Source organism: Antechinus flavipes, chromosome 1, assembly GCF_016432865.1.
Source record: "Antechinus flavipes isolate AdamAnt ecotype Samford, QLD, Australia chromosome 1, AdamAnt_v2, whole genome shotgun sequence".
In the NCBI taxonomy this organism is placed as follows: Eukaryota; Metazoa; Chordata; class Mammalia; order Dasyuromorphia; family Dasyuridae; genus Antechinus; species Antechinus flavipes.
In genome coordinates, this window is record NC_067398.1 from 328853185 (window position 1) to 329141542 (window position 288358).

The 288358-nt window shown below is 35.3% G+C and overlaps 4 protein-coding genes across 4 annotated transcripts; 3 read left to right on the plus strand and 1 right to left on the minus strand.

The window, feature by feature from the left end:
• Positions 1-4593: 4593 nt before the first annotated feature.
• LOC127559266 (olfactory receptor 13D1-like) lies at positions 4594-5535 on the plus strand. The gene has a single exon (XM_051992975.1). It carries the CDS (start codon positions 4594-4596, stop codon positions 5533-5535), a length of 942 nt encoding a protein of 313 aa, XP_051848935.1.
• Positions 5536-27944: 22409 nt separating this feature from the next.
• LOC127559344 (olfactory receptor 13D1-like) lies at positions 27945-28886 on the plus strand. The gene has a single exon (XM_051993094.1). The coding sequence runs from the start codon at positions 27945-27947 to the stop codon at positions 28884-28886; it is 942 nt and encodes a 313-aa protein (XP_051849054.1).
• A 38072-nt stretch (positions 28887-66958) lies between these two features.
• On the plus strand, positions 66959-83535 carry NIPSNAP3A (nipsnap homolog 3A). The gene is made up of 6 exons (XM_051967082.1): positions 66959-67272; positions 74910-75120; positions 78442-78600; positions 80766-80915; positions 82969-83055; positions 83379-83535. Exons 1-6 carry the CDS (start codon positions 67165-67167, stop codon positions 83453-83455), a joined length of 792 nt encoding a protein of 263 aa, XP_051823042.1. The 5' UTR covers positions 66959-67164; the 3' UTR covers positions 83456-83535.
• A 3146-nt stretch (positions 83536-86681) lies between these two features.
• On the minus strand, positions 86682-232836 carry ABCA1 (ATP binding cassette subfamily A member 1). The gene is made up of 50 exons (XM_051967072.1): positions 232229-232836; positions 206844-207004; positions 196218-196311; positions 189646-189787; positions 188918-189036; positions 170962-171083; positions 165717-165893; positions 155037-155129; positions 143895-144135; positions 142633-142772; positions 140212-140328; positions 134942-135139; positions 133961-134166; positions 133673-133849; positions 131093-131315; positions 130741-130962; positions 129524-129728; positions 127314-127427; positions 126468-126639; positions 125401-125532; positions 124235-124374; positions 122140-122277; positions 120928-121148; positions 119146-119218; positions 118201-118403; positions 116700-116748; positions 116350-116463; positions 115303-115451; positions 114791-114915; positions 114101-114199; positions 112647-112836; positions 111359-111453; positions 110537-110569; positions 108943-109048; positions 107359-107433; positions 106673-106842; positions 105720-105897; positions 104914-105029; positions 104683-104827; positions 103361-103484; positions 99212-99341; positions 97832-97952; positions 96919-96981; positions 95442-95548; positions 94914-95055; positions 93770-93904; positions 91455-91558; positions 91141-91233; positions 90625-90868; positions 86682-90188 (listed from the first exon to the last, which is right to left on the minus strand). Exons 2-50 carry the CDS (start codon positions 206907-206909, stop codon positions 90048-90050), a joined length of 6783 nt encoding a protein of 2260 aa, XP_051823032.1. The 5' UTR covers positions 206910-207004; positions 232229-232836; the 3' UTR covers positions 86682-90047.
• Positions 232837-288358: the final 55522 nt, after the last annotated feature.

Below are 288358 nucleotides of genomic sequence, written 5' to 3' on the forward strand. Positions count from 1 at the left end.
AACCCACTGGAAAATAAATGGGTCCAACTCTTAAAAAGTAGAAGTCAATTTTCTTTATCTCCCATTTCTGAATGACAGAGATAAAATACTTTGCCATTGATAAATATACACATCTAAAAGAAGTGTATCCATTCATATCAAAAGTTAAATTTGGTGTAATGACTATGCTCACTGCTATGTCAAAAACACTTTGAAAATGATCTTCATATTTGCCCATCAGGGATGAGCATGTGGAAATCCATCATAAGAATCTTCTAAACAGGAAGAAATCAGTTTTTTGAAACGTGGAAAAGTCATCTGATGTCTAGTAAACCCAGGAAGTGAAACAAAATCCTTTATTTAGGCAAATTGTTACAATGACTACATGCCTACCCATCACTCAATTCTGAATGACACTCTGGCACCTAATGCTTTTAGACCAACTCATTTTGATGGTGGAATTTCTTAATGAGAAGGAATTTTGTGGGAATGGAAATGAATCCTGGACTTATCAGGTTATTCAGGTAGAAAGGAGACAAGTGGGAAAAAGACAAAAGGCAAAATAGGAGCAGCTCCATAGGAAAGGGAAATTTTTAAAAAACAACATACATGGAGAAAGTGGAGCTGAAATTTGAACATTATTGAAATTATAACATAATTATAGCAAAACTTGATTTTAAGACTAGCAGATGTTATTGGAAGGATCAGACAGATGCCACAAGTGAGGAAGTGTACATGAGGGTCTAGAAAATCATATGATTAAGAATACCATCAGAAAGTTCCCAGACACCAAAGGTACATTCTTACATTATGGTTTCTTTTCTGCTGCTTTTTACATACCATCATATGAAGAATGCATAAGGACTCATGATTATATTTTTTCTTCCATGGAAGACAAAAAAGGTCCACAAGTAAGGTGCTTTCCAGATTAAGATAAAGAAGTCAGAACTCCATTGGAGTTCATTTTAGGAAAATGGGACTGAACTAGAAGAATGGAAGAACATCAAAAGTTTTCAATTTTTTTTTGCATTTCTCCTCTCTTTTGTTGCTCTTGTTAAACAGCCAACTTTTCCTCTGTGTCCCTCTCCTCTCTCTTCTCTCCTCTCTCCTCTCTCCTCTCTCTCTGTCCTTTCTCTCTCTCTCTCTCTCTCTCTCTCTCTCTCTCTCTCTCTCTCTCTCTCTCTCTCTCTCTTTCTGTCTCCTTTGAGAAGTGATTAAAAAGGCTCTCACAAGGGAGCTAGAAGAAAAATGGGGAAAGCAGAGTGAGGCTTGGGAAAAGGAGAGGGAGGCTTGGCAAAAGAGCCTGGAGAAAGTTAAAGAGAGAGTGGATAAAGAAGTAAAATCCTTGAAAAATAGGATTAGTGAACTGGAAACAGAAAACAGCTCTCTAAAAAACAAAATTGGCGAAATGGAAAAAAATTCCACAGAACAAAAGAACTCAATTGGACAATTAGAGAAAGATTTTAAAAAAGTGAGTGAAGAGAATACTTCACTGAAAATCAGAATTGAACAAGTGGAATTGAATGACTCGAGGAGACAAGAAGAATCAGTCAAGCAAATCCAAAAAAATCAAACAATGGAGAAAAATGTGAAATACCTTCTGGGGAAGACAACAGACCTGGAAAACAGATCCAGGAGAGACAATCTGAGAATCATTGGACTCCCAGAAAAACATGATGAAAAAAAGAGCCTGGACACTGTCTTCCAGGAAATTATCAAAGAGAACTGCCCAGAAGTCATAGGAACAGAGGAAAAAATAAACATTGAAAGGATTCATCGATCACCCACTGAAAGGGATCCTAAAATCAAAACACCAAGGAATATAGTGGCCAAATGCCAGAACCCTCAGATGAAAGAAAAAATATTGCAAGCGGCTAGAAAAACCCAATTCAAGTATCAAGGAGCCACAATAAGGATCACCCAGGATCTGGCAGCATCCACATTAAAAGATCGAAGGGCCTGGAATATGATATTCCGAAAGGCTAAGGAACTTGGTATGCAACCAAAAATAACTTACCCAGCGAGAATGAGCATCTTTTTCCAGGGAAGAAGATGGACATTCAACGAAGTAAGCGAATTTCATCTATTTCTGATGAAAAAACCAGAACTTAACAAAAAGTTTGATCTACAAATATAGAACTCAAGAGAAATCTAAAAAGGTAAAGATTAATCTTGGGAACTATATTTTGACTATATAGATGTATAAAGAATACATGTATACCTTGTTCTAGAAATTGATGTGGAAAGGACATTGTACCAGAAAAAGGGTAAAGTGGGGGTAGTACATCTCATGAAGAGGCATAGGAAACCTATTATATCTGAGAGAAAGAATGGAGGGGGATGAATATAGTGGGTATCTTACTGCCTTCAGAATTGGCTTTAAGTGAAAAATCTTAAGACATATTCAATCTATGGTGAAACTTCTCCCATCTCATTGAAAAGTGAGAAGGGAAAAGTGGAAAGGGAAGGAATAAGCTAAGCGGAAGGGAATACGGGAACTGGGAGGGAAAGGGGTAAGATAGGGGGAGGAACTCTAAGGCGGGGGGAGGGACACTAAAAAGGGAGGGCTGTGAGAAGCAAGGGGTGCTCACAAGCTTAATACTTGGAAGGGGGGGAAAGGGGAAAGAAGGAGGAAAGCATAAACCGGGGTTAACAAGATGGCAAGTAATACAGAATTGGTCATTCTAACCATAAACGTGAATGGGGTAAACTCCCCCATAAAGAGGAAGCGGTTAGCAGAATGGATTAAAAGCCAGAATCCTACAATATGTTGTTTACAGGAAACACAACTGAAGCGGGGAGATACATGCAGGTTAAAGGTAAAAGGTTGGAGCAAAATCTACTATGCTTCAGGTGAAGTCAAAAAAGCAGGGGTAGCCATCCTGATCTCAGATCAAGCTAAAGCAAAAATTGACCTAATTAAAAGAGATAAGGAAGGACACTATATCTTGCTAAAGGGTAGCATGGATAATGAAGCACTATCTATATTAAACATATATGCACCAAGTGGGGTAGCATCTAAATTCTTAAAAGAGAAACTAAGAGAGCTGCAAGAAGAAATAGACAGTAAAACTATAATAGTGGGAGATCTTAACCTTGCACTCTCAGAATTAGATAAATCAAACCAGAAAATAAATAAGAAAGAAGTCAAAGAGGTAAACAGAATACTAGAAAAGCTAGATATGATAGATCTCTGGAGAAAATGTAATGGAGACAGAAAGGAATACACTTTCTTTTCAGCAGTTCATGGAACCTATACAAAAATTGACCATATATTAGGACATAAAAACCTCAAACTCAAATGTAGTAAGGCAGAAATAGTAAATGCATCCTTTTCAGACCACGATGCAATGAAAATTACATTCAACAAAAAAGCAGGGGGAAGTAGACCAAAAAATAATTGGAAACTAAATAATCTCATACTAAAGAATGATTGGGTGAAACAGCAAATCATAGACATAATTAATAACTTCACCCAAGAAAACGATAATAATGAGACATCATACCAAAATGTATGGGATGCAGCCAAAGCGGTAATAAGGGGAAATTTCATATCTCTAGAGGCCTATTTGTATAAAATAGAGAAAGAGAAGGTCAATGAATTGGGTTTGCAATTAAAAATGCTAGAAAAGGAACAAATTAAAAACCCCCAGTCAGACACTTAACACTTCCTAGCTGTGTGACCCTGGGCAAGTCACTTAAACCCAATTGCCTCAGCAAAAAAAAAAAAAAAAAAAAAAAAAAAAAAAAAAAAAAAAAAAAAAAAAAAAAAGATGTAACTGAAGGGGTAGCTAGGTGGCAGAGCACCAGCCTTGAAGTCAGGAAGATCTGGGTTCAAATATAGCCTCAGACACTTAACACTTCCTAGCTGTGTGACCCTGGGCAAGTCACTTAAACCCAATTGCCTCAGCAAAAAAAAAAAAAGATGTAACTGAATTATGGTCCCATTTTACATGATTCATTTTTATTTGAGTATTTGTTGTAAACTACAAATTTTCCTGAAAGTCCTTATACTTATAAGTACTTATTCATTAAATGTCTTTATTACTTTCCATCTCCTTCTCTGTTTCACTAAGTACATTGACCAAAGGAAAGAAGCCTGAAGTGGAATGGAAATGGTTTTGGAGTAAGACAAACAAGATTCAAATCCCACCTGTGCTGCTGACTACCAGCATTAGTCCATCCTGGGCCTCAGTTTCCTCATCTACAAAAAAAAATAGAGTTTGGACTTTACTGTCCCCTGAGATCACTTCCAACTTTAGTTCTGTGAGCTTATGAGCCACTCAGCTGTTTAGCAAGTAGAACTCAATCTGCCACTCTAGGAAAAAAAAACAGCAGTGGTTGCTGGGAAGTAGCCATTTGATCCTCAGAATTACTTCGTGGAAAAGGACTGTTGATAAAACAAGGCTCTCTAGAAGTTTGTTTCTGAGCATGATTTGTAGAAGAGATAAGACTAAGGACAAAATTTGTCTAGGCAACATAAACTTGACAAATATGTTACTATTTCAAAAATTTAATTTGGAAAAAGATAAATTACATTTTTACTTATTTCAATTAGATTAATTTCATAGTCTGTGTTCTAATATAAAATATCACAGGTGGAAGAGAGAATAAATGGAAAATCAAAACCAGACATTTGTGACCATGTTTTTTCTTCGTGGTCTAGCTGCTTACCCCATCTTTTACTCTATTTTTTCTCTTTTGTCCCTTATCATGTATATTATGATATTGGTGGGCAATAGTTTCCTCATCACAATCATCATCCTGGACTCTCACCTCCACACCCCCATGTACTTCTTCCTCAGTAACCTCTCTTTCCTGGATATCTGCTATACATCTTCTTCTGTTCCAATGATAATTGTGAACTTCCTTTCAGATGAAAAATCCATTTCCTTTGTGAGCTGTGGAGCACAAATGTTCTTCTCTCTTGCCTTGGGGTCTACAGAGTGTGTGCTCCTCACTGTCATGTCATATGACCGGTATATGGCCATTTGTAGACCCCTGAGGTACCCCATCATCATGAACAAGGAGCTTTGTGGATGGATGGCAGCCAGTTCCTGGATGACAGGTGTGCTAACTTCATTGGTGCAAATAATTCTTGCTCTGCATTTGCCTTTTTGTGGGAACAATGTCATTGATTATCTTACATGTGAGATCCTAGCCGTGCTAAAATTAGCGTGTGCAGATATCTCCCTCAATGTAATTATTATGGTGATATCAAATGTACTCTTACTCGTTATTCCAGTGTTGCTAATTGTTATCTCTTATGCCTTCATCCTTGTTACAATTCTGAGGATCAATTCTGTAGAGGGAAGGAAAAAAGCGTTTTCCACCTGTTCAGCCCACCTGACTGTGGTGACTATGTTTTATGGGACCATCCTCTTCATGTACATGAAGCCCAAGTCCAAAGATTCCCATGCAACAGATGAGCTGATTGCTCTCTTCTATGCTGTGGTCATTCCCATGCTGAATCCCATCATTTACAGTCTGAGGAACAAGGATGTAAAAGCTGCTGTGAAAAAGCTAAGTAAAAGTATCTTCTCACAGACAACATGAAAAACTAGAGAGTATCAGCCAAATGAGACAAAGTACAATAAATCAAGAACATTTATAATCAACATTTTAAAATCAATGCTTGGTACATGAGTTTGATTCTCTCCAGCCTTGCCCATCTATCTACTACCGATATTCATCATCACTGCCAACTCTAGTAAAGCACAGTCATGGAAATGGGCTGACATCAGAAAAACATAGTTTTTCGTGCTAGGTGTGCTACCAGAACTGAGAAGTAGGACAACAGACTTCAAGGAATATGAAAGAATCACATGGAAATAAGGCAAGCTTCTAATTGGAGAAACTTCTCTATAATCTAGTTGTGCTGCATCCTGTATTTTCTCCCACATAGATCCTCTACAAAAATCAGAATATGCAGTGAACACAGTTTTGAGCTTGAACCTTATCTCAAAGTCTGGTACTCCCACCAAAACCTTAAACAAGTCATATAATGTCCTCTGCTCTCAATTTTCTCATTTATAAAAAGAGGTAGAGTAGTTGACTTCTAAGTTTTCCTCCAACATTAGAATGCTGATGCTATCTTCCGGTTCAGTCAACTTGGTCTCATTAGAGCTCATATGCACCACACTCATATCTGCCTCTTACGGACACCACTAAGGAGATGGCAGCTAAACAGCCTATTGTTTTCGAAGGGAATTTCCCAGTGTACTCCTCACCTCCACTTTCCTCCAATCCTTAAGAGTTTTACCCTAAGCTTGATCAAAATCTTGAGCAGATTTGCACTTGGACTTTGCAAGATGTCTTCCACCTTTGGATTTGTGGGGAAAGGAATGGAAGTCTTTATAGTTTGGTTATCCTTTTCTGTTTAAAAGTTTACTTGTTTTCTTAAGTTGGAAAAAAATTAATATTGATCAACAAATTGCTAAACTCTGTGCTATTGTTTGGATGCAGTAATGTTAGAATAGACTTCATCTTGAAGGTGTCTCAGGAAAGAAGATGAAACTAAAATTTCTGTTTTTGCCAGAGGGAGATTTCAGGCAGGATTGTTGGAGGGTATTATTGATTCATTATTATATCTTCCCAGGACAAAGAAAATATAAAAGATTCTCTTTGGGGAAATGATTTAGCTATGTTGACAGGGCTAATAACTGTCAAGTAAAATCAATACAGACATTTATCCTTACTGTAGATTAATTTTTAAGGAAAAACATTGCTCCAGAGTAGAGGCTGAAAGAATGGCTAGAGAGAAAGTCTTATCTCAAGAAGGGTAGCCTGAATAAGAAGGATAGAGTCAGAGTAACTGATAACCCAGCCCCACTACTCACCAACTCAGCAGACATACACCACCATACTACATAAAGAAGTAGAAATCAGTCCAGATAAGTTGTGACTTTGAGACAGACAGAAGAGTAGAAATTAGGAGAACCACAATTGCAGAGGTCTTTATTCTACATTTTCAGAGCTCTTCACACAGTATTCTCTATGCATCTCTCTATCTGTCTGTCTTTCTCTCCCTCATTTTATCATTTACTCTTGTATCATCTTAAACTGTTGTTATAGACCCTATCAGGTTGAGAATGGCTGAATAAGTTATGTATATGGATGCTATGGAATATTATTGTTCCATAAGAAAGGATTAGCGGAATGATTTCAGAAAGGCCTGGAGAGACTTACAGGAACTATTGCTAAGTGAAGTGAACAGAGCCAGAAGATAATTGTATATGCCAACAGCAAGATTATATGATGATCAATTCTGGTGGACTTAGCTCTTCTCAACAAAGAGATGATTCAGGCCATTTCCAATGATCTTGTGATGATGAGAGCCATTTATACTCAGAGACAGGATTGAGGGAACTTAGTCTGGATCCCAACATAATATTTTTACTTCCTTTGTTGTTGCTTGCTTGAATTTAATTTTCTTTCTCATTTTTCTTTCTTTTTATCAGATTTTTTTTCTTGTGAAGCAAGATAATTGTATAAATATGTATGCCTACATTAGATTTGCATTTAGGGTGGGAGGAAGAAACATAAGGTTTCACAAGGATCCAGGTTGAAAAATTATCCTTGTATATGTTTTGAAAATAAAAAGCTTCAATAAAAAAAGTAGGGAAGAATTTGTTATCCTCATTTTACAAGAAAGCAATTAAAGCTAAGAAAGGTAGTGATCTTCCAAAAACTCACATGATCATGGAATTTATCATAAAATGTAAAGTAAAACATTTCAATTAAATATCATTGGAAAATTTTGGCACAAACAAAATCATTGTAGCTTGTCCAAGAAAAGGAAGTTTTAGCTGAGAAAAATCACTTTTACATCAAATAGTTCTGTTAGACTCCTAAGAGACCCTGAGATAAATAAAATGAATACAAACTGTATATCTGAAGGTCACATATTTAGTGACAGACAACAAATTGTCATTTAATTCACCCCAAAGCATTTCCCATTATAAACTGCTAATTAAAGAATTAGAATTCCTGGGGAAAATTCAAGTTTACAAAAATAGGAATAGGGTGAGTCAATATTGCTAGAGTAAAGGTACTCCTGAGTGCAATTGCCATTAAGATTCTAAAGCTATGGATCTGAGATATCCATATACTGGCAAATATTGAATATAGACTATCTTTACAACCCTCCCCAGAGATATGTCTTCTATTACTAATTAGACCTCAAAAATAGTTGAGGTACATAATATTCTATGAAAAGGATCTGAAAAGGGACTTCTACCTTGGTCACATGTTCTCCAAATGAGAAGATGATTCATATGGTTATAACTCTCTAAGCTAACACTATGTCTATAGTTGCATTACTCTTAATTTATCTTTTTATATATACACATCATCACTCTTGCATTATAGCAGTGAAAATAATAGCTTCTCAACCTTTCTTTTGAAAGAGAAGCCAAGTAAATTGGCACAGTAATACCCTGCCCAATTACAATAATTTGAGACAAAATTTGAGTCAGGAAAGAAAATGAGAAAGGCAGAATTATCATATGTATCTAAAACAAAGATGTCATCATTATCAGAGCTATTTCTTTCTATATTGCTTTTGAATACAGCACACAGCAATTCATCCATTAATGCCATGTACAGGCAGGTCACAGGCTGCCACTAACTACTTGGATATAATGATGTCTGATCAAGAATCTCAGATCATAAAATAATAAGAGAAAAAAAGAGTAAGACTTTTTTTTCCTTTCCAAAACGTGCTGCTTTCTAGTTCTAAGATGAAAAAATATAGACTGAAAAAACTTTTATTTTTCATTTTCCATTCCCAAGGTATTTTGGTCATTGGGGAAAATTTCAGAAACAAAAAAATCACCTCATCATCATCCACTTGTATTTATTCAACATCTACTACATTTGAAAAGTTTTATTGGATGTTTTGCATACAAAGTACCCTTGAGGAGCCCACAGTCTAATTAGAGGAATGGAGTGTATATATATAAAAAGATAAATTAATAACAAAAGTTAGCAAATGCTAGGTATATGATGAATGGAACAAATAATAAAAAGGTAAAAAAAAGGCAAAGAAAATAGGGATTATGTAAGGTGCAGAAGACTTTGACTTTGGATAGGTAATTTAAAGTGCATCTTTCAGGAAAGGAGTAGTAGGAGTAGGAGTATTAATAGTAGTCATAGTAGTTGTCATAATTATAGTCATAGTAGTAGCTAACATTGGTTATTCCACAATGCTATGCTAACTCTTTATATATTAGCAATAACAGAAAATATGCCGATTAAAATGAACAACAATTATGGGTCATTTACATAATGATTGAACATTTACAAAATGCAGTCTTCCTAATGGGAAAACATTTCCTACTCTGGCACACAAATGTTTGACAGATAGTCATAGATCTAGGACAAGAAGGGGAAAACCACACAAATAACACAAGCATTATCAAAATAACTATTGCATATACTGAAAGCAAGAATGAATGGATATACAAGTAAATAACAAAGAAGTAACATCTGAGGCAGTGAAGTTTCAATATGTTCCCTTTCTGTGTCTACCTCTATGATAACCTAATCTATAGAAGTCGTTATCTATGATGCCCTAATACTATTGATATGAATCTCACCATTTGTCTTATTGAAACAGAGAACAAAAACACCAGGATCAAGGAGTGAAGAGTCAACACTTTTGTAACTCTCCATCTTTATTATTTTAGGATTTTTCTCCTTTTCTGCCCTGTATAAGAAAATGGAATCTGCTGTTTCTATATCATTTCCTTTCCTACCAGACCTAAAGAATGTAGATTATGGAAAACACTTTCTAGAATGGTCCAAGTATTCTTCAAAACTTTCAAAGATGAGCCACTTCTGTATTTCCTTGAAATCCACTTTGTATTTGTTTTTGTTTCAGAACTGTAGAATCCCAGTGCCTACAGAAATAAACTCCTATTGCATCTATTTATTATTTATTTATACATCTTATTAAAAAGCACCATACACCAGAACAATTTCTTTAACAATTTTATAACTGTATTTCAATTTAATCTGTTTCCTTTGTAATCATATATTTTATTATATATATTTTAAAACAATACTTTGAGGAATTTAAAGGTTTCACCAGGTGTTGAGGATCAGCTCTGAGGAGTCAGAGGATTCAGGACAAGCTACAGGGAAAACCTGGGCTGGCCTGAATCCTCTAATTCCTCAGAGCTGGCCCTCAAAAACCAGGTTACTAAAGAAATTCCTAACACAAAAAAAAAGGAGTAGCAGAATGACTCTGGGAATGATGGTGAGAAGACCCAGGTCCTAATTTTGTTTTTGTTGTTGCATCACTACTTGATGAGTTTTTGATGGTTTGTCAGTTCATCCCTCTGAGAAAAAGTTTGGAAAAATGACATCTGAAGAATGAGCTGACAAACAATTAAAAAAAAAACTCTTTAGGATAGTGCTTCCTATTCCTGATCAGAAAGAAATTAACTGCTCTGCCTTCTGATAAAAGTACACATGTAATAAATGAATTTCTATGTATACAAGGTCTTTTCAATCATAGATTTTTATATGATAGATCTATAGGACCATCCAGAGAAACATTACTTTTCAACAAGACTGGTTTTTTTTGGAAGTGCAGCAATATCCTGAAGAAGTTTCTAAGATATTTTTAAAACAAAAAAAAATCAAGTCACATCAATTTTATATCAGTGGAGCCCAGAAACAGAAACAATACCTTGCCTCCCATTTAAAGGGAAAACTGCTATACTGTCTCATGCAAATAGATTGCTCACTAATAAGCAAGCCTCTGGCTTTTGGAGTTGAATTGAGCTAAACTTTCAGTTTTAACATTGTAATTTATTATTTACAGAAAGCCTAAGGAAACCTATAATTATTTGGTTAGGGATATTAGGTGCTAATGAGCCACAAATACCCTCACAGAATCACCTAACAGAGTTTCAATTTGAAAATGGATCCTCTGATTCCAAGATCTTTCTTCTCTTTAATCCTTGATTGCTCACATCTTTGAATTATAATAACTGGAATTAATATTAGCTTTAAGGTTTATAAAGCACTTTATAAATATTTCTTTTATATTATCCTCACATCAATCATGGAAGATAAGTGCTATTATACCCATTTTTAAAGTTGACTAAACTGAGACTTAAGGACATTGTAAGTATAACTAATCCAAGGTCATATAACTAGTAGATATATGAAAACAAATCTAAACTCAGGTATTCATGTAAGTGGGCCTAGTACTACACCTACAGTACCTCTTGAATGATGGAAGAAAAAAAAATCTGTATCTTATTTGCAGAAAAACAAGGGCAAAGCTGTGATTATTCTATTAGGAATGTTAAGTGATTATGTGAAGTAGTTGTGGTTCATTAGTAAAGATGAATGTACATTTAGTAAATGAGAAATGTTCATATCATTTATACCTCATGATAGAAGCAAAAAGATTTGTTTTTAAAAACCTGTGCCCATTTGAAAAATTCTACAATGATTAATAATAACAAAGCTGGATAGGACATAAAGCATGTCTGTGTTGCCTCTCCCCACAACCACCAATCTGAAAGTATGGAGCAAATATTAGAGAGTAAGATGATGCATATAAAAAAAGAAAATGAAGAAGAAAACTCAAAAGTTGACCAAGGAACCAAATGAAGACTTTTACCATGCAAATATCTTCAAGTCTGACACATTCAGTATCTTCCAAATCAGATGGTTATAAAATAACAATGTATCTGGAGTCAGAAGACATGGGTTCAAATCCCCAGTTTTAGTAATTACTTACTAATTTTATGACAATGAACAAGTCACTTAAACTTTCAGAATTTCAATTTTCACATGCACAGTTTGAGGTGATAATAAGTATGCTGCTTACCTGCCTCCAATATCATCTATTTATCTACTATGCCTTTCTATAATAATAATATAATAATAATAATAATAATAATAAAATCCACAATTTAACATGAGAAAGTCAAATAAATTGTTACAAGATGGTGAGGAAAAATTCAGTGGTTAAATAGTTCAGGAGAGAATAATTAAAGCCTGCAACTAGGTACTCTGAAACTTTCACAAATAATACAAGAATAATATATAACTTTATTATATCTCTTTAAGGAACCACGGAAACTCTGCATGTGAATACACATCATTATCTTGGAAAGAACAGCAAAAAATGTGCGTGAATGTGTGTATGTATATATATATATATATAGCTATATTTATATATATACACATACACATAGATATACATACATGTGTATGTATAGAGAGACAGACAGACAGATAGATAGATAGATAGACAGACAGACAGACAGACAGACAGATAGATAGATAGATAGATAGATAGATAGATAGATAGATACACAATACAAAGTATTGCCATTATCAAGTCTCCAAGTCTTGATTAAGATTCTTGCATAAGATTTGGAGTTATAATGAATGTCAATCCCCAACAGAATAAACAGAATAACTATGGACCCATATTTCAGAAAAATATAGTGATACAAATGTTAGTTTCTTCCAGGAGATATGAGAGTAGATGAGAATGGAGTCAGTAGGTATTGTCTTAGAGTCTCATTCCTATCCCAGAATTCAAAGAACACAATGTACTCTGCAATGTCGTGATCAGTAGAGGGCAGCCAGAGAGACACAGAGTGATTCTGAGTACCTAAATGGATGTCTAAATGTGTAAGACTAGCCTGAAAGTAGGCAATTGGGAATGGCACTGATTTTTTTTTTAGTTATAGCTTTTTATTGACAGAACATATGCATGTGTAATTTTTACAATATTGTTCCTTGCACTCACTTTTGTTCCAGCTTTTCACTTCCCTCCCTCCACTCCCTCCTCTAGATGGCAGGCAGTCTTATACATGTTAAACATGTTAAAGTATATCTTAGATACAATATATGTGTGCAGATCCGCACAGTTCTCTTGTTGCACAAGAAAAATTGGATTCAGAAGGTAAAATAACCCGGGAAGAAAAACAAAAATGCAAGAGGTCCACATTCATTTCCCAGTGTTCCTTCTCTGGGTGTAGCTGATTCTGTCAATCTTTGATCAATTGGAACTGAATTAGATCTTCTTTTTGTCAAAGAATTCCACTTCCATCAGAATACATCCTCATACAATATCGTTGTCAAAGTGTATAATGATCTCCTGGTTCTGCTCATTGCATTTAGCATCATTTCATGTAAATTTCTCCAAGCCTCTCTGTATTCATCCTGCCGGTCATTTCTCACAGAAGAATAATATTCCATAACATTCATATACCACAATTTACCCAACCATTCTCCAGTTGATGGGCATCTATTCATTTTCCAATTCTTAGCCACTACAAAGAGGGCTGGCACTGATATTTTAACCACAACCTCTGATGGATCAAGAATTCTGCCTATTCCATAATTCACTTCCCCTATTGATCTCTTGGAAACATTAAGCAGTGAGTTTACTGAATTTTAATATTAGAAAGGACCTTAAAGCATATCTGTTTCATTCACCTCATTTTTACAGATGAAGAAATAGACCAAAAAGATCAGATAATTTTTCCCCTGAGGCAATCAGGGTTAAGTGACTTGCTCAAGATCACACAGCTAGGAAGTGTTAAGTGAGGGCAAATTTGAACTCAGGTTCTTCTGACTTCAGGGCTGGTGCTCTATCCATTGCGCCACCTAGCTACTCCAAAGGTCAGATAATTTGCTGAAAATCAAATAATGAATAAATAGTAGAGTCTAGATTTGAATTCAGACCGCCTAGTTCCTAGATTCATTGTTCTTTTCAGTTATCGTGTTAAGCTTTGACTTATTAAGTAATAAGAACAATATCCCAGGTAAAAAGAAAGAAATTATGATTTTAAAGGAAAGCATGCTAGGTTCTCAGGGAAAGTAATTCTCTTCCTCTTCGAATAGATTGTCAATTTTTCTGACTTCATAGGCAATAGGAAAATGATAAAATTAACATACAAGAAAACAAGACAAAGAGATACTCACTGACTGAATTTTCTGGAATTTCTATTATAGTCTGATTTAGCTCTCTAAATAAACAGAAAATAATATAGAATCAATTTCAACAAACATTTATTAAGTGTAGAGGAGGTGATACTTAAATCACATGGAACTTTAGGGGTATTGTTTTAGGTGAATTCAGGAGTACTGAGAGGAGAAATAAATCACCTTAGATTGGAGAAGACTTTCCATAAGACTTGTGGTCATTGTAAAGAAAGGTACATTGTCCAAGAAAGTTTGTCTCATATGACTGTGTTAATGAAGCTCAAAAGTTTACTCTCTTCCCTTGTCAGGAAGAAGCCCATCTGGCTATTATGGGCATAACCAAGTCCCAAGAGTGATTGCGAGGATGGAACTCTTTATCAGCCTTCATTGTCTATCGCTAAAACCTTTGTGCTTCTTTAAACAACCTTTGAGATATAATCATATCTTTAGACAGGTCTGGGACCTGGTTTGCTAGGTGCATTCCATCTGTCTCTTCTTTGATCCCTCCCTCTGAGCTACCAAATTCTCCCCTGAGAAGCCCCAAAGTTTTATTTCTCCTTTAAAAGATATGACCATGATGATTCTTGCTAAAATCCTTTCTAAGACTAAGCCCACCATGAGGTATTTTCTCTCTTTCTCTCATAGTACCTTCTCTTTAATGGTGTCTTTCTCTTTACCTAGTTAACTCTGGTTAGTCTGCTAAATTTTTCTACAGTTTTAACCTGCCAATCAATGGTATTCTCATACCTCATGGCATATTCCTTTAATATATTCTTCCAAACTCCTTTCTTTGGTAATCTTATTGCTCTCCCATATTTGCCATTCTGTATCTTCCCCTAAATAAATCTACCTTTTGGTCATTGTGAAACTGTCAAATGTGCATTTCAAACTAGGAATTGCTACCCTGACCTCATCATTAAGACCTTGTTAGAACCACATATGTAACTTTTCCCATCTTTGGAAGTAACATAAAATGTGCTAGTTATTATATAACACAAATTACTAGACACATTGCTGCTGCTTACCCTGACCTCATCATTAAGACCTTGTTAGAACCACATATGTAACTTTTCCCATCTTTGGAAGTAACATAAAATGTCCTAGTTATTATATAACACAAATTACTAGTCACATTGCTGCTGCTTAGCCTTCATTTTTTAAGATCATGACATCAGGGAGATAATTCCATGACATGCAAGTGATGTGGTTTGAGGTCAAATAATGTGGGTGATGTAGATACCACATGATAGTAGGCACTAAAGTTGGAGCTCAATCATATGAAAAATTCACAATGATCATTCTCTTTGGCAAAAGAGAGATTTATTTAAAGGAATGGGTTACAGAAAAAATGAAGGGATACAATAGACACCAGGAATGGTAAATATGAAATAGAATGGGAGAGCATATGAAAGAAAAATTCTTATGCCCAAAGGCTATCAAACTGTGCATCTCTTTGATTCAACAGTGTTTCTACTGGGCTTGTATACCAAAGAGATTTTAAAGGGGAAAAAGGGATCCACGTGCAAAAATGTTTGTGGCAGCCCTTTGTGTAGTGGCAAGAAACTAGAAAGTAAATGGATACCCATTAGTTGAAGAATGGCTGAATAAATTGTGGTATATGAATGTTATGGGATATCATTGTTCTATAAAAAACAATCAAAAGGATGATTTCAGAGAGGGTTGGAGAGACTTACATGAACTGGTGCTAAATGAAGTAAGCAGAACCAGGAGATCATTTTACAAAGCAACAGCAAGATTATACAATGATCAATCCTGATAGACATGGCTCCTTTCATTAATGAGATGATTCAGGGACAATTCCAATAGATTTGTGATGGAGAGAACCATCTGCATCCAAAAAGAGAACTATTGGAACTGAATGTGGATTACAACATAATATTTTCATCTTTTTGCTGTTATTTGCTTGCTTTTTGCTTTTTTCTCATTTTTTTCCTTTTTGATTGGTTTTTCTCATGCAGCATGATAAATGTAGAAATATGTATAGAAGAATTGTATATATTTAATATATATATTAAATTATTTGCTCTCTAGGGGAGTGAGTTAGGGAAAAGGAAGGGATAAAAATGTGAAACAAAGTTTTGTTGAAAACTATCTTTGCATATATATTTGCATATATTTTGAAAAAGCAATATTTAAAAAAGAGAGAGAGAGAGAAACTTTAAGAGTGTTCTTATACCACTTTTTCTGACCACCTTGTAAACACTTACCTTGTGTGAGTTCTCCATAAAATAATCTTTTGGGCAAGCATATATTTGGCATTTGAACAATGTGACTATTTCAACTGAGTTGTACTCTCTGTAATAGATTTAGAATGCTTAGAATGTACTTCAAAAAGGATCTCATTATCTGGTATCTTATCCTGCCAGATGATTTTCAGAATCTTCATAAGACAATTCAAATGGAATTAATTCAGTTTCCTGCCATGGCACTGGTATACTGTTTAGGTTTCACAGGCATATAACAATGAGATCAACATAAAGGTTCTGTAGATCTTCAGTTTGTATTTACTCTAATATCTCTTCTCTCTCACACTTTCTTTCAGAATCTCCCAAACACTGAGCTAGCTTTGGCAATGCATGTGTCAATCTCATTATCAATGTGGACATCCCTGGAAATTATACTGCCAAGGTAAGTGAACTTATCCACAGCATTCAAAATTTCACCATTTGCTATAACTGATGGTTCCACATATGGATGGTGTGGCATAGCTGATGGAGTACCTGTGTTTTCTTGGTGATAATTGTTAAACCAAAATTAGTCCAAACATAGAAAATTGATCCATATTTTGGTGCACCTCAACTTCAAAGGCTTCACTGAGTCATCTGCAAACAAAAATCATGCACCAACACTCCCTCCATTTTAATTTTGGCTTGTAACCTTTTCAAGTTGAAGAATTTACCATCAGTGCAGTAACTCACATTGATTCCATGTTTGTCCTCAATAAAGGTGTTTGAAATATCATGAAATATCATGCTAAACAGCATGGGAGCAAATGCACAGCCTTGAAACAAGGGTGTTTCACTCAAATCTTGGCGTATTGGGGCATAGCATTCTTCTGTTGTCGAAAGTTCAAGACTTAGGCTTAGTCACATAGGTTAGACTTCCCACCATAAATGTGAGGGGCCAACAATGAGAAATTTGCTTCTAGGAATTTAGAGGGTCTGTAAGGGGAAAAACCCTGCAAAAAAAAGTTAATATAATATAATTATATATATTATATATACATATATACATATATATAAATATATAATGATATAATATGATATAAGGCAGAAAAAAAAATATATATATATATATCTCAATGGCACTAGTTAAAGACACCAATATATTTCTCTAGGGCCCCACCAAATTACTTTTCAAGGAAACAAAGGTCACTAGGACCAAATAGTAGGATATGAGACTATGTGTAGTAAGTGTGTACTTTCAAAGAATTCACATCTTGTTTCCTTGCATGAAGTGGGGATTTTTAGCTAAGTAAAAGTAGTGTAACAAGATTTATACTGAAATGAAAGTTATAGGTTATCATTTCTGATCTTAACTTATACATGAAAACATGACATCATAGGATGTTTGCTAGATGATATTCTTGGCAGGAGCCTTTTAAGGGGTCCTTAGGACCCAAGGAATAGGAAGTAGAAAGACAAGTCTGATTTCAAGTCAATGAAATATGAAAGTTCTGTCAGATGCTATATGTATATCAGGGGAGGGAAAAACTGATTTTTCAGGGAAACAGACACACCTTGGAAACACAAGCAAATATCACAGACACCAGGAACTAGGTTGTTCTGAGAAATCAAGATATTAAAGAATTAAATTAGAACAAAGAAATAGAAAGTGGTTGCTAATGGGAAGACAAATACTGTTTTCTCTCTATCATCTTTTATACTTTCTATTATGGGAAATATACAAAGTCTCATGGGTGTTTGCTTCAAGTCAAAAGAAGAGAAACACAACATAACTTATCTTGTTCCTAATTAAAGTAAAGGAAGGCATCTAGACACACCAAAATTATTTTCAATGTCTTGCTGAATAGAGAGCAACCTGAGAATATAGAATGCAAATTACAAGATCTTGTTTGACTTTTAATGGCCAAATGTATTTCTGAATGTATAAAAATTGTTGTCTGAGATAGGCAGTGGGAAAGGTCATTGGTCTTTTAACACTCCCTTGTGTGATCTGAAATTATAAAGTATAACTAAACAAGAAACCTTATTTAGAAAAGCATGAGTGAAATTTTTAATAATGGTGGTATATATGATGGTAGTTTTATATTTTATGTTCTAATCTGACATCTTGCAAATAAAAGAAGCAGAATAAATGGAAAAGCAAAACCAGAATATGGTAATTATATTCTTTCTTCATGGTTTTGCTATCTACCCAAATTTTCATTTTTAAATGTTGCTCATCATATATATTATAATCCTGATAAGTAACAGTTTCCTCATTAAAATCCACATCCTAGATTCCCAGCTCCACACTCCCTTGTACTTCTTCCTCAGTAATCTCTCCTTCCTGGACATCTGTTATTTATATGCTTCTGTTCCTTTGCCACTTGTGACATTTCTTTCAGGGGGAAAATCCATTACTTTTTCAGGATGTGGAATATAGATGTTCTTTTCTCTTATTTTGGGCATACTCTTGACTCTAAGTTAACCAGCATATGTCCTTAAGATAATATATCATCATGAACAAGAGGCTTTATAGGTTGATGACAGCAAGCTCTTAAATAGCAGATGGGATAAACTCACTGGTTGTTTGAAACAGTTGCTATGGGGATGCTCTTTTGTGAGCACAATATCATTGATTATTTCACTTGTGAGATCCTTGCTATGTTAAAATTGGAATGTACAGATATCTCTCTCAATGTCAATATGAAATATTAGTTATTCCAATATTGTTAATTTTTAAATTCTTTTTATCCTTTTTACTATTCTAAGAATAAATTGAGTGAAGAAAAAAATGGGACTGTCCTTTTCATGTAAATGAAATGATCATGAGCATTCTGTCTCCTCACCAATGAAAATCCTAAAGTAGAAATTGAAAACCAGAATATAGAGATAGCATAATCCAGAGAAGCAAAAAATATTAGGATTGGACAACTAATCTCACTGTAAATACTTCAGTGTTGATGTATATTTTGCCATACATAAGTCAACAAGCAAATACATGAACCCAGGAGATGTGCCTAGGTAATTGAACTGTCATATGTCTAGGGGTCAAATACACCCATATCTCATTAGGACCAACTAGCTGTGGAATGTCTATCTTTATGGATACCACTGCATAAAAGCAGAATCACACACATCTAAGTATGTGGGAGGAGTAAAAGGGAATGTGTTTGACTACTAAGTAAATCCCAAAAGTCAATAAAACTGATCACTTCACTCTCCTTGACAAAATTTGACACACTACTTATCTATTACTCAAGTGGTCCTTTCATATGGTAGAAGTTTGGTGAGGTTTTGTCACTCCAAAATAATATTATTGATCTGATCTGAAATAATCAAATATATCACTAAGCTTAGGTGTAATGTAATAAGTCATTGTAAGCCAGCATTGGATCAATTTAGTAGTGGTGGAGGAAAGGAAAGGAGAGATTATGGTTACCATCTTTTACATTATCCTAGAAATATGCCCTCTGTCACTGATGACCTTTACCTGTAGATACTGCTATTGCTTCCAATCTCAAGTGAGACATCTAATGGTTTTCTATGTACCTAGAGGAGAGAGTAAGAAATTTGTTTCAACTATCATAAGATATTTCTTCTTTTTAGCCAATCATCAGAGCCTTTTATTCCTTTCAGTTAATTAAGGATGACTTTCCACTTAGCTGATAATTTTTGCTTGATTGATTCAGTTCAATTATCTCGGCCTTCCATAATTACATTAATTGAGGTTGAGGTAGTAATCTCCACCCTCATACACTGGAAATTTGATCAATGCAGTAATTAATCATAACTTCAGTAGAGTATACTAACTCTTCTCAGCAGAGGATATTAGAAGAAGATAGATAGGATAGAAGAATAAATAATTGCTAATATAACCAATATATGGTGTTTTTTTTTTAATTTAACTGTAATTCTTTATTGCAAGATAGGGAACTTGTTAGAAAATCACAGTAGTACCCACAATAATATATCAGAAAGAATATTACCCTATAATTAATTAAGACTGAGGGTAAATATTAAGGGCTATAATGGATTTTATTTTTTACCTTTTGAAGGTACAAAAGGTGCATCAAAGAATGATTAATAATAGAATAATGAAAATTGATTATTAAAAACAGAAGAATGCAACGCAATTTTCTCTCTTTAAAAAAAAAATAAAGAATGACCTTCAGACTAGGAAAGATGAAACAAAAATGGTTAACTGGAAAAAATGTAACCCAGGCTAAGAAGATTGCATGAGGCCACCTGAGTCCCTTAATGATTTATAGTTGTCAGAATCTTGACAAACTACATCTCTGGTTTAATGTAAAAATATAATTTGATTTCTGAACAATTACTGGTGATCTTTGTAATATTGTTAATGGGATGAGTAACAGAAGACTGGAGATAAACTAATGTTGATTGAATTTTTTAAAATAGATGAATGCTTCAGAGTATAAATTGGTGTGTTTTACTTACATATCTAGAAAAAATTAGATTGCGTAATGAAATTAGTTGGGTTTGAGCATGTAAAAACAGATGGACTTACATATAAAAGCTATCACAGGATCATCGGGAATACCCACATCAGTAATAAATCATGTTTTGTCTCTTAAAAAACAATCAGTTTCAAGTCTTCTGATGCTATTTTATGTTCAATATGCCCTGTGCTTTTCAATTATTTTCTCAAATATCATATTTACAATGTGGTTTGTATTTTCTATATTTATATATATTTTTGCACACTTGTTCCTTACTTAAATTTTCCAACTTATTTTTCACTTTCTCATATATGACCATTTTTGCTTTGAAATCACTCTGCATCAAAGTAATTGTTGATTTGCTGGGGACCAACTTTCTAGAATTCTCTACTACTTTATCTTCTGAAACTGATATTGAAACAAAAGCTACAATTATTTTCATGGTCATCTTTTTAAAAAACATAATAACATAAATACAATAAATAAAATATAACAGAATTAAGATCAAATTCAGAGCCAACATTGTTTCCAAATGACTAACAGTGAAACATACTTCTTTCCTCTTGATATACATAAAATGACTTATGAAAATCAAGTAATGTATAACTCCTTAAATCTCAATTACTGCAACAGGCATTTTTATTTAGCTCCCATCCATGTGCCAACTCTTCCACCGATTTAAGTTTTTCATGAGAATAATCTATCCATGATTTGAGAACTTCCTTAAAGAAGGTATTAATAAGGAAGAAGTAGGTTTTTGTAAGTGATATTCAACAATAAACCATATTCTTACTGTTTTACACTAACTGAAATGCGTAGAAAATATGATCCTATTGTCCTTATTGCTTGTTCATTATGAAAAACATTTAAATTGATGAAACAAAATGTTATCTCTGTTCATTCTTTCACAAATTGTCTTCTATTCCTATCAAAATCTTTAATATCTCTTAAAAGTTATATTCTATTTTTCATGACCTTATGATACTCATCATGCAAAGCATAAAACAGAGTGTATATACAGTTCCCAAAACCAAACATATTTACAGAATCTTCCAAAAATCTTAGTCCAACTTTAAAGTATGAAATTTTTTAATTGAATTAAGACTTCTGAGATTTTTTTTCTCCCACCAAAGGTATTCATTACTCTACTTAAAGAGATATATCAAAGAATCCATGTAAAGAAGGGATCGTCTCTTTATTTTTTAGGTCCTTCGATGTTCTTTGAAAATGATGTCCTGGTTGCATTTTTCAAAGCCTTCTGGAAGAGATCTATAATCACTTAAAGGAATTTGTTTTGTCCATCCACACAAGAAAGACTAACAGATAAAAAATTGTCTCTCTTCTGCCCAGAAATCAAAATATATTTGCATGGATACTCCATAACATTTATCCATCAGCATATATATCTGAAACAAAGTGTTATTGTCTAATCATTCAGTCAAATCTGACTCTTCATGACTCCATGGACCATAGTTATTTCCATAGATTCATGGGGTTTCCTTAGCAAATATTATGGAGTGGTTTGCCATTTCCTGCTCTAGTGGATTAAGGCAAGAAAAGTTAAGTGGCTTGCCTAGAGTTCTACAGCTACTAAGTGTCTGAGGTTATATTTGAACTCAGATCCTCCTGACTCCAAACCCAGCCCACTATTCACTAAGCCACCTACCAGTCTCCAGGAGTACAGATGGACAATTAATTGGGCCTAAAGTTACATATGAGGAAGAGCGTGGATCAGATTACATTCGGGAAATTCCAAAGCTCTTACTGACCCCAAGGTACCTATCAAAGCAAAGCTTCATATTTTCAATACTAATTATGGACAAGTGTTGCTATAGGACAATGAAACATGAAATACAACTGCCTCTAAAGAACTAAAAATTAATATCACAGAAAAAGAACTAGAGAGGCACATAGCTGATTGCAGCAAATAAGCAATGAAATGCTCAAAAGAAAAAATAGAATAAAGTATGTTAAAAATGGAATTGTATGATAGGAAAGGCAAGTAAATTGGTCACATGCAAGAATGAAGAATAATGAATGGCCTGAGTGTTTCACCGATACTTTGCAATATCAAAAAGCAAATGAGGAAAGCCTCCAGCATTTTGAAGAACTTCTTGTGATGTTTTGGGTAACATAGACAACAGTTGCTCAAAAAAAGCAAGCATGAATGGATTGCAATCCATACCACTGGAAGAATTCCTGAACTAATAATATAAGAGATTCATTTGAATAATAAATTATTGAAAGGTAAAATGATATAACGTTAAAGAGAAAGGCTCAGAGTCAGGAAAATCTGGATTTAAATCCTGATTTTGATGCATACTAGCTGTGAGACCCTGAGCTTCTTTTTGATCAACCATTAAGACTATAAACTGTAAGAGAGATCATAATCTGGAAGGAAGTTCTTCACCAGCTATTTCCTATTCCAATGAAATCACATGCCTAGACAAAGTTTAAAAATGAAATAAACTGTTTATATTCCTATTAGATAAAGTCTTTCTTAAAAGGTATTTCTAATTCATCCTTGCCACCCCACTCCCTATTTCAGTCTAGCATAATGTTTTGTACAGAGTAAGTACTTATTAAATATTTATTGAATAAAATGAAATTGTTGATTAGATGGAGGATTGGAAAACAAGACCAGTCATTAGTAATTTTTCTGTTTAAAATAGAGTAAAATAATAGGTTCTGTATAATTAGGCCTTCAGGGCATTGTTCCTGAAGTATTAAAGTTTTAGCTTCTATGCATTTCTAAATCAGAACTTTAAATTGTTTCAGGGATGAAATGATCCCTAAGAGTAAGAGATTTAAATGGCATTCTAGAGGCTTCAACTGAGTCTTTAAAGTTCTTGTGAGCTCACCTATGAGGGCAGTAATACTACTGGATTTGTTAGAAGAGATGAAATGAATCTAGTTCTTAAGATGAAATCTCAATATTCTTTTGTTCTAGGTTCCCTGTTACTGAGTAATAAGAATCTAATTACTTTGCTCCTGAGATAATTATACAAATATAGCAGTGAATTCATGCACAAATAAGTTCGTTAAACCTTTGTAAAAGAATAATTTCATCTGCCACATTAATAAGTCCATGAAACTGTGCAGCAACATAACTTCCTTTTAAGATTGACTTTTTGGAAATCCATCAGACCTCTGAAGAACTTTCTTTAAAGCAAGCTACATACAGTTCTCTAAAAGAGAAAAACAAGTCAAAGAAAACTAGTTTCCTTGATGTTCTCTGGATCCCAAAAAGAAAGACAACCTCCTATTTAAAGGTAAATTACTATGAAGACCACACTCTCAGTCCAAAGCAAGTCTCTGGTTCATTGGGTTGTTACCTACATCTTCAACTTTAAGATCAATTTTTCATGGTGATATATATTCCTCAGCAGTACTTTCCCACTACGGATATTATATTCTCAATGTTTAAAATTTAGACAACATTAACACTATATGTTTCTATTAAAATAATAATAGCAACTAGTATTTATATAGTAGTTTAAGGAGAAAACACTTTACAAATATCTTATTTTATCTTCACAACATTCTGAGAGGTAAGTGTTATTACCCCGTTTTATAGAGGAAGAATCTGAAGTAGAAGGGATTGAGTTATTTGCCCTGGGTTGCATGTCTAATAAGTTTCTGAAGATGTATTCACTGTACCACCTATGTACCTAAATATATTATTCACACGTGCACACATATACACGCACAAATGTCTATATAAATACATGTAGATATATGTAGTTATATGTGTATTTGACATGGAGAGATTCAGAGAAAAGTAGATTTACCTGGGGAGGAGTAACCAAAAGGAGAGGTATAATGTTATAAAATCAGATTCAATGGAAAAGAGAATACATGAAGGGGAATTTGTGAAATGATTCTAGGAACACCAATGAGAACCATATTGTATGGAGCATTCAATACCACATTGAGTATTTTATATATTATTCTAGAGGAAATAGAGAGCCATTTATGATTTTTACATATAGAGTAACAAGGCAAACATGTTTTCATTTTAGAAATACCAAATTGACAACTATGTAAAACTATGGATTGAAAAAAAGAGAGAATGGAAGCAGGGGTCAATTAGGAGGTCATTTTAATAGCTGAAATGAGAGGTGATAAGAACCAAAACAAGAGTTGAGGTCGAGTGAATGGCGATAAGGAAATAGATTGAGAAATATTAAAAAGGTAGAATTGACAAGGTATGGCCACTAACTAAATGTGGAGAAATGGAATTAAAATAACAGAAGGAATTCAAGTTTACCTTCATATAAACCCAAATAAAAGAATAGTGTTGGAATGTTTGAGAGAAGGAAAAAGATTGAAGCTTGAAAGAGTTTAGAAGGAAATGAGTTTTATGTTTGAGGTGTTATATTTGAAATCTATAGAATATCCAGATAAAGATATATGCAATAGGCACACAAGATCATATTTGGCTCAAGAAAAAAGGCAAGGCAATGTATAGAGAGTAGAAATAAGATATATACTAGATTATGGCCATATTTGGTGAACAGAAGGAGGATAGTCCATTTAAGAATGAGAAAAACATCAGACTTATAGAGAGAAAGAGAGAAGAGAGTGAAAAATATACTACAAACACCAAGGGAGGACAGATTAGTCAGGAGAAAGAAGTGATCATCACCAATAAAATAAGAGAGAAAGATTTTTGTGAGTAGCAGGATCTTAAACCAGGTCACTAGACAATAAAGAAGTGGACAGTGAGTAAATGGAGAAAACCAATTTTAGAAAATCTGCTGTCAATGAAGAGGAGAGGAGATAAAACATACCCAACCTAACTGTAAGTGTGTAGTTTACATGAAATGAATACCAAATAAACAGTAAGAGAGAAAATTCTTAAACTTATAAATGTGAATATATAATTCCTCACATAATGGACAATAATTACAAAATTACTTCACTAGCCCTAAGTATTATTTCTGTCATCTTTTATAAGCTACTGTCTGTTATGACAGGAGTTACTACTTCAAATAGTCTCCTTTTAGCTGCATGGTTTCTTGTATTTTGATTGTATCTGTGTCTTCATATTTCCCCTTTCCAGATTATTTTGACAATTTCATTCCTTATGCTCATATAAAAATATTTTTCCAATATAGGTTTGCTTGGATTAAACTCAGCAAGACTTGCCTGGCATTCATTCATTCTTAGTGCATGTATGTTGACAGAGTAACTAATGGTCCTATTTAGTCTTTGTGGCTGCAAACTTTTAACAGTTTATGAACAAAATGCTTTAAGATTTCCTTTACATTTCCTAGAGTTTGTCCCATTGGTGTCTCTCAACTAGTAAAGTCCATTTATTAGAAATGGTGGAGAAAAAAATGTAAAAAGCTATCAAATGACAATCATGACACAAGGCAAATCACTAACCACTGTAGTAACATAACTTAGAGGAGGCACAGAGCTGATCGATGTCCTTGGTGCTAATAAGATTACCCCTACAGCGATTGCAGCAGTAACATATACCATGATTTGGCATAGTTGTTGGATGCTAAGCACTTCTTAACTGGGGCAGCCTCTGCCCAACAGAAACAGCAAAACAAATCTTCCCATTGCTGGTTGTGTATGCTAATCCACTTCAGTGAACTGAGGGTTTCCTCAGAGCATGCAGCCTTGGGAATGCTCATTGGAAACATACTTTTAAAGTACCTAATCTAAGTAAAAAACTTATCCTTACAGTGTCTGTAGGCCAGCCCTTCATTCTTGGTAAAGAAGAAATTTTTTTCATTTTTTTACTTTTTGTTCCCAATGCCGAGCATATAATATGTACTTAATAAATGTTTATTGATTGATTGATTGATTAATCCTAGCTAGGATATATGATAGCTTGCATTTAGATAGTACTTTAAGTACTTTAAGTGCTTTGCAAAGCACTTTGCAAATATTATTTCATTTTATTCTCACAACAGTCATTGGCAGCAAGTGCTATCATTATCTCGATTTTACAAATGAGAAAACTGAGACAAAGAGTAAGTGATTTGCTCAAGGTCACATAACTCGATTTGCCTTGTGTCATGATTGTCATTTGATAGCTTTTTACATTTTTTTCTCCACCATTTCTAATAAATGGACTTTACTAGTTGAGAGACACCAATGGAACAAACTCTAGGAAATGTAAAGGAAATCTTAAAGCATTTTGTTCATAAACTGTTAAAAAGTTTGCGGCCACAAAGACTAAATAGGACCATTAGTTACTCTGTCAACATACATGCACTAAGAATGAATGAATGCCAGGCAAGTCTTGCTGAGTTTAATCCAAGCAAACCTATATTGGAAAAATATTTTTATATGAGCATAAGGAATGAAACTGTCAAAATAATCTGGAAAGGGGAAATCACTAACCACTGTAGTAACATAACTTAACTCGATTATCACCACTTAGGTCTCTCCAATACAAATGTCTTGGGGGAAAGGAAGCAGTCGCCCTGGATCACGAGATTAGAATAAGAAGCAGATTTGTTTTGCTAATAAGAATTTTTTTTTAATCGAAACTAACTTTCCCATTTAAAAAATAAAAACTAACTTTCCCTTAAGATATTGGGGAAAAAAAGATGATTTTCCTAGATTCCTTAAGGGGACTAAGGAAAAAATATAGAGGTCCCAACTCTATGTCACAACCAATGAGAAGGACATAGTCACACATTTCCTCTTTTCTGTCTTATATGGTGACCAAGTTAGAGGAAATAATTCTATTCTGTGGCTCATAGATAATTTAATAAAAAAATATGTTCTTGTCTATCTTGTTCACTGGCATGCTAAGAGAACACCTGTCAAGATATAAACAAGGACTGGAAAAAGTCTTGATTTACAACCTAATCCTTTCTATTTGTAGAAATATTTGTGTCATTAATATCTTTGAGGAAATTTTAAATTTGCATTTACAATTTATGGAAGGCATTTTCTGTTCGCATGTTTACAAGGGACTAGAAATCTTCCTGAAATTCCATAAACTGAAAAAAATTCATTAAATTTCCTCTTGCTCTGCATTTGCCTCCTTGATTTACATACCTATATTCAAGAGCTTGCACACAACCACATAGGTCTATTTATGAATGAAGGCTCAAAGTATTCTAGCTTCTGGCATACTTACATCTCTTACCAAAGCAGTATTATTAATGGCACTTGGTTAACAGTGAATATGTTTCTGAGTATATTAAGTGTAAAGAGGATGCTAGTACAATTTGTCTAGATAATGTCATTTGAAGTCATAATTTAATCCTAGGAATATAATTTTTAAAAACATGAATGACATTTGGACATCATTGTAGTAAAATAAACTTTGTGTTTTGTGTTCTTACATCAAATCTTACAGGTGGAAGAAAGCAAATAAATGGAAAGGCAAAACCAGACTTTGGTGACCATATTTTTTCTCCATGGTCTTGCTGCCTACCCCAACTTTCACTTTGCTTTCTTTCTGATGTCCCTTATCATGTACATCATAATTCTGTTGGGCAACAGTTTCCTCATTACAATAAGCATCTTGGACTCTCACCTCCACACTCCCATGTACTTCTTCCTCAGTAACCTCTCCTTCCTGGACATCTGCTACACATCTTCCTCTGTTCCTTTGTTACTTGTGAATTTCATTTCAGGGCAAAAATATATCTCTTTTGTGGGATGTGGAGTACAAATGTTTTTCTCCCTTGGCCTTGGATCCACAGAGTGTGTGCTTCTGACAGTTATGGCATATGACCGTTATGTGGCTATTTGTAGACCCCTGAGATATCCCACCATCATGAACAAGTGGCTTTGTGGGTGGATGGCAGCCAATTCCTGGATAACAGGAGGGCTAAATTCATTGGTACAAACAATCCTTGCTATGAGGTTACCCTTTTGTGGGAATAATGTCATTGATTATCTTACATGTGAAATCTTAGCTGTGTGGAAATTGGCATGTACAAATATTTCCCTCAATAAGATTATTATGTTGATATCGAATGTGTTTTTTTTAGTTATTCCTGTGGTTTTAATCTTCATCTCTTACTCCTTCATTCTTCTTACCATCCTGAGAATCAACTCAGCCACAGGAAGGCAAAAAGCCTTTTCTACCTGCTCAGCCCACTTAACTGTAGTCATCATCTTTTATGGCAGCATCCTCTTCATGTACATGAAGCCCAAGTCCAAAAACTCTCATGGAACAGATGAGCTAATTGCTCTTTTCTATGCTATTGTTATTCCCATGCTGAATCCCATGATCTACAGTCTGAGAAATAAGGATGTAAAGGAAGCAGTGAAAAAGTTGAGTAAAAATATCTTCTCACAAGGAACATGAAAGACCAGCAATATAGGAACAACTACTCATCCAAAGGAGATAAACAACCTTTATTTAGAGTAAACCCTTCAAAACACAAGAGTTGGTTAATACAACATAAGGCTAGTCCCAATCATCTTCCATGGACATCCCACTTCACCAGAGCCATCAGCAACAAATAAAAAAAAAATCTTTCAAGGGGAGTAGTAAAGAATATTAATAAATTGGTAAAAGTTTTCCTTCCTTGGTATTTCCCTAGGCAAGATTTTGGAAAGGAGTCATTGGAAAAACCTGAAAACAATCAGAATTCAAACTCTGTAAATTTCTTTAAATGGCTTAATTTCCTTTCATGAAAGCTTCACCTTAGCTATTCAATTTTATTTCCCATGATTGCCCAAGTACTAAGAACACTCTATGCCATCAGGCTGATCTCCTCACAATCCCACACATGTCATACTTACTTCTACGTCTCAATCTTTCCTCCTGTTGCTTGCTCTACCAGAAATGTCTTTCCTTTTCTTCTCCACTAAATCCAATATTGCTCATCCTTCAAAATTCAAAGTCTTACTTTTTTTCTGAAGCCACCTCTTCTTTGAATTTCTTTCCATATGCTTAGATTTTAATGCCCTTTTAAATTCTTGTCAAATTGTTCTTTCTACCCTCATCCTATATTACTGATTAAGTTTTAAGTTCCATGATAGCAGATGCTATGATATGTGTGTATATTTATATGTATGTGGTATTGTCATATTATGTATATTATATACTGTCATATAAATGTTAATATATTATATATGTATATATATATAATATGTATGTATTACCCCTTCTCTTGCTAAAGCAATAAAAACTTTCCAATAAATCCATTTTGATTGATAGAAAACTTCTGTAATTTTTTTTTATTTACCAACCTACCTGGAAGTAAAACAGTTAGGTGGAGTAGTGGATAGAGCATCAGTCACAGAGTTGTGGGGATCTAAGTTCAAACTCACCTTAGACACTTATTATCTATGTGACTCTGGGCAATTCACTTAACCTTATTTGTCTCAGTTTACCTAGCTGTAAAATGAGCTAGAAAAGGAAATGAAAACTACTCTAATATCTGATAATGGTCTAGGCAATGGTATGGCATGCCTAGCAAACATCTTTTCCTGTCTCTCACACAAGTTGCCAGAGATGTTAGCTTTAAAAATAAATAAATAAATAAAAGAATACAATAAGGTAGTATGGCATAGAAAATAAAGGACTGGACTTACAGCCAAGAAAAGACTTGGTTCAAATCCTGCCTTAGAATCTTCCTAATGGTAATTCTCAGTAAATTACTTAACTTCTCAACTTCAGTCTCCTCCTCTGTGAGTCAAATATGATCATATGTGTAAAACCCATTGAAAACTTCAAAGCACTATGTATACATTAGTTATTATTCAAAAAAAAAATAACATCTGAAAAAAAGAGGGGAACTCATATGCTAGAAAGATAGAAGATAGAGAAACTGACATAAAAGGTAAAAGAAAGGACTATGGAACTCTTGAAGGTATATATTAAGTAGGTTATTTTTCAAAGAGAATGGAGTTGAAATCACTGACGACAAAGTAGCTGCTTGTCTTCCAAAAAATTGTGATGTAGATTCACAGATGTATTCAAGTGAAAGACAATGCAATTATAGTCAAAGAAAGGAATGTGTAATGAGTGTTAGTGAGTCCTAACTAAGGGCTGCTGAGATAATTTTTTTTTATTTATTCGTCCATAACAAGAGAGGATGACTTTCTAAAGCTGGAAATAGAGAAATATAAAGTAGAGCTGATAAGTCCTCCTCAACAAAGTTAGGTCCATAGGGGAAGCTAATCAAGATCGGAGTTATGATTAGGGTTAACAACCTGCTGCACTGTTTCACAGGACTGGCCTTCTAGGCAGTAGTCTCCTCGAATAATAAGGTAATGGAATTTTTCAAAATCTTAGAATACATTAGACTTGAGTTTCTAGCTGTAAATTATGCATGTGTTCATGGAGATAAAAATGGAAAACAAGCCACTCATTCGAAGGAAATTTTATTCCAGCATTCTTGGAGGAAAAAGAGGAGGAGAAGAATTTGGAAGACTTTATGAACTTAAAGGAGTCTTGGAGTGAGAGCTAATTTGGATAGCAAAAATCTGTAGAAAGATATGATGTATAGCATTGATGTCAAACTGAAAGAGAAATGGGGACCACTAATCAGTACATAAGAATCCTTGGGAGCTGTATATTGACTTACTTCTCAAGTGTAATATTATTTATGTTTTATTATATTTTAATTTATTTTATTAAATATCCTCTAATTACATTGTAATCTTGTTTGAGCCACCCTTTAGAGTGTTGTGGCCTTCCATATGTTATATATTTCTGGTATAGTATTAATGACTGCCTCATTAAGGGATTCCCATTCAGATTTGTAAAGGGCTGAAACTCTGAATAGATGCACTGGAATCAGACAACTGAGCACTTAAGGCTAATTACCTATTGGACAATACTCTATTAGCATATGCTTGGAAAAATGGCCTTTCTCACTGTTCTGTGTTTCTCACTGTTCTCATTGTGTTCTGTGTGTATACAGATAATCAGTCGTAGGAAGGATTAGCAGGTGGAGTAAGACAAACCAGAGTCACTTTGGAGGAGGCCGAGGAGAAAGAAGGTTGGCGATGGAGAGCTTGTGGCAGTTTTGTCAATCCCCTTCACTTCTCCTAAAGACCAAGGACTTTTGCTTCTCATGACTCTGGCTGATTCTGAGGCCTCCAGGGAGCTAATCCGGACTTCACACAGATTGTGTTTTTGGGGTTTTTTTTTTTTCAGAAAGTCAGATCTTACCCCTCTCAGAAAGCATGTAAAGGCTAAAAACACGTATAGTAGACATATCTAGGCTATTTGAACTACTAAATCAGAAGCAGTGGATGCTGTAAAGATTATCACAAATAGCATGCTAAGGTTTGATGTAGTGACATAACTGGATTTGAAAAAAAAATGTGTTTGATCAAAGAACAATAAATATCACAGATGAATTCAGAAAGAGATGAAGGTCAACTAGGTAAGGACTTTTTCTAGGCTTTTACAATCCACAGTATTGGGGTAGGAGGTGACTCATTGAATAAGTACACAGGATAATATATGACATATTGTCCTCCATGCTTTCTATTATCCCTAGATGAATTTTTTTGCATCTACACTAACTGAGGTTGTGGTCATCAAAACACATTATATTACATTAACTAAGCTGCTAAAAATTGTTTAGGTACTTCACAGCATCAGGTATTGAAAATAAAATTACTGGAACAGAAGCAGCTTTAACAACTGATATATGAACCAAACCAAATTTCTATACATGGTGCTAAATTCAGCCTGGTACATTTTCTAGATCTGTTTGGAGGAATTTTACTCCCTTCCTTTTTCTTAAAAAATCTTGAGTTCTTTTGCTTAGTGGAAAGCTGGACATCTGACAAAATGGCAGTAGCCAGAACAATAGGCTTATGGGGGAAACATCATAAATGATGTCACAGGATAATTGCTTATGAAATGAATTCCTTAGATTGGAAACTCACAGATTCACATTAACATCCATTTTAGCCAGCATATATCCACAGTCACATTGCTGGTTCTTTATCCTATCTCCCTGATCATACTCCACCCCTGCTCTCTACAACTAATAATTCAACAGAATCCAGAGAAATGATGTCTTAATAAGTGATGTCTTTTTATTTTGTCCTAGCAATAATATTACTGGAAAAAAATAAGATTTCTACAGCAGAAGACTGGAATATCAAGCGTAGAGTCTAAGATCGCTATATATGCCAGGGAATGAGTAATGTCCAGATAAAGTCAGAGAATTGTATAATATAAAAGTTATATCAGGTCCCATCTAACCTAATGAATAGGTAAGAAAGAATCTACTCTATAGCATTCTTGGCAAGTAATCACACTGTTTTCCCTTGAAGACTATCACCAGAATTAATCCACTATCATCTGAAGTATTTTATCCCATTTAAGTGTAGCCCTAATTGCCAAGATTTTTCCCTGGTAGTAATAAAAAACTGACTTTCTTTAACTTCCACCTTTTAATCTTAGTTTTGCCTTTTGAGAGCAAGACCAGATCAATACCTCTTTTAGATAACTATTTTCTAAATACTTCAAGATATCTACCATTTCTCACCTAAGTCTCTTCTCCACAGTAAAGACCCAAATAACCTTCAGATAATTATCATGAAGGTTATGAGTATCCTCACTACTTGGAGAGACTCCTGGTGCTAAAAGTATATAAGAAGAAATTCAACAAGAGATTATATTCTAGATTATTATACTGATGTCTATGTGGCTCTCATAGGGTCCTTCAAGACCCACTGGAGAAATTTTGTATCACATGGAGCTGCCTCAGGCCTTAAAAAAATGACATACATAAACTTTTCTGAGGCCCTCAAATCATTAAGTTTTGTAATAAAACATTTTGATGATAAGATTCTGTCAGCAATGCAGACTTCTGAAAATCATCATAGGATATATGAGAGTTGACATTATTTTGTTCCTAAAGATCAAGAATCATGAAATGTGGCATCCTGTATAGTATTAAAACAACTGAAATAAAAATAGAGATTCCTTAAATGGAGACTTCATCTTTCATAATCATAAGACAGTCCCCAAATCTTTGATTGTCTTATCACTGAAGTATTTTACACACATTAAACACACACATACACACACACACACACACACACACACACACACACACAGATCATCAAATTCAACTTCCCATTCCCAGGAAAACCAATTTCTCTTCTCTTGCAGGTACATTCAACCAGCTTCTGATCAGTTTCTTTACAAAGTGAAAAAAGCTAAATTCTAAGCATGTGGCAATCCAATCATCCTTTTCTACTCTGGCCAAATTTAATTCCTTTCCAAATGGAATCATTTGACATTAAAGATATGAAATAGAACTCACTAACATTTGGGCTGCTGATTCATGAAGTGATTGCCCTCTTTGCATGGGTAAATGTTTGTGTCTCCTTATGTTTAACAAGTAAATAATAACAAAAATACAGATTAAAAAATAACTCAGGAACATCCATTATTTTTCCAAGTACTAGACAAGTCAAATGACATAAAAGTTCAAAGATATTTAATTAGAACAGAAATGCTAACTGTCCAGAAAGATTTCTCCCATTCCTCTCCCAATTTACCAAAGTATCAATGAAAGAGAGGACATCTGGAGCAAAAAAATTAGGAATACAGACAAAGAGAGCATATGGCCAGGAAAAAAAAAAGTTCAGAAGAAAAATGAAGACTATATATGTAGATCCTGTAATTCTTAATGAGAGTTGGTGATTTAAGTAGGTGCCCTGTCACATCCAATTCTGTGATTTAACAAAAGTTACATTTATGTATTGATTTACTCAATCCCGCCATAACTAATGTGATAAGGTACAGATCAATCAATTTCAATCATAGGCCTTAGTCTAGGTGAGAAAAAAAGTCCTTTGAACTGCAATGATGTTGCACAAGAATTTTGTTCAGATATTTCAAGAAAGTTTGACCATACTCCATGGGTCATTTAAATCTAGGACCATTCTGTCCCAAAATATAAGGAATTTGTGATGACTCCTCCCATCCCTCACTGTCAGAATCTCCTTCCTCTAAGAAAAGAAATCCAGAAGGATTTTCTGATTTGGCAGTAGTCAAAGAAATGAAAAATTATTTCTTGTTCCTCTTAGTAGCAGAGACAATCCTTTGAAAGTTAGGGTATTATAGGGCAACTGCTTTGCTCTGCCTCCCATGACAGTAGCCCTTTTCTGTTTTCTCATACTTAGTTCAATTTTTTTTTACCTGAGGCAATTGGGATTAAGTGAATTGCCCAGGGTCGCATAGCTAGGAAGTGTTAAGTGTCTGTGCACAAATTTGAACTCAGGTCCTCCTGACTTCAGGGCTGGTGCTCTATCCATCAGAGTGGTAATCTTAAAGGGAACACAGCTTCAGTAAAAGTAACAGTTTCCCTCCTACTTCAATCTGAGGATCTAAAAGGCATTTGTGAAAGGAAGCAAGAAAGATGTGATGCTAACTTTTTTCATCCAAAAGAATACTAGAGATTATAGTAAGGAATCTTTACTTAGAAATTACTCTGATTAATTCTCTGTCTATTAAAGGAAATTATTTGCTTCAGTGGATAGAGCACTGGGCTTGGAATTAGAAAGACCTGAATTCCAAAACTGCCTGTGACACTTAGCAACTATGTGATCCTGAGCAAATCATTTAAGCTCAAACCGAGAGAACGTTGCAATGTAATAAAATTATATGATGATCAGCTGTGGTGGGCTTGGCCCTTTTCAACAATGAGGTGATGCAAGGCAATTCTAGGGACAGAAAATGCCATCCACATCCAAAGAAAGAAGCATGGAGGTTGAATTTTCAACTTTTTACTGTTATTTGTTTGCTTGGGGATTTTTTCTATTGATCTGTGTTTTGATGTGTTGTTTTTTGCTCAGCATGATGAATATGTAAATATGTTTAGAAGAATTACATTCATTTAACCTATATATCAAATTGCTTGCTGTCTTGGGAGGGCATGACCCAGGCTTATTTTTTTAAAAAATCATCTAAGCTCTCTGAGCCTCAGTTCCTCATGTGTAAAACGAGAGGGCCAGACTCAATGACCTCTAAGGCCTCTCCATGCTCTAAATCAATGATCCAATTTGTATACCTGAATTGACACTTGAAAAGACTCTTACTACTTAAATACCTCAATTTAAAAAAACATATAAAACTATAATTTTACAAATTAGATAACATTACAAAAGGACTGATTTTCTTAAAGCATTCATCATAGTGTATTCCTCATCACAAACACAGAATTAATTTACAAACATTTGCTTTTTTGCAAAACTTTTCAGGAACATCTCTCACATGGAGAACAGTAACCAGTTGACTATAGGTCAGATATTGTTATCATCATACAGATACTTCAGATTCTCTGGGGAGGGGATGGGGAATGTCCTCCTGGCAACTAAAGTAAAAACTTTTTTTCAACAAACTCAACAGGCTCCTTTTCCCTGGATATGAAATTGAGTCCCATTGTAACCTATTTATAACTCTTTGAAGAGAGTAGTGGAAACCTTAACTTTTAATTGTCCCTGTGAAACTTATTTCCCTTCTACAGAATTCTTGTTAAGGCTTCAGTGAGTATTCCTGGAGGGGAAGCAGGAGAGAAAGAGGTAGGAAAGTGCTTTACCAAGATCAAGAACACAAATAATTATTATAGACTGATCTTTAATAAAGCTTATTGGTTGTTTGAAATAATTAACTGAGATCTAAGTAAAGAGATGGAAAACAACACACCATCATGATGAGATATCTCCATTAGCTATTGGTGTGTTTTTTTGTTATCTCTGGGTTGAAGTTTTCCCATACCCCAGGGACTCTTCTTGTAATAATGGAGGACATTGTTAAGAGTTTTGATGCTTAACAGCATTTTTTTTTGTTTCTAATTCAATTCAATACTCACAAAGTCATAGAGGATTTTGTCAAATTTTTTATTTCTTTTTGTTTCTATCCAAATAAAACTGACTATTAAAGCTACTTTAAATATGACTAACTTGGGTGATTATTTTGTTTTCTTCAGAGTTGTCTGATCAAAGAAATAAATGAAAACAATTGATAATAACTGAAATATAAACTGGCTGATGGCACATGTCCCACTCCAAGATTAGTATAGCAAATGAGGGATATTCAGTGATAATGAGGAAGGCAGTAAAGTCTGGGTAAATTTTGCATCCAGTACTATTGAATGGCTACTACCAAAGAGCCCAATAATGTGGAAGGTGAGACTGCTAATGATTTTGTTTTCCTTCTCTTCAGAAGAGGCCTCTTGTTCTTATTCCTATTCCACCAGTTTCCACCACTGATCCAAGTCCCCAGTCCTCTAATGTTCACCTTTATTTATCCAATTAAAGGTAGCTTATCATGCTTCTATCAAAGTGATTTCTCCATGTGAGTGGATAAAAAACAAGGCTTGGATATGAGAGAATTTTAAATTTTTTTAAATTAAATTAAATTTTAATTAAAAAAAAAATCTTTGGTATGAGAGAATTAATTTTCCAATGGCTCGGCATAGTAGATAAGAGGTTGCCATAGAGTAAGGAAGACCTGAGTTCACGTTTTGAACTAGCTATATAACAATGGGCATTATACTGTGGATTGCACTTGGTTTTTGCTTTTCTTTGTATCTCTAGGTCTTAGGACAGTGCTTGGCAAACAGTAAGCTCAAGCTCATTGAGTTAATCTCTCAGTGTTCCATAAATCTTTCTAAAACTTACAAGGAAGTTTACATCTGCATTAGTATACAGACTTCTCATGCCAGGAAGTTCCCTATATTAGTGAAATCCAAATTTAGACCAAAGGAAAAAAAATTTTAAATAAGATATTTTTAGACTGATGATGTTAAAATCAGACAAGACAATTTAGGATAAAACAAAAATGAGGATTTGGTTTTTCCATTTTCTCCTTTTCTATCACATTTCACATCAGGTTGTTTAACTATTGCAATATGTGATCAAGAATATATTCAGTGTGAAGTGAACAGAAAAGGAAAATATTATATACAGTAATAGCAACATTGGAGGAAGATCAACTATGGTAGATTTAGCTCTTCTCAACAATAGAGTGATCCAAGACAATTTCAAAAGACTTGGGATCAAAAATGTCATCCACATCCAGAGAAAGAATTGTAGAGTCTGAATGCTGATCAAAGCATCGCATTTTCACTTTTTTATTTGTTTTTCTTTTTTTCTTTCTTGTTTTTCCTTTTTGTTCTGATTCTCCTTTCATGACATAACTAAATGGAAATGTGTTTCACATGATGTGCATGTATAACCTATATCAGATTGCTTGCTGACTTTGGGGGGGGGGGAAAGTTGAAATTCAAAAATCTTTAAAAAATGAATGTTGAAAAATTTCCTTACATGTAATTGGAAAAATAAAATAATATTAAGTGAAAAGAGAGTCATAGAACATAGATTAATTGGGATTGTATAATTCAATAAATTATATATTTATTAACACCATCAGTGTTAAAGTCTACCTAGTTTGCCAAAGCTAAGATGTAATATAAGAATCTAATTTCTTATTGTAAAGGAACAATTGCTATGTCAATTGTGTTTAAAATCCAATAAGAGACAATTGTTATAATCAAAAAGTTCTAAATCAAAAAAGATTTGAGTAGCTCGTGTGTAACTTGAAAATATCAAAGAAATAAACTGAATGGATATTCTCTGGTTCAGAAAAATTAAATTAAATTAAAATTAATCTCAATATCAGGGGACTTTCAGAGACAAAGAGCTTAGAATTACTAAGAGAATGAAATGACATATAGAATAGCACAAAATGTGTAATATTGTTGGATTAAAAAATGTCACTAGCTCAGGTACCACAGATGGAGAAAACTTCTATAGTAGTTGTGTGTTTGCTCTAGAGAAAAATGCCCATAAGCAGATGGGTATAAGACAAGCACACAAATAACTATAAGGCAAAGTATATTATAAATAAAATGAATATTAGAGATGCAAAGTGCTAAGAATACTTGGGAGAGAGGAAGGAAAGAAGTTCTTCTAGCTGACTGACTCAAGGAGGGGCAAGAGGAGGTAGAAAGGGTATCAAAGAGGGAGAATGAAGGAAGGGCATGCGTGAACAGTTAGGAACAGTTTGGCTTGGCCTTAACGGATGGATAGGATTTTGTAGCAAATAAACTCCAAAAGACAGAGTTCTTAGGTATTAATAATTAGTTTATTCATTAGCCTAGTCAATAATGAATAAATTGATTATTAATATCTAGGAACTCTGCCACTTGAGGTTTTTTTCACCACAATTTCAAAAAGCAGTGCAACAGGTTAAGAAAATGGGAAAATATAGGACTTTTAAGGAACAGATATTCTGTTTTGCCTAAAGTTTAGAACATGTAAAGAATAATGAAGAATGAGCCTGGAGAGGTTTAAGATATAATACAAAGAATTCTGTCCCTAGAGTCAGAGAAGTCAAACTCTGCCTCTGGTACTTACTATGTAAATTAGAGATTTGGATTAGATTAGATTAGATAGTTCCTGGATCTGTGTTACTATGATTTTACTAGGTAGCATTAAAGAGAAGTAGAGAAGTGATATGATCAGTGCTGATGAATAAAAATTTAAGATATGTCATAGGTATGAATCATGCATATAGCATCAATTTTTTTTGATGTATTGATCAGTTTTGCTTAATTTTTTTCTTTTTGCATATAAGGATGCCTAGATAAGAGGGAGATGAGAGAGAGAGAGAGAGAGAGAGAGAGAGAGAGAGAGAGAGAGAGAGAGAGAGAGAGAGAGAGAAACAGGAGAGAGAGAGAGAGGAGAGAGAGAGAGAAGAAAGAGAAGAGAGAGAGAGAGAGAGAGAGAGAGAGAGAGAGAGAGAGAGAGAGAGAGAGATACATATACACATGGGAAATCTATTTTTTTAAATAACTTTTTATTGATAGAACGCATGCCAGGGTAATTTTTTACAGCATTATCCCTTGCATTCACTTCTGTTCTGTTTCCCCTCCCTCCCTCCACCCCTTCCCCCAGATGGCAAGCAGTCCTTTACATGTTGAATGGGTTGCAGTATATCCTAGATACAATATATGTGTGCAGAACCGAACAGTTTTCTTGTTGCACAGGGAGAATTGAATTCAGAAGGTATAAATAACCCGGGAAGAAAAACAAAAATGCAAGCAGTTTATATTCATTTCCCAGTGTTCTTTCTCTGGGTGTAGCTGCTTCTGTCCATCTTTGATCAATTAAGGCTCTCTTTATCGAAGAGATCCACTTCCATCAGAATACATCCTCAAACAGTATAATTGTTGAGGTATATAATGATCTCCTGGTTCTGCTCACAAAATCTATTTTTAAAAAAAAAGAAATTTAAACGATTTTAAAACCAAAAAATAATAATAACATGGAATTTGGAGTGCTTGAAGTAGCCTAAGTTATTCATAGCATCTGAATTGAAAACAAATTATATCCAGCTCTGCCAAGTAGAACAAAGTAATCAGTCTCTCATTTTCAAGATGTCCACCAAAATATTGAGTTACTGTGTATCCTATAGCACAGAAATAATATGATATGCACACTTACATGTCTTTGATTTCACTTTTATTCAATGGTAACTACAAAGATTCATTGTACATAAATTTTAAATGAGCTTCTCTTATATGCACTTATATATGTAGATGTTCCTCCCCCCCATAGAATGAAAGTTCCTTGGGAATAGAAATGGATTTTTTCGTTCTTTTTATTTTCTTTTCTCTTTTCCCCAGTATGTGTATTCCCGATATCTAGTAAAGTACGTGGCATTAGCAAATGTTTTTTGATTGATGACTGATTAAAGAAATGTTTTTTCCACAATTTTTTTCATTTTTTCTCATATCATCTATATTACACACACACACACACACACACACACACACACACACACACACACACAAATTTAGTCTGAGCTGTCCAAAAGTAAGTTTGTGAAGGCACATACCATACACAAACTACAAAAAATTCATGAATAGAAACAGTACCATCTCATCATCTTTTCTCAGTTCTTTTATACTTCCTTCTACAGCAAAACTTCTATTTCTTACCATTTGATTTCTGGGACATTTTAATTGATGCAGAAGTGATGGTATATTACTTTTTTCCATTTTTAAAATTCACTTTAAGATTTCCTGGCTTTTAATTTAATATAAGGTTTTCTTGGCCTTGTGGTGGAAGGGTTTTAAGTCATATATACAGTATATGTCTGCATGGCCTTTATAAAATATCTTGAGAAGGCTGTGATTCTTTTAGAAATATGACCAGAATATTGTAAAGGAATCAATAGAGAATTTTAAGGGAGCTTAGAGATCATCTGTCTACCCTGAAAATAAGAAACAAGGAAAGTAATTTCCAAAAGCCATATACAAAATCTAAAATTCAAATTCAATTCTTGAGATTTACAAATTTATTTTTTTAATTTTTTTTTAACTTTTTATTGACAGAGCCCATGCCTGGGTAGTTTTTTTTACAACATTATTCCTTGCACTCACTTCTGTTCCGACTTCTCCTTTCCCTCCTTCACCCCCTCCCCCAGATGGCAAGCAGTCCTATACAAGTTAAATATGTCACAGTGTGTCCTAGATACAATATATGTGTGCAGAACTGAACAGTTCTCTTGTCGCACAGGAAGAATTGGATTCAGAAGGTAAAAATAACCCTGGAAAAAAACAAAAATGCAGTTTACATTCATTTCCCAGTGTTCTTTCTTTGGGTGTAGCTGTTTCTGTCCATCGTTGATCAATTGAAATTGAGTTAGATCTTCTCTTTATCGAAGAAATCCACTTCCATCAGAATACATCCTCATACAGTATTGTTGTTGAGGTATATAATGATCTCCTGGTTCTGCTCATTTCACTTAGCATCAGTTCATGTAAGTCTCGCCAGTCCTCTCTGTATTCATCCTGCTGGTCATATCTTACAGAACAATAATATTCCATAACATCCATATACCACAATTTATTCAGCCATTCTCCAATTGATGGGCATCCATTCATTTTCCAGCTTCTAGCCACTACAAACAGGGCTGCCACAAACATTTTGGCACATACAGGTCCCTTTCCCTTCTTTAGTGAGATTTAAAAATTTAATTCTCTTTCCACAATACCATATTGTTTCTTCATATGGATTACTGATACTCAGGAAATAACTATTGCCCTCTAAATTTATAAATATTAAGACTGCTAAGCAACAAAACATTAATTTTTACATAAAGTTCCTTGACAAACTTTTGAGTTTCAGAAGAAAAAAAATAAGTCTATCTCACCATCTAGTGGACATAAGTCATAATTGCACTCTAAGACAGTCAAGAATGGGATCAGAAAAATGTCATGCACAGTACTGATGGGAAATATGTAAAATAAGAAAAGTCACACTGCTTTTCTTATGTTATATTTGTGACAAATATCTATATAGCCAAGATTTTCTTATGACAGGTGCGACTTCAGTAAAAGAACACGATTTACAAAAGAAATAAAGGGGAGAAGGATGGAGTTGGGTAGACTGACACATAACCATAATCCCTGTCCCTGAGGGAAAGTGAGACTGATGGGTGATTTAAGCTGCAAGAATTGAGCTGCAGTAGGGTTAAAGCCAATCTGGTGTCTGAAGTAAGGCATGAATGTGGGGAACTCCCCTGGAATGTGACAGTAGCAGGCTATCTGAAAGCCAAACTGGCAATGGGGAAAAGGGAACAGAATAAATATTATACATTTAGAATTTGAATTGTCCAGTAGTAAGTGGTCACTAGACTCTAGCTTGGGCAAGATAGAGAGATCCTATATTAAAAAAAAAAAGGTAATGAATGCGAAAGTTGAGATCAAGATATTTGAATCCAAAGTTTCAACCAAACCCAGCTCTTCTTTCTTACCTTAAAATATTGACAAATATATCAAATTAAAGACATAATATATCAGAGAAAGAAAACTTATCTCAAAGAGAAAACAAAAGAACTGAAAGGGCACAGAAGGAAAAATGTAAGCAGCAATGTGTCAATGTATGTTTTTATTCAGCTCCAGTTTTCAGTGATGACACTTGCTTTAACCAAAGGTGTCATGACAATTGTAATAATATAATTAACATTTGTAAAATGTTTTAAAGATTGCAAAACACTTTACATATAATATCTTGTTTGGTCTTCACAACAGTAACTACTATTATACAAATGAAAAAACTGAGAATAAGAAAGATTTGTCCAAAACTATGCAATTAGTGTCTAAAGGAATAATTCAAACAAATCCATTGTTTTATCCATGACATCGCATAGACATGACAACACATGACACACTATCTTGAATCCTCTATTCTCTGTCATAGGGAACTTTTATATTAAAGACTTACTTAAGATTGAGGAAGAGACCAATAACTAACAAACTGGGGCATGTTTCTCTCAGCCTTCTGGAATTTTTAACTTCAGATTTCTTCTTATTTTAACTGAGATGGAAGTTAGATTTGGAAGGCTACATGAGCTTGAGAGTGAGTCTTTTGTCCTTTCTTATTTACAAGAAGTTTCACTTCTTCATGTCTTTGATTCTTCATTTGAACTTTGAAGTCAAAAGTGTATAATTAAAAATTTGACATTACAAGAAGAATTCTGAGATGTTAGAGTAGGTCAGTACATTTCAAGCACTCATATTTCTCCCACAGACATTACAAAATTTGTGCCTTAAGGCAAACATAAGCTTGTGAAAAACAAAAAATGGAGGTAGAATAGGGGTCCTCCTGGGACAACCCAAGAAGCTTTAAGGAAGATCCTAGGATGAAGTTTAACAAGTGTGAAGTGCAAACACCTCAGGCTACCTCCACAGAGATACCAAGTGGGGGCCCTTGGAGCTAGCTAGATTTGGCTGGAGCCTCAGCAGAAATCACAGACACTTTCACTTCCCAGACTGATTGTGGAGAGGGGGGATAGAGGGGTATGGTGTCTGATTCCCAGAAGACTGAGAAGCCACCCTGCATTAGAAAGAAGCAACATATCCAGTGAGCACAGAAGCAATGGGACAGGGACGGGCATTTGCAGGAAGGTGGAACTCTGGGTTTGGGGCTCCAGGTCAGAAGGGAAAGTCAAAATTAAGTTAGAGGTACATCCCCCCAACCCAACAATTAGAGGTGATTACAATAATGCTTTAACATTAAAAGAAAAAAAAAAGAATGGCAAAAAAGAAAGAACCTAAACACAGAAATTTACTATGGGAATAGGGAAGACCAGGGTTCATCTTCAGAGGAGAGCACTGAAGAGAAAAAAAGCTTCTTCTACTCTAAAGAGTAATGTTAAATGACTCCATGCCCAGAGATATTAGAACTCAAAAAAAAAAAAAAAAAACTTTAAAACTCAAATGAGGAAAATTTTTTTAAAAATCTAAGAAAAACAAGATTATGGAAAACAAAAAGTTAACCAACTAGAAAAGGAGATACAGAGTTTTAAAGAAGAAACTAATTCTTTGAAAATTGAATTGGGTAAGGGGAAGCTAGTGAAGCTATAAGAAACCACAAGTAATAAAACAAAATATAAAGAATGAAAAAATAAAACAATGTAAAACATCTTATAAGGAAAACAACAGATCTAGAGAGCAGATCAAGAAGAAAAAACATAAGGATAATTAGAGTAGGGGCAGCAGAGTATTGACCCTGGAGTCAGAAGAATCTGAGTTAAAATCTGGCTTCATATACTTAATACATACTTGCTATGTGACCTTGGGCAAGTCATTTAACCCCAATTGCCTCAGCAAGAAAAAAAAAAAAGAAGAAAAAAAATTGGACTACTTGAAAACCATGAATAAAAGGAAAAAAAAAAAAAAAAAAGGAACCTTGACCCAATAATGCAAGGAATAATCCAAGAAAATTGTCCCTGGAGTGATAAAATATGAGGGGAAAGTGGAAATAGAAAAAAATGCATTGACCACCACCTCAAAGATATCCTTTATAGAAAACATATAGGAATATTTTTGCCAGATTTCATTGTTCAGGATTTATCAGCAGTCACAATAAAAGATCACAAATCTTTGAATCATTTATACTGGCAATCAAAAGAACTAGGCCTGTAGCCAAAATATCATATCCAGCAAAACTATCCATAATATTGAATGAAGAAAAATTGATATTCAATGAACTTGCAGATCTTCAGGACTTTCTCAACTAAATTCAAACTTAAGAGAAACTTTAACATATAAAAGCTAATATCAAAGATTAATTTCAAGGAATAAAATCTAAATAAATTGTTTATGTTTTTTACATAGAAACGTATACCATATTTTAAGATTGACATCAGTAACTGGGTAGCAAAAAAAAAAAAGAAGAAAATTGGGGCAGAGTTGAATATGAGCTGACTAAAAAAACAAAACTATCCAGGAAAGGGTAAAAATAGTAATTGTGTTATATAAATGAAGTACAATGGAAGAACAGACACAGAGGCATTGGAGAGAGTGGGGGGAATCATAGTTCTGAAAACCTACTCACATCAGGAATAGGTTAAATAGGCTACATTGCATATATACCACAAAAGGTATAGCACCCTCCAAAATCTATAAATAAAAAAGAGGGAAAGGATGGAGGGATGGAGGGATAGAGAGATGTGTAGATCTATGACAGCGGAACAAGGGGTGTAGATTAATGGGCAAGGGATAAAGGAGAAGGTGGGATACAGAGGAGTGTGTAAAGTAATGTTAGTGGGACAAATCTGTAGATTAATGGGAAAGGGATGAAGGGGGAAATGATAGCATAAAATAAAGGGGGTTACAAAAGGGTGTTTAGATTAATCAAAGTGGAATAAGGTATGTAGATTAATAAGAATGGGATAAAGATAGAAGGAAAGAGTCGAGGGGAGAAAATAAAGGGGGTTTCATGGATGAGGGGAGGTTAAGTAATAGCAAGGCAAGGTGAGGAGCAGAATTAAAATAGAAGAATTAGTAGGGATAGAACATAAGAAATATAAAGAAACACTGCAACAAAGATCAAGGATAGAATTTACCAGAAAAAAAAGTTGGGCTAGTAATTATTAATCTTAGACAAAGTCAACTTAAAGATTCAATCAAGTGAAAAATTGACATTAAATATCAGCCATATTATTGTTGTTTAGATATGTTTATATATGAATAAATGCATATGCATATATATATATGTCTGAGTATATATGGGTATATATGCATGTAGGTCTATGTATGTGTGTATGTAGACATATGCATATGTGTGTGGGTCTATGTGGGTAGTGTGAATGCGTATATAGCTGTAAGTGTGTGTGTGTGTGTGTGTGTGTGTGTGTGTGTGTAAATATATCTGAGGTGTGCTTGGGGGAAGTGGAGGAGATGAAAGGAGTAAAAAGAATAAAGTAAAAAAGTACTCAGCAGAGAACAAAAGAATAACCTACAAAGAAGCAAAGAAAAGATGGAGACTCATGAGTATAATTTCTCTATTGGTATATATGTTTTCTTGAAATGAAAATTTATTGTTATATACTTTGAATCTTCCTTGATGTTCTGCTGGGCACATGACAATATTTTGTTTTGTTTTCCTTTTCTGTTTTTTTTTCCTATTGTTCTTTTTTTCTTATTTTGTATTTCAATATTTTTTTAATTAAAAAATAAATAAATAAAATTATAAAGGGAAAAAAATTAATATGATAGCAATCTAGATCTGGATCTATGAAAAGCCTACTGCTTACTGCTTTGCCTAACAGAATAGAGAATCAGTAGACATTGATTCATTCCTACATTGTTCAAAAAGGATGGGAAAAGAAAGAAAAAATAAATTGTTCACAATAAAACTACATATGATATATATGCGTTCATCCACATAGTCCCGTTACTGATTTAGGAAAGTAAGAGTAATTCATTTGTCTTTTAATAAATATCCCCCCTGGGTTCTTACTTAGAAATGACTCCTTAGACTTCCACATGAAAAGACCTTTCCAAAAAAAAATCAAATGAAGGTGGCCTAGCTGTACCTAATCTAAAACTATATTATAAAGCAGCAGTCACCAAAACCATTTGATATTGGCTAAGAAATAGATTAGTTGATCAATGGAATAGGTTAGGTTCACAAGACAAAATAGTCAACTGTAGCAATCTAGTGTTTGACAAACTCAAAGATCCTAACTTTTGGGATAAGAATTTATTATTTGACAAAAACTGCAGGGATAACTGGAAATTAGTATGGCAGAAATTAGGCATGGACCCATACTTAACACCGTATACCAAGATAAGATCAAAATGGGTCCATGATTTAGGCATAAAGGATGAGATTATAAATAAATTAGAGGAACATAGGATAGTTTATCTCTCAGACTTGTGGAGGAAGAAATATGTGATCAAAGATGAACTAGAGACCATTACTGATCACAAAATAGAAAATTTTTATTACATCAAATTAAAAAGGCTTTGTACAAGCAAAACTAATGCAAACAAGATTAGAAGGGAAGCAACAAACTGAGAAAACATCTTCATAGTTAAAGGTTCTGATAAAGGCCTCATTTCCAAAATATATAGAGAATTGACTCTAATTTATAAGAAATCAAGCCATTCTCCAATTGATAAAATGGTCAAAGGATATAAACAGACAATTTTCAGATGATGAAATTGAAACTATTTCCACTCATATGAAAGAGTGTTCCAAATCGCTATTGATCATAGAAATGCAAATTAAGACAACTCTGAGATACCACTACACACCTGTCAGATTGGCTAAGATGACAGGAAAAAATAATGATGAATGTTGGAGGGGATGCGGGAAAACGGGGACACTGATGCATTGTTGGTGGAGTTGTGAACGAATCCAACTATTCTGGAGAACAATCTGGAATTATGCCCAAAAAGTTATCAAGCTGTGCATACCCTTTGATCCAGCAGTGTTTCTACTGGGCTTATACCCCAAAGAGATACTAAAGAAGGGAAAGGGACCTGTATGTGCCAAAATGTTTGTGGCAGCCCTGTTTGTAGTGGCTAGAAACTGGAAAATGAAGGGATGACCATCAATTGGAGAATGGCTGGGTAAATTGTGATATATGAATGTTATGGAATATTATTGTTCTGTAAGAAATGACCAGCAGGATGGATACAGAGAGGATTGGCGAGACTTACATGAACTGATGCTGAGTGAAATGATTAGAATCAGGAGATACTGTCTGAGGATGTATTCTGATGAAAGTGGATTTCTTTGACAAAGAGACCTAACTCAGTTTCAGTTGATCAAGGATGGACGAAGCAGCTACACCCAAAGAAAGAATACTGGGAAATGAATATAAACTGCTTGCATTTTTGTTTTTCTTCCCGGATTTTTTCTACCTTCTGTATCTAGGATATACTGTGGAATATTTAACATGTATAGGACTGCTTGCCATCCTTGCCATGGAGGGAGGGAGGGAAAAAATCGGAACAGAAGTGTGTGCAAGGGATAATGTAAAAAATTACCCTGGCATGGGTTCTGTCAATAAAAAGTTATTAAAAAAAAAAAAAGACCTTTCCCTTGAGTGACTTTCTTCAAATGTAAAAAGGTAGCTGATAACTATTTCTGAGATGAGTGTTTTAGGAAGCATAAAGGCTTTCAACAATCACTCCCTCAGAACTGAAAGCAATTGAAAATGTAATGTGAATGGGAGGGGGGGGAGGGGGAGGAGAGAATCACATGTGTTCTACATTTTTTGGTTTTTAAAAAATAGAATGATTCCAGGAAGAAAGGCTGATGAATCTGGAATTCTATGAGAGATACTTTGGGTGAGGGTTTATGTGTTCATTTTGTTTCATTTTTGAAAGAGCAAAAACTATCATTTATATAATATTTTCTGGTTTGAAAAGAGCTTCACATAGTTATGTCATTTTATCCTCATATCTTTAAGAGATAGGTGCTATTACTATTCACATTTTACAAATGAAGATCTAATGTGAATGGAAAGAAAGCAGCTAAACTGGGAAAAGGTTTTACTTTACTTATTATCTCAGAATTCTTGTCAACCCAACCTCAACCTCTCACCCCAATTGAAAATTTGAATACATCCTATCAAGGCTTTCTAGTACTTTATGTTTAGAACTATCATATGGATAGTTCTAAGGAGATGGATAAGCATACAAGCACACAAAGATAAGCAAAAAGACTACAGGTATAACCAGGCAATTTTAAAACTGTGGGTTACAAGTGGCACAGTGCAGCTAGGATAAATTGTGGCATAAGAAATGCCTGCGTTCAGACACAGCCTCAGTTACTTAGTAACTGTGTAGTCCTAGCCTAATCATTTAATCTCTCTGTTTCAAATTTCTAATCTGTAGAATGAGAATAAAAATATCACCTACCTCCAAGGCTGTTTTGAGGACCAAATGAAATAACATGTAAAACACTTTACCCTCCTCAAAGTGCATATAAATGCTAGCATTATCATTATCATCATCATTTCTGAACTGCATCAATCGAGGGAATTTCCATATCAAGAGTTCTCTGTATGTATAAAATTACAAGTCTAGGGAAAAAGAGATATCCTAGGTGATCTATGAAGTGGTCAAAAATTCACTATAAATTCATTCCTCTGTATTTAATTTGTTCTGCTTGATAGATAGTATATCTTAGTATCCTATTCATCTATAAATATTTTGGGTTGTATTTTTATATAAATGTGAGGGACAGTAAGAAAGCAATTTGATATAGCTCAGAAAGGGAATAATAATAATAATAATAATAATAATAATAAAACTGGAAAGGTAGGTTATTAAGTTAGCAAGAGTTTAAAACGCCAAATCAAGGAGTTTATACTTGAAAATAAATGTCATAAAGACTCAATAGAGTTTTTTAAGATAAGAGCAGAGGGCAGTGAGTGGTCAGACCTGCACTTAAGGAAATTTCCATTGAAAGTTATAAAAAGGATAGATTAGAATATAAAGAGAATTGAGGCAGAGAGACACTTAAAAGTTTAGGTGAGAAGTGATTAGAATCTGAAGAAAATAAATTTTTATGCTGGATCACTTAATTTTTTTATTGAAGTTTTATTTTCAAAATATATGCAAGGATAATTTTTCCCCTTGCAAAACCTTGTATTCCACTTTCCCCCTACCACTTTCCCTAGATGGTAAGAAATCTAATATATGTTAAACATGATAAAAATATATGTAAAGTCAATATAGGCATACATATTTATACTATTATCTTGCTGCACAAAAAAAAAAATCAGATCAAAAAGGAAAAATGAGAGAGAAAATAAAATTCAATCAAACAACAATAAAAGAAGGGAAAATCCTTTGTTGTGATCCACATTCAGTTCCCACAGACCTCTCTCTGGGTGTAGATGGCTCTCATTATCATAAGATCAGTGGAACTGCTCTGAATCACCTCATTGTTGGGAAGAGCCACAATCCATCAGAATTGATCATCATGCATTGTTGGTGGAGTTGTGAACAAATTCTGGAGAGCAATCTGGAATTATGCCCAAAAAGTTATCAAACTGTGCATACCCTTTGATCCAGCAGTGTTACTTCTGGGCTTATATCCCAAAGAAATACTAAAGAAGGGAAAGGGACCTGTATGTGCCAAAATGTTTGTGGCAGCCCTGTTTGTAGTGGCTAGAAACTGGAAATTGAATGGATGCCCATCAATTGGAGAATGGTTGGGTAAATTGTGGTATATGAATGTTCTGTAATTATTATTGTTCTGTAAGAAATGACCAGCAGGATGAATACAGAAAGGACTGGAGAGACTTACATGAACTGATGCTGAGTGAAATGAGCAGAACCAGGAGATCATTATACACTTCGACAACGATATTGTATGAGGATGTATTTTGATGGAAGTGGATTTCTTTGATAAAAAGACCTAACTCCGTTCAATTGATAAATGATGGACAGAAGCAGCTACACCCAAAGAAAGAACACTGGGAAATGAATGTAAACTATTTGAATTTTTGTTTTTCTTCCCGGGTTATTTTTACCTTCTGAATCCAATTCTCCCTGTGCAACAAGAGAACTGTTTGGTTCTGCAAACATATATTGTATCTAGGATATACCGCAACATATTTAACATATATAGGACTGCTTGCCATCTGGGGGAGGGAATGGAGAGAGGCAGGGAAAAAATCAGAACAGAAGTGAGTGCAAGGAATAATGTTGTAAAAAAATTACCCTGGCATGGGTTCTGTCAATAAAAAGTTATTATAAAATAAAATAAAATAAATAAAAAGAATTGATCATCATATAATCTTAGTGTTGTCATGTATAATGCTCTCCTAATTATGCTCATTTCACTCAGCATCAGTTCACGTAAGTCTCTCCAGGCTTCTCTGAAATCATCCTGCTGATTGTTTCTTATAGAACAATAGTATTCCATAGCATTCATATACCATAATTTATTCAGCCGTTATCCAATTGATAGACATCCACTCAGGTTCCAGTTTCTTGCCACTACAAAAAGGGCTGCCACAAACATGTTTGCACATGTGAGTCCCTTTCCCTCCTTTAAGATCTCTTTGGGATATAATCCCTGTAGAAATATTGCTGGATCAAAGGGTATGCACAGTTTGATAACCTTTTGAGCATAGTTCCAAATTACTCTCCAAAATGGTTGATCAGTTCACAGTTCTACCAACAATGTATTAGTGTCCCAGTTTTTCCGCATCCCCTCCAATATTCATCATTAGCTTTTCTTATCATTTTAACAAATCTGAGAAGTGTATAGTGGTATCTCATAGTTGTCTTAATTTGAATTTCTCTGATCAATAATGATTTAGAGCATCTTTTCATATGACTAGAAATTATTTCAATTTCTTCATCTGAAAATTGTCTATTCATGTTTTTGACCATTTATCAATTGGAAAATGGCTTGAATTATTACAAATTTGAGTCAGTTCTCTACATCTTTTAGAAATGAGGCCTTTATCAAAACCCTTGAATGTAAAATTGTTTTCCCAATTTATTGCTTACCTTCTAATCTTGTTTTCATTAGTTTTGTTTGTACAAAAACTTTTTAACTTAATATAATCAAAGTTATTTATTTGGTATTCACTAACAAGGTCCAGTTCTTCTTTGGTCACAAATTCCTTCCTTCTTCACAGATCTGAAAGGTAAACTATCCTATGTTCTTCTGATTTACTTATAATATCACTCTTTGTGTCTAAAACATGAACCCATTTTGACCTTATCTTGATATATGGTGTTAGGTGGCACACTTAATCATTAAAATTATAATAAACTTTGCTCCTTGACTTGGAGATGAGTTTGAACCTACAAATTCTTTTGAGATGCCAGTCTGAAACCCCTTTTGGGGGTCTCCTTTGAATCTCAACACTTATCAATACAGAATTTCAGTTATTACTGTCAGAAACAAGCTAACTCCAAAAGTCAAGTAACAAAGAAATTTTATTGAGAAAGCCAAAAGGAATTGAATATTTCTGGCTAGAAATATGCTGTCTTTCTGACAGGAAGAGGAAGCACTAGGTAGAGAAGCAGACAAGCTTTATGCTGTTAGTTCATTGCAATTCCTTCCCTCAAAGAATGGATTGATCAGTTCCCCTTATGGTTACAACATTTCTTACATGCTATTCCTAAATATGTTCTACCTCTCTCATCACACAGCCCATGTTCTGTTAATGAGGTTCTAATTCTATTTGGGATGTGTCAGCTTATATGCATGAGGCTTATTAAGCAAGCACAATAAAGAAAAGCCTTTCCCTGGTTCTTGAACCAGTTTCTAGCTTAGATATCTTTATCAAAAGTTTGAAGCCAAATGAGTCTGTTCTCCTGAAATCTCACTGATCAGAGATAATTATTATCTTACATTACCCTGAGGCTTACAAATTTCTGTTGAAACTTAGCTTTTCAATATTTCTCATTGTCTGCTCACAGTTTCTGAGGAATTGAATTTTAACTGTTCTATGGAAACTTAATCGTATAGTTTGTCTCTCACATTATTGTTTAAGAAGTAGGTTATTAATGTAAAACCTATTTGTATAAGAAATATTGATAAGAATTTTAAAATGCAACTCTGTCAAATTAAAAATTGCAGAGCATTAACTCCTTCCAGATTATGAAAAACTGAAAAATAAGTAAACAGGAACAAGAAGAAAGTACATTTTAATTTAGAAAAATGCTTGTGAATGGTATAACAGACATTAATTGTCAATAAAGCAGTCCAGGTTTCTTTTTTTTTTATTTGTTTATTTAAAACTTAGGTTCTCTTCCCCCCCCCCCCACCAAAAAAAAAGAAAAGACATTGCCATGTGCACAACAGAATACAAGAAATGATTCTAAATATGAAACAAATTTCCATTTCAATAAAGTGCTTATAATGTTGTACCAAAATTCCTTTTTAATGTCAAGACCCAGTTTCTCCAACTGTCCTATTAGTTATTCTGCCTCAGGTTATAACCTTTCCCTCTTCATGTTTGATGAGATAAAGGTCTATCTCAGTTTTTCTGCCCCAAAACCCCAGGCTATAATCATTCTCTCTTAAATGGTTGATGAGATAAAGGTTTTATATCTTTAGGTTATAGGTTATAGATATTCCTTCTTAATGTTTAAAAAGGTAAAGGTTTATCCATTTTAGATGTCATTAGAATATCAGTAACCTCCCTCCATTGTGTCATCCTAGGGGCCTCCCCCACCATTAGGTTATCCCCACCTAGGTACCGCCTCCATTATGTCACTGTTCTTGTTATCCTATAAAAAAAAGCTTGCTGTCCCCTTAATCAGGGCTGCATTCTTTGAGATGATATTCTCATCCAGTCCTGGGACCAAGGTCCATCTGGTCCCAGTATCTCTCTCCATTTAATAAACTATTGAATTGGTCTCTAACCTCTGTTTTGCTCAGTTTCTTTGGCATTACAATAACAATATATCATGTCCATCTTTGCTTCCTTATAGGTTTTCTTTTCCCCTTTCCTCTCCCTCCCCACTTCTCCCAAGAAGGTTATAATTAACCATGGAGATACACAAACACATACCTCCACACCCACATAAGCTTATATATATATACACATTCACATGCATACATATACATTGCTATCCATAGTCATTCATATACATAGGGCCATACTATGCTTGTTTGTCCTCTGTTTCTCTGAAGGTAGATATAACATCATCCTTCATAGGTCCAAGTCTTCCTGTGTTTTTCTAAATCCACCAACTCATTTTCTATGCCACAGCAATATTCCAACTTTATACTATCTAGTTATTTTAAATCATTGATAACAATATTGATTAATATGATTGATCTACAGTGTCATTTCCCTATTTTTTCTCCTTTGATTAAATCTATTTTAGCTTTAATTTTGTGTGAGATCAATGATTACTACCCTTGCTTTTTTTTTTCTAATAAATACTATGCCTGATCATTGTCATGTATATGTGTATCTCTTATTTCTTATCCCTGATGACTTTACTTCTACCCATTACCTTACCTTGCTGTTACTCCTATCCCTTTCAAGGATCTCTCCATTATCCTCTCCCTCCATCCTTTCCCTCCCTTTTTATCCCCTTCCTGTTCATCTACACAACCTTCTATAGTCCCCCTTATCCTATTCCTGTCCCTCTTATTTATCTTTATATATTATTTTCTCTTTAACCCAGTCCTGATGTGAGTAGGATTCCAGAACTTTGTCCTCTTCCCTCATCTAATTTTCCTGTTGATTCTTGCTCTCACATCTTATTCATGTAATATAATTACAGTTGTTACCTTTTTTCACATGGTTTTGCTTTTTAAAATCATATCATACTCAGATCTTTTGAACTACCCACTCACTAATGACAATTTTAAATATATGGTTACATTTACATATATAAAACAATTTGTCCTTTTTAAATCATTTGAAATTAATCTTTGATGTTTACCTGATATTTCCCATGACTCATATATCATTTTTTCTATTATTTTCTCATCTTTTTGTAACAATTCTGAAAGTCCAAAATGTTGAGTATTCTTTTTTTTTTTTTTACTTTCAGCATTATGACTAGATATGCTGGGCATTATATTTTTTGCTAGATATATTTTTGACCACAACACTACAGTCATGTTTCCTTTTTTTTTTTTTTTTTCCATCAGCCAATCCTAGATTTTTGTCTTATAAACCCTTTTCATCCAGGTTGGACTGCTGTTTCCTTTAAGGAGAAGAGTCCATCAGGCATGTTAGCACAAATAAATGTCTTTGCTTGTGTTGGAGACAGTCTGAGCCGAAATTCTTTCCAGAGGAAACTGCAACACATGCCCATTACCTCAATAATGTCTAAATTTGTGAAAAAAAGATTATTTCAGTTGAAATTAACCATACAACTAGGAAAATAAGATTTTAGTAAGTCATAGGATTTGCTTTAAAAATATGTACTAAAATTTTAAAAAGACATTGCGTGGAGTACATGCATTCTGAGATATAGTTGAAATGTGAAGAATATAAGATTTGAGCAAGTTAGGAGAATATTAAGGAAATAAGAAAGAGAGGCCAGAGAGGGAGGGGGAAAAGAGGAGAGGGAAGGAGAGAAGGGAAGGAAAGGAGAGAGAGAGACAGATTAAGAAAGTTTAATCGTGTTGAGAAAAGTTTAAAGAAGTTTTCTGATTTCATTGAAAGAAAAAAGGATATGAGAAATTTTGTACAGTTATTCTTTATGATATGCAGTTAGAAGTTCCCAAACTCAATCTTAGAGTTCTGACAGAAATGTTTGAGGTTTTACATGTTGCCATTAGAAACTGTAAAACCCAGATTTGATTTATTCAAAATACATCCTGAAACTAAATCAGTACTTGGGTTTTAAGAGCACTCCCTATTAGGATAATTTGTTCCCCTATTACAATAATTATGATAGATTAGAGACTAAAATAGGGAATTGTCCCTAAATTCTGACAAGGGATTAGTTGAAAAATACTAGATTTTACAATATCAAGAGCTTGAAATAAATGGGTTTTATAAATAATAATTGAAATTATTGTTATTATTAAATCTTTTTTCTTAATAGTATTTTTCCAATTATATGTAAAGAAAGTTTTCAACATTCTTTTTTTTTTTTAAATAATTATAACTTTTTTATTGACAGAGCCCATGCCTGGGTAATTTTTACAATATTATCCCTTGCACTCACTTCTGTTCTGACTTTTCCTCTCCCTCCCTCCACCCCTTCCCCCAGATGGCAAGCAGTCCTATACATGTTAAATATTCAACATTCATTTTTGTAAGATTTTGAGTTCCCAACTTTTTTCTCCCTTCCTTCCTTACCTACCTCTTCCAAGACAGCAAGCAATCTGTTTTAAGTTACACATGTACAATTATTTTAACCATATTTCCCTATTAGTCATGTTGTGAAAGAAAATTCAGAACAAAAGAAGAAAACCATGAGAAGGAAAAAACAAAACAATCAACAACAACAACAACATGAACATGAAACAACAAAAAACATGAAAATAGTATGCTTCCATCCGTATTCAGTCTCCATAGTTCTCTCTCTTGGTGAGGATGGCATTTTTCATCGCAAGAATTTTAGAATTATCTTAGATCACTACATTGCTGAGAACAACTAAATCTATCAGAGTTGATCATTACATAATCTGACTTTGTACACTGTTCTCCTGGTTCTGCTGACTTCACTCAACATCAGAATAAATGAAATTATTACTTAAGCATTCCATATGATATCTTTGGGGAATATAGATGCAGATGTGATTGGATTAATTCTGGCTTCATTTTAAGGGACAGTTACAATTAATAAAATTTTATTATTTGGCATTAAGACAAAATGTTGGGGAAATGGATGAATCAGGAAATTTGTTAGCTGTGTGGTCTTTTTTTAAAAATGTATTTGTTTTGTTAAAACTTAAATACAAAATGGGGGGGGGGAGACAACATTGTTATGCCTAGCAAAACATGAGAGGAATCAAAATATGTAACAATAAATTTCCATTTCAAAAAAGCCTGTATAATAATAGAACACTTAGTATTCATAACTATCTTTTCTTTGCTTCTCTGTAAATTTTCTTTTGTTCTCTGCTGTGCACTTTTTCCTTTATTCTTTTTTTCCCTTTTCTTTCTCCATTTCTCCCAAGTAGGTTTACAGTTAAGCATAGATATATTTACTTGTGTACATACACACACATAAGCATATACACATTCATATACATTTATGTAAGGTTATATTACGTTTGTTTGACCTCTGTTTTCTCTGAAGGTGGATAAAATCATCTTTCTTATGTCCAAATTTTTCCATTTTTCTAAATCAACCAAGTTACTTCTTATGCCACAGTAATATTCCAGCCTTATACTATCTAGCTGTTTTGAATAATCTAAAACAATATTAATATGACTACAATATTAACATGTCATTCCCCTATTTTTTCCCTCTCTGAATGTATTTTGATTTTAACTTTGTCTAAAAAGTTTTTTCCCCCTAATTTTTTCCCTGCTTTTTCCCCCTAATTATTTCTAATTATTTCCCTAATTATTTCTAATCCTGGTCATTATTATTATGTGTATGTGTATCTCTTGTTTCTTATCCCTGCTGACTTTTCTACTTTACTTCTGACTACCTTGCCTTGCTATTACTTAACTCCACCCCCACTCCCCCCCCACCAACTTTGACAAGGATTTTTCCTTAATCTCTCCTTCTATTCTTCCCTTTCCTTTTTATCACTTTTTTGTTTATTTACACATTTTGTCATACCCATCAATCTACACACCCTTCTAAAGTCTCCCTATCTTCCTATTCTATTCCTTCACCCTCTTAATTATTAATACATTTAGAAGAATTTTATACCCTTCTAGATTTGTCTATATTGTTTTCTCTTTAACCTTTTCTTGATGTGAGTAGGATTCCAGAACTACCAGCTCTCCCCCATCTAATTCTTCTGTGTCCATTCTTGCTCTCACACCTCATTCATATAACATAATTATTATTTTTACCTTTTCCTACAAGATTTTGCTTTTTAGAATCATATCATACTCATATCTACCCAAAATTTTCTTTTGAGCTACCTACTTACTAGTGACAATCCTAAACATATGGATTACATTTCCATATATAAAACATAAACAATTTGTCGTTAATGAGTCTCTTGAAAATAATCTTTGATGTTTACCTGATATTTCTCTTGGCATTTATGTAAATTTTTTTATTAAATTCAGGTTTGGTTTTTTGGGGGGTTTTTTGGCAACAAAATCCTGAAAGTCTGGCAATTCATTGAATATCTGCCCCATCCCTTTTTTTTCTTCCAGTCAAGATTATGATTAATTTTGCTGGATATATTTTCAGCCACAATCCAAGTTCTTTTGATCTTCAATGTATAGTATTCTAAAATGGTCTTTTCTTATAGCCACTGAGAAGTCTTACGTGATTCCAATTGCAATTCTAGAATATTTGAATTGTTTTTATTTGTTGTTGTTGTTTTCTTTGCTTGTAAAATTTTCTCTTTGATCTCTTTGGAATTTAAATACATTATTCCAGTAGATTTTCCTCTTAAGGATCTTTTTCAAGAGGTCATCAATAGATTTTTTTTCCACTTCCACTTTCCCTTCTAATTTTAACACTTCAAGACAATTCTCTTTAATTATTTCTTGTATTATTGGATCAAGATTTTTTTTTAATCATAGCTTTCAAATGGTTCAATTATTATGTTTTCTCTTCTTGATCTTTTCTCCAGATCTGTTGTTTTTCCTATAATATCTCATTTTCTTCTATTTTTTTCATTCTTCATATTTTGTTTTATTCGACTTCACTGGTCTTCTCTTGCCTAATTTTAATTTTCAAATAGTCATTTTCTTCCTTAAGACTCGATTTCCACGGGGACACTGATGCATTGTTGGTGGAGTTGTGAACGAATCCAGCCATTCTGGAGAGCAATCTGGAATTATGCCCAAAAAGTTATCAAACTGTGCATACCCTTTGATCCAGCAGTGTTTCTATTGGGCTTATACCCCAAAGAGATACTAAAGAACGGAAAAGGACCTGTATATGCCAAATGTTTGTAGCAGCCCTGTTTGTAGTGGCTAGAAACTGGAAAATGAATGGATGCCCATCAATTGGAGAATGGCTGGGTAAATTGTGGTATATGAATGTTATGGAATATTATTGCTCTGTAAGGAATGACCAGCAGGATGAATACAGAGAGGCTTGGAGAGACCTACATGGACTGATGCTAAGTGAGATGAGCAGAACCAGGAGATCATTATACACTTCGACAACGATATTGTATGAGGATATTATTCTGATGGAAGTGGATTTCTATGACAAAGAGACCTAACTGAGTTTCAATGGATAAATGATGGACAGAAACAGCTACACCCAAAGAAGGAACACTGGGAAACGAATGTGAACTATTTGCATTTTTGATTTTCTTCCCGAGTTATTTTTACCTTCTGAATCCAATTCTCCCTGTGCAACAGGAGAATTGTTCGGTTCTGCAAATATGTATTGTATCTAGGATATACTGTAACATATTTAACATATATAGGACTGCTTGCCATCTTGGGGGAGGGTGGAGGGAGGGAGGGGAAAAAAAGAAACATAAGCGAGTGCAAGGGATAATGTTGTAAAAAATTACCCTGGCATGGATTCTGTCAATACAAAGTTATTATTAAATAAAATAAAATTTAAATTAAAAAAAAAAGACTCGATTTCCTTTCTTAGTTGGTTGACTTTCTTTTCATAATCTTATTTTTCTTGGATTGCTCATTTTTTCTTTTTTTTAAATTTTTCCTCAATGTCTCTCATTTGATTTTTAAAGTCTTTTTTGATTTTTTCTATGAATTCTTCTTGGGAAGTTTTAATATTACTTTTTAATGTTACTCTCTGAGTAGGAGAGGCTTTTTTTTTTTAATTCCAGTACCCTCCCCTGAAGATGAACCCCAGTCTTCCATAATGCCATAGTAACTTTCTAGGTTAAGTTCTTTTTCCTTTATCTGATTTTTTTTTTTTTTAATAAGAGTTAGTTAGTGTAATTATCCCTAGTCCTAGGATGAGGGGGGAATGGTGCCTCTGGCCTCGGATTCTTTTTCAGTTCTTCCCAGAAACCAAGAACTTTACTCTATAGCCAGCAGTATTTCTGCCCCACTACTTCAGCACTCATGAGGCATATGCTGGTTCCTTCTCATCCAGAGTTGCTCCTAGGCAGCACTGAGCCTGGCATTCCTAATCAGTTGAAGTTCTCTCAATCTTTCCAATTCAGACAACCAACTCCCCACAAAGTGTGAAACTTAAGGTGTTCATACAGCTTTGGGACCAAACCTCCAATCCTGTATCTTTCTTCAGATTTTCTCCAGGTCTCGGGAAGACCAATGTTCTGCCCCACCACCACCACCCCTTTTTTTAAACTACTGTTTTTAACTCTGATTCTCATTAATTGGTCACCATTAGATCTCAGGCCAACCTCAGTTTGGTTACTATTTGGATCCTGATTGAATAAGATTGAATGTAAATAGCAATCATTCCACTTTAGCAAGAAACCCTGAGAAACTTCCCCATGGGATTTATTTGTTTATTTATTTAGAAGTTTGGGATTTTTTGTTTGGGGGGTTGTTTATTTTTTTTTTTTTTGACAAAATGAAAGAGAAATTCTTTGTCTCAATTCTACCTAGCCTTAATCACTGAGTGGGTACTGCCATAATTAAACTGAGACCTGTTGAAGGAAGACCTTAGTTTTAAAAAGGCCAGTTGCATCCAGGGCTCTGGAGGGGAAAGTAGGGTGGATGATCTTACACAGCCCTCTCTCCCTTAAATCCAATTCACTTGCATGTCATGAAATCATGTGCCTAACGTCATGGTTCTCTTCAAGAACAAAGGACAAACAACAACTTTATGTTCACTCAGAAGCAGTTTTCTCTGGTTTGTGGGAGAAATCTGAAAAGCTTGGAATTTTTTGACCTACTCCACCACCTTCCCAGAACCCTCTCCTAGTTGTATAGTCTTAAACCAAGGTCAATTTACCAATTTGTTAACTGTATGAAAATAATGTCTTATATAAATATGATTATTCATGATATTAAAAATATGGATTAAAAAAGTGAACTCTTTCTTTTATTCTCTTGGGTTACAGGTTTTCTGTGAGGTTGGTATAACAAAGATTACTTAAAATGACCTTACACCTTAAGTGTTTCCCTGAACAATGCAAATTGAAAATTATTTAATTAATTGTTTCAGGGAAAAGTTTCATGAACTTTAATGGACTATGCCCAGTCAGTATCAATTAGATCAAACTCCTTAGGGCTTTTTGCCTGATCCAAAAATCAGTCCTCCGTCATAGAGTAAGAAATGTTGATAGAAATGGCTTAGTCCATCATGCTTTCAATTAACATAACAGTTATGAAATTAAATTGGTACAGCTTTATGTTTATTTTAAAATATATGTATGTATCAATATAAAATTAAGCACAAAGTATGAAATTTGGTAATGATGAGGATAGTTCAGCAAGATAGCAGGAAGTGTCATTATGGGAAGAAAGTTTGAATTGTACATCCTAAACTGCTGACTTAGGCAGGGAGGGTAAAGCACTCATTATCTTGACCTTTTGATCTTAATTCAGTATTTTTATTCTTTAAGTGGATCTCACACCTTTGGTTGTAGCCTGATAGAATTCTTAGCTGAATTCTTTGCTTTGACAAAACCATTATAATTCCACTATTACTGTATCCAACCAGAAAGCCGTGATAAGATGCACTCTACATTCCACATCCCCCAGGCTCTATTTGCTCTATAAAAGGCTTAATTGTATCTCACTAATTTGCTATTTCCTCTCTGGGTGCTAAATCCTTTTTTAGGTTTAGCTGACATAATTCCCTTTAATGGAGTCTTCCCCCTTATTAATAACTCTGTTGAACAGTGACCCTTACCTAAATTAAAATCAGAGACTCTCGACGTAAAAAAAGGTAAAAAGGGATTTATTACGATCTTATTACAGACAAGATGTCAGTAGAGTGAAAGTATAAACTGCAAAACACAAGATTAAGTAGACCAGAAACCCCCACTTGCCACCTGATCTTTTCTCCCTAGTCTGGGGGAGTCCAAGTTTACTCTCTAAACACGGATATATATCCCAGAAACAAAATAATATTAGTAAATAACAAACTCTTAATTTAAATTTCCCTAGAGAATTGTTATACAAACCGATATTCTTGGATAAGAGAATTGTTACCTGAATTCCCAAAGCCATCATTGCCTTTAAAAGAAGTATTTAAATCCTAATTAAGGTGGGAGGGGGGGGGAGAAAGGGGAATGTTTATCCAAGACTGGAACAACTGCAGCTTTTTAGCTATAGCTTAACTTATTATTGCAAAATCTCTAGGCCATATTCCTGAGAGATCTTCACTCAGTAGATCCCATCCATACAATTGCTAAAATCTTTTTTTTTTTTCTTGCTTAAAAAAAAAAAAAAAAAGCAACACCTTATGGATTTAGCCCACTCTTGCAGGGTAATAAAATCTTTACCCCTTGATTGAGATAACTGGCACCACTGGCCCATAACCTCAGTATACTTTGGGTTATCACCCCTGTGAAAATGAAATGGTTAGTGACTTTACTAATCACCTTGATTTGCTCAAGCTCCCTCACCATCCAGAAGAGGCCAGACTGACTTGGGAATCAGATAAAACCGAGCATTCTTAGTTGGGTATTATCTGAAGTTCCTTGCAGTATTATCATAATGAACCCAGAACTTCCCCTGCTGTGCCTGATAACCAACTCAGGCTGATTCATATTAACTCCCAATTCTGAAAAACAACCTGGTGCAGAAATGATAATTTTGGGATAAAGACCACAATATGGTTATATCCACCCCTTGTGATTTTTGTCTTTATAACTTCGGCTGCCTGAATCCACCTTGAGCTCAGTTCTAACTGTGGTCCCATGTAAATGTATCTGCTTACTTAGGAAGAATAAAGCTATGGATACAACCTATTTTGTTTTTCTTAGACTGAAGTCTGGGAAAAAAGATTGATGCTCCACACTCCCATAGATGAGGTCTTCAATGTTAGGTGTGGTTAGCAGAGGAATTGATAAAAATTAATCCTTGAGGCAAGCAGAAGAAGACTCTGACAACAGATCAGTTTAGCTCTAGGGTCCCACCCTCTAGGGAAGTTGTTCATTCTGAAATCCAAGTTAAGTCAAACTGCAGGGACCCACCCTCTATAGAGATCTTGAGCAGTCTCACCTTGCCGTGACCTGTCAGAAATGCTACTCCCATCCCTGAGGTTAAATTTTCCCTATAAAATCTACCTATAGGCCATCCCATGACTTCTTCCCTCCCCCATGCCACGTAGTATCTTCTCTAACTCCATTAAACTTCCTAACCTCAACTTCTCTTCCTTAGGGCTAACTAAATCTTTTAAGGTGCTAAATCCCTTTCAGGATTTAACCTACCAGCTAATCACATGCTTCAACCTCATGGGATGCTCCCTTTCTACTGGGTAATTGTGAGTTCCAGTGAGGAACTAATTTTTCATATGCTCTCCCACTCTATTTCATATTTACCATTCCTGGGGTCTATTATATTCCTTCATTTTGTCTGTAATCTCTTCCCTAAATAAATCTACCTTTTGCCAAAGAGAATGACCATTGAGAATTTGTCACATGACAGAACCCCAGCTTTGGTGCCTAATATCTTCTGGTGTCTACATCACATATCTCAGCCACATCATTTTGGTCCTCGAACCACATCATTTAGTGCTGAACCCTACATCATAAAGCACCATCATTTGATAATTAACCCCAACAGTAATATGAACATAGTTAGAAAAATAACTTCTCTTGTTATTTGAATTCTGTTATTATAAACGTAGTTGTTAACATGGTGTCTAAAGATTAGCATTTGGCGTATTTCATTAGGATTATAATGTTAGGTTTATTGATTTGTGTTTCAGATTCATTATTTGACTTGATTGTAAATTTGTTTTAGTTCTGCTGGTGATAAAACTTTCATAATGATTAAATCTTAGAGCTACAGAGGTGAAAAGAACTACCTTCACACCCAACTTTCTAGAAAGAGAAAATTTGTAAATAGATTACAAATATTTTAAGAAAGTTCCAGCTAAATTTGTTCGGCTGTATTAAAACCAGGTGTGATAGGATAAATGATTTTCTGAGTAAGTAATTTGGAAATTCATTAAACTGAATTGAGGTCACCTGTTTGGTAATGGGTTTGTTTCACGTTTCAAATGCATGATGTTTATGACATTGTCAAATTTGGTAAGTAATTTGTCAAACGTGCTGTTAGGAAAGGAACTTTTCTTTTAATCTGGATGTTGTTAGATTATGAACTGAACTATTTTTTAAAAATAACTTTTTATTGACAGAACCCATGCCAGAGTAATTTTTTTTAATAACATTATCCCTTGCACTCACTTCTGTTCCGATTTTTCCCCTCCCTCCCTCCACCCCCTCCCCCAGATGGCAAGCAGTCCTATACATATTATATATGTCACAGTATATCTTAGATACAGAAGATAGAAATAACCCGGGAAGAAAAACAAAAATGCAAACAGTTTACATTCATTTCCCAGTGTTCTTTCTTTGGGTGTAGCTGCTTCTGTCCATCATTGATCAATTGAAACTGAGTTAGTTCTCTTTGTCAAAGAAATCCACTTCCACCAGAATACATCCTCATACAGTATCGTTGTTGAAGTATACAATAATCTTCTGGTTGTGCGCATTTCACTTAGGATCAGTTCATGTAAGTCTCTCCAAGCCTCTCTGTATTCATCCTGTTGGTCATTTCTTACAGAATAATAATATTCCATGACATTCGTATACCACAATTTACCCAGCCATTCTCCAATTGACGGACATCCATTCATTTTCCAGTTTCTAGCCACTATAAACAGGGCTGCCACAAACATTTTGGCACATACAGGTCCTTTTCCTTTCTTTAGTATCTCTTTGGGGTATAAGCCCAGTAGCAGCACTGCTGGATCAAAGGGTATGCATAGTTTGATAACTTTGGGGGCATAATTCCAGATTGCTCTCCAGAATGGTTGGATTCATTCACAACTTCACCAACAATGCATCAGTGTCCCAGTTTTCCCGCATCCCCTCCAACATTCATCATTATTTTTTCATCTTAGCCAATCTGACAGGTGTGTAGTGGTATCTCAGAGTTGTCTTAATTTGCATTTCTCTGATCAATAATGATTTGGAACAATCTTTCATATGAGTGGAAATAGTTTCAGTTTCATCATCTGAAAATTGTCTGTTCATATCTTTTGACCATTTATCGATTGGAGAATGCCTTGATTCTTATAAATTAGAGTCAATTCTCTATATATTTTGGAAATGAGGCCTTTATCAGAACCTTTAACTGTGAAAATGATGAACTGAACTATTAAAAAGGAGGTGAAAAAAAATGCTAAGTATTTTAATCAGCCTTGTTGATCATGTTATGTCATAATCTGAAGTATTGTATTTTAAGAAACTGGAAACTTCCAAGGTTGCCTATAGAGGAAATTTTATTTGGAATTATTTAGCTAACACTAATTCAAAAAAATTTGAAATTATTTGTTTAAGGTTTATCGTCATAAGGTTAAAACCTATGAAGCATTTAATTGGGCATGCTTTTGAAAGGGAAGAATATTTGCTTACTTTATGAAAAAGACAATGTAAGAGGGAGAAAAATCTTGTATAAATTTATTTGTAATCCTGCTCTGTAAAATGCCTGAGCAGAGCCAATAGTGAGGGAAAGTTTGGTTGCTTCCCTTAGAAAACTGAATTGCAAACGCTCCTGGATAAAAAGTGAGCGTTCTGGGTGGGAAAAGGGGGAAGAGAAAGGGGAGGAGAGGGAAGAGGTTCCCAAAGGCAGTAGTAAAGGTTTTAAGTGCCTGGCAGACAACTGGTGCAGAAGGTGACTGGTTGAAAACTTTTACGATTTAAAAGGTGGTAAATTGGGGGAGTTTGGGAATGATGGATCAAGGTTAAGTGTGGATCTTTTGAAAACAAGCTCCATTAATGAGCATCACCAAAATGTTGAGATTCAATCCATTTTCTCACTCTTGGATTCATTTATCTCCTACCCATTTGGGTCAGCTATGTTCCCCTACTATAAAGATCAGTAAATTAGATATAGTAGCTAAAAAGTACTTCTTAAAAAGCAAACTGATAGTTCTTTAGTCATAGCTACCACATGATGCAATATAGTATACATTTTTAAGACAATAAATACTAAATATATTATACTAAGTATAAATACTACTCTGTTCCAGGCAAGTGATAGAGATACAAATAAGAAAAGGGTTAGGAGAGCAATGATGATAATGAAGTTAAAACTAAGAGAAGCAGCTTGTAGCAAATAGAGATAAGCCTTCTGTAAAAGGTTAGGAGGGGTTTTTTTGCTCCATCCTCCAGCCCCCGACAAGAGCAGAAACAACTCGACATAGTGATGAGATGTGAGTACCAAATTTGAAGCAATATCCAGGATGAAGTTTGCTCACAATGTTTGTCAAGGATATGGTTAAGGAGGACATGATGATATTGGGGAAGTCAAAATCTACCAGCAAAGCTGGTGGCAAATGAATGAATCAATTACTGATAAATGAAGCCAACTGACAAAGGCCAAGTAAAGTTATAGATAACTGCCTACGGAAAAGCTCAAACTCCCAGGATAGGAGAGTAAAATCTCAAAATTTCAAATAGTAGAAAAGTTAATGTTCTCCATCCATCTTTCCCAAATGTTCGTCTTTATTAAGCATATCTGTCACACTTGAGTTATATTCTGGCTAACAAAATCACAGAATGCTGTGTCTCCCCCAATATGTATAATGTGTGTGTACACACACACACACACACACACACACACACACACACACACACACACAGACATACTCTTTTAAAATAACCATTTACCAATATTTAAAATTTTAAATTAACAAAAAATAAGCAATCTTTAACATGTCGAAACAGGGAGCTAGATGGTGCAGTGGACAGAGCTTTAGGCATGATAGCTGCCCTCATGGAGATTACATTGTAGAGGGCTAAAACATAACCGAGGATCAGTATAAAATACATTACAAAATGAAAATACTCTGTAATGCATAAGAAACTGAGCAAGACAGAGATTAGAGATCAATTCAATAGTTTATTAAATGGAGAGAAATACTGGGACCAATGGATCCATGATTGATCCCAGGGCTAGACAAGACTAGCCCCCAGTATCGGGACAGCAAGCTTTTCATAGAATAATAAGAAGAATGACATGATGGAGGTACCTAGGTGGGGATAACCTAATGGAGGGAGGTTACTGATATTCTAATAACGTCTAAAATGGATAAACCTTTGTCTTGTCAAATATTAAGAAGGAACGTCTATAAAACCTTTATCTTAAATATTAAGAGGGAAAGGTTATAACCTAAGGTAGAATAACTAAATAGGACAATTGGAGAGCCTGGATCACAACATTAAAAGAGAACTTTGGCATAATAATTCCAAGGATGATAAAATTCGGAGTGGGCACCTGAAAAGGAAGATCATCACAGAAATGGCAGACCAGAGTTTTCTTTAGGACTTTAAAGAAGAGCATAGAGCACAGGCAGAGCCTGGCACTTCCCCCGTGCTGCTCAGCTCCCGGCAGCTCCAAGAGACCAGTGCTTCTCTTCCATTTCAGCCCGAGGCTTCGCGCCTGCTTTGGGGTCGGGGTGTTTTTCCCCGTCTCGGCTGCCTTAGCAAGGTCGGCTTTTCCAGAAAGAGGAGAGAAAGGGGAAAAAAAAAAAAAAAAACCTCGAGGGGGAGAGTCCGGAAGAGGAAGCCCCTCCCCGGGAGGACAGTTCTACACTGACCCGAGAGGAGAAGACATGTCTTCAGTCTTCCGACACGCCTTTCCCGGAATCCGCAGGACCATGTTCCACTTCCGAAGGCACTGGTGGACTCTGGTCACCCCCGCGTCGTGGGGCCAGCGCCAGGTAGAAGTGGGCACACAGCCCCTTTATCTTCCCCCAACCCCCTCCCCGGCTCCTGGGTGAGGGTAGGGCGGATCATTGGGAGACAGCGGAGGCTGGAGGGAGCGGGTGGTATGGAGGCGCGAGGACCCGCGCGCTGCGGAGCCTCTTGGTTCACTTCGCTGGGTAAGGAAGGTACGCCTCCTGCGTACAGAACCCAGGCGGAGCGAGCGGGAGCAAGCCTGGGGACTCGCCACAGCACGGGGGCCTCCTGGATCTCTATCATGGGCTTTTTGGACTAAAAAGTTTGGGAAAGGCAGGGCAGTGGGGAAGGTAAAAGCTTGATGTGGGAAAAGAAACGCCCTCTTTCCCCTCCTTCCCCAACACACACGAATCTCCCTTTTGCATTGTGCAAGTGGTGTATGTACCCGAGTCAGGGAACTGTGTAACCCTGAGCAAGTTATTTAACCTTTGTCTATCAGGTTCCTCCGTTGTAAAACGGGAATAATAATAGCACTCACCTCACAGGGTTGTTTCGAGGATTAAATAAGAATTTTCGTAAAGCACTTTGCAAATTTTAAAATGCTATGTGAATGCTAGCTATCATTACTAATTAGTGCTACAACTCAGTTTATATGACATTTTTATTCTTTAAATTGTTTGTGACAGCATAGCTGCCTTGCGTGTATGCGGAGATTACCGGATGAAATACTTTTAAAAAAATGTTTTAATCCTGAGATTCAATTCAACAGGTTTATTATAAAGCTACTATGTGCAAGGAGCCAAAGTCATGGATTCTTCTTTTCCTTTTCAGCTTTCAGTGTTAGAGCAGGATCTCAATTTGCCCAGGATATGAATCAAACTTAATTCAGTAATTCTCCCATTTGTAGATACTTCTTCCGTGGGAGGAAGATAGGATAGTTATGGTGTAGTTTCCAAACTATCCTGTAGCCTGGCGAAATGGAAACAGATCTGGACTCTAGTCAAGAGGACACTGTATTGAGCTCTACTTCAGACTTTATGGGACAAGTCACTTAACTAACTTCTCAAAAGCTCTTTTAATTCATCTGCAAATGGAGATAACAGTAGGACTCAACTCATAGGGCTGTTGTGAAGCTCCATTGAGATCATGTACAAAGTGTGCTACAAACCTTAAAATGCAATCAGCTATTAAGAGTTGCCAAATTAATCACCTCATAGTCAGCATCTGGTGAGAACTCCAAACTTGCCCAAATTCAGCATATAGCTGGTTGCTTGGCCCACCCATATTCAAAGCATTTCTACTTTCCAGTACAGTCTTCTTGACAGAATTATGCCAAGGCATGCATATCCCTTGAGAATCCAGTTACTGCCATAGCACAGTGAAGTATCAGCATCAGAGTGTAGTGGAAGAATAAATATAAAGAATTCAGAATGGAAAGAGACCTTAAAAGATCATCTGGTCCAAAAGAAGTCCATCCTCCTTTTACAGTTAACCCAGAAAAAATGAAATGACTTCCCCAGAATTACATATATAATGAAAATTGCAGAACTGTAACTCAGAATCGGGTCTTGTGGGCAAAGAATCTGGTGGTTTTTTTTTTTTTTCCGTTACATTTTTCTGACTCTCCCCCTGGAATATATTAGCAGGAATAGATCTTAGAGATCTTAAGTCTATTCTGTTTATTTTACAAGAAAATGACCTGAGAACCAAAGGGAAATCCAACATTTGGTTGTTACAACCTCAAATCTAGTATCCTTTTTATTATTATATGACCTCTTAGTTTGAAATTTTGCTTTGAAATTATTGAAATATTTGAAGTTGGTTTTCTTCTGAGTGTATAGAGCCTTTCATGTTAGTAAAATGGGTGCTTAATAACAGCAATAATGATGTACATTTATATTGTGTTTTTTGAGGTTTGCAAAGTGGTTTCCTCACTACAGCTATAGAAAGTAAGGTTGGATTATTATATCCCTCAATGTTATTAGCACCTTCCCTTTGAAATTACCTCCAGTTTGCCATGTATATATCTTGTTATGTACTCAATCGTAGAGCTCTTTGAGAACCAAGGCTGTTTTTGCCTTTATATAACTAGAATTTAGTTAGCATAGTGCCTGGCACATAGTAAACACTTCATATAAATGCTTGTTGTCTTGGCTTGAGGAAATGCAACAGAGAGATTAAAAGTGATTTCCAGAACAAACAAATGAATGAATAAATGGATTTTTTAAAGTGCCTTGCTCCAGGTCACAAGTCACACAGTTGTGTCATGAGCTAGGAATCAAATCCAGGTTTCTGGACCATGAGTTCAATGTTCTTTCCATTTCAGAGACTACCTCAAACTCAAACTATGACATTACCTCAAAAAAATTATTGTAGATTTTAACTCATGAGTTATCAAGCCTGGAAGATAATTTTGTATTAAAAAAGTGTACTTTACTAAGCCCAGTGTAGTCAGATCTACTGAGCTACTGTGACCAAAAAAGTTCACCTTGTGACAACCCAGTCCACATCTATTTAGTCTCATCATCAAATGACAAAACATCTAGTGTGTGTATCTTGAGATACCTCTTGAGGGTATTTATATAGTTTAATGAAAAACCACTTAATTTGGAGTAGAGCCTGGGTTTGAATTCCAATTTAATTCTTTTGTAATCTTGTACACACTACTTCATCCCCTTTGGCTCCCTTTCCTTAATCTGTAAATTATCTATATATGGAATTAATTCTAGTAATTAACCCTTTCCTCCCAAAAAGCCTTATTCCTTTGCCATTTCTTAATCATTTCCACCTCTTATTACTGTCCCTAAATGAAGTAAGCACAATTTCATAGACACCATAAAATAATAAAGCTGTATGGGCAACACTTACTAAATTTCTATTAAGTCCATTGTCGTAATTTTTAGCAATCATTTTATTTGTAGCATTTGTTTTGAATAAGTCTTATAAAAATAAACATGCTGATTTGCATGGCTACTCTCTTGATTTAATAGATCATAGTTAAAATTTAGAGAGATTCAGGGACCAGTTGACCACTTATTCAGAATTTTGTAGGAGAGATTCATGAGAATGTCAAGGAATTAAGCAAGATGATCTTTAAAGCCCCATTTGACTTGATGTTCTAAAAATATAGTCATGAAAGCTGGAAAGTGTCCTAAAGATCATCTTGTCTGACTGCTTTATTTTACAGCAGAGGAAAGTGCCCCAAGGCATTTAATGATGTTCCCAGAACCCTTTACCTTACTACTTCTTTCTTTCTTCCTTTCAAAGTAAGTTAAAAATCATAAAATGATAAAATAGATATCCTCTTATTTCCTGTCATTTAATAGTCAATAAACATATATTAGGGACCTACTATGTGCCTGGGCTGAACATGGCACCTAGGTTGCCATATCACTAAATATATAAATTGATTTAGTAAGTATTGTTATTTAATTGTATTTGCACAGTCCATTTAGGAACAGTTTTATCAAGTTCTTGATTCATTTTTCATGATTTTCTTGCTTCACTCTCATTTCTCTTCCCAATTTTTCCTCTACTTCTCTTACCTAATTTTCAAAATCCTTTTTGAGCTCTTTCATGACCTGAGAGTAATTAATATTTTTCTTGGAGGTTTTTGATGTAGAAGCTTTTAACATTATTTTCTTCTGAGTGTATGTTTTAATCTTCCTTGTTATCATAGAAATTTTCTATAATCAGAATTTTTTCCCATTGTTTGTCCATTTTCCCAATTCATTTCTTGACTTTTAACTCTTTGTTAAAATGGAACTCTGCTTCCAGGGTGGAGGATGTAAGAAAATCATGGAAACTGAGTCAACAGCTTGATAAGGGAGAAACAAAAGATACTAATGAAAATAGCACCTAAAAAAAAAAAAAAAAAAAAACTAGGCGAAATAATATTTTTTTAAAGAGGTACAAAAATCAATGAGGAGAATGCATTGAAAAACAGAATTAACCAATTGGGAAGAGAGGCCCAAAAATTCATTGAAGGAAAACACTCCTTAAAAAATAGTATTAGCCAAACAGAAAATTAGGTACAGAAACTCACTGAAGAAAATAAATTCTTAAAAATTATAATTGAGCAAATGGAAATTAATGAAATCATGAGAAAACAACAAACAAAAAGAATGAAAAATAGAAAACATTCTCATTGGAAAAATAACTGACCTGGAGAATAGATTCAGGAGAGATAATTTAGGAATTACTGAAGTATCTGAAAGCCATGCTTTAAAAAAAAATCAAAAAGAGCCTAGACATCATCTTTCAAGAAATTATCAAGGAAAATTGTCTTGATATTCTAGAACTAGAGAATAAAATAGAAATTGAAAGAATGCACCAATCATCTTCTGAAGGCAATCCTAAAATGAAATCCCAGGAATTTGCTAATAGCCAAATTCCAGAACTCCCAGGCCAAGGAGAAAATATTGCATGCAGCCAGAAAGAAACAATTTAAGTTTTGTGGAACCACAGGATAACACAAGATTTAGCAGCTTCTAGATTCAAGGATTGGAGGGCTTGAAATATGATATTCTAGAGGACAAAGCAGCTAGGATTATAACCAAGAATCAAAAAATTAATATAATTCTTAAAAGGAAAAAAATGGAAATTCCACGATATAGAGGACTTTCAAGAATTCCTTTTTAAAAATCTTAACAGCATTTTATTTTTTTTCCATTTGTATGTAGACAGTTTTAACATTTTAACTTTTGTAAGATTTTAAGTTCCAAATTTCTCCCTCCCATCCCTTTCCCCAACTCCTTCCAGCAAGCAATTGATATAGGCTATACATGTATCATCATAATTCCATATTAGTCATGTTGTAAAAGAAGAATCGGAAAAAGAGGGAAAAACCACAAGAAGGAAAAAAAATTTCATTTAAGTGAAAATAGTATGTTTCAATGTGCATTCAGATTCCAAAGTTCTTTCTCTGCATGTAGATAGCATTTTCCATCTCAAATCTTTTGAAATTGTCTTAGATCATTGTATTGCTGAGAAAAGATACCTCATAGTTGATCACACACAATGTTGGTGTTATTGTGTACAGTGTTTTCCTGGTACTGTTCACTGCATTCAGCTTCAGTTCATGTAAGTTTTTCCAGATTTTTTTGAACTTTGCTCATCATTTCTTAGAGAACAGTAGTGTCCTATTACATTCATTTACCACAACTTGTTCAGCCAATCCCCAATTGATCCCTCAATTTACAATTTACAATTGTAACAATCCCCTCAATTTACAATTCTTTGCTGTTACAAAAAAAGCTGCCATAAACATTTTTTGTACATGTGAGTCTTTTCCCCTTTTCTTTAATGATCCCCCTGATCAGAGGGATTTTGCTGAATCATAGAGTATGCACAATTCTATAGCATTTTACACATAGCTCCAAATTGTTTTTCCATGTGATTGGATCAGTTCACAACTTCACCAGCAGATTCATTAGTGTCGGGGTTTTCCCACACTTCCTGCAACATTTATTTTTTTTTTCCTGTCACATTAGCCAATCTAATGGGTGGGAGGTGGTACCTCAGAATTGTTTTAATTTGCATTTTTCTAATCAATAGCGATTTAAAGCATTTTTAAATGACTAGATAACTTTAATTTCTATATCTGAAATTGCTGCTTTATATCCTTTGTTCAAGTATTCTTGATGAAAAGAACAGAAGAGCTAATTAGAAAATTTCATTTCCAAATAGAAGACTCAAGAGAAGCATAAAAGAATAAACAGGAAAGAGAAATCATAAGGGTTTTAATAATGTTATATTATTTACATTCCTACATGGGAAGAGGATTCTTGTAATTCATAAGAACTTTCTCATTATTAGGTCAGTTAGAAAGTATATATAGACAGAAGGCACTGGTGTGAATTGAATATGAAGGATTGATATCTAAAAAAATAAAATTAAGGGGTAAGGGAGGAATATATTGGAAGAAAAGGAAAAGGAGACACAACGGGGTAAATTATCTCATATAAAAGAGGCAACAAAAAGCTTTTACAGTAGAAAGAAAGATGGGGAGATGAGAAGGAGGAGTGAACCTTATTCATCAGAAATTGGCTCAAAGAGGGAATAACAAATGCCTATCTTACACTACAGAAAAGTAGAAGGGGAAATGATCAAAAGATATACACATTTTTCAGGTAAAATAATAAAGTTATCTATAGCCATATGAATAAATGCCCCAAATCACTATTGATTGGAGAAATGCAAATTAAAACAAAGTAGGAGGGGAAGGAGATAAGAGAAAAAGAGGGATGATAGAAGGGAGGGCAGATTGGGGAAGGTTGTAGTCGTAAACAAAATATTGTTGAGGAAAGACAAGGTAAAAGGAAAGAAAAAATAGACTCTATAATGGCCTCATTTCTCAAACAAAATTTATAAAAATCCCAATAGAATGATGAGCAGGATGCTCTCAGAAAAACCTGGGAAGACTTAAGCTGATACAAAGTAGCATGTATTATGTACAAAGTAACAGTGATATTATAAGATGATCAGCTGTGAATAACTTCATTGTTTTCGACATTACAGTGATCCGAGACAACTCTGAAGAACTTATGATGAAAAATGCTATCTATCCCCAGAGAAAGAAATGATAATGTTTGAATACAGATTAAAACATACTTTAAAAAAAATATTTTTCTTGAGTATTTTTTAATCTGTTTTCTTTCACAACATGACTACTATGAAAATACATTTTTGCATGACTACACATGTATAACATCAAATTGCTTGCCTTTCCAATGAGGAGGGTGGGGATGGAGGGAGGAAGAGAATTTGGAATTCGGAAGTTTTTAAAAGGAATGTTTAAAATTGTTTTTTATATGCACTTGGGAATAAATAAATATTAAACAAGCCTAAAAATATTTATGAAGTTTTTAAAAAGTCATTCTTTATGTAAAGTTTTTAAATAATAAGAGAAATACTAAATAACCCTAAGATTCTACCTGACACTAAATTAGGAAAGTCAAAAATACAAAATCTACTTCTGGCATAAGTTTGGCTAATTATATATACAAATATATTTTTGTTGAATTTAGACTCAATATAACCTCTTTGGAAAGTAATAGAGAATTTTACCATTGTAGTTACAAGATTATGCATCTCCTTTGAATAAGTGATCATACTATTAAAACTACATATATCCTTTTAAAAATATATATATCCTAAGGAAGTTGTTAGTAAAGGGAAGAAAAGCCCAGTAAACAAAAATAATCCTCATAGTATTTACTAAAAGACAAAAACAAAAAAAGATGCAAATTAGATGTCTTTTGATTTTGACTAATAAAAATTATGGTATGCAAATATAATGCTACATTATTATGCCACAAGCATTAATCAATGTGTAAAGATTTAAAAGGACTATGGGGAGACTTACAGAAAGTAATATAGTCAAGAAAAGAAAACCGGAAAAAAAATAGACCAAAAGTGAGTTTCTTGGAAGAAAGTAACAAGTTCTGGAGTATGCTTACCAAATTCAAGATACTCTCTAACAAAATGTAGTTATCTAAAGAAACCATAATTTAAACAAAATGTTTGTAACTGCCAAGAAATATACATAAACCTGGATGTAGTGAATTCATTCATAAGGGATTTCCCAGTAAAATTCACATTTAGTATTTTGTCTCTAATTTGACAAAATATAAGCTTTATTTCTGAGATAATTTAATTTGCTTTACTTTTTCTTCAGAAAAGTACAACTTTTGCTACAGGTCCCAGACAATATGATGGGACGTTCTATGAATTTCGTACTTATACCATACAACCAGCAAAGATGAATGAATTCCTGGAAAACACTAATAAGCATATTCACCTTCGTACAACTCATTCTGAACTAATTGGATATTGGAGACAAGAATTTGGAGATGTGATGAATAGAGTCTTTCATATTTGGAAATATGGTATGTGTCATGCCATTTTAAATGTTTAATAGATTTTCATTCCAAGAAATTTACATATTTGTATATATAGATAGATATGGATAAAATGATCTGAATTGTTATATATGTATGTGTGTATCTATATATATTTGTTAAATAGAATTGTTAAGCAAAAAAGAAAGTCCTGCTGCCCTGGATGGCTCTAAATATTGGTCTTGTCACTGCAGAGGCCATCATGAAGGAAGGAATATTTTTAGACATAGCAACTTAAAGGTGTAGAATGTTGGCTAAAGACTTATTTTGTGAAATCTTTTGAAAAGCTAAAAAAAGAATGTGTTTTTCTGTGCTCAATATTAAATTGATTTATGAATTATTGGAGAAAAAGGAATACAAAAAGATATAAAAAAATGTATAAGTTGGTTTCAGAAATATTGACAGCAATTATATTTTTAAATTCTACACTATACATTCATTTATTCCTGTGTTTAAAGAAAGTATTAGGTTTATTCTGATACTTTTTCTTAACACTTTTGCTCTCTAGAATTTAGATTCTTCATTTGTAAAATGCTACATAGTGAGCTTTTAACTCTTTTTTGGTTCTATGCAACTAATTAGTGCCAATAATTCAAAAATAAATTAATAAAATCTTTTGCCCAGCTTTGACAACAACTTGAGGATAGTTTCTTTCAGAGCATCATGAGAGATAGAAGGGAATAGGATGAAAAGGAAACCAGACAAAGGAATGTTCTGAATGAAGAGATGTATTTTCCATTCATTAGTAAAAGGAAGTGATTCTGGAGACCTGCAAGTAGTCTGCAATATAAACATTCTATGGGTAGGTCATGTTTATAGCAGGCCAGTTCAATACTTCAGACTCAAGATTGAACCAAAATGAAATATTGCATGAAATATTTAGCAGTTAACCAAAAAAGGATTTTCTTAGCTAGATCAGAGGAAGGACGTTCAGGATCCTCTTCTGAAGGATATTCAAAGGATATTCAACAAGAATATAACCTTTATTCCAAGTGAACATTGCTTTCCTGTGCCAGTGTTGGTCACGTTGCTGGTCTTGAGTCAGAAGTTTTCTGAAAGCAGAGCTAGAACTAAAGCACTGGATATTTTGTACTCTGGAAACTAAAAAACTGTATCAGTGACCCAAGCCTTTAATCCTCTGAGCCCATCAAGTCTCAAGTTTTAGTACTTTTTAAGGTATAGCCACATGGCAGGGACACTGGCAAACATTCCTCCTACCATAAGATTATAGCAGTATTTATCCTCTATATGTTGGTATGGTATAATTGCTGGATGAAAAATTAGAGCTCACTTCCTCAATTGGACTTTTTGGTGACTGGAGAAATCCTATGCCATGGACTAGATTGAGTCACTTTTGTAATGAAACAGACAACAGAGACTATATCTCCTATACCTGAGTTCTATCTGTTCTACTTTTTTCTCTTGGAATGTGACATAATCAGTACACATGGAATCAGGAGAGACCACAGTTTGAATTCCAATTTAGTCATTCTTAATAAATCAGGTAACTGTTCTAACTTCATCTTTAAAATAGGGATAATAGTAACGGGTTCTGTCCTCATATGGTTATTGTGACCTTAAGATGGCAGTTACCTCATCTGATCCCTATACCTTTACCTGAGGAAACTTTGAGGCCTGGAGAGGTGAAAGGATTTGTTCAAGATCACTTACGTAGTATAGGCAGTGGGATGTTAACCAAGGTGTTCTTACTGTGATACGAGTTCTCATTGTCACCACACTAAATAAGACAGTGAATCCAAAATTCTATGTAAATATTAGCTCCTACTATTTTAGCTCCTTATTCTAGTATGTATTATTCTCCACTAGCATTTATTTTATACATTCTTCAGTAAAGTTCAGCCAAGATAACTCAGCATAACACAGAGATAAATTTGAATTCTCAGGAAGTTGTCATTGGAGAACCAGTCCCAGGAAAGTCCTGCTGCCCTGGATGGCTCTAAATATTGGTCTTGTCACTGCAGAGGCCACCATGAAGGAAGGAATATTTTTAGACATAGCAACTTATAGGTGTAGAATGTTGGATAAAGACTTATCTTGTGAAATCTTTTAAAAAGCTAAAAAAAGAAGCAGATGGTTTGGGGTTTTTTTTTTGGTTTGGGTTTTTTTTTTTTTTTTCCATTTTTGTTACAGAAGAACCTCCTTGATGCACATAATACATATTTTCTCAGAATAATTTTCCACAAAACGTAATAGCTGTGGCTATAAACACAAAATACAACACAGTTAACCACAAGATAAGGCACACATTAGATTTTCCCCTTAATTCAGTCTTTCTGTGTTTTAACGTTATACATTTGATATCTGTGATTCTATCCAAAAAGTTCTAACACAGATTGCATACTATTTGTAGCCAGAGACTTGGATGTTAAATAAGTATTGTAATAAAAGTCTGACTTGATCTGTAAGTGGAACCCCCACCACCATCTTGACCATCATCTCCCCTAAGACTTTGGTGGAGATAGCCCAGAACCCTGGACCCAAAAGCCTTGGAAACAGTAATGCTTCCAGCCCTGTTCCCCCAGGTCTCATCTTGGAAAGCAATCCTGGTAGGGATTCAGTCTGGCAACTGCATCTGAAGGCATGGCAGCTACAGGTACTAACGATCCAAAAAAGAAAGTTCTTGCCACCAAAGTCCTTTCTGTAGTTAAAGGTTTGACATCAGAAACTGATAGGGTTTTATCTGTCTAAATAACATTAAAGAAAAGGCATCATCATATGCTTTGCCAATGATGCCCCCTAAGAACCTTTCTATTTTACTGGAAGCTGAAATCATCCACAGGTATTGTCCATTAGATTGTGAACTTATTCAGAGCTGGGATTATCTTACTTTTTGTGTCCCTGATGGGATAACACATAATAAGAGTTTGATAAATGTTTTATTCATGTATTTATTCACATTCATTCTTCTGAACTCAGGTCTTCCTCACTAGAAATCAGTTTTTTTAAAAACTCCAATATCCTGTCTACTAGTTCACTTTTCTTTTTCATATCACTCTCTTTTGAGCATTTATTTATCCATTTGAGATTCTTATGATTCTAATAAGTAAAATGTATATTTAATTTATCCAGTAGACAAAGGAGCAGGAAGTATACTAGAAAACCATTGATTGATTCACTGATTGTATCAAAGAGAAAAGCAAAGAAAGCATATTTTTCAGAAATAAGATTTATTATTATTTTATTTGTACTATTTTTTTTATTCAAAATGCTGTTGACCTTTAGTGGAACCCTTATAATGAAACTGAGAACTTTGTAACTTCAGTGTCTTTAACATTTCTCTTCCTACAGATAATTTTGCTCATCGAGCTAGAGTTCGGGAAGCCTTAGCCAAAGATGAAGAATGGCAAGAAAAATATATTTCTCCAAATCTACCACTTATGGTCCAACAGAAGAATGAAATAGCTTATCTAGTACCATGGTGCAAATTAGAAAAGCCTCCTAAAGAAGGTAAATTCTTCTCAGTCACTGAAACTGTTTCTGAAGCAGATTCATTAGTAAGATATTTAAGGCAACAAAACTTTTCTAAAAGTATCATGTTCAAAAAACTAATAGCAGTTATTTAACTTCTATAGGAATGGATGATGATTATTGAAAAGCCAACCAGTTGGTCCTTTTTTGCTTATCTGTGGAGAAAAAAATTAAATATTACAGTGCTTTCCAAAGGCCAAGGTTGTCTTGCGATTCATAAGCCATAGTCTTAATTTTCAGTTCATGATTCCAGAGTTAGAAAAGGGTGACAAGTCAGGTTTTGGTGAGAAAAAAAAAAGAAATATTTTTTTTCTTTTTTAAAGAAATAATATCTTAAGGAAAGTTTCTTAAGGGTCTGAAAGTTAAAATATAAAAGTAAACATGGGAATCAATGCACTAACATTAACTTCTGAATATAAGCATATTTGTGTACAGATTTTAATACCACTAATCTTAGTAGTCTGTATTCATTAAGATTAAATGTAGGAAGCAGATCATTACTAGGAACAGTCAGGTATTTTTTATTCTGGTCTAACTTTCTTCCTCTTTCTTATTTCTCAGTTCATATGAAAACTTTCTCTAAAGATCTGTGCACGTATCCAGTAACATTTCCTTCTTGCTGATTTAAAGAAATAATTACCTGTCCACTTTTTAAGACAAGGTTGGAATAAAAAGTATAACTTTTTATAACCTATCATTTTTAATGTAAACTTAATTTGTCCAAAAAAAAAAAAACCCTACTGAAAATTAAAGTTATAGAAGGTTTTGCAAGGGTGAATGTTGAAAATTATCTTTGCATATATTTTGAAAATTAAAATGTATTATTAAAAATATATTAAGATAAATTTAATATGAATTTTTTTTAAAGAAAATTTAAGTTATGTTCTTCATTCCAAATTTTTTTCTGAAATGGTTTTTATGTAATCTATATAACTTTAGAGCAGGTAAGGATCTTAGAAATTATCTTACCCAGCATCTTCATTTTACGAATGTGGAGATAAGGTCCAGAAATTTCAAATAACTTAACCAGGGTCCCACAGCTAGTGAATGGCCAAACCTGTACCAGGATCCAAGTATATTAAATTACAGATGAACTTATAATCTTATTTACCTATTGCTCCATTCTCATTCTTTTTATATTACTGAGAGTCTTTTTTCATGGTCTTTTTTTAATCCTTAAATACCCAGTATTACCCAAATACATCTTGCCTCTGTTGTAGTTTCAAATCATGGTTTTCCACGTATTAAACTAATGACTCTTCAATTCCACTGTCTCCTCTTTCATTCTAACTCTTTACCCAGGATTCCTTTTTCTTCTCTCTCTACAATTGCCTAAGAGAAATGGTTTTATTTCCCTAATAAAGAGAGGCAAGGTCCTTTTCACTCATAAACATGTGTACTCACAGGTCTAGAATGAGAAAAATATAGAAGTCACTTAAAATCTATTGCCTGACTGCTGTGCCTGTTAATAGTAACCTGTTAAATTAAAATACATAGAAAGAAAATATACATATGTTTCCATTGAAAATTTGGAAAGAGAAACAAAGGAATGTTTCTAGTAAATATATTGAAACTTCTATACCCTTGTAAATTCCCACAAGAAGCCATTGGGAAGGGTAAAGTTTAGACATTTTCAGAACATAACTAACTTTTTTTCCTGCACATAAACATCATACAAGTTATAAGTATACCTCATATACATACATACAATATAAGAAGAATCTGTGGGGTTTTTTTTCTTCAGAATTAAGAACTTGGTGTAGAAAGGCCCTTTACCAAAGCAAGTCAAAACTCATCTGTTATTTAAAAGGAAAGTACTAGTCATAGTCATATCCAACTCTTCATGACCTCAGTTGGGGTTTTCTTGGAAAAGATTCTAGAGTGATTTGCCTTTTTCTTTTCCAGCTTATTTTACTGATGAGGAAACTGAGGCAAACAGTTAAGTGACTTGCCTAGAGTTACACAGCTGATGTCTGAGACTGGATTTGAACTTGGGTCCTTAGTATTCCACCACCAGCAGTGTGTCTACTATGCCATCTAGCTGCCCAATAGATAGCTATACTTGAACCAAAATGAACGTGACTGGAAATTGCTTATGTTCATTTTGCAACTCTGATTAATTTTACATTTTTTTTCTTCTCTAGGGTTCTATGAAATTGTTACCTTTCACATGAAGCCTGGAGGACCGGCTCTTTGGGGTGAAGACTTTCAAAGAGCAGTGAATACCCATATCCAAGTAGGCTATTCAAAACTGATTGGAGTTTTTCACACAGAATTTGGAACGCTCAATAGAGGTACACTTAGACTCTGTTTCTGAAACAGAAAATATTCTCTTTGTAGGAAGGCTATCCAAATTATCTGACCTAGATTTTTTTCTTTCCTTTTTTCCTTAGGATATTTTTCATTTTGCAAAGCAATTGGGTGGCAGAATAGGCATAAAATTATACTTGGGAGACAGGAACAGCTAACTCCAAATTATTTGCTAGTTGTATGCTCCTGAGCACTTGACTTCTCTCAGCCTCAGTTTCTTCTTTTCAGATATTATCTCATTTGACTCTCCCAACAACCCTGTGATGTGGGTGCCGTTTCATCCTTATTTTACAAAAGTTCTTTTTGAGTCTTAAAGGACAATAGAAATGATTTGTTGCTATTATTATTCTCTACTACCTTTATATATCTGGCCAAAATTATTTTTTGTTTACTGATTAGTCTAAATTGAGAAAAACAAATCATTCTAAGAATATTTAAAAACAGAGAAACTACAACAAAAAGACGAAAAAATGTAAATGATGTATAAACTCTATATAAGAAATTACTTTGTTCATCAGTGACAAGGGAACTATCTTATGTGGACTCTTAAAAAAAAAATGGCATTGCTACACAAGAAGTAGCAAGAGGAACAAGGAAAAACAAAAGTGAGAAGAGCAGCTAGAGAAAAATTCTGCGCCAGAAGGAACTTAATTTGGAAGGCATTGAATTCTGATTTTCAAGATAACTGAAAGAGAAGGGAGGACAGCAAATGGTTGCTTCAAAAAAACAATGATTTTATTTTTTAAAGATAATTGAAGAAATATCTCATATACCTATTTTCCCATCATTATAAAATCTTTGGAGTTAAGGAAACTGAGGCAGACAAAAGTTGAGCATTTTGTCCACAGTTAATAGCTAGTAAGAGTTTGAGGGTGAATTTGAATTCAGGTCTTCTTGACTCCAGGCCAGTGCTCTCTCCATTGAGGAACACCATTGCCTCTTATAGATTATCTGATGTTAATGTCACATCAAATTTAAAAAAAAAATCATACCTAAAATAACTCTGATGGATGGTCACTGGAAATTTTCTGAATACATATAGATACTCATTGTTCCATTTAGAATTCCATTTTATTGTTGGAACCCTTGCCTGTTGTAGAGTTCTTTGTGTTGACCCAAAATTTGTCCTCTTATATCTTCCACCCAAGTGTTCTGGAAGCCACAAGGAATGAATGAATGAAAAATACATTTATTAAGTTCTTAATATGTGTGATGCACTATGCTAAGGGATGAGAGTACAAATAGAAATTCACCAGTCCCAGCTCTCGCTCACATTCTACTCAAGGAAAATAACATATATACAATATTTCAAATGTATCATACCACGCCCCTGCTTTAAATAAAGATCTGTTATATTTTTCAAGAAGTCTTCTCTTTTCCAGGGTAAGCATTTCCAATCTTTCAACTCTTCGTCTTCCTAGCTGCCCTCTTCTAGACATCCTACAAATTCTCTCAGGATGTATGGCGTGCAGAAGTGAAAACTCTATTGTAACTAAGAGCTTAAGAGTGTAGAGTAAATTAGGATTTGTGCAGAAATGAAAACAGTATTATAACTAAGAGCTTAATAGGGTAGAATAAATTAGGATTTATTACCTCATTGATTTGGATGCTTTAAATTGGATTAATTTTTTGGGCAGCTACATCACAATGTTGACTCAATGAAGTAACTAAAACCTCTACATCTTTTACAGATGAATTGCTAGTAAATCTGGTCTTTATTGTCCTATACTAAATGTCATTGCTTTTTTTTTTTAAAGTCTAAAATACCCAGTTTTTAAAAAATTTATATTTTGATTTTAATTAAATTAGTTATAATTTAAATTTTAAATTTAAAGCCTAAAAAATAAATAAATTTAATCATGGTTTTAGAAGCCATGTTCCATGCTCTCTGGATCATTTTGAAATCAAAGGTGCTTTTTAATTTTCTATTCTGTCTGGTATTTTCTTACTAGAAAAGTGTGTTAAAGAACAAATAATAAATTCAAATGAATCAACAAACAAGTAAAAAAACAAAATGTTCGGGTTTGGTTTCCACAGTTCATGTTCTTTGGTGGACTGATACACCAGACAATCGCGCAGCTGGAAGGCACAGAGCCCATGAAGATGCCCGAGTGGTGGCAGCTGGTGAGCTGGGGGTCTGGGACCTTGTTTGGCATGAATTATTTGGGGTCCAAAACATATTAAGCCAGAAGGTTTGTGTAGCTTTAAATTAATGTTAGAGGAATCATTGTGTAGTGAAAAGACTTTGAAATTTAGATTCCAAAGACCTGAATTCAAGTCCTAACTGCAACTCTAGTTAGAAGTCTTAGTTTCTTCATTCATTAATTTAAAATGTAAGCTATTGTTTTCAGAGCTGTAAGAATTAAGTGAAGTTAAGGGCCATAAAAATGCTTTGTAGATGTAAATGCTGTGTTAATTTAATCTAACATATTGGATTTTCCCCACAGTTCGGGAGAGTTGCAACCACCTGGAATCTCAGGAAAATGTGTTTCTCATTCCACTACCATTTTCACCTCTAAAATAATTTTCTTCAGAAATATAAAGATACTTATAACTGCATTCTACCAACAGTTTCTAATAAAAAAGTTCTTTAAATTCGTTCAACTTATTTTTATTTCTTTATTTTATTTGACTAAATTAATGAGTTGATTAGTTTTAACATTCCAGTTCACTGCCTAATACACATGCCGTGTACAGGCAAAATTGGACTAACTACTGCCTCCAAGAACTTTACTGTCCTGGTGGTGGTACGGAGGGGAATGTTTTTCAGGCCATTACTGTTTCACCAAGTTTTGCTGATCACTTTCTTCACTGACATTTCAGTGTCCAGTTGATTTACTGAAAATTCTTCTAATTATTGTATTAACATTAATGCATTAAGTTTTCTTTTTTTCCCTATTAAATGTGTGAGCTTTGTTTGTCTGCCTTGTGCTTCGATAATCTAATCTTGCTGATTGAGTTATGAAACTAGCTGTTTATTAGCCATGAATGTATTTTTCCATGATCAAGATTGCAAAAAAAATTTTTTTCTGTTTCAAACCCATTTCTCCTGAATACCAATTTTTTTTTTACCTAATAAAGTTTATTTTATAATAGACATATATAAATAACAGGGAAAAAAATGTAAGTTTTCTCTTTGTAGAAAAAATGCCAAAGTTGTCTCTGTATGTAAAAAGCAATTTTATAAAATGTCAAAAAATATCCTCCATCAAGATATCCCTTTGATACTTCTACATATCAATGTTGTCCAATTAAAATAACAACGGGCCACTCATAATGCATACATAAGGATCCCTAGGGGATGTATGTTAAACCTAGAAAACCACTTGTTATCTATTCAATTGTATTTTATTTTTGAAACATTTCCCAATTGGGATAGTTCTTCTTTTGGAGTTAAGTGACTTGAGTCACACAGCTAGGAAGTGTTCAGGGTCTGAGGCCAGATTTGAACATAGGTCCTCCTTGCTCTACTATGCTCTGCTGTCCTATCTCTCTCCCTTCCCCATCCCCTCTCAGCCAAATTACATTTCAGTCTCATTCAGGCTTCATTTCCGGGTGTTGTGGGCTGAAGGCCACATGTGTGAAACTGCTTATCAATACAGTTCTAAGGTCTAGCAGGTCCTACACCAAGCTAGAAAGATTTCAAACACAGGCCTGACGTCAGACTTGGGTTATCTAGGACCAATCAAAGTCATTTCAAGGAGGTGTATCACTAAGAGATTTTCCCCTTACTATATCAACTCAAAAGGGGGAGGCGGGGTTGGCTACATCATTTATCAGTAGAGAAATCATCAATTTTTTTTCTTTTTTTTGCTGAATAAATTGGGGTTAAGTGACTTGCCCAGAGTCACACAGCCAGGAAACTGTCAATTCTGATGAAAGCATTTTTGTAAGAATATGCTGAAAATAAATTACATAAATTTTTCATTTTAATATTGTGAATAACTTTAAGCCAAGGTAGATTTCCAGTGTCTTCAAAATTAAGAAAATTTTCCTCTTACCAAATATTTGGCCTAATAAAAATAGGTAGACATTCTTCACTGTGGAAATTGTAGTTTCCATCCATTTTACATCTTTTCTGTACAGTAACTTTTTAAGTAGTAATCATTGGGCTCTTACACAAAACTTTTCATGTGCTCCTTTATTGCAATATAATGGTCATAATTACTTGCCTCTTACTCCATGATGTTTTGCAAATAAAATTTTGCTCTATTTCTGAAAAACGTTTCTCTACTTGGCAAAATAAAGTGATCTCTGATCAAGGTTGTTTTGGCTGTTTCACATTTCACGAATATTTAAAATGGTAATACTTAGACTCACTTGCCTTTTACCTATATCCCATTTTTCAGAGTCAACAATTTGTTTTAAATAGGAGCTATTATGATTACTCGGTGTCCTCTCATTTCTTCTGTTCTAAATTTGATATATAAGTTAAGTTTACTTTTGCTGTAACTTGTCTTTGGTTTGCATGTACATAGATGGCAGATTTAGAAGTGGTCATTACTAATTATTTATAGGGAGCTGTCCCAAGATGTCAACCCAAAACAAAGAGGGCCACCAAAGTAGCAACAAGGATCTTGAGGCAAGGGAATTGTAATTTGGTATACCTCACAGCACTGGAACACAGGAGTGCCCAAAAGTAATAGGAGGGCCAGGGTTTAAAGGCACTTCAACCAGGAGTACATAGAAGGGGCAGGACTTGGGAAGTTTTGCAAAATAGCCAAAGGTTAGGGAGTGACTGACATCTGGCCAGGACAATGGGTTCCAGGTGCAGTGTGTTTCCAGAGATATCATGAGACCTGTTCCAACCATGTGGTCAGTGAGGTCAAGGTAGCCCCTTCAGATTACATCTAACCAACAAAGTGAAAGATTCTGGCTTCTATGTATTAGCTACATAAATAGATTAAAAGCCCCCAAGTAAACTGAGAGAAGAAAAAGGTAACACCTAAAAACTTGTCAAAAGAGAATGGCTTCTCAGATAAAATAGAGGAAGAAGATATGGACAGAAGTGGGGATGGGGAATAGGACTTGTAAACACTGAATTAAAAAATTTGCATTCAGAAAAATCCCTAAAAAGAAAAAATAATTAATTCTAACACTTTAAAAAAAAAATAAAATCCAATCAAATTGGATAATCAATGTATAAAAAAGGATCAAAGGTAATTTGGTGTTAGCAGAAAGATAGCATGTATTAGGAATTCATAGCAAAAGCCAATAATGTGGAAACAAGATAAAAGAGCAATAATTGGACCACAGACTCAGATGTTATAGATATAAGGCTGGACGGAATCTCCCAGGCTAGATTAGCCCAAGCTTACACATTAACAAATTGAGGACAAGAATTAGTCAATCATACCTAAAATATGTCATCCAGAAAGCAAAAGATAAAAGGGTAATGTGGCAGCCAGATAAACTTAATATGATTTCAGACCGAAAGAGGTAATATCTCTGCTGTGTTCTGCCCTACTCAAATTACATCATCTTACCTATCAAGTTCAGTTGCTGGGGATAACGGATCATGGTTTTTCAGACAAGATTCATAATCTGGGGAGAGTTTGGACCAGGAGATCAGTGGGGATATTTCAACTTAGAGTCTAAGATGTAATACTATGTGATTTATACTTTTTTGCTTAAGACCTAAGATAGCCTTTATGAGTGTATAGTTTTTGATTATGGAAAAAAGTTTTATGGCATTTCAACAGCATGGTAAGTGTGCATGCATGCATAAAAGTAAATTTATATAGACCAAGGAATTGTCACAGCTTTATTTTCGTGACTCAATACAACATAGAAATATGATTTTTTTTAATAATTCATATAAAGTTACTGACAATAGTTTTTCTTTTTTTTTCCATTTTAATGAAAATTATTTAACTTAGAAATTTATTGTGAAACCTTGTCTAGTTTTTTTTGCAGTTAACAGATATTCCAGTGCAAAAATAGATCCCATTACAGACAGCATAAAGTGCTTGGAATGAAGGACCAACAATATCGAAAAAGCACAAAAAACAGAGCTTTATCACGAGGTGTGAGGGGGAAAATATACCTAATCTTAGTAAAATACTAACATACTATAAAAAGGGATGCAACAATTTTTAAAAGAGCATCTAGTAACAAGGATTCAGATGAATATTTCATTATCAAAGTGGTTCAGTACCACACAACACATGGCTCTTTGGAAAAATTTTACCTGATATAAGAGGGGGAAAATCGACAGAAATCACCTTGTAAATGACTGATAGTCAATGAACACATGATGTACAATCTTCAAGAGCTGCAGAGCTCCTAGAACACTTAAAACACAGTAGTTTCAGGATTTGTTTCTTCTTTCTTAGATTCACAGTTATCGACAAAATTCCAAAGAATCAAGAGGAAAATAAAAAAAATAGCAGACATCTTTCAAGCATGTGTTTGGGAAGACTTAAAATCCACAATCTTAAGTTTTCAGAGGGTTGATAAAATAAAGTTTTATAATTTTAAGCATGGAATTTAAAAAAATCTCTTCTACAATTGATTTATAAAAATGACTTGTTTACATAAGTTTGTATAACGAATCAGATGAAATGATATCTCTTACATAACTTATCAAGAGGGACTCTACCTGGAGAAGAAAATATTTCTGTTTTGAAAGCTAAATTATTCGCTCAAAAATGTTTATTAATTCAATGTTCTTTTTTATTGTCAAAGGAGTCTGAAAAAATAAAAACAGTACTATTATTCATAGATTTGGATCATGAGATCATGATTATAAAGACAACCAATTGAAGTCTATCACTTTGAATCTCGAAAATCTACATTAATAGAAACTTCTATGCATTATGTAAGGAATGTAGTCAGAACAAAAATGTGCTGATCTCTTAGCAAGAGCTATTGAAAATATACTAATCTTTTAAGGAGATGAAAGGCTGTTACTCGGGAGTCACATTTTTTTTGCAAACTTGGGGATAATCATTCAAATAAGCCCTCTGATGATAAAAATAATTAATTTTAAACAAAACTACAACCTAGCCTGAAAATTAATGAAATCTCTCTTTTAAAGGTTTGTTTTTAAAAACTTAAAAAAAAAATGGAGCTTGATATGAAAAAAGGCACTTCAACTGTACTACACAACAATTCTCTCCTATTTTTATGTTGTGTCCAGGCAGGCTACACAAAGTATTACTGAACTGAATTGTTTTAAAGCAAAAAACATCCACATAACTCCCAATTGTTTTACTCACTAAAAAATACAAAGGTTATAAACATCATCTAATTTTTATGGAAATATCCATGATAAGGAGGTAATTCTCATTATATCTATTTTCAGGCCAGCTAAGAGTCTTTTTAAAAACAATATTTTATCCTTTTTTATGTTTTAAAAAAAATGATGACATAAAAAAAAGAGGCTACAAGATTATCTGCTACAAATGTGGTTTTGCAAAGCCTATCATTTTAAGTGTATTGTAGTGGCCGGTAAACAAGGTACACTTTTGAAGTCAGCAAATTTCTCCATAAAATACAGTTTTTGTTTGGTCTTGAGTCTCTAACCATTTCTAAGCTGTTGTTATCTGACACCTTTCATTTGATGATCCTTGGAGAAGGGTGTTAAGGACTGGTTTCAGTGGATTGTTTTCTTAACACAAAGGCGATAGTCTGTAGTTATGATTCTATATTTCTCCACCAACCAACATATGTAAACCAATTATATGTAAAATACCATGACACATATAATCTACTGGGATTAAGTGCCTCTAATCAGCAAGAAGTTTTCAAAAAGTACTTATTGACTGATAGGCTTAAATGAAATAAATTTCAAACAATCTTGAAATTATTCAATTCTAAGATTGTAGTGAGATTTTTTTTAACACCATATTATTTTCACTAGTCCTGTTACATATCTACAAACACATCCCACATTATGAGGTTTTGCAGTCATCCTATAATACACTACAATGTTCTTCAAAAAACTGATTGAATTAGAAATCACTTAATATCGATGCTTAAATTTCAAATAACATGGAAAACATTAAAAGTACAATACTTTTTGTTAAAATAAAATGACCTTTTTTTTTTTTCCCCTCCAAATTCTGGTTGAAATACACAGAGCCTGAAATACTACAATATTTGTGTTGAACAAAATTACCTTGAGATGCAGGGTACCGTTTTATTGGACAACTGAGAAAAGATGGACAAAGTACCCAGCAAGTTTGCATGCTGTCTCTCTTTTACTAATGTGCTCTAGCATTAGCAATGTGCCGCCAAGGAATCTGTTGCATTTATTCTCTACTTGCAGTTTGGCTCCTCAGTCTTGGCTCCTTACTAAAATTAGGCTCAAAGAGTCATAGGAAAGAAGAACAGGAAACTCTCCTGTGACAAAGGAACTAAGAAGCCCATCTGTCCAGAGCAGCCAAAATTTGGCATGGGGCCACTCCTGCAGCAACTCACATGAGGGACAATCAAAGCAGTGCATTGCCTTCCATGGGGTGATTTGTGGCTCCACATTGTTGACTGTCAACTGATTTTTTAGCAGTCCCTTAATTACAGAGCAGTCACTGAGGCTTTCCCTTCACAAAAAAAAAAAAAAAAAAAAAAAAAAAGCATACATTACGCCATGGTGCTTCAATTTGTCATTTCTTGGCACTAGCAGGTTCGGTGCATTCATTGCCAGCAATGGATGTGTCACCAGGAAACCCTACTCCTGGCATGCCAGGATTGAATGACTAAGGATGGGCATGCTTTATAATTTCAATAAATAATCACTGGCCATGATTACTCAAAGAATTATTGTTGCAACCCTAGTAAAAATATAAAAGGAACAAAAAGGGACGATTTAAAACCCAATGGGTTCCATTCTACAGTTTCCCATAGTTAGACTAAACTAAATTCAAGTCTTTTCACTTGAGAGCCGTACAACAAGGCAAAGACTACATACAAAGGCACTGCCCCTGTAATGGAATTTTTTTGTCTTCATTGCATTGAATTGCATTGCATTGTAGAGTATCAGCACAGGGTCCAGTCTGGTTTCTTTTCCACGAAATCCTCTGACCCTTCCTCTGGAACATTTGACTTCCCTGCAAAGGAAGGCCTCTGGTTCCTCCTGTCTCTCAGCCTCTCTCTCTCAGGAAGGAGAGGGTAACTTAGACATAGCTTTCTCTCACTTTGTCATCTTGCAGAAAAGATTTGAGAATTGCAACATCTACAACAGTTTGATTTTTGTGCAATGACAGGTCCTTTAAGTGGTCATCATCACTTTGGTCCTTTGCAAAGTTTACAAATACCTATCAAAAGAAAGGAAATCCTTAATTAGCTCTTATCATGCTTTTGCTTCTTTACTCTGTTTACCCCAAATCACCCTCCATTTTGATATTAAATAGTACAAGTGAATCATAACAACTTAAATAGAGAATCTGGAAAAAATAAGGAAAAATAAACCTATTTTTCCCCTCTACCATTAACTGTTTATAATTCATCACCTACTTAATCTTCCATAAGGAAAAAAAAATTTGGCCCCACCAAAAAAACAAAACAAAACAAAACCCCATCCATAGGCAAGCTTACAGGAAAGTAGAGGATTCATTTCCTAGAATCAATGAAAATAATTGTAGACTTCAAAATTCTTCCTTATCAAAAAAAAAACAAAAAAAAAAAAAAAAAAAAAAAACAACCATCCCCTATGTTTAAAGTAAATGAGTTTTTTCCCCAGAGCAGACTTACTTGGTCAAGTGTTGTCTGAGAAACAGAATAATCTTCTATGTGGAGTCTCTTTTTGTTCTGGGAAAGGATGCTGAATATCCTGGCCAGGGAAGACAGGGAAGATGGAAGCTGATATTGAAGCATGTTCCGATGTTTCTCTTTGAGGACACTTCCTGGAAAGGCTACTCCAAAGAATTCCTGAACAGGCTTCAGGTCAGGATTTGAGCCTGCTATTCGTACAACTATTGTATAGCCATCTCCAAATCTGAAACCAAGAAAGTCAAGAAGAGAGTGTCCTTAGAAAACTTCTGAAAAGAATTTTAATGCAGAAATAATCTATATTATAAGGAAAATGAGATTTGATGCTATGAAAAATAAATTCTTTTCAAGTCCCCAGAAAAAGTACTATAAAAAGTAATTTAACTCAATTATCCTATTTGCCTTGCATCTTTAGATGTCCCAAATTCAACTGCCTTAGAAAAGGGCAAGACTCCCTAATTCTCCAGTTTGAGTCACCCACAGAAACCAAGGTTTCACCTGTTCTTTAAGTGCTGGACACTGCCAAGACATCTGAACCTCCCATTGACCATGATTGCCATTCTGGTACAGAGAGCTTCACATTCTTCCATGCTGTACAAAAAACAAAACAGTTTTTTAGCTTTGCAGAGAGAATATCAACCATCAAACTGGCACCTGGTATTTACATTATGTCACAAAACAATACCATGCAAGGCAATGCAACATAGATAATTAATTTCCACGTCATTTCAGGTTGGTTTTTAGATACCACTCCATTGTAGATATGGTTTATAGAAAGATAAGTTGGGAGTCCAAGGCCACCATTTATTTACCTGTGAGACGTAAGCACTACAGATCTTCCCTCCTTGATAACACTTAGGGCACAATTCCATAAGAAGCGACGGGCTTTTGGATCCATGCCAGTGGTTGGCTCATCCTACAATGTAAATGATACAGATTTCATGAACTAAAATAAACTGAAAATTGATTTTTAAAAAGTACAACCAATTTCAAGCAGGTCTAATGTATCATCCTTCTGTTTCTATAATGCTCACTAAAATATTAAGGGAATTTTTTGCCATATTAATTAAGACATAAGTAGAAGACTTTCTAAGGATGGCCATTTTCTAGGATTGTTGTAGAAGAGAATCCTCAGGAATGTGCTAAACAAGATGAATTTTGAAGCTTCTTCCAACTGATATTCTATGACACTGCAATTAAAAAAAAAAAAAAAACCTAAGACCTGATCTCATTTGGAAGCAATTTGCTTTTTAAAAAACTAGGCAATATAAACACTAACCTCAAAATTAGCACATGACTTAAGTATTTTATTTTAATACACTGCTTTTCTGTGCCTCATCTGTAAAACAATGTTAACAATACCTGTAATATCTCTCACATAGAGTTGTTGTGAAGAGAAATAAAGGAAAATGAATTTTTAATTTTTTAAAAAAGGGAACTGCTTACTACAAATGAGCCCAAGACAATTCTATAAAAGTACAGGATCACAGAATGCTATAATAGAAAAGCCCTTCATTGTTTCACCACGTTAGCACAATCTTGTGCAGAACTTAGTATCTTTTCAACGTCAGTTTTTCTGATAAACCATCTACATACAGCCTTCTGTATTCAGAATCTTGATGGAAGCCAGCAGCTAGGCAGGGAAAGCATATGGCAATGAAAAAGTAATACGGTTTGTCTTAGAAGAAAAGGTTTCAAATCTGGGCTCTACCTCTTAGTTCTTTGTGACTTTAGAGAAGCCACAATCTTGTTTGCCCTGAGTTAACTCATCATTAAAATGAATGGTTTGTGGCGAGACTTACATGAACTGATGCTAAGTGAAATGAGCAGAACCAGGGGATCATTATATACCTCAACAATGATACTATTTGAGGATGTATTCTGATGGAAGTGGATCTCTTCGATAAAGAGAGCTAATTCAGTTTCAATTGATCAAAGATGGACAGAAGCAGCTACACCCAAAGAAAGAACACTGGGAAATGAATATAAACTGCTTGCATGTTTGTTTTTCTTCCTGGGTTATTTATACCTTCTGAATTCAATTCTCCCTGTGCAACAAGAGAACTGTTCGGTTCTGCACACATATATTGTATCTATCTGTAACCTATTCAACACGTAAAGGACTGCTTGCCATCTGGGGTAGGGAGTGGAGGGAGGGAGGGGAAAAATTGGAACAGAAGTGAATGCAAGGGATAATGCTATAAAAAATTACCCTGGCATGGGTTCTATAAATAAAAAGTTATTTAAAAAATAAAAATAAATAAAATGAAAGGTTTGGATTTAAATGAGCTCCAAATCTAGAATCCTATCCTACTGTTATTCATTTTCTTTAGCTGAGTTACATTGTTATTTCCAAACCTTCTACATCACAGAGTAATAACATTTGAAATTTATATAGAAAGAAGTAAAACATTTGATGTCTAGTGAGGATGACAAGTCACCAGGTATCTATCCTCCCAACTCTTAAATTCTATGCCCCTGTTTCCCATCCTCACCCTCATTCTGTAATCCATATCTTCTTCTTCATATAAATGCTTGTGGATCTTCATAAAAAAAAAGATGCTCAAAGGACCAAGCCTACATTTATGCAATCACATTCCATGTTCCAGCCACTATCTCTTTGGAACATGAATATGTTAAAACTTAGAAGTGCCCCCAAATCTTAACATTCTTTAGTCTAGACCCAAGACCCCCCATTTCCTTTTTGTTGTTGTTGTTAAATTTAATTTACTTTTCCCTCAGTGCCTAATTTGAACTTAGTAAGCTAGTACTTAGTAAGGTTAAATAGTAAAGGGCTAGTAAAAAGTCCTTCAAGCTCTAATTATAATTTAGCACTCTTTTAGAATTGAAAAGAAACCATTGAAAGTATTTTTAAAAACCCACAAAAACAAAACCAAAGACTTTTCTCTGGCAACGCACATGTGAACACTGATGATAACGATGAAAACTATTACACGAGGGTATCTTAAAAAAAAAAAAAAAACCCAAGAATCAATACTTATCATAAAATTTTCTTCAAATGGTGCTTTTATATGAATTTAAAATATATCTGAATTATAGTGGGGAAAAAAAAAAGATTTTTTTTTTTTTAAAAAGCTCCAAAAAGCTGTGAATTTCTAACACTCACCAAAAACACCACTGGCGGCCCTCCAATCAAAGCAATAGCAGTTGAAAGTTTTCGCTTGTTGCCACCACTATAATTCCCAGCATATTTTTCTCCATATTTCACAAGGCCTAGTTTTCGAATTGCCCAGTCGCCAACCTATAGCAAGAAAAGACATCCAGTTTAAGTTTTCTTGCTTTCAAATTAGTAAGACATTGCATAAAAGTACTTGAAATGCACAGATCTCAAATAATTATCTGCTTTACTGCAAGGTAATTCAAAGATCAACATTTTATAATTCCCTTCAAAGTCTGAGTTTTGACTCCCTGCTTAAAGGTGTTTTGTCAAAACAGCTTGCACTAAAAATTAACAAAGAAAAAGAATGGCCCTAACTTGTTTTCAGGGTCACAGGCAGACAGTTTTGTAACAGCTAGCACAAATATTGTGTGGGGACAACAAAGTTCAGTTCTTATCAAAAAGGTTCAGTAATATATTTAAAGGGAGAAAACACTTGATGAGAAAGAAGGCCTTGAGACAAAATACTTAAGTTTAGAAAGGCTGTGGGAAGCAGTAGAATAAACTTAAGTATCAAAAAATTATCTTAACTTACATTAATCACTCTGCCTTGTCACTTGAGAATTTGAAAAGAAAAACCATTGAAAAATAGATATTTTTTTAAAATCACAAGAACAATACCAAGGATTTCCTCTCTCTGGCACAGCACACATGTGAACACTGAATAGTGATGACTAGTACACTTTTTTCTTGCAAAGAATTATTACCCACCTCCCCACCACCACCACCACCATAGCCTTTCCTGATATGGCAAGAAAAGAAAGAAAAACTGATGACTTAGGGGGTTCAAGTGAAACACAAGGTCATTAATGGTGGATCATGATCAGAGCAGCAGCTGCAGTGGTAATATAATAGCATATCTATTTTTTAAATAAAAAATGGCATCTCACAAATCCAGAAATAGTGGGGGAACAGAAATTCCACATGGTAATTTCTACTTTAATTATTAAACATTAAATTAGTATTTAATTTTAAAGCAGGAGCTGATTCCTTAATAAGTTTATTCTGGAAAGCCTATAGGATGAATACATTTTAGAAAAAATTCCTATTATAGGTAGATGCATCATTGGCATTGATTTTAAGGCATCATTACCTTGCCAACTTCTTTCTCAGGGACTCCTCTCAAGAGCGCAAAGAATTCCACGTGCTCTCTTCCTGTCATCAGTTCAGTGATAGCATCAAACTGAGGGCAATAGCCCATGTTCTGATGGACTTCTTGGATGTCTGACAAGATACTGCAAAACACAAGAGAAGTAGTTGGGGGTTTTCATATAATGAATCACTAATTACTTGGCTTATGTTCACAGTCCCCATACCATCTAAGCTGCTCCTTGCAGCACTATACTCTGCTGAGTTTCAGCAGCCCAGCCTTCAAAGATAGACTGATTATTCAAGCAATACTATTAAGATCCTCATCATTTTTTAAAATTTAGAATAGCAAGATTTTTTCTTTACAATAATGACTTCTTCTAAAAGATTATTGAGCTTCCAAAGCTTTTAGTGGAGGAAGCAAGAGTAAGAGAGAAAATATCTGATAGCATAATTACAGAATAATCAGAAAGGTGATAGAAGAGACATTTGAAGGGACTTTGAACCAAATGCCAAAAAGTTCATTTCTCACCTGTTTTTATTGAGAAAAGCATCTCCTTTTGTCACACTGGTGTCTCCAGTTAACATTTTAAAAGTTGATGATTTTCCAGCCCCATTCACTCCCAGAAGCCCAAAGCACTGAAAAAGACAGATGAGTTGAATCAGACCATGTGCCCAAGTATAATGATACCATTAAATAGCAATATTTCATAAACTACTGCAGAAAAGCTTTCAAAGAGCACAATCCTAAATTATTAAATATGTTCTTCTTCAATTCTTAAAATGACAATTTTAAAAGGTTATTATACTTTTAAGAAGCTATATATCAAGGGTAGGGAACTTGCAGCCTGTGAGCCACATAATGTACTTGAAATCATTTATATCATCAACTGCAGGTGATGGTGAGCTGAAAGCTACGTAGGATAACTTCCCATTGCTTGACAGATACACTCAACACATGTATATATAGGGGTGTATGTATATTTATTCCCATATAAACACATATACATTATAGATATATGTGTACATCCAAGACATACAAAATCCTACTTTGATGTCTGATTATGTCATGAAGGTGGATCTTTAAATTTAGGAGGCTAAAACACGAGTTCTGATGAGTTTTACAAAGAGAAGGCTTTGAATATGGTCCTAGGAAAAGGCTGATTCTGTTCCTTAATGGTCAACCTAGCTAAGAAGCCACTAGACTAGATGATACATTCTTTGGCCATGAACAAAAAGCAAAGAAAAGTAACTGCTCCCATTTTCACTCCTATAGTTGGTCTTGAGACTTTTACTGACAGCTAAGTAAAATAGGAGACCAGATTCTCATAAACTATGTTAGCAGAGCACAATTTTGAGTATTATCAAAATGGAATAATTTTGTGCATATGCCTAGTGATCAATTAATAAACTAGGGAGTACAGAGAGGCTCAGTAGTAGAAAACTGTGAAATAATGATGACCTTTTTCAATTACAGAAACTAATGAAAATCAACGACTGCTGAGACATACTGGTGTTGCTAATCTACACTGGTGGAAAGAGTAGCCATACTGATGAAACAGTGGCTCTTTTGAAGCATGCATGTGTATATTTTTCAAATACAGACAGCAATTCAATGATTAAAACTGAGATTAAAATCAATATGCAACAAACAAGAAGGTAAATCCAATTTTACCAGACAATCCAAGAGAATAGAAATTAAACAATATAGACGAGAAAGGGGAAATTCCATTTTATATTTATTTGAATTTTGTCGTCTGTGTGGGTGGGATGGATGAGAAAAGAAATGTTTTAAAACTATGGAATTTTCTTAAATAGCTCATAATGCTGAAAATCATTATGTGGACTTGGGTTTTCCTAGCGTCTAAATTATTCATGTCCTATAGAACACCTAATTTTAAAAGTCCATGAAAGTTTTTTTTTATTTTCTACTTCCAATCCTACCCTAATTGGCTTAGCACATTCTCCATTAACTGGCACAAAAACAAATGTGACAACTTTGACATTACCTCTCCAGGAGGGATGCCAACACAGATCCTGTCAACTGCAGGTTTCCTCTTGCTTCTATAGACCTAAAATAAGACACATCCAGAAATACATGAGCATCAGTGATTCAAGGTCATCACAAGAATACCAAGTTAAAAGAAAATAAAGATTTCAAAATTTAGCAGTCCCTGGAATAAATACTCTTGGTAAAGCTCTTATATCTTCACAGTACCATGACTACCTGGTATTATGATATCCTGAGTTTTGGTCTTGTTTAGAGATGAGAATGAAAACAAGTCAACTTTCTGAAATCTAAATTTCCATTTTTAAACTCAGTGAGTATCATCTTTTTTTCCTATTTTTTAAAAAAGATGTACAATAAAATGAGTATTTCCATACATTATAGAATGGAAGGAAAAGGTTGTACATGAAACTGATTTATTAATACATGGACATACTTTTTACATTTAAAAAAAAATTGAAAGCTGTCCTGCTAGTCAGTGAATTCTTCTGGTACATATTCAAAGGCCAAAACCTAACCATTAAGAGAAAATAGATCAACTGTTGTAACTGCCATCACCATCCTAAAGGTGTATTTTTAGTGCTGGGGCAAATCAGATGCTCCATTTTTTTTTTTGGAGTACATAACTCAAAAAAAGGTTTTCTTTTCTCTGTAGTTATGTTTCCATCAAACAAAAATAATCTGTGAGTTCCTTTTATACCACCGTATATCACTTTCTTACACATGAAAATCTGAACAAATAAAATTGATGGCATCATAGAGTAATGGTCTTACAAAGGATTCTTTTGTCAAAATTCAATTTACAAATAAGTTTTAGGAGTACATTTCTTATGCAAAGAGAAGTATCCCATACTCTTTACACAAAACAGATATTTGAAGAAAAGAAAATTTAAATTAATTATTCATTTCCTCACCTTAGTTAGTTCTTTGATTGCTAGAATATCATTCTGTCCACCACCATCCAATATCCTCTGCCTTTCTCTTCTCACATCCTCATCCTCATCATTTAGAGGAGGAAGTTTTGCAATTATGGGTCTTAATGGAAAAATAAAACAGAACATATTATTCCAGTGGAAACTAACCCCTAAAGTGAATTGTCAAGAATAGTCAATAATGGAAGAGGAAATTGTAGTTGAAAAATACTAAATGATTTGCCTATCTGTGCCCCACAGAGCTAGTAAGTTTTAGAGGTCATATGTTAATATAGCTCTTTCCTGATTCAAAAATCAAAGCCAATTCCCATAAACACTCTGTGTCTCAGAAGCCTACAAATATAGCTTCTCATTTGTTTAGAAGCATTATGAGGCAGCAGAAAGTCTCTCTCTGGAGTGCTAAGATTCTCGACCTGTTCCTGCTACCAAAGAATGGTACGGTACAATTTGTCCCTGTCATTTCCCGGGTGGTTGGAAATGATATTCAAGGTCTCTTCCAGTTCTATTCTATGATTCCATGATTCTAGTGATGGAAAGTGTAAACAATTCAACAAAAGCTCAAAGCCAGGGACTGTAATCTATGAGAAAATAAATGAGCTATTAGGGAGAATTGAGTTTGTCTTAAGTGAAAAGAAGAGCACTGGGAACTGTATATTCAGCTGTGTATAGCACATTTGAGAAAGACTACCTAGAAAGTACTAAGGTGAGGGTGACCAAGATTGTAAGAGGCTAGAAATTATGGGATACGAGAATCAACTGAAGAAACTGTCAATATTTAGCATGGAGAATAGAAGACTTAGAGGGGACTTGATTACTACTTCAAATGTTGGAAAGTCAATTGTGTGAAAGAATGTTTAGCGAAACATAAGTGATTGCAAGGGATAATGTCGTGTAAAAATTATCCTGGCATGGATTCTGTCAATACAAAGTTATTATTAAATAAAATAAAATTAAAAAAAAAAAAAAGAAAGAATGTTTAGGCTTGGTCTGCTTAGCCCAGAAGGCAGAATTAGGCACAAGAAGTAGGAATTACAAAGAGGAAAATTATGGTGTGGTATAAGGAAAATCCTCCTAACCACAGCAGTGCAAAAGCAAATGAGCTGTCCTAACAGGCTGTGAGTTCCACATCCCTAGAGTCCATAAATAAAGGCTAGATTAACACTTGTTAAAGATGTAGTAGAAAGTATTCCTTAAATAATGAAATTCTAGAATCTAAGAAATTTTAAGTTTATTCATGAGATACTATATGTTAACCATCAACTTTGGTTTCCAGTCTACATTTTCTGAAGCATATCTCCCTGCTTGGTTCATGAGTTAACCTGAAATATTTAGCACCCAATGAAATCTGAGAAATAAACTCACCTGGGCTTGATGAAGAACCTGTACTGGATCAGTACAGTGATAAGGAAGAAGACCACCCCTTCCACAGCCATAGCAAAGAGATTCCTTCCCACCAAGTCCCAGGAGAGTGGAGAGACAAAACGGTTTTCTCCTAGTGAAGAACAAACACAACATGCACACATATCAGTCCCCACTCTGAAAAGGGCAGCTAAACAGAAGGAAAAGCACACAGACATTGAATCTACTGGTGTTTTAGAATCTATTGCTTTCTCCTGCAGATTGGCCTGTGATCCAATTCAGGTTAATAGTCACTATTCAATGACAATTCAAATCAAAGCAACTTTCACAAATAGGTGACAATACAAATAAAACATTACAGGTTGCCAAGCAATAAAAAGATATTCTCCTCCAAACTCTATCATTAGCATTCTGGTCATCTTTTTCCTTCTCCCATGAGAATTCAGACTACTAATTGGGACCTGGGGTCTGATAAATTAACTTTCACCTTATTTTGCCCATTAATTCCAAAACATGCTACCAAGCATGTGCAGTTGGCTAACCATCTCTATCTCCCCCAAACCAATTTGTGTTCTTCTCTCTGTGCTATCTTCTCCTATTAGAATGTAAGCTTTTTGAGAACAGGGACAATCTTATCTCCTTATTTTCAATCGTCACACATAAAAGTGCTTGGCACAAAGTAAGCGTTGAAAAATTATTTTTCATTTACTCATTCATTCTCATTTCATCCATATAACAATGGCAGGCAGGTAAGCAGAGGAAGTCATCACTATGACCTTTGACAGGTTAGAAAGCTGAGGCATGGAATTATCCAAGGTCATAAGTTGATTAGTAGCAGAAAAAAACTACCAGGGCTGGGGAGAGGAGCAAACCAGGTATCTTTATTATTGAATGTTTTGACAACTAGAAGCAACTTAATGATAAGAGATAAAGAAAAGTGTCAGGGTATACTCACTGGAAAAATCAATACTTTCAAGTTTAGACAATAAGGAATAAAAAATCCCATTACTATTAATATTCCCTACTCTTGTTTTCTCAATAATTCTTTATAATATATATTTTCCTCTCTAACTTATAAAAAAGGGGAAAAAAAAAAAAAACACCGCAAGAAGTATTTTTGATAGTCATGAAATTCTTGGTCTTCATGAGTAAACTTATCTAGTCTGGAAAAATCTTTGACCCCAATGAAATCACCTTTAGATACAGGAATCAAATATAGCAGGCAAGCACCTCCTATACTGTTCTTTGTGAAGTTTTTGTAGTGATTTTTTTTTTCTTAAATAGTATTTTTTCCCCAATTACATGTCAAGACGATTTTTAATTTTCATTTTTACAAGATTGTGTTTCAAACTTTTCTCCTTCCCTCTTCTTAAAATAGTACATAATTTGATATATATCATACATAAACTATCACATAGAACATATTTACATATTCATACATATACAGTTGTGAAAGATCAAAAAGAAAAATCATGAAGAATAAAGTGAAAAAAGTATGCTTTGTTCGGTTCTACATTCTGAGTCCACTAGTTCTTTTAACTGGATGTGGATGATAGTTTCCCACTCTGTATTTGTTTTAGATCATTGTGTTACTGAGAACTGAGTAATTCAGGGTGGCATCAAATGATATTGTTGATAATGTGAACTTCCTCGTTTTGCTTTTTATCTTTGTACAAGTCTTTCCAGGTTTTTCTGAAATCTGTCTGTTCATCATTTCTTATTGCATAATAGTATTCCTTCATATTCATAAATATTTCTGGACCTGTACTTTCTTTTTTATTATCTCTTTGGAATATAGACATAGTAATATCACTGGATCAAAAGGTATGCACAGTTTGACTGTTCTTTGGGCAGAGTTCTAAGTTTCTTTCCAAAATGATTGGATTAGTTCACAACTCTACCAACAGTGCATTAGTGTCTCAATTTTTCCACATCATCTCCAACATTTATTTGTCATTTCCCTTTTTTTTTGGGTCACATTAGCCAATCTGATAGATATGAGGTAGTACCTCAAAATTGTTTTAATTTCCATTTTTCTTTTCAAAAGTGACAGCACTTCTTCATATGCCTATAGATAGCTCTGATTTCTTTATCTGAAAACTGCCTATTCATATCCTTTGACCATTTATCAATCAGGAAATGGCTTGTATCCTTATTTTTGCATTCTTCCTAATCTTGGCTACATTGGTTTTGTTTGCGCAAAAGCTTTTTAATTTAATGTAATTATCCATTTTTACAATGTGGTATGCTCTCTTTCTCTTTTTCTTACCCCTTCGTTGTTTTTTCTATCATTCTCTCAAATTCATCTTAGACTTGTAACGTCTATATATATTAAGAATTACAAGTATCACCTTACCATATATAGGGACATAACCAGTTCAACTCTATTGAATTTCTTATATTTTCTTTTCTCTTTTTAAGCTTTCTCTTAGACCTTCATAGTGGAGATCAAATTTTTTGTTCAATTCTGTTGTTCTTATGAAAGCTTGAAATCCTTTTATTTTATTGCATGACCCCTTTTCCCCTTAAAGTATACTTAATTTTGGTGGGTGAGTCTTGGTTGCAGTCCTAATTCCTTTGCCTTCTGGGATATCATGTTCCATGACCTCCAATTCTTTAATATTGCAGCTGCTAAATCCTGTGTAATCTTGATTATAGCTCTCTGATATTTTGTTTCTGGTCTCTTGTAGTACTTATTCCTTGACCTGATAATTTTATAATTTAGCTATAATGTTCCTTCAAGTTTTTTTTTTTTTTTTTTGGAATCTCTTTCTTGAGTTGATCAAAGGATTCACTTAATGTCTACTTTGCTAAGTCCTGAATATCCAATATCAGGGCAGTTTTCCTTGATAATTTTCTTAAAGATGCTGTCCAGATCATTCTTTAGATTATGGCTTTCAGGTAATCCCATAATTCTTACATTGTCTCTCCTGGATCTCTTTTTCAGGTTAGTTGTTTTTTCCCCAATGAGATATTTTCCTATTTTTCATTCTTTTGAATTTGTTCAGTCGATTCTTGATGTCTCATGGAGTCATTAACTTCTACTTGCCCGATTCTAACTTTTGATTTCTCTCTCTTTTTTTTATTATAGCTTTTTATTTACAAAACATATGCATAAGTAATTTTTCAACATTAACCCTTGCAAAACCTTCTGTTCCAACTTTTCCTCTCCTTTCCCCCCCAACTCTCCCCTAGATGACAGATAGTCCAATATGTTAAAGTATATGTTGAATATAACATATATGTACATATTTATATAGTTATTTTGTTGCACAAGAAAAATCGGATCTAGAAAGAAAGTAAAAAAAAAAACCTGAGAGGGAAAATAAAAATGCAAGCAAACAACAGAAAAAGTAGAAATGCTATGTTGTGATGGGCATTCCACTCAGTTTCCACCAATTCTAACTTTTAAGAAGTTTTTTCCTCAGTTAATGTTTCTTCTTCCTTTTCTGTTTGGTCCTTTTTTTTTTTAAAGTGAGACAGACCTTTCTTGCCAATCCTACAAGTTTCTAGATCTAAAATATCATTTTATCCCATCTTTTTATTGTTCTGCTATTCCAGAATTTGTTTGGGGGCACTATTTTATGGTTGTGTGGAGGTGAGTTTGGGAGTATTACAGTGATTTACTGCTGACTCTCCCATCTTACGCCCCCCACTTAGTGGAGCTTTACTTTTGAAGACAGTGAATAAATGTGCAGAGATGTAGGAGAATCAACAAAACCACAAAGAATTATCTTTAAAGAGCATAAAATAAATAATAAACTTTTTTGCTTTAATACCAGTTTTTAATTTGTATGACTTTTAAAGAATCATTTTTTCTTCTCTAATTGTCCTTTCTTGAGGGCATTTCAAGGATGAAGGGATTGTCTTATCAACTCAACAAGCATACTCAATAATAGTAGCAATGAGCTGAGCCTGGAAAAGGTTCAGTATTTTTATTATTAAAAGGTTCATGCCTTTACATCCACCATGCCATTTCACTTCTGTGCACTGGTAGGACATGGGGACAGTTGTAATGTATGACCTGCTGATGAGGAAAGTCAAGTACAGAAAATAATACTTGAATTTGTTGTTCAAAGATAAAGACTTGTTTAATGCCATAAGGCATTATGTTAATACGCAGTAGTTAAGGGATGGAGAGTATTCACTTACCAAACCTTTCTAGTGCATCAGCCATTGCCTGGTTTTTCACCATGTCAATTAGTCCTCGGCCCAGACAGAAGTGAGGGAATATCAGAAAAACAGACTTCAAAATATCATTAATATTGTTGAGCTTCTATTAAAAAAAAACACACAAAAATCAACTGTTAGTACATTTGTCGATTATAAAATTAGAATAAAGAGCATATCTGTTGGCTGAGAGTAGTTGAAGGAATTAGGGATATTTAACCTAAAGAAAAGAAAATTTACAGAAGATTGCTGTCTTCAAACATTTGCAGTTTTAAGTATTTGAAGACAGCTATCATAAAAAAGAGAAATTTAATTTGGTTCCATCTGGCTCTAGAGGAGCAACACAGAGACAAATTTCAGCTCAATGTAAGAGATATTTTGTTCTAACAATTCAATTATCCAAATGTAGAATGGACTGCTTTGAGGATAGCAAACTTCCCTGCACTAGAAGCCCTTGAGTGGAGCTTAGTGGGAGATGGGAGTCTTGCTCAGAGTATAACAAGCTGGAATAGGTGACCCTCAAAGTCCCTTCTAAACTTTGAATTTCTAGTATAGTAATGCAAATCTTTGATTTCAATTACCAAAAGACATTCGCAATCAATGTTGACAAAATAAGAAATATTCTGTAGAGAGTTTAGAAAAATGCCTTAGGTAGGAAAAAATGCAAACAAGTTGGAAATTTTGGACATTTAGCTACCTGCTTATGTATATTCTGTTCTAATTCTACTCTGACACATTCTAAATCTATTTTCAAAGTGACCTTCCATTGTATCACCATGGCATACAGGGGACCTAAAAGTGTCCACATAACTGTAACCCTTCTTATCTAGAATTCAACTGACAATAAGAAACAGACTGATTAGATGATATGTCATCACATTTCAATTTTGCTTTAATTTATGACATAAAAGTACATTCTAAAGTTCTAAAGCAAAAATGATGTCTTTTCAAATACCCAATATTTCCAAGGACACATGATCTTACTAATTTGGCTTTTCAAAACTCTAAACATATATTTTAGGCAACAATACTGCCATTATCTAGTGATTTAAATTTTGCAAAGCACTTCACATATGCATTATCTCATTTGAGCTTCTGAGATAAGAACTACAGGTATCATCATACCATTTTACAGATGAGGATTCTAAGAATTACAGAAATTAGTGATTTCCCATGATCACATAGCTAGTGTCACAGATGGCTTGAACCAAGGGCTTCCAGGGCTAACATTTGTTCTACAATGCAATATTTCCTTTATGACAATTACAACAAATCATAATAGGAGAAGGAATCACAATACTCACATTGTTAGTGAAGAGCTCTAAAACAAAAGTGGCCACACTTCCATTAATCCCAATGAAGAGGTTCACACTAGTAAGGACCACGTAAGCTGTGCTGGGGATCTTGAACACAAAGGAGGCTGGGTACATGAGAGGGGTTATTGACCACCTGTGAAACAAAACAGGAGAAGATTAAACCTTACTTCTTTTATTTTTCGTTTCTTATCTAGTCATCGCAAACTCGAGATTACCTACCCATAAAGTAAGAGGAGAAGAGCCAGGACAGGAAGGTTGGTGGAAGACACATAAGACTTTTGCTGGAAGCAGATGAAGATGATGATGACTAAGGTGGCAGGTACCACATAATTGCACTGAAAGAAAAAAGATTTACTTGATCACAAGTCCAATATGTAATACAGCTAATACAATTTGGCTCCATTAATAAAAGCATAATAAGATTTTTTAATAGACATAGTTTGTTTTCACAATACAAATATTTACTTATTACTCCCAGTCCATAAGAAATCTTTTGTAAGAGTAAAAAAATTAAGCAAAACTACAAAAAAGTGACCTCATCTAAAAGTACTTGCCATATTCCACATCTGTAGTACCTTCCAACTATTTTAAAATGTTTTTAATGAACAAAAATTCATTTTTCCCCCTCTTCCCTGCCATTCCATTGATGAGAAGAAAAATTTCTTGTATTAACATAACTGGATAAGAAATTAGAGATAAAGTCCAACTACTCTGCTTTACAAAGGATACTGAGGCACAGGAAAGGTGGGGAGTTGGAGGGAATAGAGTGAAGTGACTTGTGCAAGATCCTATGATTAAACTTCCTGAGCTTGGGTTTTTTGATTCCAAGTCCAAGATTCTCCGCATCATACCATATCTTTAACGATAATTTAGCATGATGAAACAGAACAAAAGATGATGCAGTTGGTCTATTTCCTTCTGGACATCTCTTTTTAATCCTATTGAGCATTTTCTCATAATATGGATTACTGCCACATACTGTGAAGGAGAGTACCCACAGGAGCTATCCAGATACTTGCTCTTACCATATCCCAGACAAAGTTGGAAAGCCAGTAGATGACAGGTTTTACACCACTGATGAACTGTAGATGTTTAGCTTTGCTGACGCGCTCCTGGATCAAAAACACAACAAAGCTGGCTGGGACGAAGGACATTGCAAAGATCACACAGATGGAAACAAGGACATCTACTGAAGTAGTCATCCTGAAAAAACAAATTTCAAAAGATCCATTAGACCAGGAAAAGATTCAATTGGGTGTTAGAAATCCCAAATTAAGACATGTAACCTAATAACACCACTTTGGAAATGCTTCCTAAAATCATCAGGCTCTTTGAATATCAACTAGATTAAAATTTGAAAATCATGAAAATACCTATTATGTGTGCCATAGCACTGTGCTTAAGTTATGGGGATATAAAAAATTTAATAGAATAATCCCTGCCTTCAAGGATTTTACCATATGGGGGAGGTCCCAATCTTATTTCATACAATATCCAAATTGGAGTACTCATCATTCCTTGTACACATCCTATGCTTTTTTTTTTACAGCATCTATGCCTTTGTCCCCATGTACTACACCTGTAAGACTCTTCCCGTACTTTCTCAAAATTGTCACATGTCTGCCTTTTAAAATCCTATCCATCCTTCAAGACCCAAGTTAAATGTCTCTCCTCCATCTCTCAATCTGGAAATGATCTTTCCTTCTCATTCCTCATGAAAAACTCTTTCTGTTTCTCTCTCTCTCTCTTCCTTATCACATTTTATTTTGTATTAGAGTTATGTTCATATGTCCTATACTCTATATGGGCTATAAACTCCTTGATGGCAGGACTATGAATTAATTATTTACTTTTCTATCTTCACTCAGAGTTTATGATAATGTTTCCATTTAGTAAGCATTTGATCAATGAGACTCATTAAATTGATGAATGAACCCAACCTCCCCAATACTCTCTTTTCCCGATCCCTAAAGCTTACAGGGCCACTTCGGAGAGCTGCTGCTTGGTCAGATTCAGAGGGTGATTAAAAGCTGTAATGCCGTAGTGGTTGGGATTCTTTCCCTCTGGCAGGTTGGCTCTGAGGATGGCATTATTGATGACATTCAGGAAGGAGCCAATGGCATGCCAACCCTTGTTATTGAACCATACCTGAAAGACAAAAATGCTGGCTTTGAACTAATTCCATTCAAGTAACCCACTCCCAGAAATACATTACAAACACACATCGCAAGTAAAAAGGAGGAAAGGGAAACTAGTATTTAGTAAATGTCTAATATATACCAGGTCCTGTGCTAAGTTCTTTTACAAATATTATTTCGTTTGATCCTTCCAATAAAACTAGAAAACTAGATGCTGTTAACTCTACTATATAATTGAGGAAACTGAGGCAGCAAAAGTTAATTGATTTGCTCAGATTCATATAGGTAGTCAGTGTCTGAGGCTGGATTTGAACTCGAATCTTCCTGATTCCACCACTTTATCCACAACGACACCCATTTTTCTACAAGGTAGAGTTACAATTTTGTATTTATAAATTTGTAAAATACACAAATTTGTATGACTACTCATCAATAATCTTACTCAACCTTAGTATCTGAGGGCAGTTAACATTAGCCTAGAGTTCTCAAGATGCAAGCAGATATTATGGCTACAATGGGGATTTACCTTGACATTATTTTTGGTATCCAGTCCTGTCATGAAGTTTCCTAAGCTGTTGAGAAATCGATCTGCAGAACTATCCTGTAAATGGCAAAGAAAAAACATGAAATCCAAATGCTGTATTTCTTCCTGGCAAGGAGTATTTTACCTTTATAGTAGATAGGCAACTTCCTGTAACTTATTTTATATTATTTTCTTCTTTGTCTAGATTTAATTTTCTTCTTTGTCTAGATTCTTCTTTGTCTAGAACTTCTGATAGGAGACTTTCCTTTGTTGATAGAGAGGCTACTCATCTGTAATTTATAATGTGAAGGAAGCTATCTGGGAGACCAAGAATTTAAAGGGTCACACAGCCAAGTTCTAAGTGGGACTTCACCCCATGACTTCTACACTCCAAAAACAGTCCCTCTCTCTGCTATATGACACTGCCCTAAATCTGCAGAAGACTTTTCTTCATCTATTGAATATCCTTCCAACCCCCATCTCCCCAAAAGCCTGTAAAAGATTGGTTTAGATTGGCTTAATTCTCTGCACTAAGCTGAAAATTACAGAAAATATATAAATCTACGAAGGGGAACACACATGCAACGATAGTCTTGTGCATTTTAAAATACTGCGCCTTGTTTTGGTAATTGAACACATATGAAATAGGCTGATTGGTGTTGACAGCTACCATGGCTCTGTGATACAAGTCAATGCTTTCTTTCAAAAGGCACTAACTGGGAGGTCAGGCGGCCCTAAAAAAATGAACCTTCCACACCTGTACTCTCAGGCATTGAACACGTCTGCGTGCATACTTGTGCTTTACACCAAATCAGGGACAAAAGCCAACTGAAAAAGTAAAAAATTCTCTTTTCTTCACAGTTAGCCATTTTTTAGGATTGTCTCTTTAAAAATCCTTTTTGCTTTTTTTCATCAGGCAGATTCATATAGCAAGTTATCTGGGAAATTAATCATCAACAATTTTTAATAGAGGTTCAAGGACTTTTGATTTAAATCAAGTGATTCTCCTTTGGCCTCAGTACAGGGAACTGTCAGTCCATTTAGACAGGTGTAGAGAGGCAAAGGCAAGACACAGGAGAGCAAAGCAAAGCTCAGCACTTATCTGACATGATAAGGACTCTGAACCCAGCCAGCCTGGAAAGAAGATAACTTTTTTCTCTGGGCTGATAAAGACTGAAACGCTCTTCGTCTTCTCTTTTCCCTCTCCCACCCTTGGTGCTAGTTCTCAAATGCTCACTCTCTTCTCATTTGTTTAGGATGTTATTTATTATCAAGGCTCTCTGAGCCTTGGACATGGAGTTTTGTTCCAACCTCATGCTTTCCTCCTTAAGAACAAAGAGTGAGGAATTGGGCAGGAGAGAGAAAGTGCCATGGGAGGAAGTCTGAAGCCAGCTGGCACCAATCCCAGAGGGGAATTTGGTTAAAGACAGTTTAGATCCCTGGCAAAGAGAGACTCACTAGTCCCATACATATCTGGCCTGTTTCTTCACAACAAGTGACAGTTTGCCCAGTTATCTGTAACACGACTTGCCAATGCACAAGCCAATACCCAAATTACACATTTTCCAGGCCTGATTTGGGACACACCTTGGTCAGCTGAAAGAGTTTCTTCACTTGGTCAATGGCAACATTAATTTCATTACTTGGAGGTAATCCACGCACGTTACTGGTACCCAGAGAAAAACCACCATACCTTGGGGGAAAAAAAGAATCAGACAGTTGTTTAAAAGTGAACTAAATAATCCAAACAATCTTCATAATTTATGCTTAAATTTTGGACTGCTTCCTCCTCAATAAACCCAAAATTAGCCATGCAATAATTTCAACTATTTCTGTTTTCACTTTATATTAGCTTATGTGGGTAAGGTAGGAATTACAGAAATTCAAAGGGGATCCAAGTAAACAAGTAACTCCAGAATCAGAATCCCAAGATGTGAAAATGATAAATTGTATTTCCTTGCTCCTAAGAACCAAGTTCTCTGCCTTTATGAAGCAACCCTGGAGTTTAATAGGTTGGAATTAATTCTGTTCCATATTAGCCTTGAGGTTAAAGACAGGACTTTGGTTCATGTCTAGTAACATGGATCCCACAGACATTTCAAAAGTTTGTCTCTGCTCTGCCTAGGTGTGTAGGAATAAACTCACTAGTAATCAGGAAAGAAGGATCCTGGCACCATGTCTCCTATGGGCAAGGGCTACTTCCTTGACCCTACTTTTGAATCAATTCAAAGCCAAAAAGCCATCCCCATTTCCCCTCCTTATTTTTTGTCTTCTTCCTATCTCTAAAGCTTCTCCTCCAAAACTCAAAGTGGCCAAGGCTTGTTACAGCTTTTCCCCCACCCTAAGAACATCCTAAATACAAAGCTCAAGAGTAACTGTGAACTCTTATTATCATTATTACTATTATTATTTAGCATCCTAGAACCTTGTGTGGCTACTGGTAGCTCTGACTCTTTACCCTCAACTCTCTGGGACTGTGAGAACTCATCTGACCACAGGACATAAAATACAACTAGGGGAAGATTTAGTCATCTCACAAAACCATCTTTCCTGCCCAACTTGAAGTCAGAAGTTAGTGGGATCCTTATATAAGTTCACTAGGTTGTAAAAGAAAGTGGGAGGACTTGATACTTGAGGTCAATGGTTAGGGCAGGCCAGGTACTCCAACCTTCAAGCTCTTTGCAAACCTCTAGATCAAAGGTATCAAATAATGATTCTTCATGTGGGTCACATGAAGTCCCTAACATACCCGAGTGCAACCCAAACTAGATTAAAATGTAACTGGGAAATATTTTATAAAATAAATTAAAACACAATATGACATGGACAAATATTACATTAATATGTGGCCCACAAGAAAATGTGTGGGCCACATATTAATGTAATATTATCTATGTTTTATGCATGGGCAGAAAGTCTTATGCATAGATGAGTGGCCTTCATTTCTATTTGAGTTTGACAGTCCTGCTCTAGAATATGCATCTGTGGTTTAGTTTCACAAATAAAAAGCAATTTTATCCCATATGTCCTTCACATTTTCTGTTTTCCTCACGTAGTTCTCAATCAGGTATAAAATTCCAAACAAATGCAAGACAAAAGACATTTATTTCATCACTGCCATCGTGAAGCTGAGGAATCAAAGAAAAATCAAAGACAGAGCAAAAAAATGTCACAGACTTACCTAAATTCATTTACCCAGATCTTGTTCTTTAGGCTGAAAAAAAAAAAACAAAGACCAAAAACCAAAAAATCATTTCAAAGTGTGCCAGTGAGAAATGAGTAAACTGAATAACACAATACAAAGGAAAAAGGAGAAGAAAGAAGGGACAGGGGAAAAGAAAATTTAGGTGAGAAGAAAGCAGCAAGAAAGTAGGATGAAAGTCAATAATCATGGTGTTGTTTTCTTTTTTCTTAAGCTTACAAAATGTGTCCTTTATAATATGATTAATGTACCAAATTAATCTATGAAGCCTGGATATTTTTATTTCACAAAGACATTATTTATAACAGTCCTGATCATATGATTTAAAGAGACTGATTTTTCCCTACAAAGGAATATTGAATTTGCAAACAATTCATTTTAAAAATACATGAGGATACTGAAAATTTAAAGCTCTCTCTTTCTGACCTCTCACCCATCATTTACAGTTACTTGAAAAACCCACTGAGAAGCAGCTCACTGAAATATAATTTGGGCTATAAAAAACCCATCTCAAAATTCTGGCTCTTCTATTTACTAGAAATCACAATACTTATACTATATAGATTACATGATTGAGATTGAAGGCCAAATGAGGCAATACATATAAATTGATATAGAAATGTGAGTAACTAATTAACAAGACATTACACGAATCACCTAATCGACTTTGGGATCACATCTTAATGGATTATCAAGCATACTATCATAGAGATAATATGACTTTCCTTCCCTCTCCATTCCATTCTATCAGAAAAGGTATCCCTTAATTTCTGATAAGAAACATAAATTATAAAAAAGCACCTTTTTGCTATGATCTGGACATAGGTCTTCACCAGATAGTCTGAAATGTTTCTTCCAGTCAAGTTTTGAAGGATGTCAGATGTATTTTGAATTCTCTGTCAAATCAAAAACAATATTGTTTTTACTGTTCAGTAATAATGATTAGTTCAAACTTAACACTATAGCACAAAAATAGACACATTACTGGAGAATAAAGCCATAAGATTAGAAGACAACTTGTAATAATACAGCAAGAGCCACAGGAAATTGCTGTTGCAGTGGTCCACTCAAGCCAATAATCATGTCAGTCAATAGTCAATAAACACTTATTAGGCCCCTATTATAAGCCAGGAACCATGATTAGCAGTGAGGAGTCAAAGAAAGGCAAGACAGTCCCTACTTTCAAAAAGACTAGTGAGGAGACAGCATGTAAATAACTATGGACAAACAAGATATGTACAAGATAAATTGGGGATAATCAACAGAGAGAAAGACACTTTCCAATAGAGTTTATTGCTCCATTTTGTCTACTATATAACTTAGATTTGAACTACCCCCTAATCTTTTAAGCTCAATAGGTTATATTACAACTAGCACGAGGAAAATGTAATTATTTTTATACAAATAAACAAAGGGTGACAGCTCAGATATGAGAGGATTTGTTCATATTTCTTATAATTTACTTGCTGAGTTCCCATTAACCCAGAGACTATCTCAACATACAAAGCAATAACAACTACATTTTGTTTTCTAAAGTCTCAAGAACTGCTTAAGTATTCTGCTTGAGTTTAGAACCCTGATAATGGGCAGAATGAAAGCAGTGATAAAATCTATCAGAACCTCCTGGCAGACATCTCACTTCACAAGACAGCATGCCAGAGAAATTGCTTCATACATGCATAACACTTTGAAGACCAAAAGGCCCTCAGTCCATCAGGAGAGTGTGGCACAATCTACCTTCTGAAAGGATGTTAAGTAGTTTGCTTTGGTTTAGAAGCAGGAACATTTTATTTAAAAGGAATGTTTCCTAAATGTTTAATGTTGATTTTTTTATACGATAGCATGAGAGAAGAACACTAAGATATGGATATCTTGTACCACACAAGGAAAAAAAAAACACAAAATTACTTTTAAAAGACCTACATATTTTTATCAGCATTAAAATAAGTCACTTTGATTAAATTAAAGATCACAAAAATAAATGCCTGGAAAAATTTTTTCTTGATATAATCTTATCTTCTCCTGCTTAACATTTAAAAAATTTGGCACACCTATTGTTTTGTTACAGGCTGAGAATAAATAAACTTACTTGAGGAGGAGGCAATCCACCTGCACCAGCGGGACATACAGGGAGCATTTTCTTTATCTTGTCACTACTGCACTCACAGGCAGGTGAAGGGTTCTCCATTGTCCAGTTCCCTTTCCGGAAGATGTCCATCACGGACTCAGGGACAGAGGCAGTAGTCCATTTATCCTCACCACCCTCACAGGGCACATCCCTGAAGAAAATGGAAAACTAAAAGTCACCTGGAAGAAATCTAACTTTCCAAGGAGTCTTTAATAGCTGACTTTTTCCTATCCTTTACTAACTTGAGTTTTGAAACAGAAAAAATAAGAAAATAGGAATATGGAGATTGATAGGCAAAGAAGTAATAAAAGGAAATATGGCTGCCTTCAATTAATTCAAAGTCACCAGGCCTAGGCAAATGACATCTCACAATATTAGAAGAAATGGTAGATGTAACTGCTGAACCACTGCTGGTGATTTTTGAAAAAATATGGAAAATATGAGAGGTGAACAAACATTTATTTTTCAAAAAACGAACAAGATAACCTCAAATCCGTGAGTACCCAAGAGTCAAGTCTCAACTCTAACTCAAACTAACTACCTGACTCCAGAGAGGTCACTAAACCTGTTAGTATCCTAGGCAACTCTCTATGATTAAAAGATGTAGCACAAGTGGCATTCTGCATTGAGGGAACATCCTCCTAAGAAATATCCTATATTAATTCAATCACTGAGTTTGGTACCAAAAGAATTTTATTTTCTTCATTTAGACTTTCGGATTTCCTCCAGCACGTAGGCTGGTGGTTCTTATCAAGTGAATAACAGAGAAAAAACTGCCTGAATTAAGGACTAGTCACATTTCAGGTATAAAAGAGAAACTGATATGAACAGGATTTTTACATAACTGATTAGAACAAAACAGACTAAAAAATTATGTTCTCAGATATAAGGATAACACTTCACAATTAACTTCAATGATTAATTTTATATATTTTTAGAAATTGAAAAGGTCTTCAGAAGCAACTAAGATTTGATGTAGTTGGGGAGTTCAATGATAGAGTGCTGGACCAGGAGTCAGAAAAACCTGATATCATATATTAACTTGTGCTTTGCAGCCAATAAAATGATGTCACTCAATTTAGAAATTGGGGAAATTCTTCTAATCATGGATTACAGATAAATCATGGATTTAATTATCAATTAAATACTAAAAGGGTAGAGACAGCAAACATAATTATATTTCCATGTCTATGCTTCTCAGTAACTTAGAATTCTTATAAATATTTATTCTTTTGAAAAATAGACATTATTTTAGCTTTGAATTTTTTTTAAGTATTGAATTTTTTTAAGTATTAAGAACACAAGATGAGTACATGGTATGATTGCCATCTGGTGGGTAATGGACCAACATGAAAACTGTAGGTTGCAGGAATTTAGATAACTTCAGAAACCGTTAAGGCTAAAATGATACTTACGGAATTGATTGTCCTTCCATACAACGAGTACCAAAACCAGGGCTCTTGGTCAGAGCATCCAAGAGTTTTTGAGTGCCTGCATCTTCTGGAGCGTCATTGCTGCAGATATAACAGAAATAAACTAATAAATAATAAATAAATAATGAAACTGAATACAGATCGAAGCATACTATTTTCACCTTTTGTGTTTGTTTTGTTTTTTTCTTTGTTGTGGTTTTTCTACTTTTGATCTGATTTTTTTTTTAACAACATGACTAACATGGAAATATGTTAAAAATGATTATACATGTATAACCTACATCAGATTCCTTGCTGTCCTGGGGTGGGGGGGAGGAAGGAAGGAAAAAGGAAAATTTTGGATTTCATAATCTTACAGGAGCTCTTAAAGTGCTTACAGTTTATTTACAAAGTGGGAACTTGCTACAAGTTAGAATAGATAAATGCATTTTGATACTTTTTTTTGTTTAAAATTTCTGAATAATATTTTTCCAGTTACATGTAAGATAGTTTTCAACATTCAATTTTATAATTCATTCTCTCCTCCACAAGAGCAGCTCTCAGTGGTCAATTTTTAGCCAGATACGATGAGAGAAGAGAGGATAAGATATATCTGTAATCTTATTTAAATCACTCTGTGCACTTAATACACCTTTTCTAATTTTTTTGATTTTCCATTCTTCGGAGAAATACCTGATAAATGTGTATTGTTCATTGTACATCCACGGCTGCAGTTCCAGACTGGGGTACTTGCCAAAAGGAGGAACAATCAGACTGAACACAAGGGCAATACAGACAAATACTGCTGGCAGAACGATCTGAAACCATAAGGTAAGGAGAAGGAAGAAAGCTTGATGTTAATAGAAAAACTCCAATAAAAGGCCCCCTAGTTGTTGCTTCCTTCTTACTTCAGCTAATTTTCTTTGCAACGGGAGAGATTCTGTAAATTGTGAAGGTGTGCTAGTTAGTTGCCTGCCTCTGGATGTACTTTACACAAAAAAGCCTCAAATGGGCCATAGCTAATCATCCACTTCCAGTTTTCTAGATCACATAAATCTCGGAATCTCTCATTCTTTGAGAAGGATTTACATATCCAATCTCCCAGACCTCATAGTTGGATCCTACGCCTAAAGAGAGAAAAAACTTTCTAGATGGATACCTAGCCGTCCCACCCAAGGTGTGTGTACAAAACCTCTGTTTCTCACCTGAGCAAAAAATCCCTTCCTGCTACGCCTAGCGATCAGCCACCTCTTCCACAAAAGGGCCACAAACTGCTGTTGGGTGAGTTTCCAACCTTTCACCTGGTAGGAGCCTTTGCCATCCATGCCGCTGAGGAGGTCTGTCTCTCGGGATTCTGAAAGAAAAAGATCCTAGGTGTCATCTCAGAAGTTGCCATAGTAATCTTACTCAAATGCCATAACCTTTCATCTTCTTTAATTCTCAGGTCACCTATGGATTCTCAAATTCCCATTCCTGACATGTGCCTCCTCAAAAACGGCTACTGTCATAAAACTATCATGGGAAATCATATCCCTGTAAATATGGGGGGAAATTCTAACCGTTAAACAAAACAAAAAGCCTTCATCTGCCAAACTGTATGATAAGAACAATAAAATCCAAGTCTTTGAACAATGACTGAAAATCAGGTTTACAAGCAATTACATCATGACATAATAAAATGCCAAGACAATTATTATTAGAGGCAAAATGTTTCAACATAACTGTTGTTTTATCCTACATATTTAAAACATTATTCTAAGTATGGGTCTAACTGCTTCACCAGACTATCAAAGGAGTCTGTTTTATGACACAGAAAAGATTAAGAACTCCTGGATTACCCCAGGACAAATAGGATTCATCACTGACATTTGCTAAACTACCTACATGCTAAAATATGAAAGCAAAAATATCAATACTTAACAATCATAAATGATCAATTTTGGCTATTTGGAAATATTAAATGAATGTCTCCATTTTTGCAATAATTTTGCAGTTTCATATATTAGAAGAAGTTATCTAGTCCAACCTCTTCATTTTTGTGAATGAGGAAGCACAAATAGTAAAATTAGACTGTCTGACCTTAAACCTAATCTTATTCCACTGGACCATGCTGTACTTTTTTTTTCTAAAGATATCAATAAATGTCATCTAAAATAAACGGCAATAAAGGTCCTTCCAGGAAAAACCTTTTGAGAAGTATGAGGAAAAATGCTTTTTTCAAATCATATGGGATAGTTCTTATTGATATTTACCTGGATCTACATCCGAGTCATTGGGATCAAAAGCATCATCTTCAGTAAATGGGCGCAGACAGCTCTGGCGGTCTCCAAAGGCACGTCTGTTCCTTCTCGCAGGTAAGGTTCCATCTGAAATTATGGGGGAAAATGAGTGAGGGAGACATTATCTTTCATTTACTATAATTACTTACAAATGAATTCCACCCTGGACCCTAAACACTGGAAATTAATTATGGAAATTAAAGACAAATATAACACATCTCTTCCTTTCCAGCTCCCAATTTCTTTCATTCTAAATGAATGAGCTCAGATTAATTATAATCAACTGCACAACAAAGACAATACAACTTAAACAAGGGATTTACCTGAGGTTTCTGCATCTACGCCACTATCTTCAGCCACTTTAAGGAATATCTAAAAACAAGATGATGTCAGAAAACAACTATTATCAATGTTATCATCCCAATGAATATTATAAGTAAACATTATGTTTACTGATAAGGTAAGTCCTAATAAATTAGGTAATTAGGTTAGATGATCTCCAAGACCCCTTACAGTCAAATTCTAATGTCCCACATTCCTATGATCTCAGGAACAAAGAAAAAGAGTACAGCATATTGTCAGAGATGAGACTCTATATTGATTTAAGAGTAATTTAACAGTAGCATTTATATAGCACTTTAAAATTTTCAAAGTGTTTTACAAATTTTAGCCCACATTTTGCGACAATCCTGGGAAATAGGTGCTACTATTATCTGCATTTTACAGATGGGAAACTGAGGCAGACAAAAGTTAAGTAATTTGCCCAGAGTCACATAGCTAAATAAGTGTTTGACGCAGAATTTAAGTCATATCTTCCTGGTTCCAGATATGTTTAAACAATATGTTTACCTTCTATAGGTAAACAGCTCTATCCATTGTGAACATCTAGTTCCCATAAATAACACCGTCCCACTAAAGATCCACCAAAGCCTTGCTCCATTTTATTATAAGTAGTAACGCCAATGGGACACAAGCTCTGAAAAATCCTCTCAAACCCACCTGCTGGGTAGTATATTTACCTAATTCAACTACTCAATTCAGTAATTATTTATGTGATGGAGTAACATGTTGGGTGTTAGGGTAAAAGTAACTGTCCCAGTCCTCAAGGGGCTTATATTCACTTGGAGAAAATAATATGTGTTCCGGTGAGTAACGATATATCCAGCAATTTGAGGAAGAGTTCTTGTAGCTTGGGGGAGGGAGGGAAAAGTCTCATCTTGGGCTGAGCTCACCAACACCTACCATGTACTAACAACTAACCAAGCAAATGAAGCAAGTGTCCACCCCAAGGAAATTGTGGACCTTTTAAAACGTTAAGGAAAGAAAACTATTAAAGTGGGGACCAGGGTGGGAGATGACTGCTTTTTAAAAAAGATGCTAATGAAAACCTTGCTTCACAGAATACTTCAAACACAAATGGAGGCCACATAAAAGATTCCAAATGGAAACATGCTCTGATAGGGTGAGAGGGGCAAGTGGATCACTGACTGTCATTCAATTTCCATGGTTTTCTGAATAAATTTGGACTCGGATAGCATCACAGCCATTTCTCTACAAAGAAGGTCAGGAGAAGGGGCCCGGGAACAAAAGAACTTCCCTGTTGAGTTCTCCTAACATTCATTTTCTCTTTTTAAAATTCTACTCTTGCCTTTTTTATTCAAACCCAACCTTAAGCAGTTAATGAGAGACACCATTTCCTAGAGGCTGTGGAACAAGTCCAAAGACTTCGGGTCATCCAGTGATATTTTTTTTTTGTCCTGGTCTTTGGAATTATTTACTCTGCCTAATTTAAACAGCTGAAGAAACATTTCTTGCCCAACATACCTCCTCCAACGTGGTCTCTGAGATGCCATAACTCGAAATGCCCAGGTCAGAGAGTCGGTCATCGATTTCATGGAAAAGCTCTACAAATGCTCCTTCTTTGGCAGCTTCGTAGGGGAGCACGTAGGTTAATTCATGCCCAATGTCCTCCACTAGCCGAGCCTCTGAGACATGCTTCGTAATGAGATTGGATATAGCAGAAACATCTGCAGAAACCAAAGTCCAGCAAAGAGTCAGCATGATTACTGGTCTTTAACACAACGTGCAATCTATGTCTTTTTCTCCCCTCTTGCTTTTGTTTTGGAAAATGGCATGCAAGGATCTGTCTCTTTGGGATACATATAAGCAAAAGGTGTCAGAACCTTTTACAGTGAATAGTAAAATGACTTGAATTTAAATTCTTTGCTCACTACTAGTCGGATGATCATTAACTCTTTCTGTCTCATCTGTGAAATGGGAATAAAAAGACTTACCTCAATAAGTAATTTATTAATTTTTAAGGTTAAATGAGGTCATTTTGCAAAACCTTTGCTTTGCAAACCTTAAAAGCATTATATAAATGCTGTTAAGAAAGATTCTCCATTCGGATATACCGACTGCTGAGATTATTACTAGATCTCTACTACTGAGTAATATCTGGGGTACTAATACTACTCCAAATACTAATTAGGTTAAACATGCTGTTCTTAACTATCCAAATGCTGGATACCATCTGCTAGTTTTGGTTTTATTTTTTACTCCTTGGAAATAAAGTTGGTCCCCATTGTCTAAACTATTACGATTCTTTGAAGGGTTTAAAACAAATGCTCCTTGAGAAAATGTTTAAAATTTTAACGGAGACCTCCAACACAGGCAGGTTCCCAGAATGGCAAAGCTTAACTGCTCTCAAAAGAAATCTCAATTGGGGGTATACCTTCTGAGTTAGAACTGCCACAGTCATTTCATTACCTATTGTCAGAGTATCACTTTCATGGTCACTGCCCAGACCTGCATCAGAGCTGCTCTGAGAAACGCTGTCTTCCTGATAACAAAGAAGGAAAACAAAGACTATGTTCATATGTATAGATAGACAAGACAGGGAGAAATCTTCATTCTCTGTACCTGGCCCCCCGCTTTCTTGTGCTGATTAGCCAAAGTGCTTTGCCCTGGTGAGATGCTATAACAGGTACTTACTTCATGTGGCTCAATTACATACCCAAGATTCAGAGATAATCATTTTACAAGACTGTAATAAATTTACACAAACTCTTTTTGGAATAAGAATCAAAATTTAGAGCCACAAACAAAATCCTTACTCAATTCTGAAAGCTACAAAGATTGGTTCAGGCCTGGGAATTAGTCAATAAATATTTGACAAGTACCTGCTATAGTAGGCGCTGTGGTAATTATCCAGTAAAAACATTTTAAAATATATAAATAGAATAACAGATTCAAAGTTAGAAGGTACTGAAGAACCATCTAGTACATTCCCTTAGTTTTAAAGTTAGGGAAAAATCAAACTATAAAAAGGTGAATAGATTTGTTTCAAGTGCCACAAGTAGTAAGTGGCTCAGAATTTGAACTCAGTTCCTCTGGCTCCAACTTAAATGTTCTTTACCTTGTTTTGTTTTATTTTTTCCTGTGGTAGAATATGTATGATGGCTCTATATCAGAGTATAGGGTCAAAAGTGAGAAGGAATGAGAAGGGAAAAATGGGGGAAGAAGGGCAGGCTTATCAAGCTAGACAAAAGTAATCACTCCAGTAAAAAAAATTTTTTTAAAGTTATACGTATGTCAGATTACTAGCTGTCTTGGAGAGGAGGACAATTTGGAAGACCAAGTCCAATGCTGAACAAATGTTGAAGACTATCTTTTACATGTATTTGAAAAACAAAATCCTACTGAAAAATTTTTAAAAATATTTCTAAAGTAAAAAACAAAAGTTTTTCTTTTTCAATTTTGCTAAATTGTTAGTTGGTTAGTTTAAGGAACTGATTTGGCTTTTAACTTTTAAATTTTATCTTGTTAACTGAAGCCAATTCTCTTATTTAGATACGTTGCCTGATCAAATAGACAGTAGAAGTGAGTGATGATGATATCAATGACCCTCAGAAATTTAACTAATCAGCTGCCATACTAGCCTGCGGGACTACTGTGAGCTCAGGTTCAATGGTATTGTGAGCAGTTAACAGACTGTACCCTGGAACTAGACTATTTATTCTAGTCTATTGACTTTCCTTCAACTTCAAAAACTAAGTTGTTGTTATAGTGGGAAATATAATGGCGAAAGAGATAGCAAGTAATGCTCATAGATATGTTAAGAAACGCCTACTTTCCAAAGAACTATAAAAACTTTCTATTATATTATCATTAATTGCCATAATAACTGTACAAGAAAATAGAAAAAGAAACCCCTTGAGGGCAGGAACCATTTCTGTATTTATATTTGTAATCCCTTTGCACAGTGCCTGGCCCATAAAAACAACAAGCACACATTTGTTGCCGAAGAATTTCAAACAGTAAGAGACAGATCACTTATTCAAGATCATATACAAGTTAGTATTTAAGATGGGCCATATTCCAATTTTCCCCTACTCTCAGGCCAAGTACTGGTGGATATTCACTCCCCATCACTGCTCTTTCCACCTCTGAGCAGCCGTTTGGTCTGTCACACAAACATCAGGAGGCACAAAAGCCTTTCATTCCTATTCTTGGGCATTAACTATAAGATCTGGAATAAGAGACTCTCACCTTTTTCAGGTAAGACACTGTGCTGCTGCTGTTTCTACAGGAACTGAGGGAGGAATCCACATCCTTCTTGACCAGGGTCAGATAGTACCCTGTTCCCAGCTGATTCTTCAAAAACAAAGAGGAGCCCACACAACACAACTTCCCATGAGAAATTATGGCAATCCTGTCACCCAGTATATCTGCCTCATCCATGTGATGAGTGGAGAGGATGATGGTGCGACCTGCAAGACACAAACCAAAGGATAAATGATGATATTGCATGCTATCCTAAGCCACTATGAAGGGGGAAGCATAGAGCAGGCAGGAAGCCAACTCAAACACCAGCCTAGTTATTGCTACTTCTAATGGGGAGCTCATTCAGTTTAATTCAACAACATTTACCAAGCACCTAAAATGCTCTAGACAATGTCTTAGGCACTAAGAGGAAGAAAATGTTTGGATGACATAGGATCCCTGACATTACAGAATTACAAAATTTGGATACCTTGGTAATAAGCAATATCATTACTAGTGATTTAATTTAAGAGTCAAAGATTGAGGGAAAGGCCCCATATATATGAAAATATTCATGTTGACATGAATTCCAGAACAGGAAAATATAGTTAAGGAACTTCAAATGAGGAAGGACTAAATGAACTGTAATATATAAACACAATAAAATACTAACATATCATGAAATATAGCAAATATCAAAACTTTGGAGAAAGGAGACATGCAGTTAAAGGATGGAGAACAAAATAAAAGATGCCAAAAGATCAAACAAGTAAGTAATTAAAAACATTAAGAGATACCAGAAGTCACACAGAATGCTATTATGGATCACCAGAAGAGTGACAGTATAGCTAGTATTTCCAACTTGCTAGTATAGAGGTGGTGGACTGCAGCTAGAAAGGGAGGCTCAGGCTGTCAGTATGGGAAATGTGCTGGCTTGTTGGGCTTCTTATTTGTTAGAAGGAAGGGTTAAAGGGTAGAGAAAGGGGGAAGGACAGAAGCATCAGGAAGCCATTTTTTAAAAAACCACGAATAGTATATAATATCATCAAAACAAGACCCTTTCTTTATGAGATTTGGGACCTGAAGGCTCAGAAAGGTTAATCCTCATTTTTTCTGAGATGCAGAAGTAGCCATGGTGCTCAGGGAGAATTGTATTGATACATTCACACTTGATGAAAACCCAAACTTCTCTAATGAAGAAAAACCAAAATTAAGCACCTTGACGATATTTCAGAAGCAGTTCCCATATCCCTCTGCGAGAGTAAGGGTCCACCCCAGCTGTTGGTTCATCTAAAATGACCACTTTAGATCCTCCAACAAAGGCCAGAGCCACAGACAGTTTTCTTTGCATTCCTCCTGTGAAACAAAAAACACCCGTTTTTAGAAACAGAAACTCTGATTTTTAGCATTCATCTGGGTATAAATTGCAAATTAAGAAAGCACAATCTACACTCCAGTACTTCATAACCAAGACACAAAGGATGTGTGGACCTATCCAACGGCACTCTTCTGACTGCAAGAACAGGGCCAGCGTGATTCCTCTGCAAGAAGCTAACAAGAAGCTGCCATCTTCACTTCATCATAGCTGCAACCTTTAACCATGATCTCCCTCCCTTCCTCCTTCCCTTATGGTTGGGGGTGGGGGGAAGCTAATAATGGGGTTATGAGAGGCATATGTATTTGCATATACATATAAGTATATGATGTGTAATTTCTAGATAGGCTTTAGAACCTACTTATAGTGTTTTACATATATAATATTAAGGTTTTATTTATATTCATTCATTCAATAAACATCTAATAAGTCATTCCTATGTATCCCTAAGTGCTAGGGATACAAAAAGAGGCAAAAGACAGTTCCTACTCACTCCCCTACCCCAGAATAGTTTATATTTGAAGGGAGAGAGAGTCTATCAAATATATACAAATATATTTTAACACACATATACAAAGTAAACTACATAAAGGATAAATAAGAAATAATTAACAGAGGGAAGGCACTTGAATTAAGATGCATTGAGGAAAGTTTCCTGTAGAACAGGGGTGGGGAATACTGTGCCCTGTGAAATTATTTGCTAAGGCAACTGCAGGCAATGATGAGTTGAAAGCTACATAAAACAATCTTCCAATGCTTGAGTTCTAAGTTGATAATTTTATATGGTCTTTGAGTGATGTTATAAATATCCAAATAGCCCTTGATAGAAAAAAAAATTTCCCCATCTCTGTTGTAGAAAGCAGGATTTTAGTTGTGATTTAAAGGAAGTCAAGTAGGTCAGTAGCTGGAACAGAGAATGGAGAACATTTCGGGTATGGGAGATAGGCAGAGAAAAAGCCCAGAATTGAAAGATGGAACATTTTGTTTGCAGCCCAGACAGCAGGCCAGTGTCTCTGAATAAAATAATATATTTCTCTCCTCCCCCAACACTGTTCTTATATGTATGTACATATGCATGTGTTTTTACATACTATATATACAGAAATATATAGACACAAATATGTAAATATATGCAAACACACATAAACATATATATATACATATATACATACACACAAAAATATATAAATACATACATATGTATACACACACATCCTCATAAAATGGGGATACTAACGCCTATCTCCTAGATACATACTTATTTAACTTTCTCTCAGCCTCCCTCTCCCTTTCTCCCCCCCCCCCCCCTTGCTAATTCCAGGGCCATTACTCTGGGCACTATGGTACCACCTAGCAGTCTCAGGTAAAGAAATCTCTGTACAACTAGAGAACCTGTCCTCTTCCCAGTGTTTGTGCCAATGCTTTTTTAGGGGCGGCGATGGGGAGAGAAGAACTGAAATATCTCCAAAATTCATTTGTTCCCTAACTCTCACATTTAAAACTTTATTCGTAGAGCACCAGCCCTGAAGTCAGGAGGACCCAGTACAAATCTGGCCTCAGACACTTCACACTTTCCTGGCTCTATGATCCTGAGCAAGTCACTTAATCCCAATTGCCTCAGCCAAAAAACCAAAACCAAAACAAATAAAACTTTATCCAACAGTCAAGAAGAAACAAAGAAGAAAATGGGAAACAAAAAGGTGTAGAAAGGGGGAAAGAAGCTAAGGAAAAAGAGCTTTGGAATAGTTTGAATAAACTCTGGAATGAAAGTTTTAGAAGAGTTGAATCCTGCCTTACTAGCTGATATTTCTGAGCCTAAAGGGAAGAAGGGAAAAGAAGCATTTATTAACTTCCTGCTACATGCCAGGCACTGTGCTTATAATGCTTTACAAATATCTTATGTGAAGAGGTGGGAAAAGAGGCAATATTTGGACTTACCAGACAACTGACTCGTCTTAGTTTTCAGTTTGTGAGGCAAACCCACATCCAACACCATCTGCTCCATCTCTTCCTTCACACACTTTTCTGACAGCCCTTTTAAGCGGGCATAGAACCAGATGTGTTCCTCCACTGTTAGCCTAGGGAACAGAGTAGGAATGTTACCAGTCAGCTTGCTCAATGGAGCAAGATTGAAGCTCTATGTCAAATTAATCATAAAAGGCTTATAATGTAAAAGCAAATGGGGAATTTAAAATTTTTTTCAGTCTTTGAAAAATAATCATTAGGAAGAAACCACAATAATGGCTTTTAATTTGCATTGTTGGATGGCGTGCTCTCATCAATGCAGATTCCTTAAAGCACCACAATACTAAGGATGAAAAGTTTCTGATAAGAGAATAGTAAAGTGCTGACAAATGGAGTCACACTGAAACTTTTTTTTAATCTGACTCTAATATTAAATAAAGATTAATTTTTGAAATAAAGTCATAATCTCTATTCTCATAATTGGGATAAGGTTGCTTTAAGTCTGGCTCAGAATGTAATCATAGGACTGGCCGGCACAGAACATAGGATGGGGAAGAAAACCTGAACATAGACAAGTATGACAGCAAATTAAGAATTCTGGATTCCCAAAAATTGTTGCCAAGATCTCTTTCTCTCTAGCCCAGCAAAACGAGAGACACACTCATCATTTGCTACAGTGGGAATGAATGGGTGGACTTCCTTTAACACCTTACCACTGAAACAGCTGTCTTCCAAAACAAGCTTGGGTGCCAAGTTCTGTGTTTGGGAGGGCTGACATCTCACTACTAGAATGAGATGCTCAAACTGCAGGGCTTGGGGAAGAAACAGTGTGACATAATTCTTGAGAAGAACAAGCCCTCCAGGACCAGCAAGGAAATGAGTAGGTAACTCTTCAAGGCTATATATGGCACTTTTGTGACTGCTCCCTTGCAACAACAGTTGCTCCTATATTCTACTGCTTAAGAATGCCCCTGATATTTGTTTTAGCCACATGGCTTCTGATGAAGGGCAATCTCCTTAGAGAGGGATTCCCTAAACCCAATTTTACTAAACATGCAGCGCCATTTTTCTGTCATCCACCACTGGGACACAGACAATGAACGTCTTTCCGTTCCTCTGAAAACACAGCTGCTACTCACATGTCAAAAAGCACATTATGCTGAGGACAGACCCCCAGGTTCTGCCTTATAGTGCTCAGCTCTGAACGAATATCTTTCCCAAGGATGTAAGCAGTGCCCGAGGTTGGGGGGAATAAGCCAGTCAAGATGGACCTAGGCATAAAAGAAATGTACAATAAGTAAATGCCAAACCAATCAGTAATCCTCAATTTTTCCACATGGATTGGTAAAAGGCCAACCCATGTCTTTGTCTTTGGCATCTACATAAAAAATAAATCATAGGGACGTTTTAAAATCTTAGTTTTACTCAAATATAGTTTTATCCTATTCTTTTAAAATATCACTGTGGTTGGGGAATGAAGAGTAACTCCACTTTGCAATGATAAATCCACTTGAAAGGTAAATATACTTTATATATTTTTTGAGTTACCACTGGGAACCTTTGAAGGCTCCTTTTAGGTGTCATAAAATTAATAGTTTATGAACTATATTTTAAAAGGTAGAGCCAGTTCGATCATGTGAGGCAAACATAAGATGTTTTTGTACAATAGGGTCCTATTAGTTTAAGACACTATCCCAAATGAGGTCATTTCCAGATAACAATGAAAAGAATAATTAGAGCCCCCTACTTGAAGATGAATCTTTCTGAAAACTGTGGATTCTCTTTTACAGAATCATCTTTCTTCAATCTGATCAGAAAGGAATACTAATAAAGCTCAAAGAGAGAAAGACTGGCTCTCAGTATATTTAGGTACTTCACTTTCTAAAAATGTTTTGAAAGAGTTAACCAGATCCCTTCATTAAGCCTCATGTCTCTTTTTATATACATGTATGACAAAATTCTTGCACACACCATGCATGTACAAATATGAACACATATGTTCATATTTGTACATATTTATATATAAAAACATGTTTGTTTTTATACACTCATGCATGCATGCATCTATATATAAATACATAGGTTTATGTATTTATAAACACACATACACACATACATACACATAATCACTTTAGGATACAGTTCTAACTAAGTCTTAGAACTTCCTTCTGGTTTACTCTGTAAAAGCAAAATGTCCTCTTCTTACATGGTGGTGGTTTTCCCAGCTCCATTATGTCCCAGAAACGATGTAATCTGCCCTTCATAGAAATTCAGTGCAAGACCATCCACTGCCACCTTCATGCCATCTCGATAAACCTTTACCAGGTTCTGAATGGAAACTCCCAGGCGCAAGTGGCTGGGTTCTTCTTCCATGCAGACTATGAGAAAGAAATTTAAAAATTAATAGAGTAGATGCAGAAAGAGCCAGAAGATCCATCATAGTAGTAGGAAGTGCTTTCCTTGAAGCAATGTGACAAATGGGAAATATTCCCAAGAATATCTCCCCTGACATGCTGAGAAGAACTACCTTTAACCTAGGACTCTGTTTGTTTCTCTCTCCTGCAGAAGTGGGGAAAAAACTGACTCAAATGTGTTTGCCTAGGGATGCAAAACTGTGTTTCTCAGTCTTACAAAGGTTGGATGATGGCCATTTGGTGCTGCCATGTATGCTCACATAATCAGAGAGAATTCAATATGCTCTCTCATTCACACCCATCTTTTTCTAGTCTAGGTGATAGGACTCAGGCTGTGAAGGGCTGCAGTGATGGTGGAGAAGTAATTTAAGCTTTTGTAACAGCTGAAGAGAGAAATGAAATATTATCCAGGACTACAAGCATTGGTCCCAGGATAATCCTTAGACACACTCTTGTGATGTCAACCAATTACAATATGAAAGGCACGAGAAAACAGTGAATGAGGCATTATATTAAGTGCGATTCTGTTGACAGACATATAATTCTAGAACTCTGCAAGGTCACTGTCAGTGTTCTCTAAAGGAAACAAATAATGGGAAAGGCAAGAAGCAGAGTTAAAGATTGCCAGCAGAACTTACTTTCTGAAGTTCCTTTTTGCCTAGAACCAAGATGACCCTTTTCATCGCTTTTCTCACCAAACCAGTAAGATTTGGTAAAAGGGAAATACCAGGGCCTGGGAATTCCATATTGACCTGAAAACAAAAGGCAGACATTAGGCAGGCTTAAAGTCATCCTAACATCCTTCAAGTTTCCCTTCACTGAGCTCAGTACAAGTTCTACTCTAATAAATACCCTATAAAGCCCTGGAAACCTTGCAGAATTGTTGTAAGGATCAAATACATATAAATGTAGGCATTTAAAGTACTCTGCAAATGCAATAATGCATTTATTTGTACTTTGCAAATCTTAAAGAAATAGAAAAGCTAAATAACTAAAACCTTAGTTTCTTATAAAATATTAACTGATAAATAATTAAAAAGCTAATTCTAGAAGAGATTTCCTCTACCCCCAAGATAATCTAGCCAAAATTCATTTTACAATTGGGGAAATTGAGACCCAGAGAATTGAAGTGATTTAAATATCTGAGAGCATATAATCACCAAGTGAAAGAAAAGAACCTAGAACTCAGGTATTTTGACTCTTATTTCAGTCCTATACCACAATGCTCTGCCCACTCTAAGGAGGCACTGTGCTAGTTATCCAATGAAAAGAAGCAAAAGTAAAAAGAAGCACAAAATATAGTCCCTGTTAGCCACAGAATAATAATAGCCTTGGGGACCAAAGCAGTTTCGTTTTTGTCTTTCTATTTCTATAACCTAAAATAGGGAGTTCATGGCACATAACAGGTGCTTAACAAATGCATGGTGAACTGAACTGCACTGACAAGAAGCTCACAATTTGGTTAGGAAGAAAGGCATATATGCATAAGACATTAGTTCCACGTACAAGGCAAGTGCCTAATAACTGATCCAGAAGATAAATGTTCTAAGAATTCAGAAAAGAAAAAAATTCACTGTGAACTGGAATCATCAGAGAAGGTTTCATGAATGAGTGATAATGTACTCTGGGCCAGGAAGGAAAAGTTAGAAGTCAGCTAGTAAGACAAAAGAGAATACATCTGATAGGATTTGGAAGTGGGAATGTAATAAAGCAAGATGGGAATTTGTTCTTTAGAGTTTGGTTTTTCAAATCTTCATATGGATAGTTAAGAAGCTTAGTTGGAAAGAACTTAGCTGCAAAAGAGATGTAGGCAAGAAGGGCAATTTGGGACCAGATTGTGGAAGGCTTTAAAGAACTCTGATCTTTTTTTTTTTTTTTCAAAGGCAAGGAAAATCAATGAAGTCTTTTGAGCAAAAGACTAATATGATCTGAGCTATACTTTATAAAGATTAATCTGCTTGTAATGCATAGAACAGACTGGAGGGGGGGTTGACAGGAGATAAGAATATAAAGCAGGGAGAATTCCAGCACAGTAACACAGACATGGAATGATGAGGGCTTCATATTTTTTGCTGCAGTAAGGTAGGTAGACAGAACTATACATTTGTACCTCAACTATAACCAAATAGAGGTAGCCAAGTGGTATAATGGATAGAGCACTTAGAGTCAGAAAAATTTGAGTTCAAATTCTGAGCCAGGTCCTTGTTAGCTGTGTGATCATGAGTCAAGTGACTTAACCTCTCTCCATTTCCGTTTCTTCATCTCCAAAATGAGGATAATAACAGAACCTAGCTTACAGAGTTGTTATAAGGATCAAATGCATATAAATATATGCATTTAAAGTACTTTGCAAATCTTAAAGCATTATATTAACACTAGCTATTATTATTATTATTAACATTAAACATATTACATTATGAAACTGGACATAGGACAGGCCATTTCAAATCTTGTATAAGGAAATACAGAGGGGTTGGTAAGTTTTTACAAAGTCATAGATGGAATCAACAGCAGAATAAGGATTTCAACACCAAAGTACCAAACCTATATACATAGAGTTACAAAAAAAAAAAAAAAAAAATTAAATCTTTCATCACCTCTTTAGGAACAGAATCAAAGAATCTTGAGTTTTACAGGGCCATAAAAGCTATCTAGTTTGAGGAACACTGTCCTTATATATAGTGCTAATTAATTCCTATATTTGTTTCTGTTCAATTTGTCATGAATATAAAGGTTTTCCTTCTTCCAAGGAGAGGAGAAGCCTAGAAAGAATCTAACTAAAGTAATGAGAAGTAAATGTGTACATCATGATAGGATTTTACAAAATAAGACTTTTAACAAAGCATACCTGGAAAAACAGACTCAATATACCAGGTCATCACACCATACAGGAAGGTATCAAACAACATCATGGAGATTGAGGTAGTAAGGCTGAAGCCATCTTCCTCTAGAGGGCTCTCGAAAAGATTGTCCCACTGCACTCCAATGCCCTGCTCCTCAAAGAGGGCAAAGTACTCACAACCAAACCCAAAGGCTACAGGAGACAGAAGGCTCTGAGGGAAGTAACAGAGAAAGTTCTATCAATCTTTTTTCTCTCCCCCATATTTTTAAATACTACAGATATGCCCCCACTTTAACTAGTCCTGATGTAGAAAAATCTAAACTTGCAAAATAGAAAAACTAAGAGATAATCCATGAGCACTAGAAAAGAATCCAAAAGAAATTCCTTTAAATAGTAAACTATTTAAGGACCAGTGAAAACCTAGGATCGGAAAATACTTTGGAAGTCATCTAGGCCATCCCCTCTACAATAACTCCAACAATTCACTACAGGCACACAACATTTTGACATATTTTACTTAATATTGTCATATGATATTAGGATTTTGTGAGAAAGAAAGACAAAAGATTAAATAATTTTATATATACACACTCCAACTTTGTATCTCTGTCCATCTCATTAATAATCTCAAATGACTCTTTAGTCTAATATTCCTAAAAGCCATGGATTTTGTAGGAGACATTCATCCCCATCCTGACTCTGCAGAAGGATGCCCAAATCAAATACCCAAGAGATATAAAGTAGGAATCTTGCATATCACAAGTGGCTTTGATCTTTTAGCAGCTCCAGAAGGTTGAGGCTGTGTGTGTGTATATCTATATTTATAGATTATATAGATATACACGCATCTATATTTGTAGATTATATAGATATACACACATAGATAACACTAAGGATCAATTTAAACATATATAGAAAGGATGAGAGCCTGAGACAGGTGAACTAACAGCAAATAACCACTCTACATAATTCACCATTTGCCAAAAAAAACCGAGGGAGAAGGGGGTAGTTTATTCCTGGCTAAGTGTATCCTTGGCTGTCTAATGAATAAAGTGAGGGGGTTAAAAATTTCATGAGAAAGAAAAGTTCTTTTCCGGCTTCTTTCTTTCACAGAATACATGGTACAACTTGTTAGTAATATATTAAGGATTCATTAATGTTCACAATAATAGAACAGCAATGATTTTTTTAAAAAGGCACAATTTTATATAAAAACTACTTACAGCAAAAAGTTTCAGCGAGAAGCCCACGTAGTCCTGCCAAGCAACACACAGGACATAGGGCAGGTAGAGTGTGAAGTAGATGATCCCACCACAGGCCGCAGCCAAGTTGGCTCTGGAGAAGAGTGTACTGATCAAGAAGCATTGCAAGATGGTCACCACAGCAAAGACAGAGAGAAACAGGAAGACCACGCTGGGGTCGCTGTAGGGCAGCAAGTTTCCGAGCTGGAAAGGAATCAGATCCGTCAAATTTACTGAATCAAACCAAAACCCATCTTGCAAAGACTTGCACAAAAAGTGAGTTATTTTCAGGGTCAGTGACCAAAAAACCCATCTCAGCAAGGCCCAATCTTACCTTCAGGATTAACACCAGTAGCCCTGCGCTCACAAGGAGAGGGATGAGACTGCTAATGAACCAGCTAAACCAAAGGATGCCGTTGTCCAAACCCATGATCCTCATGGTCTCCTTCAGACGGGCCTCCTTCTCGTACACAATCCCCTTAATGATCACAGCCACAGAATATATCCAAGCCAGGGTCATGAAGAGAGGCATTGAGCGGCTCATCACCCGCAGAAATCTATTCCCCAGGAAAAAAATGAAAGCGTTATGGAGGAAAGGGCAGAAGGATAGAAGCTCAGGATTACAGGGGATTCAGAATTATCAAGTCCAATCTACACCTAAAGAAGGAAAACACTCCTAGTAAAAGATAGTTCCTGCTTGAAGACCTCCAGTAACAAGAAACTCACTACCTACTTAAGGAAGTCCATTCTACTTTAGAAAGGACTATTAAGAGGAAGGTAGCATTGTGTGGTGGACAGAGAGCCAGTATGAGAGTTTAGATGACTTGGATTAAAATCCTGTACAAAACTGGCCCTGAACAAGGCACTTAAACTTTTCAAAGCCCCAAGTAACTCTCTAAGATTTTATGTTGCAGAACAATTGTATAGAGGGAGTTTCTTCATTAAGAACTTCCTACAACAATAAAAACCTCAGCTCTTAAGACAATACACAAAAATAACGAACAACAAAAAAGTTCCTAGGGAATTATTTTTTATATGGAGGTAAAACCTGCTTTTCCATATTTTCTATGAACTGGTCTTGGTTCTGTCCTTCTCTGGCCAAATAAAATAAATCTAAACTCAGATATCTGAGACTATCTCTTCATCAGGTTAATCATTCTCCAATTTTTCAAGTGACTTCTTCCTGGCACGGCTTCTAGTTCTATAACAAAGTGATTCTTAATTCACTCTTACTCATACCTAGATTTGTTCTAACTTACTATCATCTTCCCTAAAATGTAGTAAATAATGGTGTACTAATATGACAAAACCTTTGTTATATAGTGTTGAAATAACACAAATGCAATAAAATTTCATTTGTATCGACCAGGGGAAAGATTAATCTGAATGTCCAAAGTTTAAATTATAAAATGATCTTAAAGAAATAAGTGATTTTTTTTGTGTGTATATACACATATATATTTGTATACATATGCATGTGTATGTGTATATATAAATATAAATAAAAGAATAATAGTAAGAAAGTGTTGTCAAGTAAGGGTGCATCAGTCTATAAAACAGTGAGAGCATTTTTCAGTGCTTGAAAAAAACCTGATTTTCCTTTTGCTCAACAAGTTATTTTCTCAGTGTGCAAATAAATTCCAGCCATGTTTTCCCAAATCCTTACAAAGTCCAAAGAAACCTATAATTTTTTCAAGTTTAGCTGATATGGCTTTTTGTTTATCAGAACATTATTGGAGCAATGCTAAATATGTATGGGAATACAAGGTTTTGTTCTCCCAAATAATGCCCTGTCTTGGGAGCCTCTGAAAAAGTTGTTTCTGTCTCTTTTTTGAAGGAGAAAACAGATACCTTCAGGAGTGACCTAAATGTCCTGGGAAGTATTATGTTAAAATTAAAGCAGAAAGCTAATGATGCCAAGCTGAGGCAAGCCCCAGATAATTCTGATACACATATACACACAAATACACATGCACATACACGTGCACACACACTCTCACTCAAATAAGGTAAGAGAAAATAAGAATATTGCTATTCCCTAGAAATAAAACCAAAAAAAATTTTTTTTAATTGGGTTACTGTTGAGAACAGTTAATTAATTAAACTCTTTGGAAGGCACATTTTTTTTTTCAGTCATTTAAATGTTAATTACTTAGTAAATAATAGTACCTGAATGCAGGCCTCCCATTTCTCCCACTCTTTTCATTAAAATAAAAACACATAATTAACATTTAAAGTTTCATTTCCTACATTAAGACTCTTTAGAATCTAAGAACTAAAACTAAAATGAGAATAAAAAACTTCATCCAGTTCCGTTTTGTTTGTTTAGAACTTCGATTTGCAAATTATGTCCAAGTTTAAACCAGTTCAGACAAGTCCACACAACTTGCCTTTCTGTGTTTGCTATGAGATTTGGGAGAATTGCAAAGATGTTCTGGGTGGGCCATGGTTTTCCTCACCTCTCGTGGTTGGCTTTTGAATGAGGAAGATGGATGGATGGATGGATGGCAGATGATTGGGCGAGTGGGGCTAATGGCTAGCAAATGGAAGACAATGTATGGAGGTTGTGCCCTTATAGGCCTTCCTTCCCCTCTTCTTCCCTTAGGCTAATGCTTTTGCAAGCAGACACCAGAAGGAAACTAAATGTGAAATAGCAACATCCTTTGCTATCCTTCAAACGGTATTTTTTTTTTCTCTTAGTGGACAGATGGGACCATGGCTATTTTCTTTTTTTGTCTTTTTCCCCTGAGGCAATGGGGTTAAGTGACTTGGCCAGGGTCACGCAGCCAGGCAGTGTTAATTGTCTGAGACCAGACTTCAGAGCCGGTGCTCTATCCACTGCACCAATGACCATTTTCTAGACTACATGAGGGTTAGGCTCTGGATTCTAGAAGACAATGTATGAGCAACTTACATATCGTCGACATAACAAGGATAAGGCATCTGCTGCACATAAATGCCGGTGTTCTCCTCAGAGCCTGTCAGTGTCCGGATAATCGCCTGCTCCACCACGTCCTGCAGGTATGCAAAGCCCCCCCAGACATAACGCAGGTCTTCAAAGGGATCCGCCCGAGGACCAGGGTCCCAGTACCTGGAACCACAAAAGGAGGAGGTCAACAAAACTTCTCAGCCCCGGCAACAAGAATCCCCCCCTCTCTCCGCCTCCCCCATCTGGTTCAGAAGCTTGAAAGCAAGAGCTTACGCATCCTTGATCTTGTTTGTCCTTTCTACATTGTCAATATCCATCCGGATCTTGTATTTGACGTGGTGAGGTAGTTCAACACTATCAGGAGCAATGCCAGTGAACACTATGCCAGCCCAGAATTTCCTTTCATCCAGTAACGCCATAGACTTGTTGATCAGTCGAACTTCCGTAGGAATTGGCTCAAGTTTGTCTAGGTTGACACACTAAATGAGGAATAGCTCCCATTAGGAATTCAGTTCTTGGAATGATAGGAAACTGGGCGCACAAAACACAGATATTAAAATACGGGGCAGTGTTTATTTTATTCTCAGCAAAGTCAGAAATATCTGGGAGCTATCCTTCATTCCCTCCAAATGAGTTTTCAAGCATGCAAAAGGAAATAATTTTGTTTTTAACAAACAAGGAGGGAGAAGATGAGTTTCTTTGTTTTTCAAGGGAATGTTAAAATAATCAATGTTTCTAGTTTCCTTTTTATCCTTATATATAATAAACTTCCAAAATTTAATAGTCTATAGTAGAAACAAAAAAGTGAAGTATGGAAGAAAGGGAAGGAGGGAGGAAAGGAAGAAGGGAAGGAAGGAAGAAAGGAGGGAATAAGGGAAAGGAAAGGAAATAAACAGCTTTCACCTATTCTAGTCTCATAGGATGGAGGAGACATTTACAAAGCAAGGGTCTCAAAACTCGATTCTAAAAAGTCCAATTAGCTGTACCCTACGCTGATCTTTCCCTTACTTTGAACTCCTTAATAAAACTATATTGTACACATAAGCTCAAATGTTATCTTGGGCTCACTCTTTCTATCTTTATGTTCCTAACCACACTGAAGCTACAAAGCACATCTAGGAACAAAGCCCTTAGGATAATTCTCCATACACACTAAATACTAGATGAGCAGAAAAAGACTTTCAAAAAACACATTTTTGTCTGAGTTTTGTTGTTGTTGTTGTTGTTTTTAGGGGGTTGTACTTATCAACTTACCTCCATGAATCGAGCAATTGTCTGGATTGCTCGATTTGTCTCATTAAAAGCTTCTCTCCAGGTGTACACTGGACCACTGGCCATTTGGACATCTTCTGGGTACTTAGCTAAAAAGGCTGCAATGTCCGAAGCTGTCCAGTTTAAACCATTCAAGTGCTGTCCCCAAAGATTGCTGTTGATTTTATTATCCAACAGAGTCTGGCATTCCAAAATAAAGGGCAATTAAGTACAATTAAAATCTAGACTTATGAATAACCCACTAAAGAAGAAAGGAAGGGATGTTTTTCATGACTATGACAAGGCAAAAATGCTATTTAAAATACAAGTTTTTTTTTTCCCTTACTCAGACATTTCTAAGTACTATCTAACTAATAATAATACATATTTATAGAACACTATAAGAATCACAAAATGCCTTTCCCCTACAAGACTGTATCGTATGTTCTTAAGGGCAGTGACTGACCTCTTAAACTTTGTGTCTCTTACAAAACTTAGGATAGAACTCTGTACACAGCAGGTGCTGAGTAAAGGTTTGTTGAATCTGAACTGCTCACAGGTAACATTAGGAATTCAAAAGTGAATGATTAGCCTAGTAAAGCCCATCCTTAAATCTAAAGTAAATTCAATTTTTGTGGATTTATCCTATCAAAAATAACATATCAAATCTTTCTCAGTCCCTTAGTACCATAGGATAATTATTTAAGATAAGGATCAATTATAGTATTGTTTCCAGTACTCTAGAATGCCTTCCTCTAATTCACTTCACTTAGTGAATTCTCAAATGGGCCACTTTAGAAGGAAAAAGCAAATCCTGTAGGTGTCCCTATAGTCCCCCATGAACAAAACATTTTTCCTCCTTAGTTCTGCCTACTGACTTCCCTGGCTTTCTTTAACTTTCAACTAAAAATCTTTCTTTTACTAGAAGCCTTCCCCAACCCCTCTTAATTTAGTGCCTTCTTCTCTTAATTATTTTATATTTATTCTGTATAAAGCTTGCTTTGTATATTTTTGTTTACATATTGTCTCCCCCATTAGATTGTAAACTCCTAGAAGGCAGGAACTGTCTTTAGCCTCTTTTGGATCCCCAGCCCTGAGCACAGCACCTCACATATAGTAGGTGCTTGATAAATGTTGATTAACAGTACTGAGATTTGCATGATGCTGGGGAATCCATACTTGCTCCAACTAAGGTCTGCATTGGATCTTGCCAAGAATAGTATTCAAATTTATATAAAAGAGGCTAATCATTATTGAGAATAAGGTGTAACCCATTATATATCACTAGCATGGAGTTGTAGGGCTCAAATCTTAGAGAACCTTGAATTCCAAACCTTTGAGAAGGGGCTTGGAATTTTTACTTTGAGCAATGCATAACATAGAGGAAGTTTTTAGAATCACAGTCCTGTATCTGTAAAGGAAAATAGAGACCGTCTAATCCAATCACTTTATTTCACAGATAAAACTAAGACTCAGGACTCAGTACTGACTTACTGAGTCAACAAACCCACGCAACATCAAAGGTGGGATTTTCTTTCCTGACCTCTAATTACAAACTGCTCTTTCTACTCTATATATCACTTCCCTTTTTAAAGTTCTGTGTCTATAATACAATTATTTCAATAAAGATATACCCAACAATGATGGCTCAAATTTCTATAATGCTTTATGAATTTATAGGTAAAAGAAATAGTTACAAATATTACCATCCCCATTACACAGATGGTAAAACAGCAACTTTCTGAAGGCAGAATGTATATATTCAGAAGTGAGAACAGATACTAATCATAGTGAGGCTTTTCTTTTATTTCCCTTTTTTATTCTGAACTTAACATCAAACATAATGATCATTTCCATACACAGAGTAGAAAAGAAAAAGAGGATGGTGCAAATCTGACTTATGAACAGCTTGCTTTTCTTTTTAAGTATATTATAAATTCAAAGTTGTCATACTTGTCTATTTCTGAAAGACCTTTATTCTTATATACGTTTAAAAAAATACTTACATGGTCCTCTTTTCTTGTTTTTAAAAAATTTTACTAACCCCTTGTTAGCTTCCCTTTACCTCTTCTCAAGTTGGGGGGAAAAAAACTCTTGTATGAGATACCCATAGACGAGAAAAAAAATCTCCATACTGCCACTCTTCAAAATATAAGTCTTTTTCTATGCCTTTAATTCATCAGCTCTCAACCATTTGCTTTTTTAAAAAAATAACTTTATTTTTCCAAATAAATGCAAAGATTGTTTTCAATATTCACCTTTGAAAACCTTATGTTCCAAATTTTTCTCCCTTCCTCAGGCCCATCCCTCCCAGATAGCAAGCAACCTGAAAAGGTTAGACATAACATTTGCTTTTAAAAGGCAGTTTGTTTTGTAAACCTTAAAGCACATGTAAATACTATTTGTAATTGTTATCCCTACTTACATACCAGCTTATATGACAATTTTTTAAGGAGTAGTTAACTTTTAAAGAATCCAGTGTCCAGAAAATTATAACTGACTCACAACCAAGACCAGTACCCCCACCAGATGGCAGGTTTGTTTAAGTTTCTGAGGGAAAAACTAGAAAGAAAAAGAAATTAAAAGATGTACTGAGGATGGAAGAAAAGTTAGTTCTGAGAGGAAAAAAGGCCTTATAAAAACAAAGTAATGAGATTATCAGGACTGAGCTCTACACAGCACAAAGCCAAGAAGAATGGGTGTCAAAAGAATGGCAATTCCTATAGGGTCACATAAGATCTATTAGGAAAAGAATAGATCAACTACAATTTGGGATTCAGTACTAAAAGGGGTGAATCAATGGAAAGGATATGAGCATCAGGACTACAAGTGGGGAGGGAGAGGCAAAGGAGGGACACATGGCAAAGTAGTCAAGGTCTACACTACAGCAAACTAGCAATGACCTTGAATTTAACAGTTTTAGAGATTTTACCCTAAACTTAAAGTTAATTTAAGGGTAACCAAGTTCCAGGCATGAATTTAATTCAAGTCTTCCTGATTCTGGGACTGACTGGCTGGTTGTCTCTGTCAATATGGCACAGTATAAAGAACTGGTATTACAGCCACAAAAATATAATTCAAATCCTACCTCTGACACAAACAAACTGTATGACCATGGGCAAGTCTCACACACACATATCCTTAAGTGTATATTAAAAATTACTACAATGTTAGCTGACTGACTGCTAGCAAGGATCTCTGTATTTGCTAGCCTCCCCATGTTGAGCTGATTGCTTGAAGTCGGCAGAAGTTCTATCCTATCTAACCCTGGATTCCCACCAATCTTCTTTTGCTCTTATGAAATGTGCTGACTTCCTTGACTTAACCTGTGCTTTGGTCTCACTATATCATTTTAGTCTCTCTTACCCTCTCTAATGCTCAAATTACCTATTGGCATATCTAACCCACCAAGTTCCCTTTTTAAAAAACCTTTCTTTAAATGTGAAAAAACTCCTCTCCTTGTTTATTATAAGACTCATCAACACTTGGTCAAACCCCTCCCAAGTTTGCTAAGGAGATAAACTTACAAAAGAGGGGTGATTTCTTGTTACAGAAGGAGTCTTTTCTCTACAAAAGAATTCATCTAAACATTAGTTTCCACAGTACATTTAAGGATTTATTTGATGATGAGAAGAAAGAACAGAGTGTTAGGAGCCACTATCAATATAGGAGTAAATAATAAAAAAATGCTAACAATTTACATTTTTGTAGTATAGGTATTTAAGGTGATCTCAGAACAATCTTGTGAAATGGTAAAGAAAATATTATTTTCCCCATTTTACAAGTGAAAAAACAGTCCTAGAGCGACAAAAGAAGACTATGAAAAGCCTGTTGTAATGGCCAGAGCTCCAAAAGTGATAATAGGTATGGTGACAATGTACTCATCTAACAAGCAGGTTACAAGTATATATTCCCTAACTTTTTTTTACACAGATTTCCTACATATATTTTACGGAGATTCCTTAACTTTATTATCTTATACTCTAAAAGATAGCTCAACTATTATTACCCCATTTTTTAGATGAGAACACTTGCCTAAGACAACAGAGCTAGCACGTAGATGCGGCAAAACTTGAATCCAAGATCTATGAGATTCCAAACTAACAGACTTAGAGCTGGAAAAGCCTTCAGAGATGTTTCTTTGACCTTATTCTAAGTCTCATCACTATGGAGAGGGTGGTGAGACTTTTAGAAAAGCTGAGTTCAAGTTCTTAGATGTTTACCATCTATGTAATCCTGGGCAATTTGCTTAAAATCTCTTTTCTTTCTCATTTTTTCTCATTTGTAAAATCAGGATAATAATAGTACTCTATGCCATTAGAGTGTTGTGAAGATCAAGTGAGCTAATGGCATTTTGCAAACCTTTAAGCACCAAATAAATGCTAGCCATTATGTATATGACCAGGGCAGAGGTATTAGGAATAGGAGCCTTAACCTGACAATCTCATATTATGCAGGAATGTCTGCAGTGTTGATATCTCCATCATCATTCTTCCCTTCAAACAGTAACCATTTAAAGGGAAGAGAAAACTCACAGAATTGTATTCTGCCTACTGGTGGAAACACAAAGACAGAAATAGCTCTCACCCATCTTGTCAAGAGTAATGATACTCTGACACAGGGCATGTCAGAAGATAATGTGATTAAATAGCACTCCACTAAAATTGAGGGAGACATTCAGTACTTACAAAGCTGCCACAATTTTAAATTCAATTGTCTCTAAAACATTTATCCTTTTCACAATGCATGGAAACAGAGTTATAGATGCTATTATCTCCAGACTGCCCAAGGCCCTTTTGACTTTCACTGTGCTTCAGGAGAGGATGGCAAAGTAGTTCCTATATAAAGAATGTGTTTTATGTATATTTTCTTTTTTTTGTTTTGTTTTCTTATATCCAGGAGCTTCTGAGGTATACAGGAATTAAACAAACAACCTCTAACTCACCCTCTGAAATCATTACTCAGTATGGAACAAGAAGCAGAAGGAACCAGCGCTTTATGAAAGCCCATTCCATACCCTAACCACCAGCCTATACTGCCCCTTCCGTAGATATATCCTTTTCTATCTATACAAAAAGTATTGGGCAAGATCATTGTTGCCAGGGAACTGACTCCTTTGTTGAGGGTCAAGAGCCCTGCTGTTTGAAAAAAGCTCAGCACTGTGGTGTTGATGAAATTCAAGATAAAAACTTGTTTGGATCACTTCTGGGAATTATGCCTCACCCAGTTTTGGCAAAGAGAAAGTTAGCTAAGTGAAGGGGCAGGGAACTCACCCGGATAAGATCCATTTCCTGGCTGTTTTCCATGAATGTCCAGATTTTGGGGCTGATCTCTTCCCACATCCCTTTCAGGTCATGGAAGACACCCAGGTTCTGAAAAGTCCTATTCACCTAGAGCAGGGAGAGGTGAAAAAGGAAGAGCAACAGAAAAAAAAAAGAAAGAAAGAAAAGAAAGAAAGAGAGAGAGAGAATTATCACATGAACTACACAGACATTTCACATGCACACTATATCCCACTGCAATGGATCTTGACCAAAGTTCTGCTAATAATTCCAGGGGAAGCCGGCCCATTAATGAAGGGACATAATGCTGATCGTGAGAATAATTTGGTAGTACTAATGGAAAAGGGGGGAAGAGGAAAATACCTATGAAAAAAGGAATAAAATAACCACCAACAAGCCATTCTATGTTCAAGATCTTGCTTGTGTAGAAAAACTTTCCAACAATGAGATGATATTGGCAAAACAATGTGCTAACCTTAATAATACTAGATAAATGTTGGCTATAGGTAGGTAGAGGGTTTGCTCTAAAGCCAGCCAGCTCTTCTACTCCACAGATATGAAGGAGGAAAGGGTGAGATAGTCAGGCTCAGTCACATTCCACCTCTGAAAGACACTGTTCTTCAAGGAGCCTCAGGGAAGACTCCATGATCTTTTCAGAAACTCTCAGAGGGTACAGAAGCCTTTTAAGGCAACAAAAAAGTAGGAAAATATATGGTTTTATATTCATTCCCTGTATGAGATCATTTACAGAAGGTCACTTAGTAAGTTCAATCAAATGATAACGGATTTTAGATTGGAAGCCGGAAAAGACCACAGAGGTTATATGTCTTATCCAAAGGTGAGACTCGTAGAAAACAATCAAGTGTGGATTTGAACCAGGTTCTACAATTCTAAAACCAGCATACATTTAAATATATACATTTATTCACTTGTACAAAACCAGTAATAAATACTAAGACTTTTGGGACACGCTATATAATAAAAACAACAAACGATGAGAATGAGGAGGAGGAGGAAGAGGAGGAGGAGGATAAGACAACAACCCTGTGAAACAGATATAGTTTTTTTAGTTGTTGGTTTTGTTTACTTACTTTTTTCTTGGCCAAGACCTGAGATTTGATCAATTTAGGAAATTCCAAATATTGAAAATCCTTGATCAATACTGATCAACATTGTGTTTTTTTGTTTTGTTTTTTAAAACAACTGAAAGAGTTTTAGAGTCCCATAAGAACATAGAGAAATTAAATGACTTGTTCAAGTTGACACAGATGAGGTGAGCAAATATGGAATCTGAATTTAGAGCTTCGTGGCTCTAAGTTCAGCCATTTTCAGTCATGTCCAACTCTTTGTGATCCCATTTAGGGGTTTCTTAGCAAAAATAGTGGAGTTATTTGCCATTTCTTTCTCCAGCTCGTTTTACAGATGAGGAAACTGAGGCAAACATGACTTGTCCAGTGTCATGTAGCTAGTGAGTGAGGCCAGATTTGAACTCAGGAAGGTAGGCCCACAGCTCTGTGTACTACGGCACCTTCTAGCTACCTACCCTAGCTCTAAAGCCAGCTTTTAATTCATTACTTTATGTTGTTTCTCCCCAACTCATCTATTTTACAGGTAAGAAAACTGAGAGCCAGAGAGAGCAAATAATTTGCCAAAAGGCACAAAGCTAGCATGTGCTAGAGTTAGGTCTGAAACTCCTCAATCCAAGTTCAATAATCTTTCCAATAACTCCTATCAAGATATAGTTTGTTCAAGCTAGCTATGGGACAGAATTCAAACCATCTATGGACTGAATAACACCAAGATTGTCCATTAGCAGTAGAATCTCAATGTCTCTGTCTCTGTCTCTCTCTTTTTCTCTCTAGCTTGATATAAACTATGTTAGAAGAAATACACTGACTTTTAGGGGGGGAAAGACATCACAAGTCATTCTTTTTAAGTAAGGCAAGAGAAGCAGTTAGCAGATTTTTTAAAAGGATACATAAATTAAGTGAATAAATATATGAGAATATAACCTAAGTATCATCTAACTTTCTGACACAAATCATTATTCTGTGAAAAGCTCAGAACCACTTTTGAAATCAAGTATGTCACATTCCATCCCTTTCTCAGAACATTTCCACTTGATACAACACAGGATTTAAAGCTGGAAGGAACCCTAGAAATGATGCAGCTCAATTCCACCAATGTACAGATAAGGAAACTGAGGTCCCCAAAGGATAAGTGATTTCTTTTCCTTTAAAGAGCAAATGGCAAATGCCCAATTTGAACCCAATTTTCTGGCTTCAAATGCAGTCTGCTTTATAGTAGAATATATACTTTGTTTTCTGATTTATGACAATTATGTTCCTCATCCTAGGATTTGGGGAATTCTTAAGTACAAAAACAAGTTATAATCCTCTATCTACTACTTACCTCAGACATGACTGTTCTTGTGGCTGGAGTATCAGGAGTATATAGGATCTTTCCAACAAGGAGAGGCTTTAGAGCCTTCCAGATAATTCGGGAAAGAGGACTAGATTCCAGATTCTTCATCAATTCATTGCAATAAGGAGCTATAAGAGAAGATGGGAATCCAGTCAACAAAGATGAAGAGAAAAAAAAAAAAAATCCACTTCCTCATTATAACTGACAAAGATCCACATGTACCTTACACAAGTATGTACACTTAAAATATGGGAAAACATGAAGATTTAAAACTTTTAAGAACTGTATATAAGCTCAAAACAATTCTATACATACACTATCCTTTTGAAGTTTATTACATTGTTGCCATTAAAAAGGAGCAGATGTACCTGTGGGGCTAAATTTGAACTGGAATGCTTACGTTAACCCAAAACCTGTTTCTAGAGAGAGCCAGGAACCTGATCTCCTTAATTTTTTTTCACATCACAAAGATTTCAAACAATATTTATTAAACAAGAATCTAAATTATGAGAGGTTAATGAGGGGCTTATTTATTCCCTATACAAAGAAATTCTTCAATTTACCTCCCCCCCAAAAAAGACCCTTTTAAATAGTAAACTTTCTTCCTACATCAAATGATATAATTTATAAAAATTGCATTTACACACACAATACCATAATCAAGCTTTATATTGTTATATATAGCTAGGGTGGTTTTGAGGATGAAGAAAGAGATATGGGTGCTATTTCATAAAACTTCCCATAAAACAAAACTTCAGCACTATGAAGGAACCTGCAGATGTCCAACCTATTGGTGTTTCATTTAGAAAAAAATTTTTAACATTACATCAAACCACAAAAAGCTATCTGACCATGACTGAAATACGCATTTGTGATTGGGAAATAGAGAAAGGAACAGTTGCAACATGTTGTCAACGAAAAAAGTATCCCATTGTCTAAAATGGTAACACCACCAGGAAAGGCTAATGGATATGAAGTTGCAAGAGTAGTTAACCCTTTCTTGTCAGTGAAGAATCAAAAACAAACAGTGAATCATTTGCTCATATCAAAGAACACACATTCAAATCTCTATCAAGATTTCAGATCTTGGTTTTGATAGAATAACATTGCCAGTGGAAATAACAATCATCTTCCATTCTCCCTTGCCCCTCAGAAAACAAAGGACTGAGACTCTTCATAATTACTATGGGAAGAGATTGACTCAAGGTAAGAAGGGAAGATATAATTTGGCTTACATCCCAGGGACTTACTTGTAGAATTATCATAGAAATTTGTCACCTCCTCTTCGGTACTATTTCCTCCAAATAGGGCTTTATAGTTGTTGTCCTCATACCAATTAAGGGATTTGATCTTCAGTCCTCCACCTTCAGGATGGCCACACATGATCCGAGACACTGCCTGGTAGATCTGGGTCGAGGAACCGCTACTGTTCATGTTGGTTAGGAATATCACCTCTTGTCTCATGTCACTCCAGCTCTTCATGCTGGATAACTGAAATGGGGATGGGGAAGACAACAAAGGGGAAAAGAGGGAAAAAAAGGTCAGAAAAGAAAGAAAACTTCTCCCTTCAAAAACTATGTTCCACTGGAAACTGAGTGGATGTCCATCAGTTGGGGAATGGCTGAATATGTTATAGTATATGAATATAATGGAATATTATTGTTCTATAGGAAACAATCAGCAGAATAATTTCAGAAAGACCTGGAGAGACATAATCTGATGCTAAGTGAAATGAGTAGAACCAAAATCATATTATACACAGCAACAAGGATGACCAAATGTGATGGACGACTTGGCTCTTCAACAATGAGGTGATTCAGGCCAATTCCAATAGACTTGTGATGGAGAGGGCCATCTGCATCTAGAGAGATGACTATGGGGACTGAATGTGGATCACAACACAGTATTTTCACCTTTTTTGTTGTTTGCTTTTACTTCTCTTTTTTAACATTTCTTTTTGATCTGATTTTTCTTATGTAGCAAAATAAATGTGGAAATATGATTAAAAGAATTGCACGTTTTAAGCTATATTGGATTACTTACTAGGGCAGGACGTAGGGGAAACAGGGAGAAAAATCTGGAACACAAGGTTTCGCAAGGATGAATGCTGAAAACTATCTTTGCATGTATTTTGAAATTAAAAAAGCTATTATTAACATTTTTTTAAAGAAAAAAGAAAAAAATCTATGCTTCAGAAATATACTGGCTGGCTGTAGATAACTTTTTAAGTTTATAATAAATGAATAAGAGCACCTCGATGTTTAAATGACTTGTGATTTCCTTAGTATGGGTATCTCTTCAAATAATACAAATCACAGCTTTTCTATGAACAGCAGGTCTTTGAAAGTTCTCTATGGCCAGAACAATTCATTACCATAAGGCTAATTGTAGTAATGAGCTCCACAAAGCCTCTATAGATTGACTGGAGAGATGGCCAGTATTATCAGCTCAGCCTTAAAAAAACATAAGGTCACCTCCAAGCAACAATGAAACATCAATATAGAACTCCAGTGGAGTGAATCTAGAGTACGGGAAAAGTAGACCTATGACCCCAGTTATGGAAAAATTCCTCTAACAATGCAGATCAGTAACAGTTCTACATTTCTTAATCTTAAAAAGTTGCCTAAGAGCAATGTGACTTGCCCAGAAGTCACACAGCTGGTATCTAGATCTTTGCAAGTCTGAGGTTATTTCTCTATTCGCTATGCTATGCTACTCCTCATGCTACTTTTATTATAGGGCGTTTGGTTTTCACAATTGAACAGTCCCTTTTCTCCTTAGATCTATAACCAAGTATATAATAACAACAAACATTTTTAATCAGTCTCTGTAGGCAAAATATTTTTGAGACCTACAAAACTGACACAAAACATAGTCTCTGCCCTGCAATTAAAGGATAAGATACTGGCAGAGAAATGATGAGTGGATTAGGATGCAAAAAAAAATTGTAATAGAATATGACATTTGACAAGGAAATTTGATACCAATCAAGGAAATCACAGCAGATTTTTATAGTGAGCCTTTGGGTTGGGTATTTAAAGGAAAGGTAGAAATTTAACAAAGAAAGAGAGGAGAAAGCTAAATTAAAAATTATACTGAAGAATTAATATAATTTCCAAATCATTATAGGATAATATCATACATTTTTCATAGTCCTAGTGGACTATGAAAACTCAAAAATTCATGCTTTCCTTGAGAATAAACTTTATTTTGGATCCAATCTACTCTGAAATATCTATCATTCTAAGTGCTAGGCAAATAGTAGTTACTCAATGAATATTAATTTATGCTGATGTTACTCTTAAATATATCCTAACTTGGCTATTTAGTTCCTAACTCTAGCCATTCTCTTTCAAAACAAATGCAACTTGGACTCCCCATAGAATTACTGGCCCAAGTGCCATTACTATTATTATTAAATATTTATATAGCACTTTGTATCTCCAAATATTTTCACCAGCATTAATAAATTACTACATTTATCACAATTTCTTTACATCAATGCTGCCAATTTCCTCCCACTAAAAAAGAAAATTAGAACACAGAGAAAGGAGAGTTGCTTTTAGCTACAAAGCTCTATTATAACAAGGATATCATTAGGATTTGAAATCACCAGGTTTCTGTTCCATATGGGGCTTTCCTTAGCCAAACTGCAATTGCACAGCTGTTCTGGTCATTCTAAAACCTATTCCCTTCCACTGAGGTCCAATTGTAATACCTCATATCAGGAAAAAAGGTGGTCCCAAGTTCCTGAAGGCTATGGCAGTGCAGAACAAGCCTTAGTATCTATCACATCTACCACAAAACTACAAAATACAAGCCCTGTAGGATTATTTGTGGTGTAAGATTTAATTTATTTTACCTCAGAAAGGCTCATCACCAAGTTGGTCTTTGGGTGATAATTTTTTTTTTAAACATAGTAACTTATGAAACTCTCTCTTAAAGAGCAGAGGCCTTAGAAACAGTGTCAACAAAGATTTCTTACACCAATGAATTAACAGACTTTTTGAAATGCCAAAATAGTGGATTATGACCTATCTCATAAAAGGACTTCTAATGGAAATCTTCCAATATTTCAGAAATCTGGGATTTCATCAGGATGGACACTTCTTCCTTGTATTCCTTCTATTTTATTTAGTAGATGGTCTTTGAGAGTTGCTTTGGCTGAAAAAATATGCTCACTACAATTAAGATTGCATACTCTACCCTGCCCCATTTTTCTCCATTCTCACAGCCACTATCCTTATTCCGCCCTTATCACCACTAACCTAGACTATAGTAATGGCCTCTTATTTGTCTCCTTACCTTATTCCTCCCACTTCCCAATTACTGAAATGATCACCTTATTACCCAAAGTGCAAAGAACTCAGTTACCCTGTTACACTATTATAAATTTCTTTGTTTCACATTTAAAGTTCTTCACAACCTGGCCCCAACCTGAGGGAGCTAAAGACAGTACACAACTGGTGCTACATGTGAATGTGACCCTTCAGGTAGGGAAGAGAGACTCTTTTCCTTCCCCTGCAACCCATCCATCTATGTAATCTTCAAAAGGGAGCTATTCAACCAACTGAAGAGATTGCAGAAATATACTGTAGTCAGACACCAATACGCAGAGAAAGTCACCTAAGGTAGGAGAAAGCTTCAAGAAACATGACCTTAGAAAGAAGATAAGAGACTATTTAAAGTAGCCTGGCTGCTTGAGAACTTCACGAGGAAAGAAAAGACTTCTAGGCTTTGGATTTGTTTCTTCTAAATGAGAGCCAGCATCAAAACCAGTAAGATTTGACATTGTCTTCTCTTTAACACATCCTGTCTGTATTACCCTGGGCAGAACATCTCTGGATGTTCTGGGCAACTCTGGAATATAAATTGCAGAGGTGCTGACCTCCACTGGAGGAATGCACTCAACCAACAATTCCTTATACCAAAAGAACCACAGATCTAGTAAATACTTTTATTAAAAGCTAATCATGTCGATGGCCTGATTGTTCATGGGATACACAATTTGTGGGGTTCCAAGGTACAGTTTTAGAAATATAGCTCCACAGGTTTATTTATCCCTAGAACCAGAAGAAGCACTCTCCCTCTGGAGGACTCAATGCACAAATCTGAGTGAAAGCTAAAGGAATATCCCAAAGGAGGGGATGTTAGACTGCTTAAGATATTTTGTTTATTCCCATTTTTGTACATTTTGTCTTTCTCATTAGAATGTAACCTCTTTGACAGCAGGGACTATATCTCACTTCTAATTTTGCACTTTGAAGTGCTAACTGATTGGTTGAACATGGTGATGAGCATCTTTAAACTTAGTTAAGCTGATTTCTTAGAAATTAGGTAGATATTTCATCCTCAGGTTTAAACTGGGATCATTTCCAGCTTGTTCTCTTTTCACCTCATAGCCTTTGAGCAACTACGGCAATCTCCATGACACAATGAAGGAGGACATTAGCTCTCAGGGAGTCTGAAGAGTGAACCCCAAATGTCAATTGCTTCTACTCCTCTGACATAATAAAGGCATATCACTAGATAACAATGCTCTAAAGAATATATCCAAAGTTAGCCACAAAGATCTAATTAGACAGCAACATTTTTTAGACATTTTCCCCACTGAGACCAAACTTTATCTGTAGACATAGTTTAACATGCTGTCCCCGAGACGGATGAGTACACTAGAGACTGTGAGGAATAGAATCAACTGTCTAGACTTCCGTAGCAAGATGGGACTAGAATCTACATTTTCTAATCCTCTCTATTGGAACAATCTCTATCACATCATGTTTAATTCCCTGGAAAGTGAAATAAGTTGAACATGAGAAGAATGGTTATACAGTTTAGGTAGTATTTTTTTTTGAATATCAAAGACATGTTTTTCTAATATCCATCAATAAGCATTTATTAAATGTTTACCACATGCCAGGTAATGGGCTAGAAGCCAGCAATACAAAGACAAAAAGAAAACATTACCTGCTATAAAGGAACTCACATCCCACTGAGGGAAGTAACATGTACACATACAAATGGAAACAGACCATAAATGAAGTAAATACAAGGTGCTTTAGGGAGAAAGACATTCACACATCCCAGAAATCAGAAAAGTCTTCTGTGTTATGGGCACTTGAGCTGAGCTGTGAAGGAAGTTGGAGTGAGAAGGGAGTACGTGCCAAATTCAGAGATGGAAGATGGAATGTCAAATGTGAACAAGAGCAGAATGTCCAGTATAAATAGCCTGGACTATATAGTATGTGAAAACAATAAGCTTGGAAAGATAGAAAAGATTTTGAATGCCCTAGAGAGCAATCATATATAGTCCTAGAGAGAACAGGGAGCTACTGAAACAAAGGAAACTGAAGAAATTTGGCAGAGTGGGAAGAATCATCTTAAGACAAGAATATGACTGACTGCTACAGAAGGCTCTGAAATGATCTTTTTCTTCCAATCAAATGGGGTTTCTGCAGTTCACAATCCCACACAAAGTTTGGGTTCAGTTCAACCTAAACTCTATATCAGTTCTGGTTCAAGTTAGGTAGTATTTTAGGATCCATACCTCAGAAAATGCTAGCTCAGTGTTAAGGTCATTCACATTCCTGGTCCAGTGCACAGGACATCATCTGGTACAAAGTAGGTGCTTAATAAATGTTTGTTGATTGACTGATCCCCAATTCTGTCAATCAACAAACATTCTGCATCTGCTACTAAACTTCCAATACTAGTCCCCCATTCCTGAACATTGTAGCTCAGTCTCTCCATGTCTGAAATTGGAAAATCTGTCGCCTAGTCTTTATGCACTTAGATTTTTGCCCTAGTGGTCCCCAAGTTGCTTATGTGGGTTTATGACTTTGTTACTGATTCTTCAGATGTTTGGATCTTTTTCTTTATTTGGTAATATGCTCCATGACTTTTCCCAAACTCAATGCCAAATTGTCTACATAGAATTCTCACCTACCTCTAGATTTCATGCTCAGCTTCTCTATCTGAACTATCCTCCCTTCCTGACTTCCAAGCTCCCTGATATCTAGAACCTTGATGTCCATTCAATTTTGGGTCTATTAGGCCTAATTCTCTTTTAGCCCACACTACTACCACCACCCAAATTCCCTGGCAAAGTTATACATGAGATCTGACACAATGAAAACTAGATTGGATGGTGGTGGTGTAACAATTTTTATTTACAGACTAAGAGAATCTCATTGTAAAATGAGGGAAAGGCATTTGGACACAAATCAAGAAAAGCAGAAACGTCCCCTGGTACATAGAACTATGTCATGACATAACTTTATTGCATATAGTTGTTTCACTGCAAGGAACATGATGTCTCATCAGAAGTACTGCTTCCTCAATAGAAGTCCCCAACCACCATCCTCTCCCCCACCCACCCAAATGTAATACAAAGGAGCAGAATACACCAGGCCTTTACAACAATGCAAAGAATGCACGAAAATGTATTAAGAATATTATAATAAGCATCAATGTCATGGGATACTTTTAAAACTGTCTTTTAAAAAACTTTTTCCAAACTGCATTCCTATGGTTTTATATTTTTATTATAGCAACTGAAAATATTGCAATAAAAACATTATTTACATTTTTTCATGCTAAATGGAATATAAATCAGTTAAATCAACTAACATTTATTAACCTCCTACTATGTTCTAGGTACTGTACAAAGCACTAAGCACAAAGACAAAAAAAATAAACTTTTGGCTCTCAAGGAGTTCACATTCTAGTAATTAGATAACATGCAAACAATTATGTACAAGCAAGATAATATACAGGATGTACTGTCTAAGACTAAAAAGGAATAGAAAAGGAATTCAAGAATGAGCTTCCCCTTCCACACTCTCTACCAGCTACTTCAATAGTAGCTATACCAATGAATGTGGAATGCAGTTGAGATACAGGCAAAACCATAACTAGAGCCCTCCATAATTACAGTTTGGAAACCTCCAGATTTTTCTCTCTACCATGATTAGCTATTTTTCATGAGGCACCATTTCTGTGATTACAGAAAGTCAATCCCAGTTCATTCATTCAAGCAAATGTAATGATATAAGATTAGTGATCAGACACCTTTATTTCAAGAAACAATATAAGCAATTAGCTCAGATATCTCATGTCACCCTCATGGGAATATAGAAAATAGAGAAATATAGAAAATAATTACTTTAATCTCCTTTGTGAGCAACGTGGGTTTATTTTATTCTCTGACTATACTCTTATTTCTATTTGGCTCTCAGATATACTGAGAAAAGAAGCAAGTATGATCCCACCACCACTACTGAAACCCATGCCCAATAGATAACTAGTTAACAGTCTCATAGGAAAAGACAGCAAGTTTGGGTATGAGTTTGGTTGTTTTATTGTTATTTTTAAAATGTTACTTTTTCTCCTATTATGTTTGGGGATAAATTAAGAAGACATTATCTGAAACAGATCAGAAAGCCTAGCAACGCAAATTGAGAGAGTCCTGAAAAGCTTTAGAAGAGACAATTCTTAAGAACTAGCTTATTCAGGCAAAGATGAGGGAAATCTTGGCTTAATACTAATGTTCCACCTTTACCAGAAATCCATACCACCTGCGGATGCTGGTAGATAGGACTCAGCATTAGAGAAACCAATCTACTGAAATGTTTGATATTCTAAATGATACACGACATGTATCACTAGGAAGGCTAGGGGCTAGTCATGTACCAAGAAGGAGAAATAATATACAAAAAATAAGAGGAAAGGTCCTAGCATACTGGGTCAAGTCCTCAGTAAAAAAAATTATGGAAATTATAAGAAGGCAAGAAAGATCTTTTATATTTTATTGGTGGAGAGAAAATCCACACCAATGAATGTCATTCCAAATTTGTCAAAGGGAAGAGTAAGGAAAGAATTAAGCACTGATATGGTCCTTACTATATAAAGGCCAGGCAACGTGCTGGGGGCTTTTACAAATATTATTTCATTTAATCTTCACAAATACATTTACAGGACAGTGTTATCACAGTGCTTCAGGGAAGTGAGGCAAATAGGTCAATGACCCGCCCAGGGTCACAGAGTTAGTAAGTGTCCGAGGCCATATTGGAATTCAGATCTTCCATTATTCCAAACCTTGAACTCTATTCCAACGGCACTGTCAAGTTTCTCTGTACCAAAGATGAAGGAATTTTTGCATACCACAAGTAACACACCCACTCCAATATCGGAAAAGATGTTTTAAGCAATTTAAGAAGAACTGTAAGGAGCTTTGTAGTACTGTACAAAAACACATGAAAAACCTTACAAAAACAAAACAGACTTCTTTCCAGTGACTGGTAAGATAAATAAGCCAGTTGGTTCTTTTCTATCCCATTTATTCAAAGGAAAAGAGCAAATCAGATAATATATAACTGGTCAAGAGGCCTACGGGTGCTGTGATTATCCTGACACGAAGAGCCCAAAATCCTTGTTTGCACTGGAATGGGGCAGCAGCTTGCAAGGTACAAGGAAGCAGCTGCCAAGAAAATATGCGTGTGGCTCAGTTTAGGAGTTTCCGCCACATCAGCAAGGCGAACATCACATGCTTTCAATTTTTTTTTTTTTTTTTAACCCCAGACAAAAGGCAGGCCTGGGTGATGTAACAGGAAACAGCTGTACGCAGACCTTAAGCAAATTTATGATACAGTCTATTCTGCAACAGTTATAGTTTTTGCCTCAGTTAAAGTTGGGGGTTTGGGGGGGGTGAGAGACTGAGAGGAGGGAGGAAGGAGGAAGGAAAGAGAAAAAGGAAAGAGAGAAAAAGAAAGAAAGGAAAAAGAGAAAGAAAAAGATTAGGTGCGCCCACTTCACAATAAATAACCATGATACATGACCTCAGATTAAATAGAATCAATAATTTATCTAGTTGTAAGACTCTCCATTTACCTTCTGGAAGTAGAAAATCTGGTAATCCTAGTTGACTGCAATTTCTTCATCTATTATAAGGTTACTAGAGTTCATATTTTGAACTTGCCTGACAGAATTATGGCAGGTGAGATTTTTTTTGTTCCTTTTTCAAACCAAAACTTTCTTCAGAAGAGATTAAGACTGGCAATAAATACCTTGGGAATAACGCTGGATTTGTAGTCACAGTACCTCGATCTAAATTCTAGTCTGGGCAAATATTTAAACTCTATAGGCCTCATTTTCTCAATGAGGGGCTTAAATAATCTTTAAAGTCCCTTAATGATTTACAATTAATGAATGATGTCATGTTATATGCGCATCCTTACCTCCACAGACTAAGTTTCTAAGGGAAGAGATTTTTGTTTTACTATACATGGCTTCTCATACAGAGTAGGTTTAAACACATTTGTCGATTTCAATGAGATTACTGTACAACATAACAATTCCTGATTTGAAGGTAATCATATTTTAAAACATTTAATATCAGGGATAGGTTTATTAGGCTAGGCTAATAAAGCATGTTTTAAAAGATGCAATTTGGGGGAAGAAGAGGGGAGGAAGGGCACTGAGGCAATTGGAGTTAAGTGACTTTCTCAGGTCACACAACCAGGAAGTGTTGTGTAACTGAGGCCATAGTTGAACTCGGGTCCTTCTGACTTCAGGGCTTGTGCTATATCCAATACACTAATTTAGGTGCCCCAGTGTCTATGCAAATTTTTTTTAAAAAGTAAAGCTGAACATATTTGTTAATATTTACTAAGTGTTTTACATACATTATTTCATTTGAACTTCATAACAAACCTGTGGGGTAGGGGCTTTTACTATCCCCATTTTACAGATGATAAAACTGAGTTTAAGATAGTCCCAAACCACCTAGCTACTTAAGTGTTTTAGGTAGGATTATTATCCGGGTCTTTCTAAATCCAGGGTTAGATCTCTATTCACTAAACCATATTACTTCTCTGAAAGCAATAGAAAAAAAATTAAGTTCAATGAGGAGAAAATCTTTACCTACCCTCACTATATAGAAGTAAAAGGTGAAGTTAGAGAACAAATGAAAATTGTTATTGTCATAGGCTTGTGTGACTTTTTTTTTTTTTTTCCTGGCTATAGTTAAGGTAAGGTAAAATTTGAACTCAGGTTTTCCTGACTCCAGGACTGGTGCTCTATTTACTGTGCCACCTAGCTGCCCCAGTGTATATAATTTTAATATAATACAGGATGTCTCTTTGTTCTGTATGATATACTACCTGTATATCATAAGGATGTGTGACTATCAGGTTTGTGTGGAAGAGGAAAAACAGATAAATAAATACACTGCCTTCTATTAAATCAGGGGTCCTCAAACTTTTAAAATAGGGAGACAGTTCCCTGTCCCTCAGACTGTTGGAGGGCCAGACTATAACAAAACTTTGTTTTGTGAGCCTTTAAATAAAGAAACTTCATAGCCCTGGGTGAGGGGGATAAACGTCCTCAGCTGCCACATCTGTCCGCGGGCTGTAGTTTGAGGACCCCTGTTAAATAACATAAGAATCAGAAGAAGGCATCAGCACCAGCTGGGGAGATCTTTTGTATTGGGGTTTTTTAACCTAAGGTCTGTAACTTTGGAGGCTTTTTTGTTTAACTATTTTAATCACTATAATGAAATATAATTTTTTTTATTCCATCTTATACACTTAAAATAAAAAAATTTTTAAAAGGAGTTCTTAAATTTAACTCAATTGCCAAAGATCTCTGTGAAACATATCCTCACAAAGATTATTAAGAATCCTCTATACTAACATTCCATAAATTTGGCACACAGAATAACAAGTTATGGAGGGGCTTATGATCCACACCGACCGAAAGACACCCCACCTAATAAGAAATTTCTTAGAGATATATTTAACTAGAATCACAGTCTTCTCTATTTGAGCAATTACCCACTGCAATCTCCCCACATCTACCCTCGATCTGAATTTTACCCATAAGACTATGCTCAGGTGGAATGCCATTTAGGGGCAGGGAATAGACAGGTAGATATAGCTCCCAGTCAGAATTTGGCAGAAGCTCTGCCATGTTATAAAATAAACACCTTGGCTCTGACAAGAAGATGCCCCATAAAGACATTGAATTAACAAACTGACTTCAGCAGCCAGAAACCCAAATGACTGGATTTGAGGTCCACATATTATTCCTCCAGGCCAGGAAATTGATATTTTGTTTAAATTGATTTTCTTCCATTAATGAATAAACATGGACTGAACATAGGCAAAGAAGACAGTCAAATTCAGCATACCAAAAAAAAAAAAAAAAAAAATTCTCCCTGAAAAACAGACATTTAAATAAAAAAAATAATAACAACAACATTAATGATAGGGCCACCTAGTGCTTACAAATTCTTTTGCCTGAATGCAATGAATGCTGGCTGGCCAAACCAAATTTAGATTTCAAAAGAGTAATGAGTAATTCTGCTTACTAGGGCTACAGCCGAAACAACTTACCTCTTTGGCTAGCTTTCCAAGACTATCTAGCATAGTTTTCATTGTTTCAACCAGCTCCTGGTTTGGCAGGATAGGATGGGAGTTTATTCCTTTCTGAAATTTAAAAAAAAAAAAAAAAAAGTTTTGAGTTCAAATGTAAATCTGAAGTCACTAAAAGAAACAAACAAGTTAATTCAAACCATTCACCATTTTTAAGTGAAAACACCCGTACTGTACCTCAAACCTAACCTAGCCCCAAAACTCCCACCACAATTATTCTGAACAGTTTTTTTTCAACTAAGCTTTCCCAATACTTGTATTAATGATTTTTTAAAATAATTTGGAATGGAACACATGTAAAATATACATATCTGGCACCTGACCACGGAGGACTTGGCATGCATGGGAAAGTTAGGAGAAAATCTGAGTCTAGAATTTGAAATTTAAAAAGGAGAGAAAAGAACATGGAATAAGTCCAGATAGGAACTTCTGGTTACAAGTTGTGATAACTGCAACCATGCTTCCCCTTGGGGAAAAAGACAATTAGAAGCGGAGGAAAACAGGTCACTCCAGAGTCACCTATCTTCACGAACTTAAAAACTGGACTAGAATTAAAACTGAATTCCACCCTTTCACCTCCAATAGAAATGTTCCTGGTCTAGTTGAAAGAAGACTAGATTTGGACTCAAAATCTCAATTCAAATGTCACCTCTGCTATTTTACCCACATATACAGCCTTCATCAGGAAAACAGAAAAGATAGAATTAGAAGACCTCAAGAAAGAGGAAAAATCTGGAATAAAAATGTGTCTTGATTTATTCATTGACACCACTGAAAGAAATCCAGCAAAAATTAAGTTACTTTAATATGCATCCTGTGTTTAAAAAAAATCTAGAAGCAATCTAGCATGCATCCTATGTCAAAAAGACTAGCTCTAGAATTCTGAATGAAGTTATTTTAAAAATAAATCTTTAATGCATCTAAGCAACTGATATGAATTAATGTGTTTACTTTCATAAACAATGGATTTTGAATTCCCCTTCTTCAAAAATAAAACAGTTTACTACAGAGCAAGTTAGAAAATAAATGCTAAAGAAAAATAGTGAAGGTAAATGGCCTCTTTTAAGAGAGCATAATGTTTTCTGGGCCTAACAATTTCAACTACATTTCTCATTGACAAAGTAATTCAATCCAATAATCTCTTAAAATGGCATCCTCGGGCTGAACTCATCTATTATCTTAAATATTTCCAGATGTCTACTTTTCTTGAACTATGATATAATAACAATAGCTCACATTTATGTAGTGGTTTAGAGCTAGTAAATTATTTTCTTTTTGCAAGCATCCTGCGAGGTGGAAAGTACAAATATTAATATCTTCATTTTATACATAAGGAAAATGAGCCCCAGAAGGTTAAGTAGCTTTCACAAAGTCCACTGCCAGTAAGTCACAGTATCTGGAGTTGAATTCAGATCTTTATATTCTTCAATCTTTTTGTAATACTTAACTTCCTCTCAAATTTCTTTCCTTTAAAAAGTGTGAATGGAAAAATAAGTTTATAATCCCTTTTTCTACTTTCTCCCTCTAAGCGACTTACATATCTCCCCTAAACGTATCCTTCTGTACTTACTAAACTGTGTCCATGTGCACTTTGTACCTTCAAATGCTTTTTTATGCATTGTGCATTTGTACAGCCGTGGCCCAAATTTCATGAATGAATAGTAGCTTTCTGGTAAAAAGCCTACTTACATTGTTTAAGGACCAGGATAGCTACTGCTGAGCCTGTAGGTAACTCAATGCAACAGCCACCTTGATATGCAATCCTTGCACACATCACTTCATTTCCCAAGTCAGAGTTTTCACTGGCTATCCCCTATGACTGGAACTCCTCTCCCCCCTCATCTCCACCTCTTGGTTCTCTTAGCTTCCTTCAAGACTCAATATTCCACCTTTTACAAGAAGCTTTTCCCTATCTCCTTTAAGGTTAGTTAAGTATCTCTGTTGAGTATCTCCAATTCATCTTGTCTGTATCTTCTTGTTTGTACGTATTTTCATTCTGTCTTCTCACAACAGATTGTGACCTCCTATCTTTTGCCTATTCTTTGTATCCCCAGCTCTTACCCTAGTGCCCAGTATATACTATTTACTACATATTTAATAACAGATAGACAATACATGATATTTTTTTTAAAAATACCTGAAAAAAATGCATAAAGATAAATATTATTAACTTGATAACATTTTAAAATTTGTATCTTACTAATCATAGTGACATTTTTATATGTTTAAAAGTATATGTGAATTATGTTCACAACATATATTTTATTATCTTTAACTAAACTGAACCTTCACTTGAGGTAGGAATGTAATTGGGATCCTTTTGAAATAAATCAATAACCCTTATAAAATCTCTCAAACTACTGGCTCTGAAAAATTTTATCTGATAAGTATGTTCTTCTATGGAACTTCTTGCTTAACATATATCCAAATTTAGATTCCTCTTCATCTCTATGTTCCTCACAATGGCCCTGTAAAATTTGTAATGATAATAATCCTTTTAGGATATTAACCAGTCATCTAAAAAAAAAAAAAAAAAAAAAAAAGTCAGAGCTAAGATTCTAATCCAGATCTCCAGACTCAAAAGACCCTTTCTCTAAAAACACACTATCTCTAAGACTGTGTCCCTAATAAGCTCTTTCAAAGATCCTTGCATTGACATAATGGATTGCACATGGTATTAAATTTTTTTTTTCAGTTTTTTGCCATAGTGATTATAACTTTGAATTTCTACATTTACATACAAACAAACATTTTTATCATTTAACAGTATAGACATCAACATTCACTGAATTGCTTCTGAAACAGTCATTATAAAAACACCAGTAAGTAATAGGGAAAAATATTAGCATTCATTAACTAGGGTCTTGTAAATATTTCTGTTGTCTAGGATCATAATTTGTTTGAAAACAAAATTTTCAGTATTCCTAAAAGTCATCAGTAACAGTAAATAACAGAATTGGAAGGGAACTTTAAAATCATCAAAGAAAGTGAGACCTAGAGAGAGAGATTTGTCAAGATCACAACTGATTATAGGGGGAAAAAAGGAACCAGAACCCAGGCCATGGAATATTCGTTTCCAAACTCCTCTTATTATCTGAAAATCAAGACTTGAAATCCATAGTTTAAGTAGACTGACATATTCAAGACCCAAGGTACCCAAAAAAATACTCAGCATCAGATTGAGGCACCTAGATTATATAAGAGATAACCTCAATTATTTCTTTCACTTTATCCCTTCTTATTAAATAGAAAATGAGAACTAAGCAGAGAAAGAGAAGTAATAGTAAGCAGTTTCAGAAGGTTTCCAGCAACCCCAGGAAGTATCTTATGGCCTGGAACTCAGCCGACAATGAGCCTGCATGGCACATGATCACATTCTTTTCTTGGTGTGATTTCTTACTCATATTGACTTGACAAAGGCAAACAGTGCTTGCTAAATCATCTTCGCAAGCTGGACCGGCAAACAATACATATCTTGGAATTCCTACTATTATTTTCCCCAACAAAAAACCATGGACACAGCCTGTGAGAGGATGTATGTAGGTCACCAATGACCAAAAGATTATCTTGTATGAAGTAATAAATGCCTCCCACTAGTTGGGGACTATACTTTCAGTGTTAAGCTAACTGGAATTCATGTATTATTCAACATTTTAGTTCAAGACAAAATGTCATTCATATTATTAGAATAAGGAAACACAAGTACTTTTTTTTTCTTCTCTGAAATTTCCTGCCTACTCCAATAAAATGCATGCATCCTAAATGAATACATTTCCTAAATACTATGTCCCACCAATGTACTGCACTGCTGAGACAAAACTCAGGAGTCTGCCGTATAAGGCAACATAAAGCTCGCTGATAGACATTGGCTACGGAATCAGGGGCCTAAGGTTCAAACTCAGATTTTTGCCATTTTTTAATCACGTAACCTTTCATTTGCTACACTCTCTTTGGGTTTCAGGCCTCTCCTCTATAAAATAAGGGGGGGCTAGATAAGATAACCATTAAGGTTCTTTCTAGGTCTAAATCTACAATCCTGTAACTCTGTGGCTCACACTTCAAATCATAAAGATATAGGGTCTAAGTCCTACTTTTTTTTTTTTTTTTTTTTGGCCACATTTTTAAAGTTAATATATTATTTTGATTAAAATATACTGGTAGAAAATAAAAGTGAAAAATCATCTGAGAAAGCTTTGATGTAAAGCAGGTAACAGTTTAAAGACAGGCATTTTCATAATCTAAAAATCACTAAATTACATTAAGGGAGTATCTGCACTAACAAAAATAATCACTTAAAAATATTCCTGTATTAGGGACAATTTTCCTTTAAGAGAAGTATATTTGTTTTATTGTTACCAAATGCCCCGAGTGAGAATCATAAAATAAGTATATTCTTTGAAGATGTAAAACAAAATTCATTTTTCAATTAAACAGTTCAGTCTTTTAACAAAACCATGGATCCTGGAAGTATCTACATTTAAATGTCTCTTTTTCTAAATAATTCTGTACTAAGAATCTGGATGCTTTTGGAAATTATAGTACTTTGAAAATAATGAATTAAAGATATAATTTACAAAATATGAATGTTTAAAATGTTACTATTGATAATCTATTACACTTGGTCTTTCTATTTCTAATCGGTCAGATTAATCTCCCTTATACAGTGTTCTGATTAAAATTAAAATTCTTCCAAAGATTAAATCTTCACTACACAAAGCATGGTGTTAGGATTGAAAAAGAGGGACAGCACAACTCTTGCTCTCAAGAGCTTATTAATATAATATAACATTAAGCACACACAAAATTTTGATACAAAAGGAGATAAATGAAAATAAATCTATGTAAAAGGCTATTGTAAATCTAAAGAGAGGCCAAAAGAAGCAGGTGACATGGAAGAGGTGACATCTAAGTTAACCCTGGAAAAAAAGGAGGGATACCACAAAAATGGAGGTTTCAAGGCAAAAGAGAGACTCTTTCTTGCATAATTCAATTATTTGAACAAAAGAAAAAATGGGAAAGATCAAGGTAAGAATACAGAGAACAGCTGAGTTTGAGTAGAATGTAGACCATGTAAAGAGGAATACTATGAGACAAAACTAGAGCAGTGGAGTAAAGCCAGAATGTGGAGATACTAAATGCCATTATCATGAATGTATACTTTATTTGGAAGGCAATGGGGAGTCAGTGAAAGTTTTAGAGTAGAAGAGTTATGAAAAAAGTGGTAAATTAAGAAAATTACAGGGGCAAATATAGAAAAGAAGGGATCAGTTAAGGGATGATGAGGCAGTAGGAAATGGAAAAGGAGACACAAGGGTTGTGTAACACAACCCTTGTGTCTCCTTTTATATAAAGAACATAATGGGATGAGAAAAACATCTAAAAACCTCCACTCCTCCACTCAAAAACCTTTAGGGCTGATACAAGATCGTAGATAATCTGGTACTTCTCTCTGTTTTTATCTAATCTCACCCTTCTCCACCACTGCCCCTTACTATGTACTTTACATTCCTGCTAAACTGGACAGTTTGACATCTCCCTTTTTACCTTCTTCCTCCTCTGTGCTCACATATTATATGCCCAGAATGCCCTTCTCATCACTACCCATAGAAGTCCAAATCATTCTTCAGGGCCCAATTCAAATGTTCTTTTCTCCATGAGACCTTACACCTCATCATCCTTTATTCCTACCTGATCGAAAATTTACTTTTCCTTCAAACTGCTTGAATTTTCCAAGGAAAAACCTCATTTTTATTTAATTGCAATTTTTCCCCCTTAAGTCACCCAGAGAAATACTACCACTGCATACTCTCACATGAACTATCACAGACTCAGACCCTCATATTATAAAGGCAAGATGACCAGATCTTTAGTCAAAAGACTCTGATTTGAATCCTTGTTTTGCTTCTCAATAAATAGTGATTTATCACTTGCTTTTTGCACCCTATCAAGGGTCTCAGGGGCATTGTTTCAAATATTGAAAAGATAACATGAACATGAATTTGCTTTATGACCATAGACAAGTCAAGTCCTTTCTCTGAACTCAATTTCCTTGGGCCATGAAATGTGGGAATTGGTTTAGTTAAGCTGTGAGATTCCTTCTAATATTTACCACATACCCCTCCTTTAAGTGGCTCCATTTCACAAGTGCATGTCCAAGGGAAAGCTTCCAGCTCTTAAAAACCATTAAGCCAAAGGTACTGAGTCTGATATTCAGTTTTATTTATAATCTAAATCAACATTGAGTGAGAAAGATACTATTGAATGCTCTCAGAAGTGTTATTTCTGATATCTCTTTGGCCATTTTCTATTTCTGTCTATGTATAACCCATCTGAGAGGTTAATGGCCTTCAATGACCCCCAGAATACTCTGCCAAGAGATCCTTTGTCTAAAGGACCTGAGGTCCTTAGTCCTCATCTGAAGGAATGTGCTGCCCTCATCGATAAGCTACATTTGAACAGAACTCTTTGTGCAGCAGAAACAGAACATTCCCTTTTATGCTGATGATATTATAGGTCAAGACTGAATAATCACACGACACAGTTTCAAATGGGTGGTTCCCAACATGGGAATTAAATCTGTTGGACCATCTCATGTTATATGTTTCATATTCAAACTAAACAATGTTTAAGGAAGTTAAGTTTCCCATCCTGACTAGAAAAGTTCCAAGTTCAATTTTTCAAGGGGTTCCTACAATTCGAAACCTTGACCTTGAGGATGGCACTCAATTTCACACAATTCTATCTGATAATGGACAGACCTCACAAAAATAGGAGCTTCAGTCAAGTGATTTACCACTTGCTTTTTACATACTATCAAAGGGTCTCAGGGGCATTATTTCAAATATTGAAAAGATAACATGAACATGAACTAACATTACTAAGATGGCAGAGGAATGAGACAGAGAAAAAGAAAACAAAGCCAGATGGAATACAGCTAAAATCCAAGGAACTCTGGCAGAGTTAGACTGTGTTTGAATTTGTCCCAAGTGGGCCATGAAATAAAATGTCATTAGACGAAATTTGTAGGCATCTTATCTGTTCATTCCTTTACATCCTATGGCCATTATTTTTTAAATGCTGCTAATAAGCATGAATTACAATTATGGTTTTTTCTCTCATAATCAGACTCATAAGTAAAGTGCATTGGAGAAAATTATGGGGTCAGATAGCCCCATCTGTAGCATTTACTGGCTATGTAACCCTGGCACCTCAGGCAAATCTGAAGAGCTCATATATTAAGTCAGATAATTTGATGGGCTGAGTTCACATATCAGGAGTTCCCCAGAGCCTCTAGGTATTTGTGTAATTGAGCACACTAATCCTAGGCAGGGTGTCCTGGGATTGAATGGAACTCATATCAAATCATCTGACTTAGTATATGAGCTCTACAGATTAGCCTGAGGTGCTTGGAGGTTAAGTGACTTGTCTAGGATCACACAACTAAAGAGGCTTATAGTGCTAAATTATTTTGCTAAATTAAGTTGTTCAAGCAAAAAAAATAAATATATAGAACACATAAAAGAAACCAATTAACATACTCAGAGGATGCTAGGCTCACAGTCAGCATAAGAGACGGAAAGGATCTTAGAGGTCACCCTGACTGAGGAAGTTTAAGAATAAAGTGAATATTCAAACACATAGGATGACCGTCATCAGGTAAAAGGGGCAATCAGGGTCCCAAAATAAAAGAGCATGTCTACAAGATACCAGCATGACACTGTCCATGTACTATCAAAGACTAGTCTAGTATTCCAAGACCATTGTGTTTGCTTCACAGCTCAACAACCCAAATATTTGTCACCCAGGAGAAAAAGTCTGTGCTGCCAGCAAATATTTCTCAGAACAGAAGCGATTGTTAGCATTTTCAGAAGTTCGAGGGCAACCAATGGTTGGCAGAACACTGCTGCCCACTGGGAAAAGGGGGAAAGGAGGAGGCAAGAAAGAACCCTTGACCAAAATATGTGAGAATACAATAAGCATAACAAAGTGAAAACATTCCCAATGACCTCTTCCCCGGGACTAGGCTTGCTTCTGAGAAGCCGTGTACGGTGGCAGAATTGTCCAGCTTCTCCTACTGTCCTTTGTGCAGAGGCAGCTCCTATCATTTGGGCACTGATCACATTGCAGTTCTGGGAGCAATTAATTACTCTACTCCATCACGTCACACCTGCCTAGCATTAGCAGAATTGGAATTTTAACCAAGTAGCTGGGCCAAATACTAAAGAAAATTGCATTACTCCTGGGAAGGGGACATATGCATGTCTTTTCCGTACAAAACTATCTTTTTTCCAAAAAATAAGTCACAATTCAAAATGCTTTGCAGTAATTTCACACATTTGTCATCTTAAAATTATCTTTGTATAATAAATAATAAATAATACTTATATATTGTTTCAAGGTTTGCAAAGTATACACTGCATCATTTGATCCTTAAAAATAATTCTTTAAGTACTATTATTATTATCACATTTTACAGAGAGGGAAACTGAGAAAGAGAGATTAAGTGATTGGCCAAGTGTTTGAATCCAGGCTTTGCCAACTTCAAGATCAGCTACTATGCCATGTTACTTCATTATGAGAGAGAAAACGGAGAATTCCTGACCACACATTAACAATAAGCTTTAAAAAGCCAAAGAGACTTTAGAACAAGAGCCCAGCCTGGTCTCCTGTATTTTGACATTAGAACTGTAACATATCCCTTGTAGAGGAAGAATCTGCCCCCAACTCAGATCAACTCTAGTTAGATGTCCATCAAACAAAATTGGGGATCAGTTCTACTTTCAGAATATTTCAAGTTTTCTGAACTGAAGTGATTATAATAAACAATCATATATGAGGAAGGAAAAAAGCATTTATATGGCATCTACTATGTGCCATCTATTATGCTATATATACTTTATGTATATATTTATATTTTATATTATATACACAATATATTTAGAATATAATTTATAATGATTATTTATTACATAATAAATAATAATTTTATTGATAACTTATTATATAATAATTTTTTAAAACAAATATCTCATTTGAGCTTAACAATGCTTATGAGATAGGTACTATTAATATCCTTATTTTACAGATGAGAAAAATCAGGCAAATAGATGTTAAATGACTTGCTTAGGTCACACAGCTAATAAGCATCTGAGGCCACATGTGAACTTGGATCTTCCTGATTCCAGTAACAGAGCTCTATCTACTGTACTACCTAATTGTCATTGCATTTATTAAAATAGTTTTTTTGACTGCCATTATATATCTATAGATCCATATTGTCCAATTTGGTCCTCATTAGCAAGGAAAAGGGGCATGAAGGGGTAATATATTTTACCCAAAGTCATTCAGGGGAGAGAGGAAAGAGGTAGGGCCAGCTTGGCATCTTGTGCTCAGACAATAGCAGAAAGCATTTAGTGAAAGCTTGCCAAAATAGAACAGAATGAAACAGACACTTTGCAATGATAAAGCTACAAGTCTAACACAAATGCACAAAGCTCCTGGTGAAGGTCAATGAGGATGGAAAACCCCATATTGCTCAGGCTAAAATCTTAAGTGTTTCAGGCTTGCTAGGAAAGTAAGGCCTCCAAAAAGAGTTCAGGAAAACCCCTCACCATATGCTGTAACTTCACAACCCCGTGCAAGTCACTTCATCTGTTTATCTCAATTTCTTCTTCTATAAAATGACATCAGGACTATAACATACCTCTTGTAGAGTAAGACTCTATCCCCCAACTCAGATCAGCTCTAGAAAGTTGTCCCTTCCCAGCGTTGTTATAAGGATCAAATGAGATCATTTTTATACAATGTTTATTAGCCCAGAGCCTAGCAAATAGTAAGCACTATGTAAATGTTAGTTATTATTGTTGTTGTCATTATTATTATTACCCTCCCAAAATCTTATAATCTAGGAAAAGTTAAAGAACTTCTGATGATTATTTTTTTAGTTTCCTTGTCCCTGTATAATATTCATCTGGATCTAAAGAAAAGTGCCTGACAAAAACAAGTGGGCCCTAGGAAGAAGTATCATCACCCTATAAGTTACTTTCTTGCTGGTATAAAAAATAAGCCTTATAGCAGAAATTTTAAAAAGTCACTCATAAGTAGAATCCAGACCTTTCAACCTAATATTCACTTACTTGGGACACTATGGTATTACTTAGAAAAGGGAGACCACTTTTCTTCACTTTAAAAAGAACAAAGAAATGGGTATAGCATGAGGGAATTGGCTAGAGAATTTTGGGGATAGGGGCATTAAAACTGGGATGGGTTACCGAGGTTAATCTCCTTTCCTGTAGGTCTTTAAAAGCTGGAGAGGTAAAATAAGGGGGACCAAGTCTAGGAGTTAAAGATAAATGGCATTCCAAACTTTATGCAGTTCTACATTACAGAAGAGTTATTTAAATAAGAGCCTTCACATTCATAATATATTAAAGCCCATAACTTTACTCTCATAAATTAAACAGAAAAAAAACCTTTAAATTGCATATGGTTGGTATGTGTACCATTAGATGATTAGCTCCATGAGAAAGAAGATAATGTCTTACCCATCCTGATTATCTCCATGTCCCCCACACTTAACACATACAGGGGGCATTCCATCAAGGTTTCATGAATTAAATGGTATAGAGCATGTCTGCTTACCAGGAGAGGTTTCAGAAGGTCTATGTTGGAAGAGAAGACTTGTTCTGCTGCGTCTAGTTTTTCTTTTGGCAGATCACAAAGCCCTCCTGTATTCAGGTTGTGAAGTTTAATCCTTCCTGTTAAGTTTGATTCTTTGCATAGGTCTTTCAGCTTCCACTTATAGCCATTTAAAAGAGCCTGAAAAAATAGCAAATATATATGCAAAAATGGGTTATCTGGTTTGGAAACAAGTGTCCCTTCATCAAAGTGCTTCCTGTAGGAATCACAGTTAATTTCCTTCAGGGTACCTCCCAGGAAGGACATCTAAGTATAAAAGTATATACATATAAAAATACTTTTGATGCATAACAATTTTAGCTATGAACAGAAAATTAATTTCCTCCATTTTTGTCCCAAAATGTTTCCTATCCTACTTTGTCTGTAGGGTATTTCACCATCATCATCAAATATCAATATAACACCTTCTATGCGCCAGGCATTTTACAGATACTATCTTAAAATGATCTTCACTGGACTGATGCTAAGTGAGATGAGCAGAACCAGGAGATCATTATACACTTCGACAACAATATTGTATGAGGATGTATTCTTATGGAAGTGGATTTCTATGACAAAGAGACCTAACTGAGTTTCAATGGATAAATGATGGACAGAAACAGCTACACCCAAAGAAGGAACACTGGGAAATGAATGTGAACTATTTGCATTTTTGATTTTCTTCCCGAGTTATTTTTACCTTCTGAATCCAATTCTCCCTGTGCAACAGGAGAATTGTTCGGTTCTGCAAATATGTATTGTATCTAGGATATACTGCAACATATTTAACATATATAGGACTGCTTGCTATCTTGGGGGGGGGGGGGTGGAGGGAGGGAAGGAGGGGAAAAACGAAACATAAGCGAGTGCAAGGGATAATGTTGTAAAAAAAATTATCCTGGCATGGATTCTCTCAATACAAAGTTATTATTAAATAAAATAAAATTTAAATTTAAAAAAAATGATCTTCACAACAACCCTGACAGAAGTGTCACTATTACTCCCACTTTAAAAATAAGGAAACTGAGGCAGACGGACTTGTACAAGGTCACACGACTAGTAAATGTCTAAGGCTGGATTTGACCTCAAGTTTTCCTGAGTTTAAGTCTGTAGTCTATTCACTAGGCTAAGCTAACCCCAAAATAAATATAGAGCTCATTTGCAAAGCACTTTGGAAGCCTTAAAAGTTTTATAACTGCCCTGAAAGATAGATGCTTTTATTATCCTTATTTATAGCTCAGGAAACTGAGGCAGAGGTTAAGAGATCTGCAGTCAGTAGATGAAAAAATTTAACCTCAGATCTACAGTTTTATGCACTATGACGCCACCAAGATGCCTCTCTCTATTCCATGTCCTCAAGCCCAATACATCAGTACTTTGAGGTTCAGATTTCAAGATCCAAATATTCCATAACTTTATTGGAAAACGCTGAACTACTACTAGTTTTTCTTCATTTTGTGCCTGACACATTATCACAAAGCAGCAGCAGTCCCTCCCTTTTATCAGAATCTGTGTCTGTTCTTATTTTTTCAAAAACAAGAGCTGTAAGTAGCTCATTTAATTGGTATCTAGGATCTGGAATCCTGGAACCAGTTTAACTTAGAAAAAGTTTATATCTGATAAATTAAGTTAGGGTTTGAATCCATTTACCTTTTCCAGGTCTTAGAAAAGAAATTTCCACCACCACAAGTAAATCAGCAAACTAAGATCACTGGTGTTGATGCTAAATCTACATACGACAGTTTTAGCTTTTATGTAGAGCCAAACACTTCAGAAAAACCCTGTCACACAGTAGTTATAACAATTACACATCATAGAATAACAGAATTTCAGAGTCAGAAGGACCTTCAGATATCAACTGGGTCAGTTGCAGTTAGTGGTGGTGCAGTGGAGAGAATGCCAGGCTTGGAGTCACAAAGACTCAGTTTCCTAAATTCAAATCTGGCCTCAATAACTGACTAGCTGTGTGAAAATGAGCAAGTCCCTTTACCCTGTTTGCCTCAGTTTCCTGAGCTGGAGAAGGAAATGGCAAATCCCTCCAATATCTGCCAAGAAAACCCCAAAGGAGATCATGGAAAGTCAGACAGGACCGAGTAAGAAGAACTAAGAAATTCAGAGATCAGTAACCTAATCTACACCTGGGGATAAAAATGCCCTCTTTAACATGCTCATGCATTTACCCATCATCCAACTAAAAATATTCCAGCAGTGAAGGGACCACACTTCCTTATAAAGGCAAAGGCAGCCCACTCCACTTCAGGAGTCACACAGAATTCAGATCCGCCTCTCCTCTCTCCATCTCCCACCCACTGCTCCTCTTTCTTTTCTCAAGGACCAGTCTTCCCTCAGGGAGTGAACAGAACAAGTCTAACTCCTCTTCTATATGACAGACAGCCTTCCTAATAATGGAAGATAATTAGAATGCACTGTGCCCAAAGTCTTTTCTCCTCAAGTTAGACATCCTGGAAATGTTTGTCTTCGAACCAATTCCATATAACCTCATCATCCAATTCTCAATACCAATTCTTGAAAGGGCTTTATCTGACAATACTTTTTCTTTACACTTTCTTGTAAATTGTTCTTTTGTTCTCTGCTGAGTACATTCCAATTAGGATTTTAAAGATGGACACTCATGAATATAATTTCTTCTTTTAATATATATACACTTTCTTGAATTGGTATTTGTGGTTACATATTTTGAATCCTCCCTCCCTGGTATTCTGCTGGGCACATGATAATGTTCTCTTTTGTTTAAAAATAATATACTAAAAAAATTTTTTTCAAGATGAAAACAAACAAGCATAGTAAAAGCACCCCCCAAAAAAAAATCCTAATTGGATTATTTTTGTTCAGTTCTTTTAGTGTCTAACTCTCCATAATTCCATTTGGGGTTTTCCTGGGAAAGATACTAAAGAAACTTGCCATTTTCTCCTCCAGTTCATTTTACAAATGAAGAAACTGAGATAAACATAGTTAAGTGACTTGGCAGAACAAGTCATCCAGCTAATAAGCGTGTAAGTCCAGACTCTTGACGCCAGACCTGGCACTCTATCCCCTGTGCCATCTAGCTATCCCAACTGGACTATAAGATAATAGATTTAGAATTGGAAAAGATTTTAGATACCATTAGGTTGTAAGCAAGGATTATCTTTTGTTTCTTTTTGGATCCCCAGTGCTTAATACAGTACCTAACACAGTAGAAGCTTAATAAATTTTTTTTGACTTATACTGTCGAGTACAATCTCATTTTACAGATGAGGAAACTGAGGCACAGAAATGTGACTTATCCAGCATCACACAACTATTGCATATTTTCAACAAGTCTTCCTGATTCCAAGTCCATTACTATAGATATTATAACATACTGCCTCCAACAAATTCTCCTGAAATCAGTGGCTGAATGTAACAAAACTATTTCTTGCAGAAATGTCCTATGATTCAGTAGGCAATCCCACCCTCACTTCTACCCCCACCATTCCCTCTTCATCTATATTAGTGAAGTTTTAAAGCTTCATACACAGAGCAAATCAAAGGGAAGAACTAAAGGTTTTGGTCCCTGACTGCCTTTGCTTGTGGTGCACAATTTCTGGTCTAGCACTGCTTTCATCTCCTTTTTTCCTTGACTGCCAGGCAATCAGGGGCATTTCTAGACACGCAATCAGTGCAACGCAATCAGACTCCCTTTTAGTGCTTCTACAGTCACACTACAAACAGGGTGGGATCTAATTACCATCTGAGAACGACCCAAGCAATTAAGATGCTTTGGGTATAGACTTTAAACACTTGACATTTGTATTTTTAATTTAGTGTTCATGTGAACATGGCAGCCAGGCAGTATAGTCTAACAAGGGAAAAGTTGTCATTTTAAAAGGAAAGTAAGCGGAAATGATTAAAAACTACCACCTGTGAAATGTTTTGTGGCCATACTGGGTAGTAGATTGTGACTATGATCAGAGTCTAGATTTAGAGCTGGAAGGAGGAACCATTGAGTCTAGTCCCCTCATTTTCAGATGAGAAAACCATGGCTCAGATATGGTGAAGAGCTTTAACAAAGGTTATCCAGGGCTGAGTGAATTGCAGAGCTAAGATCTAGATATTCTGCATATATCCCAGGTAAATATCTCAGATAATATCCCGGTTATTCTGACTTAGATTCTAGTGAATTCAGAGTAAGAATGTGAGAGAGGGCATATAGCACAGGGCTTGAAGGAATCAGGAAGATCTGAGTTTAATCCACCTCTGACATTTATTAGTTGTGTGATCCTGGAGTTAATCTTTCCCTCAATTTCCATTTTCTCATCTGAAAAATAAGGGAGTTGGAATCAATGGCCTCTAAGAAGTTTCTTTCTAGTTCCAAATCTATAATTTTATGATGACTTTCTCATTTCAGATTATACTCCTTCCCTGAATTGCTTTCACCAATGGCTAGGACAGCTGTTTTAGGAACCTGTATCTAAAAGGACCAATGAGGACCCTGGGAGAAGCCATAAAGCTTCTCTATGGATTGGTAAAATATTGAAAAGCAGTATGTTTTGCTATCTCCACTATCCAGGATAATTATAACCATTAATGAAAGTGCTGAATATTGTAAGATTTTAAGATGAAAATGGTCCACAATGACAGAGAAATTATTGCTTCCCTACTTAAAAAAAAAAAAAAAAAAAAGCTATTCCTCCTTATTTCATCTGTTTATCCCTAAAGAAATTTTAAATCATTTTAATCTGTCATCAAGAAAAATATTGTGGCTTCTGATGCTGGAAAATTGTGACTCCAAACTTGGTTTTCTAACGCTGCAGGGTGTGATCAATTATAACCTCAAGGGATGCTGTGAAAGTTTATTAAAAAAAAAAAAAAAAAAAAAAAAAAAAAAGCTTAATGATGCCTTAGTTCATTTTAACTTGAAATATAAATTTTTTATCATACAAGTACTTTTAAGAAAGGGTGGATAATAAATTCTATATTAAAATTCAACCTTTGTCCCCATAGCCCACTACTCCTTCCACCCACTAATAAATACTTACTTTTATCAGATGAATCACTGCTATGACATTGGGAAGTGTAGATACAACTGGCAGGAGCTCAATCATTAAAATTAATTTATCAATCGCCTTCATAGTTTGTAGTCAAAGGGATTTTTCATTTCAAGATAATCTAATGTTTCACCTACAACTCAGACCCACTGAGGAAATTGGAGATGATAGTATTCTACCTGTTGGAGACCGATATCAGTGACCAGAACCTCCTCCACAGCTGGATAGGGCATGGTGAGGTTGTGCTGCAAAAATCCAGAGAATGTTTCATTGTCCACCAGGAAATCCTGAAGTTTCATGCCTATCAGTTAAAAAAACAACAACAAAATTTGAGTTTATCTTATGAACTTGCCCGATTTTGTGTGTCTGTATCTGTGGTATGATGTGTACATATGCACGTGTACATACATGCTAGATGTTGGGTAAAGGAAAGCAGTGGATAAAGGCAAGAAGAAAAAACAATGTTGACATGTGTATAATCAATATCATGTTGCTTTCCTTTTCAAGGGGTGAGATGAGAGAGGAAGAGAGAAAAAATTTAGAATTCAAAACTTTAAAATAGAAATGCTAATTTTTTACATGCAATTGGAAAATATTTAAGAAAATGCCTTTTAAAAAAATTATGTTGACATTTTTCAAACCAACAATCCTACTTGAGTTTATTTCAGCACATACGTGAATAAAATCCAGGGATGGTATTTTTACCAGTGCAGGTAGGATACTAGAAGGTTATTTTAACTGCTGTAGTCAATGTGTTCTGATAAATTCAAACAGTGTTCTTAAATTTTCATTTTCCCTGCCCCCTCCCCCCACACAATTAACAGACTTATTTTTCAGGCAAAAAGTAGAATCTTTTAAGACAATCCTCACCCTTAAACACTGCTAAATGGCCACTTACATTGTTCTCAGATAAATAGAAGGAGAACGGTAGAAAGAATCTTTATTTTTGACCCATGTGGCCTAAGCTAAAAGAAATTTTTTAAGCCTTGACATTGGGCTCCAGGGGCTGACATTAAATCCTTCAGTTTTATATAATGCTATGTACTTTGCAAAGCAGGTTCACACACAGTACTTCGCTTCTACCTCAAAATATAAAAGATTTTGGGACAAAGTCCGAGTGAGGTCTATCTCAAGAAAACACAAAATTAAATCTTACAAAACAGATGAGATGGAATTCTACAGTGGCCCCTTTTAAATACTATGCTGCTCCTGCACATTTTCTTAAATATGATACAAATTCAGCTTCTTGGAATCATGTCTATTATTTACATTGAAGCACATCTTAGAGCACCAACTATTTAAACAGACACCATCATCTCCTAGCATTGCCACTGTCAATTTTCAAGATGACTTCTGAAACTTTCCTTTGGACAGGACGTGAAGCTGAACCCTTCTCATTCTGGCAGAAAGCCTCTTTCTGGATTTCCTGCACCAACTGCTAGGCTGGCATATCAAATCCCCAGGAAAACTTAACTTCTTTTAAGGTGGGAGGAAGTATGATGACCAGAGGGTCAGAATGCCTTGGCCCCAGCCCTGGCTCAAGCAGTAGCTAGTCCTATAACTGAGTTACTACTCTGAGTCTCAGTTTCTTAATATGTAAAACAAGAGGTTTTGTGTTGCTATTTAAATTTTCATTATTTGCACTAAGGTAGAAACAAATTTTGGATGGTTTCTACTCCTCCCCATCCTATCCTGTCTCCAATTCCCATCCTTGTCTTTTTTTTACTAAAAAGTTTAATGAGTTGAAAATAAAATGTTTAGAATTTGACCAACAGAAATGACCTAGATGTCTACTATAACCACTATCCAACTAATTATAACTATCAAAATACCACACAGTTTTTAATTACATCTTTCTCAAGTGTTTCTTCCCCACTATATTCACATCTCTAAACCTCTAGGAAGACTACTGGTTAATTGTTTAACATTATGAACGTAATCGTTAACCAAAAAATGAATATGTAAAACTACAAAGAAGAATTTTTTTAAAAGATTGTACATGAAACTATGAACGTGTGCTACATGTAATTTGTGTTAAATTTAATTTAAACTTCCTTTCATCCCCATTCCTTAGGTTAATACATGTTTATTGATTAACTGGTAATCACAAAACTGATGTTTGTTTTCTTATTTGTTTTAATCTGTGAGTTTTAAATATATTATTATTAATGCTCTTTTGGTATCCCCATCATTTCCCATTAACTCACCCACTCCTTTATTTGTTATTTGTAACAAATAAACATCTTGATACTTTCTCATATTTTTATGTTCTCATAATATCACAGTGTAAACAAATGGCCTAGAGTTACATCAGGGAATTAGGTCAGAATTGGAATGACTAGAGGCAGCCTGTGGCAAAACTGGGGTTGGTTTTTTGTCCAGAATCTTGATATCATTGTCTAGTTTAGGTTTTCTACTGTGGACTATGACCAGTTCTAACAGAGCCCCAGAGATTCCAATCTATACCAGAATCCTTGGTTATTTTCAAAAACAGTTCCCCATTGCTAGAAAAATTCCAGGAAGCTTTGGAGGGAAGTAAATCATCTATAGCAAATCTGTTTTGTTCTGACCTCCTATAGCAAGTATTAATTCGCAAATGTTAGGTCAAGTGTAATGAGTTTACAACCTCTGAATATACATCCATCTACTAGAAGATGATTCAGTAAGCTTATGGCTCTTCCTGGGCTATGCCCAATTTTATGTGAACTCTTCTCCCCTAAAGAGAGTGTTTCCTGATAACCCAATCAAAACCTCAACTGCAGCCCCAAGGGAACTTTAAGTGGTTTGGTGTGAGAAGCTGGCCTAGCACTTTTAATGCCTGCCTCCAGACCATTTGGCAAAATTCAGCTGCCAAAAGAGTCTGCTGAGTTTATAATATTTCTCTGTTATTGCAAATAGGGATGTGTTTAAGGACAGCTGGATGTGTTCAAACTTTGGATTATTTCACAATGAATTCTCCAAAAATGAGAAAAAACAGCAAGGGCCCCTATACTCTAGTTAGTCAAAAACCAAATGATGAGAATCCATGTCAGAGTGACCTAGGAATAGAGAGAGTAAGAAGGAATTAATGAAGACCTTGCCTTCAAAGAACTTACAATCCAATGGATTTACTTAAACAAAAATTGGTGTATCCACAAAACTCAGCTCCAATTTCACTCTCTGCAAGAGGGCTTTCCCAGGGCTTCCTTCTTCTTCCCTAGTACGTTTTTCTGAGATCACTTTCCATTTAGTAGGTATATTTTGTTTGTTAAAAGTTATTTGCATATACTATCTCCCATCAGAATGTAAGCTCCTGGACGGCAGGAATGTCTGGCACAAATAAAGCACTTAATTTTTTAAATCCATTTGTCTATATGACTTTCACAGGCTATATACTCCAGTCCCATTTGCTAAATGTACTCCCTCCTCCTTTCCATTTTAGATTGCTTGCAATCTCAAGAAAGATGCCATTCGGAGTTGCATACATATAATGTAATGCCATCTTTACATGAAATTCTTTGCTAAGACTCCCTTTCCTTCTCAAATTATCTTGTCTTAACTTGTATATGTGCATTTACATGTCCAATAGAATATAAGGTCCTTTTAGGGAAGTGCTACTTATTTTTTCTTTGTAGCCTAAACACCTATATAGGTGTTTTGTTTTGCATAAAGTAGGTACTTAATAAGTGTTGGATGTGAAAAGAAAAAGTGGGACATCTGAAACACTGCATGTGATTTGTGCATCAAAGTAACAAATAAGAACTGTTAAAAGTCACTTTGCAGAATGGCTAGGGAAGGACTGAATCATGAATGTGTCAATCTGTAGTGAACTAACTCAGACACACTAGAGATAGTCTCCAAACTCACAAAGCTGCATCAGTCTTAGGGAAGGGAAAGGCAAGGATGAGTCAAAGATTGGGCCCAAGTGGACTGAGTTAGAGATAGACCATGAGCTTTAGTGGGAGAAAAGGGACACAGAGTTAAGTTTGCGGTATTTGGAATACTAGGAAGATGATGTTAAGTAAATGCCTCCAAGCACAGTTGGAATGATTCCCCACTTGCAGTAGTTTATTTCAAAGTAGTAGAAGATAGATCCTCTCTTTCAACTCCTGTCCCTGACTGCCTGCCTGCCGTGCTAGTAAATTGTGCCTAAATATTTATCTTTCATCCAAAGTCCAATTGTTATTGCACATTGGAGACAATGCCATACTGCAGCCATAGCTATTTTTAATAAAATAGCTAAGAAAATATTTAAAGATGCAGAAGTGGCCAGAGAGGCAGCTAATGATGCTCACAAAAGGTTTTTTCCAATTTGAGATTCTAAAGTGAATTCTAAATGGGGGTTGGAAAGAAAGGGATCAAATTTAGTCAATTCTATAATTTTATCAGTTTGGGCATAGAACATGGCTTCTCCGTGCCTTTATTTCCTTTATTTTTGCTGTATTTTTTTCCATAAACTTTCCATGGGAGCTCTTGATCCCATCCCTGGCATTCAAAGCTTTCTTTTTACTCTGATATTTGGGACATACTAACATACCATTCAGACTGTTACTTCTCATTCTCCATATGGCCTGCCAATTACTGAGGACAAACCTTTGTTCAAGAATTCTTTATAATAAAATCATAGGTTAAAATACTTTTATAGCATCAGCAGGGAGAGAACAGTGATATTAAAGGGACAAAGGATTTATGTGGAAACAAACTGATAATTTCCCAAAAACAATCCAGCCCAATTGCCTTATGTTCAAATCTGAGGCCAACTTACTCATCTGAAATGAATTTGGAAGAAACATTATTTTTGATAGATGAACCAAAGAGGGTTCCCATTTAGCTTTATATCACAGACTTAAAAATATGGTTTTTTACAAATTGGTTTTTTTCTAATGTGGATGTATCTTTTACACTGTTATATGAATTTTATAACTTTCCTGGACTTGCTATAATCAATTCTCAGAAAATTTCAGATATTTAAATACTAAATTTAAAATTTTTATCTTCTATTAAAATAGAATTTAAACTCCCTGAGGGTAAGATCTATCTCATCTCTGTCTCTGTATTCTAAGTAACTTGACAGAGTGTATGGTGGGAGTAGAACATGGCAGCTTAATAAATGCATCTTTGGATATTTTTTAAGATTCATTGTTTCAGAATTCATATAAACACCCAAACCTATTACAACTGTTCTTAAATGACAAACAGCTCAAGTTTGAACCTCAATATGTTAGACTCGGATTAACTCAAAAAAGACTTGTACTATGCTTCAGTGAAAGGATACTTTTAGACCAATGGGTAACATTATTGAAAGTATAATTTGTTCACATGGTAAATTTGGGGTATCTCAGATTGTATGTTAAATATAATCAGTTTCATCAACTTAGTATTAAAATCTGTCTCTTCTCAAATACCTCAAATCACTCTGACTGAACAATTTTGAACTTACCATATTCTGTCTTGTACCATAGTCACTTGGAGATATCTAGCATCCACATTTTGCTAAGAAGCTTTATTTTATAGGTTGCAGACTTTTTCTTATACCATTTTCCCTGTCTCCTCATAGTGTCTAGCAAAGCACTCTTCAAATACCATTAAGCGTCTAATTAAATTTGTTGAATTGGGTAGAAATAAAGAAGCTAACAAGCAGATCAAAGAAGAATTGTTTCTGTAATGTCGGTCTCTTTTTATGTGTGTCTCTTTTCTTTAAAGAGACAATTATTATATTAGTAACATTGGTATTTTCCCTTAAGATTTCATTTGTAGTTTTACCTTCTGAGAAGGCATAAGGGGACAATTATTCTATTAGTAACTGGCATTTTCCCTTAAGATTTCATTTGTAGTTTTACCTTCTAAGAGGGCATAAAAGGACAATTATTATATTAGTAACTGATATTTTCCCTTAAGACTTCATTTGTAGCTTTACCTTCTGAGAGGGCATAAAGGGACAATTATCTATTAGTAACTGATGTTTTCTCTTAAGATTTCATTTGTAGCTTTACCTTCTGAGAGGGCATAGCTAATAAAAGTGGTTAGTCGGTATAAAAAGGCTTTTTTTTTGGGGGGGGGTAGTTTCAAATCCATCTTTTCCCAAAATAGCACTTTATAGCTTCCACCAACTATGAAAATGAGAGCAAATAGGAATGATCCTTTTTTCACATAAGTCAATAATCTATAACAAGTCATAAAAACAATCAGTTGCTCTGATGCTAAAGATTCATGTCTCAATAGGTAAGGGCGATAATTCTAAGAAGCAAGTACTAAGGATAGTACTGATCACAGAAAGCCGTCAGCTGATGCTAACAAAGGTCAACGTCTCTGTCCCCTTATCCCTTTGTGTAAATGGCTCAAGCCATCTGGCATTCCTAGAATGGACTTGTCCCTCTGAACACTCCTTTGCCTCCAATTTCCACCTGACAAAATATATCCCTTCTCAACCTGGCCCAATCCAACCCACTCACTCTACCAAGCTTTTCCTGGTGCTGTTCCTAGCCCTATCCCACAAACTGATTACACCTTCCTCAACTTTCTCAAGATTCTTTGTGTCAACTTATTTTTTACAATCTATCAAACTTGTATACAGAAATAACAATGCTACATCTTATTCCTTATTACAGGAAACACTAAGGAAGAGTTCTGTGTGCTAGGAGACTCAAGACAAATATTCCTTCCCTTTCATTCAGGAATTTAGAATTTCTTGAAAGGGAGACAAATATCAAAATAGATGGAAAAATTCAAAGAATCTTTTTCTGGAAAACTTACTACTATTACCCTAATCTCCTATCCCTTTTTCCCTTCTGTTTCTTCCCTCCTTTTCCTTTTGAATGGCCTTTGCTGACCATCCTGGATGAAAGAAAAGAAGAGTTTTCTTTGCAACTGGTTTCTTTTGCAAGACAACAGGCAGGTCTGAGTCTTGTAAAAGGAGAAGGGAGGAAGGAGAAGTGGGGGAAGTTACCCTCCCTGTTCTCTCTGGATGAGTGTGTGCTGGGGTTACTATCGGTCAATGCACTCTAGCCTACATCTCTGGTTTCAAGAGCAATCGTTTGTACTAGTAGGAAAAATAACCACCCCACAATCATGAAGTGGGAAGAGAAGTAGGTAGGGAAGAAAATTCAAGAAGAAAACAGAGAGGGAGGAGGAGGAAGCAGGAGCAAAGAGATAAAACAAGAGGCTATGTAAGTGTCACTAACCACTAGAAGTCCTTACAGGATTTAGGGACCACAAAAGTATGACCAATGTGGAGGACTGCTAAGGGAGGAAGATACAAGAGAATGCTTCAAACAGTTTGCTTTAAGTCCTAGAATTCAAACTTCCAGCCAAGTTCATGATGAATTGACATATTAATGTTTAATGAGATACTTATGAGATTTCATGCTATTGAAGATTGTGAGAAAAAAAAACTTGGACTCTAGCATTCTTTCCTAAATTTATGCAATACTTTTGTGGTTTAGAGCTCCTCCTTCGCCTCTGTTTATCAAATTCTATCAAGTTAGAAGTAGCCGTACAATCTGTTTGAGAAACCTCTCCTGTGGAGACAATTTTAGTAGACTCCAGAAAACAGAAGGTGGGAGGGAGAAAAGATGGGCAAGGCAATTTGACCCAATTAAGTGAGCTGACTCGTTGGAGAAAATGGGATATGATAGGGCAAGAGGAACACGTGCAGATTAAAGGGAGCTCCCCCCTCCTTTCCAAAGCTAATTGTGTTCCTCGGAGAATGAAATCCTACATCTAACAGCTGGATATAGAAATTAAGGGAAATCAAGTTTTTCAAGGCAGCAACAAGGTATCAGGCTCACAGTAAACCCAAAGGGTGTTACCAAAAACAAAAAAAAAACGATCCATTGCATTGAATCACAGAATCTCAATATTAAAGTCAACAAGCAAATGAGCTAGATCTGAGTAGGGATTTCCCTCCAACAACATTCCTAACAAGAGATCATCTGGAAAACTCAACTGAAGAACAACCCACAATTTCCTCAAATAGCTATTTGGATCTGGATGACTAACCAATGTTCAAGATTTTTTCCTCCCTTCTCTCCATACTCATTGCTCCTGGGCCAAACAGATCAAGTCTAATCCTTCCAAAAAGTATCCTTTGTACCAGGGTAAACATCCTAATTTTTTTCATATCTCTCTCTCTCTCTCATATATATATATCAAAGTGACTCCCCAACATAGTCTAATGTTCTCCTAAACAAACATTCTATATGCAGTTGACTACAGGTCTCCTAATGCCTACACCCAGCGCACATTTACCACTATACTGGGTTCCCATCTTGGAAAAGTCCTGTGTTTCACTGGCAAAAGCCTTTATCCACTTCTCAATAGCAAAAAAAAAAAATAGAAACTATACATATACCTAATATAACTATATCCAAAAGTTCAAGAATATCAATAATTTATCAAAATATTGAGATCTCTTTATTTTCCATTTTAATTAACTTAAATTTTTCAAAATAAAATAAAATTTGACTAACATATCTAACAGCTCAACATTTCTAGCCTAACCTAAATCCAACCTGCTATCTATTCAATGAGATGCCTGTTTTTAAAAACTATATTTATCTATGATAGCAATAGTGCTAAGGATTGCCATAAAAACAAATTAATGGAAAAATCCTGAGAAAATTGGGAGAAAGGAAAAGTCAGGATTCTATCCAATACAAGAACAAGATTATATGATGATCAATTCTGATGGATGCTGATGGATGTGGCTCTTTTGAAAAATGAGGCAATTCAGGCCAACTGCAATGGTCTTGTGATGGAAAGAGCCATCTGCACCCAGAGGGAGGACTGTGGGAACTGAATGTGGATTACATGGTATTGTCACCTTTTTTGTTGTTGTTTGCTTGTTTTTTGTTTTCTTTTTGACCTGATTTTTCTTGTGCAGCATAATAATTGTGGAAATATGTACAGAAGAATCACACATGTTATATTGGATTACTTGCTATCTAGAGGAGGAGGTGGGTAAAGGGAGGGAGAAAAATCTGGAACACAGGATTTTGCAAAGGTGAATGTTGAAAACTATCTTTGCATATATTTTGAAAATGGAAAGGTATTATTTAAAAAAAAAAAAAAAAAAAAAAAGACTTCCCATCCAAAACCTGCTTTCAGCAAGACCTGAACCACTCATGAAGTACAAATTACAGTTAAAAACCTAAATAAACATCACATGATGTTCTTGCTGTCATTGTTACTGCTACCTGCAATTCTTTTATTCTGTTGGGTTCTGGTCTTCAAATTGTTCTTTCTCAAATCTAACAGTGGGAGAGAATTAAATAATGGGAAACCTTGCTTTTGATCATAGCTTTTAGAAGCATAGCAGGAAAGGACCTCAGAAGCCATCTAGTCTACATACTTTATTCTATAGATTAGGAAACCTAGAAGTCAGGGATATTAAATGATTTGTTCTAGGTTTCATAGCAATAAGGAGCCGATCTAGGAGTCACATGATTCAGATCCTCTGGCTCCAAATCCAGCATTCTTTTCCACTATACCACACTGATGTTTACTTTTTAAAAAGGTTTTCTGGAATGGAATCATGGCACATGTTGTTCTGTGATTTAGTTAAATTATGTTTTCTGTTCCTGCCAGGATAAAACTGACCTTTGATTCAATTCGGTACAGACAATATTTCAACACATCAGTATAGTATTGCATTGCCCTCCAATAATCAAGAGTTCGGACCAAGGCCCATTCTGTTCTGAATGGAGGCACCACATCCCCAGGAAGCTGTTTCAGAGAAATATAAATGCCTTCTCTATCTTTAGAGCCTTCAACATGTCTTAACACGTCAAAATCCAAATGAGAACTTTTGACTAAAAGATGAAAGAAATTATAGTCATTCAGTGATAAGAAGGTGGGGTTTTTGAAATCCATTTTGATGCTATAATATTGACTAATCTCTCAAAACCCATTAGCAAGATAACACACATGCAAGAGAAGAATACAACAGACAAAAGAATAGCAAAAGTTGTTTCAACTTCAGCAACTGATACTTTACAGATGAAATATTAGCAGACAGGAAAGTAAAAGCATCAAGGAACCACAGGAAAGGCTCTCCAAGGAGAGCCCTCATCCAAGGAAAAAGCTCTCCAAATAAAACTGTGAAGTGGATAGAAATTTGTGATCTATCTTCAAAATTCTCCCAACTTCCTTTATGCCTCCTATCCCATAAAGTTTATTCCCATCCCTTTTAAGTCCTGGTGGTTTCAAGCTACCCAGAGGCCCTTCTCTTCTGTATTTCATACACTTGCCCTCCTCTGAAGTGCTTCAAATTTTCTAATTATTCTTTTCCCCATTCCCTCTGAACTTTTGTGTCATCAGAGTAGACGAACTCAACCAGCTATTAGTGGAAAGGCAATAATTTACACAAGGTATGAATGACTCATAATACAAGTTAATATTCCCAGGAATATGTGTACTTTGAAAGCATGATTTATTGTCATTTATTTAACAAATTTTTATTAAGACCTTGTGCATAATACAAGGAACCAGTAGGCTGCTCAGTTTGCTAAGAAAATCATAATCTTTTTAACTTGTTAAGATTTAGGTTTATCTTGTTAATCCAAAAAAAAAAAAATTAATTCCTGTTCCATTTATATAAGACACTCTCATACTATCATGGTTCTGTTTTTATTGGTCTGGAAATCCAGAAGGAATTTTAGCATGAGAAACACAATCACCTTTTTAATGAATAAGTAATTGGTTTTTTTTTTTTTTTAAGTTTCTATAACATCAAATGTTATTATATTAACAGTTGACATTTACACAGTATTTGAGGGTGTTTTCCTTACATTATGTCATTTTTACTCTCACGACAACATCATAAGATGGATACTGTGGGTATTATTGTTCTGATTCAAATGAAGAAACAGAAGTTCAATGAAGAAAATGCTTACATAGCTAGAAAGTATCAGAGAGAGACCTGAACCCAAGTTTTCCTGACAACTAAGTCTAGCACTCATTCATTGTGAGAATGCTTCTTTAGGAACATCCAGTTCTATCCAATGAATATTTATTGAACCCTTGCTGTGTATAAGGCAATGTGCCAATGTACCATGGGGAATACAAAAATGAATGTGTTTCAGTACTCAAGGAACACACTAAGAGAAAAGATAAGTATGTTAATAGCTACAGTACAAGTAAGGAAGTGATAAATGCCCCACACGAGAGGGCAACAATTCCATCTGTTTTTGCTTTCTTAAGCAACATTTCCTATATAACCCAGGCCATTGATGGAGCCATTAAGATAAGGATTTGGCTGGGTTTGTTCCAAAGCAGTCCTGCAGATGACCTAAAACTAACAAACTTAAATTAATAAGGTTAAATGTAAAATCCTGCATTTAAGTTTCAAAAAGATCCAGTAACCTGCAATCTTGTTCCCCTGTTTCTTAAGTTTAAAATGGGGAAGACCCACATTAATAGCAATATGTGGGGCAAAAATTTGAGTATTTTAGCTGACTACAAAATCAATATTTGATGTGGTTTCCAATAAAGCTAATATAAACTTGAGCTGAATTATTAGGGAGTTAAAGGACTAAGGGAGTTACTCATCTCCCTGAACTATTGTTAATCGGACCACAGCCAAAGTACATCCAAAAGGAAAGCAACCAATGCAATGAAGGATGTAGAAACTATATCATATGAAAAATGGTTTAAGGAATTAAGGACATTTAACACTATGAAGAGGAAACTCAGTAGAGACACAATAGCTGTCTTTAGGAATGCAGAGAGCTGTCAAGAGGACTAGACATACTCCATGCAGTTCCAGAATAAAGAACATGAGTCAATAAGTAGAAGGTACAAGGAGTCACGTTTTTCACTTAATAGAATAACTATTAACTGGAGCTATATAAGATGGGAAAAGTCTCTCAAAAGTACCAAGCTCCTCAATGTTCAAGCAGAGATCAGATGATTGCCAAAGATGTCACAAAGAAGATTTCCTCATCATGTGTAAGACAGAGTTAAATGATGGCTAAGGTTCAATCCAACTTTTAAGATTTGGTGATTCTAAGATTTGCAACCTATATATAGCAAATGCTTCTGAAAAATTATATAGGCATTAAAATAGCAAAATAGTTTATCAATACAGGATATCAACTCAGGATGCCAAAATTCAGATCTTATGGATTCCAGAGATGTTAATTCCATCCCTCACCATTTTGAGATTTTGGCATAGGGAGAATAAAAAGTGAAACCCATCAAGTATCTGATAGTAACAACCATTAAAAAGAAACTCAGTGTACTGGATGCAGAGTTAGGGGAAGAAGAGTTAATCAAAATATTTTTATGAAAAGGAAGAAGGGAGAGATTAAGTATTTACTAATTACCTACTACATGCTAGAAGTTATGTTAAGTACTTTAGAATATTTTCTCTTGTGATTATATTAAGCTAGGGATCCTCAAACTACGGCCCATGGGCCAGATGCGGCAGCTGAGGACATTTATCCCCCTCACCCAGGGCTATGAAGTTTCTTTATTTAAAGTCCCACAAAACAAAGTTTTTGTTGTTACTATAGTCCGGCCGCCAACAGTCTTGAGGGATAGTGAAATGGCCCCCTATTTAAAAAGTTTGAGGACCCCTGGATTAAGCTGTGGAGTTCCTCCAAAGCATAATAAAATCATGGTAGCTGTTTTGCATCTAAGTAGAGAAAAATCAAGGAAGATCTTGAGTCTGCAAGAGTCAGAGAACCTTAGAATCACAAGATTTAGAGCCACTTAACTATCACATTACAGCAAAATTTGAAAATGGAATTATTCTCAAGTGTAGCTCGAGCTCCCAAGGGGAATTTTGTTTTCTTTTTTATGGGGAAGTTACAATGAAAAGGCCAAGTTTTAACTTGCAATTTGAAGACAAACCCTCCCTCGGAAAGGGCAGCAGAACATTTTTCCTAGCATTTTAGCTGCAGAATCAGCTTGGACACTGATAGAATCTGAACCCAGGAGAATACCTATTTGATACCACTAAGCAATGCACAGATACCATCTTTGGAGACTGCAAAACAGATAAGAAATGAAAAACAAGGAGACAAGGGAACAAGCTACAAGGAACTAACAAAATTGCTTAACTGTCATTTTCTATGACAAGCTAAACTAATTTTCTTTTCCTCCTGTCAAGCCTGAGTGAGCCATCCGTCTGGCACAGAGGCAGACCTCCACCAAATTACAGTCTATGCCAAATCACATCCTTGGCAAGTGTGCCCTAGCTTGGCTCCTGTGTTCCTGGGCACTCTAACTGTGAAAGGCCAATGATTCAGACTGGCTAGATTTTGTGATCTATAACAAGGTCCCAGATGACATCCAGAAAACCTAGGTAGATGACTTTACAAAGGAGAAGAGAGAGAGAATGAAATATTAAAAAAATATATGGAGGTGAAAGAATGATTTGCTTCTTCCTACTCTCTGGGATGTCTCAGTTTATTGTGTTGTTCAAAAGGAATTAAATGTCTAAAAGCTAAAACCTAAAACTAAGAAGTAAAGCCAAGAATGCTTTAAAAATAATGTCATTTAGTACTTTTATCTCACTACTTAAAAGATGTGATTTCACCAGTATGAATATCCTACCTATGATTATAAAGCATATCTTGGTAAATAGTCTTCATGAAAAACAGCTGCAAACAGAAAAATCATTCTTGTGGCTAACCTAGTAATAAAGAGAGAAATGACAGTATTTGCGGGATGGATGAAAGTAAAAAGTTGAAAATGACTAAACTTGTGAATTTAGGTGACTATACATATTAGTGTATCCCCCACAGTAACAGGGCTCAGAAGTCTGGGTCTGGGAGGAGGCAGATAATGAGCTCTGAACATACTGACTTTCAGATGTCTATGGATCATGCTTAGGACTGGAACTCTGGAGATAGGCTAGTGCTCAACAAGTAGATGTTGGAGTCATCTGCAGAGAGATGATAAGTGACTCCAAAGGAGTTGATAAGATCGCCAAGTGACAGAGAAAGTAGGGAAAGAAAAAAAGGCCCAAAGGCAAAATCATTGGGCTACACCCACTGTTAAGTAACATGACATAACTGAAAATCTAATGAAAAAGGTCTAATGAGAGCACTCAGATAAGAAAAATCAATAATAATAATTTTTTAAAAGAGTCTCCAATAGGAGAATGCAATCAATAGCATCAAATGCTACAGAGAATTTAAGAAGGGTGAAGACCAGGAGAGATGTGACAACAGAACATGGATAACTTGAAACGTATCAGTTTTCTACTGAAAAGGGAGGTAAAAAACATTATTTGTGCATGGAAAACTAATTTTAAAAAAAGAAACTAAGTTTTAGAAGGGTAAAATTCCTTAAAATAACTTATAGGAATTCTCCACACCTACATTCAATCCCTCCCCCCAAAAAAAGTAACTACACACACACCAGAGAGAGTCTGGATATACCCTAGGGAAAAAAAATAAAATCAAATTAACTGCTCAGAGATATCTGGTGATAACATAATCAAGGTGGCCCAGACATGTTTGTAAGGTTTTCTGCTGGAATTTCCCATTAGGACAGTAAACAAGAATAGTTAAAACGCTCCCCCGTGACTGACTTCTGGGTATCCAGATCAAAATTTTATGATGGGAAAAACAAGGAAATGCCACAGGGCCACAGAGATAAATGAACATGCTAACCCTGGAATCTTAGTACTCTCCCCAAAAAACAAAACTTGGCTTGTTACCAGAAGGAAATAGTCCAAGTGGAAACCTGTGTGTTCACAGATAACATATGAATAAATAGCTCCTCAAATGGAGCAAATGCAAATAAAAGACAAAAAGATAAACGCAGATGTAGTCAGAAAAGCCAGGTATGAAGGCAAATATAGATGTTTTCAATAAGAATGTTCCTACAGATAAGCCACGTTTTTAAAGTGGATGATTGAATCTGGTGCCCACTAACAGCTTAGATGAGTAGAAGTGATTTTTACCCTGGCAAGTTCCCCGTGGTGCTGCTGGAAGTCTTCAACAAGTTGTTGGTTCTCAGGAGAGATAAATGATGTGTCTGTACATTTCCCTCCAGACCAAGACCTGGCTCAGAGCCAGTGGAAGAGCAGAAAAAAGGGGGAAATTATTTACGCGATCGCTCCAGGGCTCCTCACTTTTCTTGAGCACCATGGCACGCAATCAGCAAAAATTGGAAGCACCAGGATACCTAAGAAATGCCTAACAAACGAGTGCTGACAAGAGGCAGTAAAAATCAGCAAATTTCTCCTCCTTTTGCACAGAAAAACTACAGAATGTAAGAATTGGAAGGTACTGGAATCCAAGTCCAGAGCCTCAACTTCTGCAAATAATGGTGATAACAATAAAAACAAGAACTTATATTTATATAGTAACCCCAAACATGGAAGATGAGGCACAAGGAGGAGAAAAAAGGATTTGCCAAAAGTCAGATTAGTGACTGAGCTCTTAGAATTTGGATTCTCTGGTCAGAGATCTTTTCAAATCTACCACCAGAGTGGTTGCCATGATTGATTTCTCATGCTCAAAAGATGAGATGACACTTTTTTCTTGGTAGCAAAATAGTTCTGCTTGCCAGTTATCCCCAGCCAAGATCAGAGACTGTAGTCTCCACCTTCCCCAGAGACACGCTATTTCACAGAAAAGCTTTCTGGCAGAGGCATCCTGCTAGGCATTCCAAAATGGATCATTGTTGAAAAAAAGGATAAAATAATTTGACCCTTCTCTCAGGCCCAGCAGGCGTAGGTGTCGGTGATCTCACACTTGCAGGGCACCAGAGGTCCAAGTCAGGGAAGCAACACTTTACCGAGGAAAGAACCCTGGCTCACAGTGCCAGAGCTAGAAGGGAACTCAGAAGCCAATCGACTCGTTTTACATTTCAGAAAACTCAGGTCCCAGGAATTAGTACATTTATTCCCAAGACTACATAAGATAGGAAGTGTCGGAGGCTATGGGTTCAAATCACTAATTGCCCAAGTAATCTTGATAAATCACTTAATATCCTTTAGTCTCACCTCAGTTTCTTAATCTGTAAAAATCAGGGTTTGGACATAAAATCTAAATCTATAGATATAGACTTTAGAAGCTAAATCCAAAAAATCCCCTACAACCCTCCCCCACCAAAACAAACACAAAAAAACCTTAAATGTTGGAATGTGCAAAAATGAGCAAATAAAACTCATTACCTCAAAGGTTCAGGGAAGGAGGTTTTTGCAATTTTTATGAGCCTGACTCAAGAATGTAAGTTTATTCTGAAAATAAAATCAAAACATTTGACTAAATTTAAATAGTTGGACACACCTTTCTCCATCCTGAAGTACATCTTTCTAATAATAGTTCTCTGGCCAACACCCTCTCCTCTCTTGCTCTCCTCACTCCTGCTCCCTCCCCCTAGGTTTTTAATAGTAAATACAGAGGTCCCAGATTTTCTTTCTCCTCTCCAGCCTCAAGAACATGCTTTCAAGCCTTTCTTCCCTCATATCTACTCTAAACAAGTAAATGAATGAACAAATTAATTAAGTCCCAGGTCTGAGATCCTTTGAGATTTTAATGTTGATAGCCTGGGGTCCAATCCAGCTCTAAATGTACAATTCTCTAATCCAGTTTTAACACTAATACTTTTACAGATGCCTTTAAGTCAAGTATCCTTCTCCCCTTAACCTCCACAGAGTCAAAAATATACATTTTTTTTCAGGAAGTTGTTTTGTAGCACTATCAGATTCACAAATTGACTCATCATTATTTGGCACTAAATACTGAACATCTGGATATTAAATGAGAGGCAGCATGGCACAGAGGAAAAAAGCAACTGGAGCCAGAAAACCTATCTCTGACATCTTAAACATCTATGACAGTAAGCAAGATACTTAACACCACTCTTTTCCTCAGTTGCCTCATCTGAAAAACGAAGCTAATAATTACACAAACTTCCTGACAGAGGAGAAAACCTGTTACTTTATATAATTGTGAGCAAATGCAAGTCCATAAAACAGGATTACTGTCTATGAGGCTACAGAGAGATTTTAACCTGTTAAAATATGCTCAAACTAATTCAAGTATTAAGCTTCAGACAATCTAACCTTTCCCTCTTACAAACCCCCAATTGATATAAATCCAAACCTTGTTATAAATATATATATATACATATATATACATATATATAAATAAAAATATATACACACTTAACTGATTTTAGGTAATAAGAAATATAATTGTCTACCTACTGTCTGAGGATTGCACCTTTGGCCTGTGTTATTCATTACTACTTCAATAATTGAAGTACCAAATTAAGCAACAATTTAAGTACCCATATTCACTGTTATGGAGGCTTAATAACAAATGTAAATCACTCATCTTCTGCACCTGAGTCAGTGTGGCTGGGAAAAAAAAAAATGTGTCACTGCATGATAATCAACCTTCTGATGATAAGCCTACCCAAAATCATCAAGCCTATTGCATGACTCAAAGACTTTCTAGTTTAGAAGAGCCAATTAGAGTTTATGTTGCAGCAACATAGTTCCTCAAAATCTAGAGTTACAGGCCCACTACAAAATGAGGGAAAAGACGAGAATATTACTGGAGATATTCACCACTGCTGTGCAGCTCATTCTAAATGTACATTCCACAATCTACAAGGCTCATTGTCTCTAACCTGTGACTCATTTTAGTTCTCCCTGAGGACTCTAATTTCACATTCCCCAAGGGAAAAAAAATGCATCAACTATTTTAGGTGTCTAATTCTGAGTTCTTTCAAAATACAAGCTGGAAAACAACCATAAAGGCCATTAATTGAAAGACTGCACTAGATCATCTATAAAGTCCTTTCCCCCTGACATCTCCTTGAGGGAAGGGCCAAAATAGGTCACCAAGGCCCTAAGCTGAGCCTTCCTCAACTCCTGGCTTTCTTCAAGACTTAAGTCCCACCTTGTTCAAAAGGTCCTTCCCATTGTCCCTCAATACTGGTACCTTCTTTCTGTGACAACTTCCAATTTACCCTGTCTATAGTACATCAAGTATATAGTTGCTTAAATGATGTCTCCCCCATTAGAACGTGAACTCTTTGAGGGAAGGAATGGGCTTTGCCTTTCTTTGTAGCCCTGGTTCTTAGCCCTGTGATTTCGTCCGTTTAATAAACACTTGTTGACTGACTGGATCATCTTTGTTTTACTACAACAGTTCGAGCACAGAGCAAAGCAAATTTTCAGCTTACTTGAGTTGAAAGTCCCCAGTCTCTGCAAAGTTCCCAAAAGCTTCTGTGTGTCCTTCATACTGGTATCTTTCTGACTGTATAAGAGGAGTCGCCGAGCATCTGAGAACAGCCGTGAAAGACTGCAGAGGGAAGAGAGGAAAAAAAAAAGAAAGAAAAATAAGAATTAGGTATGCAAACGAGTGGCCTATGCCCCCAAAGAATAGACTTTGATATGGTTAGATAATCTCCCTTCTCTCCACAACTGCCTACTCACTGACAAAAAGTGGTAAAGGAGCCTATCTTTTTGCATATCTGGCCATATCTGTATTACTAATAAAAAATGTCTACAGTAGTAGTCTGCTTAATGCACATGGTGACATCAAGCTCTTTATGCAATTCTCCTTCATGGAAGATTTTGAGCTGGAAGGAAATTCAGATTCTATCCAGTCCAATTCCCTTCCACCATTTTATAGCTAAATCAACTAAGGCTTAGGAGGTTGAGTGACCGACTTACCCAAAGTTGGACAGGTAGTATTAGAGGCGGAATTTGAACCCCAATCCTGTGATTTCAGTCACAACTCTTTCCATTAATATTATCACACTACCTCCTGTTATGCAAATCCCTCTGAAAAAAATAGCTTAGACTGAGTGTAACTGTTCAATATTCCCCTGGAATATCTTATTTCTCATTATCTGAAAGATACTGTCATGACAGACAAGAAAGGAAAACAATCTAATCTGATACTCACATGGACTCGTCGAAGTTTCCAACAACACCAGGAGATTCACCAGGGGTTGGATAGCGGAAACACGGGTTGTTAGCATTGCAGATAATCCCCTGAACCCAAGAAAGTGTTCCTGCAGATGGCATAGCTTTGTTTGGAAAGTGGCCTGTAGAAGGAAGGGAGAGAAAATCACAATGGGAAATGTCCTTTGGAGTCCTCCCAGCCATCTCCTGCTACTCCCCAATATAAATTCTTGGTTCTGGTCCAGTCAGTCACAGCCTCCTCACAGCACACTGTGTCCCTCCCACTGCACACACCTGGAAATTCTTCCCTTTTCTCATTTTTATCAATTCAAATAGTAAAAAAGTCTTAGATGATCTCTGAATTCCCTTTAAGATAGATTTCCATTTCAGAATCTAAGTGTTCTTATCCTTTTTTTGCATCCTGTACCCCACTGGCACCCCTTCTTTTGAAGCCTCTGGACCTCTTTCCAAAGTCAAGTTTTTAAATGGCATAAAATAAAATATAAAGGAAGACAGAAGCAATCCGTTATATTGAGATAGTTTATGTATATACATATAAATACAGATATAAGTCAACCTTGCTTCTTATCATGTATGTGACTCCTTGGGGAAGTAACCTAATATCTCTCTGTTTCTATTTCCTCACCTGTAAAAAGAGGTTAGTCTAGAATCTAGATAAGCTAGAAGGTCTCTTCCAATTCTACCCCTTTAATCTTATGACCTTTTCATTTTTTAAAAGTGAGAAAACCGAATTCCTCAGAGATGATCATTTGCCCAAGGATATACAACTTATTAGGCGCTTAGACCCAAGTTTCCTTAATTCCCTCCTCCCAGATGCTCTTCCCCTCACATGATGTTTGCTCCCATCCAAAGTCGACTTTGCCCCACTTCCTCCAAATGCCCATCCCCAGTCCACACTGATCTTTCCCTATGGAGTACTCACAGTGTGAGCCACACAATGATGTCAATGACAATGAGATGTCCCATCTCAGTTACTGATGATTTTCATATATATTCTCTTATTGTATTCTACTGGATTAGGAAACTGAAGCCCCCACCTGCTTCTGTTTTATATGCTGTCTTTCTTATTTAACAACTGATTATGTTGGATCACAGAATTCTGCAACTTGAAGAGACCTCAGATTTTCTAGTTTAGAAATGACGAAACAGAGATATGTCACTTCCTCAAGATTGTTTTAGAGAAGGATAAAAAAAAAAAAAAATTAGACCCTAATAGGATATCTCCAAACACCATCATAAAGAAATTACATGCAAACAAACCCAGCATCTGAGAATTCAATTTGGAAAAAGTCTAATGTAAGCAGGACTATGGTGTATCCCACATTTCCAAGTTTCACCCCAATTCCCAATTGCTATGTTTATGCAATGGATCAATATATTCTATGCTACAGCTAATCCAGGCAAGGTAACCTGAATTGTTACTCCTAGGTACTCAAAGTTAGAAGGCACTAACAGAGCTTTCAGTTCTTGGTCAGAAGAGTAAGAACTGACCTTATCACTTATAGTTAGTAATAATAATGAGTAAAAATAGGAAGTCACCAAATAGTTAGTTCCCTTCCTCCCTCCTCCAGTGAACTATTCCCTACTCTGCAGGGGATACAGGAGTAAAACATCATCATACCCCATACCCAACCCCACTCCAGGGACCTCCCCAATAGTATCGGAGGGTTATTTTATACTACTTGCCCAGGGTCCTTTTTTGTATTATTTGGTCTAAATACAAAACTTGCTAGTAACATTCTCTGTTCTATATTTTGATTAATTAACAATTATTGACTTAGTACTTACTATATATATATATACCAAGCTTTATATTAAGTGCTGGAGCAAAAAGAAAGATAAAAAATTAGTGCCAGTTTGGAGGAAATCACACAGTATACTGAGGGAGACAACATACAAACAATCATGTACAAACAAGATAATAACAAGACAAATTGGAGATAATCAACTGAAGAAGGGAGAGCAGAAAAGGCTTCTTGCAGAAAATAGAAATTTAGGTGGAATTTGAAGGAAGCCAAGAGGTAGTGATGAGAAGGGAGAGACAATCAATCAGGGTGTGTGACTTGCCTAGGGTCATACAGCTAGTACTGTGAAATGTCTCAGTTCATATTTGAACTCAGGTTCTGGGTTGGCCCTCCATCCACTGTGCTACCTAACTGCCCTGCCGCCTTATTAGCTTTTGTCTTTCACCAAAAGCACTGAAGCGCCAGAATGTTTGAATTTGACAATTATTATGTTACTCTGAATAGAAATTAAATAAAAGGATTCCTCCAAAATTGAATACTTTCCAAATAAGACCCAAATAACAAATGATTACTCCCACATAAAATCATTAATTCATTCCAGGAAAACAAGACATGTACATATTGGAAGAAATACTGAAATAGTCAGTTCTTTAAAAATGATGGTATAAATGTGGATGACAGGCCAAATTACATTGTATTTGTGATACTTAGATGCAGTTCGGTTATGCATTATTAGCAGTATTATTGTGTGATGATGTTGGCAGAAAAAACCTAATACGGTTATGGCTACAAATACCCATGTGAACCAGAAGCAATAAATGGCTTTTTCAACTGTTTCACTATCTGTGTCAAGGAGTCATTAATTTCATTAGAGATCAGAGTGGTTTAAAAAGTAATAATAAATCCATTAATTTGGTAAATATTCTATATTTATCTGTGTGAAAGTCCTTTGATGGTTATGTAAAAAGTTCAGTCTGTTTTGTCTTTCTAGTTTCCTGAACAACATAGCAAGTTACATTAATATAAACCTGTCACAAAACCAAAACATGAAGAGATTAAGAAGCCTTCAGGTAAATCTGCAGATGACAAAATGTAACAAGTTATTAGGAAGTAAGAAATGTTCTAGATGGAACCCTGGCCTTCTGAGATCCCTACCATCCCATGACATATCATGTCAGACACAGAATTCTAGGCTAAATGAAATAATCTGACAGAGGGTCACATTTCTTATGCTTTTCATTCATTTAACAAATATTAATGAAGCAGTGTTTGGAGCTTGCATTTGAATTCCAACTGTACCATTTATTGCCTGTGTAATTTTGGACAAGACACTTTTGCCACAATTTCAACTGTACAATGAATGTGCTGAACAAAACCATTTCTCCAAGGTCTCTGTTCCTAACAGATGTTTTAAAAATACAAAGTTGTATATATTACCCAAAAAAGTATAAGATATGTGTAGTACTATATAAGTGAGGCGAATTTTAGCTAAGCAAGAATAAGAATATCTATAAACAGAAAATCACTGACTACCCTCTTACAGCCTGTCTGATGAACATTAGGACAAATCACTGGCAAAGTCTATGGAATAAGCCAATCAGTACAATTTAAAGAGAAAGACTGTCATCTTTCAGAACTTATTAAAAACAAAGGGACAATACCTATCTAAACCTTTTTTTTTGAGGGGGAGGGGCAACTTCTTTTCTTCCTCCACCTTTAATCCCTAATTCCCTAAAATTAAATGTTCTCACCATGGAAAAACTGTGAAATCTGAAATGCTTCTGCTCCTGGCTATGTCACTTTGCTTCCTGTTTAATTTGAATTCTGTTATTTCATTCCTTTTCTCTTTAAAATGATCTCCTGCCATCTCATGTTTTTCCCCACACCAAAAAAATAGTTAACCCAAATCATATATGAGCAAAGTCATGATTCTTAGGAGATCCCTGTGATCATTCATTCCCAACAGGGACTTAGTTGAGTTGAACATTGACTTGGGACAACTGCTTAATACCTCAATAATCAGTTAAAGGAAAACCAAACAAGAAATCCAACTGAAGTCAGCTGTCCCAATCAGAGGATTTAGATAAACTGAGCTGATATTTTGATTACCAACAAACTGGTTCTATTAAACTATGAAAGATACTGTAGAATTAGTGTGCACAAAGAGTCTCAAAAACCATTAGGGTGCAGGGACCTGAGGAAAGTAAACCAACTTCTCTAACTGATAAAGCAGAACTCTTAATGCTCACGTGGCACAGGAGCTTAATGGGAGGAAGACCTGGATCTAAATTTTGCCTGTGACACTAAATGTGCAAACCCAAGCAAATCACAACCTCCTGGGTCTGTTTCCTCATTTGTAAAATGAAATTAATAATAGAAATCTGCCTCAGAGGGTTGTTGTAAGTATCAAATGGTAAGATGCAGGTAAAGAACTTTGTAAACCTTAAAGGGCTATATAAATGTGAGCTAATAATGGTTTCCAATGAAAATAATAGTTCACGTTTACATAGCAGTTCAATATTTGCTAAGAGCTTGCTTGACAACATCCTGAGGGATAAGAAGTGCCACTATGACTATCTTGGTTTTACAGATAAAAACATTAAATATCAAAGATAAGTTCTAAACCCAGATCTTTCCTTCTTCCCACTATTTCATGAAACTTCTAAGACGCAATTCAGAATTAATATCTATTGCCCATGATCCATTCTACACAGTGAGATCATAAGACACAGTGAAGTTATATTTGAATTCTTTATGCTACTGACTCAAATAAATTTTTAGAGAGTTGCTTAGTATAACTCAAGGGACCCAGAAGGCAACATGCCCTTGGCAAAACTCCCCTAGATGACAGCACTGCCCTCCCATCCATCCTCCAGGGATATCTCTGACTAAGTCTATATGGGATGGTAGGTAAGTCTCATTGTTTGCATGGATGAAAAAAATTCTCATTTCTCTCCTACAAAAAAAGTCTAATGTTCCATTATTTCATAGTTATGTTTACTTAAATAGGTTAAAATATGTTTGGTCAAAACATGGGGCAGTTGGATGGCATGGTAGAGCGCTGGACCAAGAGTTAGGAAGACCTCAGTCTCAGACATTTTCTAGCTGTGTGACCCTAAATAAGTCACTTCATTCCCGTTTGCCTCCATTTCCTCATCTATAAAATAAGCTTGAAAAAGAAATGGCAAACCACACTAATCTTTGCCAAGAAAACTCAAAAGGGCTCATGAAGAGTTGTCCTTATTAAATAACAATAAATTTCACAGATAGTGTTGGCTAGTTTAGTTAAAACACGTTATTAATTAACAAGGCCAGAGTCATGGATTGGTCATTTAGTGAACCAGTTAAGTTTTGCTTTACTCAACAATCACACTCTATACCCGTAACCCTCAGTCACCTGTTAAATACATATAATTTAATACATAGTATATTACTGGTCACAAAGGGAATGAGACAATGGATTGATTCTTGAGAACAAATCATTACTTAAAACAAAAAATAACCACCCAACTAAATCATATAAACTGCTGATAATTCAGTCTTCATATACAAAGTATGAGTTATCATCCTTCTTTTCCCCACAGCCTCCACCCTAATAGTGGATTTCTTTTTTTTTCCCCAATCAGGCTGAATATGCAGAGGCCACTGCAGGCCACAATCTCACTGCTCATCAACACAGAAACTGTGTTTCCAACCTAGGTTGAGTTCAACCTTTCTTGGGCAGCCTAAAGTCCAGTTTATTAAATTGGGGTTTTTAAACTCCCATATACAGTCTTACAACTCAATGTGGCAGTCATGAAATCATAATTTATCATCAGTAAATGTTTGCTTTGTATGCCAATTTTATATACCTGTATACCTGGGGATCACAAAAATTTCTAAGGCAAAAAGGGGTCACAAGTGCCCTAGAGGGTTTCTGCGCCCAAAGGATCACCAGATTGGTGTTAAGACTTAGGGCAGACACCTGACCAGCTTGAGCCTAAATTCTCATCTCAGCCTCCCCCCCAGGGGCCAAGGATTACAGGCATGTGCCATCACACCCTGCTAAGATCTTTCTTTTAGAGAAAAAGTATTTATTATAGCAGATTTGCATCTGAGCCAACCAGGAAACATCCTTTGTTGTGGTTAAGTATGTTTTAAATAATGGTTAAAACAAAATTGCTTGCTTGAAATTTGAGCTTTAACACTTCAATCAAGCAGCATTATCTTATATCCCAATAATCAGAGGGTAGTCTTGCTTGCAACATTTCCACCCAAATGTTGCTATTTTCCTTTCATATTTAGGGAAGTGTTTCTACATCTTTTTTAAAAAGAGTTAGAAATGTCTAATTTTTGCCATTTGAGAAAGGAATCATCAGAATCAGATGAAGATTAAAAGGGCCAGATTGCATTTCACATTAAGTGTGAAAAGTTCTCAGAGATGGACTTCCTACTTAACCATCTGCCCTCTCAGCAAGAATATTTCCACAGCACTAATGAATGACCCTTTCTTGACTAATGTAAACAGGGATAATCCTGAAGTGATAGAGTAGGATTAACAAACCTTATAAGCAACAGGAGAGATCAAAAATAAACTCAAGTGGGAATTTGATCTTCTCAATTGTGCTCTTTGAAAAAAAAAATTTTGGAGACCCTGATTTTCACCTTTAATTCTATGGGGATTGCTTTCTTAGAAACAATTTAGTCCCATGTGCAATATGATTTCTAATTTTTAATCGGCCAGATATGAATTAATCCCCCTGTGTAACAAGAATTTATTTTAAATTTATAAACAGGCATGAATTCAAAGGATTGTAAAGTTACTCACATTCATGTTGTTCATAGGGTGGATAGCTGAGTCGAACAGAAATCAATATGAAGAAGATAAACAGAGGCCAGGCCACTTCAAGCAATAATTGACACTAAAAAGAGAGAAAAGACACAGTCTCTTAAAAATCTTTTAAAATATTTAATTTATCCCTTTTGACTTTATATCCTGGTCATTTCTGAGAAAAACACAAAATAAATAAATAAAATCTTCCCCTTTTAGATTGAACCTCCTATCTTATAACAAAGAAAAACAATTATGTTCATATACCATATTTTTTCCAGTCATTCCCCAATTCATGGATCCTCACCTTATTTCTAGTTGTTTGCTATCACAAAATGCTGCTATAAATACCATGGCATATAGAAGACATTCTGTCCCTAACCCCCCTAAACCCCCAATCTTTGACATCCTGGGATATTTATCACTGTGGCTAATATGGGCAATTTAATCCCTTTACTTAAACAATTCCCAAATGATATCCAAAACGGATGGACAAATTCATAGTTGCATCAATTATATATCAGTGCCCTTGTCTTCCTACAAACCCTCCAATACTGATTATTCCCATTCTTATGATTTTTGCCAATCTAAATGACATAAAATAAAACCTCAGGATTGTTTTCAATTGGGATTGGTTTACAATTAGCACTATGTTTTCATATGGTCACTAATAGTTTCAATTCTTCTTTTGAAAATTATTTATATTCTTTGACTAAATATCCAGGACATTGATATCTAAAAAGCAAAATAGTTTTTTAATAGCCCATAACAAAATAAAGCCAGGAAGTGGATCAAGCTAAAGGAGTACTAGTGGAGAACATTGCTCTAAATATAACTGGGATGCCCACATAGTGCCTCACTGATTTCAGATACAACTTGTGCAACTGAAGTTTTTACATAATCTGAAAAACCCTCATCAAACAAAGTAGGTCTAGGACAAACAAGCCAAGAAGGGTTTGAGGCTTACTTTTAGCTGTCACAGCTTACAAAATGCTGGACCATTGTATACATAAGCGAGCAAAAAAACAAAACAAAATGCTGGATTAAAAGAAACAGTTTCTACAAAAGGAGATCAACCTATACTAACTTACTAGAGCTCTTTCAGGAGAAATGAAATCAAAATTGCCCAAATGAAAGCAAAAGGAATAATTTACTTAAGCCACTAATACTAACACTAATACTTAAGCCATTAATTTACTAGCCACTAATACCAAGTCCCATGAGGTTCTCTTGCATTCCAGTCTATCACCAATTCTAGAAAAATAGAAAGGAAAAAACTGATTCAGAAGAATGGAATTCAAATACTGCCAGCATCACTTACTAGCAAGTCAATTTATTCTAGGTGTCAATAGTTTCATCTGTAAAATGAAGAAGCTGAATTAGATAATCTTTACTTTTTACTTCAAAATTTGATCCTCCAGATTTATATCATTTGTATGAAAATGTCCCATTGTCTTGAACTCTTCATATCACAGCTATGAGTTTCTTTTGTTAGTGGTAACCAAAAGTACAGGTAAGAGTATTACTGGTTTCAAATTTTTTAAAGCCTCTAACAAATCCTGTTTTAAAACTGTACTACTGTAGAACAAAGAAGAATCATTTCATCACAAAAAGTTCAAATGAACAGAAATAAGGATTGGGATAAATGGATGGCAATATGTTTTCATTTCCGAACAAATTAGTGTTAATAGTAAAATTCCCTTGAGAATGGTACTGGGACTGATCTTTTAAAACTTTTTTATTAATGATACAGAAAAAAACATACAGCAAAATCTCCAAGTTTAAAGATGACAGATACTAAGCTCTTCTAGGGATCAAAGAAAAAAGAATATAAAATGTTTTTAATGAGGTTATTGACACCTACTGTGACCTTGCTCAAGGTCATACTGCTAGTTAAGTGATGGTAGCAATATCTGTACCACCTATGCAAGCACTAGGACTTCATTCAAGACAAGAAAAGAGTTGACAGCTCTCAAGAAAGTAGCGAATATTTGGAAACAAAATGACAGTTTATCATCTACCTCTACCCAGAGTAACAGTTCTGATCCTCACTTCAGGGGCTGTAATTCTGGAAAACATACTCCCAAAATTCTGAACAGGACTTGTTATCCTTAAAAAGTTTTAGCCAGCTTCACCTAGAAAAAGTTCATTCATATGAAGAGGAGAGAATATCGTCCTTCCCAATGACCATCCCCTCTTCTTCCTTTCTTCTTCTTCTTTTTTAAGCATTTATTTAATAAACCACATTGGAATTGCTTTGTTTCCCAAAAACAAAGTTTTAACTGTCTAGTGAAGGACAGACTGAATGCCTTTTAGCAATGTTCATAGTAGGCACATGATAGGTATTAAGTACATGCTTGTTATTGACAATTAAAACTGGGATCCGAAAGGAACTGAACTGAAACTACATGGTACAGCATGTCTGAACCAGATGAAGTCAAATGAGAAGAATGAATTCTGGGAAAGCCAATTAAAAGGAGACTACTTCTTCTAATTATCAAAGATAGCTTCTTTTTTTCTATCTTCCTCATGTACAAGATACAACACTGGGTATAATAATCAGCAAGATACAAAGCCTCTGGCTCTGGAGGAAGGACAAATCTGGGTCTTTATCCTAACTCTGAAACAAGTCATTGAACCGTAGCCTGTTTTCTCACCTATAAAATGGGCCTAATAATATTTTCATTACTTACCTCATCAAGTTGTTCAGAAGAAAGTGCTTTGTAACTCTTAAAGCACTGTATAAACATGAGTTATTATCATGAGCTAGAGAATTTGGCCATAAACCCTTTAAAAGGTAGAATGGCAAACAGACTTGAAGGTAACTACAGATAAAGATTTAAAGCAAGGATTTGTAATTTAGGATCTGTGGACCTTCAGAAAGTATGCATGGATAAATTTTAGACAATTCATGAACTTAGATGGGGAAAATATAATATTTTTATATAGTATATAGTATTTTTTATATAGAATAGATACATACAGTATATAAAAATGTTATATATAAATATAATTTTCTATATATATTATGTAATATATGTTTACATATAATATTTTATATATATTGAAATATAATTGGTTTCTTTTGGAAACCTTTATATTTTATTTAATGTATTTAAAAATATTTTTTCATAAAAGAGGCCCATAAGCTTCATCAGACTGTCAAATGGGAGGTCCATGACCCAAAGAAACATTAAGAATCCCTACTCTAAAGGTCAAGCTATAACCCTAACTTTTGACTTTCTTGGGAAACCCAGGAAAAAAGGAATACCTCCAGGACATAAGATGAGTATCTTTTTGAAGGCAAAGTTTTGGAGGGAGAATTTTTCCTGCGATATCTGGAATTTAAATTACTCAACTTTTAAATGGGGAAACAAAAAAAGGCTAGTCTTTATAGTTATTCAACCAACTGATGTTGGCTAAAATTAGGATTTTAGATTAATTTAAACTGATTCCATGTCCTCAGGCAAATTTACCTCTTTAGGGCTTTTCATAAATCTCCCCTAATTTCAGCCCTACAAGTTGGGACCATTATAGTTAGCTTGTCTCCACTGCTGACAGACTCTATATAGTGTTGGGGAAAAAATTTGCCTCCCAAACACGTTCTCATTGAATAGGTCACAGAAATAAGATTTGTATCTGAAGCAAGTCAGAATCCTAGTTACCCTGGTTTGCCTACGTCCAAAACCTCTAAAATTAGCTATTGACATTTAACATATAAAACTAGTCCCAAAGTGAGAGGTTAAATTTAGGTATTTATTTTTCAAAAAGCAACTCTTCAAAGTATGTGTTTGTAAGATTTGGATCTTTTCATTGTCAAGATTTTTCATCTCTCAGGAAAATTCCTATATAACCATTATTTTTAAATTTCTTTTTAACTAATAGTAGACAAAAATCCATAGAAGCAACTTAGGAAAAGGGTACAAGCTTTCTTTTCATAAACCTTTACTACTAAGTCTCATGTGTACCCCACTTTAAATTTTAACTATTGGAGAAGGAAGCATGTACAAGATGGAGAGGGGAGAGAAGAGAAATGGGAGAATAAAAAGATACACGTTTTCAAAATGTATTCTAAAGGTACGCCTATCAGAATTATCACCAAGGTAAAAGATCTGCAGATAGGCCATATGTATTACATTTTCCCTACATATCCCACTTGTTGTGTGTACAAACATGTCTACTTTTTTAGACCACTAATCAAGAATTTACCACACTTAGACTGAAAAGAATTCTCTGTCACATATCCCAAATTTAAGCCTATTACTTTCCAATAGGAGAGAAAAACAAAACAAAAACTGTTTTCTCAATCACAGATTATAGCTCTAATGTTAGTGAGCTAATTAAATGTATAACATGATACAAAATGGGATTTAAATAGTGAATGGAATTAATTCAATATAAATTAATCTCAGTTAATGGAAAAATCATCCAGTATAATGTCTTACTAATGGCAGGGGTTAATATTGACATCTTCCTACATGAAGAATGAATATTACATAAGCACATATATGCTATGCTAACTTCACTTGCTTATAAATTCATAAATGTGGCATTTCTGGAAACTAATCCAACATTTCCTGGTAGTTGCCTAAACCACCAAAAATACCACTCAATGAAAAGTAAATTTTTTTAAGCCATCAACATGAACTACCACGAAACAGGCAAGTTTCTGGAAGTAATCAAATCACTGAAAATTCTTTTGGAATTATAAAGAATCTTTGCGAACACCTGGTCCTTCACTTAACAGGAAACAAACTGAGACTTAATGACTCATTCTCCAAAAGGCCAGGACTAGAATCCTGGTTTCTTGATTCTTTCTTCAGTGTTCTTTCCACCACCCCCATTTGGTGGCTTAATGTTTACTTTCAAAAAAATATGACATATAACAAATGGACCACAGATCGTACCATCTTTAAATGTCTCTTCCCTTTGTGTTTATTACAGCCTTCAATTTGGATCTTAGTTAATATAGCACAATCACAAAATCTCAGCAAGTGGAATCTATAACACTGTGCAGGAGAAAAGCTGATGGATTGGAAGCAGGATCTAAATTCAAATCCTCTCCCATGACACCTTGAGCAGCCCACATTAGTGAGCTTCACTTCCTCATTTGTAGGATAAAAACATTCCATGAGATGGCCAAGAGATCCATTTCCACATCTAAATTCATGACCTAATAATTAAAAACCTTTTCCTCAATTTATCTGACAAATGGTCACCTAACCTTTGCCTTAAGATTTCCAGTAAGAAAGAACTCTGTATCTCCCTAGAGAGCCCATTCAACTTGGGGACAGCTCTGTTAAGAAGTTCTTATATAAAGCCCAAAGCTGTTACTTTAGTAGCTTTCCACATAGTGTTGCTAGTTTTGTCCTCTGGAATAGAGAGGGATAAAACAGAAAAATTTGGAACACAAAATCTTACAAAAAATACATATATTTGGAAAAATACTATTGAAAATTTAAAAACAGATAAAACCCCTCTTGTTCCATAGAATAATTAAAATACTTGATATTTTTTAAATACTTAAAAAAGGGCTGCATTTTATCACTTTATCAGCAAGAGTGTCTTCTCTACAGGAGGATCATTGGTAGTCAGTCTTCATCTGTTGCTCTAGCCAAAAAAACAAGATGATTTTTTTTTTAGCTTGTAGTCATAAAGAAGGTCATCCTTCTGGTCACAATGAACCTCTCCTGCATTTAGCTGAACATCTTCTCAGATGACAAATAGTCCATCTCCATATCCTTTGCAGGTTGATATATAGCTTGAGCTCTAACGACAAAACCTCTGTGAACCTAGAGTCACTTCCACGCCAACATAAGGCATCAGATAATTCCCTCAACCAAGGATTATAGCTATGGTTATAATAAAAAATAATAATAATAATAAAGAAAACTAAGCATTGTAATTCAGAATTCATATTCATATGCACCATGATTCATGAATCCAGTTTTTAAACCTTTCTTAGTAAAGAATATAGAAAAGAGAAAGTAGGAAGAACTATTTGACATAATTTAGGACTATGAAAGAAAAGGTAGTAGATGTTATTAATAGGAACAGTGTATAGAAAATATTTTATTTTTATATTGTACTTTAGATAGCGCACATATTTAATTAGTGCTTACTATATGCCAGGCACTGGGCTAAGTGCTGGGAAACCAAAATAAGCAATCATGACAATCCCTACCCTCAAGGAATTGACATTCTAATGAAGCATGTGATAGGAATGAGAAAAAAAAAATTGTCTTCAATATTATTTTATATGTGAGAAAATTTTATATATAATATAGTTTTAAATTTTTTTCTTATATCATTCCTATGATTTAAGTAGTACAAACATTTTTAGTCCCATTTTACAAATAAAACTCACATTTACATAATGCTTAAAAATTTGCAAAAACTTTCCTCACAGCCCTCCATTCCCACAAGATAGGAAAAATGTTTATTATTATTATTATCACAGTCTCAAAAAGATAGTGAGCATAGTAGATAAAGAAGGGGCCTAAAAGCCAGAAAGACTGTGAACTTGAGTCCTATTTCTGATATATATATATAGTAGTTCTAAGTCACTGAGCAATTCATTTGACCTCTCAATTTTCTAGGCAATTTACTGAGATTGTAATTTGCAAAGAAGTTACCAGCCAACATGGACAAAGGGAATTTTCTCACTAGCTAGGAGCTCTCTAGACCACAGCCTCTCTAAGTGTGATCTCAGGACCACTCTTTCAGGAGATTCTCTAGGTAAAAACTATTTTTATAATAATATTAAGGCAGTTTAATTTCTAATTAGGCAAATATTAATAGATAGAATCCACATAAACAAAAGCTGTTTGGGATCTTCAATAACTTTTAAGAATATAAAGCTATAGAACTAGTACTATGGCCCCTTTGAAATCTCAGGTTCAGTCCCAGATTCTATCCCTTAATCCAACTTCAATGATGGAGAAACTGCAACTCAGTAATTAAACCACTTGTTGCACAGCTAATAATCCTCACTTAGGATTTGAATCCAGGGCTTTGCTAACTCCGGTTCAGAACTTTCTATAATAAAGCCACACTGCTTCCCAATCAAAAATATATTTATTCCTCAAATCTTTCTCCTTTCTACCACCTATAAGCAGAAAGTAGATCTGACCACTCTAAAAGCCATATCTATGTTAAATAGCTAACACCCACACATATGAGCAATTTACTCTGAACCCAAATTGAGCTTTGCACCCAAATTTCACAATTGCAATTACAATGCACTGCCTTTCCTTAAAAGGAGATTAAAATATATATAGGATTACTTGCCATCTAAGGGAGGGGGAAAAGAGGGGAAATTTAGAACACAAAGTTTTGCAAGGGTCACTATTGGAAAAAATCCATTCATATATTTTGAAAACAAAAAGCTTTAATAGAATAAATAATTACAAGAAGGTTAAAAGGAGGGCAAGAAACTGAAATCTCTACTCACTAATAACCTCCCCCCCCTTAAGCTCAAAAGGAACAGTTACATTCCCCCAAGAAACCCATTCCTGAACAATAAACTTGACTTTGGTGAAACGGAAAAGATTATGATTTAGATTCAAAACCTTGAAGTTCAAATTCCAGCTCTGATACTATAATTATCTAGGCCACTTTAGGCAAGCATCCCCTTCCGGGGTCCCAGTTTCTCTATCCAATGAAGATCCTGAAGATACCCTCTAGTTCCAAACTCCTACAAAGGAAGCAAAAATGGCTGGCACGCTACTTGGAACTCTTTAATTGAATATCCTTCTCCTGGAACCACCACTCATATAGTAATCATTATTAGCAGGTCACTAAGCCTTGGGGAAGAAAGCAGAAAAAAGTAATTAAAGTCTTCCTACAGAGACCTTCACTGAAAAGTAACTAATGAGCCATTAAAACAATTACAAACCCTCTGTTTGAAAGGGCCCACTACAAATAGGCAGTCGGCCTTGGACGGGGGAGCTAATGAAACAGCTGAGATTCCCCCAGAAGACATATTCCAGAAATACAAGCCAATTGTCCTTTCTTCCTTGCTGCATGCAAGAGGCAAGAGGCCATCAGTCACTGCTAGCATTTATGAGGGCAAGAAGCTAACCACTTTCAGTCCAAGGACAACTTTACATGCTCCATGTGCACTAGGTGAACAGTCAGTCAATAAATATTTATGAAGTGCCTATCATACGCCAAATACTGTGCTGAGCAGTGAGGATACCCCCCAAAAGGGCAAAAGACACTCCAAATAGAGGCGACAACAAGCCAACGGCCGTGTACAAGTGTAATATATAGAGGATGAATTACAATTGAACAGAGGAATCAGGAAAAGTTTCTAGGATTTAAGGTAGGATTTGAAAAAAGTCAGAGAAGCTGAGAGGTAGAGATGATGAGGAAGGGAATTCCAGGCATGGGGGAAAGCCAGTGAAAATGGCCACAGGTGAAAGATTGAATGTCTTGTTTGAATATCAGAAAGGAGAGCGAGCAAGATATAAAAACTAGAAAGGCAGAGGAGGAGGCAGGTTAAGAAGGGCTTTTTTGTCTATTTATTATCTATTTTATGTATTTAGAGGAGTTTATCTTTGATCCTGGATAGGGAGCCACTGGAGTTTACTGACTAGTCAATAAACTGTACGTTAATAAGATCTTTTTAGCCGATCTTGGTTTACTAGGCCTTTCTGTTAACTGATAAAATCAGTTATAAGAAGTCCCTCCACCAATAAGATTGCCAATCTGTTGATAATTTAAGATAAGTTTTTAGGGAGTTTTTAGAGACTTGAATTGTGGTCACTATTAAGTATCTCTAACTCAATTAGAACCCAGATATTTCTGACTCTAAAACCAATATTCTATGCATCATAAGATATAATAAAAAGATAGGACTGAAATATCATTTAATTCCCTTCAAATCAAATCAATAAGCATTTATTAAGTGCCTACAAGGTCCTAGGACTATACTAAGACTGAAGATATAAAAATGAAAGTAAAACAATCCTTGCACTTAGGAACAAAAGGCATCCTTCATTTGCAAATCTTAAAGTGCACATAAATACTAGATACTTTTATTTTATTGAAGCTTTTCTATCTATAGCTACTACATTGATTAGGATATCATATAACTCATATATAGATGTGTATATGTGTGTGTGTGTATACACACACACACCTATATATGTATGTAGGTAATAACCTAGTTATATTAAAATTATATTATATTAAAAACCTGGTTCTAGATTCCAAAATACAGCATAGCATCACACATTTAGATCTAGCAGGACCCTTATAGACCATGAAGCTCAATCCCTTCATTTTGCAGAGTAGGAAACTAAAATTCAATGAGGTTAGATAATATCCATCCAAGGTCACATACAGAGTAAGTATGTTAGACAGGATACAGTCTCTGATTTCCTTGACTCTAGAGACTGGTGCTATTTCCACTATATCTCCTAGCTGTTTCATCCTCAACATATATTTACAAAGCACCTAGAATCTACAGGGCATTGTTCTAAGAAGTAAGGTGAGAAAGAGATAAAAGACTTGATCCTTGCTCTCATGGACCTTACAATTTAGCTGAGGAGACATGAATTGAATAAAGCTATACCCAGGAGGTAAAATCTGACCTGGATCTCCAAGGAAGAATAAACATTAAATGGGTAGGGAAAAAAAAAAAAAAGATATAAACAGAAGTATTTGAGGAACAATAAGTAGATAAGCTGGTATGAAGTAAAGAGTTTGTATAGATTGGTGTGAGAAATTCCTCTGAAAAATTAGGGTAAGAACCAGATTATAGAGAGCTTTATCATGAGCTCTTAAAAGTTTTTCACCAAGTTTGTAAGTGCAAAAAGCAGTGCAATTGGAGTATGAGGATCTGGGTCCAAATCCTACCAGTATTATTTACTGAGTCAAGGGGGAAAAAAAGCAGGAAAGTGAAACAACAGACCTAAGTTTTAATCTCCCTTTGCTACCACAAGAAACCATATCACAGACTCTCCTTGGAACTCACTTTTTCCTCACCCTTAAAATGAGAAGGTTGGCACTCAATGCTTCTTCCAAAGCCCCTTGATACTTTAGAAGCAGCAGCAGAAACTGCTGTGTGCTAATGTCCCAAAGAACTGTCTTACAGTCTTAGCTAGCATCCAGGAGCAAACAATTAAAAAACACAGCTGGCCTAGAAATACCCAATTACTAGTATGGAAATGTATGCGCCAGCAATGGCCAGTCTCAAAACTTGTAGCGTACCCATCTCCTGCGACAAGCTCATCTCAATTTCTGTACCTACATAGGTTCCCTCATTGTGGAGTCCCTCACTCTACTGACCAACAAGAAGAGACATACAGTGATTACTCGGGAAAACACAAAGTGAACTCACCTCAACTACCCAAAAAAATAAATAGGCAAAATAAAATAAACTAATATATATTCTGTTACTTTCTAGCTATGTGACCTTAGGCATATTACATAAGGTTTCTGACCTTGTTTTCTTATTTACAAAATAAGTTGAAAATGAGAAAATAAGAGGGTTAAATTAGATTGCCTCAAAAATTCCCACTGCTCTTAATCTATGATTCTGTATTTCTACAAGCTTGTCTCTTTTCGGGGGGACACATTGAGGAAGGAACCCCAAAAGAGAAAATAGACACTTACTGTTTGTCTTCTTCGAAAAGTAAAGTTCTTCCAAAGCAGTAGCCCCAGCTGAGACCAAAAGGCCATCTTTCCTCAGCATACACCCACAGCTCCCTTCAGCCAGGCAGATAGTGGAGGGAGCAGAGGCAGCGCTGGGCAGGGACACTGTGGCTGGTCATTAACTGGAAGATAAAAAAAGAGTGCGGTAAGTCATTTTAGCAAACCTGCACACCAATGAGGTCTGTTTTCCCCCAGACACTTCCAACTCTGCAATCTTAGTTGAGATACCTATTTTAAATAGTCAGGAACCTTCAATCTTCAATAATCACTATCTGGACAAAAATATGATCATTCAATGTTGAGATAATACTAGTCCTAGTAATATTAATCCAAGTGTTTTTTAGATGTAATAATAATAATGAAATTATAGAGATAATGAAAAATAATAAAAATTACTAAAAAGGGATTTCTCAGCTTTAAATGAAAAATAATAATTTAAAACATATTAGAGTTTAGGACTACACACAATCAACCTTGGGTAAAATGAGCATATGTTATAGTGGATAACTACAGAGTCATTCATAGTCAATTCACTTTTTAGTGCCCCACTCAACTCTGCATATGTATAACTCAAGAAGAAAAAGCTCTAAATTGGTTCTCATGGGAGATCTCAAGAAACTACAAAGAAGGAAAGAAAAAAGGAAAAGGGGAAAAGAAGGGAAAGGGAAAAGAAACGGGAATGTGGTAGGCAGGGCCAACAGGAATATGATTTCTAAGATAAAAGAAGTTCCCGGAATTTTTGTTCGCTACCTCATTCAGAGAGACAGTCCACAACATTAAACACAACCTTGAGATGTACAAATGTGAAAAGCTGCTTTTACTTTTCCCTCAATTTAAACAGTTTGTTTAGAATTTAATATCCATGTAATCCACAAAACTTGCTCAGGAGACAAAAAGAATCTGCACTCTGGAATCAGAAGACCTAGCTAGTTTCACATCTGCCCTCTGCAACTTAGTAGCAATGTAGCCTTTGCTAATTCCACCAAATCCCTGGACCTCAGTTTCCTAATCTGTAAAATGAGGAGATTGGAACCGTTGAGTTGAACTCTAAAGATCTCTGACCTGAGTTGTAGAAAGAAGTCGTATCTCCTGTGATAGGGTGACCAAGCCTTTCGCTGTCCAGGTAACTCATCAAGACCGGGAGCTATAGAACAATTACAGCTATGCATTGAAAGGAATTTCCACACTAGGAGAGTTCCCAAATCAAAAGTACAATCAAGGGTTTTTAATTAATTAATTTCAACATATAAGGTATCAAAAATTTCTAAGTCATTTTCTCTAGGTCCTTGTCAAGATTATTGTTTCTTCTCATTCCTTTGTCCTCTTATACGATTATAATGTGTGCTCTATTCTAGGGTTTTTTTTCCTTTTGTGCAGCATTTTTACACAGATCCCTTCCCAGATGTCTTTGTAGCTCTCATATGTATTGCTCTATGTTGCATTTTATTAGGATCTGTTTCTTTTTTTCAAATCACTCACTCAGCTAATTTCAAAAAAAGCAGCAGAATCTTAGGAAAATGGAAAAGAAAGGAAAAGCTAATTATAATCAGATTATATTTCATTGTTAGAAAGAGTCAAAAAACTAAGTGGTCTCGTCTCACCGTATGAAGTTCTATAAGGAATACTGAGGCCCAAAATATATTCCTTTGAAGCAGAGAAGACAGGCTTTGTACAAAGAATACTATAATGCAGGCAGATGAGTCAGATTCTACTAAGCGATAAGCCATTTTTAGATACAAATGAGGGACTTTCAAGGAGCCAAATGATGCTTGTAGGTACCAAAAGTAACATTTGGTACAAATACTCTAAATTATGATGGATTTTCAGCTGTTTCTTAAATCTCCCTAACTGAAAGACAGCCAATTTAATGATGCATCTTCTGAATAAAAAAAAAAAAATCATTATAGTCTTTTGATATTGTTTTCTAATCTCTGGTTTTAGATACCATCTTATATACTGCATCCAACTGGGTCTCAGATTTGTAATATGCATGCTAGGACAGAGAAAGGGAAAACAAAACAAAACAAAACCAAAAACTAAGATAAGGCCCAAGAATTGTGGCCCCTTGAGGGAATTCCAAATATGTAAATGTATATCTCATTCTCCCAGAGGAAATAGATTGCCCGATAGATGAAGAGACAAACATAGAAAATTTATTAAGCTCTTATTATGTGGTTTGGAGAAGGACAGCAAGGGATGACATGGTAAATCTGGTGAGAAAAAATTGGTATCTTTCTAAAATTAAGCAGTAATGCCCCCATAAAGTCCCATTCTGATGCTTTTCTCTGGCTAAGAGGTGATGATCTTGGATTCATAAAAGCTATGTCAATAAAACACAAAAGCTTAGATTAAAATAGAAAGGCTTTGAAAATGGTTGGGGTTGCGATCTGGGGCCAAACCTAACTAGGTGCATCCCTGAAGAATGGTCACCTGGTGACAGAATATTTAACCACAGCAATATGAAATGACTACCTTCTGCAACAAAGACACTATTTGATGGAATCAGCAATCCTTGAAGGATTAAAGAGGATGGCCAGTAGTCTAATCACTAGCAGTCCCTTTCCTCTCCATATCCCACTTTCTTACGCAGAAAAACTAATGCTCCGTTTCCGCTGAGAAGATAAGGTCAGAACATATAGGACTCAAATCCCTGACCTGGAGCTCAGAGACTTGCCTAGGAAGTTAGAACTTCCCCCCATCCTCTCTATTGGACATGGTCTCTCACCCCATTCTGCAAGGTAGCAAATCAGTGCAAAGGAAAACTCTACAAAGAGAAGAGCTGGCAACACAAGGACTGAAGGCCAATGTGGGATTTCCACATCAGTTTTCCAAGGGAGCAAATGAACAAATAAACAAACAGAAGGGGGAAAAAAAAAAAAAAAAAACTTGTACTGTATGTCACTTTTCCCAACATTCCCAAGGCTGGCAATTCAATTCTACCTTTATGTACTAATTCCAATTAATTATTGGAAAGTGCTGTTTTTCTTTATTGGGAAAGACTCAACATTGTAAGGTAAGTTTTGCACAGGTTTAACGGTCATGCAAAGGAACCCAAAAAGTCTCTCAGACTTCTGAGAAGAGCCTATAGGGAAGAAAGTTAATGGTAACCCTGTTTCTATTTTTTCAATCTAATTGCTGACATCCAAATAACCCAAGGAAAGGGGAAAAGATGGTGCTTTATGCTTTAGCTTTTATTACCCTTTTTCCATTGTGCAAAGGACCAGGCTGATTTTTAAAATGGGGATTTCAACCTCTCAGTGTCATGGACACACCTTCCCTTTGGCAATCTGGTAAAAACTATGGGCCTAAAAAGAATAGATTGGTCATAAAATATTTTTCAAAAATCCATGGATGCTCAGAAATCCATCTAAGAACACCAGGTTAAGAATTCACATTTAAAAAAGAATAAGAATTTTGTGTTTCTAACAGCTTGAAGCAAACATCAAAAACAAGAAATATGTCTTCTAGGCACTAAACCAAAAGTAGAGCAAAAGTTTAAATAGTTTTTAACAAAAAAAAATGGAGCTAAGTAAAACTGATCTTAAAATCCTGTTGATTCAAATGATCTCTCTTTCATGTGAGTATATATAATAATTTATATATAGTGTGAAAACAGTTTCTATGCATTCTCTTGTGCAAGTACAACAACCCTCTGATTTGTTCAGAAAAATGATTTGATCACAGCCACTCAGCTACTGAATTTTGATTCGTTTTTTGCTTCAGTTTCTGTTTGCTAATTTTTTGAAGGCAGGAAGATTGGTCTGTATTGTATTTTAACACAATATTTGGCATACAATAAGCACTTAATAAGTGCTTGTTGACTATCAGATGTGGAATCTTAACTTAAATCTTCTTTACTGTAATTACTCTATCCACTCTGTCATGTAGTCTCTTCCCACATACAATTATCTGTGGCAAGGGGCTGAATTTGGAGTCCAAAGACTTGAGTTCAAATGACAGTTCTGTTCTTTGCTATCTATATAACTTTGGAGAGATTATCCTCTCAGGTCTGTTTCCTCATCTGTATAATGAAAAAAATTGGGTCTAAAGAACCTGTAAGGTATCTTCAAGTTTTCAATGTATGATCCTATGATTTCTAATATAAAAATTCATCAGATAATTTCCATTCATTTCCTTCCACAATGTAAATCAAGTAAAGTGTTTGTCCAAAACTCATTTTTTTAAAGTACAATAAAAATGTATTTTTAAAATTGTAATGAATATGAATGCAATGGAAACTCATTATAAAAATCATCCATTATTACATGGATTTAGTTATATTCTGGGTCAAATTTCTTTTCAGAAATATAAGACATCTTAAAATTTATATAAAAGAATTAACTTTTAAGGGATGTTCATGTCCCTCAATATAAGAGTATATTGTATACTAACATATACAGGTTCTACTTTGGTGCCAAAAATATAAGATGCTTTCCAGGTTTAGATGTTAGGTTGGGTTTTATTTTAAGACACTGGGATTTTTTTTTTTTTTTGAGTCATCACTTTAAACTTTTTTTTTCATTGAAACTAACAATGAAAAGAAAAGAGAAAAAAAAAGAAAAGGAAAGAAGAAATTATTTTCCTTCTGCTTAAAGAAAAAAGCCATAAGGGTATCACAATACAATATATCACAATACAATACTAAACCACATAGGAGTATCACAAAATAAAGGCAAAAAGGCATATAGGAGTATCATAATACAAGAGAAACTGGAACACCGAAAATTAGGTTAGAGTATTTTCAGAAAAACAGGCTAGTTGTATATAGAGAAACAGTATCTACTCTTCCTTAGCCAATGGTGCCCAATAGTCAGCTCTCACATTACTAAGCTAAGAAAATGTAAGCACGTGAAGAGATAGTGAAGCTGTACCAAAACTCTAGGGATCTGAGATCCCGGGAGGAGTCAGTCTTTTGCAATCCACAGCAGCTGGACCAAATATTTGCCAGAGAATAACTTGAAAGCAGAGCTTTAGTTGTAAAGTTTCAATGAACCATATATAAGTTTTTTTTTTTAAACTTCTCTCTTATAGCTCAGACTCCTGTCTGAGAGTTTAGAATAGTCTGCCCAATTCTTTATATATTATTACATAAATGCCATTCCTTTTCCCTTCCCTTTCCTTCCTGTGACCTTTAGGAAAATGCTTCCCCAACCCCATTCCCAGTTTGGAATGAAGAAAAACTAAAACGAGATCGATAATTCCAACATTAGTTGGCATTGTCCTAGGGGGGAAAGTTAACATTTCACTCAAGAGTTTTAAGATATAACTGTCAAAGAGATTTCCTCTGAGCAAACCAACAGAAATGTAGACACTACTTATCAATAACTCCTCTACTATTATATAGACATAATAGGTTAGGTCTGTAAGAATAGCATCAGAAGCACCAAAGCTCTGAATGCACCAAGGCTGCTGCTGAATGCAAAAGGAAGCAGAAGGAAGATCTACACTAAAGATGTAGGCAGGAGATAGGAACCAGAAAGACAGAACTAGTCAATTTTCATTTTATTGTTTTCTCTAGCAAAAAAGTTCGGCTTCAGGCAAGGAAGTACAGAATAAAAGTTATTAACAGGGAGTTGAAATGAAGGTTGAATTTTTATCCTTGTTGTTTCATCGTTTTTTCAGTCATGTCTTCATGACCTTATATGGGCTGTAGTAGGATTTTTTTTCTGCCTTATTTTTTTGGTTTGGCGTGTTTGTTTTGTTTTGTTTTGTTTTTTTGGCAAAGATATAAACTAACAATGTTGAGTACCAGAAAGTGGGTTTAGGTAATTTTGCCATTTTGTCATGTGATGTCAGAAAAAATTCATAGGGAAAGGGAAGCATGCGACTATTTTAGAACTTTGTTAAAAGGCTAGTTTGCAAATGCTTAAGGACATCAATGATCATTATGAATGAATTAGCTCAGGGGAATGGTGGACAGGTGTGGATTTCTGTAAGCCATCTGACAAAAATCTCACAGCAGTCTTCTAAACAAAATGGAGTGATCTTCAGTGATAAGATGGGTGATGTTCAGGAGTAACTGAACGACTGGGTCCAAAAGGAGTTGATGAATGAATCGACAGTAACATGATTGGAAGTATCTAGTTCTACCTGATTTTTCTTGGGCCTTGTTTTATTTGACATTTTTATCCATGACTTATATGAAGGCAGATTGTTCAGATGCCACAAAGTCCACTGGATGATAAAATTAAGATTCCAAAGCTCTCAATATACTAAATGATGGGTTAAATCCAGAAGACAACAAAAACAAAATGGGTGAGGAGAATGGAAACCTGCCAGATCAGGATTAAATAAAGGTCTCCCACCTGGAGATAACAAGGCTTGGAGACAACATATCTGCCTTCCAATATCTGAAGGGCTATCTGGTGAAAAGGGGATTAGGCTGGTTTTATTTTGCTCCAAAGGGCAAAACTAGAATCAACCAAGGGAAGTTAGAGGGAGTAGATTTTTAATTCTGTGTAAGAAAAAACTTCCTAAGTATAAAGAGAAAAGAGGAAAAAAAGGAAAAGAAAAAAGAAAGAACTTCCTCTGCAAAATAGCCATCCATTACCGGAAAGCTTCAAATGTTGCATAGAAGACCAATTGTTGGAAATATTATAAGGAGAAGGCTGGATTTTCTGCTCAGCTCTCACATATTCTACAGTTCTGATTTTCATCACACTTCTTTACCATGAGCATTCTTCTGATCTCTTTACCCTAGAACTAAAAATTTCCATCCCTACAGTAGATACATTTACCTTCTCTAGAATCAATCAGTGAATCAACAAGCATTTATTAAGTGCCTACTATATGGCAAGCACTGTTAGGGATGTAGGCACTTAATAAATGCTTGTTGATTCACTGATTGATTCTAGAGAAGGTAAATGTATCTACTGTAGATGGGTCCATGTGAGCATTCATGTATAAGAAAGAAGAAAAAGCCTTTTAAATAAATCCCTAAGAGTTTTATTCTTTACCATGGAAAATGCATATTCTCTCATTTATATATTATGGATATTCTTTGGAAGTCAATGTTGAATCTGGATCAGCTTGTCAGTGGCTGTGATACATCAGAAGAAGTTATTTTCCCAGTTTTATGACTGATTGCCAAATATGCTCTATTACAAGAAGGCCCGCCCCACCCATAATTTCACTGTAAAATATTGCTTCTTTGAGGTTTTTTCCACAGTGGGAGGGTTTCTTGACTCATCCTGCAATTTTTTTCTCTTCCTCTGATTCATCAGCTCAGTTCAGATCAAATCTCAGTTTATCATTGCCCTGGCTCTAGAGCAGTTGGTAGTATAATTCTTTGTCTTCCATTAAAATTCTGTGAGACAGATTATCAAACCTCTCCTAATCTTTCTAACCCTCTATTTCCTTTTCTGCTTTGGTCTATTCATGTTGGATCAGCCTCCTTCTGCCCCTTTCCCAAACATTCCATAAATCCTGTGACAATGGTTTGGTGACAAAGGCCAGCAGTAGGAAAATGGGCCTCTCATCCCTAGATTTATAACACTTGTCATATTCAGTATACAAACATAACCATATTAAATTGTAATCCTGCAAAAAAACTCAAGTTTTAAAATTCTAAATTTAGAAGGAAAAAAAATGCAAAAAATCATATTATATATAATGTATATATATGTAGATTTTACACAGGTGTATTTTTATACACATATATACAGCATATGATATATGTATGTATATAAATACACATTTTACACATATGCATATCTAATCTATGCTATAATAGATATATCTATTAGATATATACATACACACACACATACACACACAAAGATAAATACATATCTTTGATATTGAAATTAGTGTTCAGCCTCAAGCAAAAAAGATTTCTTCCCATGTTTTCTTATTCTAGCAAAGTTCTGTCCATGTCCTCCCTTAAATCTTCAAGATGGGGAGGGACACCATCCAAGGTGATGAGGGACTAAGGGACATAATTAGTGCCACTTTTTTTTCCCCAATCCCATCTTTCTCACATAGCATCACAGGACCATAGATTTAGAATGGGAAGTTATCACAAAGGAGGCACAGTAAATAAGCTATGTGCTCAAGGTCACACCGGTAACTCCACCTCCAAATACTATCCTATTGCCTTTAGACTGCTTTCTCTTACACAATTCTTTGCAGAGAATATCCACCATGCTCCTTTCAGTTGCCTTTTGGATGAACCTCATTTTTACTTTTTTGGAAATTAGTATTTTACAACTCAGTCTAACTATTACTAGAAGAAAGGCAATACTCAAAGGCTGGTCCTTTGTTTTGGAGGAAAAGCATAGGTTCCTTAAAAACTATCTTCAAGTGAGAATATTGTGGCAGCCCAACTGACCATCGCCCACTGTGCCTCAAGTGAGACACAAAATAACAGAACACGTTCAGCCCACTGACCAAATGTAAAAGTGACTTCCAAAGGGACAGCTAGGTGGTGCAGTAGATAAAGCACCATAGGAATGGATAATAAATACTGGTGGTCCTTGACCATATTATGCAATTGAATGTACACTCCACCCTGATTGACAAATATAAAACATTACACATGAATATATATACATATATACATATAAAAATATGTATCCAAATGTTTATTATATTCATATTCACATATATGTGATATTATATTTGACATATATAAACATACATATATGTATCCAAATATTCAAATACAAAAACACACATGTATGTCTATATTTATATGAACACATACATATGCACGTATTGCATATATATTTGTGAATATGTGCATGTTTTATTCAAGTATTATATAATATTATTTGATACCCCTACTAACTCTATAAGATAGATGCTAATATTTTGTCCTCTTTTACAGATGAAGAAAGAGAGGCTAAGAAAAGGTAAGAGATGGTTTCTTCAATAAAGTACGTGAGGCACTAGGCTACCTTACAAGGCATCTAACATGAAATATTTCATCTGAGTTTTATAATAACTCAGTAAAGTAGATACTTCATGTTTTATTATTCTCATTAAATAAAGATCTATACCCTTAGGAATAGAAAAATTAAGTAATTCCCAATGGTTACAGAGTTAATAAGCACCAGAAGCAGAATTCAAAGGCAGATGTCTCTTGAACTCTAAATCTAATGTTCTTCCCACTATATCATGATACTATAAAATGCATTTAATGACAATAATTAATAATAATAGCTAGCATTTATATAGTTCTTTAAGGTTTGCACAGCATTTGACAAATGTTACCTCATTTGATCCTGGAAAAGTAAGTACTATTTTTATTCCTAATTTACAAATGAGGAAACAGAGGCAAACAGGATTAAGTGACCTGCCCAGAGTCACATACTTAGTAAGTGTATGAGATAGAATTTGAATTCAGTTGTTCATAATTTCAGGCCCAGTGCTGTATCCATCAAGCTTGCAGCATAATCAGGAAAAGTCCTGAAGGCCTTCTTAGAATCAGGAAGAATTCAAATTCTACCTTAGAAACTTACAAGGAGTAATCCAGTACAGTCATTTCTGGCTTCTACGATTCTCTTTTTACTATGATGGATTCAACAATAGCACTTACCATTTAGGGCAATTGGGAGGATAAAATGAGATTATTTGTAAAATGTTATATAAATACTATCTATTATTATTAGCGTTACTATCGTTCACATCTCTTACATTATGATAACTAAAGATAAGAAATTCCCTTCCTAAAAATGTTTTCCTTCACCATGTATAACAATAATGAGTTTATTCTTAGGTTTTCAACTAGTTTTATAGTAGCTTTAGAAACTATAGTCATTCAAAGTTCTGAAAACTGATCAATCAAAGAAAGAACTCTATTTTGACAGCTACAGAACTGTGGAGAAACTAAAAACTTTACTGACAGTCCATTACACATGGCACTTCTGGATCCTCACTGAACAAACACAGAATAACCTTCAAAAGAAGCTTTGAGCAAACAATACAACTATTTGCTTTTAACTATGGTGGGGAGGGGATGGATTGGAGGGAAGAACCTTTCCTCTAAATAAGAAATCAGTGTTTCAACATTATTTTTCAAGGAAAAACATCGAACTTTACCCCAAGCCAAACAAGATGCTTGCATCGGAGGGATGTGGAAAAGGCTGTCAAAGTCACCAGCTTCCCTACAAGCTCCAGACACATAGGCAAGCTTTCCGTGATTTTTTTTTCTTTCCATGAAAACTTGGATTTTTTTTCCCCCTTTTTGATGTAAGATGAGAGTTCTGATGGCATTTTAGACAGACTTTTGATGACTACACATTTCCTTCAAAGACAGCCCTTCCAGTCAAATTGAATTGTACTAAAATCTTAAAGGACTTTTGCACTGCATCCAGTCATAAAATACCCTGGATACCCTTCTTCCCAAAAAATGGAATTATCATCAAGGTAAACTTTTCACACTGCATTTTTAAAGTCATTAAAAAAAAAAGAGCTCTCCATGTTTCTTTGCCTCAAACTAGCTCCTAAAGCAAATTTAAGATTAAAGAAGTATTGGAGCTAGATAGTCCTCCAAACCTTTAAAAACAAAACTGCCTACCCAGCATTCCCCCTCATTAGCATATACTTTACCTATTACTTCCCAACCTTCATTCCATAAGCCTCCTTATAAAAAACCCCTCCTACTCCTTCCTCTTAGGCTCTCAAACTACCTGAATTCAATCTCACTCCTCCTCTTCATGCCCACTGTTTCCTTTGCCAACCAAACTCTTCTATATTCCTTGCCCTGAAATGAATATAAATTGCTTGCATTTTTGTTTTTCTTCACGGGTTATTTATACCTTCTGAATCTAGTTTTCCCTGTGCAATAAAAAAACTGTTCAGTTCTGCAAACATATATTTTATCTAGGATATACTGTAACCTATTCAACATGTAAAGGACTGCTTGCCATCTGGGGGAGGGGGTGGAGGGAGGGAGGGGAAAAATCGGAACACAAGTGAGTGCAAGGGATAATGCTGTAAAAAATTACCCTGGCATGGGTTCTATCAATAAAAAGTTATTTTTATATATATATATAACTCAAGGAAAACCAATACTTTTCAGAAAAAAAAGATGGCAGAATCTTTTCCTTTTCCCATTGACAATTTCAGACTATCTATAACCATTTAGAAACTTTTCCCTTAAAGTTCAATCATATCTTCTTTACAAAACAAAATTATTTATCAACTTTCACCATGCTAAAAACACTTCTGATCCATGTTTTTTGTTGCCATCACTTTCCTTGTCATTAATTTTGGCTGTTCAATATTTACAGCTCTAAATACATGGATCTCCACTCAACGAGATATCCAACCAACAACCACACTTTGGGCATGGATCTGCTTCAGACCCCAAATTTAAAGCTTATGGTTCCTTTCACCCCTACATCAAACCTGCTAAATCTATCCTTTAACCCATACCATGTTATTTTTTAATCCTACCCTTCCAATTGCTGCAGTACATCAATTCTTCCTACACATATCCTCTCTACTTTGGCTGCAAACAACCCATAAAATATGGGTTGTGCTCTTACCAAATATTCTTGGAGAAATCATAAGTACTGAATAGTCCAAGAATATATGTTATTTAACTTTTAACTATACCTTCACAGATGCCTGAATATCCTTTCACTTATCTGTTAATTCTATACCAAATTTATCTTTCTAAACCTTTCATACTCAAGAACTAGTCTAACCAGATCTCCTTCAGGTTCATCAGATTACCAAGAAGGTAGCCATCACCTAAACTTATGGTAACCCCCTCCATTCCTTCAAACCTCCAAACCTCTAGTTTTCTTCTACCCTTTTCCCTTTTCTCTTCCCCTCTCCATCTCAATACACCACCACTAAAGCTTTGTCTCTATCTCAAACAATCTCTGAATCTGTCCCTGCTCATTCCTTTTTCCTTTCTACCTCAAAAACTAGGATAAGCCTCCACTTCTAAGATTAACTTTAATACTTGGACTTATCTATTTTATCTTTCCCATTCTCTCTTAACTCACTTCTATATTTCTCACTCTCACTTCTATTAAATCTCCAATCTTTTTTATCCATTAACCTCTTTTCCTTAGCTACAAATATGCTGAGGCTTTCCCATGAATCTCTAACAATAAAAATGAAAAGATTTCTCCCCGCCCTACCCCCATCATATACATACCAACTACCCTCTTCTCAAGCTACTATATTCTTTCTTTCCTTCCTTTCAGCACAAAATTCTTCCAGAAATCAATGGGGGGAATCTATAATTTGTCAGAGACAAGGCAACAAAACCTCTATTTAACACAAATTAAGGGAAACAATGTCATTAAGTGCTCACCCTCAGATGTTACACAGCTCACTGTGGAGAGGAGCTTTAAACTTTAGTCCTGCAAGCTCAGAATTAGAACTCAATTAAATTAAGCCAACATCTGCATACAATTGTCTTTATATTCACCAACTTCTATTCTTTCAAGTCTGTCAGACAAATTCATCACTTTCCAGCTTCCTTCCCTGGTCTCAACCAATGAGCCAACAAAAGACACAGCCTCTTTCAGAAATAGCTGTTAGCCCACAGTATATGCTGACATTTACCAGATATGCAATCAATCAAGTGATGAATTTCACCATCATCAAAAATAGGTGGCTGCCGATAAACAGGGTTACAAAAAAGATTATGGGGCATGCTGTCCCTCTCTTTATAGTTCAGCCACTTTTTATGATAACCAGAATGAATCACTTTATTGGCTAGTTCTAAAGACTTAGCAAATATTAATATAAAGTCTTTAGGACTAGAAATCACCTTAGAGGTTACCTAGTAATAATGCCCTTTCACCTTACATAAAAAGAAACACAAATACTAAAAATGTTTCCTCACAGCCACCCTCTGATATGGTTAAGATGCAAGCATTTTTATAAGAAATTCATGCTCTACTATGTTGCAACTTGCCCAAAGCTAATAAATATGGAAGCATGAACCTGGCCTTCAGATTTCAAATTTCATGTTCATTTCATTAGAACACACTTGCATATGCTTCTTAACTTGAAACTTTAAAAACTTTTAAAAACAAATTATTGACACCATCAGCTGTTTTAGAAAGCTGTTGTATTTGTTAGCATTTTTATTTTATTTATTTTATAGAAAAGTACCACATGCACTAGGATTTTTGCAAATAAAATGTTTTGTTAAAGTAAAAAAAAAAAAAACTTTAAAAGAAAAATAGAAAATGATAGGTAACAAACTATGTAAAGGAGAATATAATACAGTACAGTGGGGATTTTGAGACGTTGCCTGACATTTATTTGCTTTGTGACCTCATTCAAATCACTTAGTTTCTAGTTTCCTAATCTATAAACTGGAGCATGTCTTGCTCTAAATCGATCCATGATCTGGATTCAAATCTAACCCGAGAGTCTAACTTCCTGCATGATCCTGGGCAAAACACTTCCCCAGTCTCAGTTTCCTTATATGTAAAGTGAAGCAGTTGGGCTAAATGTTCTAGCTATCAACTAAACCATCTATTCTTCAAAGGTGAATTTATGATTGTTTTAAGAGTTGGGGGAGGAGGGAATTACAAGCTACAATATCCAAACAGAATCCTGCTAAGTGATTACACAAGTGTAAATACCAATATTTCTACTTTCTATTTATTCTCTCTTTTATGGACATATAACATTTTATCACTTACACAGCTCTTTCCTGAGCCATTATCTTCAATTATCTTCACAACCATCTAGAGAGGGCACTGGGAACATCTGAGGGCAATTATCACCATTTAACAGATGTAACTTTAACCAAGCACAATCTCTCTTACAGGATCTAGCTAAGATCCCTAAGAAATACTACTCCTGGTCTAGAGTGGCTCAGAAATCTAATGAGGTCAGTTTAATAGAAATGTAAAAATAGTCTTTATCATCATAACTTTTATACAATGGAGTAATAACCAGAGAACATAAAATAGAAGTGGGATTAAAAAATGAAAGTGTCAATTCCCCGGAATTTACTAAATGCAAAACAGGACAAATAAGTGAATAAACATAGCTGACTTAGGGTTTACCTTCACTCAAAGGTCCTACTTAAGGAGAATTAGCAAGATCAATGTTCAAAGCACTTAGATTCATGTACCAAATAAATTTAGTCAGCAACATGCTGTCACCAGGATTACCATTCCTCTGCATAAGAGAAAGAGTCCAAAAGATCAGTTAAGACTTTCTGACCTCAAGCAGAGATCCTGCAGGTTTCAGATTGGGAGGGAAAATAATGCAAATGTACACATGTGTATGTATATATGTATACATAAATATGTATCTATATATACATCTGATCAGTAACTTCATGTCATTTTTTACTGGGAAGAAAACCATGTATCTATTTATATAATACACAACTGATAAATAACCATGTCATTTTTATTGGGGAAAATATATGTTTATAATATACGTCTGATCAATAATTTCATGTCATTTTTGAGGAAAAATCACATATATGTATATAATATACATCTAATCAGTAACAATGTCATTTTTATTAGGGGAAAATTATATATTTATGTATATACATATATGTACATAGATCTGATCAGTAACTGTCATTTTTTTAAAAGTACCATCATACTGTGTCTTGAAAGTCCATACAATTAATACATTTAAAAGGACCTCTGAAAATTGATCAAGTATCTACCTGGCAGAATCTCAATTTAATGAATACGCTGTACTAAGGACCAAACTACCATGTTTATGCTCTAGCCTTAGTCTCACTGTTAATCATGAGCAGTGGTCATATTGCAGAATACTACCAGAAGGACTTTCCGTCCAAGAAGGGTCTTTCTTCTCTGAATTTCTGCAGCATTAAGCATCTTAATGTTGCAGCTGCCTTCTCCCTCTGTCTCTGTGGTCTTCTTCCATTGATGAGTTTTTCCCAGAAGCTTTAAGGCCCAGAAAAAACATTCTTTATTCTTAAGACTTTAGCCACCACTATCCCCTACCCCACAAAAAACCCTTGTTGGCTCCTCTTTATGTGTTGTTTTTTTCCTTTGGAATGTAAGCTCTTTGAAGTCAGGAGCTTTGTTTTTGCCTTGTATCTCCAATTAGTATTTTATTTGTCCAAATACATTCAAAGACAGTTTTGCAACATTCACTTCTGCAAAACCTTGTGTATCAAATATTTCTCCCTTTCTCCCTTCACCCCCCCCAAGACAGCAAGCATTTGATATAAATTAAACATGTACAGTAGAATAGTGCTTTGAACATATTAAGTGTTTAATAAATGCTAGTTGCCTTAAGTCAAGTGCCACCCATTTGGCACTTAGTAGCTCATATATGTAGTTATTTCAGTATGTATCCTCAGTATTTCGCTATAAAGCAACAGATAATATTTATGATTAGTTTGTAGAGTCTGAATCATTGCTTGATAGTTATTTTTTGGTGATTTTAACTCTAGAGCAGTGAACTTTTGTTCTCAATATCTTCATGTTGTTTAAAAAAAAAAAAACTATCGAGGATCTGTTCAAAGAGTTTTTGTTCACATGGGTTATATTTATAGCTATTTACTATATTAGAAATAAAAATAATTTTGAATTTGTAGACCTTCTGAAAGGGTTTCAGAGACCCCAACAATTCTTTGGACTACACTTTGAGGACCACTGCTATGGAGTGTGAAGCTTCTTGAGGGCAGAGTCTTTCTATCCAGCTCTATTGTTAATTTTTTTGTTGATTTCTTTCTGTTTTTCCCTGATCCCATTTGGGTTTTTTTTGGACAAAGAAACTGATTTGCCATTTTTTTTTTCAGATTTTTTACGAAGAGGAGACACAAAAAGTTAAGTGATTTGCCCAGTGTCATACAATGTCTAAGATTAGATTTGAACTCAGAGCCTCCTGACTCCAAGGCTAGACCATTAGAGAACACTATGCAATCTAGCTACCCTCCATGCAGTATACCTACATATTACCTTTCATAAAGTCCTCAATGAAAATTGTGGTTTGACTAAGGGGATTCTAAATTCTCTGACAGAAGAACAATGATATTTTATTAAAAATTTCACCTCTACTCATTATCATTCGGTAAATCTGAATCTACCAAATACGTCCAATCAGGGGGAAAAAAAAAACAACAAACAAAACCAAAAACTAAAATTGCTCTATATGAATTGTACACACATTAGATCAGGACTGGATTGTGATGATTAAGAGTACATCTGTGGTCTTAATTTGTCAGAGAATTATTGTCAAGGCAGATTTCTGCCTGTGGAGACTATTAAACAGTAAAACATTACTAGTTAAGAGTATAGTTTCTCCTCAGAAGGCTTTAAAAAAATAAAAAATGAAAATGTTATCTTAAATTCTTAACTTTCTGAGGGATCCTAAGGCCTAGTTGAAGTCTTGCGGTAATTAAAATCTAAAAGAAGCTGGCCTTTCTTGGATGGAAAGCAAAGAGACCAATTGAAAAGTGCCTTAAAGGTTCAAGTCTGACCAGCAAGCAAAATAAAGTCCAATGTCCAAAAACATACATAATTCATTTTAATGGACATAATTCCTTTTTTTTTTTTTTAAAGGAGCAAACTGAAAAGCTTATATCCTAGAATGTCTTTTATCCAAACTAAAGAACATTAAGTGCTTTCTGCTAGCATGTCAGCTTCCTCCCATTCATGTTCAAAAGGGTTCATCCTGAGGATGTGGGGAAATCACATCCCTAGACTACAGCTATACACATACCTACATTACAGCTGCTTCCCTGTGATCTAGTGGCTAGCTAGGTGATTATGAAAAGTAAAGGAAAAGCCTTAATTATTGTAATTAACAAGTATACACTGATTAAAGTTTAATTAAAAATTAAAATTTCTTCCAAAAGAAACCTATTAAATTTGACCAAGGTTCAAATGTAGGGTGTTTTTTTTTGGGGGGGTTAATCCTATTTCTGTACCTAAACCAGGTTCGTCAAAACAGAAAAAAGTATAGATCAATTTTCCTAATGAATAATGCAAAAATCTTAATACTATTAACATATAGTGTTAATAACACTGTTCAATAGCTCTCAGTCTAAAGTGCAGACAGGATTGTGGAAGGTTCTACATTAGCGCCAACTCAGCAACACTATTACATATTAGGTGCAGAAGTTGTGTGTTTATTTTAAAATGAATTTCACTTCTGCCTTTCCGCCAATCACTCTATCACCCTTTTTAGATGAGGGGAAATTATCAGTTTCAAAAGAGAAAATGGCTTTGCTATTACAAAAATCAATTTAAGCCCATTAGCCTGAGTTCAATTTTCTTTTTCATATTTTGGACAACTCTCTTTAATTTTTTTTTTCCTTTCTGATTACTTAAGAGTCTCTAAATAACTTCACCTCCCAAACTTGGAGAACCAAGCTGTCAGATCTCTGACAATTCAGAGACCTGCTTGCCAACTGAATTAGCGTCGGCATCCGGAAACATGTGAGGTTCCATAGGAAAGGAATTTGACCTTTACATGTCATGTCAAACACAGGAATCATCTATTTAGATGATGATCAATGGCCTGGTCTACTTCTCCAAAGAAGCATCTCTTAAGTCAGGTGTTATTTTCATGACCTGGGAAGAAATGAGTATGTAGATAAAAAGTGACACACCTGTATTAACCAGTCCTTTGACCTTTAAACAATATCCAAACTCATCTCATTAAGATACCAGCCATCTATCAAGAAAGGGAAGGGGCTTACTACCCAAAAATTATATGGTGGTTACCAAAATATTATTTTTTTTAATTAAAGCTTTTTATTTTTCCAAACATATGCATAAATAATGCTGCAACATTATCTCTTGCAAAACCTTGTGTTCCATTTTTCCCCTTCTCCCACCCCCCCTCTACTAAATAGCAAGTAGTCCAATATAGGCAAAACACTAATTTTCTGAACAGTATCCTAACAGCATGCAAAAAGTTACCTAACTCTAAAAGTGCCCAACTTGCTAAAACAGAAGTCCCACACAAGTAGACTGCTTCAGTCTAAATGAACTTTGCTTTACCAAAACAGGCTAGTTCCTGAAAAGTTGAGTGTAAACATGAATTTAAGTAAACAGAATCTTACTTTTAATACCCTTTGAGGGAAGCTTGCTATTTAAAGGAACACTTTACTGATTCTTTTTATAAAGTGAATAACTCTTAAAAAGAAAAAAAAAAAACCATTCATCCCTAAGGTATGTTTGGTAAATCCAAATTTCCTTAAAGTTGCCTCTGCCAGGATCAACATTTATAAGAGTTCCAAGCCTAAAAACACCTTGGGCACTGAGAAACCCATTTGGATTCATGCTGCCATCCACTGGTGAAATGTTTCTTTGAGAAAAAAAGTTTTATGTTATTTCTTGTTTAAAAAAAAATGCTGGTTTCTAATCTTTCTAGAAAGAGCAAAATTAATACAAGGCATTTACTAAAGGAATATTTCATAGAGAGGTCTACTTTAGGCAAAAAAATCTCTTTTGCTCACCTAGGTCTGTCAGGTTTGTCCATTATTTTTTACCCATCCAGCACTCCCTTCTAGCCCCCTTTATCAACATCTCTAGCAACAGCCAACTCCAGTCATCTTACCCTAAATTAAATACAAAACAAGCTAGCATTTTACCCATTCCTAATTGCTGCCTTATATATTATGGTCCCAAAAGCCAGAGGGACCCAGAATCCAAATAAACTCAAAGAAATCCAGTGAAGGAATCTATAAGCTCTACTGGAAGTGCTATTTACAATCAAATCACTTCATATCTGGTCCTCAGTCTACTTATCTCAAAAATGAGGAACCTGGAATGAAAGCTCTCTAAGACCCTTCCCAGCTGTATAAATCCAAGCCCCTTTTGCTTTGCATAATTTTTTGGTGAGAGCTATAGGACTTTTCCTCTGGCGAATATCTTCCAGGGTCCGATAGGATGTTTCTTGCTCTCACCTCCCCCATGCTCTTAAATTCCCCCCAAACCACTTAACATTTGTTTCCACCCAGGAAAGTCATTAGCATAACTCAAATAGCAGAGCAGAATGAGGGCCATTTTTTTTCCTTGTTACACATGGACATACTAAAGCATTGAGAAATTAAAACAATTTGCTTAATGTAAGCAAGCAAAACACTGGTGGAAACAAGAAAAAACAAATGTCAATTCATGTCTGTACATAAAATTAACTCAATTAAAGGAAGGTAATATTAAGTCAGATTTAGAATTACACAAAACTCACAGATTATTCAGATCCACATTGTAATCCACCATTATGGTAGTATGATACATGAGCATTGAACTGAATTGAATGTCTCCTTCTACTTTAACTGCACCATCTGTTTGGCGATAGAGCAAAAGAAGTTTTTTCCAGGACAAATTATGAATTGTGAATTATAGTATGGTTACTGCCAAAGGAGCAAGAGTTCAATAAATATCACTGTTTGATCTTCATTTAGAGGGAATTAATGCAAGCAACTTGGAGCAGATATACTCTTAGGTGAAACTGACTCCTCAAAGGGTAATTTTAGGCTTTATAAAAAAACATTAGTATAACCTTATGACAAATCTATATTTTCTAACAGTATGATCCTAACAACTATTTTTACTTAATCAGAGTAGCCAGCTTAGCTCAAATCCTAGTTAATGTAATATGGATTTAAGTGCACTATTATTGAAATAGGTCATTTTACACAGAAATTTCTATTAGAGAAAAAAAATTAATGTACCACCAACTGTTAACTGTAAGGCTTTCCCCTATTATATTGCTTCAAATGAAAAAAGTACAGATAAATGAAAGACTTCAAAGTTAGTCACATCAAATTTTTTTCTTTCAAAACTTCTCAGAACTAAGATTTCAACCTAAGAAAAATTGCTGACTTACATATGAACACAAAAATGAATTGGCGATTAGATTTACACATAAAAATACGTAGGATTTTAAATTTTTAGTACATTCATTCCAGTGGAAAAATCTTTCCTACCAAAAATGCATTAATAAAAATACAAATGTGGAATTTCAGGGTGCAACTTTTTTCAAGGAGCACAGCTGTCAAGAAAGGGAAACGAAACTACATGTTTTCAAACAGGATGGGAAGAGAATTGTTTGTTCCAATAAAAATACTTTGGACTCAGCATCTTAAGCAAAAAATTCCCAATCTTGAGCATAAATCTATCGAGATTTAACTCAGATTATTTCCCATGTAAATTTCTCCTTTAGCTACTATTCTTTTTCATAAGCATCACATCATACTAACTACTTTTAGGATTTTTTTTTTTTTTTTAAGAATATCAATTCTTAAGAAAAAAATTCTAACAAGACTCCCTCGCTGTTTGGCTTCTCCATAGATCATTTCCAGATTGACAAAGGGTAGTATTTCAAAACTTTTTTCTATTTCATTAACTGTGTCATATGCTCATTCACTAAGTTTCAGTAAAAATCATGGGCTGAGGGCCGATATGCTTTTTTGGTAGCTTAAGTTAGACCAATAGTTCCCAACTCAATTTGGCCACAGAACATTTTAAGACTAGAAATAAACAGAGGATACCCCAAAGTGCTGCTGGCCCAAGGATGCAAGGAAATTAACTCTCCATGAAATAAAAGGAATTGGGGGAAAAGTCTAGGACAAAATAAAGGAAATTGGAGCTATTATCAACCCCCCAAAAATTACTGTTCACAAAAATTACTGTTTTTGATATATACATTAATTTCACATGTTAATATATCAGAAGAATAACCTGACAGTGAACCTTTCTAACAGAATCTCAGTTCATTAATGATGATGAAGATGAAGATGAAGATGATAATGATGATAGCTGGCACACAAGTAAGCTTATCTTCCTGACTCCAAGTCATTCTATTCAATATGCTTTGTTTGCCTCACTTAAAAACAATTCACACAAAAGTCAAGATATCTCCTCAAGTCATTGATCCTCCTCAAAAATGAAGGATAAACAACAAAAAACTATGATAAGCTAAGAACATGGTTAATGAAATATTAATCTCATGGCATGGAGATTGAAAGGTACCATAAGTGCCACTTGGAATAAGATTTTCATTGTTTGGGTCTGTACATGTCTATAGTTTTTTTTCCCCCCATAATTGTGACATACTCCTGTATATCAGTACAAATTTTCAGCCAAGTGGAAAGTATCTTAATTTATAGCATTACAAAGCAATCAGTGAGCACAGAAAGGTTGAATGATTGACCCATACCTGTCATAGGTGGAGACTTGAACCCTGATATTCCTGAGAGTCTTACCTATTACCTTGCTTGCAATATTACAGCTATATTTCCCTATAATATATAGCTTAAAAAAAAAAAAGACATCTAACTTCAGTAGAAAACTTTGAAAAAGTTTCAACTAGCAAAACATTTACAGTTTTAATCAAGTTTTGTTCCCCACCCCCCCAAAAAAAATCGAGAAGAGGGATTTGTTGAGTCTGGGTATCCTAATTTATTAGGGTATAGGGTAAGAAAAGCTCTATCAGGAGTTTTCCATCCTCTTTTCCCCAAGATAATCTTTTAAATTATCCAATGTTTTCTTATATTAAGAAAAGACAGAAATGAAAAGAGAAAAAGAAAAAGGAAAAGAATCCTCGATGTGTCTTATTCCATTTTAAGTTGAAAACCACATCTTTAACAAAACAACAGATGGATCAACAATAACTTAAGGAAAGGCAATTCAGCAATTTCATTTTATCATGACAAATTTTTTTTAAAAATTCACAGAAGAGGCAAACTATACGTTCTTTTGTCCATCAATTTAATAATTGGTTATTATTTTCTGATATGGCTTTGATGCAATGTGAACCAAGATACTCATAAGAAATGAGCAAAATTATAGTATGATTTTAATTTTAACCCAAGAAAAAGTTGGGAAATTTAGAATTGAGTAAACTTTATCCTTTGTTGTTTCTTCTATAGTGTTGCAATGATTAAATAAGATTTCCAGTAAAGTGAAAAGGAATTCAGCAGGCCTAACGGTGGTAGAAGGTGAAGAATTAGTATATCATCTGAAGATTTGAACGGGGCCATAGCAGATTAGCTCACTGAATTTAATGTCACTCACTGGAATGTCCTTTTCTTCAATTTAATTCCTATCCACTTCATTGTAAATTCTAGAGATATAAAAAAAGTCTTACCCATCACACAGTAGTAACTTTTGCTTTTTATATGTAATACATAGGAAATGAGAAGCAGCTAAATTTCAATAGTCTTGAAAAGAAATTATTGTTAAAAAGGATATTAAGGTCTCCTACAAAAGCAAGAGTTTACATTGTGTCCTCTTTGAGAACAGATGCACTAAAGTGAATATTCATTTTTTATCTGATAAAAGCCACAGCCTAAAGAGAATTTCAATTTCAGTCTACCTCTATTATTTAATACCTTATCTCTGAACAAAAAAATCTGCCATAATATAAAAAAAGTCATCAGGCTATTTGATAATCCTTTGGTTATTCCAAAATACTCAAGAGAATCAAAATTATAAGATAGATTAAAATTTTAGACCAAAGAACAAATATAATAAAAAACAAATACAATACTGCAAGAAAACTGGGGGGGAAAAACTCAATCTTTAAGACTAAAAAATTCCAGTTCCCTCCTTTAAGGAGGGATACCAAATATGAGGGGGGGAAAATCTGATTTGGGGTTTCATTTCAGTTCATTTTAATAATAGATGTATAATGTGTTCCTAATGTATTACAAAGTCAGAGAATCCAAGGATCATTAATAACCACTCTACCAATTCTGGAAGATAAGATAGTGTCAACTCAAGACAGTACAGATGTTTACTAAAACAAAATATGAGCCTGACCTATTACATATATGACAGACTTAAACTAAAACGATTATAAATCTCCACTCTTTGAAGGTCACAAAAGAAAAATTGAATCCACAGGAAGCTTTATCGTTCTTTAATCAAAACTAGCCCTTTTCCTCAGAAGGAAGGCTTATTCATATTCCTAAACTGTCCCTAGAATTTGTGTTCCCATTAATAAGTCTCAAAAAAAATTTCCCTTTTACAAAAAATCTAATGGTGACCTTTGCTTTCAAGTCAATTCTTGTGTGTGTGTGTGTGTGTGTGTGTGTGTGTGTGTGTGGTGTGTATGTGTGTAATGCCTTCAAAAAATATTTTATTTGTGCACTGACTTGATACCGACTATAAGACCTGAGATTGAGGAAGCTGACACTTAAAGAGAAAAAAACGATTTGCCCAAAGTCACACAATTAATAAATGTCTGGATTCAAAACGGGATCTTCTGATTGTTAAATTCAGTGTTCTTTTCACTATACCCTAAAGGATCCCACCTTTAATGAAAGTATGGGAAATGGGGGTAGAGAGATAAGTATGGAATTGAAATGTAAAACAAGACATGAGCTAAGTACTTTTTTTTTTTTTTTTTTGCATTTTCATTTATATTGGTCTTCCTAGTGGAAACAGCCCAATTTGTATGGAAGAAAAAAGTTGTGTTGTTTTGTTGGGAATGGGGGGGAGGGGGGCGAAGAAAGCAAACTTACCCTCTATCGTAGTGTTATTACCACAGGTGAGAAAAAGCAATTAGAACTGTGATTTCATTTGATTCTATTTTAATAATTAAGGCATTGTGAGTGACTAAAGCTATGTGTATAATTATTTTGTTTATTAGTCAAGAACTAGATCTCCATAGGATGTCACAAGAATAAAACAATGACGTTTGTCTCAGGCCTGCGCTCACTTTTCTAAGTTATCCTTCAAAAGTATCACTTGTCTTCTAAAATCTGATTATCTCAGTACTGAAGACCAGTAACCCAGTGCCTGATTACTCTTGTCTAGAGCCTGTTTCATTTCTGTTAAGTCCTCAAAGGAGGGAGTCAGAAGACAATAAGAACGCCCTGAGCTACGTTCTTATACCACCAGGAAACTTCCAAGATCTAGTCAAGGATTATTGGCGGCGAAGAAACAAACACGAAAATCTACAAGAAAAGGCTTTCTGTAGTTTCCTCCTAGTCTGCGCCAGCACAGCTTCCCGACCCAGGGCTGACTCAGTCTAGATCAGAAGGGAAACAATGAACTTCGACTCTATAGCCCAGACCGGCTGTCTGCCCGAAGCGTCAAGCTCTCCCAAGTCTGCCCTACTGGCACTCAGATGAGACCCTCTTCGAGCAGCCCACTCCCCACTCCCCCACCCACCACTCCAGAAGCAATCCCTACCCTAGGCAGAGCTCGGGATTCTTTAACTCCAGAGGAAGAGGACAGAAGCAAGGGGAGGGAGAAAAGGGGGTGGGGAGAAAAGGCGGTGGGGAGAAAAGGCTTGGGGGGTGGGGAGGGAAGGCTTGGGGGGTGGGGGGTGCTGCTGCGCGCCCCCGCCTCCCCACGCTATGTGGCAGAGCTCGGTGTTCTGCGCAGCCGGCCGGGGTTACTCTCGGTCATTCTAGCTGCGCCGCCGTCTCCACACACAGGCAACAAGAGACCAGCAGCAAATGATAAAAAGACCAAAATTGGGGGTGGAGGGGAAGGCGGGGGCTGGAATCTAGGAGGGAAGATAGAAATGCTACGTAGATTACATTAATCCACCATCTCTTCAGTTGCACGTCTTCTTTAGAAAAAAAAAATGTTCACCAGGTGAAACCTGTCTATGAGCAGATGCATTGGAAATCATTAGAACTATCCTCAAAATTGGGGAGGGGAGAGGAAAAAAAAAAAAAAACACTAAGAGTTAAACTGTGTAAGGAATGTCCCGGTTAAGAAGATACAATAGAAATGCTTTATTAATAACAACTCATTAGCAAGATAGTTCGATGCCTTTCCTGTTGGTTAACCAGAGGAAGAAGCAAAGTAACCAGCTAAAAAAGCGCACGGAACCAGAAGACCAATAAGGGGTTCTGAAAGTGTCAGGTATCCCTTGACAAAGCAGAAAGTTCTGGCTGCACCAGGTACAGTTCTTCTTCCCCTCAGTTCACCAAAAAGAAAAAAAAAAAAAATCTGCATATAGCTCCAGCAAGTCTCTCCCCAAAAGTGGTTCGAGTTTTCCCCTTCAATGTCCTTCTCTTCTCATCCACCTTCCCTAGACTTAGCCTTACGGTCAACAGAATGGACAAAGAAAGGGGCCCCGTGCCATTTAGTCCCTAAGGATCCCAAGGGATGCTCGACTTTTTCTCAGGAGAAGACAAACCTCTCGACTTACTTCCGAGAAGAATGCAAAGAAGAAATGGAGAAAGGGGGTATTTGCAAGCTCCCCAAACACAGCTATGGGTTGGGTAGAAACCTTGCCCAGAGGCGAGAGATAGTAGGCAGATGTAGGGGTCCTTCTAACCAACCGCAAGAACAAATCACTGGAATCAGACTTATTTTTTCCTTCCTCCTCTCCTATCTTCCAAAAAAGAAAAAAAAAAGAGGGGACACCCCCTCCTCCGCCCCCCACTTCCCCTCTACTAGCAACAACAACAGAACAAAATCTTAAGTTGTTGGAGAAGCTCTTACCTGCTTTCCACTTTTGTTTCTGCGACTCTCTCCCTCTACTCCTTTGGAAATACGTGTGAAAAATAAAACGAAAATTTAAAAGAGAGAGAGAGAGACCGAAGAAATGGGCTCTCGCCCCCGATTCCCCTTTGGTGCCCCCTCCCCTGCCTCGGCTTTCCTATGGGCACCAGCGAACTCCTCCTGCTCTGCCTAGCGTACGGTCCTCAGTCCCTCTCTCCCAGAATTAAGGGTTTTTAGCCTGGACTAGTTCCTTTTATAGATTCGGCTGCGCCGAACAGCGGGGTTATTATCGGTCAAACTCTGTTCTCTTTCTCTCCCCACCCCCTACTTCCCGGCTCTCTGTTTATGTAGTTCAGTCACTCACCGAAAGCACGTGGAGGAACGACACGCCTCTTAAACGGGCAACCGGCTGAGCCCGACTCCCCCCTCCTCTCCTTGGTCGCTGAATGGCAGGTGGGATGAACTGAGGCCGGTCCCCGAGGGTGATCCGAGAAAAGCCCTTGCAGTAAAGTGGCCGGCGCTTTGTCCTCCCCTCGGCGCTACAAGCCACCAGATAGTTCAAATAGTCCTCACAAGCTCCAAAGTATCTTTAAAAAAACAAACTTAGGAGTAAAGGAGAGAAGCCAGGAAGAAACCTCTTTTCTCCTCTTTTTATTGGGTAGGGGGGAGGGGGGAGAAATAGGAGTAAACTGCTTGAAAAAGTTCCTTTCCCCTTCCCTTGTCTTCTTAGTTTCATTTCCTCAGTTTGGTGACGGAGGCCAGCGATTTGCTTTGAGGATGGAGGGCGCTTTCTCTTGCTTTTTCAGAGCTTAACTCTTAATGTCACAGGTGCAATTAAAGTCTTTCCCCTCCTCCCCCCTGCAACCCCTTCCTCCATCACTGCCCTTTTGCCCACAGCGGGAGACCACGTCAGATAGATTGCTAAAGCAAGAGAAGAGGCACTGGCTCTGTCTTCTTCCCCACCCCCAACAAGTACTCCTGGCCACCTCCACCCGTGCGGGAGGAAGGGGAGGGGGCACGTGAGGCGTGAATTCTACGGCTGCTTAACTAGAACATCACAGCTGCGGGGCTCACCAGCTTCCCGGAGCCAGGGTCAGGTTAGAAAATTACCCTTGTTCTCAGCGTGCATCTTCTCCACGCCTCTATAAGGCGCGCACAGCCTTTTTGCGTTGGATAGATCAGACTTGGTCATTAATTACACTGTAACCCTGCCCGCCAAACCCTTCTGAACTAACATTAGGTGTGGAGACCCGAGTTCTAATCCCATATAAACATTTGCTTTAACTCTGTGACCCTGGGCAAATTACTTATGGGTTTTCTGCCTTATTTTCGTCCTCTAAAATGTAGCTAATAATACCTATCCCCTACCTGCCTCTGAGGCATATTAGGAAGATGAATAAAATATTTGTTGAAACACTTTGAGCCTTTTAGAACAAAGACTCTATAAACATAGAAGGTATTATTATAGGGTTGTTGGTGTTATTTTAGGTTGCATTGGCGGCCCATAAAACAGTGTTGCTCTGAAAAAATTGTTTTCCCACACATTGCATTTAAAAAACCGAAAGCTAACAAAAACTTAGGCAGCTTTGCTACAACTGAGCAGGCAGAGCTGAGCTAGTTTTAGGTCAGTAAAGTCGGGCCCTTCTTGCTTTGAGGAGCTTGAAAGAGTCTGAACTTGGTAGAGATGAGTGGGGGAAACTGAGGCAGTGTGAAAATCATCCTGGTTTGGGAGCCGGATGAGCAGATTACAGTCCAGGCTCCAACGTATATCAGCTGTGTGATCTTTACAAGTTATTTAACCTCTCTGAGCTAGTTTTCTTATCTGTAAAATTACATACTTAACTGAACATACCCTTAGCTCCCCTCTTTCTGGGCTTCTTTCCCTCTACCTCTAGATATGCTCCCATCAGCTCAAGCTAAAAAAAACCTACTAGCTAGAATGGAAATGTTTTGAATGACTTCATATGTATAAATTATATTGAATTGCTTTGAATTTTCAATAGGGTGGAAGGGGAGAAGGGACAACTCAAAGTTTTAAAAAATCAATTTTAAAAATTGTTTTTACGTGTAAATGGGGAAAAACAAAATACTATTTTTTTGAAATCAATTTTTTAAAAGAGCACAAGCTCCTTGAAGACAGGAACTATCCTTTAAAAAAAACTATCAGTCACATGATTTCTCCCTTTTTCATTGCCAAACTTCTGTGCAAAGTAGATTTAGACTTAGGAGTCCACTTTCTCACCATTCATCTCTTGGAAATATAGCTTCTATTCCCAGTGCTCTACTGAAACTTCTCAAAGTTACTAATAACTGCCTTTTCAAAAGGAGAGAGAGGGAGACAGAATTTGGAACTCACATTTTTAAAAAATGAATGTTAATGTAGTAATAACATTGTCAGACTTATACTATAATGTGTTTTTAGTCTATTTCTTGGAATTAATTGCATGGATTTAAAAAAAAAAGAATGTCAATGATGCTAAGCGAAGTGAGCAGAACCAAAAGAACATTGTACCCAGTAACAAGATTATGTACGATCAACTGTGATGGACTTGGCTCTTCCCAACAATCAGGTGATTCAAGGCAAATCCAATAGACTTGTGATGGAGAGAGCCATCGGAATCCAGAGAACTATGGAGACTCAATGAAGATAGAAATATAGTACTTTCTCTTTTTTGTTGTTATTGTTGTTTGTTTTTTCTCATGTTTTTTTTTTCCCTTTCGATCTGATTTTTCTTGCACAGCATGAAAATAGGGAAATTTATTTAAAAGAATTGCACATGTTTAACCTATATCAAATTGCTTGCTGTCTTGGGGAGTGGGGAGTTGAAAGGAGAGGAAGAAAAATTTGGAACACAAAGTTTTGCAAAAGTGAACGTTGAAAACTATCTTTGCATGTATTTGGAAAAATAAAATACTATTTAAAATTTTAAAGGAATGTTATAATTGTTCTTACATGTAATTATTTAAAAAAATACAATTTTTAAAAAGTCACTAATGGGGGGGGGGGGGCGCGGAGAGGCACTGAGAGAGCATAAGGTCCTAGAGTCAGAAAGACCTGATTTCAAATCCAGCCTCGGACATTGGGGTGACCCTGGGCAAGTAACTTAACTCTAATTGCACCCCCCAAAAAGTCACCTACTAATGGCTTATTAATTGTCAGATCCACTGTCTCCATTTGAGTATTCATCCTCTTTGATATTTCTACTCAGTATAATACTGATGACTCTGTTGACTCTTGTTATTCCCTTCTTCCTTGGCTCCCATGTTATTGCTCTCTTTTCTTTTCCTCTTACCTCTCTGGTGGATATTCTTTTTAGTTTCTTTATTAAAATTAGAGGCCTGTAGATTTCTAGCTTTAAGGACCCTTAAAAATTATCTAGTCCAACTCCTTATTTCACAGAAAACTGAGACCCAGAGATAGTTAAGTTCTTTGCCCCAAAACACTCCATAATACTGGAATCTCTTCCTCTGATCCTCCAAATCTAAGCATCTTCTAAAACCCTATATCTCTTTCTATTCATTTCCCCCTGACAATTTTATCCAGTTTCATGGCTCCAATAATCACTTTCAGATTATATTTCCAACCCAAACTTCTGCCATGAACTATAGTAGTCCTTCTTCAACATATTTCTAGCACCTATCTGAAAATTAATTAGGCAGCTGGATGATGAAGCAGGTAAGTGTGTTGGAATCAAATTTGGAATCAAGAATATCTGAATTTAAATTCTACCTCAGATATTACTTAGTCATATGACTATAAGCAAATCACCTTAATCTAGGCTTCTTCATCTCTAAAATGAAGATAAATAATAGCATTTTCCTCATAGGATTGTTAAACCCATGTTAACATAGAGTATAAAACATCACAACATTATGTAAGTGCTAGCTATTATTCTAATTTCTCTCCAAAAAGCCTGTCTCTCCTCCCATTATTTCCATTCTTATTCCATGCTCACCTATGCTCAAAATCTCAGTATGACACTGCTTTGACTCTTCCTTCTATCTTATTCCTTGAATACAAATACTTACCGAATTATTTTTATTCCATTTCCGATTTATCTTTTATCCATCCCTTTTATACTTCAAGTGTCCTCATCCTAGTTCAGGTTCTCACTATCTATTTTCTTCCTATACTACCTTGTTTTTAGTCCTTTTATCTCTCCAGTCTATCTTTTACACAGCTGCCAAAGCAAGTTTCTTAATGCACAGTACAGTTTTTTACTCTAAAGCATTCAGCAGTTCATCATTTCCTACAAAATATTATATCAATTCCCAGTTGGGGCATTCAAAACTCCTACAATGTGGCTCCAATCTATTTTTCTAGCATTATTTCATCATTCCCCTTTATATATATGTATTCCAAACAAAATGATATACTAGTCATTCCCCAAATCTATCCTGCTTTCTCCAAATTGTACATTTATATCATAGCTGCTCCATGACTAGAATGGATTCTCCATGACTTCACAAATTCAGAGATTTCCCTTCATTCAAGATCCAATTCATATTCTACTTCATCAAGAGAGGCTTCTGCAGTGCTTCTGGTTCAAACTGGTTCCTGTCTCTCTGAACTCTCATCCCCTTGTAGTTGACCTTTCTTACACACTTATCACATAAGATCATAGGTTTACAACAAGAAATGACCTTAGAAATCTTCCAGTCCAACTCATTCATTTTACAGATAAAGAAATAGATACTAAATGATTTGGCCAGAAGTAATATAGATAATAAATAGCAGAGCCAGGATTCAAAACTAAATCAGACCTAGGAATACAAGTCCAATGCATTTACCACTCTATCATACTCTCTTATATTATAATCATTTTGTGTACATGTCACTGTTGAAGGCAAAGAAGATATAATTTTTCATTTTTTGTATCCCCAGCACCCATACATAGTGGGGACTTAATCTTTTTAAAATTCTAATTTATTGTGAAAACATCTTTGTAAATTATAAAGCATTATATGCAAATGCAAATTATTATAATCTAATCTACCCCCTTTCTATTTTAAAAATGAGGTAACTGAACACCAGAGAAGTTAAGTGACTGATCAAGAGCCCATAAGTAGTGAGTGGTGGAAATATGAAAAAGATGATTTTTCAATGTTTTCAAAATCAGAGGACCTGAGTTTAAAGCCTACCTTTATTGATAATTACCCAGGTGATTTCTGGAGTTTTCTCATTTATAAAATGAGAGGATTGTATTAAATGACCTCTGAGAATTGTCCCTTCCAGTGTTAAACATAAGATCCTACAAATCCCAGACTTTTCCTCCCAATCCAGCAACCTTTCCATTGCCTTATATGTTGTTCTTGCCTACCACTTGTCTTAAATTCTGCAATTCCACTACTGGAAGATTTATTTTGGTTATGGAAAGCATTTTGCTTAAGTGCAAAAACCATTGGCCAGAGTAATATCTTAGTGTTTCATCAACCATCTGAATAGTTGAGAGCAAGGTTCCATGATACACATTACTTAGGATAAATTGGGGGTTGGAGTGGGTCTGAGGAAAGGGTACAGATACAAGGAGAAATGAATAGAAAAAATGAGAGTTCTAAAGACAAATACCACCTACTTTACAATTCTGCCCCAAACCTGTCCTGAAGTATATAATTCATTAACCAGAGACACCAAATCTTTGCCCATACAAAGAATAAGGGATAAGAATGAGTCAAAGGCTTTTTGAGGCTTTCAACCTGGCTAAGTGGAAAAATCATTGTACTGTATGTGTTATAGTTAGGCTGCTCCCTATGCTTATCATAGCTACCTCTCAAGTTCTGTGTGATGTGGGAAAGCAGGGAAACTGCAGCTCAGGGTATTTAAGTGACTTGGGGAAAATGAAGTGACCAGAGAAACAAATGAAAGAATGGAGGAAAAATGGAAATGAAGTGTACAAAGGTATGTGCCTTTAATGTAACATCCATCTCCTCTGGTTTTAATTTTTTAAATTAGTTTTGGTGGCTTTATATCTCATTGGAATTCTCCCACTACAAAAACAAAAGAAACAGATTTAGAACTGGAAGGGACCTTAGAGGTCATTGAGCTGCACCTCATTTTATAGGTGAGGAAACTGTGACTTACACTGCTTATATGAATTGCCTAAGATCTTCCTGACTTTAAGTTCAATGCTTTATCCACTCTTCAAACAGAAACAAGGGCCACTAAAGTGTATGCAAAAATTCCTGCAGACTGAATATTGACTTAGAAAACCACACATGCTTATATATTTCTTTTTTATAAATACATCAGTGTTACAATCAGGAACTACATTTTAATTCAGTTGGAACTGCACTCAGGAATGTTGTGGACCACATGTTATTCATCTTGCTTCTTTCCCTTCCTCCTTCCCCCTCCTATGTCCCCGTTCACCTTACAACTAAAAGTTCTCATTCAATTTCTCTGAAGAAGAAATTGCCCTTAAGAGAAGATAGTAGAAGCTTGCTATCTGTATCATTGGAGTGCTTAATTATATCAATCAGATCATAAATCTAGCCAGAAATACTCCTGGAGATAATAAACTTGATTCCCTCCCACCAGCTTCACACACTCCTAAGCAAATCCCTGCTACCTTGCTGATACAAGACCTTTTTGTTTCATGTCCAAGTTACTATTGCCTTTTGTATCCTGAGTGTAATTAAAAATCTTGAGCTTATTAATCTGGCTACAAGTCCCTACATATAGAGCCCATAAGCACAAAGATACATCTCTTTCTTATTTTCTCTCTAGGCTTTCTAGATCTCCATTGGGTGGATCCAAATTTCTGTAGTGACCCTGAGATTAGCTGGGTGGCAACCAGTAGTTTAGACTAGACTGAACCCATACTGAGTCCACCCACACAAAAATATCCATTCACACTTACATTAAAAATAACTTGGGAGGGGCAGCTAGGTGGCACAGTGGTTAGAGCACCAGTTCTGAAGTCAGGAAGATCTGAGTTTAAATCCAGTCTCAGACATTTAACATTTCCTAGCTTAACCCCAATTGCTACAGAAAAAAAAAAAAATAGAAAAAAGAAAAAAGAGAAAGAAATAGAAATAACTTGGGATTGGGCATATCAATTCAATACATAACTGACATTTACATGGAGTTTTGAAATTTGCAAAAATATTTTATATAAATTATCTCATTTGTTCTTACAACAATTCTGAAATATGATCAATCTTATTTTACAGATAAAAACAAAAACAAACCAAAACTGAGGCATAGATGTTAAAAGATTTCCCCATGATTATAAACTGATAAGTGTCAGAGATGAGATTGTAAATATAGGTCTCTCCTGACTCCAAGTACAGTACAAATACAGGACTCAAAGGAGAGACAGGTAGGTAGAGAGAGAAGTTCTACAAAGAGTTTAATATCTGATTCAAGGTATTCTGCTAAGCAATAATATACAGAGACAAGTGATTCTCTGCCCTCAAAGAGTTTACATCCTGAAGTGACAACATATGTGTGTGTATGTACACACATACACACACACACACACACACACACACACACACACACACACACACACCAGGGATTTGTAAAAGACTGAGATGAGGAGGAGGGAATTCCAGGCATGAGGTATAGATAGTTCGAAGACAGTGGAAAATGGAATGCTATGTATGAGTAACAGTAGGTAAGTAGGTCAGTGTGGCTACATTATAGGGTTGTGAAGGAAAGTAATATATGAAAAGACTGGAAAGATAGAGAGAAACCAGATTTGTGAAGAGCTTTAAATGATAGCTGCTAGCTTTACTTTGTCAGTTAAATGGAAAATAGATCATAGTAGGGAAAAATGTAAGGCAAAACCGGATATCAAATTATTCATATGAGCACTGATAAGAATATGAACCGGGAAAGTGGCGATATGATTGGAGAAAAGAGGTATATGAGAAATGTTGTGGAAAGAGATTTGGCAACTTACTGGATATGTGGAGCAAGTCAAGGATGCCTCTATGGTTGTGAGTCAAACTGATTGGAAGGATAATGATACCATCAAAAATAATATGGAAATTGGGAAGAAGAGTAGCATTTGGGAGAAAAGATGATTCTGTTTTCTATATCACTAGAGCTCAAGAGAGAGAATGGAGCTAGATATATATAGATCTGGGAACCATCTTCATAGAGAAAATCACTGAACCCATGGGAATTTACCACCAAGTAAAGTCTTAGAAAAGAAAGAAAGACCCATCCAAAGCTTTGGGGGTACATCCACTAAATGTGGGCATGAAATGGATGCAGCCCAAGAGACTGAGAAGGAGCAGACAGTCAGGTAGGAGGAGAAGCAGAGGAAAGCAACCACAAAAACCCAAAGAAGAGAAAATATTTGGGAAGAAAGAGGAGACCATAATTACAGATGTTGCAGAAAAGTGGGGAAAGATGAGGACTGAGAAAAGCCATTAGATCTGGTAATTAAGAAATTGCTGGTAACTGCAAGGAGCAGTTTCATTTGAATGATGAAGTCAGAAGCCAGACTGAAGATTTAAATATGAGTAAGAGAAAAAGAATTAGAAGCACTGAGAATAAACAGCTTTTTTTTTTTTTTTAAGGAGTTTGGCTGAAAAATGTCAAGATGCTGCTGTGTGCATTGTTTGTTGATTAAAAAAGATTTTAAAAATCATGGCAGAATAACGTACAGCCTTAGAGAGTTCTCATTCAAAAAGAAGTATCACATGTATAAAAAAAACTAATATAAGATTTCTTAGAATACTCAACCACAGAGATAACTCTTCAACAGTTTCACTTGATTCTTAATGTCAAATGAGATGTAAAACAGCAAGATTTTGCTTTCCAAAAGTATTCACCACTATCATGAAGTATGGCTTGTATAAGATCTATATGGAAGGAGGATTGCCTAAAAATAGTGGCATCCTCTATATATTCCTATTTGAGGATGGCATTGTGCTGATTTTGTCAAATTCCAGGATATCTGGAGGCCTTCCTCAGGGAGATTCATAAGTATGCAAAAGTAATCTAATAATATCCTCAGGGATAACCAAATGGATGAAAAATAACTGTTGATCAGACCATGGAACAATCCAGTTATTATAATGATAGACATTTCTAAGAAAGGTAGTTCAAATGGACAATGTCCAAGAATTGAATCTGGGAAGATGTATAGTCTTTGAATAATATTAAGCTAAATTATACTAATACTAATACCCAACACCAAAACCTATTTTCAAAAAGAACTTCTAGTGTTCTCCTGATGAGAAAGTATAGTTACATAGTTCCGAATGGTAGAATACAACTATCTCTGAAGAAGCAAAGTTGTGGGTGACTTAAAAGGCATTGGAGAAATGTATGATAAATATAAGTAATTGCATATTTCCAATAATCATATTTATATAACAAGAGATATAATCTAGGAAACCTCTGATAAGAAAAGGAATTGATCTAGTGGTCTCTAAAATAAACAAGTAAATATCATAAGTGTTTCATTATTACCCCCCAAATAGAAAAAAGACCTAGAAGATAGATTTCAAGTGAAGAATTGGTGGGGAGGAGGGGGGTCTTATGGACAAGAATTTCATAGACTGAAGAAGTGTAGATGGGTTTTATTCTTCACTGATACAGGCAATATTCAAATCAATGACAACATGGAGACAATGATATATTGAAATACTGATTGGTTGGTTGTTGTCCTTTGTTCTTGAAGAGAACCAAAATGATATCACTGTGTTAGAGTCCGGTCACAGTGTGTCTAACTGTGGCTAATCAGACCAATATGCTTTGCCACAAAAAAAAGTCTCTATAAACATTTAGGGTAGTTTCTCTAAAATTGTATATCTTCTGAGCTAATCCAATTCTGCTTTGCTCATAGAGCACAGAACCTTCCCTGATGAGGGCACGCCATGCTGGGAGGTCCTGTGGCAGTGTCTCCCATGTCATACAATCAATTCTAAAGAATTGAAATAAAAGTATCCTCAGACACTCCCCGCCCCCCCCCAAAAAAAAGATGTGTAATACTAACTGATGAGCTACATTTAAAGAATACCCATCATTCAGGGTTGGGATTATGAAAAATAAACAAGGTAAAATGGTGAAAAGTAAATTACAATATCATAGAAACAAAGGAGCAGAGATTACCAAATTGGAAGGAGTAATAAAGAGTGCCAAAAGCAAAGGAGAAATCCAGAAATCTAAGTTATTGTATAAATAGAAAATAGACTATTTCATTCCAGGTTTGAGAGTTGATATGATCAAAGAAAAGTCACTGATAACTTTCCAAGAAAATAGTTTCAGTGAAGTGGTGAGGACAGATGTTGGAGCATAAAAAAATATAACAAAAAGTAAGGATTAAGCAGGAGGAAGTAAACAAATAGAGGGAACTGATTTTGATCTCCTGCTTTAAAAGAGCTGGCTTCAAATAAGTGAACAGAAATAGAGAAGCAATTTGATGGAAGAAAGTAAAAGCTTTTATAGATCTGGGAGATCCAGGAGCTACAGATATTTATGATGTCAAAGGAGCATGAGATCTACTTCATCACTAATTGAAAGATGTACTCAGACCAGGTAGAGTATCTTTTTAAAACAGAATTAAGATTCTGGGGGGAGGGGTTCTCTCCATTTATCTCCTTCCCTCCTTCACCTAGGTTCTTCCACTTATTAATTCTATGATTTGAGGCACATCAGGCAAATTCTTTGGACCTTCTCTGTAAAAGGAAAATCTCTAGGGTCCTTTCCAGTTGTCCTTTCCAATCCTCTGATGCTATTATTGTTATAAATAAGTAAATTCATTAATATAATAAATAAATAAAAGTATATGCCAACTCATATTTCTATTTTACTTTAAGGTGTGCAAAGGATCTCCTTAAAACACTTGTATGAGGTAGATAGTATCTATCTCATTATCATTCCTATTTTGTAGATAAGATAATTGAAATTCCTAGGAATTAGGTATACCATAGTCAAACAACTAATGGTTTAGTCCTCAAACTACGGCCTGCGGGCCAAATGCGGCAGCTGAGGACATTTATCCCCCTCACCCAGGGCTATGAAATTTTTTTTTTATTATTTAAAGGCCCACAAAACAAAGTTTTTGTTTTTACTATAGTTTGGCCCTCTAACAGTCTGAGGCCCCCTGTTTAAAAAGTTTGAGGTGGATAGGTTAATGGACTTGGAGTCAGAAATATCTGGGCTCAAATTCTGCTTTAGACACTTTTTCTAGCTCTAATATTGGGCAAATCATTTCATCATTCTATGCCTTAGTTTCCTCATCTGTAAAATGAAGAAATTGCACTTGATGACCTCCAAAGTCCCTTCAATTCTAAATCTATGATCTTAAATGTTGGGGCTGGAATATATAATAAAATGTTTAATGGACATACATAGGGAGACAGTTGAGTCTGGGAATTTAAAAAGGAGTACTTTTGTAGCTGTGAAAGACATAATGGTTGTACATTTTTCTCCTGTCTCAAAGTGCCTTTTTAAAACAATAAGAATTCACATTCCTGGTCATAATTTCTGTGGTTCTTCCAGCCAAAGGTCCAAAGTGTTTAGTAGTGCTCTCTTGATAACAAGGGATAACATTCTTGGAATGTTTCACCTCAGTCGGGAGTCTTCCTTTTTCTCTGTAATATATTAAAAAGCTAAGAAGTCTGCCAGTCCAGTTTTCAATGAAGAAATTGACAATTTAGTCATATAAAAATGCTCTAAATCATTATTTGGTAGAGAAATAAAGATTAAAACAACCTTGAAATATCATTTTTATATTTACCAGATTTGCTAAAATGATAGAAGGGGACAGTGACAAATGCTGGAGAATATGTAGAAAAATTGGGACACGAATTCATTGTTGGTGTAATTGTAAATTGATCCAATTTTGGATTTTGGAGAACAATCTGGAATTGTGCGTAAAGAATTATTAAACTGTCTATGCCGTTTGATTCAGAAATACCTCTATTTGATCCATTTCCAATGATTATTAGGGAAAAGAAAAAAGAACCTATATGTTCTAAAATGTTTATTGTAACTCTCTTTGTGGTGGCAAACAACTGGAAATTGCAGGGATGGATGCCCACCAATTGGGGAATGGCTGAACCAGTTGTTGTATCTGATCATAATGAAATACTACTGTGCTAAAAGAAATGATGTACTCAATGATTTTTAGAAAAACATGGAAACACACAAAATAATGAAGAGTGAAATAAGCAGAACAAGAGAACATTATATCACCAATATTGTTTTCAGAACAACTTTATTATAAATACCCAAATTAATTATAAAGTACATATGGAGAAGGCTCTATCAGCAGCCAGAGGAAAAAGCTGATAAAAAGACGTATATATAAAATAATTTTACACTTATATACCTTTTTATGTCTAATGATAGCCATCTTTAGGGTAGGGAGTGGGTGGAGGGAAGAAAAAAGTGGGGAGAAAGAAATTTACATAATAATTTTGTTGGATATTTGAAAGGAATAGCAAGTTGTTAACAATAGGTTAGTAGTTTCACTTACAATCTTTTTTTAACTATACTATGTACATACATTCTATGTATGTGTATATACTATGCTTGTTTTACTCCATAAATTAAATAAAAGAAAAAGAAAAAAAGTTTTCCAGGCATCATTTGTCACCCAGATTCAAAGGCATATAAATATTCTATTTCATTTCTTCAGTATTTGAAGATCAATTTCCCAAGAACTTTCTGCTTTCCTCTTTATTCATCCTCAAATCTCTGGCTTCCAAATCAGGAAAGCTAGTGTTCACATATGATCTCACTTTCTCCAAACCTGAATGCCTATTGCTTCTACATTGCACCTTACCCACTAAAGCACTCTGTTCTTTCTCTTTTGCATCATTCTTCTAGTGAATAATATTATGAAGATTGGCAAAAGAAATCCAGGGCAAGGCTTTTAGTTGCCTACTCCTTAACAGTCACCCATCTGTGCAAGTTCACTCAGGCTCCCAAGCATGTAGGTAAGTAGAGGAGTGTTGCAATGTTTCTCCCACACAGCTGCCTCAGAAACTGCCTAGAGGACTGACTCTTTCCTTTTTTAACTTGGGTCCCAATTGTTTACTGGGATTTCTAAGCAATCATACCTACCAGTCCTGGATGCAAAGCTAAGTGTAGAAACAGAAATGAATTTAAAGGAATTAAGAAATGAATTTATTTAAATGAAATGTAAGACCTAGAAGATGAGGTAAGACGCTGATGGAGGAAGGTAGCCTAATGAAATTCACCAAGAGAGTAAAGGTGTGTTACATTATACCATGTATATATAAATATATACCCATACATCCTGTATAAATACATACATATATAGTACCAGTTTCTCTCTCTCTTGAGATTTTCAGCAAGTAACTTCTTCAAGTCTCAGTTTCTTCATCTGTAAAATTAGGATAATGATACTTGTGTTATCTCTCTCACAGGATTGTTGTGAGGAAAAAACTTTATAAACTTTATAGCACTGTGTAATTGTGGGGTTTTTATTAAGCCAATCTCATGCCTTGAAAATAGTATTGCTAAATCAATGTTTGATGAATAAATGAGTGAATAGATGGATGAATGGATGGATAGTTTTTACTAAGCAGAAATCCTTGGAGGAACTCATCTTTCCACCTCCAGTAAATCTGTTATTTCACCAAAGTAGATATTCCTTCCAGTGATGCTGGGATCTTTCCTCAGGTTTTCTTGCCATTGAATGAATATCAGTGTAGCACAGGGACTATCATTCAGTTATCCTCAATGTTTCTACATGACCAACCCACTATCTTCTTTTGTTCTTATACTTCTGTGATGACATCTTTTAAGTCACTTCTATGTAATTTCTGCTTGGTAATGTTTACCTTAGATTATTTCAATTTTCCATGCCAAAATCCTAATTTTAATGGGATTAATAAGAGGAGAGCACAAAAAGTAGCTAATTAGTTATTTGGAATATGGTGAAAAAAGATGTCAATTCATACTGTTGCTAAACTTATAACGTAGCCTAAAAGATCCAGCAACCCAATAACTATTTGAAGTACCTACTATTTGTAGAGTACCATCCTATGTAGTGACATTGCACTCAAATTTTGTTAGTTACAGTCACTAATTGGCTTGAAACCAAAAAATAAGTTTTACAATTATTATCTCACTTGATCCTCACATCATTCCTGGAAGAGAGGTACAATTATTATCCCCATTCTACAACTGAGAAAACTGAGATTAAGTAACTTAAACCAGAGTTATACAGTTGATTAAGTGATTTAATCCAGACATACAATTAGTAAGCAACTGAGGTTGAATTTGAACTAGGTCTCCCTGATTCCTGACAAAAATACTTTATCCAATGCACCATTTAACTACCTTTAGATAGCAGTGTAAGAATCCTAGGCTTAATCCCAGGCTCTCTGACCTCAAGACAATTGTTTTTCCCATCAAGGGGTCCTCAAACTACAGCCCCGTGGGCCAGATGTGGCAGCTGAGGATGTTTATCCCCCTCACCCAGAGCTATGAAGTTTCTTTATTTAAAGGCCCACAAAACAAAGTTTTTGCTTTTACTATAGTCCAGCCCTCCAATAGTCTGAGGACAGTGAACTGGTCCCCTATTTAAAAAGTTTGAGGACCCCTGATTACTTCTATGGTTATAAGATGTGTATTTTTCATCTTCAGGAGGATAAATCTTAGATGCTGGCCTTCTCCATAAAATTCTTGCTTAAAGTTTGTTTTTTGAGCCACTCTCTTAGAATGGGGTAAACCTGATTTCAATAATGAAACAATTTCATTGCCATCTATCAAAACTAATCCAGCCCCCAATCCACACACATCCCCTAAAATAAAGGATAAATAGAACTATGTATAGAATAATTTTACATCTATCTACCTCTTTATGTCTAATGATAGACTTCTCTGGTGGGGGGTGGTTAAGATAAAGAGAGAAATTTACATAATAACTTTGTTGTATATTTGGAAGGAATAGTATTGTACATGGTAGATTTCCAGTTTCATATGAAACCATTATTTTTTTGGTACCATGTTATGGAAATGCTTGTTTTATTCCCTGAATTGAAAATAATTGTTTAAAATAAGTTTCCCAACAACTTAACACACATCAAAGATTTAATGAAAATAAATTTTAATATATTTTATATATAATTTTAATATAATTATATATCATATACATATTATATATAATATAATTTTAATATAAAATGAAGCTTAGATTTCAACCTTCATCTCAACAAGTATCTCTTCTACCCTATTCCCAATAAATCATTAACCAACTTCCACAGGAAGCCCTCTTATAACAGGGATTCACTATTTCCTGACTTCAAACATGAAGGAAACAAGACTAGTTAGGTATGAGTAAGGGATCAGATGACTTTAGCCCAAATCCACAGAAGTTACCTATTTGACCCATAATATTTTGTTTGTTTGTTTATTGATTCAACTTATGAAATAAACAAAGAAGAACCAGATGCCTTTCTATAGAAGGCATAGAACTATGGCAAAGGTGAGGAACAAGAGGGAGCAACAAAAACACACATTGTTGGCTGATGAGATGATTATTGAGCTCTACCTAAATCCACAGGATGTGGGAATATTTAGATTAGATTCTGATGAACTATGAAATATATGAGGTAATTAATTTATTTCAATAGTGTCTTGCATAGAGTCTTTGAGTTTCCATGATCATAACCAGTATTTTTCCTTGAAAAAGTGATTGTACTAGCAGTTTATTTAATTTGATTCAAGTCAATAAAAATCCAGTACTTATCATGTGTTAGCCATTGTAGACACAAAAACAAAAAAAAAAATGAAAGTTTCTCTGCCCTCTAAGAGCATCTTTTTCTGGGAAGGTCAGGGTGAAAAATACATATGTACGCAACTTAGTAAGTATAAAATAATTTAAAGAGAAATATATTTAATAACTTGAAGGATGAGGAAAAACTCCATGTAGGAAGCCCATCTGACTTCTATCACCATTGCTACCAAGCAGTACTAGATGGCAGAGGTGGATAGAGTTCTAAACACAGAGGCACAAAGACCTGAGTTAGAACCTTCCCCCAGATACTTATTAGCTGTGTGACTCTAAACAAGTCCCCTACCTACTATGTCTCATCTTTATCATAAGGTCACTTCTAGATCTAAATCTATGAATTATAAACATGAATTTATTCAGTATCCGTAGCTCAAGTCAAGAGTTGAGATACTTAGTCAAGTAACTTGTAATGAGGTTTAGCTATATCCTCAAATCATGTGCAATGGGCTGGGAGCCCATTTTTTAAAATCTGGCTTCCTTTAGTCAATCATGTCTAACCAGACTTTTATCTGGCGAATGAGCCAGAATTTGGGTGGGTGCAAGCAAGAATGAAATACTAAACATTCGACTAAAAAAAGCAGTCTGTATTGAAAAACAAAAAAACAGAAGTCCAGGATTCATCCAGCTAAGAAGTCATTTCTCAGGCTCACATAATCCTTTCCCCATCACTAGACACATCAGCCAAAATGATAGGACATAACATGGACTGTTACAGATGAGAAAAATGAGTTTCAAAGACTGTGATTTTCTGATAGATAACTAGTGCATGGCAGAGCCCAGATAGAAGAGAATCCTAGAGGATATCATAAGGCATTGGACTATTCTTTTGGTGAAATAGCATTAATTACAGCAATGAGAAGTTCAGGAGATTACTAAGACTCACAGAGTTCTTTGAGAAACTCACATCTCAAAGAATGGAATTTTCATGAAATGATTATAATCATAATGAACTTATGGAAAATAGTATGGGAAAGAATTCAAGAGTTGGAAATCAAGTTATTGGGCTTTTTATAGAGATTAGATCTGTAAATCAACCCTAATATTTTGGGGTTTGTAGTTATAGGGAATAAGAAGCAATCAATTTCCTCAACAAATAATAGGCAGGAGAGAAAGAAAATATGAGGTAAGGATAGGAGGCATGCACTATTTCACTTTAATTTCAGAGTTTCTTATTGACTATCTTCAGAGCATATTCAGTGTGCAATTCCATCAGAAAACTCATCACTTTATTGGAGACAGGCCAAACCTTCCCATTTTATTTCACTATGGTCACCCATCTGAAACAGGGAGATCACTTAATCAACATTAGGACTAAAAGGTTAACTTATGATTTTTTTTTTTTGAGACAATTGGAGTTAAGTGACTTGCTTAGGGTCACACACCTAGTAAGTGTTGTGTCTTTTTTTTTTTTTTTGTCTTTTATCTATTTGTTTGTTTACTTAATGTTTTTTCCCCAGTTACATTACTATTGCTAATTGTATTTCCCCCATTTATTTTCTCTCTCCTTTCACCCTGAACCTCCTCAAAACTGTTTTGCTTCTGACCACTTCCTTCCCCAATATGCCTCTCTTTTATTACCGTCCCGCCTTCCCACATCCTATTCCCCTCTATTTTCTTGCAGGGTAAGATAGATTTCTATACCTCTATTGAATATATAGGTTATTTCCTATTTGAATCAATTATAATGAGGTTAAGGTTCACTCACTCATTCTTTGCTCTTCTTCTTCCCCTCCACAGTAAAAGCCTTTTCTTGTCTCTTTTTTTTTTTTAATGGCAGATAATTTGCACCATTCCATTTCTTCCTTTCCTTTTCTTCCAGCACATTTCTCTCTCTCACACCCCTTCTTTTTTTTTTTTTTTTTTTTTTTTACAATACAACATTAGCATATTTCAAATAACATGTAAATAAATCTGAGACTTGACCTGCTTTCAAAATTCTGGCAACCTAAATCAACATATTCTCAGACTACCTAATTCTGCTCCCATTCCCACCCTCATTAGCTCTCCTAAAACTACTTCAATAGCAGCTGTCCATCTGGACCTTCTTCATCAGATAATGTAACTGAGATAATGCAAGAGATAATCTTGCATTGGTTTATAAAATGTCATTGCCATGTATACTTAGATCTAGAGGGGGAGATTGGGCACTAGTTTTGCCAAGACAGAATGCCTTTCTCTTACAAATCTGTGAAAACAAAACTTTGCAAATGACCTTACTGACATATCAGTTTGAGGTTTGCAAATGCAGCTTTAAGTCAATACAGTAAACATGTGCAGATATACCTCAGAGATATTATGGCTTCAGTTTCAGATCACCACAATAAAGCAAATATAGCAATAAAGTAAATAAAGTAATAAAGCAAATAAAACAAGTCACAAAAAGGTTTTGGTTTCCCAATACATGTAAAAGTTATGTTTACATTATGCTATAGTTTTATTAAGTGTTCAATAGCATTATGTCTAAAAATGTATATACTTTAATATAAAATGTTTTATTACAAAAAAAAATGCTAACCATGATTTGAGCCTTCAGTCAGTCATAATCTTTTTGCAGTTAGAGGGTCTTATCTTGATGGCTGCTGATTGATCAAATTCTTGGTTGCTGAAGGCTGGGATAGTTATAGCAATTTCTTCAAATAAGGCAACAATGAAGTTTTCCATACAAATTGGCTCTTCCTTTATATATGGTGTGTGAGTGTAATAGAATAATATTGTTGTTGTTGGAAATGATGAACAGCCTGATTTCAGAGAGGTTTGAAAAGACTTACATGAACTGATGTTAAGTGAAATGAGCAGAACCAAGAGAACATTGTGCATAGTAAGAAGAAATAATGTGATGAAAAGTGACATCCACTCTAAAGAGATAACTATGGAGATTAATTGTGCATCAAAGCATAATATTTTTGCCTTTTGCTGTTGTTTGTTTGCTTGGTTTTTCTTTTTCATGTTTTTATCCCTTTTGATTTAACTTTTTTTGCACAACATGACAAATATGGAAATATTTTTAGAAGAATTGTACAAATATAACCTATATCAGATTGTTTACTGTCTTGGGAAGGAGGATGGAGGGGAGAAAAGGAGAAAAATTTGTAACAAAAGATTTTACAAAGATGAATACTGAAAACTGTCTTGCATATTATTAAATATATTTAATACTACTACTATTAATACTATTAAGCATATTATTAAGAAGAAGAAAAAAGAAATAGGGAAGCCCAAGGAAAGAGAAAGAAACAAGAAATCTAATCAATGGAACACATATAACATTTATTAAGTTTGTCATCTTATAGATGTATGGTCCTAGGTCCAAACAATCACAGTAGGAACATCAAAAATCACTGATTAGAGATAAGTGTAACAGATGTAATAATAATAAAGTTAAAATAAGGAAATATTGAGATAATTACCAAAATGTGACACAAAGACAATAATGTGAGCATATGCGCTTGGAAAAATGGCTCAGATAGATTTGCCCAGCACAGGATTGTTATAAATCTTCATTTCGTTAAAAACAACAAAAAAATCAAACCCACAATATCTGTAAAGTAAAATAAAGTGAAGTATAATAAAACTAGTTATGTCTATATTAAGTATCTGTTGGGTGCATAATAATTGAGTGGGAAGATTCAAAGATATAAGAATCCTCATGAAGCTTATAGCCTAGTTGGAAGACAACTATAAAGCAAAACAATACTGGATATATGAGCCAAAGAAGTATTCATAGTCCTTAGGGAAAGGTCATTGATTACTAGATAAAATCAAAAAGTCTCACCGAAACTCAGTTTCAAAGGATGGGTAGGAGTTGAAAGGCAAAGAGAAGAGGAAGAACACAGGCAGCAGAATGAAAAAAGGCATAAAACCTGAGCACAGAACATTTTTCCAGAGATGACAGGTCTTTTAGTTTGGTGAAGTATAGAGAACACTGGAAGACAGGGCTGGAAAGTTGTGCCTGATTGTGAATGTCAGACAAAGTAATTTCATTGATAAAGAAGGCATTTATATCAGGTTTTTGGGAAGGAATCTGGGAAGAAATTTTGCTACTGGTTTTTAACACTTATAAGAGCCTTACTGCCTGTGAAATCCCTAATTCCAACAAAGGGAAAGGAAGAGTTTGCCCTCTGTACCCAGCTCCAAATGACATCAGAGTTCTCCCAAATGACTCAGAGTTAGAATAAATAAGTCAATTTCTCAGAATAAGGAGCTTCATTTCCCCTAATCAGAGTTATGGGCAGATATATTTAAGCGTGGCCCTGAAGAACAAAGTATTTGAGTTACAAAATAAATCCTATTGCCCTAAAGGCAGGCAACTGTACAGTGAGAGGATTTATCTGATGAAGGTCTCCACTTGGGGCTCTGAGCTACAATTTGCTAATCAAGGGCTGGATCATCATACTTTCCCCTACAGACTACTGAGCCCTCTTTTCTCTCTTTTCCTTTTAGATAATTTAGCACAGATCGTAGAAATAGTGCAAAGAATTTAGATTCAGAGGACCTAGTTTTGAATCTCAATTCTACCACTATATATCCTTAGGCAAACTCTCAACCCCTCCAGTTTCCTCATCTACTAAATGAGACTGGTCATCTCTAAAATCCATTCTAGGCAGTTGGTAGCTAAGTGGATAGAGCACTGCACCTGGAGTTAGGAAGACCTGAGTTTAAATCCTTAGAAACTTACTAATTATGTGATCTCCGGCAAGTTAATATTCCCCTATTTGCCTTAATCCACTAGAGGAAGAAATGGCAAACCACTCTAATATCCTTGCCAAGAAAACACTATGGCCAGTCCTATGGCCATGAAGGGTCATGAAGAATGGGATAAGACTGAACAAAAATGTTTTTTTTTTTAAATTCTGTTTTTAAGAGTAGATAGTTTGGGCAGTGGATAGAAAGCTGGCCTCAAATCTAACCTCAGGTACTTAACAGTTGTATAACTCTGGCTTAGTCATTTAACCCTGAATGCCTCAGTTTCCTCATCTGTGAAATGATCTGGAGAAGGAATTGGCAAGCCATTCCAGAAGGCTAAAGAAAATCCCAAATAGAGTCACAAAGAGTTGGTCATGGCTGAAACGAATGAACAACAATAACAAAAATTGATTCCAGCCCTAAATCTATCAACATAGGATCTCTATTATATTCTACCATCCTTCAATTCAAAATGCTGCCTTCCCTAATAGAGAAAGCACAAAATTCCACTGTTTATTCAAGTTTGGAAACATACCTGTCAGTGAATTTTTTTTTTTAATTGAAGAGAATTATGTCATGTTTGAACTGGAAGAGACTTTAGAAATCATCTAAGTTCAAGGTCTTTGTTTAATATACAAGAAAACAGGTTTAAAGGAATAAAATGGCCTTCCCTTTATTAGACAGCTAGCAAGTAGCACAGCCCACATACATACTGCTATAATTCTTACATAATACTACAGGATGCTTATGTAATACTGCTCTTCACAACAATTTCTTTTAAACATCTCATCCTATTTGCCCTATGGTCTTTGGTAGTTACTTTGCATTTTGAAATTTCTGTTCGAGCTATGAAAAGCATTTCTTCTGTCCAGGAATTATTGACATTATCTTTGCTTCTTGTCCTTGGGCTAGTTGTGAGCACAAAGGCCAATGAACAAATCTCTGGTAGGCTCCTGAATTCTTCACAATTAAGCCCTAGGAGCTCCAACGGCATTTCTAAGAGGAGCGTGATAGGCAAAGTTAGTGTGTTCTGTGCTCCTAACAGTGAGTTGTTTGTTTGTTACTTGCAAAGCTCTTTTTTCATCTAAGTCAATAAAGCTTTTATTAAGTGCCTACCAAGATCCAGGCACTGTGTACTACATATTGGAATACAAACAATGACACAATCTCTATTCTCAAGGAACTTCAATTCTATTGAAAGGGACTACGTGTACAGATATATAAAGAATAATATACAATAAATACAAGGAAGGCCTTGGGGGTTGGGGATAAGGCAAAGCTTCATGTGGAAGATGATGCTTTAAGTACATCTTGTATAAAAAGAGAGATTCCATGAGCTGGAGGTAAGGAGCTAAAAGACAAGGCATGGGGCAAATGCAAGAAATGAAATAGGGAATGTGGTATGGAAATGTGGAAAGGCTAGTGGGATGGACTGCAGGGTGGGAAAGGGAGTAAGGTATAATGAGGGAGAAAGATGAGTTGCGGTAAGGTTGTGAAGGGCTTTACAAACCAGAAGAGTTTATTTCTTATTTTAGTTATATTACAGAATTATTAGATTTTGTTGAATTGAGAAGTGAAATGATTAGATCTGTACTCAAGGAAAGGCTTTTTGGCAGCTGTGTAGGGAATGATTTGGAGTGGAGAGCAAATTAAGAATCTGTTACAATAACCTAGGTGAATTAAAATGGTGTTGGTGTGAATGGAAGAAAAGTAATGAAAAGCAAGAGATATTGTGAAGGTAAAAAAAGACATGGTGTGACAACTAATGGGGAGTGATGAAAAGTAAGGGGATGAGCAGAACACCAAGGTTACAAACCTGAGAAACTGGTAAACGAGAATGCCTCTGACAAAAATAGGTTCTGAAGAGGAGTAAGGTTTTTTGGAGGGAGGAAGGGAAATGTAATATATTATTTTGGGCAAGTTGAGTTTGAAATATCCTTTAACAACAATAATAACAAAGCATGTTTTGCGAAGTCATAGAGTTGATGAAGAAAGCTATAAGTGGACTGAGGGCACACTCTTTCCAGAAGCAATGATGATATTGATTTGATTATAGCTCCTGGAAATTGGACAGGGCATGGAAAAAGGGAGTGAAAAAGGAGGGTGACCAAAAAATAACCAAGGTGAACAACTGTCTGGAATGTGAAGAATGGTCTAGTCTGGTCAGAGACAGGCTAGATATAATCAGTTGTAGGAGTCTTTGTTCACTTAATTACCAATCAGAAGAGTTCATCCCCAAGCTGAATGGTCCTCCCATCAGCCAAGTCTCTGGAGATCTGGTGGCCTAGAAAGTGCTCACAGCTAGGCAAATGGCAAGAAGATGGCTTGTTGAAGATCACTGGATAGGATGTGAAGGGTGTTGCACACACATAAGTAAATAGACAATACATGATCATAGTCTAGGTGTATGGTGTAGCCTGTAAGTGCTATAGAAATTCAGAAAAGGGACTGAATGTTGCATGCTATAATTAGAAAAAATTCATAAAGGAAATAGTTGCCCTTCCCTGAATATAATGGATGTTAAATAAATATTTGTTTAATATAACTTTTCTATGTGTCAGTTTTACCATCTGTACAACTATAAAGTTCAATCAGATGACCTCTGAAATCCTTCTGAGTTATGACATTCTGTGAAGATATTTCTACAAATAACCCTGTGATTCATTCCTAGGCTTCAATCAACAGCTCTATAAAAGAAACTATGGCACCCCAAAAGTATAATAATTTTTATCAAGATCACACAGCTAATGGGAGAACAAGGACTATCTGTTGGACACATATGGGAAAGGTGGTTTGTTTATTCTTGAATGAAAGGGACTGCATTTATGTGCAATTAAAAATATACTTTTTTGGAGAAAAAAGTCAATCTACATATGTGAAAAAATCAGAAAGAGAGAATATTTTTATGGAATATAGATGGATTGTTTAATAAAATGCTGAATTTTATCTATTGTGATATGATTTCTAAAATTCTATTGATAGAATCTTTATTACTTGAAACTGGTATCAAGCTGATTGAGTGACTGCCTGGGATAGTAAAATGGAGATGTGGCTTCTGGGAATCAGGAAGCTCTTGGAACAAGGCCTGTCTCTAATACATAACTGGTTCTATGACTCTGGGGGAATAATTTAATTTCTTGGAAAATTGCTAATTTGCATTGGCAAGAGGTCCCGATGCCACTGAAATCATAGTTTTGAATTCTCTTTCCTAATGTTATTTACTATTATCATATAAATTGTGGAATCATCAAATAAACAGTTGATATTGATTTATTCATAGGAATCATAATGCCATCACTTTACTCTTGCATTACACATTATAAAGCACTTTTATATCTTTTGCCTTTTGGGACTCTCATAACAGATGAAGAAACTAAGGTACACAACTAATAGTTGGATGAGTTGGTATTCTAGTGGATTGCTCTTTTCATTATATCACAGTAATTTTTTTTATTCTTTATCATTCAAAAGAGTAGTTCAGTGCTTGGCAGATAGCTGCATGTTCATTATATTAAACAAATATTTATTTACAATCCACTACATTCAGGGAAGGGCAACTATTTCCTTTGTGAAATTTTTCTAATTATAGCATGCAACATTTGGTCCCTTTTCTGAATTTCTATAGCATTTACAGGCTACACCATACACCTAGCCTATGATTATGTATTGTCTATTTGCTTATGTGTGTGCAACACCCTTCACATTCTATCCAGTGGTCTTCAACAAGCCATCTTCTTGCCATTTGCCTAGCTGTGGGCACTTTCTAGGCTACCAGGCCTCCGGAGACTAGGCTGATGGGAGGACCATTCAGCTGGGAGACGAACTCTTCTGATCAGTAAGTAAGTTAACAAAGACTCATACAACTGATTATATCTAGCCTGTCTCTGACCAGACTAGACTATTATCAGATTCCAGGCAGTTGTTAATCTTGGCCATTTTTTGGTCACCCTCCTTTTCCACTTCCCTTTTCCATCCCCTGTCCAATTTCTAGAAACTATAATCAAATCAATACCATCATTGCTATTGGAAAGAATGTGCCCTCAATCCACTTACAGCTTTCTTCATCAACTCTATAACTTCCCAAAACATGCTTTGTTATTATTGTTGTTAAAGGATATTTCAAACTCAACTTGCCCAAAACAATGTATTAGGTCCCCCCAAAAATATAAAATATAAAAATATAACCTTTGAAAAGCAAATAACACCAGTAGTTGGCTGCTGTTTACTTTTTTGAACATTGCTAGATTTTAATCTATTGACTTAGTATGCACATTCTGCAAAAATTAAGCAGTCTTGGGGAATACTTTTTTCCCATGTTGAAGCCTGGTATACCCTCAAAACTGCTTCCTCCAAATGCCCTGTCTTACTATTAGCAATTTGCTAAGTTGCTGGAGAACAAGGACTGATTTTCATTGTATTACCAGTGCCTGACACATAATAGGATCATTTTACCAAAGCAAATGGAACTGAAGAATGGAGTGGTGAAAAATGACTTTGCTTCAATTATTTACCTTTTGTCCTTGCTCAAATTAATTTACATATTAAGCTTGAGAAGATTTGAGGATTGTCTAATTCTAAATGAGATAATTTCTATAATTGAGGAATTTTGTCTTTTCCTAGATTTAAGATTAGGGGCAGCTAAGTGGCACAGGGGATAGAATGCCAGGCCTGGAGTCAGGAAGACTGTGTGACCCTCAGTTTTCTCATCTATAAAACAAGCTCCAGTAACTTTGCCAAGAAAATTCCAAATGGGATCAACAAAAGTGTGATAGAACTATACAACAAGCAAGAAGATTGAAGATAAAAACATAAAAGAATTTATCTTCTCCCTGGGGCAATCAGCCTGATTTTATTAGCTATCTTGTTTATGACTTTAGAACTGTCATTTTGCTTTGATCCAGAAGTATCCAGCCCTAATTTTTCCCCTGAACTTTAGTCTCAAGAATCCAATGCTATGGAACATCTCCCATCCAATTCAACATGTCCAAAACAGAAATGATCATCTTCCTAAACCCAACCCTCCTTTAGATTTCTCTATTTCCATTGAATCATCTGAGCCTAGCAGAGAAATGTTCAACAAAGACCACAATCCCCAGAAAATACCAAATGACTAAATGCAACTGCCCTGCAATTACCAGGATACAGGTGGGGACCAACATAGTCACATGCACAATAGAAATGCTCCACCCATCAGGAAGCAGAAACAGGGCAGTAGCTTAATGACATCACTAGGAAATGTCCACAGTCCTGCAGCATTTGAAGCATGAGTTACCAGTCCACAAATGTGCCCTGCCCAAATTTGTTGCCGTGTGTGTGTGTGTGTGTGTGTGCGTGTATGTGTGTGTGTGTGTGTGTGTGTGTGTGTGTGTCCTTCATGAATGATCCATTCTTGCTACTGATCATAGTGTAGTTGTGGGACATTGTGCCCCAGATTTATAGAGGAAATGATTTTTTGAGATTTCTTTATTATTATTATCATTAAAGCTTTTTCTTTTCAAAACATATGCATGGACAATTTTTCAACATTAACTCTTGCAAAACCTTGTATTTGAATTTTCCTTCCTCTTCTCTCCCTCCCCCAGATGGCAAGTAATCCAATATATGTTGATTTCCTGAGATTTCATTAACACTTTTTGGTTTAAACTTATTATATCCTTTATCATTTCAAGTCACTTCAGCTTTCTAGATCTTTTCCTGAAAGGATTGAGCAGAATGATCTTTAAGGTCTCTCCTAGTTCTAAATCTGTTATCTTATGACTCACCTCAAATTATCAACCTATGTTTTTCCTCCATTTTCCTAACAAACTCTTAGAATATCTACTACCCACTCATTCACTTCTTGGTCTGGCTTTGTACCCCATTGATCAGCTGATGCTGTTCTCTAAAATCACTGGATTTTAAGCATCTTTTCTCTAGCTCTTCATGTTTCTTGACCTTTCTTCAATTATTGACAGTTGGTTGCTCCCCTTTCCTAGATATTCTTCCTTCCCTGGGCTTTGGGGAAAGTGCTTGAGCTTAGTTCTCTTTCTGCCCATCTGTCCATTCCTTCTTGGTCTCCATTACTAGATCATCACCTTTCTCCTGTGATCTCAGAATAGATATGATCCCAGAATCTATACTATATCATCTTCTCTCCTTCTCTACGATCTTTTTTTTGTTATGCATAATCTCTTTGGCTATGATTTCTTTAGATTTGGTGACTCCCAAATCTATGTATTCATCCTTAAACTTTCCCCTGAACTCTGGTCTCGAGCTTCCGACTCTCTATAGAACATCTCTACATAGCATATCTCCCAACAAACTCAACATATCCAAAACAGAAATCATCATTTTCCTAACACCCCTCCTCCCACCTTTAGATTTCCCTATTTCCATTGAGAATATCATCCTTCTTTTAGTCATCCATTTTCATAGTAATGAATTTCACTTTTCCCTTTCCTTCTTTGCTCCAGCTCCATCCAAGCAATTGACTGTTGACTCTACTTCTCTAACATCTCTCCCAGTCCATCCCTTTCTCTCCACTGAATTAGCTTCTGCTTTAATTTGGGCCTTCATTACTTCTTTCCTGGATTAGCTTCCTCATTGCTCTTCCAGCTGTCAGTTGCTTCAATTTGTTTATCATGCAGCTGCTAAAACATTTTTTTCTACTAAGCACAGATATGGTCATATCATTCCCCTGCTCAAAAACCTTCAGAGGCTTATCAGGCAAGATACAAGCTCTTTTGTCTGGTATTAAAGGCCCTACTACGATTAGTTTCCAACCTGCTTTTCTAACCTAATTTTACAATAACCCTTTCCATATATTCTGCATTCCAGCCCCAAAGGACTTCTGGCAATTCTCAGAATTCCCTATTCCATTTCCATTCCTAGTGCATTTGAAAACTTGTTATGTATTCCATTCCAAGAATATATTCCCTCCTTCTTTCCACCTTTCAGATATCTTATCTTTCCTTAAGGGCTCTGATTAGGTGTCTTCTCTTCAGGGAAACTTCCCTAACCCTCCTGTTGTTAGTATTCTACCCTTTTCCCATTTTCCTAAGTCATTTGTGGGACAACTAAAAGAGCATTCATTAATGGACCTGTGTTGGAATTATGTCTTCAGGTATTTATCAACTATGTGACCTTGGGCCAGTGATTTTATCTCATGGGCAAGTCAGTTTCCTCCTATATAAAATGAAGGAGTGGATTAGAAAATCGCTGAAGTCCCTTCATTTTTCTAATTCTAGGATCTTTCACTTCTTATTTTATATTATACTTATCTATATGCACTTTATGTGGTGCAGTAGATTGAGTGCAGAGCCTGGAATCAGAAAGATTCATCTTTTTAAGTTTAAATCTGACTTCAGATACTTACTAGCTATGTGATCCTACATAAGTCACTTACCCCTGCTTTCCTCAATTTCCTCATCCATAAAATGAGTCAGAGAAAAAAATGGCAAAACACTCCAATCTCTTTGCCAAGAAAACCCCAAATGGAGTCACAAAGAATCAGACGTGATTAAAAAAAATAATTCAAATAATAACAAAAACATACATTTTAAATATACCATTCAAATGTAAGTTCTTTGAAGTCATAGAAAACTTTTTTTGGTTATAAATTAAGCTTTGAAAGCTACATATTGATTTTATTATATACTTAAGAGGAAAAGCAAGCTATATGCAATAAATATTTGCAATGTCATGTACCATCCTCTTTTCCTGTTCTACTTTGCACATGGAAATGCTTATTTAATTGGGTGTTTGTTAAATTCACAAAGAAAACATTTTTTTTAAAAAAGGTTATGTCTCAGAGGTGATGATGTTGGTAATAACATGGACTAAGGATCAAAGGATCATAGATTTCAAGGTGAAAAGGACCCTAGAGGCCATCTAGTCCTATCAATCAATCAAAAAAAAAGGATTATTTTCTATTATATCAGTCCCTTTCATTTTTCAGATAAGAGAACTAAGGCCTAATGATTTGCCCAAAGTTATACAGATAGAAGAGTCAGGATTCAGTTCTATATCTTTTGCTTCCTCAAACAAGAGATCTTTTGATGGTATCATGTTGCCTAACAAAAGTAACAAAGGTTACTTTGTGATATCCTTGTGATAATTTGACAAAGGATTGAAGCTCACTGGGTGGAACCCCATAATGATTTAACTTGATTTTTAGTGAGGAAATTGGGATTAAGTGACTAGGCTAACAACAAGTAAGTATTAAATGTCCAAAGTCACATTTGAACTCAGGTCCTCCTGACTTCAGGGCTGGTGTTCTATCCACTGTGCCATCTAGCTGCCCTTCCAAAGTAATTTGATAAGAAAGTTACATAAGATGTGGAGAACTAGATAGCTTGTGATTTGAGCGTTTGGAAAGATATTCACTTTGATGAAATGGCAGAGGATTCTGTACTCAGATACCTGAAGTGCTTTGTAGCATGGATTTCTTGCAATATAGGTATATTTTCAGGTTTAAAAAGTTCAAGGACTTGCTCCTTAGAAGTGACAACTGGGGCAAAGAAATTGGACCTTCCCAGGACAAATTTAACAATTTGTTAAAACAAATACAGCAAAAAACAATAGAGACTAGTTTCACATGCCATTTCCAGACATGTAGATAAGAGATTACCAATACCAGGGCTTAATGAAACCTGAAGGTTGTACCACCTTCCACTAAGACTTTCCTGCTGTGTCCAACAAATTTGATTTTGCTCTCTGGAATTTCTCTACCATCACTTCTTTTACTAGAGTTGCAGCAAAGTTTTTCTATCCTCCATCAGAGAGTACTGATGTACTTGGAGGAACTTTGCAAATCTTTTGGTGATATGAGGGAATGAAGGCAGAGGCTGGGCCTACCAAAAAGGAATTTTGACAGAGTGGTCTTATTTAAAAGGAACATAATGTCATTAGTAGAAATAAAATTGAACTCTATATATTGCAAAGAAAATGGCTGCACTGAAATAACCAAGTCCAGAGACTATATCTATGCTGGTTTTACTTTTTTTAATTTTATTAGTATTTATCCTTTATGTTATTTTACTTTTTAAAAATTTAACAAGTATTTATTTTCTATTCCTCTCACCTCCTCATTACAATTGAAAAATAAAAACAAGAGAAAAAAATTGAAAAAGAAATTAAGCATAGAACAAATAGAACAAATTTCTGTGTTGGCCATGTCCAGAAATGTAAGTCTCATTCTATACTCTAACTCCGTCAAGCTTTCCAACAGGAGGTTGGCAGAATGTTTCAGCATTGTTCTTCTGGATCTGTCACTGGCCGTTGCTTTGATCAGAGTTCTTCAGTCTTTCAGAATCATTCATTTTTGCAATGTTCTTTTGTTCCTCTATACATATATATTTTTTCCAAATACATGCAAAAATAGTTTTCAACATTCACCTTTACAAAACCTTGTACTCCAAATTTTTCTCCCTCTCTCCTTCCCTTATCCCTTCTCTAGATAGCAAGCATTCCAGAATAGGTAAAACATGTGCAATTCTTCTAACCATTTCCTATATTTGTCACATTGCACAAATATATGTATACACACACACACACACACACACACACACACACACACACATATATCAGATAAAAAGAAAAAAAGAGGAAAAAAAACAAGCAAACAAACAATAAAAACAAAAGGTGAAAATAATATGCTTTGACACACATTCAGTCTCCATAGATTTCTCTCTGGATGCACATGGCTCTTTACATCAAAAGTCTATTGGAATGCAATGTTGTTTTTCCCATACGAATTGTTCTGGTTCTGCTTCTCTCTGTTGCGATTCATTCCACATCAATTCAGAAAAATCTATGTCAAGTTTTCTTCAAATTTGTTTTTCCCTCTACTGCATCTCAGCTTATTTTATTAGCTGTTATTAATCATAATCATAACCTTTCACCTTCCTCCTCTATAAGATTTTGCTATTTTCTAAATTGATTTTGACTGACATATCTTTCTATTTGACAAGGAGGTCAAATATTTATTGGCTGACACTGCTTTTAGTTTAGTTTAATTCTCCTTTTTTTGTGGTGTTAGATTTACATTGGGCAATTTCCTTGGAAAATAGTAGTTATTTCTGTTTCTTTATTCATTTCCATCATCAATAATATTTAAAATAGGTCATATTTAAATAAATGGCATATTTTCATATCATATATATTGTTTCTTCTAATTTGATGTTTATTTTGGTTATTCATATGGAAATAACTTTTATATCGGTTTCATAACTTTCATAACACTTTTCTTTTTTATTATTATTATACCATTTTATTAATAAAACATAAGTATGGGTCATTTTTCTTGGTTTTTTTTTTTTCTTTTTTGGTTTATTTGTATTGTTTAATCCTTCTTTTTTTTTTTTTTAATAACTTTTTATTTACAGAACCCATGCCAGGGTAATTTTTTACAATATTCTCCCTTGCACTCACTTCTGTTCCAATTTTCCTCCCCTCTCTCTCCATCCCCTCCCCCAGATAGCAAGCAGTCTTTTACATATTAAATAGGTTACAGTATATCCTAGATACAATATATGTATGCAGAACCAAACAGTTCTCTTGTTGCACAGGGAGAATTGCATTCAGAAGGTATAAATAACCCGGGAAGAAAAACAAAAATGCAAGCAGTTTATATTCATTTCCCAGTGTTCGTTCTTTGGGTGTAGCTGCTTTTGTCCATCCTTGATCAATTGAAACTGAATTAGCTCTCTTTATCGAAGAGATCCACTTGCATCAGAATACATCCTCAAACAGTATTGTTGTTGAGGTATATAATGATCTCCTGGTTCTGCTCATTTCACTTAGCATCAGTTCATGTAAGTCTCGCCAGTCCTCTCTGTATTCATTTTGCTGGTCATTCCTTACAGAACAATAATATTCTGTAACATTCATATACCACAATTTACTCAACCATTCTCCAATTGATGGGCATCCATTCATTTTCCAGCTTCTAGCCACTACAAACAGGGCTGCCACAAACATTTTGGCACATACAGGTCCCTTTCCCTTCTTTAGTATCTCTTTGGGGTATAAGCCCAGTAGAAACACTGCCGGATCAAAGGGTAGCATGGGTCATTTTTCATCATTAACCCTTGCAAAACCTTCTGTTCCAACTTTTCCCCTCCTTCCCTCCACCCCCTCCCCTAGCAGGTAGTCAAATACATGTTAATATGTTAAAGTATTTTATATATATATATATATATATATATATATATATATACACACACACACACACACATATTTATACAGTTATCTTGCTGCACAAGAACAGTCAGCTCTAGAAAGAAAGAAAAAAACCTGAGAACGAAAACAAAATGCAAGCAAACAATAACAGAAAGAGTGGAAATGCTATGTTGTGGTCCACACTCATTTCCCATAGTTCTTTCTCTGGGTGTAGCTAATTCTCTTCTTTACTGAACAATTGGAACTGGTTTGAATCTTCTCATTGTTAAAGAGAACCATGTCCATCAGATAATCATATAATCTTTTTATTGTTGCGCATAATGATCTCCTGGTTCTACTTATTTAACTTAGCATCAATTCATGTAAGTCTCTCCAGGTCTCTCTGAAATCATCCTGTTGATCATTTCTTACAGAACAATAATATCCCATAACATTCATATACCACAACCTATTCATCCATTCTCCAATAGATGGGCATCCATTTACTTTCCAGTTTCTAGCCACTACAAACAGGGCTGCCACAAACATTTTGGCACATATGGGTCCCTTTCCCTTCTTTAGTATCTCTTTGGGGTATAAGCCCAATAGAAACACTGCTGGATCAAAGGGTATGCACAGTTTGATAACTTTTCGAGCATAGTTCCAAATTGCTTTCCAGAATGGTTGGATCCATTCACAATTACACCAACAATATATCAGTGTCGCAGTTTTCCTACATCCCCTCCAACATTCATCATTATCTTTTCCTGTCATCTTAGCTAATCTGAGAGGTGTGTAGTGGTATCTCAGAGTTGTCTTAATTTGCATTTCTCTGATCAATAGTGATTTGGAGCATCTTTCCATATGACTAGAAATAGTTTCAACTTCTTCATCTGAAAATTGTATGTTCATCTCCTTTGACCATTTATCAACTGCATAATGGCTTGATTTCTTACAGATTTGAGTCAATTCTCTATGTATTTTGGAAATGAGGCCTTCATCAGAACGTTTGAATATAAAAATGTTTTCCCAGTTTATTGCTTCCTTTCTAATCTTATCGGCATTGGTTTTGTTTGTATAACCCTTTTTAACTTAATATAATCAAAATTTTCTATTTTGTGATCATTAATGATCTCTAGTTCTTCTTTGGTCACATATTTCTTCCTCCTCTACAAGTCTGACAGGTAAACTATCCTATGTTCCTCTAATTTATTTATAATCTCATTCTAGGATAGCCTTGTGTGTTGGGGACCAGGTTATATCACCCATCTGGAGATAACCTACTATTAGTCTCCTCAGGGTTTGAAATCTGTTCTGTCTTTCACTATAGAAGCTGTTATAGTTAGAGCTCGCTGTGCCTTTTTACTCATTTTTTAAAATGTTGGGATCTGCTTTTAGGGCAAGCTTCCTTTACAAACACCAGGAAGCGGCAGTGGCTGCAGTGGGATTGCACTGAGTTATTCCCAGTCTTGGGTGGGTGTGGCCAGATCTCGTGAGACTCCTGCGCTTTACCTTTTGTGTTTGTGTTGAATGTTTTATAACTTCTCCACTGATTTACTGGCTTGCAACCAGGCAGAGTGGCCAACATTGTGATAGAGTCCTCCCTGTAAATTCTTCATCTTGTAGAGACTGCACCTGCCCCTGTCTACTCAGCTTGCACTAACCTCCATGTTCTGCCTCTCTGCCTGCACCTGGCCTTTTCCTGTGCTCTTACCCAATAAAAACAGACCTTTTTCTGGAGATCTTTGAAATTATTGTCTGCTGGTAATTTGCTGCACTCCCAATATTCATGGATTCTGTCAGTCCAGCACTATTTCAGAGGCTAAATTTTGTAATTAGTGTGAAGTTAGTAGGAGGCTTCAAAAAGAAACATGTGTCTTCTCTGTCATCTTGGCTCCCTTCCCCCCAACATAACACTTTTCTATCAATTTCATTTTATATTGTTAATTTTTCTTTGTTGTTTGATATTATTTGATATTGTTCATGTGAATTGCCTTCCAACTTTCTTTGAGAAGAAAATTCAAGATATCTAGGTATTAAGTTTCTGTGTAGCCAACAGGCCTTTTGATTTATCTCTTCTTTGATTCTTAGTCATAGTTACAACATAATATTTTGCCATTTATTGCAAGACAATAACCTTTCCCCATTAAGATATAAGCTCCTTTATATATTTTATTGTTGTATTTCTAGGATATACCATAGGACCTTTCTCCTCACAAATGAAGTTCTTTTTCAACTCTAATTTTCCTATGTTCCACCTTCTCTGTGACCTTTCTTTAGTATTCATCCTTGATCCAATGTTATGAGACCTAATTTGGTTTTTTTATCCCATAATATATTTCATTCATTGCTAAATAGGGGTAATTCTCTATGTGAGTTCTAGCTGGCAAACCAAATCTTCTCTGTAACAGAGATCTCTACAACTCTTACAAAGGACAATTGCTCAGTTACTGACAAATTATATGTATAAAAAATTTTATAGTCACTTTCTGTGGTACAACTTTAGGAGGTGTTAGGAGAGCCTTAGAATTTTATATAATAAAACTTCAATTAATGAGAATATTCAAGGAATGAGCTTTGCTTTTTTTTTGGTAAGTCTTATTTCTGAATAAACTAAAGATTAAACAGAGCTCCTAGCATCTTTTTTTTGACTCTCATTTTTGGTAAATATTTATTAAAATGTGTATTTTTGACCTGTACAATTATAGAACATGATTCATCATTTTTTTCCTAATTCATGAGGACAAGGATCCTATGTTATCTAAAATTTCTATCAACCCTAGTGCTTGATACAATATTCTACAGAGATGATGATTAGATTTTAGTTGAATGATAGTACCCCAAGATCATTATTCCATCCAACAGTAATCACTATCAATCAATTAGTTAATCAATAATTTATTAAGTGCCATCTATGTTTTGGACATTGTGCTAGATATTAGGGATAAAAATACAGTAAATTTTTCTTATTCTTAAGGAGCCTACATGTTAACAGGGAAGTCAAGTACATTAATAAGCACGTATTGAATAAATATAAAAAGGCTAACTACAAGATAATTTTTTGGGGGAGGACTAGGAGTCCTCTAGTTAGGACTTAGGGGAGTTAGGAAAGACTGCATGTAAAAGGTGGTTTTGAGTTGTGTCTTGGAGGAAGAGAAAGATTCTAGGGGAAAGAGAGGAAGAAGAATAGTACAGGACAGGACAAAGATTTAAAGACAGAATGAAGACACTGAAAACTTCAAAGTTTTATATAAATATGAGTTTTTCTTACTAGATTAAATTTGTACTGCATTCTAGGAGAAACTCTGAAGTTGTACTTTTGGAGAATTAGCATATTTTCTTCTAAAGGTCAAGTCCAAGATGGGGAGAGGGATGAGACAAAAAGAACCTCAGTTAATTAAGAGATGATTATAATCAGAGAAAGATATTTTTAAATTTTTATTTTTAAAAAGAGAGAAAGTTAAAACTGGAAGAGACACATACAATTATTTAATTCAATTTTCTCATTTTATCAATGATAAAGTTTTCAGAGAAGGAAAGTGACTTGGCCAAAGTCAGAACTAGGCAATGGCAGAGCCAGGATTAATTAGTTGGTTTCTGGTTAATCAATGTGTCACTTCTAAAAGGACAGTTGGGTCATAGTAACTACTGACATGTTAACAGCTTGTAGTGTCATTTTTTATAATTCATTTTTAAAGACCTTGCTGTATGCTACCATCATACATTTTATAATCACTTTAATTTTTTTTACATTGTTATTTGGGGTTATTCAATGTATTTATGCAGAAAATTTTAAGACAGGCCTCTGCTCTAAAGAAGCACCCAATTTAGCTAAGGAGACAAAAACCAAAGAATGTAAAAAAAAAAAAAAAAGTTAAGTAATACTGATTATTTAAGCAACAATACAATGCAATATATGAGTGGTTAAATAGTAGGTCTCCTTGGGCTCCCTAGTAGGAAAAAGCCCTGTGGCCAAGGAAGACTTCAGAGAGGAGATAAGACTCCAAATGAGCCTTGAGGAAAAACACCCTTTGGATAGGGTGAAAGGATAATGTTGGGTTCTGGGTGCCATGTATTAGAATAGAGAGGGTAATTTTAAAAAAAATTACAGCCAGAATGAAGAGACAATTCCAAACCATGCTACCTGAGGAAAGAAAATCAGGATTTATTTAATCTGGAGAAAACCATAAAGGCTAGCATGACTATGCAGATGGAATTCTCATTCTGATTCCACATTGGACCAGCTGGCTTTTGGGATTTATTTCAACTTTAAAATTCTAGGATTGTGTGATTAAAGAGTGCACTTCAGAGAGAAGAAGAACGGGTGTGAGTAACTGGAAGAGTTGGGGAGGTGCTTTCCCCAGGCAGTGAGAAAACCTGTTTGTCTGGACTAATAGGACTTGTGTTGGGGAGTAATGAGTTATTTATTCAGGAGTGTAGTTACACCTTTTCTCTCTCAATGATATGTACTGAGGTATGTTTTTACATCCTTATTTGTATTGATGGGACTCTTCAGCTCTCTAAGTCTCACTTCCTAAAGTACTAAAATATGGCAGGTGGAAGAAGAAGTCCAGAGTTAAATGACACTCCCCTTCTGACCCTAAAATTCTATAATCTTTTATTTAATTGTTTTTCAAAATTCTTTGAAGATGGAGCTCATGTCTTTTAACTTCTCTTGTACAGCACACTATGTTACCAAAAACCTTCTCGAAGGATTTGGTGGCTGGAAAGTATGAGCAGAATAATAGATTTCCTTTACACATTTTACAAAAAAAAATTTGAGAAAATTCCAGTTCTGCAGGGGAGGTACAAGTTAAAAGAGTAGATGGATTTTCACTGTGTTTCACAGTAGGCAAACTTCACTTTGCATCAGTTCATGTAACTCTTTCCATGTCTCTTTGAAATCATCTATTTCTTCATTTTTTTTTAACGACAAAATTGTTTTTTGTATACAATTTTTCTTCACTGTGAATATTTGTTACAAAGAATTTGCTTTTTTTCTTTTCTCTCTTTTTTCAGTAAGGTAGGGGAAATGGGAGAGAGAGGAAATATATTTCTGTTAAATTTTTAAAAATAAAAAAAACAGAGGTGGGGAATGCCATAGATGTAGAATGTTGCATATATTTTTCAGTTGAGGTCATTGTAATTCAATTAATTATTTTTCTTTGTTATAAAAGCTTTCACAGAATAGAGGCAATCTATAAATATAATGTAAAAACAAAATATCAATGAAACTTAAAAATAGAGAAATGTATATTATATATTTTAAATTTATATTTAATTTAATCAATAATATATAACATGTATATATGATGTGTATATATATGTGTATACATATATATATATGTGTGTATACATATATATATATGTGTATACATATAAATATGCACACAGAGATGTAACATAAATGGAGATGTAACAGGTGAGATAAAAGACCAGAGTTGACCAATTTTACATTCCGTAGGATCATGATATCACAGATATTATATACAAACAGATCATTGAGTCCAACCCCCTGATTTTACATATGAGGAAGGTGAGTCCCAAAAAGACAGATGGAAGGGAGAACCACAATATTTATTTATATTGGAGGAGAAAATAATGGAGGAAGTGACTTTGGAGACCTCAAAATGGGGATACTGGTCCTTTGTTATTGCTAAGATCAGATAGTGTTACTTATATGTTATCATTAAAAATTTCTCCACATTTTGTGGTCAGTATTTACAAGTATAAGGCACACAGTTAATATCACAGGCAGATTCAAACCCAGATCTTGCTCATTCTAAATCTTGTGCTCCATCCTCTATACCAAATTGCCTCTCACTGTCCCCATCATTGCCATCACTTTTTCTAACAGCATGAAGTATCACCTTCTACCTGATAGTTCTTCCACACACATTCCAGAATACTACTTTCCTAAAGGGCATTCAGGACCCTATCTGTACGCAATGTGTGGTCTAATCATAACCCTCTACTCTAATCTATAGTAGTTATTTAGGCATGTGTGTTTGAGGTTAATGAATATAATGTATCAATGTCTAATAGAAAAGAAACAAAGAATCAATGATTAGATGAGTTCTTCCACTCCTAGAAAGGTAAGCATAATCCTCTGAGAGTTTATACATTTTTATAGAGAGCTTGAAAAGACAAGAAGCTCAAATTGAGCAATAATTCACCCTAGATATAAGATTAGTAATAGTGACTCCTGCCAAATCACATCAAGACTGGATAGAGTGCCACAGGAAAAGGATGTGTGATTGAGGTAATAGCAAGACCCTCATGGATGCATAGGTAGTTAGAACTTTAAGAGACTTTAAAAATCATCTACTAGTCCAACCCTTCGATTTTATAGAGAAGGAAACTGAATCCTAGTAATATAAAAGAGCAAGCTCCCAGATGATTGGTGATCTATTAATACTGTAATCTTAAATTCTAGTTGTGGTTGACCTCATTCCTAACACAATGTTCTATCCTTGATTTATCACTATGAAATCAGGGGTGTCACAGTGAGCTGTCTAGATCAAGAGACAACTTCCAAGTTACTTTCTAATAACTCCCAGAGAGTCTGAGGGTTAGCTACAGAACTCTGTGGTTCCTCCAAGAGACAGACAAGTGATACAGGCAGATGGAAGGGAGGACCACAAGATTTATCGATAGCGGAGGAGGAAATAATGAAGCAAGTGACTTTGGAGACTGGTCTTTTGTTATTGTTCATATCAGATTGTGTTACTTTTTTGTTACCATAAAAAAATTCTTCTTCATATTTTGAGGTCAATCTTTATAAGTAGGCAAGCTTTGGACTATTCCACAGGTATTATTTTCTATGAGCCAAAAAGAAGTTCACTAATAATGATAATTTAAATATACTTTAAAACCTGCTATTTCATTCTCCTGTGTTCACACATCAGAAAACAAAATTCACATAGGATTCATAACACAGGACTCCAGGTTCTATGCTCATCCATCACATCACAGTGGATCTTTTTAGTACAGGTACCATCATCTACAAGTTTTAAGTTATCCTTAAACCTAAAATATATTTACCTACTAGGATGAGATTCTATTTTGTAGGGCACCAAAAAAGTATAAAAATCCTATGGAAAGGTGTTTATATACTAAGGTGTTTATAATCAGCTCTTCCCCTCCACTGACAGCCTGTGGATATGACTCATGTAATTCATATTATAATTTGCTCACGTGCTTATACTCCCAATTTTTAAAAAAGACAACAACCTCCTACTCTTCATTGAGAGCTGAGTCACATACTTCACTTGTTAAACTAGATCAAAATCCCTGGTCAAGAATGGACTTACTCTAAGAATTCTGATAACCAGACCTCAGAGTGACAACAAAACAAAGTTTGATTTAGACTACCAAGTTTAAACCTATACACCCCCCTCCCCATCTTGCTCACATGAAGTTTGGCCAACCACATTTTTTTTTTTTTTTTGCTAAGAAAAAGTTGTGGCTAAATCAGTGCCAAGTATTTAGACAATGTTATGCTACTACTTTGCCATTATTTTTACAGGTGTATATCTTTTAGCTTTGCTTCTTATGGGAAGAAGGCTCATAAAAAATTATTCAAGTGTGCATATGGGTGGATATTACAGGCAGCTGATACTGCCTAGATGATTTTATAGGTTAAAGTTTCTCCTTGGGGGGGCTTCCCTAACATGTTCTACATATACACTATTTATTTCTCTTCCCTAGGTGAAAATAATTTTGAAGCCAAGCTTTAGTTGGCTGCTTGCCTCACAGAATTGTGTTTAAAATCAGGTGAGAATGTGAAAAATTAATCGCTCACAGAACAAGCTCAGCATGGTCTATCAGAGATGGAGAAATTATCTCTGCATTTCATTCAATCATGAGTGTTTATCAAGTTCCCACTGTATTAAAGAAATTGTATTAGGTAGTCATGATGCAGGAAAGATTCCTTTCTAGATTCCCACCCTCTCCTAGTTAATAATGTAAATTGCCCTTTAACTCACAAATCCTGGTCCCTTTGAATTCCAATAGAAGATCTGACCTGTTCCCAGCCCCACCCGGATATGAGCCAACTTTGGGGCTACACCTGAAAGCCCCTCGAGCTAAGTCTCCTATTATAAAAAGGCCACGCTGGGAACCCCTCTTTGCAGAGATTCCAAACATGGCTACCATGTGAGGACCCTCTGTCCACTGGACCCTCTGTCCAGTGCCCTCCTTATCTCTACCTTCGCCTATACTTTAACTTTGCTTATCTAATAATAAACCTCTTTTATCAATCTAACTCTCTGGGCCAATAAATGTTTTTATTGGGAACTCGCACTAGACCCCCTTGTGCCGAATCTGTACCCCAAACCTGCCACTAGACCTTAACCCTAATTTCATTTAGGTACCCCAAAGCTAGACCTCAACAGTCACAGACAATACCACCTATATAGAAATTTTAGATATGTAGGCAATTATAGTGAAGCCAGAGAAAAATAAAAACTCTAGCCAAATTAGCAAATTAAAGATCTCATCTTTTTAAGTGGATTTACAAAATGTTCAATAGTAATACAGTGCAGGCAGCTAACTGGCACAGTGGGTAGAGCACTGGCCCTGAGTTTAAATCTGTGATCAGACATTTGACACTAGATGTGTGACCCTGGGCAAATCACTTAACCCTGATTGTCTCACAAAAAATAATAGCAATAAATCATAACTCAATGCATGGATGGGTCACTCATCAATAAATATTATTGGGCAAATGAAAGAAGTATTCTAGGTCACAACATTAAAATCCCAGGCACTACCTGAGAATCCAGGAAGACCTGTGAGTCAACCTATAGTCTTTCTGAGATTAAAGGATAATGAATCTCCTTAATTGTCCCTTCCAAATTTTCTTTTATGGTAATTTATGATGTATTTTTAGACCATTAATCATGTCCATCAAAATAAAGACCATTAGGTCAAATCTTTTCAGCAGCATCTGTATTTCTCAATAAGCTATCTAAAAAATAACTATTAAAAACATTTCCTAGGGGTGGAAAAAATTATTTTTTGAGACTTTGTTTCCCTAATCTGGCTCTCACTAGAAGAGCAAGGGACCAATCACCAATCCCACTACTGATCACCATAGATCTTTGACTTCATTTTTCCTCCTTAGGCAAGACAATGCTCAATCTAGGGCCAGGGGGAGAATAATCTATCAAATAAGAGATAGAGATAACCACAAAAGATAAAATAGGTAATTTTGATTATATGCATTAAAAAGCTTAAAAAACAAAATTTACTTAGAATGTGTTGATGGGGAAAAAAATTTTTCCATCAAATGCTCTGATAAGATTCTGATATCCTCAGTACATAGGGAACTAACTCAAATATAGAAGAACCAAGAGCTGAATGATAAATGGTTAAAGGACATAGAGAAACAATTCTCTCATTCTGGATTATAGATAATTTTACTGGATATGATATTTTTTGGCCACAGACCTAGTTCTTTTGATTGTCAGTGATTCCAGTACTTGTGGTCTTTTATTTAGATACTGATAAGTCTTGTACAATTCTAGTTGTAGCTCCAACATATTGACTTTTTTTCTTGTTTCTTGAAAAATTTTCTCTTTAATTTTAGGATTTCAAAATTTGGCAATAATATTCCTGGGTGTTTTCCACATAGGATTTCTTTGAGGTAGTGATTGGTGGATTTTTTCTATTTCTACTTTCCCCTCATGTTGTATCACTCCAGGACAATTTTCTTGGATTATTTCCTGCATTATTGTGTCAAAATTCTCTTTTTGGTCAGAACTTTCTAGCATCTTAATTATTCTTATATTTTCTCTTCTTGATCTGTTCTCCAGATCTGTCATTTTTCTCATATTTCACATTCTATTTTATTTTCTCATTCTTTGTATCTTTTGCTCTTTCTTCCTTTTGCCTAATTCTAATTTTCAAAGCATTATTTTCATCTTTGAGACTCTGTACCTTTTTTTTCCTAGTTGGTTAACTTTTTTCATAATCCTCTTGTTTTTCTTAGATATTTTTAATGTTTTTCTTTAGTTTTTCCTCAATGTTTCGCATTTAAGTTTTGAATTTTTTTTTTTGAGATCTTCTATAAATTCTCTCTGGACAGGAAACCATTTCATGTCACTCTTTGGGGTAGAACCTTTTTTTTTTTTTTTCTTTTTTACTAAAAGTGTTCTCCTCTTTAGATTAATTTCCTGTTCCCATAATATGTTTCATTAGTGGGGTTCTTTCTTCCTTGCTGGTTCATTTTTTTTAAATAAGAGGTATTAGTATAATCTTGAATTGGGGATATGGTGCCTTAAGCTTCCTTTCAGCTTTCCCCTCTGAGTTGGAATCCCAAATCAAGAGCTTCCTCCTCCTGCAAGTGCCCACAGTCATCAGAGCCTCAGTCCTATTGTTTTTGCAGTGGGTGCAGGTTCCTTCTCATCCAGGGCTGGATTTTAGTCCTGAATTCAGCCTCAATTAACTAATTGAGGTCTCCTCAGTCTTCCCAGACTCAAACCTCCTCCACAAACCTTCTGGGAGGTAAAAGTCTGGGAGGGTGGTTCCTGCTGAGATTCAAGCTGAGGTTACCAGCTAGCCCCAGGAGTCCCTACTTGGTGTTTCTGCTAGCCCGGAGGTATTTGCCCTTCAAGCAAATTAATCCCCAGTTGGGAGTCTTTCTTCAGATCTTCTCAGGTTGTATCAGGAGGATCCCAGTTCTGTCCCAAGTCTTCTTGATTCTTCTTGAGTCTGTTTGCCCTGAGGCACAAATTTGTTCTATTTGTAGGGGAAATCGGGAGAGCTTAAAATTTACCACCTACTTCACCATCTTCCCAGAATTCTCCTAGAGAAACAATTCTCAAAAGAAATCTTGCAAACTATTAAAAATCATATAAAAGATTGCTTCAAATTTCTAATAAAAGAAATGCAAATCACAACAATGCTGAGATTCACCTTATATGCAGTAAATTGTATAAGACAAAAAAATGAAATTAGTTAATATTTGAGGAGATATGGAAAGATAAGCACACAAATACTCTGCTGATGGAGCTGTATGACCCAAGAATTCTGGGAAACAATTTGGAATTATGTCTTAAGAAGTGACTACCTTTGTACATAAATGGTAGGCATATAATATTCCATGGAAATTAAATTAATTAAAAATGTATTGTATCCAGTAAAATATTCATAGATGCAATTTTTATGGAAATAAAGTGGATAATGATCAATTGGGGAATGACTAAACAAATGTACTGAAATCATTGCAAACTAAGAAGGAATATAAAGAATTCAAACATGGGGAAAACTGATTTGAACTCATGGAAAATGAAGTATACAGCAAAAGGGAAAATAACATCCACAATGACTATAACAATATAGTCAGGAGGATGTTGGGGAGAATGTTCCAAACTGAATGTGTTATAATCATGATGATCAAGCTCACCTCTGAAAAAAATCATTAGAAAAGTCATTTCTCTTTCTTATTTGTTGTCAGATTATGCAAATGAATTAGGTCCATTTGATGTTTTGGTTAGTTTTGCCAAACTTTTAATTTTTCTCTCTCTTTTTTGTTATTCTTTGTTATAAGAGAAAGCTCTCAGGTTAGAGGAGAGGAAAGTAATATAGTAAAAACAAAATATTGCAAGATGATATAAAAAGATATGAATAATTATTATAAAATTTTAATTTTTGTTATAATATTTATGTTATTAATATATTGTATAGCAATGATATATACAATATATTATGATATATTTTGTTAAAATATTTTAAATTAAGATATTATTTTAAACATTTTATTTTTAAGAAATATATAAAAAAAGAAATATATAAATATTGCAATAAACTGAACTTATAGCAATATACATAAATATAATTTATAATTAGGAATATGTTTATGATTAGATACACATATATACACATATACATATACACACATAAATATTTTGGGGAGAGGGAAGCTAAGCCTCCTATGTCTCTTTTATATTAGATATAAATATATCTTTGGCTATCTAAAGATAACTTTCCACATGTTGCAACACTGAAATGTTATTAAATAAAATACTTTTGTAATATTTCAGTAACTCATGATTGCAATCAATCAAATGGTAGTTATAAAGCTTTATAAATGAAGCACCTAGTACATGCCAGATATTATTCTAGGTATTGGAGATACACAAGAAAATTAAAGATATCCTTACTAGTAATGAGCTTATATTCTGATAGGGGAGACAAATAGTGTAGGTGATATGGTTACTCCCTCCATCAACACATCTGTCTGACTAGATCTTGGTCTAAGTTAAATCTTTAAGAGACATTTCCCACACTGGTTGATTTCTGGATAAGGAGGTAGAAAAGGGGAATACATTTTTCTAATTCTTAAATTACCTATTTAGTTAAAATTATTAAATATGATAGAAATATTCATTTCTTACAAATTCTATAATCAAAAAAATTAATTCTTGGGCTATCCAGGCTAGTCCTCAAATAATCAACATGTCTAGGACCCATTTAAGACACCCCTACTTTTTTGGGTAGGATTCATACACATACACATATAACTTATATGTAACCTGATTTCAAAAAAGAAATAGAAGAGAAACTTTATGCAAGATTTTTTTTCTGCCTTGCAGTAGGCTAAAAAGGGCTGATTATTTTACCTTCATAATACCTCTCCTCCATACGGATATATTTCAGAGACATTGTAGGTTTTCAATAGAGTGAATATTGCAAAAAAAGCTAGTCATGTTCATTTTTTTTTTTGGTTTCCTAATGCATAAAAAAGTTATGTTTACATTATGCTATAGTCTATTAAGTGTGCAATAGTATGCCCCTAAAAAAACCCCAAAATAAAACCAAACCAATGTATATACCTTAATTAAAAATACTTTATTGTTAAAAATGCTTACCAGCACCTAAGCCTTCAGAAAGTTACAATCTTTTTGTTAGTCTTTTGATGGTCTTAACTCAGTGTTCATGGCTGCTGAGTGATCAGGGTGGTGATTGCTGAAGGTTGGGGTGGCTGATGCAATTTCTTAAAATAAGACAACAATGAAGTTTGCCACACAGATCAACTTCCTTTCACTTGAATGCTTAGAGGCCATTGTAGAGTTATTAAAATGGCTTCATCATTTCAATATGATTGTGTCTCAGGAAATGGAGAGGTTCTAGAAGAGAGAGACAGGGAAAGCAGGTCAGTGGAGCAGTCACAATGATGATGGGGAGAGGTGCAACAATTCCTTGTTTGAAATATAAGACACAAGGCACATATGACAAATTCACAAGAGCATTCTTCTTTTCCAAAAAGTACCTTTATTTAAGAGAAGAGGTAAAAACAGGTATGAGGAATGGTAAGTAGAAATAGATTCTAGAGAGTAAAAGAATTAACAAGGAAAGGTATTTGGAAAAAGTCACTAAAAGGATATGTCATTAGGTGTGAGTATGCCATTGATTAGCAGGCTAAATCCATAGATGAATTTAGCAGAGTTAGTTATAGTAAGGAGAAAGAGTCCATTGAAGGGAAGACAAGACACTGTGAGGAGGGAGATAGTACCTCATAGTGGGCTTAATCCTGAAAAGGACTTAGCAAAGATCTTCAACATTTAGCCTACCTGTCAGATCTGTGAAGAAAGGAGGAATTTGTAGCCAAAAAAGAACTACAGAACATTATGAAATGCAAAATGGATAATTTTTATTACATTAAATTTAAAAGGTTTTGTTTTAAAACAAACAAAACCAATGCAGCCAAGATTAGGAGAGAAGTAGAAAAGTGAGGAAAAAATTTTACAGCCAATGTTTCTGATAAAGGCCTCATTTCTAAAATATATAGAGAATTGACTCAAATTTATAAGAATACAAATCATTTCTCAATAGATATATGGTCAAAGAATATGAATAATTTTCAGATGAAGAAATTAAAGTCACTTCTAGTCATATGAAAAAATGCTCTAAATCAGTGTTGATTAGAGAAATGCAAATTAAGACCACTCTGAAGTCCCACCTTACACTTCTCAGATTGACTAAAATGACAGGAAAAGATAATGATAAATGTTGGAGGGGATGTGGAAAAATTGGAACACTAATAGTTGGTAGAATTGTGAAATGATCCAACCATTCTTGAGAGCAATTTGGAACTATGCCCAAAAGCTATAAAACTGTGTATACCCTTTGATCCAGCAGTCTGCTGCATTGTTACTGAATATTTATTCCAAAAAGACAATAAAAAAGGGAAAAGGACTCATATGTGAAAAAATATTTGTAGCAGTATTTTTGTAGTGGCAAGGAATTGAAAATTGAGTGGATGCTTCTCAATTGGGGAATGGCTAAATAAGTTATGGTATATGAAAGAAATAAAAATAATATTATTATTCTTTAAGAAATGATGAATGGACTGATTTCAGATGAACAGGCTTAGAAAAACCTACATGAACTGATGCTTAGTGAAGTGAACAGAACCAGGAGAACATTGTTTATAATTACAATGTTTATAATGTTGTTAGATTATATGATGATCAACTATGATAGACATAGTTCTTCTCAACAACGTGGTAATTCAAAGCAATTCTAATAGACTTGGGTTGAAAAATGCCAATTACATCCAGAGGGAGAGCTATAAAGATTGAATATGGATTTAAGTATAGTATTTTCACCTTTTTATTTGTTTTCTTTCTCATTTTTTCCCTTTTGGTCTGATTTTTCTCATACAACATGACAAATACAGAAATATGTTTAAAAGAATTGCACATATTTAACCTGTCAGATTGCTTACTTTCTTGGGGAGGGGGTAAATAAGAGAGGGAAAAAAATTGAGAACACAAAGTTTTACAAAAATGTATGCTGAAAACTATCTTTAAATATATTTGGAAAAATAAGATGCTATTAAAATAAAAAAAAAAAAGAAATCTTGATCATAAGCACATTTTTGGTAGGGGAAATATAACCTTGGCTGCTTCTCAGAGGAGAAGAGGAAATAAAGACCAAAACAAGGATGTATATTGAGATGTTAAAACTGCAGTCTGGGAAAGTCTGGCTTCCCATCACAGGTATTTAAAAAATGCTAATCAAGGTAGTGTGGGCCCACCAGGTTGCTTTAACTATGGTAATGAGACTGTCTGGAAAACTAAGTTCTTGGGGATGAGCATTTTATCATTTCCTGAAAAAGGGAAAGAATAAGCTGATTTCAGGATTCACATCAAGAACACACATATTTATTAAGTTTGCTGTTTCATATTGGTGTGATTCATAGTACCTTGAAAAAATTACAATAATAATATTATTGTATGATCATTCATCATAAATCACCATAACAGACATGATAATAATGAAAGAGCTTGAAATATTGTGAGAATTACCAAAATGTGACAGAGACATGTTAGAATATGCTATTGGGGAGGGAAGAGCACCAATGGACTTGTTTGATAAGATTGCCACAAGACTTCAATTTGTAAAAATAAATAAAAAATTCAATATGTATGAATTTCAATAAAGTGAAGTATAATAAAACAAGATATGCCGGTATAATAATTGTAATAAGTAGCATTTGTAAAGTACCTACTATGAGCTTTCTTTAAACTTTATAAAGCTTTCTCAAAGCATCCTTTTGAGGTAGGTAATGTAATTATTACATATATCTCACATAAAACAAGGGTTAAGTATATTTATATCCCATCTGACATCTGTAGCTAAAAATTCAAGGAGATATGAAGGGAACATTGAGGAATGATGGTGATGAGAAAAGAATATGTAATGCGATAAATGCCTCAAAAAAAAAAAAAATCAAGATTAGACAAGAGAAGGTGGAATAAAGTTGGCAGACTCTGGTGGAGAAGATCTGCCTTTGGGTCCATTCCCCTTATTCCTATCAATGGTGAGCTAGCCACAGTGAGAAGCAAGTTGAGTCTAAAATCTGTAGAGTATGTCACTTCCTCAGCATTCCAGGGTAAAGTCCTCGGGGTTATCATTGAACTTCCCAGGGTCAAATCCTTATTCAGTGAATGAAATAAGGTGAGCAGTTAACAACTTCAACTCTTGGTTAATGTGGATGAGGAAACTGAGAGTTGGGCAAATGAAGTGAATTGTCCAGTGTCTGACAGGTCTAAGGATCAAGATTCAAACCTGGGCTTTCTGATTGGTGCTATTTCTCACTTTACCACGTTAGTTCTATATATTAGACGTGGATTTATATTGTAAAAAGATGGGAACAGGTAGACAAAACTATAAGGTACTCACATTTTCATTTATTCCATTTATTCCACTGGCATATCTAGGACTCCAAGCTGAGGAAGCCAGATAATTGTTTTGCTATTCACCAATTTAATCATAAAATCAAGTTAAAAAGGATTGAAAACAAGACAAATGTTTGTCATTGAAAACTCCTACATATCTCTCCTCTTCAGTGCTAACTAAGTCTATACTGTCTATTTAACTAACTTTAAAAAAGGAAGGGAGTTTAATTTATCATAATAGTATGACCTATTTCTATATCCTCCCATCTCTAGCATCTTTTGTCACTCAGACTTGGGCTGGGATTATTTGTATTAATTACAAAATTATAGAATTTTAGAAGTGAACAAGACCTCAGGGACTATCAAGGCAAAACTCTTACCTGAATAAAAATTCTATTGACAATATACCATCAATATTCAATCTTGGCTTGGTGATGTCTTTTGAGGAGATACTAACTCCCAAGTCTATTGGGAGTTTCACTTTGGGAGAACTTAATTGTTAGTAAGTTTTCCTTTTCATTTAACCTAAATGTTCTTCTCAGCATGATTTGCCCATTGTTCCTAGTGGATTTAGTTCTGCCCTGTGGGTCCAAGGAAAAAAGATTTCCAAGGTAATTATTAACCATATTCATTGTACTTGCAAAGGCACTGTTAAATCCTTGGTGCTATGTAAAGAGAGCTCAACAAATCCAAGAATTTTTTGGAGAATGTGGATATTACTAAATATTATGATTTATACAATTATCCCTTCTATATTGAGGACGGTTAAGATACAGTATGCCTCCCCCGCCAAAAAAAAAAAATCTGGAAAATCAGAATAAGAGTTTTGACTCTTGTGCCAAAAAAAAGTCTGAATTTTTTCTTTTTCTTTTATGGGGTGTTAACAATACCTTATTGTGAAATTTGGCTTAAGTATTTGGTCACAGGCTGTGCGTCATCTATGGGCCTTTGCTTGTCATTTGCAGCTTCTTCAAAATTCCCCCAAAATTCCCATTTAATTTCTCATGATCCAAGATAAATCAGATCTTAATGGGAAAAGCCTTGATGTGGAAGGGATAACTGTAATTCCTTTTTAAATTAAATGCCTTTTTCATGGATGACTAAGATCTATTCCTTATCATGCCTGTTCTCTGTATTTCTCTATTTACAATGCCAAAATTCTTTATTTGGAATGCCAAAATTCATCCCCAGAATATACACAAAAAGACTTTTTATCATTTACATATTTATAACCTGAAAGTATCTTTCCAACAAGACTTAAGTATGAAACTTGCTTTGTAATCCATTCAAATATTAACATGGTTGCCCTCATTAACATTTTTACCTTTGAATCTTGGATACAAGAGTTTCATAGTAGCATGAATTATTTGACAACAAAATTCCTCCTGTATTCTTAATAGATTTTCCACTTAACAGGAACTTACATTTATTAATGTTTCATATTTTACAAAGCACTTTCTTCATAATATCCCATGATATTGGTAATACAAGCATTATTATCTCCATTTTCCACAAATGGAAAAGGAAACTTTGTAGAACTGAAGTGACTTATGCAAAGTCACACAACAAGTAAGCATCAGGGAACAAATTCAAATACAGATTTTTTTATCCTGAGTCATTTTTCCATTGTTTTTGTTTTTCCTGTATTTATAAGGACAAATGTAAGATGGATCTCTGATTTCATTGATGCAGACATCCAATCCACAAACATAAAATTGCATGCCCTCCATAATCTATCCTGGATTTTACCAGTGTCTTTCCATAAATGCTCCAGAAAATCTACCTAATGAATTTGAGGCCTATTTACGTTCTTTTAAAATTTCAGAATTAGCACATGGGCTGTCCATTTGATGTTACCCTTATTTTCCATAAGTGACTGGTGTACTTCCAAGTGCATCTATCTTTAAAAATACATTTTGTGTTACTCCTTTAATACTACTTAAATCTAAAGAAAGTTACTCATTTAGTCCTCATGTCTCATGCTCCTCAACTGCAAAATGAAGGTACTAGATTGGATTCCTTCTAACTCTAGATATATGTGTGTTCCTCAATCAACAAGCATTTTTATATATCTATTACGTTCCAAACACAACACAAAGAATAAGGGATGCAAAGGAGATTCAAGATGATTTTGATGGGGCGGCTGGAAGCAAGAAGGAAGGACTTCAAATAGAGCAGAGAAACTAGCAATTCCAAAATTTGAAAATAAGAGAGAGTACATTGTATGCATAGGGGAGAATAAATTTCATGCAAAGGAAAGGAGATGGAAAATGGACTGCCATGGGTCATTTACAGAATAGTATAAATGCCAGAACATAGTGTTCATGAAAGGAAGTAGCATGCAATAAGACTGGAAGGAAAGGACATAAAGAGCTTGGAAGAGAGAGGAGTTTATAGCTGATCATAGAAATAACAGGGAAGCATTGCAATTGCGCTTTTGGAAAATCATTTTGTCAACTATATGGAAAACAGTTTGGAGACATGAGGTAGAAAGCCATTTAGTAGGTTATTGCAATGCTCCAAATGAGAGATGATAAGGTCTGGAACTGGAACAGTTGTCTTTGAGATTCTGTGGCAACAGAAACATTATTTGCCAAGTGATTAGAGATGTGGAGGGTGAGAGTGAGGGGAAGTTAGACAAAGAAGTTTCAAGCATAAGGAGATTGGAAATTCTTTCTATCGTACTTTCAAAAGAAGGTGAGTTTGTGACAAGAGATATATTATTGAGCTGTATTTTGGACATGTTGTTGAAATGTTAACAGGGCATCCAGTTATAGTCCAAACTCAGGAGGGAAAGTAGGATTGTACAAATGGATATATGAGTCATTAGGATAGAGATGCTAATTAAATCCACATGGGCTAATCAGGTCACTAAGAAAGTATGGAGAGAGAAAATACAGAGAAAATCAATGGTTAGGAATCATGATATGAATGATGATCCAGATTAAGGAGAAGGTAAGACAGGCTTAGAAAGCAGCTAGGTGGCTCAAGGGATAGACTATGGAGTAAAGTCATGGAGTCAGGAAGATGTAGATGTGGGATGCTGGACAAGTCACTTAATCTCTATTTGTCTTAATCCACCAGAGAAGGAAATGGAAAACTACTCCAGTATATGTCAAGAAAACCCCATAAGGTTCACAAAGAGTTGGATATGACTAAACATCATTTATTCATCAATCCTTTGGGCAGCTAGGTGGTATAGTAGAAAGAGTTCTGGGCCTGGATGCAGAAACTCATCTTCCTGAGTTCAAATCTGACCTCAGACCCATTATAGAGCCTGTGGCAAGTCATTTATTTATTTATTTATTTAAATTTTATTTTATTTCATAATAACTTTATATTGACAGAATCCATGCCAGGGTAATTTTTTACAACATTATCCCTTGTACTTGCTTCTGTTTCGATTTTTCCCCTCCCTCCCTCCACCCCCTCCCCTAGATGGCAAGCAGTCCTATAGATGTTAGATATGTTGCAGTATATCCTAGATACAATATATGTTTGCAGAACTGAACAGTTCTCTTGCTGCACAGGGAGAATTGGATTCAGGAGATAAAAATAACCCAGGAAGAAAATCAAAAATGCAAATAGTTCATATTCGTTTCCCAGTGTTCTTTCTTTGGGTGTAGCTGTTTCTGTCCATCATTTATCCATTGAAACTCAGTTAGGTCTCTTTGTCAAAGAAATCCACTTCCATCAGAATACATCCTCATACAATATTGTTGTCGAAGTGTATAATGATCTCCTGGTTCTGCTCATTTCACTTAGCATCAGTTCATGTAAGTCTCTCCAAGTCTCTCTGTATTCATCCTGCTGGTCATTCCTTACAGAACAATAATATTCCATAACATTCATATACCACAATTTACCCAGCCATTCTCCAATTGATGGGCATCCATTCATTTTCCAGTTTCTAGCCACTACAAACAGGGCTGCCACAAACATTTTGGCACATACAGGTCCCTTTCCCTTTTTTAGTATTTCTTTGGGATATAAGCCCAGAAGTAACACTGCTGGATCAAAGGGTATGCACATTTTGATAACTTTTTGGGCATAATTCCATATTGCTCTCCAGAATGGTTGGATTCGTTCACAACTCCACCAACAATGCATCAGTGTCCCCGTTTTCCCGCATCCCCTCCAACATTCATCATTATTTTTTCCTGTCATCTTAGCCAATCTGACAGGTGTGTAGTGATATCTCAGAGTTATCTTAATTTGCATTTCTCTGATCAATAGTGATTTGGAACACTCTTTCATATGAGTGGTAATAGTTTCAATTTCATCATCTGAAAATTGTCTGTTCATATCCTTTGACCATTTATCAACTGGAGAATGGCTTGATTTCTTATAAATTAGGGTCAGTTCTCTATATATTTTGGAAATGAGGCCTTTATCAGAACCTTTAACTGTAAAGATGTTTTCCCAGTTTGTTGCTTCCCTTCTAATCTTGTTTGCATTAGTTCTGTTTGTACAAAGGCTTTTTAATTTGATATAATCAAAATTTTCTATTTTGTGATCAGTAATGGTCTCTAGTTCATCTTTGGTCACAAATTTCTTTCTCCTCCACAAGTCTGAGAGATAAACTATCCTATGTTCCTCTAATTTATTTATAATCTCATTCTTTATGTGGCAAGTCTAGTCTTCAGTTTCCTCACCCATAAAATTAGTGGGAGAAGGAACTGACAAGTCTCCCAGATATCATTGCAAAAAAACAAAAACCAACTAGAGCCATGTACAGTCAGACCAACTGAAGTTACTGAACAACAATTAGACAGGAGAATAGCCGTGAGGGAATAGTACCAGATTAACCCACAGCATGGAAGGGTCATCCACAGCAGCAAATGCTGCAGAGAAATCAAGAAGAATAAGAAAAGGACATGGGATTTGGCAATTAAGAAACTTCTGTTAGTTTGAAGAAAGAGTTACTATTGAGTAATGAAGGCAGACGTTAGAAGTCAGATTGTAGAATTGAGAAATGAGAGGAAAGGAAATGGGTAAAACAAACATAACATTTTCTAGGAGTCTTACTAAAAAAGGGAGGAAAAATATCTCATGAAAAATCAAGGGGATAGTAGAGATAATGGAGGCTTTTTAAGAATGGAGGCTATTTGGACATGTTTATAGGCATCAGTGAAGAAACCAGTAGAAAGGGAGAGATTTAAGATTGGGAGTTAGGGGGGTTGTGAAAATATTGTGCTGAAGAAAACGAGAAAGCATAGAATCACGGGCAGATGAGGTCTTGATGAGAAGAGTCCTTTTCTTCATCAGTTATTGGAGTAATATGAAAAAGAGAATGAGGAATGATGTCAAAATGTTATATGATGCAGAGAGGAGGAGAAGAAGGAGCTTGCTGGCAAGGTCCCCTTCTCTCTTTCTGTCTCTCCCTCTGTGTGTGTGTGTGTGTGTGTGTGTGTGTGTGTGTGTGTGTGTTTCTCTCTCTCTTTTTCTCTTTTCCAGTAAAATATAAAACCAAGCCTTCAATTGTGAGGGTGGGATATGTATAAAACATAAATACATACATAATACATATTTATATACACAAAAATTCCAGGTCCATTTAAAATAAACACAAGTCTGCCTCTGTGCACAGTTAGCATATACATACATATGCATATATGTGTGCGTATATGTATATATAAGTGTGAATAATTTAAAAATGCAACACATACACATATACATACCTATATGCTCACTGTGAGATCAGGAGCCCTCCTCTAATGAAATCCCAAAAGCAGACTTAAATTGTTTTTAGCTGGACCTATGATTTCATAGGTATGGAGAGCTCCTAGATGCAGAAATGCAACTTGTCTGTAATTTATCTGCTCATAGCATGGCCTCAGGCAGAAAAGTAGCCTAATAATGTAACAGCTAGTAGGCAACAGAGGCTAGACTTAACCTCCTCTGAGACCAGGAGCTAAATATTACATTACATTTGAAAATACTTGTTACAGTACATTAATGTAATAATTCCAGTGGAGGGCTTCTCATCTAATTGCATCTATTCAACTAATTTGGACAACAGGCATTCATCCACTTTGTTTTTGTTTGGTTGCTGAGATCACTATCTTTTGATGACATTGTATTGTACACATTGAAGTTCCTGTGGATTTTGCCAAAGAAACTTCTATGTATAACACACAATGACATTTTCCCAGACTCTCATTTGGAGAGTCCAGCCACCTAGAACCTTTTTTTCTTTTAGTCTTTACCATTTCTGGAGTTCTGTACCAGGCAATTTCCCATAAATGTTAGTCAACACTTGGGGAAAGTAAATGCAAGCATGCCAGTAATTTAATGTGGGTCACCAGATAAGGTGCTCCTGATATAAGTTCACTGAAATCACAAGTGCAGAGGCAATATATACATTTACATTAAAACCTCTTATTATAAGAGCCATTCCCTAATAGATAATCAAAATATATGAATTATTCCTAAAGGACTATAAAATCATGAATATTCTTTGACTTGACATACCACTACTAGGTATGAATCCCAAAAGATTAAAAAAAAAAAAAAGGAAAAGGAAAAGGACCTATATGTACAAAAATATTTATAGCAGCTCTCTTCTCAGGGCAAAGAATTGAAAAGTGAGGAAATGTCCATCAATTGGGGAATGGCTGAATAAATTGTGGTATGGGATTATGATGGAATATTATTGTTCTATAGGAAATGATGAGCAGAATGCTCTCAGAAAAATCTGAAAGTCCAAGCAAAATGAAATGTGCTATGTACAAAGTAAAAGCAATATTGTGGAATGGTTAGCTGTGAATTACTTTGTTTTTCTCAGCAATATAGTGATCCATGACTACTCTGAAGGATTTAGGATGAAAAATGCTATCCATACCCAAAGAAAGAACCGATTGTGTCTGAATACCGATTGAAGCATACTTTTTTTTTTTTTAACTTGATTGTTCTTGAGGACTTTGGGGGGAAGGGAGAATATATGTTTTTCATGACATTTATGGAAATGATTTGCATAATTTCACATCTGCCTTTTTTAATGGGGAGCGGGATGGGGAGAAAAGAAGAGAATCTGAAACTTTAAATTTTAAAAACAAATGTAAAAAATTGTTTTACATGTAACTGGGAAAATACAAATATTAAATATAAGAAGTTTAAATATTTAAAAAAAAAAACCAAACCTCTATTGTTTATGGTTAGTTTGTAAGGGAAGGAAAGCGGGAGGGAGGGCAAAGTTTGCACCCAAACGTCTAAAAATGTAACAATCAAAAATTGTTCAAATGTTTAAAGGAACAAAATCCTTACAAAAATGAGAGGCTTTCCCCCTCTTTCTGAGTTTTTCCTATTCCCCTCCCCCGACCCCAAGTTTTCCTTACAAAGCTCAGCCTTGCATAAGCAAGGAATTTCCCTGACAGTCCGCAGCACTGTCCTGCGGACGTGCGGACCGGACCTCACGCGTTGAAGATTATCTGGGCAGCCACTCCAGGTCCTAAGGGCTGCCGTCGCTCTTGCACAACCAGAAAAGACACATGCACAAGTGTCCAGCACAGACAGCTTCCAACTAAGCCCTGCCCCGGACAAACCTGCTTCTTGACCACTACCTCCGCTAACCCAACCACCTCTCCTAGCACCTACCAAGCTGGGATCTCGCCCCTTTAAGCTGCTGGGAGGGACATAAATCCAGCTGGCTGAGGAGTGGCTGGCGCAGTATCCTCTGGGAATTGTAGTCCTGGACCCGCACTCCCTTTCTAGGGCTACTCCTTTCTCATTTTCTCGTGGCCACGTGCCTCGATACCTTCTAGAGCTAGCCTTTCTCTCTCATTTCCATTCTTCCCTTCTTATCCTTCTCTTTTCAGTTCCCAGTGGTCGGGGCATATTGCTATGATAAAAGCGCCGGCAAAAAGGGATTTAGGCGGACTTAACTCTAGACTTAGTTGTAACCCCAAGTGAGTTGCAGAAGGGACCAGCTGCTGCGTGTGGAGCTCGTGCACTTGCAAGTCCTAGCAAAGGGCACAGTGCAGAGGCTCTTAGGGGACGCTTGGGCTATGAAATGTGGGAAATTAGCGCTACCAATTTCGGGCAAAAAGCAAGACATATTGCTTGCAGGATTCTTTGTAAGAAAAGACCAACGGTTTACTAAATTATCATTTTACAAAATAAACTCTTTCTCCATTCCCGATATTCTTTCACCGCCCTTTTTTGGTGAGCAGAATAGATGTTTCCTCTCGGAATGTCACTCCGCCTGTTTGGATCCTGGGAAAAGCAATTTCCCACTGTATTGTGACATCTACACAATCTTCCAGGGAATACACATGACCTGCCCCCAACTCCTGCCAAAAGTCAGCCTGTACTGATGTGTCAAAAGTCACAAATACATAGAGTAGTAAGGCTGACAAATGGAAGCCAAGATTCCTTTCTTCTTT

Excerpts from the sequence above, each read along its gene's own strand:
- LOC127559266 (XM_051992975.1), top strand. The coding sequence starts at position 4,594 with ATGGAAAATCAAAACCAGACATTTGTGACCATGTTTTTTCTTCGTGGT.
- LOC127559344 (XM_051993094.1), top strand. The coding sequence starts at position 27,945 with ATGGAAAGGCAAAACCAGACTTTGGTGACCATATTTTTTCTCCATGGT.
- NIPSNAP3A (XM_051967082.1), top strand. The coding sequence starts at position 67,165 with ATGTCTTCAGTCTTCCGACACGCCTTTCCCGGAATCCGCAGGACCATG. Across the intron at positions 80,916-82,968 it reads ATTTGGAACGCTCAATAGAG|TTCATGTTCTTTGGTGGACT; the intron begins GTACACTTAGAC and ends TGGTTTCCACAG. Across the intron at positions 83,056-83,378 it reads TGCCCGAGTGGTGGCAGCTG|TTCGGGAGAGTTGCAACCAC; the intron begins GTGAGCTGGGGG and ends TTTTCCCCACAG.
- ABCA1 (XM_051967072.1), bottom strand. The coding sequence starts at position 206,909 with ATGGCCTTTTGGTCTCAGCTGGGGCTACTGCTTTGGAAGAACTTTACT. Across the intron at positions 189,037-189,645 it reads GGAAACTTCGACGAGTCCAT|TCTTTCACGGCTGTTCTCAG; the intron begins GTGAGTATCAGA and ends TTCCCTCTGCAG. Across the intron at positions 144,136-155,036 it reads TTGGAAAGCTAGCCAAAGAG|TTATCCAGCATGAAGAGCTG; the intron begins GTAAGTTGTTTC and ends TCCCCATTTCAG.